At 38.5% G+C, this 288,358-nt stretch overlaps 4 protein-coding genes across 5 annotated transcripts; 1 reads left to right on the top strand and 3 right to left on the bottom strand.

The window, feature by feature from the left end:
• Positions 1–26,581: 26,581 nt before the first annotated feature.
• On the bottom strand, positions 26,582–105,679 carry PRDM6 (PR/SET domain 6). Its single transcript, XM_039733107.1, has 8 exons — positions 105,471–105,679; positions 104,334–104,867; positions 94,651–94,958; positions 55,650–55,777; positions 51,907–52,031; positions 48,438–48,780; positions 37,101–37,277; positions 26,582–30,166 (listed from the first exon to the last, which is right to left on the bottom strand). Exons 2-8 carry the CDS (start codon positions 104,857–104,859, stop codon positions 30,052–30,054), a joined length of 1,722 nt encoding a protein of 573 aa, XP_039589041.1. The 5' UTR covers positions 104,860–104,867; positions 105,471–105,679; the 3' UTR covers positions 26,582–30,051.
• A 32,232-nt stretch (positions 105,680–137,911) lies between these two features.
• On the top strand, positions 137,912–146,393 carry PPIC (peptidylprolyl isomerase C). The gene is made up of 5 exons (XM_039733105.1): positions 137,912–138,068; positions 142,049–142,162; positions 142,658–142,751; positions 144,388–144,572; positions 145,825–146,393. Exons 1-5 carry the CDS (start codon positions 137,970–137,972, stop codon positions 145,951–145,953), a joined length of 621 nt encoding a protein of 206 aa, XP_039589039.1. The 5' UTR covers positions 137,912–137,969; the 3' UTR covers positions 145,954–146,393.
• Positions 146,394–147,960: 1,567 nt separating this feature from the next.
• On the bottom strand, positions 147,961–235,870 carry SNX24 (sorting nexin 24). The gene is made up of 7 exons (XM_039733106.1): positions 235,748–235,870; positions 190,496–190,579; positions 183,673–183,777; positions 155,472–155,566; positions 154,340–154,372; positions 153,419–153,483; positions 147,961–148,802 (listed from the first exon to the last, which is right to left on the bottom strand). Exons 1-7 carry the CDS (start codon positions 235,805–235,807, stop codon positions 148,732–148,734), a joined length of 513 nt encoding a protein of 170 aa, XP_039589040.1. The 5' UTR covers positions 235,808–235,870; the 3' UTR covers positions 147,961–148,731.
• Positions 235,871–243,019: 7,149 nt separating this feature from the next.
• On the bottom strand, positions 243,020–272,716 carry SNX2 (sorting nexin 2). Of its 2 annotated transcripts, XM_039733095.1 has the most exons (16): positions 272,561–272,716; positions 265,527–265,644; positions 258,176–258,339; positions 256,893–256,959; positions 256,640–256,683; positions 256,413–256,554; positions 253,149–253,227; positions 251,861–251,936; positions 250,526–250,639; positions 250,205–250,298; positions 248,252–248,457; positions 247,119–247,262; positions 246,605–246,616; positions 244,482–244,562; positions 244,303–244,374; positions 243,020–243,508 (listed from the first exon to the last, which is right to left on the bottom strand). In XM_039733095.1, the coding sequence occupies exons 1-16, from the start codon at positions 272,666–272,668 to the stop codon at positions 243,458–243,460; spliced, it is 1,572 nt and encodes a 523-aa protein (XP_039589029.1). In that variant the 5' UTR covers positions 272,669–272,716; the 3' UTR covers positions 243,020–243,457. The 2 variants fall into 2 exon arrangements, with proteins under 2 accessions (XP_039589029.1, XP_039589030.1); XM_039733096.1 differs by lacking the exon at positions 246,605–246,616 and having other exon boundaries at positions 243,028–243,508; positions 272,561–272,693.
• Positions 272,717–288,358: the final 15,642 nt, after the last annotated feature.

Below are 288,358 nucleotides of genomic sequence, written 5' to 3'. Positions count from 1 at the left end.
CTTAAGAGATTACCCAGCACAGCTCAGTATTGATTACTCACTTAGAAGAGTGCTCTTGGCTTGGGTTTTCCTCTTCAGTGAGGACTGGTTTCCTGGAGAAGGAGGCTGAGCCTGCTACCAAAAGTGATCTGAGTGTCACACAGGCAAGGTGAAGGATGTGATTAGACCGGTGCCACCAGGCAGTGATCACCAGGATGTATTTCAGCAGGGTGGCTCCAGGGGATGTTTGGTTTCCAAAGCCTGCTACTATTGCTTGGTACCGATAGTGCACAATTCTTCTCTGATGTATTGTTCATCTTGTCCAGGGTCAGAGGAGGGTAAAGTTTTTGTGACAGAACAATGAGATTTAATAAACATATGACTTTTCTTGGATTGCAGCAGAAGTCTGCAGCTCTAGTGCTCACCTCTCATCCCTCCAAACTCTTTCTTGAGTTCCTAGGAACTCAAGTGAAAAGCCCAAGATACTTTGATGACATCTTGGGTGAAAACCACAGAATTTACAGACTCTGTTTTGCACACTTGGCTAAGAATGAAACAAGGTGTTCAGCGGTTTCCATCCCTCAAAGTAATGCAGACCGGGCTGATGACAGATGCCAGGCTGATTGCTCTGTGCTACCAGCCTAGATAGCACTTTGTCAGTTTAAGAAGTTCAAATATCGGTAACTTAGACACTCCTTGCTCATTTGGTGCCAAGTGGAGAATTTCACGAAAAAATGAGGAAGGAATCAGATCAGCCTGGTAATTCCCACTGGCAGAGTGCTGGAAACACATCTCCCTATACTTTTCCAAGGTTGCAAATAAGAATGAATTTTGCATGTCTGGGACCAGCCATGATTTAACTGGAGAAACCTAGAAGTCCTATTGCATTATTAGTACAGCAACATACTACTCTATTAATTTGAATCCTAGAGAATTCATGTTGAGAAACAAATGGATGCTTAACAGTCCTAGCAGAACAAATACAGAAAAATAAGCAGTAAACAATAATACCTCCTGAACCAGCTGAATATTTCAGAGTGTCCCAGGAGTTATTTTAAGAAATTCTCGTAGACAATCCTTGATCTGAGCTATGCCAGCACTTCTGAGAGATTCCCTAAGGACTCTTGGCAGGAGCAACCTCATCCATGGTTTATAAGGTCTCTATCTTCACAGCACAGTGAACAGGCTCTTATGAATGTCAGACTCGGCACCAAACCTGGGATTTTCATTAGAGGACAGGAGTAGGTTGGGTTTTGTAGTGTATTCCTCCAAGTTTAAATCAAATACATGAGCTCAGTAAGTATAAAGAGAGCAAGAAACCTCAAAAACAAAATTCCAGGTGAAAAAACCCCCACACAACCAAAACAATTGAAACAACAGAGCAACCACAAAACAGAACAAAAAACTCGCTAGAAACCAGAGGGCAGTGATCATGAATCTGTAGATGCTTTCACAAGCCAAACACATTTAATTTTACTAAAAGGCACCTTCCTGAACTACTGACCAAGTGAATAGAAATCAGTGTATCTCAGTGAGATGAAAATATGTTTCCCTGTGACCCCTAGGAACTGCCTATCTTGCTGTGTATCTGCATTCTTATCTGCTCTGAAAAAAACTGGGGCTCTGCATTTAACAACAGCATGGCTCATTCCATGGCTTTTTTACAATAGATGTACTGTCAAATGCATTTCTGTGCAAGTCCTGATGTTTGTGATGGCTGCACAGGGTACAGGGACAAAAAAGCTGTTTAAAAGTATAAATTTACTGTCCATTAATTAGCACAATTCCTGCAGGTCCCATCATTTAATTTTTTTTAAAAATGGATATCAGTTGTTGTTGTTGAAAGTTGTGAAATCAAATACAAGTCTTCTTTGCTCAGGGCAAAATTCTGCGTTCATAGTTTATTCCTATGCATTGTAGAACTATCCCAACTAACAATGCATCTGATAAATGGGAAGAAAAGTCCTAAATACTCCAGTCTTAGTGGAATATTTCAGTTCAGAAGGGACCATTAGATCATGCAACCTCACTTTTGTTTATCAGGGGCCTTCTATTTAATCTAGCTGTACTTGGATAGGGCCCAGTGATCCCTTTGGGTGGAGAACACTTGCTTTGACTTAACCATATCTTCCAGAAACATTCTCTAGCTTAATTTGAGGACCTGGGTTTAGGCACTAAGCATCCTGCCTGCCCACATGTAAATCCTATGTATCCCTGCCAAGTTGATGGGAAGAGAATTCGTCACTAAGTCAGAGAGAGAGGGTCAGATCCTGAAACAGCCAGCAGGAGGGAGAAAATTTTTCTAAACCCATTTGCAAACAATTTTCACTAAACACTTCCGTAAACCTTCTGGGCTCTGTAATTCAACACTGGCTTTGAGCTCCAGCCTTTTATTGGCAGTGTATCTTGGCTTGATCTCATGCCTCCAATGTTAAAAGCCAAGTTTTGAAAATTAAACTGTTGGGTTGACTGTGGTTTAGATACACCCTCGATCCAAGTACAGCAGTTTTTTAATCTGTTTGTACTGGTTTACAATGAAATCCATCTTTCAATCTTTTTTTTTCTTCCAGTTTTTCCTCTTTTTCTATAAGAATAAATAATAAGATCTGTTCATTTAAACTGCTTTGCTTTCAATTGAATTCTGGAGTCCTTATGAACATATGTGACTGTTGTAAGACTGGTGTTTCCAGTGCTTTCAGATAGTTCCCTCTTCCCCAGTCCCCAGTATTTGATGTGAATAGAGCAAAAGGTGATGGAGAGTGTGCAATGGAGACATAATTTAGGAATCAGATAAAGAGTAAAGATGCCATCTATATTCCTCCTGATCAGCAGTGAGGAGGCATGGCAATTTTTTTGTTTAGATCTTGCAGTTTACTTGTCATGGGCAAGAGAACCTGGTGAGATTAACTAACTTAGTTTTGGATTTTGGATACAAAGAAATCTTCATACAGTTTTGTTTTATCATCTGTGGGCCTCATGTGATACCCCACTCTTGTGTCTCTATGTTTTCTGCTGTTGCCATACAATGACATCAACTTTTCATTTGGTCCTTTTCATGGACAAGAGGTGAATTCTTTGTTCCCAGCTCTCAAGGCTACTGGGTGTACTGGCAGTACATAGGATTTTCTGTGCCCTCAAAATAAAATGCAGACAGGAGGCAAACGATGAATGATTTGCCACCTGTGTCATGCAGTAAGATATATGTATGAATGAAATATGTATATGCATGTCTGGATTTTTTTTTTTTTTACTGGCGTGTGTTACTCCCTTCATTTTTGCCTGCCTAATAATACAATACTGTGTTAGTTTAAAGCTAACTTAGGAAACTATGTAGCATAAGGGACTCATAAGTTTGTATTCTTCTGGGACTTGCTGAGACACTCAAAGTGTTCCCACAATAAGGTGGACTAAGTGTTGGCTGGTGAGACATCATATGGCAGCTTTGAGATGTCTATCACTCGTCGTACCAGTGTTCTAATTTTTTCCTTACAATTCACAATATCTCTTGGGAAAGTTTACCTTAGGAAACTGTGGAGGGAGTAGAATGGAACATTTTGGTCTGGTAAATGGAAATGTGAAGTTTTGATCACTTTCCTCATCCTAAATACCACAGATGCTCAGCACAGCTCTCGTGTCAACCATCCCCATCAAATAGACAGGTGCTGCTCTACTTTTGCACTCATTTAATCCAGGACACTTTTGCATTTCTCATTCATTTGTCAGCTTCCATTTGGGAAGCATTCTTTCCCAAATATTTGCAGAGGCTGTGCCTAATAGGATAATTTAGGCAGCTGTTGACCATAGTGTCACAGGGACAGGAATACATTGTTGAGAAAAAATTCATGCACATTTGTGGGTGCACAAAATTGTGCTCTCTTCCTCACACACCTTCTTTCCTCTGCTCCTCAGAAACCCTGCCTCTACAGGGGCACACATGGACTCAGTGCATGAGCAGTGCTAGAATGTCACTGAAGCTCAACTTTAACTTCCTCATATGAATAAAACTAATGGTGCTATTTAAATACAATAAAAACATGCAGAGCTTCACTGCCAAGTTGTGCAAGGTCACATTGCAATGTGTTGGCTGTAAAGATTTCTAAGGAGCCTGTTTTCTTGAGTAATAGCAGTTGGAGAAATGCACTTATCTGAAGAATGAGACTGTTATAAATTTCTGTAAATCAAGCCCTAGCCAAAGAGCAGTTCCTTAATATCCATTTTCCACATCAACACTTTGACTGTGGCACACACACTGGGCTAAATCCTGCCCAGCTCACATAAGCAGCTCTCAAATCCATGCTGGCATGACGAGCCCTGTGCAAATGTAGAAGGTAGCTCAAGAGACTCCACACAAGCAGGAATAGAAGGGTTTGAGGCTTTCTGCACATGAATCTTGGAAGTGGTACCAGTCCTAAATTTATCTTCCATATGGGCTCAAGCCATACAGGGTTCCAGATAAACCAGGCTCATGGGAAGTGATGTAAAGCTGATGGACTGAAATATAAAAAAGCAATGGATCCACAGCTGCCACCTTTTGGATTTCTATCACCACTCCTGCACTTCCAGGCAGTGTACATCATTAGTGGGTGTCCTTGGGGTCCACAGTGGGTCATCACTGAAAGCTCTTCAAGGTGCTTTTGAGATGGCTGTGAGTACTTTTCCCTTTAAGTTTCCGCTTGTGGTTGTCAGTACCAGGGAAATGCAGCTCCCACCCAGCACAGCTTCTTGCCACAGGGGTGCATGAGACCAGCTCAGCCTCCTCCTGTTTGGGGAACATTTGCGCAGGATAAAAAGAGCTGCTTTGGGGAATCCCCTCTTGTGCAGAGCTGTCCCAAGCAGTGGGTGTCAGCTGGGAGGTGGTGTGGCAGCGTCCAGCGTGAGTCCCCACAGCCAGGGGGTGCCTGGGGAGTGGGAGCAGGCTGGTGGCATCACGCTGCTCCCAGCGCCACACCACAGCATGTGGGGCTGCCTTCTGTGACAGCACCGCCAGCCAAAAACTCGGGCATCTGTAAAGGGCTTTTTACAGATTCTATTAAATACTGTTATTCACAGGAAGCCTTAGAAAAATCTAACACTACATTCACTTCTGAGGTATAATAGATGTGAAGTCTTTTTTTTAAATCATTTTAATGCGATCATTTGTTGGGCCTTAGGGTAAAATTACATTTCACAGCTCCCTTGTTCCCATGCTATGTTAAAAAAGAGATTGATGTCTGAAATTTCAACTGTATTTGTCTTACGAATTTGTCCGACTCCCTGGAGAATAATTGTCTCATATCATTTGAAGGCTGGTAATTCCTTTGGAATGACCTCTGTGTTATAATTACAGCAAGAGTACTAGCATGTAGCTAGGCAAAGTGAAAGTTAATGTTCTTGGTTTCTAGCTTTGTTATTTTTATTAAACTGTTCTCCTTTAAAAGAAATACCTGGAGATATGGACTCTTACTCAAAAGGGCTTTTTGCAGATAACGCAAAATGTCGTTTTTCCTGCACAACACTTACATGCATTAACAATTATCTGAAGATTGCAATGTATTCTTAAAGTCATGTGCATTTCTGGAATATATTAGAAGAATTGGAGACTTCAAGATGTCATTTGCCTCAGGATTATTTATTTTATCCCACTTCAAATGTTTTGAAATTTTTTGAACATATATTCAGCCATGGCTCATGTAATTTTTCTATAATGATATGGGATTGAACTGAGAATAACCTAAATATACCTTCTCCTTAGGAAAGAAAATCCTGCAGAGCTGGGAAGAAATCTGGACAAAACTGGTGAGCAGATCAAAAGGCATAGAGAATTAGAGATGCGCTTGCACAAGTAACGAGAAAGAGGATGCAATCCAGCGCACTGCTTTGTCCTGTTTGTGTCGGTCTCTGCGGACCATCGGCCCTGAGTCTGAGCCACGCTGGGGCTACGTGAGGGGGTGCAGAGGGAAAACCCTCCCTGCAGCCCTGGGGGCACTCTCACTGATGTGCAGGCACAGAATTACTGTTACCATTACAACGATTTACATGCTCGATTCCTGTCTGCCTCAGCAAGGTGATAAATACCTCAAAATATTGTACATTATAGGGCCTATTCTATTCTTGATTTACAAGGTCAATTGCCTATACTAACCTCTCTTAATGTTGGTGGGAATTTATTTTATAAATTTTCAGCACACCCAGAAAGGACATGGGAATTAATCTGTCATGATTCTTCCCTCTAGGGGAAGGACCAGCATCTTTCTGCCCCCAGCCATAGTTCTTACACACATTTTTGGGTGATATTTGAAGGTAAAAATGTGGGTTGGTAAGTGGGATGGGACTGCATGCTTCATTTAAAAAGAAAACATAGACACTGCTTAATACATTTACTGCATTATAGTTCTAAAATGGGAACATTTATCATTTGTTATACTAATAGCTGAGATATTATTAGTATTTTTTTAGCCTCTGCCCACTGTGAAACTACAATATCTTATAGTGGATATCCATTATTTATAAGTGGATAGATTTTCATACGGATTCTACCCTTAGACCAGCCCAGTTACAACTCTGAAACATTAGAGTAGCCCATCTTCATTATTAAGAGATACATATCTATAACTGCTTCATAATGACTAAAAAAAGAGTAATGCTCCATCTTCTGCATTTTCTTGAACAATGTCCTTGCTCAACATCCTTGAACAACGTCTTCTTTTGTCCAGTGAGCACAAAACCAAAACTAAGACTTCTGAAGCCAGCTGATGAATCTTTAGGGGTAGGCAACAAGACTGTATTGATCCAAGTTTCAGCAGCTGAGTTAATCTCTATTTTTTCTTCATATTTTCTGATATCTCTGGAGGGCTATGCCTAGTTTCCAAGCTAGTAACAACAATATATAATTTCACTTTTTTTGGCTGATTTAAAACAAATATGCTTTTTTTAAACTTAGAACAGGAGGGGCTCAAATTTATGTCATAAATGGCCTAGAACACTCACAAATATATGGGCTTTATTTTCAGTGACGTATATAAAGTTGCTGAAAATAAAGCTTCCATAAGTTCTTTTAGTTAAATGACTGCATATATTTGTAAAGCAGTCTTGCATGGAGGCAGTATGGTGACAGAATTAAAGGAAAATGAGAAACTTTGTTGAAGCTTAATGAGAATTAATGTTTTGGCCATTGAACTTGATGGATATGTTGGAAAAATAGTTAAAGTGCTTGCTGTGTTAATGTCAGCTGACATAACAATTGTTTCCAGAGAACCAGACTTCTGAATCCTCATATAAAGCACTGGGGAACTTGAACAACACAAAAGAATGTAAGGTTTGGAGAGAATGGGGGCAGGGGAAGGAAAGAAAAACATTATATAAGTTTAGCTACTTCCAGCTCATTTTTCCCCATTGAAATAATGAACATAAGGGTGTCTCAGCAGCAGTCCAAGCCACGTTTAGAGAGAACTTCAAGACTGCTATCTTAAGCATAAGAACAATCCTGTGCACTTACCAAGCTGCACCAAAGAGTCTTTAATTCATGTTTGCAGTCCTACATTGAAATGAAAACTGGTTTATTGGATGAAAGGTAATAACGACCTTGGGGAAAAAACTAATCTCTTGACTAGCTGAAAACTGCTCTCCTCACTGAACTCAGAGGAGCCAAATGCAGTGCTCAGAGCCTAGAGCTGTGTGTGCACAGCAGGGAGGCAGAGAGACAGCCCTGACCTTTTTCCACAGCACAAGCCCACCACTTCCCTGCTCAGTGGAAATGTAGGAAGCCTCTGTGGCTGCAGCCTTGGACCCAAACACTCCATTGGTCTGAAGTTTTCAGTCTTCATCTGTGCTGTGCTTCAGCACCTGAGCATCAGCCATGCCCTAGGGGTCCCCAATGGCTCCTGCAAATCTCACACCCTTTGTAAACTCCTTTCTGTAAGGGAATTTGTATTTTTTTCCCCTAAGTGCATCATATAATTCAAGATGCTAAAGAACAACTTTATTTGGTCTGGATCAACTGGTGTTTGAGCTGGCAACTGCCCACAGAGGTCCTCTGCCATAGTTATCATGTTGCATACACTCATTAACCTCCCTGTATAAAATAATGAGGAGAATATGCACAATGTTACCAGTTTTTTGTAAGTTCAAAACCCAGAAGAACACACAAATCACCAGAGGAAAGATTACAGCACTGGGGTAAATTGGAGGACACATCTATTACTGTGCCAGTACCAAAAAAAAAAAAAAAGCATTTTCATCGTGAAGAAAAATGTCTTCATTCTCACACCACACAGGAACAAAATAATATCCTGATGGTTTCCTCTGTATGGACTGGAAACTTATCAGTGGAAAATGAAAAAATATATACTATCTCTACCTCTTCCCCCCCCCCCCCCCCCCCCCCACATTTTCTGAAGCCATGTAGAAGCTCATGTCGTTTTTTCAGATTGTTCATGTATCAGGGCAGTGAAGGAATCTAAACAATATATTTTGTGCAAAGAGGAGCTTTGTAGTCCTTGTCTCAACTCCAGTGTTCAGCTCTTGTGATCCAGCACAGCTGAGAAAGTGGTTTTGATGGAATGACCCGTGGTTCCCACCCACTACTTGGGCTGTGATAGTCAAGATTGTTCTTCCAGTCTATTTCAGTGACTGCCAGAGGCAGCTGTGAATCATTCTGAAGTATAGTATGTCCTTACACCATGTTTTTTGAAAAGCCTGACCCAGTGAGGGCAAGTTCTCCATTACAGACTTCAGGTTTCAAAGCTTGCCTGGTCCCTACACAGGGCAACCCTGTAGGCTCCTACACTCCCAGTGTACATGTTGCTTGCATATAAGATACTTCCATCAGTTTTAGAGTAGCCAGTATCATTCTCAAAAATGCTTAAATAGCCACAGATTGTACTCCCCAATATAACAGCTCTCATTATTCCCAACTGCATAGATGCTGCTTTGGTCATAGAAGGTGCTATCTGTTTCTAGAAAAGCAAGAGAGGTGACCCTGAGGCCTGTCAGACTCACTTCAGTTGCTGGTAAAATTACAGAGATTATTCTGGTAGTTAATGAAAAATACCTGAAAGAGGTGATTGTCCTGCTCTGCTGTGCACTGGTGTGGCCTCATGTTCAGTATTGTGTGCAGTTTTGGGCAGCACAGCCCAAAAAAGACACTTTAAAAAAGACATTGAGCTGTTAGAGAGAGTCCAAAGGAGGCCACGAGGAAGGTGAAGGGCCTTGGGGTGAAGCCGTGTGAGGAGTGGCTGAGGTCCCTTGGTCTGTTCAGCCTGGAGAAGAGGAGACTGAGGGAAGACCTCACTGCAGCTACAACTTCCTTGTGAGGGGAAGAGGAGGGGCAGACACTGATCTCTGCTCTGTGGTGACAGTGACAGGACCCAAGGGAATGGCCTGAAGTCCTGTTAGGGGAGGTTTAGACTGGATATTAGGAAAAATTCTTCACCCAGAGGGTGGCTGGGCACTGGAACAGGCTCCACATAGAAGTGGTCACAGCACCAGCCTGACAGAGCTCAAGAAGAATTTGGACAACATTCTTGGTCATATGATGTGATTCTTGGGGCTGTTCTATGCAGGGGCAAGAGCTCAATTTTGATGATCCTTATGGGTCCCTTTCAACTCAGGATATTTTATGATTGCATGATTTTTAAGCCTCATTGCAAACCTCATTTTAGAAGGCTTCACCTGCCCTGGCTCCAACGTTTTCCATCTTTCCTCACATAGAAAACATGAGAAAAATGTGAGTTTCTTTCCTTGCATGGGAAACAGTTTGCTGGCAAACCAAACCCTGCAGCAGCCTTGCAGCAATTCCACTTACCAAGAGGAACATCATTTCTATTTTGCAAGGCCCCACTGAACATCACACTGCTTATATCTTTTCCTGTGCTATGTGTTCAGTACAGGTTGAATGAGCAAGACACAGCTGTGCTCATACCACAGCCCCTCTTTCAGAAGGCTGGTGGTGGCTGGGCTGTTGTTAGCCTTAGAGGCTGAGTTCCCCAGGCTGCCATCAGGGACTCTCTGAAGGGAAAAGTTTAGGAACAATTTAGAAATTATAGACCAGATCATAGAGCTGTCATAAAGCTTTCATCAGTCAATAAAACAGGCTTTCCTTTTCATAAAAAAAGCTCTCAAACATTTTTGTCTTATAAAAAGAATATTGATGCTGGAAGCCTGAAAACTTCATGCGAACTTTTATTTTCTCTGCTTCTCTTTTCATTTCCTGTTTTTCTTTTCTTTCTCTGTGGTGAGTGCTTTCATGAGACCTTTAATGCTTTTTGATTGACTTATGGGTGAGGTGCCTCAAATAACACCTCCATGTTGCCTATCTCTGATTTCTACCAGGAGGTCACCAGGCAGTCATGACCTCTTAGAAGCTGGGACAGAGAGATGTCATCTTTGGTCCTCTGCATCACCCAAATCTGAGGAAGAACATGAGATTAAGGGGAGAAATTTGGCAATTCCAACTCCTAAAATTTTTAAGGCTTCTTGAAAGAGCTTTGTGAGAATGGCACACACTGAATAACCTTCCTACTGTCTTTGCAAGAAAAACATTCTTTCTGTGACATGCTTGTGCCAGTATCATCACAAGATACACCAGCCAATACACAGAGTAGGTGCTGTGTTTTTACATTTCAGGTAATTTTTCCTTCTCAGGTGGAAAATAGAAAACAGTTGTCCCATTGTTACCCCTGGCTGAACCCCACCTTGCCTCATGCTGCAGCCTGCAGAGCTGCTGGTGTTTCCACAAGCAGCCCTGAAGCCTCAGCACTGGGCACAGGGTGCATGCACCCTGATTGTGACTCTCTTATTGCATGAAGGCAGTATTCAAGAAATAGTTAGCTATGTTTTCCCAATGTTTGTATGATGGTTCTTTTTTTTTTTTAATTGAAGTCTTTCTTTTTGGGAGAAAGGTAGTGTTTATGCCTGCTTGTGTTATGCCCAGCAGTTGAGTGTCTGCTTTTAATTGCTGACAATCAAATATTACTACAGGAAATAATGATAGAAAAGAATTACAGCTTTTTTTCCCCAAGGTGGTGCTGCATAGGTAAGCAGAGAGCCTTTCATATTATTTGATTAATGTAATATACTCATTTAGCATTTGTTGACATATAGGTATTTCAGCACAAACCCCACTATGAGTTTTGACAACATAAATATTTTGAGTCTATCTGTCATGATAGATGAAGAAATCAGAAACACAGAAAAAAAAAAAAGAAGGAAAGAGAAAAAATAATCACATAACTTATCCACAGTGAATAATTTAGTTCGCTCCATCTCTATCTCTGTACAGGCAATACTGCACAGCAGTTGACAGCCCTGGGTTGGTGACACTATTGTCCTATTTCCATGACTCAAACTTTTACAATTTAATAGTAAGGGATTTTAAATTATTGCAGGACAGTTGATTGAAAGTTGCTGTACCTGTTTTCAAAATGTTGTAAGTAAAAATTGATGTGATTTTGAAAATGGAAAACTATTGTATGAAACTCTTTAGCATCAAGAGAGCTTCCTGGACTATGGCCATAAGCTGCATTTGCTCAAGTCAATTTTGCATTAATCAGTGTGCCTTGAAGATTACGTCCTCTGTTTTTTTTATTTAGTGGGTCATATATTTTAAAAAATGCCTTTAAGTGTTTTGATGAAACACATTAAAAATCCACTGTAATGCCTAGGTGGCTGACAGTGTTAATATATAGCAGGTACCTTTCCCTTTACAGTTTAAATAATCTGGAGGAGATGCTTCATTATTTATTTTTAAATTTTATCCCCAGAGATCTGTAATATCTGAAAATCAAAGTTATGGTACATGTCTCCAATATTTTCAAAAATACTAATGAATGTTTTCCAGTCACTCAACCACAAAATCGGACTTTTAAAGGAAGTTTTCCAACTAGAAATTACATAAATGATCTGATGTTCTTTCACACCACCAAGACAGCAAGAAAATTAACCCTGGCTGTCTTTGTGCTGCCGATAGAGTCCACAGAAGGAGTAGTATAACACTTAATAAAATGACAAAAGTCAGGCCAGAGTGTATACTGGTTTTCAAAATATTTACGGGTCTGATGTTTTCCTATAGCCTGTCCAAACTTTTTGGTCACAAAATAGACTTTTCACAACAACCAGACTTCATCCGAATTTCCTATTTTTTTGTGAAGAGATCCGGCTGTCTTGGAGGTCCTACCAGCAGCAGAAGAATTTTGTAGTCTCACCTCCACTCTTGGGTGCAAAGGTGAGTACTTGAATAAAGGCTTCAGGGTTCAACCCATTCTAAGTTAAGACAAGAGTGTGCAGGCAGAGATATGTCCTCCTCAACTGACAGATGACAATCATGAAAGACAAAGCAGCGTGCACATGCTGCTTTAGCCAGTAAAAATCTCTTGACACCTGACACTGGCACAGCCTGGTTGTGCTTCAACACAGCTGTCCTGTGCCCTGGCTGTGGAGGAAAGAGCTCCCTCCCGTGCCCTGACCTGGGAGGAAGCAAATTTCCTGCTTCAGGCTGCAAGCTGCAGAGGCATGAAGAGACCTCCCAAGACTGCCTTGGAAACTCTAGGGGTGTGGCAGAACTGTGTGAATATGGAAGAGAAGCAAGCACAGCAGCCGTGTTAAGAGAGGTTCTCTTCAATCACTCTTTAGTAGGAATCCAGACACTTGTTTTTTTAGGGCTCTCTAAAACAACATTTTTGCAGGGAGAAGACCAACCCAAAATGCTGCAGTAAGAGCTGCCTTGTTCATGCCCTGGAACTGCCTGTCTACTGAGCTGAACTCCTGTGGGGAGGAAGCCTTCTCCTGCAATGGGGCCTCCATGGTGGGAAGAAAGGACGGCTGTAGCAATTTGCACATTCTGGAGGCCAGGATGTAGGGACCCAAGCTGTGAATATGAATATTCACAAAACTTATACACACAGCTAAATGTGAAGGACTGGCTTCAGCTCAGTCTAGGATTTGAGCACATATTTTGTTTCAAGGCTAGTCTATCCAAACTAATTTGTCCATCTCTAGTAATTTTGCCCAGTGGGCCCCATCTCATAGCTTTTAGTCTTTATTCAGGCTGTAAGCCCATTGACCTCAGTAAAAGCTGTGCCAGGATAAAGATTGAATGAGGACCACAGGATTCAGGCTGAATATCTTGAATAGCATTTAGATATGATTTCATGTATAAAGATCTCCAAATTTTTTAAATAAAATTTGGGAGGATGATAACAACTTCAGTGACATGATTTAGAACAATCACTTCTTAAATGTAGACATGAGGTAAAATATAGGAAATGAACCTTTTGAAAGAAATATAGCCTACGTAACATGCTGGGAGTGGTCAGTGGGTAAACAAGTTTTGGCAGTGGTGAAGTTATGTGAATACACAGGAATTATTTAGTACTTTCCTCTGACTAGAAGCAGGACCACACAAATACAGGCCTGTCACAAATATATACGAAGGGAATGATGACTCCAATTCATTACATTTAGTGGGATTCCATGTGTTTTGCTGGGCTGCTGACCTACTGCAACAGTATTAAAATGCACTGGGGTGCATTTTTTAAATTACAGAGGAAAAATGAGAGGAGCCTTTAAAAGACTTTGCATGTACAGCCAAGTCCACAGTTGGTGCAGGTCTCTGAGGCTATACCACCAGAAAGGCTGAGTAAAGCCCTGGGACTGGAACAGAAGTGCTTGCTGACTGCTGTCCTGCAGAAGGTCATTTAGCAAGTTTTACAAGCTGTTCTCTAGCCATATTTGAGTCATTCTAATTTTGCATTATTGCTCAGTTTCACATCCCTTTCTGTGCCTAGCCACTGTTAGAGGTTTTCCTGATTTTGGTTGGCATTTGTTAAAAACAGTGGGAGCCTGCAGTGGTTCACTCAGAATGGGAGAGAAGAAAAGATGAGAGGTCTACAGACAGGGGCTTTGAAGAAGTTGAATGTTAAAGCTGGAGATCTAGTAAACTTGAACTCCCTTATTTTGGCTAGCTCTGACATTGAAAGTTTTGGAGTTTTCTTGGCCTTCCATCTAGATCTGACCTATCCTCTGAGAGTATGTGGATATTTTTGGCTTTTTAGAATATACTGCACAGATCACAGATCAGAAAAATTACAGCTGGCAAAAACCTTTCCTCATTTAGCTTGGCTGCCTGTCTGTGAAGGATCATTCCCTAGAGTCTGTTTTTGTAGACTTCATAACACAATCTAGAACTAGTGAAAAGGGGAAAGTTTGTCCAGAGAAGTCTGCTATTTAAGAGAAGGGCTTGATTTGGATTTTTATTTTTGGTTATTGCTGTTTTATTTTGTCTGGATGAAACACACTAAAATTTATGCAGTTGTCTAGAAACTCTCTCTGTGCCTTGGTATGGGAGAAGATTTGCATGGCTATTTCTTTTTGTGACAACCCATGCTTCGGACAGATCTGAAGAATCTGTTAGCCGCTGTCTGAACTGATTTCCACCTGGGTGAGAATGAAGGACTATTCACTGCATGACATGTGAATAATGCATCACAATAGAGGCTATAATTTAGTATTTGCACTGTAGTAGCACTTTCCCATCCTTCAGAATATTGAATCACACATGAGCAGTGTCCAAACCACAATTACAACTTTACAACTATAACACAGCAACATCTTTCATGTCCCCTAAAGTGGGGGGGAAGGGAAGGGAAGGAAGGGAAGGGAAGGGAAGGGAAGGGAAGGGAAGGGAAGGGAAGGGAAGGACCCCAAACAACCAAAACACTTAAAAGAATGTGCAAAATGCCTGCAGATCCTTCTGTCTTGATTGCTTCTAGGTCACATGGGAATGCACTTCAGGAAAGCTCCCACAGTGCCTACCCAGAAAAGGGGGCTATATGTGGTAACAATCCCTTAGGGAGCCTGGTTACTCTGCATTTTTCTCCCTGCTTTTCACACCATGGGGAGTTTGTAGGCTCAGCCCTCTGGATCCTTCCTGGAAAATGGATGAGTCACAAAAGAGCACACTGCTGGTCTGATTTGGGCTGAGAAGGGATTATATCACCTCACACATAGCCTCACAGCATTGTATTAAACCTCCCTTTTGCTGGATTAATACTGGGAAAAATAACCTCTACTTTTCTCTTGTTTCGAATTGCCAGTCCAAGGGTTAACGTAATGCTTTACAAATTGCATGAGCCCCATATTGTATTTGCTTTGTGACAGGTCTGACTCTGCTTCATTAACTGACTCCTTCTGGCATAACACTTTCACCCATCAAATTTACCTGTTCTTAACTCTCTTGAAAGAGACTCCAAACTGTGAGTAGCAGTAAATACTTCTCTCTGTACCACATCTGGTATTGCTTAAGGTTATGCACAGGCTCTTAACAGTCATTTTCCTTTCTGCAGTACAAAATGAAGCATATTGATTATAATTTGTTTCCACTCCCTTTTATCTTTTTTTTTTTTTTTTTAATCAGAACTTGGAAGAAAAATATTCAAGGAGTGCTTTTCTCTATTTTTTCTTTGTTTCTGCAGCAAGCTAATTCCTATGAAAAATAACCTTCAGTGAAGGCGAAAGGATAATTTTCATTGTGATTTTGCCAAATGCCTGTTTTCCCTTATGAAAAACCTCTAATAATCTCAAAATACTGGATAGAGATCTTAAAGTTAGGGCACAGAACATAAATTGAAGCATCTCTTAGAATTCTGTGGCATTATGAACCAATCTAATTTTGATGTTGGAGTTATCATAATGACTTTGTGAATCATGTGGATGGCTTTCAATAAGGTGGACTGAAGGCCCTGAGTAAGGATGCTATTGTCTTACAGACAAATGAGCAGCATAACCCTGAGAGCATGAAATCTCAGTGAAGTCAGTGGGATTTGCCTTGTTCATGAAAGAGGAACTGCAAGAAAAATTGACAGCTGTCAAAAGTTCCTTCTGTCCTATGCCCTTTGATAACCAATTCTGGACTTGATTTTCAATTTTTTTCCTATTTTCTAATTTATTTTTTTTTTAATTTAGAATACAACATAAGGATCTAATTAATTTCTGTAACAGATCTGAAAGAAAAGAGTTTGTTTCATAAAGTACTGTGCTTATGTTACTTTTGATTTGAAATTTGTTTTCCTTAATACTCTGTCATTGCAGGGGAAGAATCAACAAAGCCCTTCCAATAATAAGGCTCAATATAACCTGGGAGATGTTTTAACAGTACCCAGTTCCCATAAGAGGTGTTCCATCTGACTCTGAAATATAATGGGGTCCAGGAAATTTTGGACCCTTCTTCCCTACTTCAACCCCCTCTTTTAGGTTTTTTGCCTCTGCACACTCCAGCCACATCCCTGACACAGATCAAAAATGGAGGTAAAACTGTAGCATGTGCCACACAGTGCACCTTTCCCTGACACAACCTTAAGGACTATTTTAAGCTTTATTAAGTAAAATAAGGCTTTGAACTGGATTTTAAGACATTTTCTTCCATCATATTATCTTTTAAATTACTTCCTAACCGTACACTCTTTCCACCTATGGAAGAACTTTCTTCCAGCCCACTGCCTACACCTTTCAAAGGTGTTCTTAAAATTATTTCCATTTCTGTTTCTTAATCTGCTTCCCACTTCTTTCTTTCTTTCTGAAACAAGCATTTCTGTTGCACCAGATTCACCATCATCCCCTTGCCCTCTTTCCTGGCATGTTCTGTTTTATGAGGAGGTCCCCAGGTGCGCCTTGGCATTAGGAGGAGAGAGTGACTGACCACTCTTTCATGCTGTGGATAGTGTTTGAACACAAGTGTTTGTGATGTTCTGATAGAAGAAGAAACTGTAAAATTCTAGGAAATATCTTCTCAATTAATTCCTTTGCTTCTGTCTTCCTAAGTAGCCTTATTAGGGAGTAGGTTTATTTGGCAACAGCTTTCTTGGCAAGGACTAATACTACTGTAGTGATGCAGCTATACTGTTCCTTGGCCTCATGGCTGATGAATTTCCATTTCTTACACCATATCCAAAACTTGCCTAATTTGATCACTTCTTTGCTTTAAAAAATATTTGCAAATTATTCTAAATTATATTTATTAAGAACATCTTTATTCTGTTAAGTGTATCTGAAAAAGAAATATAAGCAGTGAATTAGGTCTTTTGAGAATAGCCTTATGGAATGACAAGTAAAATTATCCAATAGAGATGGTGTGTGCCTTCTTTGCACAGTGAAATTTTGTTTTCTGGTCACACTTTTCATGAGTAGAAGACATTTAAGTGCTACCAGTATTACCCTGCGATTCGTTGTACTTGTGGTACCACAGGATGATGAATTCAGACATATCTGCTGGGAACCAAGCATTATCAAGAGGATTTCACAGAGGAAAACTAATTATTTAAAGGAGCAGCTGAAATGTATTTCTGTTCTGAATGTCCCCTAGAGCCTGGCTAGTAGGGACATTCAGCCCATAAATATGGACTAAACTCTATTTTCATAATTGATTTGCAGTACATCTTTAAGTGCTAAGGAGGCCAGGTGGTTCAGCAGTGACTGCAGCTTGATTCCTTTACAATAAAGAATCTGTGCATGCTGCACTCAGGCGAGTTATACCATGGACAGTTGAGGCCGATAGGAATCCATGCAATAATTCTCACTCCATCATTTTCGAACATTAGTGACTTACAGGTCCTGATCTTAGTTCTGAATTTGCCTTCGTTTTCATTGATTTTGTGGTATATCTGATGCCCACTGCAGTAAATTACTGAGATCATAAATGATGACTCATGAAGCTGAGAGTGAAGTCAATGCCATTGGGGTGAACAAAATTAATGGATGCTGGTGGATGATCTTTGTGCTTTCCTGTATCTGTTGTTTGAACCTTTTCATTGCACATGGGCCTTAGGAAGCCTGGGGATGTGATCACAAAAAATAGCTCCATGGCTCGGTTTTCTTGTACCTCAGGAAATGAGCAGGGGACTGAGGAAAACGGGGTGCATGAAGGATTTCAGTAATTTTTTTTACTTCTCTATTTCTGAGGTAACAAGGTGGTGCTGATCTAGTAGTTCCAGAATTGTGATCTTTACAGCAGTAGACCAGCAGAAATTGAGGTAACATTATCTAAGGTAGTTATAGACTTTCAGTGGCATAAGGTTGATCTATATTTGGAATACCTTTCCCCTATTTCAGGGCAGGAGGGAAGAATCATTACTGTCATATTTTTTTTACAGTATTGCTGAGGCAATCTTCATGCTGCCCAAAAACCTGGCATTATCTTTCCTTAGGAGGCTAAGTCACTCACAGCAAACAATAGCAGACCCTTTGAGAAATACTTTCCATATTGCTCCATACACAAATTGGGAGAAACACTTCACTAACTTCAAAAACAGAATCTTATTTAAGGATGAAAATGTAGTCCAACTGGAGGTAAAGGAGCTTGCATGGACTTAAAATAATAAAGGGCTCTTTGATAGAATTAAACCAGTGTTACTGGCCATCCAAAATCTGCCTGTTACCACAGACACCACAAAGCAACATCTCTGGTTATGTGATGTGCAGCAATAGAGATTACACAGATTTGCAGTGACTGCAGAGTAAGCATCAGTGTTTGGATGGCTGTGTGCTTCACTGACACAGATACAAGCCAATGTTTGCCACCATCAATGTGACATGAATCTTTCATAATCCTTGTCACATCAAGAGACCCTACCAAAAATGATGCCCACTTGTTTCCTGTCAATGACAGTGTCCCTGTTCTAGAGTATACTGGGTTTTTAAGTACTGCAAAGTCCGTCATAAGGCTCTTAGGCATGTCTATACCCAACAGGAGCACCATGCAAAAGTATTTCCAAGGACAAAAAGTCTGATGTTTAAACAAAGAAACTATTTCTACTAAGCATGAACAATACCTGAAAGAAGCAGATTGGCAATTGAAATTACACCATTCTTTGTTGCTTTTGATATTTTGATGTTGCCACCATTGCAGTGGTCAATGGGTGGAACAGCACTTGAATGGGAAAGTAGTTGGCCACACAGTGACCCCTCTGATCAAATACAATGCCAGTGCCAGTCTTGGGATTTCCAACAGTATAAGCATTGAGAAGTATTGTTATATAAAACTTGCTGAATCTAAAAGGCCTTTTAAATTCGCAAATAAAAAGCCTAAGCTATTTATGACCGTGTTGCTAGATGTGGAGGCCAAGTAAACTCACAATGTTGATCTTAGTTGTGTTTTAATTTCTCCTGCCTTCTGGCATGTTGACTGTAGTGGAAAGAAATCATTTACTTCTAGTAGCTTTAAGCATTTGGAAACACAGTGGTACCATGGAAGAGGGTTAAAAATATAAATTATGTCACATAAATAGTCCCAGAACTGTTGTTGGGTGTCTTTCCTCTCAGACACTGCAGATCTATAGTGACATGTGTGAGCATATTAAAAAAAATGCCCCTGGACAAAATGTGGTGCCAGCCCCTGGGTTACTGGCTTTCGACATCAGGCTGTACTCATTTAAAACTCCACTGCAAGCAAACAAATAAAGCAACTCCACTGCAAGCAAACAAAGCTTGAGCCTCTAACCTGAAGTTCCTTGCTGAAAGCATGATGTCTTTGTTAGACAATTGATATTTAAAGACATTCTTTGTTTATCTGTATATATGCATCCTTTTTGATCATGCTTAAGTTTGGGAAGGAATACAAAATGTGATCTTCCTCTTCTTGGGCTTTTAATTGCTCTGCAAATTTCACATTTAGGAAAGAAACTAGTCAGCTTTTCACCCTATTAGACATCAGAGGCTACGAGTGCTCACAGAGCCCCCAGAGCAGGGCAGCTGAGCATTGAGGGTGCAATCGCCCTCTGCAAGCAGGATATGCTTGCTGGATGAAATCTCTTGGAGCAGAATAGCAGTCATCCATCTCATTTGGAAAGGTTTTGGTTAAAAGAAGCTTATTTTTCATTTCTTTATGGTGCATTTAATTTTAAATGCAGGATAAAGATTGTCAAAAGTCCCAAGTACTACCATGTGTAAGAACAGTGAAATGATCTATCATGTGGAAGATTACCTTGGTATAATGCACGGCAAAATGCAGTTTGTTGAATCCAGAAACAAACACTTATCTCAAAAGTAAATTGAATGAAAAATTTATGTGTGACATATACATGTTCTGGTTAAGGTTATTAAAGTTAGACAGTAAGATTTCCTGGTAGAAATTTTCTTTCTTGTTTTTACAAGGTCTCCACTATATCACTTTATTCTTTTACCTTTGTGATTTCTTTTCACTTCCGAAAAGTGTCAATCTTTAAAGAAGAAAGAATTAATAAAGATTAGGGAGAGGAAGATTGAGGATGAATGTCTGCTTGTGTACCTGTACACACACAAGGAATAGAGTGTGACATCCATGAGTTACACAGATCAGTAAGACTGTTTATGGACTGCTTACTGACTAATAGAGACACTTATTAAGAAAAACATGATAGGCAAAAAAGTATATAACTATCATGGCTTAAATCTGGCCTAGATCTTCAGTTACATGTGATTAGTTTAAGCCATCTCTTAAAATCATTGCAAATTAAACTACGCATGCAATTAGGATTTTTTTCCTGTTGCTTTTCCCTCCCCTTTCCTTTATTTTCTTTTTTAATACCCAAAAAAACCCACAAGATATTTTAGCTTGAAAAGGCATGTTTCTCTTTTTTCATTGCAAATCCTTTGTTTTGTACTAGGCACAAGACCTAAACAAAAAATCTATGCAAGAAAAACGTTCTTTATTCTCTGATCAAAATTTAACGTGATTTTCTCCAGAACAGATTTGTTGTTGAAGTTTTATTTTTAATGTAATGAGATCTAGTGTTTTTCTTTGTTTTAGTACAGAATAATTGCATTCTTCAGTAGCATAAACTATTATTATTAGTTTATTAAATTTCTGGTTATCAGTCTATTAAAATATGTGATTATAGTTAGGCAGAATCACAGGTACATTTTATTTTACGTTGAAGCTGAATAATTTTTCTGAAAGTTCACTGCATGTGTCCTCTGAACAAGAATATGTTGCCTGCAAAAATAGATCAGTGAGGAAAGAAAAGAGATTTGGCGAGGCTGTGTTTATTGTTCAATAAATCACAGTCACTATGAGTGACCTGCTGACTTCAAGTTCTTTAGGTCAAGGAACCCTTTGCTATTCTGCAACTTCACCTCTTTGCTGAGCCTCTTAATCAAAAGTGTAAAGCCAGAAAGAACATCAAACAATCAAGAGCTGGATGATTGGATTGGTTATTTTAAATGACTACAGCTATGGTTGTGACAGATTTGAGGATAGATTGCATCATCTCAGCCTCACTAAGTAGGTTGAATAGGTTGAGCATTTTGTGAAAAACAGCTCCCCTCCCTCCAAAAAAATTTACATGAAGCCATCACTCAAGGTACTTTGACAATTAATTTACTACACATGTAAAATCTGCAGGGATTAGAAAACAAATCCAGTATAGTGACACCTTAGCTTTGCCATAATAGAAATCAAAGATAATTTTTAATGCCTTTACTATATTAACATATATTTGCTGTGCTGTTTTATTCAGGCTTATCTCCTAATTCAACCTGGTAATTTGTACTGGTTCCTGTGATTTTACATGTGCTGTTAATGACACATTCAAATGTAAGAGGGCTACAAACCAAACTGAGGCACAAAGAAATTAAGATTGATGCAGATTCTCTTTCTCATCTGCAATTTTTGAAACATGTTGATTTCCATGATAGAAAACATCACAATAGAAAACAAGGTAAAACCAAAATCAACATCTGGATCATTACCACAGGATTGTTTTGGATAATGAGCCAATAATATAAAGGAAGTTGTACTGCCTTTTACTGGGGTGGAAGCAGATCTGGGAATTTTTACATCTGAAGACAATCTAGACTACTAGAAGCATGCTACTTACTGAGGTATGTGGGATTTTGTGGGCAAAGAGCCCTTGTTCTTAGGCTGTTGTCAGAAAGGGAGCTAACCAGAAACCTTATTTAACATGGGAAAATCCTAAACTAGAAAGGTGCCAGCAAACAAAGGAGAGGGAAGAGAAAAGCCACACTTGGCTTAAAATTCTTCCATAATCTGCAGTATAACTTGTTAATACATATCATGTGCACAATGTATTCCCTCCATTAGGACTTAACTTGGGATGAATTAAGGTCATATGACCATGCAAGACTGATAGAGAAAAAGTATTTTTGCAGCCATGGTAAAGAATAAAGCAATGATTTTAAAATCAATTATGTTACTCAAAAGCTTGCACAGAAGAACCAGCCATTAAACTCTACAGAGTATCATGATCTGTAGGACAAAAATGGTAATAATTTTTTCCTTTAGTAATTTGATCTAGAGAGGAAGTATCTCTTGAAATATTTTAGATGAAAATGAGCTCTTGAAGAGACAAATCAGCCCATGATTTTTAGAGAGATATTTTATAGAGATATTTTAAATTATTTTTCCCTAAAACTTATAGAAGATACTTCTCTCTTCTTTTTTCCTCTGTTTTTTTTCTCTTTTTTCCCCCCCACTTCAAGCAAACCATTTACTTCTCTAGAGAGCAAATTTTGAGAGAAAAAAATTAAAAACAGCCTGAAAAATCTTTATTGATAATGTGTACTTGAAGGAAGATCTTTCTCTAGGAGTCCTACTATTGACACAGAGCAAAGCAAAACTAGGAAGATAGAGAGCAGACACAATACGGTTCTAAACTTCCTTCAGAGCTTAAATGCCCCAGATCTGCTTACCTCCCCAAAAAGATGAATGCAGACATTGTCCTATCTTTAGCTTTTAAATAAAAACAAGCTCAACAAACTGATGTTAATAGTCAGATACTGTTTTCAGCTGTGTCTGCCTACAGTCATAGAACATATATCTTTGTCACATAAGCTGTTCCAAAAACTGAGATGGGAGTTACATGGTGCTGTTATCACAGACTGACCAGACACTACTGCAGAACCTCTTTGTGCAGAAAGAAGTGGTGCAATTACTATAACAGCAATACCTTATCCCCATTCTTGAGGATTTTATGTGTAAGTAGAAGAAACTGGCTTTATATATTTTAAAGAAAAAAAAAGAGAGAAAATTAAAAGAGACCCAAACAAACATACAGACATTACAAATATGGTTCAGTGCGTGCATTTATTGCACTCTTTTTTTGCTTGACAGAAAATATTTTTCTGATGAAAATTTTTATTTATTGCATATATAATTACTTTTATGCCATGGGAAATACAGAAAACAATTGTCCTGTTATAAGGCTAATAAAAAAGAAAAAAAAGCTAAATAGCTTCCAGAAGAATTTTTTGATCTCTGTAGTGTGTGCTTTAGGCTAAAATGTTCTTGGCTTCCTTAAAAAAAATAAATTCCAGGTTGAAAACTCTGCATGACTATTATAGTTTGACTCATTCTGTTGAGGCTAAGATTATAAAAAATGTATTTTTGCAACTTGTTGTGCCAATATAAACAAATACAAGTTCCTCCCCTGGTCATTTGCAAACTTATTTGGAGAAACTCTAGAGATGAGAAGAATGATTGAATGCAGTAATGTCAGAGGGGGAAAGAAAAATAGAAGTAATATAGATGAAAATTATAACAGGCAAGATGAGAGGGGGAGAAGACTAAAGACTGGAAAAAGTTTAAATCCATGGCTCTCCATGGATTTAAATATTGGTATCATTCATCTGCTGTGGTTAGTGGAGAAGACAACATTAGAGAGAAAGGTAGTGATACAACTATAGCTATAATGGATGGCCCAGGCTTCACTAATATCCTTTTCCAAAAGAGTGGGTGTCTCAAAAATTATGTTATCTGTAATAAAAATAGTTTAAAATAATTAATGTTTGTCAATGCCTTCTTCTAAGATGAGATACACTGAGTGGGAAGATTCTGATTCCTTTTGTGATAGACTGTATGCTCCTCTTCCCTTCTTATGTCCAAGTACCAGTTCCAACAGTATTTGGTTATCTAGGTCTTCTACACCATTAGTTTTCTGATGTCCTTACTTACATGAATATTAAATCACCTGGGGCTATGTTCTGTGATCCTTATTTTATCCAGATTCAGAGCAAAGCAGCTACCTGTGGTTGTCCCTTGACTAGCTGACTGTTCTCAGGGTGGCCACCAGGAAATACTGATTAAAAAAAGTAAATCCCCCATCTGATGCACTGGCTTGTGGCACATCTAGTTTTTAGGGACCAAAATATTTTTGTACAATAGTTGGCATCTATTTTCACTAGATATCTGGGGCTATTAAGCACCCTGCATTATACTGGTTAGTCCAAAAGGCTGTCAGATACCCTGCAACTGTGGAACATGAGGCTGGCCAACTCTCTCTCAAAACGTTTTGTTGACTGACTTTTAGCAAGTATGAAAAGTAAGTCTGAGGATGGGGAAATTGACACTTGGTACAGGGAGGTCAGAGTGCAGCTTCAACGTCTGTGTGTCATCAGTTCAAGTAAAGCTTGGGTTTGTGGTGCTAAGAAGTCATTGGATTTGTTTTAACTGGTAGGTGCTTTTTGATGCCAAGGAGGCTACCTAAGCAGTCTGTGCAGTGACTTGGTTACTGCTGATGTCTTGTGGACTGCTTTGGGAGTAAGTGTCCTCTTTATTTGGACAAAAAAACAACAAAACCCAAACATTAAAACTGATTCTATCTAGCTTTCCTTGTCTTTTGTACTTAAATATCAGATTGATGGTTCCCCAGATCTCAGTGAACACATTCACACTGCTGATACATGAACCAAAACTCACTCAGTATTTAGGAAGTCCAGACACATTCACTGAGAGACAAATTAAACAAGCAGCATACTGCTGGTCCTCAGTGCAGCTAAAAAAGTTCAGTAAAAGAGTTAAAAGAAAAATATTAACAGACCTGAGTCTCACCCCTTCTAAATCATGCACCCAAAGAGTTTCAAGGTGGTAGACCCCAGGACTTTTCCATATCACAGACTGGGCCACCAGCCAAAGGACTCCTCCACCCACCACCCCTTTAGACTTTTGTGTCTCATTAGCTCATGACAGATTATGCGGGTTTGGTGATACAATCTCATATATTGTATGACTCAATACAATTCTTGTTAGAAAGAACTTTCCTTGGATTTATAGAAATTTGCTTTGAATGATTGACTATCCCTGCTACTTGCAAATCAGCAGGCAGTCTGCTGGCAGATTTACCTGAGTATTTTCTCAACTACAGTAGTTTTGCACAATGATTCTACCATGGTGGTTCTTGTGCTTATGTAAAAGGTCATATAACATGAAAAATAATAGAAACTGACATATTTTTTGCATACTCAAGTTATACTTTTTCAAGTGGAACAAGGGGTAACTTAGTAAACTAATCACTGCTCTTTGACACACACAATGGCAGTGAAATAATGCTAAAAAAGGCACTGAATGTCCTTTGCAGTGGAGCATGGTTACTGCTTTTAGCTATGGTTTTCAATGGCAGTGAAATAACGCTAAAAAAGGCATTGAAGGTCCTTTGCAATGGAGCATGGCTACTGCTTTTAGCTATGGTTTTAGAGTGACTTCTGATGAATGAGTTCTGAGTCCTCATCAACTGGAATTTTGAAATTCTGTCTCAGTCCACTAGATGGTGATCCTTTTAATTCAGATTCAGGTAAAAGAAAATTACTCAACCACAAAAAAGCCCAGCACTGGAGTAGGCAAAATAGAAAAACCTGGTTATAATACGGCATTATTTACATCATAACCTATAGAAAAGTATTCCAAAATACATTTGAGAAATGGCTTGAGCACGACTGTGGCATTTTCTCAGCAATACCTCCATAGAAGTTGTGAGACTCACTGACCAAGAAACCTAAACTTGATCTCATCATCTTTTGTCTGCAAGAGTTTGCAACTTTTGGAAGCTGATAATAGCAACTACAGCAAGGGATGCTGATTATTTGAGGCTACCTTCAATGCATAATCATTTTAGCATATTTAATTCTCTGCAGAGCACAGACAAAATTCCATAAGTAATATTAACATAAGACAAAGGCTTAGGGTACAGTAATAGAAATGTTTTATTAATCAAATATATTTACATTTCTTCATCTTCTTTTTAAATGTGTGCCTGTTATTTTCGTTTAAACACAATGTAATCTTTACATTTGATATCACAAGAATACAGCTACATGCATGACTTAATTGGTCCTTTACAGTAAAAAAGAGGCAATTTTATGAAGTTTAAAAAAATGCAAGCAAACTGTTGATCTTCATAATTACAGTGTCATTATTATTTTTATTACAACACAGGACCTCTTCAGCATACTCTACATCTATAGGGTGGATTTATGGGCCTTTTCAGATTGACTTGATGACGTCGAAACTTCCAAAATCTAGGAAGAAAAAAAATTTCATGGAGTCCCAGAATATTATATTTTCTGGAATCTTATCCACAGAAAGACCTTGCATGGAACAGAATTGCATCCTAATTGTAATTTCTAAAAAAATGGGAGCAACTTAACTACTCTTAAAAGCAATGAGGACTTGATATTCATTTATAGGACATTAATTTATTTATTTGTTTGAAATCACATCATGTTTTCAGCTATAAGACAGCATCACATAATGCAATGGCACCATACAAAAAAATAAATTTTAATTTAAAAGAGAGATGATGTTACCAAAAGTAAAATATATACAAATAATTTCTTGTAAGTTTCTAGCATGTAATGTGCTGTAAATATTATATTATTCCTAATTCAGGTTTCTTTCATGGGAAGAAAATCAAACTGTATTTTAAATTATCATCTTTAGTGGCTATAAGTAGATTTATAAAGGACCCAAAGTCTTTCTGAAACGTATAACTCTATGAACATACAAAATTTAATTCCACACTGAAAAAGAATCAGAACTAGGCACAATTTTTAAATATGATTTCCAACATGTTCAGGGTTGGACAAAAAAAAAATCAAAAACCAAAAGCTTTTATTTTTTTACCAGACTACAAAACAGAGATGCCAAGTGCTTCAGAAATTCTGAAATGGTAGGCACATAATCACTACATTTAAAGATAATTGTATTACACTTACTGCTTCAGATTACTGTGTGCAAACATATACTGTATGCATAATAGACCTAAATATACAGTTGTTCTGCTGATACATGAACTGAAACTCACTCAGTATTTGGGAAGTCCAGACAGGAACTGAATTTGGTTTTGTCCAAACCTGGAATGTATTTTGTGTTCATGTTGGTTTTACATTTGCCATACTGTAACAGAATGCCAAATGTGGTACTCAAGAAAATGCCACTATGAAATCATGGGTTTTCACTGTATTGCTTTTGTATGCTGCCAAATGTGTTGTGAAAATGCAATATATAAAATAATACAATAATTGAAGTTGTCTTTAGGCATATGGAACAACATAGTGATTTACACGAGAAAGAATTATTTGGAAGGTAAATAAAATACATCCTGCAGACATACTACTCTAGTGCATTTTCTTAAAAATCCAGTACAATCGTGAAAAAATTGACCTTTACTTCACACCCATTCAGAAGAATATTTAGACATGTTTAAGTGGAAACATACAAGTAAGCCTACCTGCAGTCAGCAGGGAACTTGCAATTTCTGTAAGCACATACTTAGGTACTATTTGCACTACAGGATTTAAATACAGTGGAGTGCTCTTCACTGCCACAAACCTCATCCCTGACCATGGGAACAGGGTTAGATAATGCAACAGCACAATTCACTGATTGAACATAGCTTGCATTTGCTTTTCAGAGCATAACATTTTCCCACTTTGTCCATTTATAAATTTTCTGATCTCTTGTTCTTTGTTTGTTTGCTTGCAGAAATGATCAATAGATACCATTCAAACAGATAACTAAAATTTGCTGCCCCACCAGCATTAAATCACTTAAATAAGGGAAAATGTGAGCTACCAGCCATGAGTGTTTGAAAGGTTTAGGATTTTATTTTGGTTTCTTCTGTTTCATTAACCTTGCTAGGAACAAAACAATGTTCAAATAGTCACCTTTAAGTTACATGTCTTCCTACCCAGCTTCCCATGCGTCTTTGAACCTAAAAACAAACAAACAAACAAACAAACAAACAAACAAACAAACAAACACATTTATATAGTAGCTAAGAGTTTCTCATAGTTTTGAGGATAGAATCAGGCAGGTGACAGAATCACTCACTCCCCATACCTCTGCACTCAGAAATAGAGCTGAAAACTCATTGGATTAAACCTTCTATATGAGATAATCTGGTATTTGCTAGAACAATTGTAAAAAAATCTTTTTTTTCCCCCACGTTTTTTACTTTTCAATGGCCAAAGACAAATACTCCTGAAGTAATTCCCTACAAAGCTTTGGAAACTCCAGATGCTGCAGTGTAGTTTTTACAATATAATAAATGAACACCATGCCATATGGATGTCTTAGCTTTTAAACTCCTTTTAAATGCATTTGAATTTTACTGTAAGCTCTTTTTCTGCTTGAGCTCTTTGCAGAATTCATGGATGGTCTGAACCTGGTGTCAAATTTGTAGCTGATTCTGTCTAGCCCTTTACAGAACTGGATACTTTATTCTCTACATATTTAAAATCATCCCCATAAATGTGTTTAAAATATTTAATATAATCAACTGAGCCCTTATGAGCCACTCAGCACTTCAGCTTTGGTGCAAAACTGAATTACTCTGTTTTAATCCCCATATTCTCCACAATTTTATTTTGTAGTTTTACATTACGATAAAGCATAACCTCAGACTGTTTAGGCTTTGCTTCTTGGTGGTTGTGATTTTTTGTGGTTGTGTTTCTTTTATTTTATTTTTTCTTTTTCTTTTTTCTGTTTTTTTTTTCTTTTTTTTAATATTTTTGTCAACCTACTGCTCTAGCATTGAGACAATCAATATATAAACAAACGCCACTGGTCTCTAAAAGTGAAAACATAATTTGATTAGACAAAATCATGAAATCTGAAATACGTCATGGATAAAGCATGGAAAAAAGCCAATACGGAAATTGCTAAATCGAACCAATATAATCTGAGCCTTTTACATTTATATTGGGAATATTTTGGCTTTCCTTCATTCACTGTACCGGGCAAATTTCCATGGAGTGAATGCTATGAAGCCTCCAGGAAATTGATAGAGTATCTCTATTCAGATTTATCTTTTGTTTTGAAGTTCAGCCCAACTGTATTGAAAGTTTCATCTAATACAGGAGCATTTCCAATTTGATCCAGATAACAGACTGAAAATATCAATGGATTATAGTTTGGATTTCTGATTGGTTTTCCTGGAAATCAACATTACATTAAATCAGTTGCCCAAACCAAAAGTATCTTCTTGGTTTTCTGCTCCTTGTAATATGATTTACACATGGACTGGAATATTTAGTCTTTAAAATACTTTTTTACCACCTCTCTGTTTCATAGCTATTAGACTGAATTTGAAAGCTCTATTAGTTTAACACAGTTTTCCTACTTGTTTCTTTGTATAATGTATATTTGCAGATACACAACATTCTTTTTTTTTTGTTATTTTTTTTGTTTTATTTTTGTTTTTCTTTTGCAGAATATCTATGACAATGCCAATGCAAACTAGTTGCATGAAAAAGTGCACACAGTGTGAGGCATGAGACTATGGAAATAGAATGCCCTTTGGTCTGAGGTGGCTGACACTGACCCAGGTATAGCTCATGATCACTTTCCATCCCATACAGCAATTTCTATCACAGACATGTCAAGATCAACTTTCCCAGCCCAGCCAAATGTATAGATTACATCTGGGTCCTTTGAGTCATGCTACAAAAAAAGGTGCAACAATAAACAAGTCCATGTGCATTCTCAATCATAACTATGAGCAGAAGAACCCTTGAGACTCCTCACTTTGGCATTAAATAACAATTATAAAGGCTTTTAGAATTAAAGCAATACATGAAGGGACTTGAAATGTTAACAGTCCCAAGTAACTTGTCAATTGAAATAAGACTCATCCCTAGTCATAAATAAATAATCTCTTTCCTGGTCTCACTTCCATGCCAGGATCAATATCTCTTAACATCTTACTTATTTTATTACTGCTTTTGGTTTTCTGGGACTGATTGAAAGTTGCTCAGAGGAAATCTTTGGTTTTGCTTAAGTGTCCGTGACATTTAATCATGACTTTCCTTGCAGTTTAATTCCAACCAGTCAATCAGTTAATCCACTTCAATTGATTCTGTGCTCTCTGTTATTGGCTTGCACTCATTGGGCATCCTCTGGTGTCGACTCAGCTGGGTGGCTTGTGTGAAGCTCCTCTCACACCTCTCGCACCTGGTGAAGGCAAGAGAGAAAATTGAGACCAGGGAGCTGCTCTTGGGGCGGGGGGGGGTGATGGGCTTTGTCTCATCCTGCCTAATCAGAACAGACACTCAAAAGTGGCTTCAGATTTTACTGGCTCAAGAGGTTTAATTGGTGGCTACTTCCAAGGCCTTGATGCCTATGATGGGACAAGGCCTGTCTGATTCAGAACAGAGGAATCTGTCAATAGGCAAGGGGAAGGTGATTTCTCCAGAGAGGCCTGTCCTGCTGTAGCTCTGATCACTGTCGGTTCAAATAGATAGAGAACAAAAAGAGATTTTTAGGAGTGAGCCATCAAAGAGGCAGCTTGTCTGCAGTTTTCTGCTCTGTATCCCCTAAGAGAAATTGATGACAAATAGAATTTCACCTTCTGCTTTTTTAAAATCCACAATTGCCTATTTGAGGATGAGAAATCACAAAGCAGTAATCGTTCAGTCCTAGAACAAGAGAAAACTCTTTGTTTATCTGATCTGACCATGTAGTAGGATTCATTTTTAAAAGGCACATAGATATAATAGTTACTTAATTATCTGCAAACATTCACAGTATTTGAGAAATCTGTGGGTTGAACAAGAACTCATAACGGCCATTAGGGTTGCTTCAATTTTATATTGTTTCCTTTTCTACCCTCTTCTCTCTTAGAGAATGAGCTGCAAGAAAAATACTGTGTGAATGGAGAGGATAGAATAGGGGCTATGGTTGCCTTGGAACTAATCCCTTATCCCTGCTCTTAAAAACAAACTGCTGTATTTAATCTCCCAGATGCTGCCTTCTTGATTTGCATTCTGAACAGTAGAGAAGGGTCTGATGAGTCACAAACATGGATGGAGCAGATCCTTCTTGCATGGTGCTTGTTCCAAAAGCCATCTTCAGTTTAATGGTACCATGTGATGTTTTATCTCCAAAAAAGATTTTCATAAAAGTATCACTGCAATGAATCTTTCACCTTCAAAGGAGAAGTGAGAAAAACAATGGACTCAGCTAATTCATTTTAATCTTTCTGTCTTCACTGATGTGAAGGATAGAAAGTGAACTGTCAGTGATCTGCTTATTAAAAAAAAAAAAAGAAGAAGATATTTACACACATGTATAACTGTGAATATTCTTCACATTAATAATTTTTGGTGATAAATTTCCGCTTCAGGACTATTTAGCACAGACATTACAGAGTCATTCATCCAGGTTACTGTACCAATCTAAAATGTCAACACTTTAAGTTGTATTTCCTTGATTGTCTTTCATGGAATATTTTTAACATCCTATGCCACTGTTAAAAACTGCACTGTGATCTTGACAAATGTAAAATGTCAGCTTTAATGTATCAGACCTATCAGCTCAATGAAAATAACTCAGAAGTATTGATTACTTAATGATTTTTGGGGTATTCATTAACGTCTATGTGCAGATCATCCACTCTCCAGAGCTCCTGAAGTGCTGATGACACATTAGTGCACTGCTGATTGTTTATTAGAAAACTGATTACTTACTGGATTAGTGTGTCAAAATATACTACCTTTCATTGCCTGACAAACTTGCAAATTATTGTATTATTTTTATATACATACATATATATCTATCACAGAGGCATTATAATCAATTTTAAAGCTGGGGGGTTAGCTTAGTCTGTATGAGATATTACTGTCTACTTGAACTTGATAGTTTGGTTATTTTGATGTCTACAAAGACAAGTACTTTGCTTGATGAGTAATAGGAGGCTTGGATCCCTGCCTAACTAAGCTGTTAAATGATACAGTTGCAACATAACCGATAAAACCAGGTGTGGCAAGCCCTGATTTTAAAAGCCTGGCCAAATAAATGAAATGCAGGCTAACAGGATGCCTAGGCACCATTAGTGACTTAGATAAAGGCTATAGAGTGATCGAAAGACAGTGTTACCCACTAAAATAATTTGCAGTGGCAGGCCTCCTTATCTTTTCAGGAGCTTGTCTGGGAGGCTAGAATTGGGCAGGCATTCACTCAGCACCTTGCATTTCTAAGGAAAGTGCAGAGCAAGGTTCACCATATTTCTTTAAAATACAACTTCCTATCCTTTATCCACAAGATTCTTCTGTTGTAGGTGTGCTCCACAGCTACAGGCTGATACACTAACATCAAGGCGCAGGAAAGAAGGATACTAAAGAGACAACAGAAAAAAGGATAAATCTCTCGATACAAGCACCTACCCTTTATGAATGGAAAGGCTGTGGGTGCAAAGCATTGCTGTTGGTCAAACTGTGATGTCTGCACTTACACAGCCTTTGGGCAAAAGTCAGAATAAAGCCTCTGACAAAGCACTTAACTCCCCTGTCTTTATCTTGTACCTGGATAACCTTCAGATATTACCCAAGGTGCCTGAGATTTTCTAGGTACTTCCAAATTCTGTGAGTGGTGCTTTCAGGACCATAGTTTTGGATATTAAAGTACCTGGCTTATGGGCTGAGATGTGTATTAGGCTCCTGATTCCTCTTTTCAATGTGGTCCAGAGAAGTTGTTGCTGGATACAAACTGATAGAAAAGGTGAAGATAATAGTGTCACAGCAGTCAGCATTACTGTCTCACAGTAGGTAGGAATGGAAAGAAGAGCATGAATGTTTTTCTTCTGGATTGTGAGGTACTCTGTACAGTCTCTCTCTCTGCTAACCATTCTTTCCTAACCCATCATAGCAGAATAAGCTCTGTCCATGAGATTGGTGAGTTTTTGTGTGCATGTTCCTGTACCGTAACCCATACATGTTTAATGTTGTGTTGGAAAGTCGAACAGTAGTCAAAATTGTCAGAAAGGAAAAAGAGTCCATATCTCATGAGAACACACACCAAGCAGCTATGGGGCTGAGCCCAAGCCTGAATGCTAGATATACCAAATTTTGGATAAGCCTGCACTGTAGATACATGTATTGACAATAATGACACTTTTTAACTGATATACAATTTAATTTCCACTTAGGGCCATCTGATGGCATTTGAATGGAATTTAAACAGCCCCGGACACATATAGGTTCAAAGCAATTCCAAAGTCCTCAAGCAATTAGATATCATCAGTGAAAACTGGATCCATGCTGCCTTCTTTTACAATGTCTATGTACACTGTAATTGTAAGGAACAATGTACTATAGCATTCAGCCTCCTCAGCCTCAAGGCTTCACTCTGCCACAGGGTTTCCTGGTATGATTTGCTTGGGTGGAGGTGGTAAACAGAATTGTTCTTAAGTTCACAAAGTGCACCAATAGTTTTGGGATATTGCTGCAGTACTGGGGTTTCTGATTTTGTTTAGATAGCCCTTGTTACTGGTCTGCTTGTTTGCTTCACAGTGCTTTCAAAACATTGACAGTGAGGATTGGTTTAATTTGCACATTTATGTCAACCTCTGTGAAAGGTTTTGGGTGGAGAAAATGCTGAGGGTCTATTTTAGATAAAAAACATTAATTTGATACTCTCAAAATAAACATTTTAAGATTTCATTCAACAAGTACATTTAATACTACATTTTAAACTCCTTTGGAAGTGTATAAAAAATCCAAGAAAACTATCAACCAAAGAGATTCCCTCTTGACAACACTGAGATGCCACTGCAGGTACAATATACATATTCAACCTAAAATGAATGCTCCCCAGTTTTGCATTTCAGTAAGAAACAATGTGAAAAATGTTGGAGGCTGAAAGAATCTTTTCTCTTAATTATTTTGGATTGACTCCTAAACATTAGATCTTTGAATTACCCTGATTCTGTCTGCAAATCCTCTCACTATTTTTAAATTTTGCTGAAATGGAAGCAGGGAGGGGGTGAGAAGAAATTAAGAGAAAGAGGTGAGAAATAATTTTCCTTTTCTCCTGCATTTTAATTTACTCAAGATCTTTGTTCCCAGACTAGCAGTCATAGTGGAGACGTCAGTAAGATAAGAATACACAAAAACTTTACAGTGGTGAGGCTGGCTTGATAGCTTGTGATGACATGAAAAGTCAAATTCAGCTAAAGCTTTGACTACAGATAACCTCACTTAGCATTGTTATCTTAATGAAAAGAAAATAGAAAAGTCTTCCACCATACATCCAAATTTACCTAGGACCTACAAAGAAAATGTCCTCTCACAGAAAAAGCTTTTTAACCAATCCCAAACACCCTCTCACAAAACAATTAATCTGAAATATTTTTGAAAGTACTGTCACCAATGTTCACCCTTTTTAAAACTGGCTTCTGGAAATAATAAGCATACAAACACACTTAGTGTTTAACATAGCTGACTTAATACACACTGGCTGTAATTTGTCTACGTGCCACATATGAACATAGCTTCCCTACTGCATTAGAAATCATGAGATTGTATTCACAGCAGAAACACCTTCAAATTATACCTGTTATTTTTAAAATAACTTAGCTAGAATTTAAGTAAATTGTCACTATCCATGCATGGCAATTCTTTCTAATATAAAAAATATTAGTTAAAAGAAGTGTGTACATGACCACAAATACAAACTTCTCTGAGGTATAAAAACACTATCTCAGTGGGATTTTCTGTCTTTTTTTGTGTATGTGTGTGTGTTTGTTTGTGTGTATGTGTGTGTGTGTGTAAGTGTACTCTCAAAATTCCTTCATAAACAAATATTTTAAACCTACATTGCATGATCAAGAGAGAGAAATTTTGTTCATTTTATTTATGGCTCTTGTGTAATGGAATTTGTTGAGAGCTTTTTCCTAAACTTTCTTAATACCAGATCTTGTGCAACCCTTTTCCAAACAAGGATCCAAACAGTGATGAGATATCAAGCTGAGTTGCAGGTCTTTCTTTTTCCTCCAGCAGAGATAATAGATTGATTTCTGGATAATTTTCTGCCCCTCCTTGCTCAAATGCAAATAGCCCTGCAAAAGAGACAAATCTGCCCTTTTGAACAGCTTGCAGGATCAAGGCTTTTGTGTCCTCTTATCTGACTAGCAGGGATGGGACTCCAGTTTTAGCTTCACATGAAGGTACTAGTCAGCTTAGTGCAAATACTTCAACAAGCCTTCCAGAGAGAAAATGTTACTACTGTTTCTTGTGCTGGAGGAAGAAACTAAAGAAACACCTTGCACAATTGAAATTATGCTATACATCATAAAGACCCAGTGCAAAGTATACACTCCTTTTTTTGTTGCTCTGTCCTGCAACTTAAGGAATAGTCAGATACATCCTGGAATACTTAAATGCTTCCACATGAGCAGGGAAAAACATAGCAAAAAAAAAAAAAAGACCTAAAATCCCAAAAAAACCTACAAAACCAAACCAAACCAAACCAAAACAAAAAACTAAATCCCAGACCTCTTGTCAGTTGTATTACATACATTCAGCTCTTTCACAAATAAAATTGTGCTGTAGTCAAGTGTATTTTGGAAAAGGGTAAAAAAATTAGTAAACCAAAGGAGAAAAATAATGACTCTAAATGGGGCAAAATAGCAGATCTATTGGAAACATGACAAAAAGAGGATGTTAAGGAAAAAAATTAAGTGGAGTCAACAAGGTTACACATAAGTAACACCTTAACATTAAACGAAATCTATTTTCCATTTTGACCTGGAAACCTCTTCCATTAATTACTAAAATCTATTTACACAGCAACTAGATAAAATCAATCTGATTGCTCACACCATTTTTGGCTCACTTTCTGTGGGCTCTGAGCATTCAACAGACTGGTTCAAGATAAGTCGATACTTAGATGTTCCAAGTCTCCACGCTATCCTAGCCATGATTTCTGCTAAGCAAGTCCTTCTCTACTGGATAGGAAGCATTTTGTTCCTGGCTCTGCCCCCTTGCCCCCAGCAAAGACATGTACGGAGGCTGTGCTTCCTTCCAACCTTATATGGAGGCAGAGCGTGCTCACCAGTATCTCTCTCGGGCTTGTTATGAGGGGTTCTGACAGGCCCCACGGCTGAGCCTCTTACATTAACCAGATCAAAAGCACTGTCTGGCAAAAGTAGAAAAAAAAAGTCAAACAGAGAAAAGTAGAAAGAGAACAGACAGTACTCAGAGAACTGAGAGAGACACAAACCTTCTTCTACACTTATTCCCCTTCCTCCTAGGAACATCCAGGAAGCTTCCAAAAGAAGTGATATCTATACATTAGGTGGAATTGCTTCAGTGACCACATATATATACTCTGAGCCTGTCAGTTCAGCCAAGACAAAGACACAAGTATGGGATATATTTCTTCTGCTTTGGAGAACATTTCCTGTTTAGTAGACAGTCTTGCAAAACAGAGGGTAAAATATACCTGGATCAGCTGTACTATTGCTGGAAATGAGCACTGCTGGAAGATTTCTGAGACAGGTATGTGCTTAGTTTTAATATCAGTAATTGAAAACTTCAGAAATTAATGAAGTCTGTTTAATGTAAAATCGTCTTTATTAGGTGATTTTTTTTTTTTCTTATACCTTGGACATCTGAATACTTTCAATTTATTACTATGATCTTTCAAAACTTGTGCCACAAGTCAGAGTTACATTTTCTATCCAGTGATTCTGAGACTAAAAGAAGGTGCATATTTTTCCCCCATATATAACTAGAGCCAAATTAGCTTTTAAGTGAAGCTCCATCTACCACAGCATATAGACATCAAAGAATCATATTAATGTTCTTACAGCATGGCCTGTCTCAGTCTTGATCATATTTTCAGCTGTGGTTCTCTGGCAGCAGCTTGCCTCTTAATTAAAACAATCAAGGTATAATTAGAGAACAGGAACTTGTGTAAGAAACTTTCAAGAAACTCAAAAACAAACCCATATAAATTCTGATTTTAACAGCACATCTAGTTTTACCTCATGGTCTGACCTTGGCTTTCAAGGGAACATCTGCTGAGTGCTGGCGATGCTAGTGAGCAGCAGCAGTGCATTTCCCTCTCTAATCTCATCTGGCAAAAGCTGCTGGCTTCAAGTACTTACTTGAAGGGCTTTTCCCCAGTGTGTGTCCGGATGTGGTTGTTGAGCGTTGTGGCACCAGCAAAGGCGCGCCCGCAGTAGCCGCACTTGAAAGGCCTGTCGCTGGAGTGCGTCACAACGTGGTTCCGCAGCTCCGAGGGCTGCGAGAAAGACTGCGAGCAGTGACCACACTGGTAGGGCCTGCAGAGGGAAAGAGAAACAGCATGCCATCAGTGCTTTCTGTGGCATGAGCAGGAAAACACATGGGAGGGGGTCCTGATCTTCCCAGTAATTTCCAAAGAGAGCTGCGGGTGCACTTCTCTGGGTTTTTCTCAGGAAACACAAACCCAAAACTTCACAACCTCTTTAACAAATTCGAAATTCTTGGGCAGGAATTATGAGAGTCTATGGGACCCAAAAACCATAAATCAGCAAACTAGTGAGCTCGCACTGCGTATCTGCCTGCCTCAGTTCTCTCAAACTCAACAGTACTCCTTAGTAAAAAAAAATAAAAAATAAATATCCACACACATTGGAGCTGAAGGACTCATGAAATCCTCTGTCTGTTGGTCTTACTTGCAAATGCATGTCTGATGGTTTTGTGTATATCCTATTATTCTGTATCTATTCACAATTAAACTCCTCATATTGCTTTGGAGGTTTTTAGAGATCACCTATTTCAATAAGAGGCTTGGAAAAAATGACCACTGTATTACCATTATCTTTCTGTTTTCTTATTTCAGTTGAAAATCTTTACATTTCATTAACATTTTTTCTCCCATCTAGACTGAAAATGCCTGCTTTGGGATCTTGAAAGTAAACCCAGAACTCATGTTTTCAACAACGCATCTTGTTAAAAATAAACATAACAAACACACAAAACTGACTGATATGTTACAAATTCACTGTTATAACAAGCAGACTGCAAACACAGAAAAAAAGGGATGTAAGACAGCAATGTGAGACTGGACTGCTGAAATGCTAACTACAATAAAATGCCAAGTAACCATGTCTATATATTTCTCTTAGGTAAAAGTGGCCTTGTATCAACATCCTACAAGGGTTTTTTTCCATTTCACATTTGTTTTAAGTTAGTAGCAGAGTCCTAAATGCTTATCAGACCATTTGTTAAGAAAACTAATATTTTTTTTCTGAAGGCATAATAATGATTTTTACCCTACACAACATTTTAACTCTTGGTGTTTGTGTTTCCAGAGCCAATGGCCAACACAATTTAATTGCTCTCTCTGTAATAAATGTATATGTTTAAATGGCTAGAAACCAAAACTAAAGGGAAAGAGACAATGGTGACCAGGCATGTACAATTCAATTAAGTGCAAAATAAAGTGAACTATCTCATTTGTCAAGTGAACTGCTTAATTGTGGCTACTTGCATCACTGAACACAAATACTATTATTTTACAGTGCTTCAGAGCACTGAACCTTGATTGTAGAATTTTTTAGCTTGATTAATAGCTCAGTATCCATCAATAACTCAATAGCTTACAATTTTAATTACTTGCATTTGAAAATCTAACTACTCTCCAACAAGTTTGAAAGTAAGATATGAAAGCTGTGCAAGGGTAATTTAGATTATGTGGCCCTTAAAGATACACAGATATATGTAAAATAGTATTAGAAAAACCCAAAACCCAAGAAAGTGTTTTTCTGTTTCTCTTGCTGAAAGACAAGTAGTAACATGTCAAGTTTTCACCTTTCTTGGAGTCCAAAGTTAATTTGCACAGAAGATATTTATGAAATTTGGTATGAAATTTCAAGAGTTGGTAAAACAAAGATAATTGATAAATGCAGTAATCAAACACTTTTAAGCAAAATAATGCAATAATATATTCCATATCCAAGAAACATTGATTTTTTTTAATAGTGAAGGAGATCATTAATATCTATTAGCCTCTGGTTATCTATTTTTAACAGCAACCACAAAAAATGATGCAATGCTACATAAAGTAAATTAATCTTTTTCTTTTTTAAAGTGATAAATAAATCAGTGTGATTAATCAGTGAAAATTTGCACTGTAACTTGTCTGCAAATAGTGAAAACTTCAAACCAGATATAGGTGAACATTGTGATGCCAAACAATACGGATTCAATGGCTCAAAATAAATGTTTTCTTTACAAAATACTCAGAATATATTTCACTGGTTTAAGCTCAATAAATCAACCCTGCAAAAAATTACCAATTGTTAGATCACTTTGACTCCATTTTTCTGATTGATACACATCTTGGAAGAAAAACTGTTGAAGAAGTTACCCTTCTCCTTGCAGAGGATAAATTTATCCAGTTTGTATCTGGGTAATTTTAATTAATGCTAAAATGTGTAATTTTTTTTATAAGCTTAGAAAAATGACGCACATTAGATGAAATTAATTTAAAAAAGAGAACCTAAAAATGCATTAAAATACTGTAACCTCTTAAAAATGCTCTAATTTGTACAATTGTGGATTTAAATATGGCAACTTCTGACAACTTTTAGATACTACTATTTTCCAAAGAGCAAAAAAAAAAAAGAAAAAGAATTGCATTCAATAAGTACAAAAGTTATCATTCTGTTCTCTGGTAACAATTTTACTGTGCTCGGAATTTTTTTTCTTAGAAGAAAATAAAATCAATATGTTATTTTTCAAAAAAAATGAAAGTGGTGCTGAAGGACTGAACACAAGCAGTGCTCGGTTCAGTGAGTACATTGACATGGGCAGAGCACGCCTGCCTTTGATGTAGCAGTTATGTCTTCTGCCATCACTTTTGTCTGCACTGGGACAATGAATTCAGACAGTGACCTCGCTATAACAGAGTTTTGCAGACAAGGAGGAACAGCGACAAAGGGACAGAAGTGTTGGTCTTCATAGGCTGTGCTTTTGAAAATCCACTGCTGGACTGAAGGCACACCCAGTTCAGAAAAACTCGTTTCCTTGGAATAACCAATATGTGTATTGTACTTTCTTGAGCTTCACAGTATCCATGTGAATCAAAATCTTACCAGATAGTAATTTTAAGTTGCGGTTAAGAGCAGCTAAATTACAGCCATGTGCAGATGAGAATGATGTTCTGACAGTCATCAAAAGTAGTTCTAATGTTTTTTTTTTTTCAACACCTAGTTACATGGGAGGTTTTAGCTCCACTTCTTTCTTTTTGAACTTAAAGAAAGGAAATCTACTTATCCAGAAGAAAATTTTCCTATTGGAAAAGTTACATTGTTGTTATTAATCCCATGCATCATTGATAAGCTGTCTAGGTTTACTGACATTTAGAATCCATCAGCTTTTTCTAGAGACCTGAATCCTAAAGTCTCTGACTATATGATGGCCTATATAGGCCTACACAGGCCATCTAAACTGAAATTCTGAGAGGAATTCTGGTGTAATAGGTTTCAGGTTTTGTGGTAATTTATAATTTGAGCTTTTCCAAGTTGCACAAGGCACATTTTTCAGAATAAAAACACTAAGGAATAAATTTTGCTCTCTAAGCTTGACAATCTCTTGAATGATTTTGCTCTCTGGTGAGGTCTTTTCCTGTATTAAAATTTCTTACTTTTTCAGTTGATATTTTTCTGGGTGAAACTACATCATGTATGGGAGCAGTACAAAAGTCATGCTTCCCTATAAGGCTCACTGAACCTCACCAAAGCTCATGCTTTGGGCAGGGAATGTAGAACACCTAACATATACAAGGTTTTAGCTCCACTTCTTTCTTTTTGAACTTAAAGAAAGGAAATCTACTTATCCAGAAGAAAATTTTCCTATTGGAAAAGTTACATTGTTGTTATTAATCCCATGCATCATTGATAAGCTGTCTAGGTTTACTGACATTTAGAATCCATCAGCTTTTTCTAGAGACCTGAATCCTAAAGTCTCTGACTATATGATGGCCCATATAGGAACACAGGCCATCTAAACTGAAATTCTGAGAGGAATTCTGGTGTAATAGGTTTCAGGTTTTGTGGTAATTTATAATTTGAGCTTTTCCAAGTTGCACAAGGCACATTTTTCAGAATAAAAACACTAAGGAATAAATTTTGCTCTCTAAGCTTGACAATCTCTTGAATGATTTTGCTCTCTGGTGAGGTCTTTTCCTGTATTAAAATTTCTTACTTTTTCAGTTGATATTTTTCTGGGTGAAACTACATCATGTATGGGAGCAGTACAAAAGTCATGCTTCCCTATAAGGCTCACTGAACCTCACCAAAGCTCATGCTTTGGGCAGGGAATGTAGAACACCTAACATATACAAGCATATTAAGAGAGTAGAAAAATTCATATATGTTCATCTGAAATAGCTACTGAGAGACAGATGTGTATTTAGATTAATTCTTTCTAGATTTTCGTTTAGCAAAACTGATATAGCTTTATTTGTCTTTTACTATTCCTCTACCAAAAAAATATATTTTCCAAATTTTGATTCCTAAGTATTTCTAATTGTTATAAATTTATTTTCTACATCATAAGTTGTTAACTCTTTGAATTATTAGAACCTTGGAAAATCCAATCATTATTTTCCAATGAAGTTTCAAACTATTTTGTTTGATTAATAAGTTTTTGGTGCGGCCTCGTCAGAAGTGAATTTGCTCTTTTCAAGGGGCATATGAATTCTAGTGTAATCTTAGAAGAAAAATTACTTGTAAGAGTGAATTCCTGAATATTTGTAACTTTGTCATTGAAACTATCTCAGCCCAGTGAGACAAAACAGCACAGCACTGTATTCTTTTCCTTCAGAAAGAGCTAGAAAAGCACCAGCTGAAAGGAGAGACTGGCATGTGATTGAAAATGCTTTTTTCCCTGTTGACAACTAAGTAAAAAACCAACATGATCAAAGAATTATAGAATGGTCTGTGTCCAAAGGGGCCTTAAACACCATCTTGTTTCCAACCCCTTGCTATGGACAGGAACATCCTCCACTCAAGGCCCCATCCTATTTGGTCTTGATCATTCCCAGAACAGAGTATCAACATCTTCTCTGGGAAAATTTCAGGTCTGTCTCCTTACCCCACACTAAAGAATTTCTTTCTTACATCTCATCTAAATTTACCCTCTTTCAGTTTAAAGCCATTATCCCATGTTCTATTACTAAATGTCTTCACAAAAAGTCTCTCTCCAGCTTTCTTGCAGGCCCCTATGCGTACTGGAAAGCTCATATAAGGTGTCCCTGAGCCCTACTTTTCTCTACACTGAACAGCCCAAACACTTTCAACCTTTGAGCTTGAGACCTCTCTTTCCTCTGATCATCTTTGGGATTGTCCTCTGGACTCTCTCTAGAAGATCCACTTCCTTCTAATGTTGGAATCCCTAGAGATGGATGCAGTGCTCCAGGTGGGGTTTCACAAGAGTTGAATAGAGGGGGAGAATAACTTCCTGCCCATGCTGCTTTTGACACAGCCCAGGACATGTTTGCCTTTCTGGGCTGCAAGTGCACACCTGGCTCATGTCCAGCTTCTCATCCCCCTAAATCTCTGAGTCCTTTTCCTCAGGAATATTCTCAGTCTATTCTCCACCCAGCCTGTATTTGTGCTTGCAATTGCCCTGAACCACATTTAAGACCTTTCACTCGCTCTTGTTGGACTTCATGATATTCACACAGTCCCACCTTTCCAACCTGCCAAGGTCACTCTGGATGACATCCCCTCCTTCCAGCATGTCACCTGCCCAACAAAACCTGATGTCATCAGGAAACTCGCTGAGGGTGTGCTCAATCCCACTGTCCCTGTCACCAACAAACACTGCTGTGCTAAATACCATCAGTCCAAATAGCAGCCTCTAAGAACTATCGCTGGTCTCCACTTGGAGATTGAGCCATTGACCACAACTCTGTGGAGTGCAACTTTCCTGCCAATTCCTTATCCATTGAGAGATCTGACCATCAAATAAATCCATGTCTCTTCACTTCAGAGACAAGGCTGCTGTGTGCAAACACTTTGCACAGGTCCAGGTAGATGACCTCAGTCTCTATTCCTTATTCACCAGCTCTGTAAACACTGCTGCAGAAGGCTACCAAATTTGTCAGGCATAATTTGCCCTTAGTGAAATCACATTGGCCCCATTATTTTTCCATGTGCCTTAACTTAGTTGCCAGGGGGATGTGCTCCGTGCTCTTGCCACGTACCAAGGTGAGACTGACTGCCCTGTAGTTCTCCAAGTCTTTTTTTTTTTTACCAGTGGAGGTTATGTTACCCTTCTTTGAATCGGCAGAACTTCACCAGACTGCCTTGACCTCCCAAATATGACAGATAGTGGCTTAGCTGCCTCATCCACCATTTCTCTCAGGGCATGCACATGCTTCTCACCAGGCCTTGGGGGCTTGCACATCTTCAAGTTCTTTAGATGGTCTTCAATCTAATCTTCTACTGCTGGCAGTTCTTCCTTCTCCCAGTCCCTGCTTTTGCCTTCTGTGACATGGGTGGTATGATTGGAAGTTAAGTTAATGACTAGCTCAGCCATTTCCATGTCCTAGGTCACCAGGCCTCCTGCTTCCTTTTAGAGAGGTCCCACACTTCCCCTGGCCTTCCTTTTATCACTAATGTAACAGAAGCTTTTGTTGTCCTAGATGTCCCTGTCCACATTTAATCCTATCAGGGCTTTAGCTTTCCCAAAGGGATTCCTGGCTACTTAGACAATCTGCCTGTATATGTCCCAGGCTACCCGTCTGTTCCTGCATCCTCTGGAGGCTTCGTTTTTGTATTTTAATTCATCCAGGAGTTCCCCATTCATCCATGCAGGCATCCTGGTGGTTTTGCCTGACTTCCTCTTCGCTCCTGGGCTTCAAAAAGGTGATTGATCCCATGGTCTCAAGAGTAGGACACAGGGCTCCCTTGAACCCAGGACAGCATTTCTCATTGTTATGGAGGCCGCCGTGCCACAGCCTCTGCAAGAAACCCCACAAGCAGCGCAGGTTTAAGTGGGGCCAGCATCAGCTCTCAGGATCTGGCCTTTATACAAGGCACAGCTTTAAGAGCACAGCTGCAGTCAGAGGAGTTAGGTCACAGCTGCTCTCAAAGAAAGGTATTTTTGAGGAATATCTTCTTCTAGCAAGTCGAATTAAGGCTGGAGAGCAAAGTGACACCTCAGGATACTGCTAACTTGCACACAGAAACATCCCAACCATCAGCAGAGCCATGGGTGGTTACCTTCACTGCCTCTGGACTCCACATCCCTTGCTGGAGAGCAAAGTGACACCTCAGGATACTGCTAACTTGCACACAGAAACATCCCAAGCATCAGCAGAGCTGTGGTTACCTCCACTGCCTCTGGACTCCACATCCCTTGCAGCATTGGTGCTCCCCTCAAGCAGCAGAGCTGCTGTCCTGAGCACCTCAGGCACTGTGCAGCAGCAGGGATGGCAGAGCTGGACCCGCTAGAAATTCTGCAATCATCTGTTACAAATGCTTGGGAAGAAACCAGCCAAAGCAGAAAGCCAGCACACTTGAAGCTTCTGAAGCTGTCAGGGAGAGTTGCTGCTCTGTAGACTTTTATTGTTATTAGCTCTGAGTACTGAGCACTTGCAAACCTTTATGAGAAGATTATGCAAGAACCAGCATTAAATTCAACATGAAGTTTACTTTAACTGAGCAATACTCAATAAACAGAAATAGACAACTCTTGCTCAAAACACTTATTTTTTAGAAGTCTATTTTGGAGAGGTTCAAATCAATTAGTATACTTGGGGAGAGCATCAAGGTCAAAGACACAGAACCTATAAAGAAAATATAAACACAAAATGGACTAAGCCACAATATTAGAGAAAAACATCTATTAAATTGGTAACTTCAACTTCCTGTTAAGAAAAGCAAAACAAGGCAAAACATGCTTACTATTTAATATTGAGGTGATATTGGAAAATGTAAGTATAATGTCTTTTGAGTGAAGAAGAATTGTGAGTGCCAGATCATATCCCTAATCTATCATCCATGAACACATTTATGGAGTGTGCTTTCCCTCAGATTCTCAGCTTGAATCCATGGCAATCAATGAGAATATATATCATACAGATGTACAGGTTATACATGAAAATATGCCACACAGAAGTCTTGAGAAGTGAAGCCTTCTGCCTTCCCTCAACACCAACGTATCCTGAATTGGTGATCACAGTGATATGGAAGAGTGATGTCATTAAAAAAGACTGTGTCATTATCAGAAAAGTGGTTACTGTTAAAAAAACCAAAATGGAAATTGTTCATTATAATAAAGAGCTTTGGTTACCCCCTTTTTGAGCCTTCCAAACAGAATTGTTGGGAATTTCTGCAGCAGAAGCAAGGAAATAATAATAATTTAAAAAACAAACAAAACCAAACCAAAACAAACCAAAAACCAAAACAAACCACCCCAACAAAATAAACAAAAAAAAAAGCCCTATGAAAATAGTTTTTCAACTCTTGCTTCCAGAAATATCTTCTCAAACTACTTCTGTCTGGTCAAGGCTCAAGCAAGTTTTAAAGATTCAGAAGGTCCCCAAGTTCAAGATTTACAAATTTAAATTCCCACACACCCTTCAAACGCTATTACTGTTCATTTCAAAGGGAAGCCCTAAAAAATGTAACAAGCTAAAAACTTTTTGGTGGAAAGGGAGAAGTATATAAGTAAACCAGTAAAAAATGAAAAGTGATTTTAAATTAACATCTTAGTCTTTAAATAAAGCAAAGTATAGCAGATGATTTTAGTAATTTCTGCTATTTGGGATTCATAATGTTTTTAAATTATTTTTATTTATTAAGTGGTCTGCCTGATAAATAGGATCGTTTATTTCTTACTGCTTCATGGAATTATGTATGTTATGGCCTATTTATGTCTGCTCTCATTTAGATATTTTCTTAATCTCAGTTGTTTTATTATCTCTCTTTGGATTTCCCAAGCTTCAAGCAGTCTGCTTTTCTTGTATTTCAGACCATGAATCAGACTCCTGTATAGATTCAAAGGTGTTTTTTCCTGCACAGCACTGCTGCAAAACAAATATTAAGCCAGAACAGAGAGACTGAAGTCTATTTCCTAGAGACGATAGGCCCTGCTGTTTCAGTCACATCAAAGATGCAGTAACTGATGTGCTCACAAATTGCTGACAATAAATGAGGAGTTGTTTATCAGCTGGAGCGGAACTGCAGATGTCATTGAGAAAATAAAAAGCAGAGAGCTGCATCCAGTACTTTGGGCTGGCAAGCAGGTATTCTTTCACAAATTATACCTTACTTTCATGTCTCCTGGAAATTTTGTACAACACTGTTAAATTTTTTCATCTAGAAAAATGCAAAATGTTTAAGAAACCAAAGGCCACTTTTTCTAGACACCGTATCACTAAATAACTAAAAGACAAAAAGTTTCCTGTGATGTAAGCTCAAATTGTAATGGTTTCTAAGCAAGGATATGATAACCCAGATCCTAGGGCAGTTATTTATGGTAATTTCAAGCATGGAATGAATTGCCATTACATTAATCATAGCAAGATGACTTCCTACTATGCCCTAGGGTATTCTGAGCTGACAGTGCTCCAGACTTTCCTGAGGAAGCTGCTGGCTGGGTAGGCACAGGAAAGTCTGAGGTAAGACACCATGAATCAGCACCCTACTAAGGAGAATGTTCACTTTTAAGAGTGAAGACCAGAAGTCCAATCTGTGTTTTGGACAATATTTGACACAAGCTGCTTAGGAGGAAATAAATAAAAAAGGAATAAAATTAATTAAAAAAAATTAATCTCTCACCTCCACAATGAAAGATCTAATGGTAGGAGAGACTTACCCTCATTTTTTTCTCTGACAAAATAAATATTTAGCTGTCACTTAGAGTGAAGAATAGTGCCATTAAGAGAGACTCTTCTTGCATTAACTATTATCTGCAACTTGCTTCTTCGCAAAGGAAGTCACTGGTTCAAGCAAAGGAACAAACCTAGGCCTTGCACCTGATTGGCAGAATCACTGAAAAAGTATGTGGAGGGCCTCACAACATGCCTTTTCCAGTCTCTAGACTCTTCCAGGATGCACTGTTTTATGCTTTACAGTATGCTTAGGATGCTTCAATGCCAGAAACATGAAAGTCCATGGGATGGAGGACAGCAGACCTTTCAGGACCAGTATTCTACATTGTGACACCTAAATTACCAGTTTTGTCCTACAGCTTCCTTAGCAAGGCATTTGCTTCTGCTGAGGCAAGCATAAAATCCAGAAAAATGTTGAAAGGGCTTGTCCACATTCACAATATTAAAAATTCTTTAATTTTTATTAATATTATCTTGGAATCTAATTAGCCCCTGACATGCTTGACATTTCTTCTGGAAAAATGGACTTATTCCCTCCATACCCATAGAATCACACAAGCATATGTGTACATGTAGATAGTACACAAAGTAAACAAGCAGACATAGACATGCACATAAACACATGCACAGACTCAGTCTTTGCTACTTTTTTGTTAGTGTTTTTTTAAACTCTAATTCACATTAAATGCTGCTTTTAGAACAACGTTTCAGGGATTCAGCTGTTGTGCTCAAATCTGCACAGCTGAAGAAGAGACAAAATACAGGCAGCCTTTTTTATTGAATTAATTTGATTTTTGTCTTTTGTCCTGCCAGCTATCAAAATTGTCAAATAAACCAGCTTTGATTCATAAATAATGGTTCCATTATATTTACTGTGCCACCGGTCAGAGTACCTGAAATTTTAATTCACTTGTTCAGCTAAATTTCATCCTCAGTTCACAGCCATAAAATTCTGTATTGACAAACTTTCAAACCAACTTTGACTCTGAGGTATCTAGTCAACATTTTTCTTCTGTGTGGATATTAGTTTATTGAATAAGTGGCATCTGTTTTCCTCCACATCACTGGTGGAGTAGGTATTTCCTTTTGACAGCTTTCTACGATTTATGGGTTTGCATGCTATGAAGAAAAATAGTACTAAGCAAAAAATTCCAATTCATTACCTCTTAGTACTTAATTAAGTTCATACGCATTGCACACTATAGGTGAACCCTGAAATGACTGTGACAGCCACTGAGCAGCAAGTTAGATTATCTTTGGAAGACAGAGAGACTTTTAATTATCTTGACCTCATTTTTTCCATCTATGGTATTATAAATTTTCATTCTATTTTGTTGCCTTCATCAGATGTACCAAACCATTCTGAAAACAAGATTATATCCTTAGCTATTTCCTTTTATCTGCACATTTAGGCACTGAATGTTTTTACAAATAGTGAAGGCAAGCAATAGTTTTTATCAGCTTACTCCATGCAGCTGCAGATGAATTATGTCATACAGGCTCCTCATAATAATGGTTTGGTTTTGAAAATGATAACAGTTTGATAAAAGAAGAAAGCAGTGGATCTGGCTATGAGTAGATACAGAAATAAAGAGAGCCTGGGCTTTACCTGTCGGGGTTCTGCGTACACACATGCATCTGTAAGAGGATCCGCTGGGTGAAAGTCTTAAAGCATTGCCCACATTTCCAAAGATGCCAGTCACTGAACTCAGAATTTAGTTGGCTTGTTGAAGTTGGGCTTGCAAGAACTCGTTGGTTTTTGACACTGATCTGGTTAAATCCTGACTCGATGGACCCAGACTTATCCAGGAGAGAAAAATTTCTGCTACACGGAGTCTGTGGAAATACTACGGATCGCTGTGGAGTGGCAGGGGATAGTTTGCTACTTTTATTAAATGGCTGTAGGGTGTCTTGTCTGGACATGGCCTCCATTACAGTCGAAGGGACATTCACTGGGAGAAAACAAGAAAAGTAAATAAGATCCTTTTTATGCCTTTTTAAAACTAATACAGTTTTGGGAGTTACAAAAAGAAAATCAACATCCATTTTCTTGACACTACAATGAAACAATTTTATTTTAACAAAGTACTAAAAAAAAAAAAGAAAAGAAAAAAAAAGAAAAGAAGGGTTTGAATGAGACAGTGATCTGAATGGATGGTGCTGTTCTGTGACACTGAAATGAATATTCATGCAAGGGAGTGTCTGAGACTAAAAGGACCCAGAGAAGCCTGACTGTGATGTACTTTTATCACACTATGGGATTGTCATCTGAAACAAAAAGCTGCACCGCTCGTGATGCCCTGACTCTGCATGTTGCTGTCAGCATGTCTGACTACTATATCACAGACAAGCATGAATTTTGAGAGCATGGAGAAAAAAATCCCTGATGGGACCCTCCTTGAGGTACAACAGGGCTTAAATATCTACTGCAGCTATAGTTTCCTTATCCTATGAAAGGGTGGCCTCTAAGGATATTATAGTATTACATCTCATAGATAGTTACACTGCCAATGCAGAAAGAAGCCAGGGACTTCATCATTTATCTTATTCCTGAGGTTAATAGCAGGTAGGTCTGAAACATTGCAAAGTACAGGCAGAGACCTTCATGCATCAGTCTCCCACCTACAAAACAGGCATAAACATGTTTTAAAGTCCCATGAAAATTTTTTCTAGTCTTATGATCATCAGGTAGCTATGGCTTATGAGGCACTCAGATATTTCAGTGACAAATGCAATATGCTTTTCACAAGGTGATTTAGTGCTGAATTTTAATGTTTTGTGATAAGAAAGACAGGAGGTGAAGCAAGTGGAAGAAATTCAACAGCTGCCTCACACCTTGAGAACCATGCAGATCATACAGTCAATGAGGCAAGTGGAAAAATAGTCACCTGACAAAAGCTTGCACTGCAATGCAAAAATATAATTTAGGCCACTGGACTGAGTAGCTTCTACTGCTTTCTAATTTTGCACACTCAGGCCCATGAGCTAAAATTTTAATGCAAATTTTAAAAATTAAATATGTTATATACATATAACTCTCTGTACCCAAATTTAGTTAGTATCACAAACTGTTTATACATACAAATAGGTACACAGCATGTACTAAACTGATGATTAGAAACTACAACCCTGTTTTGATCATTCATGATGATAGATTCTAAGAGAAAACATGAGAATTAAATTTCAGTTGTAAGCTGGAATCAGCCAATATTATCTAATGTAAAAAAACAAACAAACAAACAAACAAGCAAACAAAAAAAATTCCCCAAAACAACTTAATATTTGTTAATATTTTAAAGCATGCCAGTTGCTTTAGAGTTATGTTCTAATAGATCAATCATAATAATTCCAATATTATATTGTTAGATTATATTTATGTCAGTTTAGGTCCTTCCTAATCTATTCTTTTTTTTAGTATCTGAGAGCCTCATTTCTAAATGGGTTTACATCCATGGAGCTGTCTATCACAAGTTTCTGGACACAGAATACATTTTCTATGTCTCTTCAGTACCAGAAGCAATTTGTATAATATCATTTTGCCTCAATGTACTCAGAAGAAGGAGATCACCTTTTTCTTCTTTTCTTTAAATTGTGGTCATAAATGTCCACTGAAGCAATGAGATCAGGCTACTAAAAACCTAAGGAATGTAGGCAGAACTTGTGTTGTTGGCAACACCCCTGTGCAGAAGATCAGCAGAAGCTACATTCTGTGAGTTTAAGTGGGACTGAAGTCCTATACCAGTCTGCAGCTGGCTCTGTGGTCACAGATTCATTTCATCTACTCATGTCAGTGTCTCTATGGATGAAACTCTGGTTTGTCTAACGGAGAAATAGTGAGAGACAATATTTATAGATATTAGCCATAATGCTTTTCAAATAAAATTTTTATAGTCTTCAATTTCTGAAAGAAATAATAATATTTCTATATTGTACACTCTAGAGCATAGCTTTCATCAGCAAATCCTTCTGCCAGAAACTAAATTTCTTTTAAACTTTTCTCAAACTCAACAGACTTGAAAAGTCAAGATGGGAAAGGATGTTTATTTTTGACAGTGTAATCCCTCCTAGCTTGCTGTTTAATTGCTGCATGATTCAGTATTTAGTTGCTACAAGACCTTAGCTCTTCCTAGTAGTTCATGCTGTTTAAGTGTCCAAGGACCAAAAACATACACCTTCTACATAATTTACTAAGTGTGGGCAGTCACAGAGTTACTTTAGACCAAAGTCAACGGGTGAATTGTTTTATTGTACTACATAGACACCTATAGCTCTCAAAATGGATGCAAGCTCTAATCAAGTCTCAGACACAAGCAGTAAAACTGAAGGATGTGCCTGGATCACCCATTTCTATTACAGACAAAGGTATCCAGCACTAGATTCTGTCTATATTAAAAGTAACTATTCATGCTTAGCTTTGTGAGGATCCCTAGAAAACTAGAAATAAATTGTTGAGAACAGGTAAAAGAATGGATGAAAATGGAGATGGTCAGGATGGAATAGAGATTTATTGTCATTTCAGGATGCTTCTATTCAGTTGATATTTTTAAAAGTAGGGTTTTATGTTTAACCACAAGGATCTAACCTCTTTAATCAGCCAGTCAAAGCTTTTCTCAACATGATCAGAGGTAATAGAAAAAAAAGAATCACCAACAGAGGCCCTGTGGGCTTGCAATGCATTACTGTTTTGGCAAGAGAGTGTTTTGTGATAGGTCTAGTAACAATTGGGAGAACCAAACAAACTTGTTTGCAGTAGATTCATTAATCACTTATACAGAACAGTGATTCCAGCCATACCATAATTTTGCACAGTGTAAATCACCTCACCTTAAATATATTGCAACGTTCATTAAACGCCATAGAATCAGAGAATAATAGAATGGTTTTAGTTGGAAAAGGCATTAAAGATCATCTAGTGCCAACTCCCCTGCCATGGGCAGAACAGATTGCTCAAAGCTCCATCCAGACAGGTGTTGAAGTCCCAGGGACAGAGCCCCCTCTAAAATACTCTATGATTTATCTGATTAGGCATGAAAGAGGAATCATGACTTACACAGGTAGAAATGCAGGAAAGAACTTACAATTTTCATCTTGTGCAATGCACTGGAGAGGGATTCCAAAGAAAGATGTGTAGCTGTCATTGTACCACACTAACAGCTCAGTGCCCCTGGGGATATCTATACAAGCCCGGTAGAATATATTTGACCTAATCGAGAAAAAAGAAAACATGGCATAATTTAGGAATAGAGCATTCTCATCTTATAGTACATGATATTACAGTAGAAATTCATTGTTTTGGAAACATTTCTACATATGATTTCTAGTTATATCTAGTTATTTCTAGGTAACTAAATGAATAACCTACTGGTTGTTTTAAAAGCAAATCTGTCATTAGGGAAGGACTTTGTTCCTGTAGCACAGGCTAACAACATTACAGACAAGTTGTATCTTGCATATATTAAATGCTAAGGTTTCAGAAGGATCATGATACTATAAAAATGGGGGTATTTTCTTGCAATGTCTGTTTCATTTTAGAATGGCACTTTTTGCTTACGCAGTATAACCATCTGAGTGGTGTACACAGATCAGCAAGTACAGCCATTTAAACAGTTTTGCATTTGTCATCTAAGATATAGTTAATATATTTAGGGTAGACAACATTTTTTTAAAAAAAGAAATTAAATTAATAAATACATTTAGCAAGACCTTTGAGATAGTGTGAAGTGACCTTTCATGGCACTAATATACCATCAAAAGATGGTTGGGTTGTTGAGAAAAACAGACTTTGACTTAGCGGAAATAAAATTGGAATTAATTGGATCATCCAGTGCTAAAATCTTCTGCTACATGGAATGTGAGAGCAGTGCCAATGTTTAGTATGAATAAAGCAGTGTTACCATGAGTGTGTATCTCATTTCTGTGAGAGAAGACTGGGTATTTCTAGACCACTGAAGTGAGAACATGAGGGGGGGAAAGGAAAAAAATCCTAATGTTTTTAGCATAAAAACAAGAGCCTTATCCTGAGCTTGCAGTGATGTAAATAGCTTCAGAGTGATACTTCTACAGTTAAGACATTTACATGGCAGCAAAAACTGTGCTAGATTAGAATCAGGCACAGGATAAAAGACAAATGTTATCAGTTTGCAGTGGCTTTTCCCTTATGCTTCACATGGAACAGTAAAACACACTCCTCTGAGATGGATAGAAATTCAATATATACAAGAAGAACAGTCCACTCTTGCTGAAGGATTACATACCAAAGTGATACAGTCAAAATACCAAGAAATGACCATTTTTTATAACCCCTTATGTAAGGCAAAAAAACATCTATAGACCAAAAAAAAAGTTAGGCCTCAACCAGTTTTCTGAGTGAAGAATTGCTACAAACATTATTCTGAAGTTCAAGATAAAAGTGTTTAGGGTTGGTAGGCCTTAAATTTAGACTTTCTATAAAGAATTGGCTGTAGCAATGCAATTTGTTCCTTGTATAACACTGCAGACATAAGGAGAATCTTCTACCACATTTTTCATGGCAGTGAGATATGCACTTGTCAACATATTTTGTCACCGCAAAGTGGCTCTTGGCAACAGGATCATAAAGATCAATAAAAAAGTGCAGATTCTCAATATTTTACTAGCAGCTGCAAAAATTTCATTTATCTTGTTATTTTCCTCGCTTACTGCCACCCTGTCTCAGGAGGGCACTGCTAGCTAAGCAGAACGGTTTTCTTAGCCTTCTATGAATATCTGACAAAAACTCTCTCCTTTGTGTCTCCCCTTCATCTTCCCTCCTCCTCCTTCTCCTCCTCTTCTCTCTCTCTTTCTTCCCAGAGCTTTGCATATAGTTAATTCTTTCCACTGTTACATAAAAATGAAAATCAGAGCCACACTATAAATTACCGGCATCTCTTAACTTGAGAAAAATTGAGTCTACTTTGTACTTCACCCTTGTAACATTTCATCTCTCAGTTTGGCTTCCCTTAACATAAACACAGCAGCCCAGCAAATGAATGTGCTAAAACCAAATGACACACTTTGCCGCTGAAAGAGCAGAACTGTTTTTGAGCAATGGGTGGTCTGTGGGGCTTGGAGTAGGCAGGGAAAAAAAAGTGTAAGTGTATACCGTCCCTTACAAGTGTGTAGAGCTTCCAAAACTCGCAGAAATCTCTGCATGCTGAAGTACATCAAAGGGATTTTTCCCTTTTCGGATAATATTTCCTTTGCTGACATGTATTTAGTATTGTGGTTGGATGACTCATAAAGATAGCTTCATGGCGTCCCAACGCAGTTGAAGCAGAACACATGCCAACAAACATTATTGTCAGCCTCAAAATAAAAACAAAACGTTCAGCTAAGGGTCAATCAATCAAGAGCACTTTGAAGAAAATTCCATTTAGATATTACAAATCATAACAGAATGAATTTAAACCAGCTGACTTTCTGTGAGGAGGACGTCCATGTACAATAAAAATTAGGCTGGTTTTTCAGTGTCCAACTTTTCTATTTTCTTACACTTGGATGCAGTCACTGGTGATGGATGCCAGTTTTTTAAATTGTGTTTTTGTAGTTCATTTTATAAAGATCTGAAGTAATCGAAAACAGATCAACAGAGGGAACTCTAAGTAAAAACTCCATCATGAAAGGAGAGTTGTAAAATCCACTTAATATTGACAGATGTGTAATGACTTTCTCATGTTCACTTTTCATTTAGTTTTGTCATCTATATATATATGTACACATATTTTTTTCTTATTTTTATATATATATGTGCACACACACATCACCACATAGAGAAATAGTCCACAAGATACCTACAAAAATACTCTTTCATCACAACAATCTTTATTCATTATCCAGTGTGTTTCTTTAAAATCCTACGGTTTTTTAGATATAGATAGCAGATACCTAAGTATATAATAAAAGATTTGTAGTGTATAAATAGGATTGTTATTCTTTTAACTGCAGCATTGTTTAGTCAATTGGCCAGAGAATAAAAAAGTTGAAAATGCAATTGAACAATTTTACCATTGTTAAATTGGATCCCTATGGGATAATCAAACTTTATATATTTCATTTTAGCTTGCTTTTGTAAGTTTTGGTTTTAATTTTAAAGGTAGTTTAAATAAGTTTAAGATTTTTCCTAAATAAAAGAAACTCTGCTATCTAAAGCAACCAGCAAAAATCATTGCTCACTGCAACTGGCAAGCCTGGGGCATTTTTGATGTGCTTCCTACCACATTTAATAAGGCCAAGCAGTCGCTTCTGATTCTAAGGCAAAAGGTTTGTTTATAGCTGAGATCATGTATTTATGTAGTGTGTTGTCTGGGTTTTCTGGACCTATTTGCAAATACAGAGAAAAATGTACCATAATTTCTTTACATTTTTCTTTGCATTTTGACTTCCCCTAGCCAGCAGCATAAGAGGTACAAGGTCTAGCAATCTTGGCTAGCAGGTGCACTCAACAGAAGAACTCGAGGAGTATACACAGCTCGTGACTGACCCTCAGGATGCCTCTGGGTGCCACTTTTCCCCCTCCCCTATCACACTCATCCCTGTTAAGGGTGGAGAACTGCTTATGTTGGCTTGCCTCTGATGAGACTGTTTGAAAAAGTGCAGAGAGCTCTGTGTGGCGGGGTGGTCACACAAGAGACATAGGGCTGCCCTTGCTCCCTGGAGCTTCACCCTGTGTGTGCTGCCCCACGTGAGCACATCCTCCCAAGCTCTGATACTGTCTTTGCAATCAAAGGCAGCAGTACTCCTGATGGTCACAGTTTGATAAAACATTCTCATTTTGTGTCACTGGGTGAACCAAAAGTCACTTTACCTGTACTGAACCACCGTTAAGTTCTGCTCCCCACAGTGCCTGGCACATCGGATGTACCTCATCCAGCTTGACTTACTGGGTTCTCCACCATCGATAAAGTGCTGCAGTGTCCCATCTTGGTCATATATCTGGGGGAGATGTCACAAGGTCAAGTAGTTAGAACAAATCATCAGCAATCATTTTCACTGCTTCATTGGTGTCTCTCTGTGGCTTTTCCAGGACTTTATTGACATAAAGTTTGTCATCTGTGTACTGATACTTTTAGAAATATACATGAAAAAGCAGAAAAGTATTTTAGGGGATGCAAGTTTATCTTGTTTCTCTTATCAAGCCAATCTTTTCATATTAAAAATATTTGTGGTGTCTCAAAGATGTGACCATGTTTCCCAAAGAATATTTAACCTATTTTGACAAGCTGGCCTTAAATAATGAACTGCCAGATAAACAAGAAAATCTGGACGTAAAGTGTGCAATAAAATGGCTGGGACATCTGAGCAAGGGGCAGTAATAATCCCCAAACAAGGATCCCTTCCTTCACATCTCAGTTGCAGCAAGAGTATATACTTCAGCAGCCTTACATGATATGTTAGGGAGTTGTAGGATTCATTATATCAAAACAAATGAGACTAGAAGGAAAAACTGAGTTGATGATGCCTTTTGGAGCTCCCTTGAGACATACGGTTTTTTTTGAAGTACTGAATGAGAAACCAGTCCTGAGAGAATTGTTGTTTTCCTAAACATGACATCCCTACTAAGGACATGAGAGCCGGTTATGGTGATTTAAAAAAAGATGGTAATATGTTTCTATTCAAAAGTGGATGCTCCCTCTGAAGTCAAGAATAGAGTTGCTCTGGAGATGCTGAAATGAAAAGATAAATGTACCATGTATACCTACTCCTCTGACTGCTTAAAAATGTTACCTATGTAGGTTTAATCCTAGTAAAAGCATGTGATCTCAGAAGGTTTTTACTTGTTGTACAATTACTTTGGCAAACCTCACAAATACATCTGAAAAATTAGGTGCCTATCTGAAATAAATCTCATTTTCATGCCTTTTGTTCCTCTAGGAACACCATTTGCTTTAATATCCATACCCCAAAAATGTTATTCCTTCTGAAATTGTATGAACCTTAATTGATGTCTTCTTGAAAGTATTAATACTGCTAACTAAAGAGAAAGCACATTTATTACATTGCATTGAACATTTCTAGTATATACAGATTAACAATCTCGAATATCTATTTCAATATCAACAGAATAATCTCAGAAATTGTGTGACTACATTTGATACTTGTGATTTTTTAAAAGAGAGTTTCCTACAGTTCACACAAAAATATATCTAGGAATCAAAATCTAGTTTTTTTCCTCCACCAAAGGAGAGTCTCAAATTCAGGAGCCAGACTGGCTTTTGCTTTTGGCCAAGAGGGACTGTGAGTAATCAGGAAGAATATGTCTATTGCAAGAGCGACACAGAAATCAAGTATCTATGGTGATCCTTATCCTTTTTTCTTGAGTGTCTGTGACAACGACCAGGTGGAACCTGGCCAAGTACTCCTGTGTTGGATAAGCAAGATGCTACCCCAACATGCACTGAGTGGAATAAAGTCAGAGAATCAGTAGTCCTCAGAAGTAAAATTCTCCAATCCCAGTGATTAAGTTGATTTTTTATAATTTTTTATAAATGGTAACATGCTGATTATCAGCAAAGACCTATTCTTATGTAAATATCTAAATGTATGTTAAATATGTGAACAAAATATGCTATACTATAAAAATCTGCGAAGAAATTGGAAAAATTCTGCAGGACGTCAGCCTACAAAAAGGAAGAGAAGGAAAAATTAATGACTAGCAGTACTTGGCTGAAACCATTTTGGCAATATCTGTGCAAACATTCTCAGCAGTGTTTATTACCTATCCATTTACATGCTGCTTATATGTCTTTACATGAGGCAAAAACAATTCCCATAAATAAAGAGCTGATAACTTCCTAATCCCCAGATGATATGAAACAGGAAAGACAAAGAGGTCTGCCATAATCAGTAGTGACACTCATGTCTTGGCACACAGGGTCCTATCCAGAGCTTTGTATAAATAGACTGTCATTAAATTATATGAAAAATTAAAATCTGTCATGAAAACATAGGACCGGGTCTTTCCTGGGCCTTGGCCTGGAATTGGAAGGACTGTGCTGCAAGACTAAGTATTTTCAAATACTTTATTCTGCAAGTACTAATGCATCAAGTGACACTATGCCCTCCTTTCCTAGAAGGATATTACTGACATTGCTGCATGGTCATAATCTCTCCAACAGCATTCTTAGCTCTGTTCTTACAGGACTGTAAACCCATCTGTAAAGAAGCAGAAGCCCTAGGCTTGGAAGGTAAATAATAATACTGTGTTGAATCTATTTGTCAAATTGCACAATACAGTTTAAAATCTGGAATAAAACCCAAAACCCAGATATGGTTATTATTTTTCATGTCGCCATCAAGCAGGAGTTCTTATTCATTTTATATAAATCAGGAAACCAGTGAAGAAATAACTGCCCGAAGAAACCCTCATGAGGGAGTAAACCATAACCTGCCATAACAGAGAAAAAACAAACCTGTAGCACAAGCTGTGAACACTACATTAAACAATGGGTATACATATTTACCCACATCTCTGTAACACATGCATACATCCTTATTAAACAGTCATACTATCTATTACAGAAAATACTGCAGAAACCTGTGATAAACTGGTGTTACTGGAAGCCTTTGACTACCTCACTTGATCATTACATCCATCTACACTGGCATAATTTTTCACACATTGCAATAGCCTCACAGCAAAATATAATAGCATTTCTCCAAGTCCCTTCAGACTCTGCATTTATTTTTCCTGTATCTCACATCAGTCACTGACCCAAGTAGTGGACTGGGTTATTTAATTTTTCTACTTTGATTGTACTTGGAAGCGTTACCTAAGCTTCATACTGAACCTTGATAACTGTTGGTTTTGGTGGATATTAAGGGCTTGGTTTTTGTTGTGGTTTTTTTTTTGCTTGTTTTGTAATGGAATGAACCAGATTGTGGAACAGACTGGAATCTGATAAAAGAAGTCTGCACTCATCTCATCTGACTTGCATTATGGTCCCCCTTAGCAGTTGCCTTATAGTTAATTATCTTCTTAATAGATTCTTGACTGTTTACAGATATTTCACTGGTGTGTTGCAGATCAAGAGACTCAGAATATGACACATACTTCTCCTCTATGAACGTCTCCTCTATTTCACCCCTTGACTTCAGAATACACCAGAAATTGCTTCATTTTCCAGGAAAGTACGTCCAAAGTATAGTCATCACAAGTTTTCTCTTTTGAGTATTTCCTGTTCCCTTCCTTTACACAGCTTTATTAAGTAATCGAGACATAAATAGAGGTCAGTTTCCTCTTCTAATGGCTGGATTGGTTGAGGATAATTATTTGGAGGACATAGATACTTTAATGACAATTGTAACAGCAACACACAATGGCAGTAATAACATAACTTCAAAAGCACACTGCATGCTGTAAAAGTGATGCTCTAAAATCTCTGAACAGGCATAACATAAATAAAAGAAATAATATAAACATGAACCATCTAAGATTTAAGCAGTCTTAAAAGACAAGGTGGAGTGCTAAAGAGACTTCTGAGAACCTCCAATTACTTCAGAACTAATAGAGTCAGTATTGTTCACTTGGATCATTAGGGCAAATCTAATTCTAGTGCTAAAACTGTTGCACCAGTTTCTGGTATAGCTGCCACAAAATTTTAGATTAAAGAAGTTCAAATGTAGTAGCACAGCTGCAGAGAAAGCCAAGTTATGAAGCAATTAAAAACTATTTCACAGAAGCGACAACAAGAGCAAAACAGCTTTTTGAAGTTCTTTCCTTTCTATCTGTTGCCTTCCCTTGTACTCTTTCCATGGCCTGCTATTACATCTTTAGAAATTCTTCCTGCATTTTATTTTTCTACCTGCATTTTATTTTTCTACTTAGTCATGAAAGAAAGGTATTAACAGATAGTTATTTGGCTGCTCGTTTTCACTTCAGGCAGTCAAGGAATGGAGTGATCCTGAAAATAGAATGTTACTTTGCAGATACATTTATATTGCAAAAGTAGCTATTAAAATAATTTTTTTATGTTGCAAGACATCAAAAGAGATGTGAAGAAAACAACAAAATATGCAAGAGTTAATTCTTACCGTTATAGAGATTCTTGCACTTTGCTGTTCACTACTATTCTCATTGATATCACATGCATAAAATCATAGAATTTTCAAATCACTTACTATGAGTCTTCTCCCTTCTAAAGAAGCTTTACTCTTGCCTTCAATGCAAAGATAGTAAAGATGTATCCAAAACTAATGGTAATATGACAAAAAAGTTGTAACCAGATGTGTTAGATGTGGTAGCATCCATACAAGTTATATTCTTTCTGTAACAGTATATGAACCTGCAAACCACAGTTACACTGGAAGTTTCTTCTTTGCTAACTTGGATATCAGAACTCAATAAGCACTGCATTGGGCAAATCTCACTATTGTGAGACCCTGCTTTTGATGTAAAAACAATACATCTTCTAATAATGATTATAAACCTGGTTATTAAGCTGACAGTCTTATATAAAGTGTGCAATTATAGAACCATAGAATTGCTTAGGTTGCAAAAAGACTTTTAAAATTGAATCCAGCCCTTAACCCAGCACTGCTAAGCCAAGCACAGTTAAAGCCCCTACATTAAGTCCCTAAGAGCCACAGCTATTTTTTAAAATATCTCCAGGGAAGGTGACTCTATCACTTCCCTGAACAGCCTGTTCCAGTGCTTGACAACCCTCTTGGTGAAGAACTTTTCCCTAACATCCAAGTTAAACCTCCTCTGGCAGAGTTGGAGGCTGTTTACTCTTTTCCTGTTGCTTGTTTCTTGGGAGACAACCCCAACTCACGCACTCCTAGAACCTCCTTTCAAGCAGTTGTAGAGAGCAATAAGTTCCCCACAATCCTCTTTTTCTCCAGAATAAACAGCCCCAGCTCCCTCAGTTGTTCCTCACAGGACTTGTGCTCCAGACCTTTCAACAGCTCCACTGCCCTTCTCTGGATGTGCTGCAGCACCTCAAAGTCTTTTTTGTAGCAAGGGGCCCTGAACTGGACACAGGACCTGTGTGGTGTCACCTGTGCTGAGTTCAAGGGGGACAATCCCTGCCCTGCTCCTGCTGGCCACACTACTGTGGACACAAACCAGGATGCCATTGGCCTTCTTGGCCACCTGGGCGCAGCTAGCTCATGTTCAGCTACTGTCAACCAACACTACCAGGTCCTTTTCAACCAAGACACCTTTCCAGTCTCTCTGAACCCAACCCCTACAATCATGTAGGCTTGTTGTGACCAAAGTGCAGGACCTGGTACTTGCCCTTGTTTGACCTCACAGACTTCGCCTCAGCCTGTCAATCCAGCCTGTCCAGATCCCTCTGCAGAGCCTATCCACCATCCAGCAGATTGACACTGCTGCGTAAATTAGTGCCATCTGCACACTGACAAAGGATGCGCTTGATCCCCACATCCATATCATGTATTGAACAAGGCTGTTCCCCACCACTGAGCCCTGGGGAAGAGCACTTGTGACTGGCCATCAGCTGTATTTAGTGCCACCCACCTCTATTCTTTGGACATGGCCAGCTTCAGTTTTTCACTTGAACTGTACAAGCCATCACCATCTAGTTTTTCCAGCAGAATTATGTGGGAAATGGTGTCAAGGCTTCATGAAGGTAGATCATATCCACAGCCTCTCCCTCATCCATGAAGTATGCCACAGTTGCACAGAAGAAGACCAGGTCGTTCAAGCAAGACCTGCCTTTTGTAAACCCATGCTGACTGTGGTCAGTTCTGGCTGTCTGCATGATGGCACTCAAGATGATTTGCTCCATGATGTCCCCTGGCACCAAGACCACGCTTACAGGCCTGTTGTTCCCTGCATCTGACCCTCTTGTAGCTGAGCTTTACATCTCCTGACCTCTGATCAACTGGAACCTTCCTGATGAGCCATGGCCACTTATAAATGATGGAAAATAGCTCAGGGAGCTGTTCCCCCAGCTCCTCAAGACTTGTGTCAATCCCATCTAACCCCACGGACTTGTGTATGTCCAAATGGAGCAGATCTCTTACAATTTTTCTCTCAGTTACAGGGGCTTCACCTGTCTTACAGCTGCTAACAATCCTCTTACAGAGGACTGGTTATTCAGAAAAGAACTGGTCTTACTATTAAAGACTGGGACAAAGAAAGTTCCTCAGGTTTTTCCTCATCTTTTGTCACTCTTTCCTCACATATCCACCAAAGGGATTCTACTTGGCCCTCCTTAAGTTATTACACAATTTATAGAAACCTTTCTTATTTTCTTTTACAGCAGGTGTATTCTACCTGGGCTTTGGCCCTTCTAATTTTCTCCCTGCATAACTTCATGACATCCTCTGAAGTTACCCACCCTTTCTTCCAAAGGTCACAAACTCTCCTTTTTCCCCTAACTTGCACACAAAGTTCTCTGTTTGACTGGGTTAATCTTCTTCCCCACTAATTAATCTTTTAGCATATGTGGACAGCCTGTTCCTGTACCTTTAAGATGTCCTTCTTAAGACACATCCACCCTTCCTGGATTCCTTGCCAATCAAGACTGCCTCTCAAGGGACTCTGTCAGCCAGTCCCCTAAACAGGCCAGAGTCTGCCCTCTGGAAGTCCAAGACGGCAGTTCTGCTGATCTTCCCCCTTACATCTCTGAGATTTGAAAACTCATTTTGTGACCATTGTGCTCATGACAGCCTCTGACTGCCACATAACCTGTAAGTCCTTCTCTGTTCGCAAGCAACATGGCACATTGCATAGCTGAGTTCCTCACCATCCGTGTCAGGAAGTACTCTTCACACACTCCACAATCATCCTGGATTTTTTCTACTCTACAGTGTTCCATTTTCACCAAACATTGGCTAAATTGAGGTCACCCAGGAGAACAAGGGATGACAATCATGAGACTTCTCCCAGCTTCTTATAGAATATTTCACCTGCCTCTTCATCTTGGCTGGATGGCCCAAAACAGACCTCTACCACAATACCTGCTATATTTGCCTTCCTCTTTCCTCTTACCCATAAACACTCAATCCTGTCATCATCTGCTTTTGAAGGAAACTGCTGTATCTTCATTGAAGTTTTAAAAAAAATTCTCTGCAGCATTTTACTAATTGTCTGCAATAAACTAGTACTGTAAGTAAAGTTGAATACACATATGCTTTCTTGGAGGGGGGAAGAGTGTTAGGTGGCATTACTAGCAGAAGACAGCTCTACAGCCAGCAGAACAAATTACAAGGATGGTACATTTCCCATAAAGCTGAAGAAATAGCTGTCTCTTTCCTGAAAAGCCCTGAAACCCAGATAAGAACAGTAAAATTCAGTGATTTGACTTGCTTAAGGCAGTCATTGTTAAGCAAAATGCCCATGAACTCTGGGGTTTATTATGACATATACCTTATTTATTTGTTAGAGCTTCTAATCATGTCAAACTGAAAGTAAACTGGATTGTAGGCTTGATGACTTGATAACTTACTCATTTAAGTTGGATTTGGTGTAGTGTACTGGTGCCTAGCAGCTGGCTTTGAAATCAGCATACTGCCAAAGGACCTTATTATCTAGAAAGCTGGAAACCTTCAGAAAATGCTGTATGAACTGAAAGAGAGAAGACACTAACAATTCGTTGAAAATATTACATTTAAGGAGCATAGTTTAGGCTGAAAATCAAAATACAGCTGGGTTCATATTGATAGCAACAAGTGTTCAAAGAATGAATGCTTTTAGACTTTTAATGCCTTAATATTAGGAGCTGAGTATCTGCTTTAGGACGGCACGGCCCTTCTAAGTATGTGTCTTCTTGTTACACACTGAATGAAACAATCATGCATGTAGCCATAACTTCTTTCTCACTTCTTTCATTAACTTGATGACCATGTAAGGGTAGTCAGAAAACTTTCTAAGAACTCTTTAATCCCACTGTGTAAAAAAAAATAAATATATAATGCAAATCAGAGACAAACTAAGATGCATATTTTTAACACAGTTTAATAAAAAGAAAAACTGATGTTGATTTATGGCTATAGTAATATTATATAATCACATCCTTGGCAAAAAAACACATCTCGAACATTGAAATATTTTGTTAATTATGTGCCATATTTTAGATTACCTATACAGCAAACAGGCTGAACTCCCTGAATAAAGACAATATTCATCACATTCTGATAAATCCAGTTTTGATGCCTAATAAATATTATTGTATCTGTAATAATCAATTGCACATGTAAAACTTGTATGTAACAATAGTAGTATACATGTCATCAAGCTCATTCTTCTATAAGTGGAAATGTTTGGACATGTTCCCTGTTCAATTTCATGGCCATTATTTCAGAAAGACATTAGTTATAAATACTTCTCATATGTTCCACTGTTTCTTGATAAGACTAATTGATTTGCTTTACCAGTTAAAGTATGTCTTCAGATTATTTATGGACAGATAGCAGAATCAAAAATATAAATATGTTTCAGATAACGTTCAAGCTTGTTGTCTTAGGAGGAGATAAGCATGCTTTGGTTTATTATTATGTAGAAAATGAAAGCCAGTTACTATAGTCTTTATATCTATATGAAATAAATCTATGTCAATAACTGGTTACTTACTTTGAAGTGCTTCTATTTTTATAATAATAATTGATGGTATCTCCTTGCCATGTAGAAAATGTAACAGTCCATTCAAAGAATGATTTTTCTTTGTTGGAGTAATTGTATTACATGCAGTTTGTTTATACTTAGAATTATCATCAAGTTTTCCAAAACAATTGACAGAATAGAAATCTGAAATAAATGAGCAAGGAGGAAATATCAGGAGGCCTCACTGGTTAAAGTCAAAGGAAAATTTTTGTCCGACTGGATGCAACCCCTCTGTGAAAAAGCACAGAAATACATCCTGACAGCCAATGGTCTTCTTTGAGTCTTCACACAATGCAAGGTAATTTTCTAAAATTAACCATATCTGATACAGAGCATATATCTTATAATGTCTACTCAGTGTTTTTCTCTTTAATCTAGCAGGCATCATCTAGCAAATTTTATAAAAGAGAATACTTGCCAAATAATATTAAAAGCTATTTAGTTTTAATGTTTCTCAAAGGATTATGGCATATGAAACTATAAACATTGGTTTGAACTGTCTGTGCTAGGTGAAAGGCTTCATCTCTCACTTAGACCTCAGTCCAGCAAACACTTCTGCACATGTTGTAGTACCATTGATCTCAATGGGACTACTCGTGTGTGAAATCAAGCATCTGTGTAAGCAGATTGGGGCCTTATTCCAGAAAGTGTCATGAAAGCAATGCCCTGCTGATTATGTGGACTTCATAAAATTGCCTTTTTTTTTTTTTTTAAGTCAAGTCTCTGTGGTTTGTTTTGACATTAGCCCGTGGAGGTCCTGGAATAGGAAAGAATTTCATGTAATGCAACAGTGTTACACAACACCAGGGCAATGAGAGGAAGACACAATGAGAGCAGAAATAAACTCCATGTATGAAGCTGGAAACTTGAACAGATGTAAACAGATCTGTAAAGTACCAGTGCTCTTGCAGTACCCACTGCCATCACAGGGCCTTCCTTCCCTGAGTGTGGTTTTGCACTCTCCTGACAGATCCAGTGATAGGACAAAAAGTTGTGGTGCTCTAGCCACAAGTCATTCAGCAATGGAGACATTTTTTGTTTAACATTGTTGTTTCCACCCTGCTCACTGCCCTGCCTTCATGTGCAGCCAGCCCTGGTAGCAGAAGACCATGTGGAGGCAACAGACTGAAGGGGCTTTCTGCAGTCTTCTCTAGACTGGAGCATGAAGAGAAAAATGTTACCAATCTAGGCTCTATGGTAATTCTTCAGAAAGACTGTGAAAGAAACCAGACTAAAAATAGAAAGATGTTTAAGAACAGAGAGGCAAATTATCAAAGCTGAAAAAACCCAGAAAGACTCTTACACCCTTTGACTGGTAAATGCAAGTCCTAGTAAATATAACAAGGAAGAAGTTACAGAAAAGGACCCAGTACTGAAAACTCTCATTCAACTGGAAAGAATCAATGAACTTACTCAGAAATAAAGTTCCTAAAATTATATTGAGAGCTAAAGAATCGATACAGTTTCAGTGATTCTTTCTTGCCACTGAAAACAGAGTGCCACTGAAAACAGAGCACTGTTTCCTTTAGGTAAGGTAATAATAGAGCTTAGGCTGTTTTCTTGGAGGTTCTCAAAACCATTAGACATTGAAAAATGAAATTAAAAAGTGTTTGTTTGTTTTGTTGGTTTTTTTTTTTTCATTCTTTTGCACAGCCAAATATTCCTGAATGTTTTTGTCAGATTTAATCACTCAGCATCAAGCTAGACAAAGCAGTTGAAACAAGTGAGCATGTATGTACTCCTGGAGTGACTCAGAGTCATCCTCAGAGAAATGGACTCTGGACCAAAAGAAATTCATAAATGGAAATCATTCTAATTTGCCCTGATTCTTACATATAAGAAAGAACAAAAATATGGAGGGTCTGTTCTTCAAATTCAAGGCTTACCTTTCTTGTAAGAGGAAGCTGATGGCCCAAAAACAGCACAGTTCTTCATCCCTCATTCCTATAATTTCTGTAAAGCCCTTTTTCAAAACACTGTTGCAAACTGTGTTTTTGTAGTTTTGTGAATTAATCAGTACTTCTAGAGAGGTAGCAGATCTTAGATCTACAAATCCCAGACTCAGAGCTTAGGGATATTTTCAGACACACCGAAATATAGTGCATAGAACATATGGCACAATTATCATTCTGTAATTGACTTTGGTTTCAGTTAGCAGCACATGGGCTTTTCCTTATTTTCTTTACCTTTAGGATTTTTTAAAGCTCCGATGTCATGTTCCTTTGAGTATTTTAAGAACTAGATTATAACTTCTCTTTTCGAACACAGAACTGCTTGAGATTCTAAGGGATCTGCAGAGAGGGTGTCAGGAGGATGGAGCCACTCTTCTTGGTGGTGCCAAGCAAAAAGAAAGAGCCAATGGTCAGAAATAGATGTACAGAAGTTCTACATGAAGAGGAAGAAAAGTTTTGTCATCAAGGTGACTAACCATTAGAGCAATGAGAAGGACCAAGAGGTTACAGAGTGTCCTTCTAAAGAGATATTCAAAAGCTGTCTGCACACAATCCTGAGTAGCACGCTCTAGGAAACCTTTCTTGAACAGGGAGGTTGAACTGTGTGACTCAAATGGTCTCATTCAACCTCGTATAAAAAATCCCAACCCTAATGCAGAAATGCATTACATGTGAAAATACTCTCTGAAAAGAAAGCCTGTCCACAAGTAGCCTCCTGTTCAAGAAATGTCAAGAGCATATACTTTATTCTAAATACGTATTGCTATGTAATAAAATATATTTATATATTTTATTAAAACATATTTATTCTAAATATGTATTGCTAATGTAATGGTTGTGATCACTGATAAGGGTTTGATCCTGCACTAGGGAAAGACTATATAGTTATATTCAGATGTGCAAACTAAAATTCAGGTTAAGTGTGTAAAGTTAAGTTCAGGTGTGTAAATTAATGTTTCTGGTGAGTTCAAGTATTCCACTAAAACTCCAGTGACTGCTCCAGAAGACAAGCAGTTATCCTTAAGTTCTGGGCATTACTTGTCAGCCCTGTCTGTATGTCTTAGATACTTTCCAGGATTTAAAATTCCACTAAACACCTCTATTCAGGCACTTGAATTGCTCTGCAGATGCCTGGGTTTAACTCCTGCCCAGAACATGGTTTGTCACATGGCTTACAGCAAGTACTTAAAGTCTTGATCCTGCGGCTGTAGAAAACAGGGATTTTGATAACATTTTTTCTGCACCATTTACTTATCTTCACTCAGAGTTTGTAAGTAAATATGGATAGGGACTGTGTTTACAGTGTATGTGTAGAACATCTATCACAGCAGAGCACCCATTTACTACTACAATACAGACTCCACAGATAATTCTTTCAATCCTTTTTTAAACTTCTCATTAAGACTTACCATAAATGAGGAATTTCAGTAAAAATTACATACCTTAGAAAATATACTTAATTCCTTTGTGAGTTTTAAATAATGAGGCACAGTGATATTTTTAGTTTGGAATATTTTGGAATGTCTGGAATGTCAAGTTCCCCAGATGATGATTAAAAGGTCAAGTAATAAAGTATATGATAAACTGTGCCTGAGATTCCTCATAAAACAAATGAGTAATGGCTGTACAAACTGTGTTGCCATGTTTTCATATCAAAAAATTCCTAGAGTCTATTATTCCTTCAAATTTGTTAAATTGTAGGATTGTCAGAAAAAAATAGCACAGGAATGGCTAGTTTTCAGCCTACTTTGGGCTGAAGTCAGAGTCAAGAAGCAAACAAAAGGAGTGCAGTAAGGAGTAGTGCTGATGTTGCTAGTGGACATCATAGTGGAGAATGTGAAAAGGGTTTTTTTCATTCCCAAGTGCAGGTCTGGTGTTGGTAAGTATCACGCTAAGTTTCTTTAGAAGTGTGTTTGTTTCTGTGAGGATTATAACATTAGATTAGAACATTGCTTGAGACACAATCACAGGAGCCCTCCAGGGCTGTCAAGCATTTGGCATATCTCACTTATCTCTAAGGGTGGCAGGGGCCATCAATACAAAGTGGACCATCAATCAATATGGGGTCTTCTTCAGACATTGCCTGTCAGCTGATCAGAGGAAGACTTTAGGGAATCAGCTCTCCATTATCAGGATTTCGTCTGTGATCAGAACAAGCCACTAAACCTTTTACTTTTCACTTGGCAAAAACATACACACTGGAAAAAAGTCCTGACAGTTCATTCATTTTGCTCCATCACTGGAGCCAGATGATGTTTGACTGGGGAGACCCACCCTCTTTGATGTTGTACTCTTTTGAGAGTGCCCTGCTGTGAAGAAAATTTTCTCCTTCCAAATTAAAGAGAAATATTTCTGTGTCCAGCTGTTAAATGTGACGTTTGCCATTTTTCAGTGCACTGGCTTTGTGCCATCTCGCAGGCTGTGTTTCAAGCCTATCTTTTTCCTTTCCCCTTCTCAGCAGCAATATCCACAATGTGTTAGTGTCTCCAACTTCTACATACATCAATTCCAAAAGGGAAAATACAAGTAATGCTGCATTTCTCTGAACTACAGCAGCAATATTTACATGCCTCTTCTGATTTTTTTAATTAAAGCCAGCGATCCTTCATGCAATGAAGGATAAAACCCTTAAATATTATCTATGGAAAGCTGACTTCAGTTTCATTTTGATTGCAGTAGGCAAACCATGCTGAAGCAAAGCCTTAGTAGAAAATATTTACTGGTTAAATGAGTGTGGATATTACTAAAACTTGTTTCGTGTCCACATCAAAAAAATGGCACCCATTCAGCAGCCCTGGCTCTGTTTAAATTAAGACAAACTTCTCATGAAATCTTGAATAAATATTTAGGTTTATGTAATCAGGAAAATCTGTCTCTTCTCGTATTTATTAAGTGTAATTTTTAGAGTTATAAAAACCACTGTCACCGATGGTGTATACAGTAAATAAAGGGTGAACTCATCATTACAACATTTTGCCTACCCATGGAAGTGGATGAAATGCAACAGGTTCCAAGTATTCTTCAGTTCAAGCTCTCCATAATCCTTTTTATTTGCATATTTGCTGGTACAGAAAGGGATCAATGTTTGATGGATTTTGGCAAAGTCATTATTACAAATCTGTGTTCTGTAATTAATGTCAGACTATGACCAGAATATCTGAATAACTGCTTATGTACTCATCACATCTTCATGCTGTGAAAATTAAAACCTGACTGAGACCCTCAAAGAATGAGAATGGAAACACTTAATTTAGAAAATTACATGAATGGTAAAAAAAAACAAAGCACTTCCCCTTTAGGTAATCACTTTGTAGATCCATGCCAAAAAAAGAGAGTATATTCAGATAGACTTGATCAAGAAATGAGAGGTAAAGATGCTCTTAATCTGGACTACAAGTAACTCATGGACGCATTTTCTTTTAAACTCTAGAATTATACAGGTTTACAAATAAATATAAATTAGCCTCTGTCCAGAAGGCTAGCAGAGAGCCAAGTTACATTCTGAGGGGCTTCAGGCAGTTCTGAAAAGCTGTCTGGTATGTAACAAAGGCAGTGCTGGGACTGGAGATGTCCAAGCAACACAGAGATGCTGGCTTGTAACAGTGCTGGCAATTCAACAGCAGGCATGCTTACTTGTTCCTGGAGTGAATCAATCACTGCCACTCCTAAAATTGCAAGCAGCACATATATACTCTACAAATGGCACATTTGGATCTCTGCATTATGCTGGTTCTATTACTCTGGTTCCAAAGAGGTAACCTTGTTATATGAATATAAGTTATGCTGCTATGGTCCTTCTCTATCCTTATTTGCAAATTAATAAAGAAATAATTTTCTTACTGATCATTGTAACTTTCTCTTATTTAGCTAACCAGTGTTATCCAAAATTTTCTTTACTTGCCTCTAGTCTTCCATCAACTGTTTCATCATGTTCCTTTTTTCTGTCCCTCAATCTATCAGGCGGCAGAAAAACATCCAAGAATACCTCATTAGAGTGAAAATGAAGGACCGATTCCATAGACTTGTGTTGGTCTCTTTCACTATTATTTTCTGCATTATTCTCTTTCACCTTTAAAAGCATATACCTTTCCTTTATCCTTCCAGCTTTTCTTAACTCTCCTCTCTTTGCCAAAAATAATTTTCTGTAAAAGGGAAATATTTGTCCCAACAGGTATAAGTGAAAATGTATAGGCGGCTTATATAGGCCAACACAGATGAAGCAGAAATAGTCCAGTAGTTTGTGTAGCAAATCTGCTGGCCTTAAATGAGCAGTTTTTTACAAAGAAACACAAGATAGATAAAATAATTTGAAACCAATAGAACCAGTGATTGAACCATCTTGAATATTTTAACAGTAAAATGATTTATGTAAAGCAAGTTTTATTTTTCCTCAAGACTAAATTAAAAAAAAAAAATCAGTTATTCTGATTATTTTCCCACATGCTCAAAATTTAATACAAAGGGGAAATTAACAATTTTTTACCAAGGCTGCCTGTAAAATTATTTTGTTGGATCTGTTCAAAACCTCACAGTAGTTGTAAAGCAGTAACAATAACAAAATATTTTAGAGCAAGAGTTTTTATTTTGGAGGTTATTTTTCAACTTGAATTATTTCAAGATTTTATAAACCAAAATATAAAATTTTTTGTAAGCTGAGTGTGCCTTAAATATTAAAGGAATTTGGAAGAGAGAAATACATATTTTAGAAAATGTAGCAACTTCATATTTAGATCATTCTAAACTGTTTTTCCCTAAGTTTTATTACTGAGAAACTTTCATGAAACTAGCATTTTTTGGAAAAAGTTTTATTTTCTGACCATTCACTTGAAAACAAAATTTCAAGTTTCACTTGGGAAACCCCAACAATTTGTAAGCAGTTATCTGTTGTACCCCAGTTAAAGACACGCATAAAAACAGTCATGGCACCGAAGAGCTTGCAATCTAAAAGGCACAGATAAGGCTAAATTAATAGAAAGACCCAGAAAAGATGATGAAAGTGTAATCTTTCTCCACTCCTTCCCTGTATCTTTCTCCCTCATGAACAATCACAAAAATTCTCTGCTTAAATACAAAAAGAATAACAGGCAGTACGACTTCACAGTTTTCCTGAGTTAAGAAGGAATTGCCATGCTTCCCCTCTGCCTGATACAAAAGCTTTGGTTTCCCAACGGGGTACAGATCTCTAGCAGCTCCCTCCTATTCCTGGGGAAAATAAACCTGGGACGTATCTGCAGGCAGGTTAAAATCTGAACCCTTTCTTGGCCAGCTGGTATCCCCTGACTGCCAGTACATGGGAAGGCAGGCAGTATAAGTCGGATGTATATTACTCCAGGCACTTGAGGGAAAAGGGAATACATGCTAAAGAAAGGGCAGATAAACTAAACCATGTAGAAAATAGATATTTTTGCAAGGGGCTCCTCAAGAACCCCTTGCTGACAGTAAACAAATGAGTCCTAATTCAGCTTCTTTTTAATGCCTCACAGACTGTATACTTATTGTATGTGGTTGACTTTCCAGGCTGGTTTGACCATTATATTTGTAAGATGAGAGTGTATGAAAAATTACTGTGAGCCAATTCTTAGCAATACCCTCAGACTAACTGTTTTCAAAGAATTTGATGAAGCTGTAATAAAAATCAATTTATCCAGAGAAAGAAGCACTTCTTGTTCTCAAATGACAGATTTACGATTTCACGCAAGCATGAATATCCCAGAGCTCACCCTTTTTAATAAGGAGTCTTTTAAAATACATAAAATATTTGTCCTAATGAAGTAACGGTTTCCTAAGGTTTTGCTTCTTTTCTCTACTGCCTACAGTTTTATGTCTTTGTTGAAATGTGTCACTTCTTAAATTATGATGTTTTCCTAAGTCTACTATATTCTTTTTCTAACCCACACTAAGAAAGCACAATTGTCAGACATTATGTTTTGAGGGCGAACTGACCTCCAGCATATTGTGGATAACGTAAATTTAATATTTTATAGTTATTCTGAAAACATTCCTAAACTCAAAATCCTTGGTTGCTTAGTATTTCAACTCACTCCACCTAACAACAGTAAACTAAAGAGGCCAGTGTTTTCTGCAGAAAATCAAAGTAAAAGGTGAGAGGCAAGGCTAAGAAAGTACTTTAACTTTTAGGGAGTCACTGTTACAGAGTCACTGCCAACTTCAGATAAGACACTGTACGGAGACAGCCCAAAGAGCTGCTGCAACTCCAGGACTGTCATCTAAGCCTGTTCAAATTTGTCTAAAAATTCTCCAAGAAAATGGGAGTATAGGAGGAGTGAGACAGGAGAGGTTAATGCACTGTGATTCTAGCCTCAGCTGACTCATTCTGTCAAGAAATACTGAGGCTCCTCCAACAGAATATGATAGTGTGTAGATTTTGCTTCTTTTTCTCAAACACTTTTCATTCTCCAGTAGAGAGCAGAGAAGGATCTGAGTTACTCCAGGCTTCAAAGAAAAGACATTTATTTTGTCCAGATAAGTAAATTGTCTAGTAATCCCATGTGGCATCTGGATAGGAAATATATTATACTTACTAGAAAATTGAGCAAATCCTTGGAATCAAGGATGAATAAACAAACTGACTGAGAGGAAAAGACACTTACCAGAGTCTTAATAATGAGGTACGTTCAGGAGCATACCATACTTTAAAGGGTAGTTTTGCAGTGAGTGTGACTAATGAGGCCTGGTTTGTGTGTGGATGTATGTGTCTTTTGTCCCCAGAACATTCATGGCTGCAATAATCTCCACTTTGATACTGAATCCAGTGTATGATACACTGATATGTAAATACTTTTCTGTTGTTATGCACTTAGTACTGCTGCTGTCACTGGAAGTTCAGCACACATAAGATCAAAATGTGCAGTGCAGTGTGTCTCTGTGAGGGCAGGAGGAGCAGGGTCCTGGGGCACTGTGCTGTGCAATGTGCAAGTAGAGATAGCTATAATGGTGACTGAAATTGCTCCCAAAAATATCCAGTAGCTTTTGCTCAACAGTGAGACATAGACTGGGTCACTGAGCTTTGTTGAGCCCCAAAGGATTTTTCTTTTCTTGAAAGCAGCCCAAAAGCATGTAACTTCTTCTATGTGAAATGTGAAGTAGCGAGAAGGTGAAATCTGAAAGGAGAGAAAAGTCCTGGTGCACAGTTTGCAAATGCTCACCAAACCTCATACGTTTTACCAATAGTGCAGGCAATAGGTCCAGATTACAGCTATTGTTTTCTCCAGTCTCTGGGAATTTAAGCTGCTCCATATTTGGAAAACTACTGTTGCCATGACAATACCAAAAATAGTGTGCCATGTATGTTTTTCATATTTGACTTCACTATATATACAGGATATCCTGTATTATACACACTGTCTGGCACTTCTAAAAGACAAAAACTACATTTCCTGTTTTCTTTTTTTTCCCCCTACTTTTTCCACATTTCAGGAGATTTACCTTCTTACTTATGATATCAAAATCTGTGAAAATGAAGGAGCAATTACTGTACTCCTACCAATATAGTTCTAACTCTTAATTAAATCCATTCCAATCTCTACAGGTAAATCATTAACAATAACAGAGTTAAATTGTACATACTTTCTGTAATCATTAAATTTAAATGTCATGTTTTATGATATTTTCTCAATCTAAAATGTGTTTTGTCCAAAAGTGTTCAAAACCAGCAGTGACCAAAATAAACCCTCAGATTCTATTAAAGTTTTGAACACTGTGACTATGATCTGAATGAGACCCAAAATTGTATTACTACAAGTAGCTCTTAACACAAACTTGCATGGAAGTTCTACAAACAGTGTCAAAAGGCATCATGCTCCACAATGCAGAGCATCTGTATTTCAGTCTTTTAATCGCAGTGTAAATCCTCTAAAAGTCAGTACAATAATAACCAGCAGAAGCTGATAGCTAGCAGATTTTTGAATTATAGTGGTGATGGGAGAAAAAGAGCAGGAAGACCTCACCAAACTTATAACAAATGATTGCAGCATTTTTCACCTGTAATATTACAAAGATATGTATTGCAATTCCCATTTTACACCTGATGTAAACCATACCATTAACTTTGCAACTCTGCTTAAACAATCTGTCAACTTTAATGTTACATCTACATACACTGTTCACATAAATGAGAAAAAAAATCCAAACCTCATCACATATGTCATTCACATAGTGAATACAGTCAGTTCTGAGATTTGTATTGATTTAATATCCTTGAGAGTAAAAATAAACAGGACTCAAAAGATCCATCATGATACAATTACCCAAAGTTTTCCTTTTAAAATGCATATCTGCTTGGTTCCTGACAAAATAATTTTAACTGTAAATTTGCAAATGTCTCTGTTATAAAACTGCACAGATCTGAACTATAATAGTCAAAGCTCAAATGTTTTATAAATACATTTTAAATATGGCATTAATATAAAAATCCCATATCTTACAAACAAAAAACTCCATCATGTAATTTTGAACTTCTTCTGACCTTCTGATGGCTACAATTGGGAACAAATGTTACCCAATAAATACATTGGCAGCCTTTTATTTGCAAAAAATAGGACAATTAATTTAAGCAGCCTTTGTTTTAGTAGATATGTCAGATGCATTGCAGAGGAAAATATACCAGTCTTTCATATATATCAGTCATAATCAGGGATTAAAACCTTACTGACTTAGAGCATACCTACACTGCAATCAAAATGACTGGGACTGGTACAGACAAGTCAGTTTTCTGGGTGTAAATTATTTACCTATGTCATGAGAGTACTTATGGCTACTTACTGTGCCTCACTGAGAGCTTTCTCTCCTGTGGTAAGCTAATTTCCCTGAAGGAAAGGGTATAAACAATTTTTATCATCTCAACATTGAAGTGACTACTATAGTACACTGTTTGCTAGAAAAACAAAATCACCTTCTCTCTACAAATACATTTATAAGTAAATGTATAGAATCATATCAGTCTTAAAACAGTTAGCCACCATTATGACTATGAAAGTATGCTGTCAATCAGGAGTTTGGGATTTTCTAATTTTTTAGCACTCTTTCAAAAATATACTTCTCCCTTTCTTTTTTTTTTCCTTTTTTTAAAATTAAATATGCAGCAGTAACAGCAGTTTTTAAGAGAGCTGTGATTTCTAAGGCTGCTGAAAGCTGCTTCCCTAAAATGACCTTTTCTACCCAGTAAATGATTACAGCAGGGCAAAAGGGAAAAAAAGCAAAAAGGAAAAACCACATTTTTTTGTCATATTGCTCACAAAACTATGTTGGTAAAGCTTTTCAGACACATGTTCAAAACTTAAAATAAGCAAATAAATAAATAAAAGTGTTCCTCTTCCACTCAATTTCAATTTCAAGACTTGACAAGCTGGCACATCTCAAGCCATTTTGTGGAAGCTTTGATATAATATTTGGTGGCAAGAATAAGAGAATGTCTGGAGCATGACAAAAATGGGATGCCACTGCTTGAACTGCAGAAAAATCTTGACATTACAAATGGCAGCATAAAATAGTAAAGCCTGGTGAGCCTAACTATTTCATCCTTATCAAATGGAGCAAAAAGCCTTTACTGGAGACCAGAGGCTCTAATTCCTCTGCTGGAGAAGGGCCAAGGGAAGACATAGTTTCCACATGGCAGATGCAGTGTCTCCAAAGCTCCATCAGTCCGTGTCAGAGCCAGGTGGGTCTGGGAGGGCCGGCGGGATTCTGGTGAAGCAGCTGTGGCTCTCCTTGCTGACCTTTTCTCTCCAGTGATGCCACGCCAGATCAGCCAGCAGGCCCTGTGCAAACACAGCCTTGTCCCGTGGTGCAGTGACTATCTTATGAGCTCTCCGAAGCCTGAGGTCTTTGCAGATCTTTTTCTTAACAGTGAAGAAATTGTTGCCATCAAAATTGGGTCTTTGGGACACAAAACATACTCAGCCTTGTACAAAATAAAGAAAATAAAGTGCCAACTCTGTCTTCCAGCAAAGTCTAATTAGAAATTCTTGATTAGAGAGAAAATTGGCATCATGCTTACACTAGTATAAACTGACAGGAACTGAAACACAAGAGAGAGTACAGAGTATCTACACAGGCACTGAGAAAAATGATTGTGTGAAACTATGTAACAGTGTCATCTAGTGACTCATGCCATAATCTTATTATCCCGACAGTGCAACCAGCTACAAGGGAGGCCAGTGTTTACCCTGCTCTACACTCTTTACACACTCTATTGACACTTGGCATTCAGCTGTGGCAAGATTTCACAAGCAAACTGAGAGCATGCATACATAAATAGGACATTTGCAAACAATTGTTTAGTGAGTGCACAGATATCCTTAATTCTGCGTGTGGAAATCCTAATGGAATGCCAGTGCTGGCATGGTATAGGTCCTGTCTTGTGTCATGGAGAGCATCTGTCATGATGCTGCTGAAATACAGCCCATGATTATACCACCTAGTGAGCCTCCTTTGAACTCAGTCCTTCATGTAATCTACAGGACATTTCACAAGGTCCTGCAGACCACCAGTGAGCTGAGGACAGCAGTTCAGCAGCCTGTGGTGAAAGGAGCCACAGCTATGAGCAAGCAACTTGGTTGTCTTCTTTTTCCTTCCTAACACCAAGGATTACCCTGGGAGTGTTCAAGGCCAGGATGGATGGGGCTTTTGAGAAACCTGGTCTAGTGGTGGTGTCCCTGCCCATGGCAGAGATGTTGAATCAGAGGGTCTTTAAGGTCCCTCCAAAAGCAAACCATCTGACAATTATGTATCAGTAGCCAGTCAATAAATCCCATATCATACTTCCTTATTTCTATGCACATTCACTGAATGCGAACTAATCTACCCATAAGGCTCATGAGGGCCCTTAGCATGACACCAGAAGGTTGTTTCTTTGGTTTTTCCATTTTTCTCACTCTTCTTGCCTAAAAGTCTGCTTCCCACACAAGCAATCACATAACAAAGGCCATTAATAAAAATGAAAAAGCTTAACTAATATATTGGATTCCTTCCTTTTTAGAGTTATGAAGTTCTTCATAAAGTGCAATACTTGCCAAAGAATACAGTTAAAGGCATGAGCATTTTGTTATACTTCCATTTTAATTAATTAAACTGTCAGAAACATTGTCCAAAGAGCATTCACTCTGACAAACTTAGAAAATCTGGAAAAAGTAATGCAAGTGTGACACTTGTTTATAATTCATGCTCCAGTTTACAGGGGTATTAACTGCACTGCAATCTTTATTACCCCTTTGTAAATAAAAATAAAATAGAATAAATGCAGTTTAAGTGCATTGGATTTTTTGCAAAGATTTTAATTTTCAAATCATATTCACCTCCTTCTTTTGCTTTGCACTGTAATGCTTAGTGCTTTAAATTATATACATCAAAACTTAATGTAACAGTCCAGAAAATTAAGAAAACATTTTGTCATTGGTTTAATAGTTAATTTTTTTTATTCTTCTGTAAGCTTGATACTTGAGATTGAGTTTAACACACATACACACACACACACACACACAATTTAAAGGGTTGTCATCCATGTTCAGATTTTCTTACTTGAACTTTGTACTTATGCAGCTGAAACATCGTTGGTATCTAATTGAGTACCATCATAATAGTAACTCAGAAAGGAGGCAAACTGGGAAACCTTTCTTCTTCCTAGGACACTTACATCTTGTATTCAGTTCAATCACTGAGCTCTGCTCAGAGCCCTGATCACTAATTTGGGTGCTTTCAGAATCTCAAGCCTTGCAACCTGTGCAGTTTAGTGCATCACACCCAGGCACCCTGAAAGGATTCATCCAGGAGCAATACTGAAAACTCAGCTATACTGTGCCATGCAGGTGCAAGAGCTCACTCAGAAATAAGTCAGTTCAACACCTCCCTGTAGAGGGTACATATACCCCTGGTGACCAAGGAGCACTAACATCTGATGAGCACCAAACCTCTGGGTTTGGTAGTGTCAGCTCAGCTCTCTCCAGGCAAGTGTCTGTACACAGCAATCTCACAAGTTCTAAGTGGTTCATTGTTGGCAATCCAATAGAAAATAAATTTAAAACTGAAGCATGGGAGGGGGGAAAGAGAGAGTAATGCTTTTAGAACAAGGTTAAGTAATGCTTTTAGAACAAGGTTAAGTTAAAAGAATAAAAAGGAGGAAAGAAGGTCCCAGATATGTGAAGGAGTCCCTTGGCTTTCATTTCGAAAGAAAGTTATAAGCAATTTGCTTTGCCAGAACAGTCTTAGAAATCTGTAACAAGAAAGAAAAGAAAAATCCTGAAACTCCTTTCCGTACTATGAATAAAAGGAGAGGCTGTTCTATATCCTTTCCCAGACCTGATCCAAGGAGCAAATTATTGAGGGACCCCAGGGCCCTGGAATAAGCTCTAACCAAAATAAAGCTGAAGCAGCACAGCCTGTTGCCTTTAGGAAGAGGAAATCTCAAGATATCACAAGCTGTTCCCAGGTGCCTCTTTTCAAGGGGAGCAGTAGGTCCAACACTCCCACCTCTTCAGCACAGCATCTCAGGACAGCTCATGTCCTGCTGTCACATCATGTTCCTCATCTGCAATACTGCTAATCCCTACTTTCTCACATTGCCTAGATCCATCCCTTCATTCCTTCCCTGCCCCACCCCCCCCCTTAATCCACCTATTCTTTCTTTTTCACCTTCACACCATCTTCTTTCTCAGGCTTTTCATCCCAGCTCCACTCTGCATTCCCAGTGTAGGTAGATATAGATTTCAATATTCCTTTCTAAAATAGTGAAGCATTTGAATACCTCAACAATCTGCTAACTTGCACATAACAAACACAAGAAAACAGGTTATTTTTGTTGCCTTGAAAGTCATCCTCTTTATCTGCCCTCTTCCATTATTTTCTTTATGGCACCAAAATGATGATAAGCTAGATTTTTGTTGGGACATAATTTATATATTTATCAGGCAGGTGACTCCAAGGTGCTGAAAAAAGGAAGCATTAAAAAGATGAGATGGAAAGAAATACTCATATAGTAACTTGGCTTAGTTCTCAGCCTGCTTTATGAAAATAAAATCTAATAACAATGCAGTGAAGTTGAAAGACTACTCTGAAATTCTTCAGCATATGAGTTTGGGGTCTAATTTCACACAAGTAACACCCTCGATACAGCCACATTTGGAATTGCAAGGCATATCTGTGAGAACTAGTAGACTGAAATGATTGAATTTCAGACAGTACTTTTTCTTCTTAACTGCAAGGAAAAATCAAACATAAATGAATGATGTTCAAAGAAATAAAGTTAAATTTATTAAGCTAATTCTGACTTAGAATATTTATAGCAAAACAGTACAAGGCTTTGTATGTGCTGCATAGACTTATTAGTTAAAAAAATATGTTTAATAAGTGACAAGGCCAAATGAAAAATTTTATGTGGTACTGGATACCCACCCAAGTAGTTAAATCAATTCCTTTCTGTTTAATTTTGCTATTTGTTTTTCTATCTGAGCTGCCAATTTTCTAACATATTAGGGAAGAAGTGGGAAAGTCTTTTTGATTGATAACAAGTTCAGATTTTTGTGTCAGATCAGCAGAGATTTTTTTTTTCAAAGTAAGAATTTCGTATGTTGCTTTTACATTCTTAGACAATTATTCTACAAAAATTATTTAAATGCTCTTTTTTTAGCTGCCTTGACAAGAACACCAAAACAGTTCACATCACCCTTGACCTGCAGGGTGTACATCATCTTGTCAACATATAAACAAACACATGATGGGCTGTATTTTAATAGATTCTGTAAATATCAAGATCCAATTCATCAAAAGGTTTGCCAAAGTGACAGCTGTGGGGGTTGCAGTTTGTAGCTGCATGTCCATTCAGCATTCTTGCAATAGGATCATTGCAAGAAAACTCAGAGCTACTGTTGTTATTTCTTCCAAATTATTATTTCTCTGGAAATCTGGGTTAAGCTGCTGTCTCTATAAGCCACTTCATGTATAAGAGAAATATGCAGACTTCCGGGCAGAACCACGGGGACAGCTTTTATAATAATCCCTCTCCTCTCTCCCCATCTTTATCAGACAGTTCCTCTGATGTGCTGCACTCTGTCATAAAAAGAGGCTGAGAGGAATTTATAAGCACAGAAACTCTTACTTTGGAGAATGAACAGAACTCATTTTTGATAAGGTTTACACAGACACAGTAACCTTTCTTGGTTGGCTTTGTAGCTTTATGAATTTCAAAGCTAGCAGGGACTGTTAGATCATTTGCTCCAGACTATACTTCATGGGCCATTAACTCCTATACAGGAAAAGACACAGAAAAAAGGGGGACGACCAGTACATGCTTGAGGACTGAGTGACATGAGTACCTGGTGCCCCTGTAATGCCAGGGAATTGTTAAGGGAGTTAATGCCTGAGGCCCAGAGAAAGCCAGGACAGCCATACCTGAATCTGCAGAGATTGTGACATGCATGCAAGGACAGTGGCAGTCAGCCTGGGAGGAAAACGTGCTGGCTGTGAAATGGAAGGCTAACACTTCACACCGCTGCCCCTGACCCAAGGTCCTGCAGGAATTCTCTGACTCCCAAAAAAAACCACAGAGAAAGCAGAATCTATCTGGGCAGCTGAGGGAAGAAACTCTCACAAAACACCCCAGTAAAGATGAGATTCTTATGCAATGTAGTACAAGGAAGATGCAGACAGTCTTGCTCTCTTCATGTACGTCCCGGGAGGTAAAGTAAAAGTTTTGGAGTTTCACAGGCCATGAAGGCAAAGGCTGAGATCATTGAATCCAAAGATGTGCAACTTGACACATTTAATGACCTTTTAAAAGTCAAAGGTGCCAGAATCTTTTAGCAAGACATTCTTATACTTTACTGCTAAACATATTTACCTTCCTCTTTTGAGATGCATTTCATCTAGCTTCAGGTTCTAGCCACAGTATTTTGTTTATCATATCTCATCCATTAAATAGAAAATCCCTTCTGCCAGGTAGGATTTTCTTTTGCATATGTAAGTGTCTAAACCAAGAAGTCAAACCAACTCTAACCTCTTCCATAATGAAGGCAATACATCATGCTCCATTAAGAACTATATTCAAAGGCGGGTTTTTTTCCAGAACCTGATCACCTCCATATCCACCTTGTACTCTTTTACCACAGTACTTTGGTTGTGGTCTCTAGACACAAGGTAACTTTTCAAAGACATTTCAGTCATATGATACTAGTCATATTATACAATTTATAGCTACCATGACCCTTTCCTGGAGAGTTAAATGCCATAATGCTCGTGGGCAACTCAAACATAAATTCCTATGCTCATACACAAAGCCAGCTTCTCTCTCCTCGGCCCTTGGTGCCTTTCCAACAGACTCCCTCCAGGATGAGAAGTTTAAGAGACTGATGTATGAATTTTAAATATTTGTCTCTCTTTGAAACTCCTAGCATTTTTGGTTTTGCTTGAATGGAAAGTAACATTGGAGTCTTTTTACTAACTACAAAATACAAACAACCATGAAACATAGAAGGAAAATGCCTAAAAAATCCTACAGTCTGACAGCAGGGTGAAGCTCAGAAGTCCTGATTCTGGGAACCACTTTATACTTTCTGTAAGCTCCTCAACCCCATCGCCCAACAAAGCTGAAAGGAATAAATGAAATCTCAGAACTTTGCAGCCATGTTCTGGTAGGAGCTTAAACACTCAGGCTTCCATTCATAGTTTTTATAGCTGCCACACACTCAAGAGAAGAGTCTTCTAACCCGATTGGTTGTAGTTAGGCACAGCAGCTGACTTTTGGTTTGGTTTAGTTTGGTTAAATGTTGAAGTTTACTTGAAGGTCTTAAGACCTTAATATGAAACCATTCTACTTTGACCCATAAGATTCATGAGCCATTTGAGCAAATGTTAGAGCTGATTCAGCCTGTGTATATGTGCAAAACTGCCCCAATATAAAGCACACAATATGAGACCTCTCCTGGCATTTGCAGTTTTATCCTTTGCTCTTGATTAACTTAGTCCAGCTGAGTAGCCCAGTCAGTGTTACAGGTAGGACAAATCACCTGCAGCTACAAATGGAAGATTTAAATTATCTCTCAGTTTTCAGAAAGCCTAGTAAGGTGTTAGTCAAATAGTCACAATTTTTTTCCCAATGGCCACAGAACAGAATCATGTCAGAAGGCATGGAGATCCAGCTCCCTCTAATAACAAACACACTCTGGGCACAGTGGGGTTTCAGCCCACAAGACAATTACTCTTGCAAGGATTTGCACCCTTGGGCACGGCACTGTGCTAACATTCACACTCCCGCATGGCTTACAGTCCACAGCAAGCTTCTGTCTGGTCAGCCTAGACCAGAGACACAACAAGCTGGTGCCCAGGTGCTCCTGCCCATGGTCCACCCCTGGCGGGATACCATGTTTGCTAGTACAGTGCTGAAGACACTAAAAGATCTTTAAGAAAACTTTACATGCTCAAGTATATTCATGAAGCTATCCTTTATGGTACTTGCAAATTTTGAAACCTTGACCTAGATAAAATATTTAAATTCATCAGCAAGAGAATGGGAAAAGCCCAGAGGAGAACATGAGTGTGAAAATTGCTAGTTCTGATTGCTATAATTTTTTAATGTTTTGCCTGTGACTTTCTGTGGTATATTCACAACTTATCATCAGAAAACACCAGCACAAAAACTGAGTAATAGATCAGCAGTGCTGATCTGCTCAGGAGGCAAGTCTAGCCTGGTTTGTGAGAGTGTTAAAATTTCCTGTAACCTTTGAGAACAAAGAGAAAGAATAGCAGTAATCTTCTAACATTCATAGTCAGAGAAAGCCCTGTCTCTTCTCCAAAGTCATTGGCATTACACTGCCTTGCTGTCCTATTCTTCATCTTCTTTAAACACATTTTTTAGGAACCTGCATCTCTCTGTTGTGATCTAAAGGTCTGCTTTTTCAGCCTATATAGATACTTGAATTTGCTGAGAAAAAGATATCTAGCTCTCTGATTTTTACATTGAGACTTTCAAAGGGTATGAAGGAGGAAGAAATTCAGTCAGCCTTTCAGTCTTGGATGCTGAACTACACAGGCTTTCTTATACAAAATTTATCAACATTAATTCTGTTAGATATTTACCAAATAAGTGAGTATCAAGTTGCAAATAATAGCTGTGGCATTATTTTAATAAAACAATGAAATTACCTGTAGAAATATTAATGTACATCCAGACCAACTTTGCTTTTGAACGAGAAAACTTTGTTCAACATTTAATGTCAGATGACAGCTAGAATGGATGCTCTCAACAGCAAACTTACCGTTAATCCTTCAAATAAATCAAATCACCATCACTACAGAAGGAAAATGCCAAAGTGTTTGTTCCTTTTGTAGGGAGCCCTAAAATAAAAGCATATCCTTTTGCACAAAAATTACAATAATAATTTTTACAGATTTTTACAGAACCAAATAATGAAATGGATAAGACTTTAAGAAAAAAATAGAAAATAATAAAAAACAAAAGTAAGAAAAGTTAAAAACTAGTAAAACAGACACAATGGTGGTCCATATAGACACTAAGTCATCTATAATCATAATTGCCAAGACAGCTAAACCTTGCCTTAACTATCACTGCAGCCAGCTATTTTCTCTGCAAATGCAGCAGCAGTGTTAAATTCTTGATGTCTTTCATCCCTTAAACAGATGAATGAAAGCCATACGTAGCAGAGGGAGGAACATTTCTCCTAACCAGCCTGCCAGCCAGTGGCTGGGCACACAACGGGAGCAGTGTTCTGGTCAGCTTCAGAGAGGGCAGGAGGCACTGTGCAAACTGCTTCAGTGGCTATCCTTGTTATTCCCAATTGTGATTGATAGCATCCTGAGAGGCATTGCTAACTATTTCTGATCATAAATACAGGCACTGCAACATGCAGGCCATAGGGTGTAAATGACTAGTGTAGAGTATAATATGTGGACCTGTGAGAAGAGATAAGTAATAATTTGGAAGACATATAAATCAAGAATAAAGGATTCAGGAGAGTAAGAGCCTACTGAAGTCTTCAAAGTGATCCAAATGGCAGTTACTGTATCTTTGAATGAGAGACCATCTGGTTTGGCTTGACAGCAAACTGTAAAATTGCACACAAATTAGCCTTTCAAAAGCAAAACAAAAAAAATAATCAGTTTAGATAATGAGGTAAAACTTCTGCAACACTATTGCCATTGGGTCATGTCACTTTTGTGTAATTTGGGCATGAAAATTAACATCTTATTGAATAAACAAAAACTCACAAAGGTTAAGAAAAGAGGTAGACAAATATGGTCTTTGGAGGAAAGGGAAGATACAGACCTCAGCCTGACCTTCGGCCATCTTTTGTTGGGAATGACAAACCCCAAGGTCAAACATCCACTCAGCCAGAGTTACAGTCTGAGCCCACCCAAGCTCAGATTATAGCTCACTCTAATGCAGGCTCTGCCTTGTGGTGGGCTACAGACACCCCTGAGCCCAGGCTGTGTGGTTGCTGCTGAAGAGTCCCCACTGCTCAAAACTCACCAAACCCCTAGGCTGGGGGCATACTAGCACCATCCAGGAGAAACAAGCAGAAAGGTTAATATTCCTAAAATACAACCTTTCATTCCAAGTAACTTGAATGTAATCCTGGTTTGATCAGAATAGGGAAAGGAATTCAGATGAGGCGACACTGATGTGAAGATTTGATCATCTGTTTGGTACCTATCTTTTTCCTATACATTTTCATTATTAATGTGCAATCTAAGGAAATGCCAATGTTCATCTTCATTTGGCTTATTTTTTTGATAAAATTTTATCAGAAATGGAGCTTCCTAAACTCTGACTTTTAAACATGCTAAAAGATATGCAGCAAATTAAACGCTATAGTGTTGGTCTGTGAACAACAGAAGAGATTCACCTGGGTGAAAAGCTTTTGTCCCCATACAGAAAGAAGGCCTCACATTTATCAGGAAGAAAAATACCAGAATCGGGGCATGGTATCTGACAATACATAGGCTTAGGACCATGGAAAAAAGAACACTGCTGAAAACACAGCTGAAGTCCCAGCTTGGTACACTTAAATAACTGTCCCAAAGGGTTGCAATAGCTGCAAGTGAAATTTCTAAGTTTGTCTAACTTTTTGTGCATTTCTGTTAGAACTAGTCAAAACTAATCTGTAATTTACACTTTTGGATGAAAACCACACCATTTTTTAAATCAACCTTTTTTTTTTCAGAAATCGATGTTTTGTGTAAGTATTGTGATGATATTTTTTTGCATCAGTTAAAAAGATAAATATTTATGTTCATAAAGTGTTGCTGTTTCTTCCTGACTTCCTGAATGTGTGTCATCTCGGAATCCTACCAGTCTTCCTGCAAATGGCCCTAAGTCATGGATGAGAAATGAGAATCTTTTTTTTTTTCTAAGGGTTTTTTTTGTTTTTTTAAATCAAATGTCATAATGTTTTCTCTGAAAGACAAATAATTTTTTTAGTGGCAGAAGAATGTCACTTTGTTACTGCAGTTGTCACTGAAATATTGCTGGTCACAATAAAATGAATTGACACAAATCCAGGCTAAAATCTACAACTCTCTTTTCACTTCTTCAATTGGAAATTAAAATGTGCTTTATTAAAAACTGATTATACCAAAAAAAAAAAAAAACACAAAAAAACCCCAACAATCTGAGTTCTCCTCATTTTTGTCAAAGTGATCGAGCATCTCTTTCATCTCCTTTTACTGGAGCAGTGGAAATGGGGAGACCATTCAAGACAGCTTGAAATAGAAATAATAAGAATAGAAACAGAAATTAAAATAGAGAAACAGAAAGAGAAATAGAAATAGATAATAAAAATAGAATCTAAAAAAGAGAACACTTTCTAAAAAATTATCTTTACTGAAATAGTGAGCTCTTTTTGGAAAATTATGGTCTAAAAATGGTGCCAGTCACCAACCCATACTGCTATAAAATTCCTTCCATATATTGATAAAAACTAACACCCTGCTTTCCACAGTGAATGCTGATGTGGCAAAAGCCAAAAGTACATATAAAATATTTTAAAAGACATAAATAGTGACCTTTATAGAACTAGAAGATTAGTCTAGGTAAAAACACTGAACCTTAGATTTGCTTACTTCATATGCATTTTAGATGACACTTCACTTAATGTAGGATTACTAGTTTAGGACTGTAATACTGACCACTACTCTATTTGCAAATCCAGGGCTCCATTACAGGTGAACAACATGAAGAACAGAACCTTCCTATGGCCTCTATTTCACAGGAACTGGTAGTCATGATAAAAACACTTTTCTCTACTTTGTAGTTCCACAAATGAAATCAAAACATCTTCAGAAATATTCTCAGGTCAATAAATTTGCTTTGTTATACACCAGTAGGTCTCCACACAGAAAATATCAGGTTGAATTACTGATAAAATACAGAATTGTTTATGTATATCTTGCTAAATCCAGGCAACTAATATGCAACGTAGTACAAACAACAAATTTACGAGCTACACATTTTTTCAAGATACAGAAAGAAAAATGTTTTTCTTTGACTCAAATATTCATCTAACTAAACACAATGCACTGCTACACAGCCACTGGCAGTGCAAACCTCCCTTTTTTCACAGCAAAATATTGTCTTTGGGTCGAATGAATACATTTATACAAAGGTCCCTTTACATTTACTGCAATATTGTTGTGTGTAGACAGCCGCACACAATATGCAGGTGGTTCTGCCGATCTGAAAGACTACTCACCTATCTTTAAAAAAAAAAAATTAAGAATTGTGATTACACTGGTACTGTGTTATTCTGTCATGCCTGAAGATCTCCTTAAATCAAAGCTCCTAGTGACATCAATGGCTACCTTGTCTAGGCAAGGACTGATTAACAGCTGCAGGACATCAGTCTTGATGTGCATATGATACAAAGCAGCTTTTTGCCAGCAACGACTAGATCTTGTGTACAGTTTGCAAAAAAAGTCTCCTGAAAGAATCTGCATTTTAAGATTTTCAACATGAACATTGCTTATTTCCATGCAAGTATAAAGCACTGTGGTTTTGTGGTTGGTGGCTAGCATTTTGTGGCTTTATCATACTTGTTTTAATATAGGAAAACTTCTAGAGCAAATTTGCTTTGTGACATCATTTCTTGATTGTGTCTTGCAGAAAGAATTGACCAAAATCAAGTTACTGTACTCTATATCTATTTGTTAATTAGAACTTTAAGATACAACAAATAAAACACACTATCGACTTTTAAATCTTCAATCAAATAAATATTTACAGCTGCAATTTGCCAAAATTATTTACCTTTCAATAAGAGATCACAAAAAGTATATGTGCTACAGATTCAAGTGAATGCCTTGGCTGTCAACAAACAAATTACAAACAGAAAGAAAAATAAGTGCTCCGGCTATCATTATAAGCTATAAATAGCTGATGTGGTTCTACTTTAAAGATGTGTGATCTTCTACATTAGCAGACTTTTTCAATGCATAATTGACCTTGAGATGGAGAATAACCTCACAGTAGAGTGGCTTTTCTTTTAAAGAACAATGAGTATAGGTATTAGAGGATGCGCCTCTTGTCAATGATCATTGCTGAAATCTGCCTATACCACACTGGGACAATCAATTTTGTAAATGATTGCAATAATCAAGGAAATTGCCTAATTTATAAATCCTGGCATACAGCATTTTAATGGATTTCTACATTTTAATGCTGATGCTTTCAAAGCCAAATGAATTGTTGTCCAAGCTGTCACTACACAAAATGATAAAAACATTCAGTCTTGAGGGTAACTACATCTCATGGATATTCAAACCATCAGGTACATAATCACTCATTAGTGAAACCTGTGATAGTTTCCAGTTACAAGCCAATGGCAAAAAAAGCCACAGTTTCCTTATGAAAAAACCTTCTGGGAGCTGAGGACTAAAAGCAGCTGAGAATTACTGAAATAAGACATTAAAAACTTTCCTAGCATCCTTCTTCCAGGTAAGACAGTCCCCTGTTCTATGCCCCACCCTTTCTTTTTCCATAGATAAAAAAAACTAGAATAATCTTATTTCTCTAACTAAGAGGCTGATCTAAAAATTTTTTGACCACGGATTCTGTCAGAGCAGACATTGTTCAAACGGAAGGAGAACAAATGCAGGACATGATGCCATGGCTGCAGCTGGTGGGTAATCCTACCTGAACCACCCACCAACTCACACTCTACCCTGAAGCTGCTTCTGCAGACCTAGTGGTACACGCATTGCTATTCTCAGTTAAACCTTAAGCAATTGATTTCAGCCAATAGTGGGCTGGCAGTGCTTTACTTACTGCTCAATCTCACTAACCTGACATTTATGGTGTACTGATTGGCCTATGTCAGTGGTGGTGGTTGTAAATTCACTTTGAAAAGCTTTGTGTTAACAGCCTTCAACCAGGCTCTGAGACGAGTATGAGCAGGCAAGCTGACAATTGCTCGACCTCCTGCCCTTATTACAGTGAGTAAATCAGGCTTTGAGCCATTAGGCTGGAGCCCGAGGCCTACGCAAAAAGGATTGACATGACTAAAGGTCAACCTCTGTCACACATGTGTAACAATTTGGATAATGGAATTCTGTAACTTATCTGGAAAAGGTGCCAAGTGCGTGGAGGGAAGGTACAGCCTGGGCTGAATTTTCCAGCTTTTATGTTAAGGGATTACTTAAAAGTCTGCACTTTAAAGTCTATGTGCATTTGATGCTGCAGAATCAGGGGGACCAAAGTGTGTAGAGCAGTGATTGAGGCAGTTCTGCAGAATATTGAGTGTTACCACCAGCTGGAAAAGCACACAGCACTGTTTTGTTTAGTCAAATCTATAATAAATACATTATTGACATCAGGCCCACAACATATTTTGGGCACTTGTATAGGTCATTAAAGTACTGCCTTTATTTACAAATTTTGAATCAAAAGTCAGTAAAAATAATTACTTATTAATGGTATCATAAATTAATTGCAATTTCAGGCCTTACAAACTAGTCTCATCCAACAGTGGAAATCACTTTTATAATTAATTAAATTAAAAGGTCAAATGTTTCCATTACACTGGTGCCTAGTCAGCAACGCAGAAAGGTAGTGGTCAAATAAGGACAAAATTGAGCTTTTATATTTATTTGTGTTCCACTTCAGTATTTTTGCATATTACATAATGAAATCTCCAAGGTGAGATTATGTGCCATGGAAAAACAGATAGTCCCTGCATGATCTAGCAATTTAGAAAATATTTTTTTTTCTGGGAATAGTGTGTATCCAGACGTGTGCATGTTCCATGCAGTCCTCAGAATTCCTGTTTTCAGTAACACTGTTAAAATTCTGGGGCTGTATCCAACTCCAAACACCAAAGTGTATTCCAAACTTCACTTTGTTCAATACGAAGAGAATTTGTCCCCATGCCAAATTAGATTAATTTTGTAGCACATGTGCTTAGGCATGCAATACATACACTCTGTAGACAGAAAAAAACACACCAAAACCATGGAGATACATCAAAATAATGCATAAGAAAGTCTTGTAAAAGTTACAGGTCTTCTAAAAGAAACATCATGGGGTTTTTTTAGCTTTTCTACAAACTAAAATTATTAAATATAAAGTACCTTTCACACTTGTGAACGTACTAACTTTTTATGGACCTTAGGAAAGGAGTTTGTAACTAATAAAAAGTTATCTGGGAAAATGTGTTAGTAAGTGATCCAGAAATACCAGTGATAGAGGGCTGCTTTGTAGATACTTAGTGCAATTTTCTTCTGAGTTAAATGGAGCCTTCTTACTGAGCTTACAGCTTAGCATGCTACTGACCACAACATTAGTGATATTTTCCCACAGCACAGGAACTTGAAATCCATGTAAGAATAAAAATTATTGGTCTTTTTCAATGGAAAATAAATTCAAGTGTCATACATCACACAAAATCCTCAGAAATGGCAAAACAAAAAAAAAAACCAGAATGGCACCAGCTGTTACTCTGAATAATTTAAGATACAATAGGAAAGTAACTAAGGAGTTTTTTCAAGACAAAATTACTTGAATTTCATGCACATGACAAATTTAAAACAGAGCTGACAAGCAGTCTGGAATACTAGATGACGGATTGCTGAGAAACATAATTTTTACTTTAATAGAATGACAGCATGCACATAATTCTATCCCCCAGTGCTTTTTTGTAACAGAAAATTTAGTCAAAAACTGCAGCCTTGAGAATCTGGAGAAGAATCTATCACCATAACTGCAATGAGTGCTTCATTTGAAGCACAAGGATTCTCTGTGCATATTAATTTGTTCCAAAATGTTCAGTATTGCGGCATGGGCCCTGGCCAGAGTGCATCCCAACAAAATGCCTGTTCTGCCTGTTCTTGGTCCAGCAGAAGGTCCAGCAAATGTTTTCTTTTGCTTCAGTAGAGACACAAGAAGGCCAATAAGTACCCATATGGTACTTTATTAAGATGGCATGCACACTTATTTGCGACAGTTAATTTGGGGGGGTGGGGGTGAGGGGGAGAGAGGGAAGGAAGCAGGGGGAGAGAGGGAGTTTTTTAGGGGGAAAATCAGTTACATAGATTTAGCATTTTCTATTTACTAATGAACACCCTGACATATATATATATATGTATATAATTTTGCTCATCCATGTAAAAAGAAGTTGCATATAATAAAGAATTACCTCCAAAAATGCTAAATTTCAATTAAGTAAAGTCAAAATAAAGTGAAATCATATATTTGACATTTTTAGGCCGTTGCAAGGAAAAAAAAATTGGTATTTGACCACTCATGAAAGAAAAAAAAAAAGATATAGCAAACTCATAATCAGGCACATGAAGAACAGGAAACTATAAGACTCTATCTTTTGATATGTCTGTCAGTAAAAGTTTTTTCATCTAAGCTGCATTTGGAGGAAAAAAGACCATTTACAAATTAGCTGTTTCCAGAATTCACAGTTTAAAGTTGAGAGCCTGAAAAATTTTGACTACTAAAATGTATGCACATTTAAAGCTCGGTGTTTTATTCTAATAGAATTTAAGTGTATATCGTATACATTCCTTAAGTCTACTCTTATTAAATTTTGATGTTAAACAGAAAGGGGAAACCATGTACAACTAGATTAATTTATCTCCAGGGAGTAAGGGCACATTAATAATTGAGATAATGTTTTCATATATGTTGGAATCAAGTGTGCCTTTCCACTTCTTTATTAGAAAACACATTAGCGGAAAATTATCTCATTCTCATCAGTAAGACCTAATTGCTAAGAAAGTCTCTGTTTCTTTGCAATAACAAAAGGATTATTCTCACTACTTCAAAATAGAAAAAAAAAGGGATCAGAAACATTATGAAGCACTGCTGGAATAAATGCTGTATTACCAAAGAGAATGTTTATTTAATACACCCAGTCCTGTTTTTGTTTTAAACAAATCAGAGTTTATTGTATTTTTATAAAATACAAGCAAACTCTGGTTATAGAAGTGGGCCAAAGGGGAAAAAAAAGCACTACAGCTGAAATGACTAATATTTTTGGCTTTCTGAAAGACTGATCTTTCTGTAAGGTATAAAAAATTATCTTGGCTGATTGTGAGAGAGCTCTATAATTTCCCATGAACACCCATAGGTGTCGAGGCCTGTTGTGAGGTAATGGAATGGTATGTAGCTCGCTCTGAGCGCTGCACATTATGCTGTGTGGATTACATACAAAGCAAACATCGAGTGCGTGGTGGGAACACTTGTGCAGACAGGCTGAAGCATATTTCCATAGCACTGAACTATACATCAAATGCAGCGCTTCTGATGTTTCCCACAACAAAGGCTATAAAGAAAAAAGAAACCAAAACAGTGACTACACTTAAAAGTGTTTGCAATAGCCCTTCTGTTTGCCTGGTGTACACAAAGAACTGTAAACTAAAACAAATATCTCTCAACTTTACATTGCTGAGAGTAAAATAATAAAATGCTTGATACTAAAAATGCAAAATTCTCTCCATAAAGTCTATCGAGACCTAATGCTGAACAGCTGATCTGTAGACAGACTTGCTGTTGCAGCTGTGTGGGAAATATTGGTGAAAGAGAATGGACTAAAGTCACAACTTTATAAAGGGACTATGATGAAACATATATTTATCATTCACAGTGATTTAATCCACACTCCTATACCATGTAACGAAATGAATACAGACTATTTAGATATATACTGTCATTTGCTTTTATGTATTTTCATAGATCAGGTTCTGTAAAATTACACTTTCTGATTATTTTCTTTTAATATATTTTTCTTTATTAAATATTGGTCTTCTGACAGAAAAAGTATGCCAAATTGAAAGACAAAACAAATGAGAAACAGCAAAATTTTGGCTAGAGCTTAGAGCTTGTGTTTCTTTGATAACATTTTTTGTCATTAACAGAAATAATTCAAGACCATGAGCTGCCCATCAATACATTATTATTAAATCAAATTGAATTCTTATTCTTATAATAATTGCATTAAAATACATGCATTCAATTTGCTAGCCAGCAGGAAATCTGTGTTGTGTGTTAAGAGCACAAGAGTAATCCCACACAAAAACTCAGCTGACAAGCACTTATGGCCTAAATCTGGTACATACACTAGTACTGGTTGTTATTTTTTTCCTTAGTATCTTCTTGGGTTATGCTTTTAATTTCTTTAAAATGCCCTAACTTCTTTTATTGCTTCAAAACAGTTTTTAAGTTAACCTGAAATATGATAAAAAAATCTTGCTTATTTAAAAAGGTATTGTCAATCCTTGCAACTTTATTCACATAGAACTAATTAATACATTTTAAAAAATTAAACTCATGTTGTAAATATTTGTGGAAAAATTATCTGACTTGATTTATCTAAATTTTAGTATTTATTGTAATATGTGGATCTGGCAATCTCATTTTACTGTTATATTTTCTGTTAATTGGAGTAGTCTAAACCACAATACCCTTCTTAACAATTAGACCCTCCAACATCATTACAAAGTGTTCCATAAAAAATATTTGATTGATAACATAGCCCAAAATACTGTAATTATAATCACTGGGCTTTGGTAGGAAAAGGTTAAAATCCATATTATCAATATCCGCTGTACAAGAAAAATTCCATCTCCACTGGAGGCAGCAGCAAAACTCCCAATCACTGCAATTCATCCAGTTCTACAGATCACATTCAGGTGTGTTCTGAGAGTGATCTTTTTATTGTGAATCTTGCCACATTGACATTTTTTGGGTAAATACCTTGAGACACAGATGTTGGTGTGTTTATAATTTGTTTACACGTAGGAAAAGCATAGGAGCTCTGACTCTTCCGCACCCTCAAATATCTTTCAAAGATCCATTCACTTTCACTGTACACACACTGAAGACAGAAAAAATATTCTGCATCTTCATGGATTCCTTATGTTCTGAAGATTTGGATTTGGTGTAGATGAGCAAATACCACTGATCTATGGGCCTGTTTCTACTGACTGTTGCAGTTAGTTTTGAGGCAAGCAGAGATTGCAGCTAGAGAGGACTAAGCAGAACAAAAGAATTATACTTTCCAGTACAAATCAAAGAAGAAATTAATGGCAAAAGACTAGGAAGAGAGTAAGGTCTTTCTGACACACTGGGATTATGGGTTTTTCCCAACAGTTATCACTGTTACCCTCTCTAGGACAATGACAAACATTTAAAAAAGAAAAACAACAGCTTTGAGATATTTGAAAGTGGCTTTCACACAAAAGTACTGGAAACCTCCTTAGGGGAATGCACAGTAGGTACAGGACCAGAGCTGAACTAAACTGAACAAGCACTAACTCCATCACACTACAAAGGGTCAGGCTTGTAGAATAGAGTCCTGGGCTTATTTCAGCAGCTTTTCTTGGACTGGCTGGCGGCCACAGCAATGGTGCAGCTCTCCGTCTCAACCCACATGCAGTGCTCTAACATGGTACCGCTGGCACTGTGACCTGAGAGCTCTATCGGCTCTTGTAACTCTGGTCAAAATATAGAAAACACTGGGTGTTGCAAAAGCCTCAGACTTCTCTGATCAAGACTCTACTACACATTACAGCACCTCAACAGTCAGCTCTTCTTATGCAGACCAACTGGAGCTCTGTGCTGCCCACTGGTTTTCTGGCTACCTTTATCACAGCAAGGCTTTGGCTTGCACTGGCTACGTTTTCAAACCTGCTTACACGATTTATTTGAATTGTGGGTTTGCTTATCTTCACGGCTAGTTCTGGTGCTAGTACTGCATACAATCACACTCCATGTTCATTCTAAAAAGATCAAATTTGACAAAGAAGGAAAGATGATAACTTACTTCCCAGAGATGCTGAGTGTTCCTGATGGCACCTGCTTGAACCTTCTCTGGCAAGAGCAAGATTCCCTGGAAGGGCCCAATCCAGGTGCCCTGCTGGATCCGTTGTGCCGCACAAATGCCGTAGGCCAGGCCAGGCACCGTGCTTGTGCACAGACACACTTCCCGGGGCAGGTCCCGGAGCCACTCCGGGATCTCGGGCGGAGGGGCTGCCGCGGCCGCGCTGCTGGTGCCCACCAGCCGGCGCAGGGAGTGCAGGGGCCCGTGCATAGGGCACTCGCCGTTGCGGTTGTCAGCACACATGTCACATCCTGAGGGATAAAGAGGGAAAAGCACTGTCAGTGCCACCACTGTCACCACTGCCACGGGCCATGCAGATCCCTGTGCTGGCGCTGCCATTTCGTGGCAGTACAGCCAGCACTCATCCACACCGTGCCCTTCTGAGCATTGCTTAGGCTCTTCCCCAGATCTCGCTAAAGCCTTAAATAAGAAATTCCAAAGGCTGAGCAGAAACTCTGCAGACAATTTGCAAGCCTTGTGTATTCACAAACCTGCCAAGATTCATTTACTTTAACAATGTTTTTAAAGATGAATTTTTTGACTAATACAAATAGTCCAGTTAAACCATCCCAGTGTGTTTCAGCGAGACATTTTAAAACACAGTCATAGCGTGTTACAAGTCCCTCTCAACTGCCTTACCACAGCTCAGCCCAAGGGCTTAATTGGAACAAGATTTAATTTAATCCTTATTTTAAATGAACATCCACTCTGGTTTTTACATCCACATGTGTGTGTGCATGCCTGTCTGTTTGGAAAATAAAATAAATAAACCAGAACCTCATGAATGACAAACTGGAGCCTGCATGCGCATTTACTTTACTAAAGACAAATCTTATCTTAAAACTGAAATTGTGCAGCAAATATTTCTGGGCACACACTTGACATTTTATGTATTGAATGAGAATGCATGTTCTTTGCCTGTACCATGCAAATGAAGCTAGGAAAAGACCAAAACAGCATATCTGGTTCATGAGCAATTCCTGTGAAAATGATCAGTTTGTAAAACTGTTAATTTCCCTAACTGTTGTTAATAATGCATGATGTGTCTCTATTTTGCGAAGATCCTACCATGACTTTTCTTTTCTGAGCAAAGAAACTTTTGGTTAAATGTTTCCACTGCACAATATTCCACATGCCACAAATGTACATCTTCCAGGAAAATGTTTCATGTTCAAGAAATTAATTTCTCTGGAGATATGCCGAGTTAACATAACAATGAATCTCTTGAAATAAATTGCCGTCTTCTTCACATTTCATTTTCATAACACAATAAATGTTTTCATATAAATTTATTCCAGAAATACAAAGAAAAACCAATAATTATGGCATACTACTCTTGTAGCAAGTCCTACATCTTTTCCCTAATGATTTTATATACCACTCCTTATAAAAACAGAGCACAGCATTCACTACAGAAGCAAGACTTTCTTGGTCTATGCCACAGATTTAGACTTGCTAGACTGCCTGCAACCACAATTTTAATTCTCAGGGGCCCTGACTCAGATGTTCTTCTTTCCAAACTGAATGTACTGAGTATTAAATAGGCCTCTTTCCTACAGATCCTTCAAAGGAAAATCCTCCCCTCATTTCAGCAAAACCTGCTAAAGGACAATAAAATTGCATCTTCAAATTATGGCTTCTAAGTGTATTCTCCAGTTTTAGACATGCTACATAAACACTCTTTCCTGTCATCCCCTTTTAAATAATACCATTTAAAAGGTGATGCATTCAGCAACAAGAAATTATTACTAAGTTATTACACGTGGAAGCTAATTTCCCTCAATTTCCCTTATACACCTTTGGGTCTTGCAGAAAACACCTGTATCCACCTGGTGCTCGCCTGTCCAAGTTCCCTGCCTGCAGCATCGGTTACAGACCCCAGCAGAAAGCAGGGAGACAAGCCCCGAGTTGTGCATTACTCTGGCGGGAGCTCCTGCAGAAGGGCTGCCCGTGAAACTGGCCCCAAGCCATCCATCCCTCGAACAGGTCCCGGCAGGGGCAGGAGGCAGAGGAGCGCCGGCCGGCGCGGCAGGACAAAGCCACCCAGTGGGGACCGCGACAGGACAAAGCCACCTAGTGGGGACCGCGCTTAGGTCGGCAAAAGCGCGACTTGGGCTGGAGGGTGCAATTTCTCCTTGCCCTAAGGACACAATCCCTGCGGCAAAACGGCTCCTCTTGGGCTAAAACCCCTGCAGAGGGGCTTTGCTCCCTCAGCCAACGTCAGTTAGAGGTGGATGGCGGATGGAGGATGGGATTTGCAGACCCCAGGGAAGATATTTCTGGCGAGTCCTAAAAAAACCTGCAGCAGATATTCCTACAACCGTTCTCAGGCATAATGAATAAAAGGCATGAAGGATATGCTGGAGAGGGAGGGAATGGGGCAGCGGGGCAGTTGGGTTGGTTTTTGTTTGTTTGGGGTTTTTTTGGTTATTATTTCCACAGCTAGTTTGGAAAGTGAGGTATCACCACAGCATCTTTTCTTCCCTTTCCTCTTCAAAACCAGGCCCCAAGAAGCCCTGTGGTTTTGGCATATCCAAAGATGTTAGGGGCAGCACTACTGTTTGGCACTGGAGGTCACACAGGAAAAGATCCCAAATAGGAAAAGTGAAGGAAAAAACCCAAACAATGAAAAAACAAACCCACAGTCCGAAACAGTTTGGCATGTGATACACTCTAAACAGATTGTGGCTGAACTTTATGATTTTGGACTTTGGACTTGTCAACTTCAAAGATCTTTTCCAACACAAATTGTTCTATGATTCTATGAAATCAATATATTTCAATCTACCCATGCGAGTTAGAAAGAAAACATCTTACAGGAAAACTGAGAGCTTAAAGAAATTATGTCTAACCATGACGTCAGTTAGCACCCAGGGTAGGCCCTTGAGTTCTGATTATTTGCACTGCTTTAATATTTTCTAGATAGGCAACCCTCCTCATAACTAGCTGACTACAATGGCTTTCTTAGAGGAACTGTATCTCTGGAGAAATTTACATTAAACCTGCTACAGTATCTTCTTTACTCTAGTCAGACAATTTCAGTGTCAAGTTCCTGCATCCAGCCACCAGATATATATAACTTTTCATGCACAAAAATTTCAGTACCTGCCTAGAACAATAATTTCTTAACTTCATTCTGAAAATATCTGTGCATGAATTTGGGTTAAATATTTTATTTCTACATTCCCCAGAAAGAGAAACTAAGAAATTGTCAGGGAGTATAAACAACCCTGTGTCACTGTCATTTACCCTTACAGAAAGTCACACATGGTGATATTTATTTTCCAGTGTCCAAAAACAGTGGTAATGTCTTAATGCTTGGCAGTCATAGTATCTGATCCCCTGCTGTGTTCCTTTCCCCTTTGTCCTGCCAAAGCTGAAAATTTGGAAAATGGAACATCTTTTGAAACTGTTTTGGCTAATGTCTTGTTGATGAGAAGGGAGGAATCTGTCTTTAATACTAAGCAGTACTGAAATTCTTCTTAGTTTCATGCTTCGTACGTTTAGCTTTAGTTGTTATGTAATTGCACAAATAAAATCTTTAAAAATTCTCATAAATGTTATAAGGAATGGAAGCCATCCTAGCTATATTTTACCACGCCTGGAGTAAAAAGCTACTGTGCATATTTTCCTCTTCTGTAACTAACTTTCATGTAATACATGAAAGTGTCCATTTAAAGACCATTTCTGTAGCCAGTGTATTCCTTTGCCTCAGAGGACGAGGGAAGGATTTCCTTCATATCATATTGGGGAAAAAAAATCAAGAACTCCAAGACTTGCACACTATCCTGCCTCACAGCAGGATGAACAGCATCATCTTTGTGTATGCTGCAGAGTACAATGTGGCACACTGCACCAACATGCTGAATGAGACGTGGAGAAGAAGCGGGGCTTGAGAGGGAGAGTGTTGTGGTCCACTGACATCACCAGACTCTCCAAACTGCATGGTGACCATTGTGACCCACACTGGTGTGGGGAGTTCATGTGAAAGGGATGCTTCTGCAAGTGTGAACTTCCCAGATAGGGTGACAAGGAGAGCTGTCCTGTGCCCTTCCTCCAGTTTTGGCCTCAAAGAGCAGCTGAGTGTGACTACAGGGCTTCACTGAGAATAGTTGAAATGGATAATTCTACTTTCTGTAACAGCATCAGCCAAGCCCCAAATCAAGTCAAGAAGAAGCAAGAAATGTAACAAAATTGGAGGACTTGCTGAAAATGGAAAAATAAAGGAGGATTGCAGCCAGAGCAGAATATGTCCTGATAAAATCTACAGATGCAGAAGGTAAAGTCAGTGGGAATACTCCACTGCAGGCCCAGATACAGCCAAACACTTTGGAAGGAGATCAGTTTCCTTCTTTATACCTTTATATTCTATAGATAAGGAGGATTAAGGAAAGGAAGATGCAAGAAAAATAAAATTAAAGGATTTCCTAGTGGAGCTGTTTGGCCTGGTTCTTACAGAAGGACTGCAATGTGTTACTATTTATGTGCCTCCAGAAAAATGAACACAGTGTAATGCCAATACTATAACTCCACGTGAGTACACTTAAAAGTACTAAACCTAGGCAAAAGGACATATCATTGCACCCAAAATGTAATTTTAAACATGCACCAACATAAATAACACTGCTACTGCTCACTTTAAAGCAAATCTGAAAGGAAAAACCTTTTGTCAGTGAAACTAGTGTTTAACGCAGTGTTTTTACCAGAAAACCAGCTGTAACAATAAATGAAAGTAATACATTTTTTCCTCAGCAATAATATGCTTCAAAGGTGCAGTTAGACTGGATACCTGCAGTTTGCTGGTATTAAAGAAGGGTGGCCTCTGACCCTTTGCTTCATAATTCACCACAAGCATGCAGGTATCCAGTGTAAGTGGCCATCATTTCACATGGTATTACTCACTTGCAAGTATAAATCACTACGGCTGGCCCTGCATCCCTGTCTGGGCCCGGGTACCCGGCTAAGCAGGAGGGAGGGCTGGAAGAGACTGTTTCCCCTCGTTTCCTGAGAGCTGGAGCTATCCAGGGAAGCTCAGCCTCCCTCGTACTTCAGTTTCCCCATCGATGATCTGGCATCCACCTCCTTTCACCAAATCACTGGCAGTTCCTTTCAGACTGCCTCACTGGAGGCAGACTTTCGGGGGTACGAAGCACAGATGCGTTTTCCCGTCGGGTGCCCTCTATTTATTTAGTGATTTATTCTAACTAGTCTTTGCAGAGAGCCCTGCCCGCTGACCCACGGCTGCCGCCGGGTCCCGGAGGCCCGACCCCCGCTCTGGCAGGGCTGTATCCCGGCGGAGTGCCGCCGTTCCCCGCCGCGCAGGGTGCCGGCGGCACGGGCGCCGCTCCCGCCGCCGCGCAGGAGCTGCCGCGGGGTCCGTGACTCCCGGGCGGGGGCCAGGCACACCCCGCGCCAGCTCCGATGGGGAAGATGTTGTTCGAGGGCCCGCCTGGGCGCCCCGGATTAGGTCAGGGAGTCCGCCCGCCTTCAGAGAGGCTTTCGGGGTGTTTTTAAGAGGCGAGCGGGTTGAGGGAGGTGGGTTTGATTTTCCCTGCCTACTACTGTAGGTATGAATGAATTAGATTTCCGTGTCAGGTATGAGAAGGGTAGGAGAATATTGTGTGTAGATAAACCTTGCCACCCTCTGCCCCTAAGAGACCCCCATATACAATGTAGAGATGATGAATAGGCGCCAGGAGAGGAGATCGAAGTTCAGTCCGCACCGGCTCCACTCTCTCCTACAAAACTATAGGGCAATTAATTGTGGCTTGTCCCCTCATCCTTCATCTCCTGGTGGCACATATCGATGGAGATTACTGCTGATGGACCATTTTATCACCCTAAATAAACAGTCACCACCTTCTCTAACCTCAATCTAATGTATGGCTATCTGCTATGTTTAAGGGTGCTGGGTAACAAATGATGTAAAATAGCTAAATCATACAGGTTACCAGCAGTCCAGAGGAAAAAAAAAAGTCCGAATATTTTCCACACCGATCCACTTCACAGCATGTTATATATACACTGTCTCCCCATAAATTGAATGGGAAAAGGCGTGCGAAGTGCTTGGTGGAGTGACACTTCAGTTTTACACAGCGTATTTATTACAGCGGCAGGTTGGTGCTTTCTGGCCAAGGTGGAGGAGTCTCAGAGTTCTCAGTGCGGAGGCGTCTCCCCAGAAGCCAGGGGCAAGGCTGCAAGGGAACAAGCCTGTCCCGCAGCCCCCGGGCTCACCCTAAAGATCTCCTCCTGGCCGCCGGGGCGCCCCTCCCCCAGGGCCCAGAAATACCCTTGTCCTTCCAGATTCAAGGCTGGGAAGCAAACGGTCCCCAGCCGCCTGCCACTTTATCGGGGCTTTAGCATAATCCCCTTTACTTCCCTGGGAGTAAAGACTGCTGGGCTCCAGTTAGGGTTTTGCATCTTGATTGCTTTTTTAAAATTATTATTTTTCCCTAGCTTACCTCCTTTCAATTTAAAACAGTTACATACAGACGCGTAACCCACAGCTCCTAGGCAGCCCCCGCCCCCTCCCTCGCCCAAGACCGTGCCATATTCATTGATATTTGACCATCAAGGCGTGTGTCTACTGGGGAACCGCCGCCCATCCATCTTCCCGCGGCGGCCGCCCGGCGCCGGGCCGAGCGCTGGGGAGCGGGGCCGGGCGGGGCGGCCGGGACAGCCTGGGCACCCGGGACAGCCTGGGCACCCGGGATAGCCGGGACAGCGGGACAGCCGGGACAGCGGGACAGCGGGACAGCCTGAGCACCCGGGATAGCCGGGACAGCCTGAGCACCCGGGATAGCCGGGACAGCGGGACAGCCTGGGCAGCCGGGACAGCCTGGACAGCAGGGACAGCCGGGACAGCGGGGACAGCCTGAGCACCCGGGACAACAAGGACAGCCGAAACAGCCCGGGACAGCCGCTCGGGCTCCCCCGGCGGGCCCGGCCACCGCCCCTGCCCCGCCGCGGCCCCGCAGAACGACGGCGGCATTCGCGAAATTCGCCGGCGCCTCTCTCGAGCGGGTGGGACCTGCCAGGGAGCGGGGATCACGCGGGTGCCCCGGAGAAGGAGGGGGATGCTCGGGATGGAGAGAGGGGTATTATTTGGGAAAGTAAGGGAGACGGGGCACTCGCTCGGTTGGTGAAGGAGGTACAGCTAAGATTAGAGCCCGAGAAACAGACGGAGGCCTGCTGGGCCGAGCAAAGGAGCAGACCGACCGCCCGCTCCGGGGAGGGGATTAATCCCGGCGGGCTGGTGTGTGTGCCGGGCCGGGGAGAGCCCGCCCGTCTCGGCGTGTCGTTGGGGCTGTCCGGAGATGGAAGCGCAGCGAGCAAGTACGACTCAAACTAAAGCAGACGGCGCCTCATCTCACCCACAGCCCCCACCTCCTTCCCCTCAAATGGGCTGTGAGGGTGGGAATGATGCGAAACAGGGAGTGAGGGTGGGAGTCAAGGCGGCTGGAAATCCCGCTTGCCCACGGACAGCTAGCGTGACCCGGGCCACACTCGGGAAGCTGCGCAGGGGCAGCCAGGCCCGTGCCCTGCAGCTTCTTCCCTTGATCGCGCGAGCGCTTGGAGTGCATGGCACGGCACAGGCTGTAGTTGCGGCACTCCTTCTTCAGTGACAGTTTACTTTTTTCTTTATTTTTTTTAAGCACGAGTTGCCCAAAGCAACTGCGCTTGGTCCCAGAAGACTGAAACACTCGAGTTGGAATTTTCGCTCAGAGGCAACTAATAACCGCTGGAGCGAAAGCCGCCCTGTAAACAAGTAAATTATAAGAATGTTTACACCTAACTGAAGAAAAACAAACATAAAAAAAAAGTCGAGATGGCCCTGGCTGCCCCCTGCCCGTCCTTCCGACGGGGACGGCTGCCCCGTCAGAGCCGGACGAGATTCACAAGCGCCCTTTCCGCAATCGACTCCTTTGCGTTCCCGAATCCACCTTTAATATCGCGCTCGGGAAGATATTATTCAGGCTTCGCCTCCGACTCTGCGGGGTGCTGTTATTTCCCTCAGTCCTTAAAAATGTTCCCCTCCAAAACGCTTTTTAATATTCCTTTCTCCTTTTAAAACCTTTACCCTTTAGATTTACAGAGCGGCTCCGACAAGCAAAACATGTATTGTCTGAATGGTTCGGTTGTTGAGTAGAAGTGCATTTCGGATTCCATTTTCTGCATGTAATATATAATATCACGTTTTCTTCACCCGATAACACAAAATACACGAACAGGTTTCACTACGGGGTAAGACTAAGCATGAGGAGGTCGCTCAAAATAAACTCGACAACCAATATAGAAGCATTTGAAATATTAAGAAGGCGGGAAAAATCTCCACCAAACTCCGATTCAACTTTCCTCCGCACATATGCACAGCGCTGAAGACTGTGCTAGCATCCACGCAGCTTAATTAATACATAACAGGGTGTCATGGAAACTTTCAAAACAAGCTCCTCATCTGAAATCTAATTAAACGAATCGGCATTTTACTTGGGCATGTGTTTAAGAATTGCTGGTTTGGGGTACCGTTTTTCTGTTCAACAGCCTTCCTTAAACAGACATTTGGGAAGTGGTCGTTGAGAAGAAGAACAACAACAAAAATAGTTTTAAGAAACCTTAGGATAAAGGGGAGTGTTTGAAATAATAACGATATTTTTTTAAAAAAAATGTGCATGGGCCGAAGCCATGTGTTTTAAGAGGGACAGATCTGTGTGCTCTGCATGTTAGTTATAAAACTGATGAACTATTAGGAGTTCATATAGTTCTTTTCATGTTGTGAATTTCCTTGGTTGCGTCGTATTGATAGATACAGGGGAGGAAAAAAGACAGAACCAGCTTCTAAAATTACAAACCTCTCATCCGTACAGCTGTTTAATAATAGGGGCGCCCTCCCCCCCCCAACAAAAAAACAACCAAAAAACAAAAAACAAATCCTCCCAGCTGTATAGTTGGCAACAGCAGTATAAAACTCTTTAGAACCATCAAGTTCTAAATTAATTCTGACTCAAGCAGACTTTTTCGCCTAGAAAAATCGGCTTTTCTCTTTAAATGACCATGTCATGCTTTTCTGTTGGAGTGAAAACTAAAACCAACGATGTGTTAACGAGGTCTGAAAGGAAACGATACTCCGAGATAAGAAAGAGGAAAACTTTGCCCTAGACCATCTGATGAAAACTGCAACTTTTCCCCTGCCAAGCTCGGAGGAGTAATTGATTTCTGGGTATTCAGCGAAGCCCGGGCTTCCCGGGCAGGAATGGAGTGGGAGAGAAAGGACCAGCTCTGTAGCTAGTTGCCCTGAACCTTTGCTGAATCCATTTTCCTAAGCAGCCCTCTGAAAGAAATTTACCCCCGCCAGAGCCTTTCGGGTGAAGTGCGCCTTCCAGGGAAGGCCCTGGGTTTCGGACCAGAAAAACTGCTACCGGAGGGCTGCAGCCCGTATCCTGAAACAACTAGCAACAACGCAAAAACTAAACGGAGGGAAGGGCGAGACGGAGGATGCTCCTCGTGCAGTGAGAGCGGAGCGGGCACCAGCTGCGGTCCCCCAGCCTGGAGCGTCCCCGCACCGGCGCCACGCGGGGAGAAGCGGAGGGTGAGCGGCGGAGGAGTGCGAGAAGGGGCACGATACGTACGGTTGTTGGGGTCGCTGGTGTGCTGGTTCAGGGGGATGATCTCCATGCGCTGCTGCCCGTACAGGTAGTAGTCCAGCTCCTCGGCCGTGCAGCGGTACCGAGCGGCACCACGGTCGCCGCATTTGCCGCCGCCGCTGCCGGCCCCGCACAAGTCCTTGCCCTGCAGGGGAGCGGGCGCTCCCCCGGCCGGGAGCTCCGAGCTCTGCAGCGGGCCGAAGACCGGGACCTGGGTCACAGGCAGGGAGGTCAGACCAGCCAGAGAAGCCGCGGCCGCAGCGACGCAGGACGAGGTGGAGGAGGAAGACGGAGTGGACGAGGAAGAGGAGGAGGAGGCAGAGGAGAGGGAGGTCGGGCGCTGGCGGAGGCTGTCAGCCGGGGGCTCGGCTCTCTCCGGTGGCTGGAGCTGGGCGAGGGGCCCGCTGCTTTTGAGCTGGCTGCTCTGCGGGAAAAGCTGCTGCCAGTGCTGCAGATAGGCGGGATCCACCTTCAGGAACGCGGATCCGCCGGGATCTCCGGGCTTCAGCATCGCTCTGCCTGTGGAGCAGGGAGGAAGCGGACAGAAGACGTGAGACCCCCGCCCCGCCCTGGCAGGGCCGCCCCGACCCCGCGGTCGGACACGCGGTCGGACACGCTGGGCCACGCGTGGGCTCTGCGGGACCGGCGCCCGTCGCTTCCCCTGTCCGTGGCCAGGCTAGTCAGGAGAAAACCTCGTCCCGAAAAGCCCCAGGACGAGAAACGTGGTGGCCGGGGCGACAAGGCTGTCCCCGGTGCCCGCCCCGGAGCACGGGCAGGACACGGGCGGTGGCGGGCAGCCCCCCACGCCGGCTCACGGCCCAGAGCCCCCCGCCGCCCCGCGCTGCTCACCCCGTCCCCGGCACGCTCACTGTCTTCCCTTTCACTCCCTTCCCTTCCCTCTCTCCGCGGAAGCAAACGACTCTCCGCTGACAACAGGGAGGAGGAGGAGGCGGAGGAAAGTTCAGTCACACGCGCACACGCGCGGGTCGCTCCTCTCCGGCCGCTGCTCTTTCCCACTCGCGCGTTCGGAGGCGGAGGGCGCGGGCCGGCCGTGCCCTGCCCCGGGCGAGGGTGCCCCGCCGCGCCGGGCCAGCCGCAGAGGCCGGGCCGGGTCCGCCTTACCTGAGCAGGGTGAGCGCTGTGCACGGGCGGCGTGCGGGGCTGCCGGCTGCTCCGGGAGCCTTCGAGCCGGACAGCGGCCGGGAGCAGAGGCTTCTCTGGTCTTTGTCCAAGCGGGAGCGGGGTGATCCTTCTCCAGGTTCCGGGGACCGGAGGGACGGCTAGCTGCGAGCCACCGGGCTCCCTCTGCTGTGGCTGCGCATCGCAGTCGCGGCCGGGCGCTCGGCTCGGCTCTGGCAGGCTCTGGGCGAGACACGTGGGTTTTACGACAGCGCAAAATACAAGTGTGTGTGGTGTGTACGAGAAGGAGGGGAGGGATCGGGAAGTTACCAGCGAGTCTGGATGCAGAGCTCTTTTTTTGGCAACTTCCCCCACTTTGTTCCTTGCTCAACTTTTAAAGTGCCCCTTTCTTCTCTTCCCTCCTCCTTCCCTCCCTCCCACCCCCCAGCCTTCGACCTCTCTCCGCCCAAGGACAAACTGCTGATTGTCACTGCTGCAAGTGATACAAATACACCCTTGAGAATGAGGAAGCTGACCCCACTGAACAGGAGAAAGAAAAGCAGCAGAAGCTCCAGGCAGAAACCCCAAGTGTCTGGGACAGTGAGGACATTGCAAACTTACTTCCAGAATCTTAGTACCCAAAGCCTCCCTCCCTCCCTCCCTCTCTCTCTTTCCGGCGCCCCCACCCCTACCCTCATCCCCCCTCCCCCCCAGCTCCGAAGCACAATCGCCCCGAAAAGAGCCTGGCCTTTGGCTTTTGGCTTCTACCTTGACGGAGGGCAGCGGTGGACCGGCGCCCTCCCGAGTGGGATCCGCGCCGCTGCGCCCAGCCCAGAGCCGAGCGTCGGGAGCTCCCGACCCCGCCGACCCAAGCGCCCCGCGCCCGGCCAGCCTCCCTTTAGCTGCGCTCTTGCCTCGCTTGCTTTTTGCCCCTCGGGGATTAGGTGGCTTTTAGACACCTACCCGACGTGTCTTGGTACTGTCTCACACAGTTCTCTTAACCTGTGTGCTGGAGGACATGCGTCCTTTTCCCCTGGGCTACCTGAGACCAGTCCCAACGCAGCTGAGGGAACCCACTGCCCCAGAGCTTCTCCTGCCTCACACCGTGCATCCTCGAGCACCACTAGCACGCCTCGCTCCTGCTCTTTGTACTCGCTTACAGCGCAGTGCAAGAAGTATGCCAGAGGGAGATGCAACCTGTGGCGAGGAACTTCTCATCTCTAGTGACTTTTCGTCCCCACTCTGCTTAGAAACTTGGGTTTCCCGCCCCGCTGCTCAGTTGTTGAGCTCACATATCAGTGAGTATTAAACAGGTTTGAGGCTTTTTTTTCAGTTTCTTTCCTAGACTGTATGAAAAACCAGACAAGAACTACAATCTCTTAGGTATATGGCACGTACATATTATGCCTTGCATTTAGGACAAAATGCACAAACTGTTTCTTTTACCAAAACATCTCTCTGGTGTCAGAAGGGCCCTCGTAGACAGGTGTTACGCTGACACTGAATGCACAATTGCCTACAAACGTAACGTGTGAGCGTGTAAAGTGTTTTCACCATTCTCCCCACCCTGATTCTAGTTTGTTTCTTTCCCACCCTTCATTCTCGCAGAGCCTGGGAAAGCTGCTGCTGTTTAGACTTTGTCTGTGTCTAAGGCAGGACATTTTAACACAAATTTGAACAGGGCTGGGGCAAAAAATGTTTTGACTGGAGTAATTTTGACAAGGTCATCCGTCATCTGCTGTATAGATTGATAACACCTAAATTAAAGGCAAACAAGAGAACACCCCCAGCGCCCATTTTTAGGGGTTGTAAAGTTGGGTATAAAAGTCTTCTTTAAGTCTTTGATCAATTCCCTTATGCAATATGTAATAATTTTCATCCCTCTCTCTCTCTCTCTCTCTCTCTCTCTCAATCCTCTTTCTGTAGTTCCGCAGCGCTGCCGCTCAGCTCGGGGACAGAGGTGCGGGCTCGCAGTCTGTTCGCACCGTCGCTGACGGTCAGTGTTTGTTGGGCGCACTGACAGTGGGCGCGCTTGGTTTTCTCTGTTTTCACTGCAGTAATACAATGTCTCGTTCCTGCCCATCTCCCTCCTGGTCACAATTTTATTCCGCCCCACCCGACTCTTTAATTTTTTTTTTAATTTTTTTTTTTTTTTACCCTTACGTGTACATCTGTGCTATGGTTGTTTTCCTTGCTGGACTTCTTTCGAAAATACTGAATTGCTTTTAGTGGTAGCCATCTGAAAAATTCGTTTCGCAGTGGAAAAATGTGATGAAGTAGAGGAAAGATCCTAACTAATGGATTTAAGTACATTGTCAATACCTGCATTTACTTCTAGTTGTTAACAGAAGTATTCCATGAGGGTTCGTATTCAGGAGTACTTCAATCTGCTGCTTTTGGTATTTTTTTCACAGACAGAAAAGTAGCGCTTTGAGCGATCAAGGTGGCAGAATAAAATTTACAGGCTCCCTTGACACTCCGGGACCCTGCCGAACCAAAGGAGAGGAAGAAGGCGGGCTCGCCGCCCCAGCCTGTCCTCAGGCTGGCGGACGCAGGGACGGAGCCGGTCCCCTCGGCAGCCCGGGCCCGGTTCTGCCCGCTGCGCCGCTCGCTCACCCGCCGGGCGGGGCGCAGACCCTGCGCCTCGCCATTTGGCTTTTGACCTTATGGACAAGCAGCCCCGGGGCGCCGGGTGCGCTGGAGCCGGGCTGGGAGCGGAGGAGAGCCGGCCGGGGAGCCGCGGGGAGAGAGGCGGCGGCACAGGGAACCAGGACAGGGCACGGCTTCTCGCCCAGCCTCTCAAAAACATCTCCGCTCCCGGCCCCGTCACTCCCTCGGGAAGGGCAGAGCAGGCAGATCAGCCAGCAGGGCTCCCAGTGCTGAACCTGCGCCTCCCCGGGGTGGCTTTAGCCAACCCTGACCTCTGGTCTCGCTTCCCCAGGCAGAGCGGTTTGTGCGCGTTCCTTCTGTCTCGCCCGAGTTGGTCTATTTGTTACTGTTTCTTGGGTTTGCTTCTGCTGCGAGTTCGGTTTTAAAAAAAAATTAAAAAATATTTCATTTCTTTGCTCCTGGATGTAAAGATGAGAGGGAAAAAAGAAAGGAAGCTTTAACTACTGCCATCGTCTTCCTCTTCTCTCAGGCTTTTTCATTATTTAGAGGACGAGTGCTGAAACAAATCACATTGACCGTTTAGAAGGCGATCAAACCTTTATAAAAATCCATCGCCTACGAATCGATTGGTGAATATTTGCTAGGAATTTGTTCAAAAGAAATAAATAAGGATGGTAAGTGTATTAAATGCAAAGGGGGAACACGGTGGTGTTTTTCTTCATTGATTAATGACCTCTAAAATAAAACAAGCGGGAAGAGGAGCCAAGATCGATAAATTAACTACCCAAATTCATCATTTTCCTTGCGGTTTTTTTTTTTCTTTTCTTGTCTTTTCTTTTTAGGGTGTTGGTTATGTTTTGTGGGGTTTTCTGGTTTGCTACTTTTTCTTTTCTTTTTCTTTTTCTTTTTTTTCCCCTCTTGCTTGGTTGGATTTTGTTTTGTAAACACCACTTATGAAGGATGCCCTTCTCTTTGGAAATTCGAAGGCTTTATTTTAGGCTTGGTTTAGAAAAGGGAGCTAAACCCCTTTTAGCAAGGGATTGACTCGGGGACACCCTATCTGATTTCGTTTGACACGCAATTAAAAAGTTTGCCTTTCATATTAATTAATTCTCCTGATCTGGGGAAGACAAATGGTCGGTTACCTCTGACAGGAGTCCGATAAAGGATTCAGCAGCTTTCCTTCTTGCCCTAGGCGTCTCCTCATTCCAGTTTTAAGGTCACGAGCGGCCGAGTTAATAATTCATTAATATAGACATTTATTCAGATGGGATTCACAGGGATTCGCGCTCTTCCTCATCTCACCGTTCTGATTCCAGATCCCCTCGCAGAGAAGAACAGGGGGAGGAGAAGAGATAGAGGAAGGCTCTACACAATGGCTCCACACGGACCTATGTCTACACACGTGTTTAAAAGGTGGTGCTCCCAAGGCGAGCCCTGCCGGGGCAGCGAGCCCCGCTCAGGCGGGCGCCGCTCCCCGGGCCCGAGCGGCACACTGTTCCAAGCAAGGCACACTGCAGATGGGATGAGAAAAGGACTTCTCAGCTGTAAAGACCAAATAAAAATAAATCAAGTCATGGCATGAAGAAAGTTGCCACGACAAATTTGGGTTAATTTCATCCTACTTTACACAGAACCCATCTGAAGGTGCTCTCAAGTATTTGAGAATTATGGGTGGGGTTTTTTTTATTTTATTTTGGTTGAGGGTTTTCTGTTTCTTGGTTTGGTTTTTATTTTTCCTTTTGGTTGGTTGGGTTTTGATTTTTGTTGTTGTTTTTGTGGGTTTTTTTCTTGTTCTTGCTTAGTTTTTTGTTTCTTTTTCTCCTTTTTAAACCCAAAACCAGTGTTTCATCTATAATGCAGTACTTCAAGATGCTTTTCCAGATAGGATTCTAGAACTTAAAATCCATTCTCTGGATAATAACAGGATTAATAGGCAGAATACTTTTATCCCTTCTGATATCTTTAAGCTCAGCTTTCGTGGGTTTTTTTTTATGTTTGCAGTCTGAGTGCACACTCTTACATGTACTTCATTCAACAATTTTTAAAAAAGTGTTTAAGGGAGTAGTCTGAAAGGCAGACCTCCTTTAAAATCCCTGATGTCAATCCTTCCAAAATCAAGTGACTCAACATTTTGAATGCAACTCTGGGTGGCTACTTCGAGCAGCAAAACAGACTGGAGAGTTTTCCTTTACTTTATCTAAAAATAGCTCTCAGAAATACAGAATCTATTAAACATGATTGTTTGCATGTGACATAAGAACGATAAGGTCTGGACAAAACTGCCATAATATTTGCAGAAATAAATTGAGATTATGGGGTTTCTTTCCAATTTTGGTGCAGGATTGTAATCATGACTCAATATTTTGGACAGAAAAACCTCACATTCTCTGTTTTCCATTTAAACACTTTTACGAAACGTTTACAGTTTTCTCCAGGCCTGAACTCTAGTAGTTTGCTTTGGTGGGGTTTTTTTTAGGAGGAGAGGGTTGTTTTTTTTGGTGGTTTTGTTTGTTTGTTTGTTGGTTTGGTTTTTGGGTTTTTTTTTTGTTTGTTTTATTTTTTGTTTGATTTTCCTTGTTTTATTTGTTGTTGTTTTTTTTTTTCTTTATAAATCACCACTGAATCTATTGATGGGGAAAAGAAAAGATGGACAGATTGAACAAGAGTTCAAAGAAGGGCTTGTATCTTCCTTTGCTTTGTGTACCACATGGTAAAAGGTTGCAGGTACAATTCTGGAGTATCTGTCCTGCCAATGTTCACTGTTTCTTAGTGGTCTAGGTCTGGTAGATAATATTTTGCTTAAAATAAGACCATGTGTCAGATTAACTTCAGCAAGTCAGATTCTTGGATACAATTGTTCATTCTGACTGCATTATTTAGGAATAGCCATCTTGGATTTTATGTTTTACTCCCAACCAGCAGCCATAGCTCCTCCCCCACCAGTGGGATCAAGGAGAGAATGGGAAGGGTAAAAGCCAGAAAACTCATGTTTTGGAATAAAAGCAGGTTGATAGGGAAAGCAAAAGCCATGCACACAAGGAAAGAAAAACAAGGAATTAATTCACAGATTCCCATGGGCAGACATCTCCAGGAGAGCAGGACACATAAAGGTGACTTGGGAAGACAAACACCACCACTGCAAGAACACATATTCTTCTGCCCCCACTTTATCTCCTGAGCATGATGTCACATGGTGTGCAAATCCCTTTGGTCATTGGGGTCAGCTGTCTCAGCTGCATTATCTCCCAATCTCCCATGCACCACCAACTTCCTCACCACCATGGAAGTACAAACAGCAGAAAAGGCCTTGGCTCTGTGTAAGCCCTGCTGAGCAATAACAAAAACATCTCTGTATTATCAACCCTGTGTTCAGCACAAATCCAAAACACAGCCCCATACCAGCCACTGTGAAGAAAATTACCCCAGCCAAACCCAGAACACTGGCCAAGTTTTGTGTATAGAGAAGGGACTGCAGAGAGGGTAATACTCCTGGAAGAGCTGCTAATGAGTACCATGCATACTGTGAAAAATGCCTGGTCACAGCATTAGCACCAAGCAGAAAATTTTACTGCTACAACACTATTGCTAGATGGCATCTCATGAGCAATGGAGTTTTGTAGATAAATGAATAAAACTGAACATTATATGAAGACAAATTCTCAAGGAATATCTAAATCAAGAACTGAAATACCTAAGTAACTACAGTAGAGTACTTGCTATTCCACTACAGTTGCTCTAGATCAGTTTCTAATGCTTTACCAGACAAATGTTTGTTTCAGTTCTTCATGTGGTTCTTAAATACTTCCCATAAATTTTTCTAGAACTATAGAAGTCCAAAACTGAATCCAGAAACACAGATGTTAAAAAAAAGAGAGAGACATAGATAAAACATCTAGGTTTTCAATAGAGAGCAAGCATACTGAAGCTGGCAATTTTCTGCAGCAAGGCTTACCTTCTAACATCTCTAGTGTGAGTTATTAAAAGCTGAGAGCCAAAACTAAAACAGCTGATGTATGGAAATATATGGAATGACTACACACTTCAGGCATTGCCTAAGTACCTCATTGTGAAGTCCTGAACTCTTCCCTTCTGACCAACAAGAATCAATTTTTCTAGATTCCTGTTTGGCTTCTGACAACCAGACTGGCCTTGTTATTTCACCTTGTGCACCTGAGCTAAATGTATTCTGGGAGCTAGCCCCTTGATAAAAAAAACCCAAGTAGGCTTTCTGTAGCTTATCACAGGTACTTAGCTTGTCACAGCTGAACTGATATTAAAAAAATAGACAACCCTAAATGGCAAAGCTCTAGAGACACATGATTTTGTGAACTATTTCATATTTTGGCTGGAAGAGGTTAGGTATTCTGCTACACTGGCAGTACAAGTACAGATTTTGGGTTTAGACAGGAGAGAAAGCATAGACAGAGAGGAAAGACTTTGGTTACTGAGTTCAGTACTTTGACATTGCAATCAACTGTGGAACAACTGTTAAGCCCCAAAAAAGTTTAAAAATAAATAATTTCTTTCTACTGCATGATGTAAGAGCTCTACCCTCTCCTTCTTTCCCTGAAAATACCCAATAACAATCTCAGGGCTTTCAGTAGAAAAGACAGGAAAGAAACCCCATAAAACTTCAGAATACACTGCACCATAGGTAAAGAAATGGAACAACAAGTGGTGCTATGTACCTCTGCACTGAGACTGCACTGTTGGTCAAGTGGAAATGTCCAAGGGACCTTTGAAAGTGAATACCCCACAGAGAACAGAGGAAATAGAAATGTCAAAGTGAAATGATCAGGTATATTTTATACACTTAGACACTTATACTTGACCACTTAAAACCATAAACCCTCCAAGACATTTAGCACATCAGTGTACTTCATCAATGCCTGATATTTGAAAGGAAGATAAAGACAAATAATTTGTCAGAACATGACTTTGTGTCAAGAAAAATAGAAAAAGCCTTGATGTAAAGCATGTCATGGTCGTGTATAAAGATCCAATGGAAAAAAAAAGTGGGGTGAGACTCAGCCTATAGCAGCTGGGATCAGGCAACACCTGTCCTGGCATTTTGGGATAACCACTGAGGGGGAAAAATAAGGGCTAAGAGTCAAACAACAAGCATTAAAGCTCCATCTAACTTTTTGACAACAAACAATGCAGGAAAGCATCAGAGGCTCAGCAGCAGTTATCTGCACCCCTGCTGGGCACGCTGTCTACAGAACAGCTAGAGGCCAGCAGGGCAGGAGGAACTTGACTGGAATGTGAGGACCCAGGTAGTATGCTGCTCCGTGTGGAGCCTGGGTGAAGCACCATGGACAAAAGTTTCAGCTTTGCTTGACAACCACTGTAGACAAACCTCAGTTATTAGAGCCACAGGCTAAACCCTGTTCCTTTGCAAGAACATGACACAGTCCTCACGACCATTGCTGTGGCCACAAGACCTCAGTCCCATCCTAAAGCCAAGAGCTAACCCTGGAATGCTGTTCCTCCTACACCATTTCTGGCATGCGAACAGTACCTCTAGGAACAGGTATGGGATATCTCCTCCCACTTAACCCCAAGAGGATCACCACTGCTTCTCCTGTGCCAGTGAAAGAAACTCATTGCAGGTACATTGTCCTGATCTTCATGACAGCAGAGCCTGGAGGTTCTTGGAGTTTGCAAACTGTGAGATTTGTTTTCCTGACACTCATTTATATCAGTTATTTAATTTTAAAAAGTGCACTTTAAGACAGGTTCAACAGTTATTTCAGGAAACTTTTAGAACAACACATGAGTAGTAAGATAGAGGTGTTTCTTATGTTGGTAACTTAACCAAAGTATTATACTTTTATTTTGAAATTCATTCTTAGAGCATAAGAGGCTATCCTGAAATAACTATATCACATTTCTTCTAGAGCTTACAATCTGCAGATAGCATTATGAAAAGGAGTCACATCCTTATTCAGTCCATGCCAGCCAGATTGAACCAAATTACCCTCAGAGGCAGGTTAATGTGAAAGGGACCTCCCACATTGTTTATTCTGCTGGTTGAACATATAAGTTTTAGCTGTCAGGTGAAAAAAAACCAAACAAAAAACTATAAAAACTTGGTGAATTTTTCTCAGATGCATGGAAGAGAAAGTCTCTGTGTATAGTCTTTGTGTGACACTGAAGGCCATGAGAACTTGCAAAATGACCTATAAGTTTTAGCTGTCAGGTGAAAAAAAAAAACCAAACAAAAAACTATGAAAACTTGGTAAATTTTTCTCAGCTGCATGGAAGAGAAAGTCTCTGTGTATAGTCTTTGTGTGACACTGAAGGCCATGAGAACTTGCAAAATGACCTCTACTGCTATACAGAAAGGTGTTTGGGATCTACTTAAAATCTCCTTGTCTACCAAATGCTCTACTTAGACCATCTCTCTACTGAGAAAATGTACTGAGTGCTAAACTTGAAAATCAGTTTACTGTTACCATATTTTAGGATAATTAGTCATATAAATGCATTAAGTTTTTATTGTAAATTCTTAGTAGGAGTATGGTTTTCACTAGAGCCTTTATAAATTTTAAATTTCTCTAAAGTTAAGAACTTCAACCTGTTATATTTATATTTTCAGGGAATGTAAGATAGTCAAAGTCATGTTGTATGACAAGGAACTTATGAGACAAGCTGCATATGCAGCTCAGTGGAGTTCTTGCACAAGTTGCTGCTTGTGTTGCCTCTTCTCATACATACAAACGCAAATCACACTTCTTAAATATAAATGGATTACTGGGCTATTTGTGTGAAATAGATTTATAAAACTCAGGACTGTTATCACTACTTTTCATATGAAACAACCCATTTCTCTGGTGAAACACACTTATAATGCATGCCAGGCAAGTTAATTGATCTGGTGTCCTCCAATATTCAAAAACTTCTGTATTTCAGAGTAATTTCCTGTCTATTCTACACCTGCATGGATTATTAAAACATGCCACACAAATCAATACAATGGCACTACCTAAGATAAAATGCCCTAAACCCCACTGATAATATAGAAATATGAAGCTTTAGCTAATAGTATTTGTACTATACTATGTTTACACTGATACAGATAAGTGATCTTCATTATGGAGAGGAAACAAATGCAGCCATCACACAAATCCAATGTAATCTAAACCATGACATGTCCTAAACATCTAAACTAAACCTCCAGTACTTTAAAAGCTCAAACAGATTCTAGGAAGAAATTAATTTTATGTTCTCTGTTGAGAGATTGCTGTCCTTCCTGTTCCTTAACAGCAGATTCTAGTTACACCTCCAGGAGGTGAGATAAGAACACTCCTGATCTTACTTTTCCACTGTTAAACCTCACATTCCTTGAGCAACCCTGGCATGCACCTTTTTAAATGCATTCTTCCTGTAATTTTCACTGTTAATTTGGTTGTCCCACATGTAGTCTTGCTCTTCATGGGACTTCCAGAGAGTTCTTCAGATTTGCAAAGCCATTAGAGAAGAGCAGAGGCAGGAAAGATGAGCAGCTATCAAGCGAGCCACAGACACTACTTTCAGAAATCAGCATCAGGAAATGTAAAGACACAGAAGTAGTGTCCAGAAAAAAAAACTAGGAAAAAAATATGGATTATGTTTTTCCTGAGTACCTCCTGATTCTTTCAGGGCACAAAGCATCATAATAAAGGTTTGACACATTTAATATGGGACTGCAATATTAGATTGTCTTCAGTGAATGCAGAACAATGTAGGCAGTACAGACCATAACAAAATGTTACATTCAAACATTTCTTTTATGATTATATTTATAATTCCAAAGCAAAAAATGATAGAGCTGGAAGAAAGCAAGTACCTCTAACAAAGGAAAAGCATACATTTTGAGAAAATCCCTTATATACTACACATGATTTCTTCTTTTCTATTTAAGTTTTTGGTAATCAGGAGTAAAGAGTAATAAGAGTGGGCAAATTTTGGTGACATCAGTGTATCCCAAGTGTCACTGATTGCAGCAAGAAAAGTGCTATAAAAACACTACCAGGAACTCAGAGTATAAAGCTTGCATTTTTGAATCAAGTGTTCATTTTGCATCCTATTCCTTTTTCATCCTATTCTTGAAGATTTTCAAGATGTGGCTTTGATGACACGCTTTAGACAAAAGAAGTAAGAATCACTTTAATATAGATTTATGCCATAACTGAAGAGTGCAATAATTCTCTTTAGTCATTTGGAGGGAAAATGATTCCTCAGCTAAAACCTCATGATCTGAAGAAATTACAGAATCATTATTACTTCTTTTGAAATTTTCCTAATCATGTACAAAAGGAGACAACATTCACAGACTAATTCAGAATAGCCTAAGAACCTCCTCCAGGTTCAGCATGAGAACTGAGCCTTTCAGCAAAGTCTGTTTAATCTTTGAACAAGAAAACTTTCAAAGACACATTTTTCAGAGTGTATCTTCCATGGAGGGTGCTCAAGGGCTATTTTCTGCAATAAGTTTTATAAAAGAGAGTTTTCTAGAATGGTGAATGGCATGCCGACGTGCATGTAGGCAATATAGAGTGTCCTGAGTACAATCTGATCTTGAGTCACAGCACATTCATCTCCACTCACTTCTGCTAAAATCTGCACACACAGACAGATATGGAATTCTGGAAATTAATCTGTCAGCTATGCATTATGTTGTCTTTGTATCCTAAGAAGCAGATTGCAAATCAATAGGGGTTCAGTCAGAAGGAATAGACTCTGCATAAAACAGAGTATGGTACTGGATTTATTAGATCTGGTTTAGTATTCAGTAGAGTCTTGGAACATATTTTCACTTGCCAAATGACCAAAGTATATACTTATACCAAGAGATATATAAATGCACACACACGTCCACACAGAGGGAATATAAAAGTATCTAAAGTATATATAGATTATTAGTTCATTATACGTAGCCATCCACTAGCTTAAATAGACACGTGGAAGTTGCCATTTCAAAGAAAATTATTACTGTTGCACTTAATTTCTGCTTATTTAATGGGAACTTGACACTGCGCTGAAAGCTGTCCCTAAGCCTTGTATACTAAGATTGGTACAATTGTATCTGTTTAAAGCTAAAATGTGACTGTGGTCAGGAAAGCGACTATATAAAAATGAGGTCTTCCAACAGCCTTACTCCTGGTCTTCACTGAGTCATAGCTTCTTTTCCTTCTTCTTTTTTTCTGTGATTAAAATATTTTTTCCTACCACTTTTAATTTCTGGTAATTGTGTGGAATAAACATAGTGGTAAGAGAATTAGGTAGACAGTTTTCCACTTATGTAAGATAAGCAGATTTATTAGTTAACCTCTGATTCTTTAATCTTTATTATCTGTGATATGGTGTGATCAGAAAAAAAACCCCAAAAACCCACCTTTGATTTTTGAACACAGGTTGTATTTTCAGGAATAACTGCATTAAAACAATATTAAATTTCTCAAATAATAAATGCAGGGTAGAAAATCTAAGTAACAATATAAAACATAACTGTATAGTAGGTACTGTATAGTTACAGTCACTTAAAATCCATACTTTAAGCACTTTCCCACATAAAATCTGTTATAAAAAAATCACCAATATTGGAAACCTGGGATGTTCTATCACTGGACTCATCTAAATTATATATTTTTATGTAATACATCCATAATGTTTCCTACAGTCTTACAAATCATGGAAACAATGACCCAAGATAAATCTAATTAAGTTTTCCTTTTTCTAAAACTTTAAGGCATCTTTTTTAACTTGAAGAAAGGTAGATCACTGACTAAATATTCCACATACTTTCAAAACAATCTGGAAAATAGATGCTGACATTAGGAGGACTTGGTTATGTAAAACATTTAAAATAATATAATTTATAAGAAGAAATGGACCAGTATTTTGGTAGCCTTTTGGAAAAACATGGTGTTTTGGGTCTGTTGCACATAAAAAATACCAAGAATAACTTAAATAAAAAGAGCTGAGGATAATAGTTATTAGTTGTCTATAAGATAAGAGCTGGTAAAGTGGAGCATTTGATTTATAAGGCAGGAACACCCGGAGCATCAATAGATAATGCAACCAGGTAACTATTGCAAGTACTTCTGAGAACCAAGGACTGCTGTTTTCACTTTACATGTCTTTGTTTTACATCTCCAGAAAAGCTGAGAAAAAGACCAGTGCTAATAGACACTCTGCTGCAAAAAGGGATCTAACACCTGAAGACCTAAGCAGACCTGCTACACTGTATATAATTAAATTATAGCTGGGCAGATGGATACCCAGTGACAGTGCTGTCCACATAAAACGGCATGGAAACTAACAAAATGATGCAAAAGATTTGCACTGAGACATAGAGAATGAGAAAAACCTGGACTTAAACCTGTTTATATCCTAAATAGCATGCACAAAACTGTTTCAAATAAATAGGTTGAGACAGGATGCCTGAAAAACCATGAGAGTTCTGTAATGATCCTCCTTTCTTCATGATCCCATATCTCTGGTTTTTGTACCCAGACTAACTACTTTCCCCAATAAGGTAATAGGCAAACCTTCCTGTCTGCAGCAATGCCCTCTCTACAGAGGTAGTAGCTAGTACTGATTGGTAAAAACTTTGATGTCATCTGGTGCAAAATGGTATATAATCTGTTAATGGAGTGGCAGTGAATGAACACACACACTGGCCGGGAGAGCTGCTTATTAACCATCAGACCACCTTTTCTTGCCTGTTCTGTGCTATGATACGTGTAAAGTTCTCCAGATTGTGTGTGCTTGTGACTGCATGCATGAGACAGAGGGACAGAAAGGCAGAACCACTATGTGCATAAGAGATCTCAGTGAAAACTAGAACAAAACCAGTCTGAATTGCCAAGAAACCTAATATCCTATTATGAACAAAATAATGTCAAAGTAAATCTAGAGGTCAAGCAGCAGCAGCAGCAAAGATTCATCACCACTCAGGGTACAAAGATCAAAAATTAACTCTTTAGAACACTGTTTCCCAGTGCAGAGGACAGGGTCCAGCTTGAGATGAAACCAAGAAAAGTTCTTTGAAAGATACTGCCACATTTAGTGTGCTACAATCACAAGAAGAAAAAAAAAAAGATTGAATATTAAATAGCAAATACAAGATCTTCTATTGGTAGCAGATTTTTTTCTTAAAACTGGACTAATAGTTGTTTTACTTTGTGTCATTATTAAGATGTTCCCCACCATAAAAGAAAGATTAACAATCTGAGAACCCAGTGGGATTAGAGAATGAAGAAAAACTGTAACTGTTTAGACCAAAGATTTGGCAAAACATTATAGTGCCCTGAGGTTTTGAAACATAAAATGCCAAAAGTATTTGTAGTTTGAAAATTTTGACAGGCTCGAGATTTGGAATTAGAGAATTGTTAGTGTTGGCAGCTTTGTTAGGGGGCAAGTAACTCACAATGATCTAAATTTTGTTCTCAAAGTGGGATGTGAACAGACCTCAAAGTTCTGTTGATGGAGGAAGAGCCAGATTAGTCAGCTTCCCTGCAATAAAAAGTTACAAGAAAGCAGGGCAGTCTGCCCGTTCAGCAATTAAGTTGGAATAATAAGCAGATCTGGCTTGTTTCAAAACATCTCTGTACACATTTATATAGCACAAACTTGTAAGTGTACATGCAGACAAGAAGTCCTCAAACAGCATTTAACTTACAGTCCAGAACATTCACTTTTGAGTATGTCTTCCAAAAATAAGTGTACAGAATTGGTATCCCCTTTAGGACATTATAAGGATGGTTAAGCTGTTATATATTGAAGAGAAAATCTGAAACATCCTGAAGCAATCAGTAGTATAAAAGGAAGATGCTTTTGTCTGGCAGACAACTACATTCAGTTAAAAATTAGTGGAAAGCTAAGGTATCACAAACCTTATTTAGGTTTTATTTCATTAAGTGTTTGTGAGGTGGGGTGTTGTTAGTTTTGGTGCTGTTTTTTCTTCTGTGAGTGTGCATGGGTTTTGGTTTTTGTGTTTGTGTGTGTGTGGGCTTTTTATTTGCCTAAGAATAAATGGTGGTAATAAGTAAAAAAAGAAATAGCGGCAATTAGCACCTCCATCAGAATTTTTATCCACAAAGCCTCTTATCAGTATCACTTAACTCAAGATGACTATCCTCCAGATGAAGGCACCAAGTCAGAGAAAATAATAGGTGTTGATCCCACATGGATTAAGTATGGCTTTAGACTTCTCACACAAGAATATATCCTTTGAAACCAATGGAATAAGTGTCATGTGAACAGCTAAACATTCAGAGGAAAGTGGTCCAGAAGTGAGCATATTTCCTTTGCCTCTGTGCTTAAAGTTGAATGCAGCCTTTGGTAAAGCTACTGAAGGTTCTATTCATGGCAGATCACAATGTTGTTCTTGGAGCCAATGGGACATGTAAGATTTGGGGTTTAACTATATAATCCAAAACCTTTCCTAAACTGCCTTGACATTCATATAGGTTTTGTCTTGTGTCTCTTATATTTTTACCATATTAATTACTTACAGAGAATCCTTCAGTTATTTCTGCATGAATAAGAAGAGGATAACATGGTGCTGTTTGTTCTATTTTAGCAAACTGAGCAATTTGCTTCACCGTCAATGCCTTCAGTGTTTATTTTGGTAAGATTAAAAACAGAGTGCATATGGCAGTAATTCTGGTGTTCCTTCTTGTGGATGAATCATACAGAACATCAGACACATTCAAGAAATCATATTACTGTGTAATTTATTATCAGAAAGGGTCATAAGCAGTAAGTGACAGAAGTTCAAACTCTCAGTAAAAGCAGGAGGTTATATGGTATTGTGGAACAGATATGATGGAGATCATCAGGTGCAACCCCCTGCTCAAGCAGGACACCTACAGCCAGTAGCCCAGGACTGTGGCCAGTCAGGTGCTCCATATCTCCCAGGATGGAGACTCCCCCACCATCCTGGGCTACCTGTGTCACTGCTCAGTTGTCCTCACAGTAAGAAAACGTTTCTGGGTGTTTAGATGTAGCCTCCTGTATTTCAGCACGTCCCCACTGCCTCTAGCCCTGTCTCTGGGCACCACTGAAAAGCACCAGGCTCTGTTTGCACTGTGCTTTCAAGTATGTACATGCACTGGTGGGATCCCCTGAGCTTCCTGCTCTCCAGGAGAAAGTCCTTCATAGGACTTTCTTCATAGAAGAGATACTCCAACCCCTTTGTCTTCTTTATGGCTGGGCTATCTCTAGTATGTCTGTGTCTCTTTTACTGGGGAGTCCTCAACTGGGATGCAATCAGTTTTAAAAGTAAAATTATGCAGAATAGTATCTCATTTTCCTGATTTGGTGTATTAATTTGTAGAAATTGTTAATGTAACTTTTAGTGATGTAACTTTAAGTGATGCAAGAGAAGAGTTTTGAGGAAAAAAGCAAGAGCAGCACGAAAGCTGTTATCAAGGATTGTATGTATGAACACAGCTGCATGCCTTAGTTCAACAACTGAATGTTCTCATCAAACCAAACCAAACCAAACAGCACCATTTACCATCTATATAACTCAACCTTTTGTAAGAGTCTCAGTGCTCACTTTGGTGAGTAAGGGGAATTAAAGTCCACTGCAGCCAGTCCCATTCTGCAGGTCTAACACCAGAATGTATAACAAATCCCAAGAGAAACAGTGTTGTTGAATTAGTAATTTGTTTTAGCAGTGCTTTGCAAGGAAAAAAACGAAACCATTTGTGTATTTGTTGAGTGGAAAGAAAATGGGTACAGAAGGGTCCAATAGACTATGAGATCCTAGAACTGAGTCTGTTCTGCTATTTTGTAGGGTACATATACATGTTCTGTATAATCTTACATAATAAACCACTTTTATACTTTCCTTCACCAACATAAAACTGGATCTATTAATAATGAGGCTTTTGAGTGAGCTGTTCTGGTTCACTGATCCACCCAAAAACTGATCTGCAAAGAAGAAGAGTACATTCTCTCTCAGATCAGCAGTTTTACATGACCTGCTGCACAGCTGTATTAATAGTATTTCATATGACATAAAGGACCAGATAGAGTCTGTCACTTGTGAAGCACAGGAAGAGAAGGAGGAATGGGATCACTATTTACAACAGCCCACAACTGAGTCAGATTAGTACAACACAAAAGGGCATCTGAAAAATGAATGTGTAATCAATGTGGTTTCTGATTCTGACTTGTCCTGTTGCACCCATATGCACTCCCAGAAGTCTGACTTTTTATACCATATCACAGACCCTGCCTCCCCCAGAGACATTTATCACTGACAGTTCCATGTTATGGATTAGTTCCCCCTTATCAATGATCAGGAAACATTCCTTGGAATAAAAAACAGATTAAGGAGAGTAGCCTATGAAACAAACAAAAAAAATGTAACTGCAGTTACACAGAAAAAGGATAATTTTATGTTATTAATTGCCTATTCCTCAATAACCTACAGCAACATGCAGAGTTACATTTTCACAATGTAAAATGGGAAGTTAGTGTTATCATTAATGAGTGAGTTACTCAGACTTGTTACTTTTTCCTCTCCAATCCTAACTATGGAAGAGATAATCTGTTGAAAAATTCTGAGTAATTAGGAGTAAACACAGAAAGTCTTGCAATGCCCCTTTCCCTTCCTCTGAAACTCAGTAGGAAACACTCCCTTGAAGACCTTAGGATGTAATGTGACAATGATAGCTTCACAGCCTTGCAGCTATGCTAAAATTGCCTGCTGAGCTGGTGAAGTCAGAAAAACTTTCAAGAACTTTCACTGAATAATGATGGCTCTTGGCCACTAGACATTACACTCAAGAAGGAAAAAAGGGGTCAGTAAAAGCAGCTGAAATCTATCTACAAGACTCATCTCTCAGGCTTCTGTTTTGCCACGCTGAAAGAAGAAGAAGATAGCTCTGTTGTTACGTTTTAGGTGTCTCTTGACTGACAGCTTTTGAAACCCCTACTTCCCTCCTGCAGAAAAAAATTTGTTAGTATCAAAAGAGTGTTCAACTCTGATCTAAATGACTTCTCCCTGTATCTCTCAATTTTTCTCCAAGTCCAGTTGTGCTATTCCTGTTTCCCATGTGGTTGAACCAAGGTAGGAAACAGAGTAAATAAAACTTAACATAATGCAATTAAGCAATCTATAACAACATTCCCCAAAAAAGGTTATGCCGCCATGATTCATGCCAGAAACTTTTAAGCATATTAATCTGTGAAACGGTATGAACCTGTATTTCCTAAAACAAAGCACTCCAGATGTATTCTATTAACTAGAATTTTACTAAAGACTGCATTTTATGTCATCCTTTCTGATCCTTACTCCTTTCAGAGTCAATGGTAGCAGCCCCTAGGGCTACATGCAGTCAATGGGAAACTTTAAAACCACTTTTCTTTTGCATTCAAGTGAAAATGGAAATAGAAAGCAGGGCTGAAAATACATATTTCTTAGTGTACTTTTTTCTTGTTCTTATTACTTCCATTCATTCTTCTTTTTGTCCTGTTGGCACTTCTTATACAAAATAAAAATGAACTACTTGTCTTTTCAGTCTTCTCTTCACACTTATGCCTTATTTCCAGGATAAACAAGAATAAGTCTGTTCTCCTAGTCCTATAGAATTTACTGCACTGATCATGATATGGGGATAAAAAGTGTTGCTAAGCATCTAAGCACCCAGGATTTGATCTATACTGGTTTTGTATGATACTGGTCTGAACTAGGTCACAATGCAGTTCTTGTCACCAGACTTTTATTCCTGAGTCAGGGCCTTCTGGAGTCAGTTTTGTATGAAGGCTGCTTTGATGACACCTGAAGTCAAGCCAGGCATTCATGATTTCTGTTAGCTCACTCCCTCTAGTCCCATGGGCATCTCTGGCTACTTTTTTTTTTTTGACAATTTCTTTCAGAATTTCTTGCAGCACTTTCTGGGTTGATATATAAAACTCTGACTCTGTTTTGAAAGGCAAATCCTCAAAATACAAAACTTTTTTTTCAACTGCCAATCTTTTTTTAGGAGAGAAATGGAACTGCCACTGCAACTTCTGAAGTTTTATAAGTAGTTGAGTCTGGGTCAGAGATGGATGTGGCAGTGTGCAAAGCCTTTTTCCTGCTCCTCAGTCTAAGAGTCCTCTTACATGGATTATTATAATTTCTGCTGCTTCAGGACTGGCAGCAGCCAACATCTGAGGTCTGGGTCTTCTTCCATTTTGTAGAGATAATGTTTATAATAAAACAGCAAATAATTAATGATCTGTAGCTATCTATGATCATTTCTCTTGAGAAGGAACCTGTAGCAGATTCTGTAACAGACACATCTTCCTCCCTACTTGATGCAATTTTGTAGAACACTTCCTTGGGAAGCCCAGAGTTCTATTAACAAACAATTCTATTAATCTGAAGTACAATACCTTCCCAATACATCTGCTGCTCAGAAAGCAAAATGCAGATAATTTGCAACTGGATAGTAGACTACAATTTTAGAATCAAGGAAGTAATTTGACTGAATTCAACTGCTTGCCCAGAATACTGAGCATGTGCTCAGTCTTATAACCATTCCCTGCATCGTATTAGTGACAGCAAGTGATATAACTCATAGCAGCCAGGACTGCTCATGCCAAAACACTTGGTTTATTTTGCTGCTTTCCTCTGCTTTCCCTCACAAGGCATCACTATAGCATCTGCAATTCTGAATGCCTGTGAAGACCCTTTGAAAATACACCTTCTATTAAATTTACTTGTCTTACTGGCATTACTGCTTGGAAGATGCATAAATGCAACATTAGCAGGTGACAGAAGCAGGAATTTTGGGAAGAACAACTGCTTTCTACCTCATTTCACTCAGACAATGCATGACTTTGAAGATAATTCTGCTGAAAAAGTAGACGCAAAACTGGATAGGAGCTTAGTGACTGACTGATGGTCTCCTCAAAGCCTCAGGCAGTCAGCTTCAACTGAAGCAGCTAAGATTGTTCAAGATCTCAGCAAAATTCACTGCTGCCTTTATCAGGTACTTTGCTCAGCAGGGAAAGAGACAGTTTCCAGGCAAGATAAATGTTAAATAAAGCAGTTGTAGATACTGACACTATCTGGTTATCCAATTTCAGACAGGATGCCAAGGCTTCACTGAGTGACACAGAGCTCTGTACACTACTGCAAACTGTATCTCAGGCAGGTACTCAAAGCATCATCTCACAACACACTTTTGCCCTCACTGTGATTCAGAATGAGCTAATTGCACAGCAGCTCTCTTGTCAGCATCTGGATGTCTTAACAGAGGAGGCAATAGCATCCACTGGAAGATGGAGACACAGTTGTCATGGTACTACTGGAAGCTGCTGCAGAGGGGGCTCACCATTTTCTCTCACAACTTTTGAAAAATACAGATAGAATCTGCAACGGAGACACTGATGTGTATGTAGCAAATGAGGTAGACAGATAAGCTAAATTTCTTTGTAAATCTCTGAAAATGTCAGTGGGAAAAGAAGAGAAAGAAGGAAAGGGAATGTGAAGCCCTAATTTCTTGTTTATCCCACAGTATGAACTTGTCCTGTTATCTTCTTCACAAATGGTCTGTCCTGTTCCAGCATTCACAGAGGAAATCTTTCTAATTATTTGATCTGAAATCCATGGTCATTTTATTTTCCTCCAAAAATCTGGATTAGGCCACCTTACAATTTTTCTTATTCAGACGATGGCTAAAATACATCTTGTGATAGTATCTACAGCCACATAGTCCTATTGTAGGCCTGAAAGGAGAAGCATGAATCACACCTCTATCTTTGAACTGGTAAGACAGACACAACTATGGATAAGCTTCATATAATCAGATCATAGCTGTGTAATGTCTCTTCTACCACTCATATCTTCTGGCAGAAAAGACCACATGTGGACACTCTTAGTCTCACTAGAAAAACATCCTTAGCCAAGTTGATCCTTAAAGGCTGCCAAATATATAAATCTTACACCAGCAAATGTAAAAATCTTACTCAGACAGAAAATGCAATTAATGGGGAAGCATCACAGACAGAAGACAGAGAGAAGGGAAGGTCAGCCAACAAGGACACTCCTGCTGGAATGCTTCACCAGTGCACTGTTCCTGTGCTCTGGAATATCCTGCTCTGACAGAGGCAAACACCACTTGGTTAGAACTGAGTTTACACTGATGCTAAAGAGGCAGAATAAAGATCCAAGCTCTAATTTACATTTCACTCACTTTTGCAATAAACTTATTTTGCTTTTGTAAATAGTTTGAATTTAATTTTTTAATGACACTGTAATTTATGAACCACGCCATTAAAAGACAACACTTTAGCTGTGGATGACATTGTTTATCCTTTATGGGAACATTTGCTGCATTAGCCATAATATACATAGCCAATGTGTTTATGAAACAAGTACCAACTTTGTCTTCATGTTCAGAAAGATTTACTGGTTCAAATTTACAGATTGGTGTCCTAAGTGTGAAAACAGTAGTTTGCACGTCACATGATATATCCATCTGCTTTTACAGCAGTGTTTAAGCGCAACAGTTGTGAATATACTCTGGATTTACAACACTACTGAGGTCTCCTACAAAAGTTACAAATAAAGCTGTCACTTCCCTGACTATGTTGCCTGAAGTTAGAGAATTTTGACGCAGAACATTGCTGAGTCTAAAAAAGTCCTGGCTTTCCTGTCAATGGGGAGAGAGGCAGAGCCCCGAACAGGAAAAAGCTTTCCTAGAAACAAATTTTAAGTATTCATTGTAATCCTGTGTCTTCAGCAGCAGCTACAACTGGCAGTCTTAGGGCTGACTTTTTTGTGCTTGTTAGATTGATGGAAGCAAAGATGTAAAGGAAGAGAGCTGTAAAAAAGTGAGTTTCCTAGAAGCCTGCAATGCCAATGAAATCATAAGAATGCTAATGTTTAAAGAAGCCTCAACATTTTGGAACAAAGCAGTACATGGACTTTATCAATGTGATGTTTTAATGAGAACAAAAATGCCACCACTAGTTTGCCAAGCCAAAATTTTTCTATTTCTGAGAATACCATTGACATATCCTTAGATACAATCAGAGAAACATCTGCTTTGTTTCTACTCTGAAGCTGCTTCTGCTAGAAACCAGGGCTGTATTTTAAGATATGTAAAAACTGACATAAAAATAAGTCAACTTCCAGGTAGCTTTTGTGGGATTACATTTAAATCCACCAAGATCTGTTTTGAACTGAAAACCAGTAATCAATGCACATCTTTGAGGCCTCTAATGAAGATTGTCTAGAATTTAATGGGTTAAATAAGGGGGACTCCCATCTGTTTCACCATCCAAATCATTATTTTGTCAACCAAAACTGTGGATATACCATCCAAAGCATTATGATATTAGCATATGCTTCCAGACACAGAGAAAATATGGCACCCAGCACAGCATAAGGAATCTAAAAAATGAAGGAAAGGCAATGCTTTCAATGGTGTTAACAATCACACTAAGTAATTTGGCTCATAAAATACAATGTGAAGTATTTCCGAGAGCATTTCCCAGTGAGGTGCTATTAACACATCTGTTCTTTGAGCTATTTACCTCAGGTTCCTTTGCTTGCAGTCACAAATCTGATCATCTTCATAGAATCATAGAATAGTTTGGGTTGGAAGGGGCCTTCAAAGGTCAGCTAGACCAAATGCTTGCCATGAGCAGGGACATCTTAGACTAGACTAGGTTGCTCAGAAACCTGCTCTGTTTGCTCAGATCAATTGAAATTTCCCAGACTGTTCCTTTTTTTTTTTTCTTACAGTTCTTCATATCAATGGGAGACAAAACCAAAAATCAATAAAACATTTAATGACAATATACTAGGAAAAAGTACTGACATTTACGGCTTAGCAGTCTTGCTTCACAGGAAATACAGAGAACACAAATGGCAAGTGGTAAACTTGCCATCAGCATCAGTTTCTGATGAATTAAATATTGAGAAGTGACAGCTGTATGAGCAAATTTTCATTCCAGACAATTGCATTTCCATACATTATGCATATTCTATGTATTTTGTAAGAAATTCTGGTTATAAAATGTACAGTCTTCAGGGCTTAGGGAGTTGATGACACTTTAAAAAAAAAAACATTGGAACACTAGTCTTTTTCAGTAGCTTAACTGTAAAATCTAAAAGCAGTACTGAAAAGTTCCACCATGGCTGAAAGCTCCTTTCCCAAAAGTGAACCAGGTTCTTAAAATCCCCAACTTTTCATGTCAGACCTCCTGGTTTCTCTTTTGACAATGGGAATTCAATGCTGAGATCCTCCACGTAGCTCTGAACACCAGAACTGCGAATGTAGAGGTGCACTGTGCCTGGCTGGGATGGGTTTCTTTCCCCACAGCAGCCCTCATCCTGCTGTGCTGGTGGCTGGTGCCTGCAGAGGTGCTGGTCCTGCTCTGGCTGCTGCTGAGCAGCCCTGGCACAGCACCAGCACTGTCTCCCCAACATTCTGCCTCCTCCCTCACTCCAGAAACTGGTGGGTGCACTGAAGCCCTAATTCCTGGGAAGTGGCTGGGTGTTATCCCAGGTGTTATTGTCTGCTTTCCATATCTGCATATGGAAAGCAGACAATAGATCTTTTGTTTTCCTTTGCTTCCATGCACAACCATTGCACTTTCTTTTTTTTTAATGGTTAAAATTCCCTCTTCTTAACTCATTAAACTTCCCTCTTCTTAACTCACTGCTGTTTTCTCCATCTTATTTTCTTCCCCCTCATTCTGCCGAGGAGAGTGATAGAGCAACTTGGTGGGCATCTTGTATGCAGCCAAGGCCTTCCCCCCACAGAGAGGTCCTGCTGCCACCAGTGCAGCTCTCCAAAATTGTGAGCCAGAATGATTTCCAAATAATCTACAATTCTTTTCTCAAAAATAACTCACTTACATTTCCATTCATTACAACCGCTACAATGATGAAATGCAAGGTTGACTGCCGGAATAAGTTACTGCACAGAAAACATAGCATTTATAAAGCACTTGAGAGTAGGATTTTTATTGAAAAAATCACTTAGAAAAGAGACAATTGACTCAGCATAGACAATGCTAAGAGAAAGAAGAATAGTTTTAATGGTGTTTATTTGAACATACACAACAAACACCACTAAATTGCCAAACATGCAGAGTTATTGTATCGTGCTCATCAGAATATTTTCTTTTTCTTTTATGTATGAGAAACCATTACATTTTCCTAGATACTGTGACATAGAAATTCTTAATGAGCAACAGTGTAGAAAATTTTACCTGTGACTGACTGTAACACTGTTCAAATAAAAGATACTAAGTAAAAACACCAACTATATATATTTGCTATATATTTGCAACTATATATATTTGAGCCCACCTTGTATGCAAGACTATTGTCCTGCCCTCGATCCTTACACAATCTTGGCAGAGTTCCTCTAGCTGTTGCACAGGTTTAATATACAAAAATGTGTACAATATTATATCATATAGATAAAGCATCATGGTATAGTATTTCTCGGAAATTTGATCTCTGACTGGCAATACCTCCAAGAAGAATATTACAACACTAATAAATACTTTGCCTTCTTCAGTGTGCATTTTCTGAAAGACCTGAAACATGCAACAAATAGGGTGATATCTAAGTCAACTGTATGCACTTACCTGTATATGCATAAGAATAAAATCTTAATAAAAGTTAAAGTATATATAGACATGAAGAACTAGACACAAATCTTTCTTAAGGTAGATTAAGATATCTTTTTATATAGTGTAATCGGTCAGATAGCAAATTAATACATCTTTTCAGAAACACTGCGTCTTACTGAATATATAGAAACGAGAAAGAAATTAGACAGATGAGGTCCTTGACCAGACACTACTTTTAACCTGATAATAACAATGCAAAACTTCAGGGACACTGAAATTAGACTTATTTTTCCCCTGTACCTTCTAACCAATATTTCCTGTACTAATGAGGCTAGCTTTGTACTTCTGTCAGCACACCAGGCTCCAGAGTGAGTTGGAGAAAAATATCATGTACCCTCACCTTTCACTCATCTTGAAACAAACCACCACTATATTTTCCTTCCATTTAAACCTATCCTGGCAGCAGCTTCTTCCCTTCTTCTAGATGCTCAGGTCTTTTCTAAAATGATCGGTTTTCATACAAAATCTCTCAAAATATTCAATGTTTTACTTATTATTTGTAAAGGAAAAACTCTTGTAATTTTCACTTTCCTTTTGAATAGATTCAAGTTTCATTTTCCCTTTTTATTACTACAACCTCATCTGGTCTTTGGCAGATGAGGGCCAAACCCACTCACATGCCTCAGCACTGCTGATTACGTTTGATTTCTTCTGAGTGTTACTCCTGGGTTGCCATTTACCTCCTGGACAATTAATGAGCTTTCACTGTTTCACTCTTCCTATGTCCTTCTTTCCCCATCTTTGTCATGCTCTGCCACCAACAACAGTAATAATAACTGCAAATATCACATGAAAACAACAAACCTGTGCCTATTCTTCACCACAGACATGTGATAGAATGCTACATTTCAGTTTCCCATTTCCACATCTGAGGAAGGAATTATATTTTTCTTAAGAGCCTAGAAATACAGACTATATATTCTGATTTGCACCTCTAAGCATTATCAGGCTGGAAGTATGGATTACTGGAATTTAAATGTACTGACAAAGGCATAATTTTGAAACATCTGTGTACTTACCTTTAGGTGTAAGTAGTTCCACAGAAAAGAGATTTCAGCCATAATTTAGGGACATGCAATAGTGTTTGGAGAACTGGAATGAACAATGTACTATAATTGGAAGCAATATTTGGGGAAGGGGAAAAAAATAGGATCCTATGCAGTTTCAGCTTTTTTTTCCCCCCTAAGTTTTAGCTTTTTTTTGTCTTGAAAACAAAGAAATCTTACTGTATATTTCCTTACAGCTATGGTTTACTGAAAAAAAAAAAACAGTTTTGCCCTAAGGGATCTTATGCAACCACAGATGCTATGAAAACCAGAATTTAAATGAATGACTATGTGCTAAATGAGATGTGCAATTACAGATAGCTCTGATATCCTGTAAACATATAGGCTCAAAATGGTTCTGCCTCCAGCTGCACTATTTTCAAAACACATTGCTGGTATCACCTAAACAAATGCTTTGACCATTAGAGTGGAAGGGTGACACTTCAAATCGTGTTTGGATACAAAATTTAAAAAGCTTAAAAACTATTCACCAGAAGGAAGACTCTTATCCGGAGCATAGGACACATTTATTTTGCATAAGTGCATCAGATGACAGGAGCAGTCTAAGGCATTTTACAAGTGGTTTAATAGAAGAGACAGCACATACAATACACTCCATCTTTCTGAAGTCACAGAAAGGAAAAGACAAAAAAAACCACCACAAACAAAACTTCCCATAAACCTCTTTCTTCATTATTCAAGAGGGCCATATACGGTAACTTACAATTTGCAGACCTTAAGCTGTTTTTTTTTTTAACTGCTGCATCTCAGAATTATACATCAGATCACAATGGCTGTGATATTTTAGGACTTTTAACCATTTTATAACTCATAAAGTATATAAGATGTAGTGGGGCATTTCTTAGTCGTTGTGGGATTAAAGCTTGGCTTTAAACCTATGATTTTATCCTGCCAGTGATACATTAAATAAACAAGACAAGTAACACTATGGCAGTGTGAAACTTTATGGACAAAGATCAGTCCTGGAAGGGATGATACACCTTCAGTGATTCAGCCTTGAGAATCAAAAACCCATTTCAAAGTGAGAAAATAAAAATAAAAGCTCAGTTACAGCAGTCTTATGGAACAATGCTTGCTCCAAGTTTTATCCTGGCAGCTATCAAGAAGTTAACACCGACGAAAGTGCCTACAGAACCACAAAGCATTATTATGTGTACCAGAATTCTTTTACCTATATAACATGATATACTAGAGCAATTTGGATATGAAATATTTCTATATAACTACAATAAATCATAGCTCATATCATGCCACAGTGCTGAAAGGATGTCTAGAATTACTGCCAATTCTACTACCACTAGAAATCAAAATCTGTCAGATTCTATACGCTCAATAGTTCTCTCTTCTGTACCCATTTTAAATTGTAGAAAGCCTGCAAGAAACAATGAAACCATCTCATTACAAACACTATTACTTAAATCGAAGACTGTCAAACAGTAGCAAATTATTCTTTTAAAAGGTTGGTGACTTCAAGAGACAAGCACCCAAAAAACACCTCAGCTAGCTCTAAAACACAACATGTCCTGTACACCATAACACAAACACAGCCTAAACATAGTCTTTGAATGGGCTACATAATCTTTGCCACAACAGCCTTATGTCACTTGAACTACTTAAAAATAAAGGGGAAAAAAAGGCAAGAAATGACAAAATGTGCTTATCTGTAGCTTCTACTCATGTGTAAGGACAAAGGTAATATTTCAACTAAAAGCTATACATCCATATGACGCCTGCTCTAATACTTGATCCATGTGGAAAGATAGAAGGAATTGGGGTTGTTTAGTCTACAGAAAAGAAAACTGAGGGAAGAAATGATAACAGTTTTTTTCAAATCAGCTTCACTGAAGAGGTGAACAAATTGTTCCTGGCTAGGAAAGATGGAACTGGAAAGAATGGTTTTCTGTTGTAGATCCTCTCTTGATTTTGCATCTTTTTAAAAAATTTTAATATGGAGAAGTTGTCTCTGTGCAAAGCCACAGTGCATTCAGTGTAGTTCTCACCACGCTGTATCCAGCTGGTGTAAAGAGTTTGCAAAGACCTCCAGACTCTTCAAGAATGCAATGAATAGTTAAAGCAGAAAAATAAAGATTTCATAACAAGTTTTTACATATTGTCTAGCTTCATTGAAAGGATTTCTTTCTTTTCACAGCAAGCACAAAGTTTACTGTTTGTCCAGCATTTACGAACTTCCAATTTGGTAGTCATGATATCAAACTCCTACAAAAAGAACATGTACTTCTTTTAGCATCAGGAAGAGATTTTCTGTGTAAAATTGACTTTTCACTGAACATATTAAGTTTCTGCCTCTTTTCAAGATTTCCTCTTTAAACATTGTTTTATCTTCTTCCAAAAATTATTTAGCAGCATCACCAGTATGCATAAACTTTCCAGGATAATATAAACCAGATCCAATCTCATCTTCTCATCTTGCTGTTTTTAAATATCTTCAGTGCTATCAAGCCCTCTTTTTATTCTTTCTGCCTCATACTGCCCTCTTGTACCTAGATGAAATATATTTACACGTCAATAAACAGGGAAGTCATCCTTGCAAACACCAACATTTTTATTGAAGGAGAGTGAAAGGGAACTCTCGGGAGTACTGTGACGTGACAGTGTTGTTCAGCATGCTTACACCTACATACACTCTGTATGTAGGTGTAGGAGTATTAAATTAAGGAGCCTCTCAGCCAGATCTTCTTTTTTGTGTCTTCCCAGCTCCTTGCTCATTCTTCTGCACCTCCTGGTTTGAATCAATGCACTACTCTGACTGAATTGCTCTGAGAAAATACAGTCTCATCAGCCAGCCTTGGTCTTCTTTCAAACTCAAAACCTGGAATTAGCCTTGGCTCCACCTTTTTCCTTATTTCTTTACACATTCACCTGGTGACCCACATGCATTTGAAGTAACAAAAATGTTCTGTCCCACACATGCCAAACTTAGAATTACTTCAAATTAAAAGATTAAAAGTTAGATATTAAGAAAATTCTTTATGGTGGGGGTGGTGAGGCACTGGAGCAGGCTGCCCAGAGAAGCTGTGCCTGCCCCATCCCTGGAAGAGTTCACAGCCAGGTCAGATGGGCTCTGAGCAACCTGGTCTAGTGAAAGGTGTACCTGTGCATGGCAAGGGAGTTGGAACTAGATGATCTTTAAGGTTCCTTCCAACCCAAATATTCTATTATTCTATGATTATTTAAACAGAGATGGAAATGGTAAGTTTACACCTCCTGGATTTTAACTATTGAGACTTATGTGAATAGATACATATGTGGACTGAAAATGTTTCTGTCACTATTAGACAGAATCCTTAACTATTGTCTAATGATTTTATACAGCAACACAGATTTTTTAAAGTCTATATCCAACTACTGGAACAAACCAGTAAGCCTTTGGGCTTTGTTACATTTCTGCAGTAAATCTTAATGCCACAGTTAGTTGAGCACTATTGCTACACATTTTCAGTGCAAGGAAGGCAGCTGAATCGTAATATTAAATTCTCAGTACCTTATCAAACTGGCAGACAATATAAACTCATATCCAGTTTATTCTGAGTAACCTCTCATACTAACATACCTGCTGAAAATGCACTGACATACCAAAGAATACATCATATGAGACACTTTTCCTTTTGAGCCTGCTTTGATATTTAAAGGATATTGCTGTGCAATATTGTGCTCATGAGCAATGGGATCAGAGAAGTGCCATAACCTCCTACACACACATGAACTAGTTTTGGTTTACTAAAATGAACACCTGGAAATAGCTATAGGATAAATATTTGAATCATGCCCTGAAGCCCCATATCCCCTAGCGCTGATGGCAGTCCCTAGGGGCAGGGTTTTGGTAAAACCCTCAGTTGTACAAAATGCCAGCACATAGGTCAAACATCCAAGTTAAGCCCTAGATTATTCCAGATTGCTCTTGGACTCAGGAACTACAAGTATGTTTCACACCTCTTGAGGAAAAAGGAACTATTTGTGTATCTCATCAATTAAGCAAGATGATAATTTGGTGCTTCTGCTCGTGTGCTATGTAATGTGGAAGCTGTAACCATGCTCTCTGCTGTGCCCATGAAATTAATTTTTACTGTAGTCGCCTGATGAGAAATCTCATTAGATTACTTGTGCAGGCAGCATGTGGGCAGAATGGAAAAGAGAAGAAAAGTTACATCCCCTGTGAAAGACAGTCTGTGATCACCCCATAGATTCAACAGTGAGCATCAGGGTATGCTATGTTTTGGACTGGATAAGGAATGAATTTTGAAGTGGATCTCTCCAACGTACCAGCTTATTGTGTTTGTTTCAGAGAAGCCTTGCCTGACATGAACCAGATGCCTGACAAATGTCTACACGACAGAATGTGTTCCACAAGCACGCCTGAGCTCTTCGAGCATTGTAGGCATTTGGTGAGCTGCACAAGCCACCTGAAAACACACAGTGAAGCCATTGTCCATTCATGGACACCCTTTGCTGCCCAAAACCAGCTGGATGGCCAGGCCCAGAGAGTGGAGGTGAATGGAGCTACATCCAGCTCCTGGCCAGTCACAAGTGCTGTTCCCTAGGGCTCTGTGTTGGGACAGCCCTGTGTAAAGTCTTTATCCGTGATCTGGATGTGGGGATCAAGTGCACCCTGTGTCAGTTTGCAGATGACAACTGCAACTTAGGTTGGGTAGCAGTGTTGATCTGCTGGAAGGTAGGAAGGCTCTGCAGAGGGATCAGGACAGGCTGCATTGATGGGCTGAAGACAAGATTATGAGATTTAACAGAGGAAGTGCCAGGTCCTGTGGTTTGGTGACAGCAACCCCAAGCAGTGGTACAGGCTGGGAGCAGAGATGCTGGAAAGTGGCCCAGCAGAAAAGGACCTGGGTGTGTTGCTCAACAGAGGGTGAATATGAGCCAACTCTGCCCAGTGGCCAGAAAGGCCAATGATATCCCAGCCTGTATCAAAAATGTGTGGCCAGCATGACCAAGAAAGAGATTGTCACCCTGTATTGGGCACTGGTAAGGCCACCTCAAAATTTGGGTTAAGTTTTGGGCCACTCAGTACAAGAAAGATGTTGAAGTGCTGAAGTGTGTCCAGAGAAGGTCAACAAAGGTGGGGGACAGTCTGTTGCTCAGGTCTGATGAGGAGCAGCTAGCTGAGGGAGCTGGGGATGTTCAGCCTGGAGAATATGATAACCAGGGGGACACCTGATCACTCTTTACAACAACCTGAAAGGAAGCTGCAGTGAAAGGGTTAGCCTCTTTTTCGCAAGTAGAAAGCCTTAGGACAAGAGGAAATATCCCTAAACTGTGCCAGTGGAGGTTCAAGTTGGATATTATCAAAAATTCTTTCATGAAAAGCGCTATTAAACACTGAACAGGCTGTCCAGGGAAGTGGTAGAATCACCAACTCTGGAGGTATTTAAAAGACATGTGGATGTGGTGCCTAAGGACATGGTTAAGTGCTGGGTTAATGGTTGGACTTGATGATCCCAAACAATTCTATGAGTCTGCAGCTATTGTCTCTACTATTGCCAGCTGAGGCACAGTCTCAAGCTGAGGGGTTCAGCAGACATGCAGTGTGTGTGGTGGCGCAGAGCACACACTCCCTCAGGCACTGCACCTGAGCTCTGGGCTGGCTTTGCAATTGTCTGTGTAAGTGCTATGCCATACACCCAGAACCACAGCGCTGCTGGGTTTAAGCCTGAGTTTAAACCCATTATACAGTGTTTTTGCATTTATGAGTGTGTTTACATAAGCCACTGACAGCTTCCTACTTGCAGTATATTGGCATCCACTTAAACTTTCACATGCTGGCAGCTGAGAGGCCACAAAATTTCAGTGTGTGCTACAACTTACAAATTTTCTAAGGAATGCAGCAGCAACACTATTTGAAACAGGTCCTGAATGCAAATGATTTTTTAGCACATAATGGCTTGGGAGAAATGTTTGTGTTTGACGAATTCCTTCAGTACTGCTGTTTATTGTCCAAAGCCAGAGGTGTGAGCTGACATGGGTGCCAAACACTGCACCACCACTGCTAACACAAATGAAACCAAAAGTATTACAAGTGCCTCAGAGACTTCTTTTCTACTCAGCACATTAAATGCAGCAGACATGAAAGACCAACGACCCACTGCCAAAATCACAGAATCAGAGAACTGGTCAGGTTGGGAGTGACTACAGGGTTGTCATGTGGGTTGTCCTAGAGCACACGACACAGGGCTGCACCCAGATGGTTCTTCAGTATTTCCAGTAAAGGAGACTCTGCAATATCTCTGGGTAATCTGCTCCAATGTGCAGTCACCTGCACAGTAAAGAAGTCCTTGCTTGTAATCAGGTGGACCATCCTGTGTATCAGTTTCTGCCTGTTGCCTCTTACGCTGTTTCTGGGAACCACCAAGCAGAGCCTTGTCCATCCTCTTGACACCTGCCCTCCAGATACTCACAGACATTGATGTGGTCCCATCTCAGTCATCCTTCCTCCAGGCTGAAGAGGCCCAACTCTCTCAGCCTTTCCTCCTAAGAGACATGCTCCAGTCCCTTTCTTGCCCTGTGCTGGACCCGCTCCGGGAGAGCCACACTTCTCTTATTATTATGCTAGGAAACCCAGAAACGGACAGAGAACTCCAGATGTGTTTTCTCCAGGGCTGAGGAGCAGCATCACCTCCCTCCACCTGCTGGCAACACTCTTTCGAACGCAGCCCAGGACATCACTGCCCTTTCCCACAAGGGCACACTGCCGGCTCAGTCTCTTAAGCTCATTTACTGTTGTGGCTACTTCACCCACCGGTGGGACCCTGCCGGGCACTCAGCCTGGCCGAAGCCGAAGGCTGGCCGGCCGTGTCCCTCTCAGGTTCCGCAGCTCCCGCTGGGCGAGGCTGGCCCGGGAGGGCACACGGCTGCCCGCGGCCCAGCCGGACGCGCACCACCGAGCCCCGCGCCAAACCCAGCGCCCGTCCTGGGAGCCCGCACCCGGGAAGCGCCGGGACGGAGCTCATCCCCCGGCGGGTCTCCTTTCCCCTGGGACTGGTGGCCTTTCCCCGGGAGGGATGGCCGCTCCCTGGGGCGGGTGGCCTTTCCCCGGGAGGGATGACGGCTCCCCGGGGCTGTGGCCGCTGCCCGCAGCCCCCCGCCCCGGCGCGGGAGGAGCCGCCCTTCCCCGGCGCAGGCGCCGCAGCGCTCGGCCGGCGCCATGGCCCGCGGGGCGCTGCTCGGCGCCGTGGCCTGTCTGTGCTTCCTGGCCCCCGCGGCCCAGGCCTTCAGGAGGAGGGGACCCAGCGTGACAGCCAAGGTGACTCTCGCCCGCCGCCGGGGAGCCTCGGGACGGGTCGGGCGGGGCCCGCGGCCGGGCTGTCCCGCCGCCGTGGCGGCGGTGCCGGGGGCAGCGGCCGCCTCTGCCCGCGCCGCATCCCGGGCACAGAGGGCTTGGGGCGGGCTCGGCCTAGCGCCAGAACTTCACCGTTTTGTTAGGTTTTCTTGGTTGTTTGGTTGGTTACTTGGTTTTTAACCCCTTTGAGCATGTCGCTTTTCTGCAGGCGCTGGCACATCGCAGAGTTCGGGCCAGCAAAGCCCTCCTCTGGTTTGCAGATGTGGAAACTTTTAAATTCCTCGCCCTTCCGGCGCTGCTGCAGCCTCTGCTGCTGCCAGGGCAGTTTGTGGCTGCTGGTGCTGCCAGGCTGCCCCGGGCAGCACGGGGTTTAACTGCGCTGGGGCTTGAGCGTGCCTTGGATTTATTCATTCCTCCCTGCCCTCTCTGCTGAAACTCTGGAGAGGACCCGACGGGGCGCTACTGAGTTGATCGGCGAGTGGAGCATCTCTCTGGCCGGGGGGGCTGAGGGAGCTGGGCTTGTTCAGCATGGGGAAGGAGTGACTGAGAAAGGGCTTTTCAATGTCTGTGAGTGTGCCAAGAGGATGGACCAGCCTCTGCTCGGTGGTGCTCAGCTGATACACAGGAAGTTCCACATGAAAGTGAAGAATAACTTCTCTACTGTGCAGGTGACTGAGCACTGGAACAGATTGCCCAGAGAGGCTGTGGAGTTCCCCTCACAGGACATGTCCAAGAGCCACCTGGACACAGTTCTCTGCCGTGTGCTCTGGGATGGCCCTAGTTGAGCAGGGAGCTTGGTCCGGATGACTCGCTGTGTCCTTTCCACTTTGACCCACTCTGTCATTGTGTGAAGCTCTTGGTGTTGAGAGCAGTCCCTTTGTTGGCCCCGTAGGAGGTGCAGCGGTGCCTGCGAGGCGCTGCCAGCAGAGATCCGTGGATCCGGGATCCGTGGGGCGCAGTGCTGCAGGGCTCCTGGGCAGGCAGGATGGATGGGCTGTGTGCCTGTAGCACACGTGGGCATTGCAATGGCACTGCCCAGGAGATGGACTTGTGGGCTGTGGGGCTGGCTGGCGGGATGGGGATGCACCTGACTACTGCAGCGTGACAGCATCTCTTTCCAAAAAACGTTTGTTTGGTGCAGGAGGTGGGATGTTTGGTCCAACTTTGGAATTCCATGTTTCAGCCCCCAAGTGTTTTTCCACCTGCAGACAGGAGAGAATGCGGCCGTGCTGGGAAAGACACCTACACTCATGAAAGTGTGGCAGGGAAGAGCAGGGGCAGAACTGCTTCCTCCAGCATGGCTTCAGCATCCTAAGCCATGGACTTGTGGCTTTATTTCTGTACTTCATTGCCACTGTTGTCTGCAACTGCTTACAGTTTCATTGCCATGGACTTCTAGACCACAGATTTGATTTTTTTTGGGGGGAAGGGTAAATTTGACCTCCAAATAGTGTTCTGGAAATACGTTCCCATTTAATTATGCATAAAGTACTCCTTTTTCATTCCTTCTGCCTGGGCTATAATTTTATGCCCTTCTCTGATTGTTGTGGCACATAAAGAATTGCATTGCCAAATTGTCCTAGGCAGTGGTAACTTTACGAAGCTCATCAAATCACACCAGTTTTCTCTCTTGCAGGTTAAGTAATTTTCTGTAACCTTTCTTCATATAAAAGATATTCCATACCTGTTGAGCATCTGTTCTGCCCATTTTTCTACATTTTTTAGGTTGGTTTTATCACTTGGCAGTAGAGAGGCCAAAATTACATGTAGCACTCAGGGTGTGAACTCATAGTACAGATGTAGTTATGCCCATCTCTTTACTGTATCAATTTTAATTATTTCTAGTATTTGTTTTCCTTCTCTGACCTTCACAAGCCCAAAGCCAAATCTTTCACTAAACTACAGGGTGATTCCAGATGTATTTTGGCTCTCTTGTTTTGTCTTTACACTGTATACAGTATTATTGCATTTATGAGGTTATTACATTACCTGGTCTCTAAGAATCATGAGATCTTCCTTTCAAAGTCCCTTTAGTTTCCCTGAATAATTGAATGCTCTTTTCCTTTTTTCAGTTAGATGTACAGCATCTTGTGTAAATTGTATATGAATATTTTTATCAGAACCAGCCACTCTTACTGGTGTGTTCTTTTTTAATTTCAGTCTTGAAATACTTAACTGCAGTTTGTAAATACGATTAAATATTTATAAAAATATTAATAAGACTGAAAATTTATAATGTTTATTTTCTTTCAGAGTTTTTGCTGAAGAATTTGGCCAGATGTTTTTTGAGATTTAAAAGTGCTGTATCAACCTGCTCACAAGTGTCTGAATTTCCAGGGAACCTGTGGAAATACACTCATGTGAACATGGCTTTTCTATGCAGAAATAGCTATGCAGAAATAGCGTCTAGGGCTACCAAATATTTCCGTACTTGGTTTTGTGGCCAAAAATATGCAGAGACACATTTTTAAAAGTACTGGGTTTGTTGCTTAGGCAAGCAGCAGTGCTGCATATGAAGCCTTGTGGCTGTGCTAGGCTTGCACCATATGACAAACTTGTCTCCTTGTGCTGTCAACAAAGTGTATGATGTTTGTGCACTGTGGGGTGATTGTTTGGTAGCCTTGGTCTTGTCACTTATATATGCCTATGTATTTCAGGCAGTCCTACTGGAACAACATTTCCAGGCAAAATAGACAGGCAGTGGGTTTAGAAAATGTAGGAAGGCAATACCCCTTACCTAGATAACCCTGGCGGTACAATTCAGAGAGGTTTGTTTATAAAACCGTTAAAAAGTTAGTGAAAGTGTGCTGTTAATGCTTTGGGAGCCACACATCTAAGAAGCATGTTATTCAGTGCCAAGTGTCAAGGAAATGAATGAGGTGTATCAAAAGGAATTTTATTTCCTTTATAGCGCTTTTATAGTGTTAGCCAAAAGTTCAACAGTCAAAACCACATAGAAGATCAAGAAATGGTAGAAATGTTTAGTAGGAGAGCGTGAAAGAGGCATTCACATTGGAGAGACTGTGGTCATTTATTATCATTATTGGACTAATTTCTTTGCATTACAGACAAGTAATACTTGGTTGAGTGCCACAAGGAACAGCAAATACCACATCATAGGAATACACATTGCTGTTTCCTAGAAGTTGTAATAGCCTTTATGTAACTTTTTCAGAACTTCAAAATGCCTCATTTCCTGACAGCTGTTCCTATTTTCAGTAATTATTGGAACATTTTTGCACATTCAAATATGCATTCATAGATTCTGAACTATATTAAAATGTCTTGTAACTCATTTGTCTTTTTGAAGTTGCTTTTCAGTGACATGTGCGTTGAAGATTTAGGCAATCAGCTGAATAAAAAATCTGGCCTGATTATTTCTGTGCTGGGTTTGAATTCCTGTTTAGGAAGGCAACTGTTTGAGCCAAAGGATTGACTTCCCACTGTTTGTCAATTCAGTGGAATTTAGGCTTTTGTATATGTACTGATGCCTAAAACAGTGAAGATTATGAGTGGATAGCAAATGGTCATTTGTGGGGAGTGTCAGTACTATGCTTCCGTGTTATTTATCCCCATATGGGAATAGAATAGTTGTTCTTCCTTACTTTCATATTTCATTTTTTCCATTCAGTTTTAAAGACTTACCTGTTTGGGAAAAATCTTCTTGAGTACTGTCTTCAGACTTGAGATACAGCAGTCTCACTGAGCCATTAAAAGCAGTAGGAATCAAAACATATAGTCAATGGTTCTCAAACAATTTTCTGCATAACCCGATTTTGGTGGCTCTGAAAGGATTTGTCTGAAACAGCACCCTTAGGAATTGCAGGATACTATTAATACAGACCAGCCAGAAGTAATTTCTTACCACCTTACTCTTTGAAAAGCTTGGCTGTTTGCTGTGCTCACATCTATATCACTTTTGTTCCCTTCACAAAAATATTCAGGTGTTCTTTGATGTGAAGATCGGAGACAAAGATGTTGGCAGAATTGTAATTGGATTGTTTGGAAAAGTTGTCCCAAAGACCGTGGAGAACTTCATTGCATTGGCAACTGGAGAAGTATGTTTGCAGTTTTCTTCCACTTCTTCTGCTTGTGTACTCAAGTTTGGCTTGGGAAGGCAGTATGTATTTAATGTCGTTTCAGTTGTGAACTGTCGATTTTCATTTTCTGGAGCCTGTGCACAAGTGCTGTCCCCAAGGATGTGCACTAGTGTGTGTCTTCTCAGGTCCTTGGTTCACAAGATGTAACTATGAGGTGCTGGATATGAGCACCTCAGTCTGTCCCTGCCTTGCAGATCTAGCATGTGGAGTTACTGTGGTCAGATACCAGTCAAATAAAGACAATGGCTTTGATCACCTGAATAAATATCTTCTTTGTGGCAGTGCTGTTTAGATGGTTTTACCTGCACTTCAGTTTAATGTGTTTCTTGACTGTATTATATCCCTTGGTGGCATATTCTGTGAAATCTAGCTGTTCACAACTTGTGTATTTCCTTATGATTGTATATAGAACTGGATGTTATATTAATTTAAAGAATTATTTCATTTTCTTAGAGAGGATATGGATACAAAGGAAGTAAATTTCATCGTGTGATCAAAGACTTCATGATTCAAGGAGGAGACTTTACAGCTGGAGATGGATCAGGAGGTAATATACTTAGTATCTTCCAGGTTCCCTTTTCTTTGCTCAATGTCTGCTGAAAGTATGGGCAAACCAGCATATTCCTTCATGGTTTCTGCTCATATAAATGAAAAAACACCAAACCAGCCCACACTGGTTTAGAGCATCTAGTACTTTTCCAAGTGTCTTGTAGCCTAAGCTGCAGCTGTTTGGATTATCTGATTTATAAGTGTGTGTAGCTCTTCCTTTGTCCTCAATTTTTGCAGATAGCTCTTTTCTGTCTGTGACTTGTCCCCATTCAAGAAGCATGGCTTTGCGTGCTGGGCTGGAGCCACGTGACCAGCTGAGCTGCTCCTACAACTTACCGTCTCCAAAAGATGGATGTCTCCACCCTTCCCCTGCTCTGGCTTTGTGACAGCGCTCCTTCCCTGAGGCACTCACTGATTGCATGTATAGGTGAACCAGTTCAAGTCATCCAGCAGAAGTCTAATCGTGATGAAACAGTGAAAGCGCGTAGAGGGAAGGCAGGTAGGGAAGGAGGAGACTGTCCTCTCTGCCCTCAGCTCAGTCTGTTCTGAGGAACCGCTGAAATGTGCTGTGAGAAGGAATTTCTTAACAGGGAGAGAGAAAGAAATTAGAAGATGAGGGTCATGCCCTCTCCCTGTTTTTCTCTTACTAAAACTGAAACCATAAACTTGCTGGTGCTGTAAGTCCTGTCTGTGTGTATCACTTCTCCCTCCTGAGCCTACAGAAGAACAGTTCACTCAGGGGGGCAGTGCCAGCGCAGCATCTCTTGCACTGCACTTACTCTGGCTGCAGATTTCTTCTCTTCTTTTATATGCACATTCTTGACATGCTACGATTTGAACTGTCTGCATGAACTGTTAGTGATTTCCCTGCTGGGATAGAATGGAAAACACACATTTCTTTTTCTAGCAGTCAACAATGGGGAAGACCGTAATACCAAAGACAGTTTTAGCATTAAAGGTAGGCAGCATTTATTTGCCTGCTTATGTTGTTTAACAGGATAGCATTTGGGAAAAGTGTCCCCATTGTGCTAGGCACTGCACAAGTAAAGGGTGAGACAGACAGCCTTCTCTTTTCAGAGTAATGGTGGTTTAACCATGACTGATGTGTTTTCTCTGAACTGTTCTAGAAACGTCAGAGTCTTTATCTACACATACACACCAAGTATTTTAGTCTAACTTCCATTTGGTCTTTATATGTTTCTAAACATGCCTAAAGCAATTTCTTAGCATAAGGGAAAGGTTTAAATACTGAAATTGTCACAAAACATGGCAGTCTTATTGTTAGTGGCCATAAGCATGTACTTGAATTTGCTCAGCAGGATGAAGTATATCATTGTTCAGTGGTGTCTCTAAACCCGACCCTTGAAGGTATTCAGCTAGCTTAAATTCAAGGGATAAAGCATCATCAGCTTTGACTTTCCTTATGTGTGGTGGTTTAGCTTACCTTTTTACACAAAATGATTTTAGTTATGGAGTTGCTGATAACCATCAGCAATGATGGTGCTGTGTTTACTCAAACAATGAATCTTCAAGTCCTGAATTCATACTTCATTTTCCCCATTTTTGAACAAAAAGCAGCATTCATTTTATTTACTTTTTAAAGTAAAGTTTGCTTTCTTATTTTTTTGTCATAGGAAGAAGCATCTATGGAGAAAGGTTTCCTGATGAGAACTTCAAGCTCAAACACTATGGAATTGGATGGGTTAGCATGGCTAATTCTGGCCCAGACACCAATGGATCCCAGTTCTTCATCAGTGTGACAAAGCCTTCCTGGTTAGATGGAAAACACGTAGTATTTGGCAAAGTCCTTGATGGAATGGTAAGTTTAAAGTAGTGGTTGATCGGAACAAATTGTGCTCCATTATACCTCTCTTGGTATGGTTCAGAAACATGGTTCAGAAACAGCTGAGTATTCATCTAATACGTACACGGTAGAAAATGATTGTGAAGAGCTCCAGCTGGAGAGTTTAGAACTCAAATACCAGATATGGAAACCTGAACCATGCTTTTGGCTTTCACAGCCCTTATTTCAGACTGCTAAGTACTGAAATCAACATTGACACCTTTGCAAATTACAAATGAAGAAAGTTCAGCTCCTCCCTTCAGTAACACTGTTACCCATGAAATAATTATTTTTCTACAGGCTAAAATCAAATTTTGTAGCGCATGCTAGTTATGGGTAACACTTTCACTGTTAAGGGTTTTTAGAAGCAACTGAATGTAAAGCAGGCAAACACATACTGATGAGAGGCCAAATAGAATCTTAAGCTAAAAAATTATGGTTTCAAGTGATCATACTTTTATTAGTCTGGTTCTCCTTACAAATTTTTCCTTTTTAATCTATGTTTTGAAATTATTGGGGAAAATATGAACTGCTGGATGGACTTTGAGGAGTTTGAAAACTTCATCAGAATACTTGCCTCTCACTCCCACATTTGTACTGAATTCCATTTTCATGATCTACAGTAGTAGCTGTAAGTTTTTGAGAAGCTATTTAGACTTAAGTTTCAGCTTAATCAGATTAATGGACAGATATCAAAACCAAGTTGTCAATATACCTAAATTAATTTTGTCCTTTAAAAATACTGGTACCACACTAAAAATCTGTATGTGTGTGTGTTATATGCTAAAGGTAAAAGCAGTAACCAGATTTCTGGAAGCACAGTTATGCTGTACAATTAGAAAAATAATAATGTTTGCCTTTTGTGTTTTCTGGATTCACTTTCTGCTCACAGGCCACAGATAGAATCCTGAATGTGCCTGCTTAATCAGCTGAATGTACATTTTCAGTTGCCCCTTCAAAATGTTTCTGTTGGCTGAAGGATTTTCTAGGAGGGCAAACAGTCTTCCCTGTGCTTCTGTCAACTGTGTTTGATTTACAGAGTGGCACAACTGCTAATGTGGAAAGAAAAGGATGTGGGAAGTTGACAGGGTAAAGGCCTTTGTTCATAAGCTGGTTAATAAGCAGTGATGTTAGGTGCACTTTTTTGTTTCCGTGGCACCAGACTTCAGCCACTGGAGCTTCTTTGGCTAAACTGAACCTTTCTGTTTGTTCTTTTTTTGTTTGACAGTCGGTGGTGCACTCGATAGAACTCCAGCAGACAGATGAACATGATCGGCCCCTTCAAGACTGTGTGATTGTGAACAGCGGCAAAATAGCTGTAAAGGAACCATTTGTAGTTGAAGTTGGTGACTGGTGAGACCAATAGGCAGAATGAAAAGTAAAACTTAATCACTTTTCTTTAATGCCAGTTTTTGACCAATCTCAATGATCCACTGAGTTTTCTTCTCAAAACATACGAAGTTACATTTAGGCAATACTAATCATTTGCCAAATACAGTCTATACAAATATAGACTGTTTCTATAACAACTTGTTGGAGTTGCCACTCCTTGAAATTCAAGACATATCCCACCAAATTCTAGATCTTGTAGAAAAAGTCTTTAATGAAAAATACAGCAGTAATTCTCTTTTGCCAGGGTTTAAAATACAGTAATTTTGTTCTGTTTGGGAATTTTAGCAATGTTTGTTTTTGTCTTTTCAACTGAAAATATTTACTGTAACACTACCAGCATTTCTAAAAACATTAAAAAAAAAAGTAAAATATAGAAGTGTTTTGAATAAATAAACTTTGCTTTCAGATAAATACTTGAGAGCATTTTTTACTCCAGCCCCCAAAGTCTTTTTTTCTCACCTCAACTGATTCCACAAAATATGCAGGGGCTTTTGCTTTTCAGGAGATAAGGTTGTAAGGTTAGAGCAGAGATGGTAAATTTTCCTAATCTAAACATATCAGATAAAGTCCCTGTCTTTCAGAGAACCACAGTATTCAGATACCATTCTGTGATCAAGAACAAGCAGCTTTTCTGTCTTATTGAATAAGGTAGGCTGTTAGGAGCTGATTAAAACAGAAGAATTCTTGTTTTACAGCATGGTGAATTTTGTAACACTTAACTAATGCTACTTATTTTAAAGCTCAAACACTTTTTCTTTACATTTTACTGTAAGTTTGAGAACTTCAGGTTCATTTTTTTTTGTGATGCTTCATAAATAACTCTTAAGCTGACAACTGGTAGCTTTCAGAGGAGATCATTGTAGGGTAACACTTAAGAGACACCTGTGTTAAGTTCAGAGCAGATATGTGGATATTTTTCGTTTTGAGTTGACTGTTTTAGGACTCAAGACGGAAGAGGCAGTGCCAAGATGTGATGAAGGGCTCATCCACCTGTAACATGGGCAGGCAGCACACCACTCCTTTGCAGTGACTTGTTTCCTGAAGGGTGTCCTGAAGGAGCTCTGAGGTATCCTGAGCCAAAGTGATTCAGGGTAGAAGAAGCTCCTACAGCACAGTGCTTGCAGGTGCATACTGGCATTCCGAGCTTGTAGGTACCTACTGGCATTCCACTCACAAGGAAACAGGAAAAAACTGTGCCTAGGGATTTAACCCAGGTTCTCCTGACATATCATTTGCAGTTAGAGGATGCTCCTGCTGGTTCTTCAACCACAGTCCTGGGGCCTCTTCTGAAGGCAAATACTGACACTTCTTTTCAGTGACCTGTGAAAGGATGAATGTCCTCTGCAAACAGAACTGGAGGAGAACTTGGCAAGGGCCTCTAAATTTGCCTAGTGCTAGGCAATCAGATTTTCATTTTACCCCTGATCACTTTTCTTTCTTTACTGTTTAAAGTAAAATTCTCTGAAAAGCAGCTCTGGGAGCAGGGTTAGCAAGCAGGAGTGAGAATGCCTCAGTCTGCCAGTAGCTGAATGCTCTCCTGGTGGCCACAGACCTCATAAAGTTATGGTACCTGAACAAGTGCTGCAGTCACAGGCCTAACTTTCTTCCAAGTCCCAGTTTTCCACTCTCCCCAAATGGCTTCTAAACACATTTAGTAGTTAGAGCAGGCAACCTGTGTGTCTCCAGGATCTGACTTACGTTTGTGCCCAGCTTTGCCATTGCCACTTTTGTGTAACAATCTCTTCTGCTGATAAGCCCAGTGACTTACTCTGTGTTCCATTAACCTTTTTTCACCAAGACATACAGTTCTGTAAGGCTACCATGTTCAGCTAAGCTAAGACCTAAGAGCTTTAACTGAGCACACAGGTATTTTCTCACACTTCATGGGGAGACAGACATCTGTGAGACCCGTCTCAGGCGACAGAATCTCAGAAAAATTTCAACAGAAAAATATCACAAAAAACCACTGAAGTGGTACATTCATGTCCTAGTAATTTATTTTGTAATGTTCAGTAGCACACATACAAATTTCCAGTTAAATCTGAGCATACATATACATGTATCAGTTTTAGTTTGATCGTAATCTTAATAATATTCTTACTTTAGTTTACCACAGAGCTGTATGTTCTGTGACTTATAAAATGTTAATATGTGGAATACAGTCAGCAAGTTGGTGTGGAGAGTAAACAAACACACAGATTAGATGTCATAACTGAATGGAGATATGCAAAAGCTACATAGAAGCTCCTGGTAAATAAAATAATTTCAAATGAAATCTAGAAAATTTCCTCAGAGAATCTGTTTCAGAATGTGAAATCATGTTTCCAATTCTGCACACACTCTCTTCAGCACTTTTAATCCATCAAGTGCCAGAAATGGGTAATGTGCTGGGAAAAATCCTGGTGCAAAATGGTTTAGTGTTTGCTTTAAGAGAAATTATAGAAATAATTAGTAAAACTTTTCTCTTCAAAGGTTAGCATAATTCAGTGTATGACTTACAATATTTAGTGTTAAATAGAGCATGTCAATATATAGAAAGTATAAATAACTTCAATACTGTTGTTTCCATATCTTTTTAAAAGCAGCAACTATAATGACAGTGATTTTATTTAAAAAGACATAATGCTTGAACTTAATCTGAGGTTGTGCCTCTTGCTTCTGAGCATAATTTTCACATCAAAGAATTTTGTTGCTGTTAATTCTATTAACCATGACTTCAGCTTCTTCTTGCCTTGTATTACTTCTACCTGGGCAGTAAGTGAGGATAAAATATTCCATGTAGAATGCCGTCTATAACTACGTTTGGAAAGTCATCTGGAAAAAAAGGGAAAAAAAAGAAACTTATTTTCTTATCCATGCCAGTACAATATAAATGTTTTTGTGAAACTTAACTAGGTAAGGCCTCATTTACTTTGGGTTACTACATCACTCAACTGTTTATCCATGTTGAGGATGTGCTATTAGTAATGCTGTTTCAGCACTAAAGCCACTTTAGGGTAGCACTGGGCATTGCATGAATGCGCTGCCAGATTTGTAGCTTATTGATTTAAAGGGATGTTCTAATACTTAAGGCTGCTAGGCTCCAGCTCTTTATCTGAATCTTTTCTCACAAGGAAGATGGATTACACTGGCAATTCAGTTTCTAACAAAATCTCAATATACTTGAAGAAATTTCTAGATTACTACTGGGAATACTTCAAAGCTGTTTTTTGTATTGTGGTTTACAGCAATGTTTAGACTGAGAAGACTTGAGGATGCCTGTACAAAAATGATTATTTGAGGCAAATTTTCAGGTTATCCAATCAACATAAAATGTCACGTTACAAAATGTCATCCTACAGTACTTGAAGGAAAAAATCCCCACTACTTTCTTGTCATGGATGCAGAGGAAACTGCCAGTTAATTTTCACATTCCATTTGGCATGAAAGAACTGCCTGATTAAACACAGTAATAGATCCATGTACATGGATGTACACTGTTGAATTGAAAAGATTTTTGAAATGCACCAACACATCAGATTTTAATGAAGGGTCTATTTAAATAGGCATTAAAACTAATAATTTCTGATCACATCTTACAACCTTAAAATTGTTAGTATATTAGAAATTGATTTCGTGCTAAAAGCAGATGGTTCCTGATGCAGAACTTCCCACAAAAAAACAAACCTTCAACTATCAGCCTACAGGTATTCACAAAGGAGAGATGCAACTTTTATAAAAAATCATTAGTACTTGATAAATTAGATCACTGAGTGGGTGGGAATTAAGGTTTGCCCCTAATTCTTTCACATAAATAATTTTGGAAGCAAAATGCTGAGCAAAGTTAGACTTGGACCCTCTAAAAGCAATCTTTATTGTCTTAAATGTGGTATTTCATTGTTATTAATAAAGTGATTTCAGAATATTACAGATGTTATGAACATAGATACTTTAGGATGTTTTTATGAATGGTAACCTCCACTGTAAACAATATATGCATAATTCTACCCAGCTTCTCATAGCAAGTCATAATCATAATTATATTTTATTATCTATATTATTAAAATTATAACTTGCTAATATTTTGAATCTATTAGTGTTTCCTCAAATCCTCAAATCCAAGATCATCTGTCCCAAATTACCATGGCATAATGACCCTATGCAGTTGTCATTAATGTTACCAAAATACACTTGTAAAGGTGATCTGATGCTTTCCTTGTAGATTAAATGATGCAGTTCCAGAAACCAGTTTTTATTGGTTCTTCTATAACATACAGCATATATAGGAAAATAAGGATTAATTTTGAAAATTATACAACCTCACAACATTAGATTTAATGTGTGCATTTTCTGCTTAAAAATCAAGCATATCAGTTTAAGTTAAATACAACTAAAGTATATATATAACTTAAGTAGAAACACAACAAAGCACAGTCTTGCAGATCTGTGACCCTTGCGTGGTTTAAAGAATCATCAGAATAATTTTCAAACAACTGACAGTAAATCTAAGATCCCACTTTTTTAGCTTCCAAAGTATTATCTCAATTTGAAGCACATTAGGCTTTTCCTTTATTTTTCTTAAGAACAATATTTTTTCTTTCTCCCTTTACCCTTACACAAAAAGTAATGTGCACTTGGGCCCTCAGATTGTTAAATACATCCTGAAAAAGGGAATCTGAAAATCAATGAGATTTGTAACTGTGGATCTTATTTCTGGAAAAACTGTCTTGCAACTCAACAGTGCTTAAAGCCCAGTCACTAGAATAATGGCAAGACTGTATTTCATAAAGACAGGTGACAGTGCAATGACAGGGTAAAAATGTTCTTTGAGTGTTATATTCCAGAAATAGTTTTTTATTTTGTTTAAAACTCACACTATTTCCTATTTATTGAAATATGTTAACACAGGCATTCCTGTATACAGGAAAGACTTCTGATTGAAATTCACCTTCTCCAAAGAAAACATACAACAAATAGTTATTTGTTAATGGACACTTACTTTTGGTCATAGGTTGAACAACTTTGGCTGTTTTTACAAAGGAATCAGAGTCTATCAAAGTAAGAACTAATCTGAGAGGGAAAATTTTAGAAAGCTGATCTATATTTTCTCTGTGCTGCAAGCTAAAAGAAGAAGAATTAAAGGCAATGTTTTGTAAACAAAAACTTTGTTTCTTTCTAACTAGACTTGAGTCAACTAGTAGAGGCTCTAGACTCAGGACTTGGTTTTCTTCTTCCTTTTTTAAACTCACATTCTCGTTTGTGTTTTAATTCATTTAGTTAAAGAATGACTTGCAGTGAATTTGATGTTTTAGGGTTTTCAAATACGAAGAATCACCTGCCATATAAAATTCTAAATAGTGTGGATCAAGGTCAGAAAATGCCTTAGCAAAAGTCTGAAATGTCCTTTATATCATATGCCATTAATGAGGCCTACTCAATATTTAAACATGTTACTCATTAGAAGAGGACTTTATCTTAATGCTTTTTTGCATTACTTCAAAGAACAGTTACAAAATTCATTGGGAAGTTCGTAATGATTTCATACAAAGGAACCTTAGCCTTACTTAGAATACACATTATGTGGAAGGGAGATAAATACCATCACAGAACTACAGAATCTTGAAATCTTATAGCAAAATGTTACATGTGGGCTGGAAATACTAAGCACCATCTCAGTTTTTTGGAATAACTGTATATGAAATCCATTTTCTCTCTTCAGAATGGTATGGAGTTACATGATGCTTGTCATTTATACCAGGCTCTTGAGTAATCAAGTATACAAATAGGAGGAGCATTAAACACTAAGATTAAGACATGCAGTGTGGCTCACTCGAAATATTAGTATAGGCAGCATCTGGACCAGATTTTAAACAGAGGTTAGTCTGTGGGTGATTCTTTATTACTGTTGTCACTTGGGTCAGACGTGACCCTGTGCAGTGACCCCCTCCCCTTCCTGTGCTTTGGTTCATCGATTTTGTGATCTGTACTTCAGCCTCAAATGAACATTCAGTCTGTGAAATCAGACTAGTGCTAACTCAAAGTAAAAGCTAAACAACCTTGTAGTGTGTCTTCTGATGTGGACCTGAGTCACGTTGGACCTCTGTTGTCAGAGTTTCACTCTAGTTACACATTGGAGTTCAGTAAGACTTCATAGGTTCAACAGTGTTTGGCCCCCACTACTAGCTAGCATGGGCATTGCCTGCAAGAGAGACTGCTTAACCCTCTCAAAATATATGAGCTTGTCCCTGTGGTTTTGGTAAACAGCTTGAAAAAACAGCAGAACCACAGAACAGCTGCTGCTGGGAGATGACTGGAGGTGATGTGGTCCAAACGCCTGTTCAAGAAGGAGCAGGCAGTTGCCAAGGACCACGACCAGGCAGCTTCCGAGCGTCTGCAAGAGCAGAGACCCAATACTGCTATGGATGACCTGGGTGTGAGCTTGGGAAAACGTTCCTTATGTTCTAGTCTTACCACTGGGCAGCACTGAAAAGAGATTAGCTTAGTCTTCCTTATGCCCTCCCTTCAAGTATTTATAAACATCTTGAGAAAATACCAAGGAAGTGCACTCCACTGTCTAGGAAAAGCAAAAATGTGTTCTTTCCTAAATTTATTCTTAAAATCTTAATCGATTTTAAGGCAGTGTGAGAATCTGATTTCTACACAGTATTTTGTAAAATAAAAAAAAGCCACATTAAAAAAGAATTTTTGTGCAGTTCAGGGAGAAAATTCTCTTCTGAAAGCATATTAAATTTTTATATAAAATATTTATTAGAAATAACAAGTTCAAACAAGTAAAGTGACAAAGCCAAGAGGAACCCACTCTGAAATTGGTACTTTTTTACCCTGCACACATTGAATTCGAGACAGGGTAAATACTCTGAATTATTAATTTAAAGAACTTTTTATATTGAAGATTTTATAACAATTTCCAATGCTCTTTTGAACCACGTAAGTCTAATGTAAGTGTCCTGTGAAATACATCACTTACACTTAAAGTACACTTTTTTCCCCCATAAAAAGCTCCAGAGGTTATGAATGATAAGAAATAATAATCCAAGAATCCAAATGGAAATACAAACATGCTTGCAGTAGATCAGCTGGTGTTTAGGGAAAAAGCACTTAAAAAGGACCGGGCCTCCAAGTTCAAATCCTTCAGGCAAAACAGCCAAAGGGTCAACAACAAGAAAAGCAGTGTTCTTCTTTTGATTTGAATTCTCAGTAGGTTTGCCTGAGAGAACAATTGTGGGGAAAATTCCACCCTTTTACAAATCACCCACTCCATTTAGTGTTTTAATGGTTTCTTACACAAGAACTATCATTTTATTGGCAGGTTATTAGATTTTGGACCAGTGTCATTTGACTAGGCTGGTACTCATAATAATAATAATGTGGTTTATGCAGTGCAGGGTCAGATCAGTAAAGTGCTGTTAACAGATGACAGGTTTGATTACCGTTGGCTTTAGGCAAGACATATGGATCCCTTAGGAACAGCAGCACAGGCTGGTGGGACAGTTTGCTGGAAAGGTCAAGAACAGGGATGTCAGTATCAAGGGACAGCAAACAGACTGTTCTACAAACTATCTTTGATGAAGTGAGGTGGTCAAGCTGCCAGGAGCCATGCAGTGGTTCCACACACCAGTGCTGCCCAGAAGGGCAGGCTCCATCTCCAGGAAGCAAAGCTCACTGCTCCTCAGCCATACAGTGAAACCCTCCATGTCAAGCAGGAATGAAGAGGCTGCATCCAGGAGGACTGGCTTGCAGCTCTGAGACCTCCTGATGCTGCTCTGCTCCGTGGCACGTGGTGTCCTGCAGGCTACAAGACCATCTACAGCCAGGCTCCATAGGCTCTCCAGGCCACCAAGCTGACTCAGATGTCACCATGTTCTTACAGCCCCCAAAGCTGCAGCTGTATCCATCACAGTGGAGAGAAGCCCCTGGAAGCCCCCCAGGCCTGACTCTCGCCCTTGGCCACGACATGGACAGCCTCCCCCAGCCCTCTCCATGCTGCTCTGTAATATACATTCCAAGTAGTGCAACCAGATGCAGATGAAGTTCTATCAAATGGATGGGGAAGAACCCAGATCTCTAATTTCTTCAGCTAAATCTTCTTGCTACAAAAAATACATTCCCAGATATATTTCAGAGCTGGCAGTGTTCTGTCAGTTTTGTAAGGAATTTCTCAACACTAGCATAAGGATGTTCAAGCCACACTAAAAATGGATAGATATAGCACAGCTGATGGTAATATTTAACAAATAAAATTTTAATGCTAAACTACTTCTAATTTGTTAACTGCAAGGAAAAAAATAAATGACAATAATTTAAGTAGTTTATTAATCAGGTGCCCTATAAAGAGCAGAAATCAAGCTCACCTTGATTCTTCAGATTCTGTTTCATCAAAAGACCTGCAAGTAAAGTGACAGGAAGCTTTGGTTACAACAAAATTGATTTTACAATTAAAACCCCCAAATAATTTAAGAATCACCAAAGGCTGCAATCTTCTGGTCAGTGGCCACATAATGGCACATAAGGAAATATACAAGAGGGATTGTATCATTTTATAGCCACCAACACTTGAAAATGACAGCATCTATTTTACTATAGCAGATTAATTTCCATCTATCTGTGAAGTGCTGAGATGTAGTTCCACTGGCTGATGTCATTAACTGCAAGTGAAAACTACAAGCCTGATAGCTTCTGGACACTCTGGACACTGTCCTGTGCCATAGAGACTTCCAAGGATAAGAGTGCTTCAAAATTATGTTCAGGTAAGTTTGTCTTCTCACTGCTGCGGATCCAAACAGCCTGCCCCAAAGTGGAAAAGCGCCCTGTGGCTTTCTGGGGAGCACGTTCTGGTAATGCTTCTGTGCTACCAACCACATCATCTTACAGAGCAGAAGAAATTCTACCTATAAAGCTCACAGCTGCAGATGGTAACAGAGTTTCCAGGTACACTGCTTTGGGTATTTCTGTAGCTGTTACACTCATCACACCAAGATTCCCTTATGCCTCTCTGGTTAGGAACCCTGCCCAGGGGTCGGGCAATCGGGTCACTGGGGTAATGTCATCAGAAAGATGAAAGAACCTCATTTTTGAACACACAGAGTGAGATCATAAAATGATCATGGAATGATGCACTATTTTGTGCAGATATGATCATAAAACACATGCAAAGGCTTTCTACGCAATTTTACTGAGTGCTTATGAATATCTTACGTTCCAGTAGATACTTCATGATCTACAAGAAAGTAATATTTTTCTCATCTAGCTCTCCTTTGCTTTCCAAGAATATTACATTAAACTTCTCTTCTGTCGTTGAACATGCTGGATTTATTTTACGACCTTTTGGGGATATATAAACATACTTAACATGAACCTAACGTCCATTTATTTTACAGTGTTAGAGTTGGCAGCAAGACCATTTTAAGTCAATGGAATTGCATCAGCACTGAGTGGATATGGGCCTTTTGGCCTCCATATATTTTTCAGTAAAAGAGAGCTTACCCACAGCTTTCTGCTTTTGGCAAAGTAGGTACATGACGAACATTCAGAAAATCGAGAAAAATCTTAGGGAGCTCTTCATTTTCTAAAATGACTGTCTGTAAAAAAAAAGGCACAATAGAAACCCAAGTTAAAAAATATTTTAGATATTGCACAGCTCCATTCAAGCTACTAAAACATTTCTCTATTGCACTACTTTTCAGTTATCCATTTTTTACACCTATTTTGGAATGCCTCTTTTTTCCTATTGGAAAACCTTGATGAATCACTTAGAAATAGATTCACTTATGCTACCCCGTTCTTTTCACCTGCCATCACTGGTGCCAACCTATACTCCTCTCAAGCAAAAATGTCTGATTCTGGAACTAAGTTACTGGTATGCTCATTTGTGAATAAAATTATGTTTATTTAAAATATAAAATAAAACATCCTCAGCTTAGTGCTTTCATGTTCACCTCATAGAAGATTACCATCTGGCTTATGAGCAGAAGAAGTCTTCACTTTGTGCAGTTTTATTAATGCACGTCTTGGTAAAAGACAACAAGGGAAACTCCTTGCTTGGCTTGACAGGTCAGCTTACAGTATACTCCATGTATCTGCACTACGGCTCTGAATGACAAAGCTCTGACCATGCAGCTGCTGGCCAGACTTGCCACATTCTTCCACAACCGCGATACAACGGCCACATACTGGCCAGACTACATCCTCTGTTTTTTCCCTTGGTGAGATGATCTGTACTTTCACAAGGCAAAGAAAAACAGTTCATAAATTCAACCAATGTCTCACCTGAAAGATAAAACCCCTATTTCTTTACTGCTCATTCTGACATGCATTCTGAAAACGTGTACTTCACAAGAAAAATGAAGCCGTAAGCTTTCTTAAAGAGATTTCCATCAAAAAGGCCTGATCTGAAGTGAATGTATGGAAGAAACTTCACTGGATTTAAAATTAAATTGACTCCTAGAAGCAAAGCTTTCCATGTTCAGCCTGTTCACTTTCCCACCCTATGACAGAAGAAATAAATATAGAGAAGAAACAAGTCTGTAAAGACACGTTATTCTTACATTCAGAAGGTATCTTACTCCTGTGTGTGTTTTCTTCTACATTACAATATCACAAGGGAGACACTGGTATGTAGAGGATAGCAGGATCCCCAAAAAAAGAAAGGTTGGAAGAGACATCTAGAAGTCATCTAGATTTTATAGCAGGTATTATAGCAAATGGTTTGGTTATTTGTGTAAGGAAAATCTGCTTAATATTAAAATTACATAAGATGTGAATGGTCTTAAAAGCATTTAAAAACAAAGGTATTTGAGAACTGGATATTTTTTTATGTTACATTTGCAAATCTGAATTCAGAGGCTATACTTTCTTAACAGCTGAGGCCATCACTAAAATGCTTGAAAAAAAGTTCAGGGAAAAATGCAGCTTTTGAACTTTTCTGTTCTAGATTTTAAGGGATGTAACAAACAAGGAGGTCTAAGATGTTGGTAAGTGTTAAGCCTTTCAGTTCACCTCTATATGAACATGCTGCATTAAAAAATGCCACTCTGTTTGCATTCTGCAAAATCAGCACTCTGCTGCTGAAAAATTTATCCCATTCTGCATTCAGGTTATGCACAAAAGAAGGTGTGGAGGGGGATGCATATTCAGAGAGTGTGTGAATTGCATAGAAATGTGTATAACTGGCTCAAATAAAACCATCTTCCTAAATTATATGCAATGAGGATCTGCAAAAAGTTGTAGAAATATGTTTAAGGGCATCTGATGCTTATGTGCAACTTCATACATACAACTCTTGACAGCTTCTTCTAAAAGCTGAGCTGCCTGCTGAGGCTGCTGAATGGAGCAGGGAAGAACAGAAGGATACACCATTTTATAAAAGAAAAACTACTGACAGGTCTTGCAAGCTTATTTGCTTCTACTTCCACTCACTTGAGACTAATATCTCATTCTATTTTTTTTTTTCCCCATAACATGTATCAAGTCAAGCCAAGCCCTGCCTGACCAAATAACTTTCACAAGAAGATGTAAGCAAATAGTATCCATTTTACTGTGTTAAGCCATACAGTTTGTTAGCAGTCAATAACACTGCTTTGGTGATCACTTTAAAATGTAGAATTCGCAGAGAAGCAAAGGCTATTTTGCACATCACTGTATTTATACACCACCTCTGCTGACTGGGAATTTTGTAATTTCCAGAATTTTATGAATGAAGAAATGACCGCATTGACCAAAGGAGGATTTTGCAATTGATGTAATGTAATGTGACATGGATTTTTAAGCATTAAAAATAAAAATATGAAGTTTATAAGTTAATTATACTAATAGGGGGCAAATTATCTTCTGCCTTGACTTCACTGGCTTTGATTCAACAAGGGGTGAGGATATAATCTTGCCATTTAAAATTCACAGTGGAAACCAAAGGAAAGGAGGAAAAAGAAAGGAAAAAAAAAGCCTGATAACAACAACAACAAAACTAAACCATAACAAAGAGAAACTAACAAAAACCACACAAACCCCAAACTGCCCAACCAACCAATACCAACACAAAACCTCTACAAGCATCAACCAGCCACAATGTATTAGGTGTGTGGATCTAGGGGGAAAAAAAAAGTAAGCATTCTCAGCTTCCTATTTAAGTTAAAAAAAAATTACTCTTAAATCAGAAATGTTATTATAATTGGCTTAATTTACCTGGAACAATCCATAACACAACAGATTTTTTACTTCTGTTTGAAAACGTGTAAGAAATCCGTATTTTGCAAATCTGACTATCTTTACATGATAGGTGTACAGAAAAGGAAGGAGCAGATAAAGTTTCTCAACCACTACCTATAATTTATGATGTAATATGCTCAACTGCAGGATTTGTTCAAGTGAATATATGATATTGGCTTGTAAGCATGACTAGCTATCTTGTTTGCTCTGCCGTCAGAAACTGAAAGATAAATATTTTCAGAGAAAGAAAAACTCATATTTAGTTCTTTGTAACGTGAATTTTTGTTGCATCAAATTTCTATCAAGATCATAGCAATGAATTTCAAATATGGACTCCAGAGTACAGAGTAAGCTAATTTAAGAAAAAATCCTCAGGATGTGTATTTCCTTCCTAAACTAAATAAAACTCCCCCTTCCCCCAAAACTAAACCTCTAGCAAGTGATTTGGGAAGTGACTCCAGAAATACATTTTTCAACTCATTGATTTCAGCTGAACTAAAAGTACCATATTTTCTTAGAAAATTGTAAAGGGTATTTATCTGTTACTGTCACACTTTAATGAACTACTCGGTGCTTAAGGAGAAAAACCCACAACACAACACAAGGGAAAGTCTGATGTTTACATCAGTAGAAATGTCTTTTTCATTGGAAGGGTGCAATTATTATTATGTAAGACAAATCATAAAATCCTCGATTTTTCTACCTTATCAGTTTCATAAAATCATGTTCCCTAAGGATGTCATTGATTAGTTGCACATGTTCTTTCAGTGACATCTGAAATACTTAATTGTCGGTTATCTTTTCTCCTTCAGTAAGTAAAATATAGTCACAAAATTGCAAAGGGACTTGTTCTGTCTTAACCTTAGCTAGATGCCATCATGCAGTGGAAAACAGTGCTAAAATATCACAGGATAATGCTCTCCAACAAGGGAGACATATAAACAGCATAATGATTTCCCATGAGTTTCCTTTTTAGAAAATTGTCACTAAAGCCAGGGTAAATGGTGACATATCTTCACAGAGGACACTGTGAAATCGAACAGTGGCATTCTAGTTAGGCCCAAACCTACTCATCAGCCAATTATAACAGTAACTGAACATCTTGCTGAAAATCTGAACAAGATCACTTCGCTAACCTTCAGAGATCATGCCAAAGAAATGCATCATTTTCTATTATTATTATTATTGTTGTTGTTGTTGCTGGTTTTAATGAAGAAAGACTTAAAAATAAATTTCTTACAGTCATCTATCACACTTTCTTGAGTTTGCTGGAAGAACAGTTGGAAAGGGAGAAAAGAGAGTGGGAGCTGAGTTACAGGGTTTTTACAGACTTTTCTATTCAATCGGGTTTAGTTTGAAAGGCTGTACTGTTAGGGTGAAAAAGTTCATGACAGTTTTTCCTCTCTTCACAGGGAAAGATGCTTCACAATACCTAATTCAGTGGTGCAGCTAAAATGGGGGAAAAGAAAATCAATACATTCCAGCTACAGTAAGTAGGCTAGAGTGTCAGTCTCCACTGGGACTAAAATCCACACCTTTTAGAACATTTTAGAGTCTATATTCTTCTATTAACCTGCTTTGCCTGAACTGCTTTATACAGTCCCATGAAATGATAAAAAGGTTATCAAAAGAACACATTAGCTAAAAACCAAGTAGACAAAGGAACGAGACTAGAAAGATTAAGCTTTTTTTTTTTAAATAATAAGCAGATACAATCATGTTTTATAATATACATTGTGAAGAACTATGAAGAAACTCGCTCCTATGTTCAGTGAGGCTTGTTAGAGGTTATTAACTGAGATTAATTCTAAAAGAATTTCCACTTCTCATTACTACCACAAGCATTCACATATGTAAGAATAGAACAAGTTTATCAAACATGCTTAAAAACCTGTGTAAGGTTTCAAGAAGCGTGCAAACACATGTACAACAACACAGAGGTGATGCTCCATATGAAGCACCAGCCAGTTAACACTGTGTATCAAAGAGAAGTCCACAGTAAGACTGTTGACTCCATGCAGTGGAGCTTGAAAGGGAACAAATATTGACTATAGGTATTATAAGACAAAATACATCCAACGAAGATCCAGAAGTTCTGACTGAACTATCTGAAAGATAATGTAAAGTTAAAGAGTTTAAAAAAAAGAAGAACAGAGGGGAATTGCACCTCTACACCTCAAGACTGGAGGATACTTCCTGTGAGCTTAAAACTCCCCCGGTATCTCCTGAGTGACAAATCCGTCTATCACAGTAATCTCAAGCTATGCAAAGGATAAATTAGATGAAAGGGAAGCCCAACAGATTAAATGACTACTGGATGACCAGTGAAAATGTGTATGCAGAAATTCGTGACAGTGTCTATAACTTACACTGCAAGGCAGTTAACTTATTTTAAATAAAAATACTACCATATAGGTCTAAAGATGAGAGCACTTCAGTTAGAAAGCTAGCTGAAAACACAGTTATAGTTCCAACTAATATTTAACTACTAAGTGCAGACTTGTGGCTAAGTCTACATATATAACCCATTTGATGTGAAAAATAAAATATTGAATTTTTTTCCCCAGAAAACTGGGAACATAATTTAGTGGGAGCAAACAGTGAACTTCTCTTCAGTAACAGAACAGACTAGTCCTTGAAAGATTAGAAACAATGTGCAAGAACAGTTTCTTTGAAAAATACAAATGAAAGGAAGCAGTCAATACAATTTCCTGAGACACTGCTCAAAGGATTGGAGGTTAAGACAAAGTTGGATTAGAAATAAAGAAATCAACAGAGCAAAAGGAAAAGAAACAGGCAGTAAGAAAAAAAGGGCAGGCCAAGTTAATGATACTATAAAAACTTAGCAGGAACAAGAAATGCTTTTAAAAATAAGTAACAGGAAGAAGTAATACAAAGAATAAATGCATCCACTAATAACAGACACAATATTAGATGCTGATTTCAAAATCTCTCTGTCTCTGTATATTATATATATAAACACACACACACATATATATATATATCAGTAGATCCAGAAAATACACATTCTAGGAAGATACAGAAATTAGTTAGGCTTGGAAAAGTTCTCTCAAGAGTACACGGGAAGGTGGTTTATAAAAAAGCAATCATATTTACTATTACAATACACAGTAAATTGCAGTACTGTTTTCTAAAAACTTAAAAAAAACCTAAATATAACTAAATACAAATATGCTGTAGTATAAAAACCACTGAACATTCAGGAGAAGCAAGGTTCCTCATTTACCCTGCCCTTTGCCAGTCCCTCTCCCAAGGCAAGCTTCAACTGGCAGTGCCATGGAGCACCAGGATGCTCACCTGTGACAGACCTGAGATAGGCAGCATCTGAGTCTTCTTACAAAAACCCCCAGACCGACAGAGTCACTGGTAAATGCCAGAATTTCCTCATAAAACACTCTAGGTACAAGCCAGCCACAAGAACTGCCTGCACACAGTACAATTCACATCACCAGAAGTGCATGTATTCTTCTCTGTTCAGGAAGTTTCTGCTGTTCACTACCAGAGCCTTATGAGACACCAGTTATCTATAAATTACATTTTGGAAAACACCAAGGAAAGAGACCACCAAGACAAATAGAAAAAAAAAGAAGAAGAAAGAGAAGAAGTGTAAGAAATGTAGTTGCAAATTATAACACCAGGCAAATTTCAAAATTGACAGGTTTTTGTTTTCTGTCAGTCAGATACTTCCATGGATACCCTTCTTCTATGTTGATCCTTGTGCAGCAGGGAGAAGGCTGCATGGGAAAAAGAAGCGAAACCCTGCAACAGATCTGACCAGGTAATTAAATACTATCATAAACATAATCTACTTTAAAGTGGAAATGTCTGTTCTACATTTTCCAAATTTGCAAGTCCTAACCTTCTTCCTCTAAATATCAGGGTTTAGTGTACCTTCCTGTCTACTTAGGAAGTGACAACTCTTTCTTAGAATTGTAGAATTATTTAGGTGGGGAAAGGTCTTTAAGACCAACCCTTACCCAGCACTGCTGAATCCATCACTAAATCAAGTCCTTATGTGCCATGTCTATGTCTTTTAAATACCTCCAGGGATGGTGACTCAACTACTTCCCTGGACAGCTTGTTCCAATGCTTGACAACCTGTTCCTTGAAGGAATTTTCCCTCTCACCAGATCTAAACCTCCCCTGCCCAAGTAGAGGCCATTTCCTCTTATCCTGCCACTTCTTATCTCAGAGTGGAGACTGACCCCCATTCTGCCACATCCTCCTTTGATGTAGTTGTATAGCAATCAGGTCCCCCCTGAGAAAAATGTTCTCCAGGCAAAGCATCCCCAGCTCCCTCCGCTGTTCCTCACTTGTGCTCCAAACCCTTCACGAGCTCCACTGCTCCTCTGGACATGCTCCAGTGCCTCAATGTCCTTCTTGAATTGAGGGGCTCAGATCTGAAAGAAGGATTCAAGGCGTGGTGTCACCAGTGTCCAGCACAGGGGGACAATCCCTGCCCTGCTCCTGCTGGCCACACTACTGTGGACACAAACCAGGATGCCATTGGCCTTCTTGGCCACCTGGGCGCAGTTGGCTCATGTTCAGCTACTGTCAACCAGCAAACCCAGGTCCCTTTCTGCTCTGTAGTTTTCCAGCCTCTCTGTCCCCAGCCTGTAGCACTGCAGGGGGCTGTTACAACCCAAGGGCAAGACACAGCTCTTTGCCTTATTGAACCTCATCCAGCTGGCCTCAGCTCATCAATGCAGCCTGTCCTGATCCCTCTGCAGAGCCTTCCTACCTTCCAGCAGATCAACACTGCTACCCAACTTAGCGTCATCTGCAAACTGACACAGGGTGCACTTGATCCCCACATCCAGATCATGGATAAAGGCTTTACAGAGGGCTGTTCCAACACAGAGCCCTAGGGAACAGCACTTGTGACTGGCCAGGAGCTGGATGTAGCTCCATTCACCTCCACTCTCTGGGCCTGACTGTCCAGCAAGGAGTATGTACGTCCAAGACATGAGCGGCCATTGAAAAGCCATCAGCATTCATCACTGTCAGATTTAAACTCAGAATACCCACCATACACTTCAATTTTCCTTTTTTTTTGCATCCTCATCAAAGCATTTCCATAGTTGAGATCATAAAACACACAGAAAGGTATTTGTTTGTAATAGTAACACGTCAGCAGGAGCACAGTATTCCTCCAATAAAAACAACTTATTCATTTTCTGGATTAACAATGGTGTATAACATCTTGTTTACAGCTGCTTTAGAACCAGAGAAGTAAAGAAATTACAGAATTATTGGCAACAAAGATATACACATCTGAACGGAAATACATCACAGAACTGCTGTGATTGAAACAGAGACACTTTGGATAGATGGTTACTAACTATATATTACACCAGAGGAAAGAGACTTAATACTTACTGCAATCCCTGAAAGGACAGAGCCTACTTTCGTTTCTAAAAAGCTTTCGACAAACCCTCCCCCCACAAAAAGCCTTAAGGCAAACTCAGCCAAGATAAGTTGTTACAAGATCCTTGCGAAGATAAATAAGTTGTTTTAAGATAGGTTAGGAGAACACTGCTCCAAGTGATGCATATTGGAAAAAAATGTAACAAAACAATGATGGACCTTAGAATGGCCATTAGTGATTGGGGGAGTGAGTTGCTGATGGCTATAATAGCATTTTCACTTCTTTTTAGCTCCATGAGGAATCTCCCACAGCTCTAACTCATTTTGCTGGCTTTGCTCAGAACAAGGGAAGAGACAGATGTTTGGTAAGATCTGAGGAACTTATCTATGAAAACAAGTCTTGCTTTCCACAAGAATGACAATTTCATGCAAATCTTCTATCAAAATTTAAAAGTCATCTGAGCATGTTTTCCTCATCTGCATTATTTCTATAAGATACTGTAACAAAAATCCTATTCATCTCTACAATAACTGCTTATTTTGTATCTCTGACATTTTCTTGTCAGATGTTTTGGGTCAGGGTAAACTCTTGAGAAATGATTCTACATTCCCTTTGAAACTAATTAGACTAAGCAGCAGGTACCCACTCCGAAGTCCAAACAAGAGATTGTAGAAAGCCCAGGGAATTCACTTCACCTGGGGTTAATGAACTCAATTGTGTCATTTTTGCAGAGGTAAAACAGAGGTAACATAGCTGACAAAATATATTTAGATTTATATAGTGGTGTTTTTTTGTGTTTTGTTTGTTAGTTTTGAGTGTTGGTAGCCCTTTCAGCACAAAATACAATGTTGAATAAGTACTCCAGGCTATTTTGTAGTGTTGGAAGTGTGGTTACCATGAAACTGGCAAGCTTTATTTTAAAAATTCTGAAGCTTACTTAAATTTTAGCCAACAAGAAAATACATGTTGTGTGCAAGACATTTACTTACCTTAATCAGCAAAAGAAAGATAAAAAATCTGTGTGTAGGACTGAGTTTTTTGGTTGTTTTTTTTTTTCCAGCTAAATAGTTAATATAATAACAATTTACTTTGATATCTTGATTCTGTACTTGAGGGGTGGTTGCTAACACAATGGCAAAGAAGCACAAAGTCTATTTTGACCACTGACAAACTTAGAATGGAGAAAATAAAGAAAACTGGAGTCAGTCCTAACAGTACAGATATACATCACATGTAGAGAAGAAGAAAATGAATATATTTGTTCAAATTTGTGAAAGCAAAGGGCTTTCTCATAGCAAGAGAAAACCTTGTTTTAAAACACACCTTTATCCATGTTCTTTATATTAACTTCTGTTTGTAAACATTCTTATGTTTCAAACATTTCCTTAGCCCCACAAGACAGCAAGACCAAATCAACTCAGAACAACACAATAAATGCTGTGCTCATAGTATTAGCAATTGATTTAAAAACATCTGTTTTCTGAAAAAATCACAAAGGTTTGCTTTGAAAAACACTCATAAGAAATGTCTACTGTGTATTGGAACCAACAGGTTAAAGTGAAAGATTCAGACAGTGTCTCCTTGCCTGCTTATGCTACAGAAACATCATAAGAAATGGTCAAGATGTAGTGCCACAACCATATGGATATTAAAAAAGCATAAGACAGTATTTCATAAATTACACAAGCAAACTGAAATCAATGTCAAAGAGAACAGAAGTTTAAATAGATGAAGTAGTAAATTTTTAATACTGATATGCATGTTTAAATTAAATTCTTGATAAATAATTAGCTACTAACTATGCTGTGACAATGTTTTGCCAGAGGTCATAATTCAGTCATTATTTTCATTAAAAAGAAACACAATATAAAAGAAATAGAGGACAGCAAAGCAGTCATAATGGAGTAAATTATTTAATTTTATTATCCTAAATAACCTAAGAACAGGAAGATGCTCAAGACTGTCCAAAAGCTACAGTAAGCATTTCCTGCAGTAAGTCACAGCAGAACAGTCAGGTGAGAAAGAAAGGCTTTTATATGTAACACTTAACTCATCCAGTTTTGTCACCAAGAGTCTGAATTTAACTCTCATACTACAACACTTGTGAATCTTGATGGATGGGTTATTTCTGTGTGAAAACAGATTGATCAAGGACTGTACCCTGCATTTCAGTATCACACACTAAACTACTCTTTCAGGACTAAGACTACAAATTAACTAAAATGTTTTGTCTTAGAACAAACATGCCTATACTATATTTGTTGACTCTCTCTTCTATCACATATCTGCATTTCGTTAAAATCTGCCGAAGAATTAGAGATCTTGTTCATGCCAAAATTCTGCATCAAATATCCTTCCACATATATTTTCAGAGAAAGCTGACTTTGTCATGCCTGCATGTCCTCCATTACAGGAGAGATCCAGCATCAAATTATTAAATTCTGTATTCTTCAGTTAAATTAACTGTTTGCATAATCAATCCCAACATATTGCAGTATGATTTTGTCTTGTTAATGAATCAACAGTCTTTGCACAAGTAGGACCAAACGTATAAATCAAAATCACAGCAGTTAAGACTTGTGGTGTGGAGCCTGTGATGCTAAATTCTGGCTATTTTTAAAATCCTAGGTACTTGCTTCTCATGGATTCAATCTGCATCAGGAATTAATGTCATCAGAAGTGTCAGAACTGGACAAAGTAATTCCCTTCCTCTGCAAACACAGAAATCCTGCTTTTTGTTCACACAGGACTTCAATGTTTTTCTTGTAAAAAACCCACAACCCCAAAACAACCCTCATAACCCCCCCCACCCTTCCTTTTTTCACTCCTGCCACCCTGGCAAAAAAACTTCACCTCTCTTTCAGAGAAATGAGCATGCCTTGTTACATGCTGCTCTGTAACTATAGGAGCAAATCAATAGCAGCTGAATGCCATCTGCTTCGGGCAGCAGAACAGCACCAAAAGTGTGAGCAATGCATCTTCCCTTATTGAAAGGTTATTTTATGCAAGTAAACAATTCATCGTCTTCTTGCACGCTTGATGCTCATTTACCACTTTTGATCAATAAAATATGCAAAACAACAAAAAAATTGAATCCTAAGAGTAGTTCTGATGCCAGTGTGATAGGTAATCAATACCAGGTCTCTGTTCAGTAAGGCAGCCAGTAGGGTAACTCCTTTATTGTATGAACCCATGAGAAAGTGTGGAAATGTGTCTTGTTACCTATAAAATGCAATAAGAGAGTGAAAAACACAACTTCTATCCTGGAAATTAAAAAAAAAAAAAGGAAAGGGGAGCCACTATTTCAGTTGTGTTTTCCCCCTAACTATACAAAGGTTACTAATGTCAACTTGCTTGATCATTTCTTGCAAAGAATCAGCTGTTATGGTGTTGATAAAGCTCCACTATCATTAACACAGATATCTGGTTAAATTGTAGTCATTACAATTGGACAACAATCCCTCTTCCTTCTGAAGCTGCTCTACCTTATTAAGCCTCAGTTTTCAATGTATTTATGGTTCAGGTGAACTCAGTTTTTCTGTTAAAAACAAACTGCTATGGGAATTTCCTCTGCACAGTGTTTCTTTTAGTCAGACCACAAACTGCCTTATTACATTAAGCCTCTTGACAATTGATTCAAGTGGAATACTTCTCTCCCAACAAAGAAAACAACATCATTTTTACAGATACTGCAGAACAAAACCTCCAATTTAAACGGTTTCCTAAAATAACATGAAATACTTGAAATAACAGCTGCTACCCACAAATGCTCTCTAGTCTAGTGTACCAGATATCTTAATAATAAAAAAAAATTAAAATTAGTACTCTCTCATTTGAACAGCAATTTTGCAGATTGTATCACAAAGCCACAAGTTAAGCTGCACACCCTATATTCTGATCTGCACTTCAAACCAAATTCTCTTCAATCTTCTTTCCTGCATGATTCTAGAAACGCAGTTATTTGCGTATGTGACCTTTACATACATTTGGTTATTTGAACTGCAAAAAAGCTTGACATTCTTCTGTAGAAGAGTATCTTATGCAGAGCTTCCATTTAAGAGAACTAATCAGTACAATTAAAAAAAAACCAAACAACAAAACACCAACCAAAAAGCCTTGATTTTTAAAAATATTTGCAATGCAAAGACATCTTCCAATGCACAAGCTTTGAGAAAAGTTCTATTAAAGTAAAATCAAGAAATACTGAATACCCAATTTCACCATAACATTATAACCAGTTATAGTCGTCTAGTCAAGCAGCAGTGCTTCTACACAGGAAAGGCAAAAAATTCTCTCCTTAGCAGCTCAGTTCTCATTATCATCACAAAAAGAAGGCAACTGGAAGAACATATCTGTAAATCAGCATGTATAGAATTTTTAAGGTAATTACTTGTAATAAAAAAACCCCATATTTGTGGAAAAAGTCCTTCTGAACAATCAATGAAACTTACTGAATGTAAGATAGATTTGGGTTTAGGATCTATTTAAATCTGTGAATTAGAGGCAGGTTTATAAACAACAGTTCAAAATTTTTCTTTTATTACCTTGTAAGACCCCAAACATTTATAGTGGTAACAAGCAACTGCCCCTTCTGTATAATGTAGCTTGGATCATGTTCCTCCTGCATACCTTCAAAAATGCGTATGAGTTTACATGAACTTCAATATATGGCTTGCACACATTTATAGAAGCCAAAACAACTTTGATCAAATTAATAATACAGAACATAGTAGTGAAAGTGCAGTAGCTTGGAGTCAATGACCCAACTAGCAGCAAGGGTATAATTTAAAGTCAGAAATTTCCAGTGCATGCACCGTTAGCCACAGTGAACCTGTTACTGCTCTAAAGGGAATTGTTTGCCTCTTATTAGATTTTCTACAGCACAGCCATAAGTGATAAATGTACTGCTGTACTCACTGTCAAGTTAATCAATGCTGCCAAAGTTTTGTTGACCTAACAGTAATCCATAAACTGAGCGGCATTTTCTCTATCCCTATGACATCTCGGTCCTCAGTGGGGATACAAATCTTACAACAGCTTCTCAAAAAGAAAAAAAAACAAAAACAAAGCAAAGAAGGGGGAAAAAGATATTTTCAAAATTCTGTCTTTAAATTAGCAGACTGTGAGAATGCCTTGCTTCTCTGACAAATTGCTTAAAAATGATGGCCTTACAATGGCATCAGTTTGATGGCTAAAATACTAGCAAATGGATTACTTCATGGAGGATAGAGCCTTGACTACTAAAGAGAAGGTAAAAAAACAGCTTCATGAGTCTTTCAAGGAAACAGTTGTGAACACGATTTACATGTAACTATAGATTAGTGCACTGGTTGGAACTGAACACATTGCAGCAATTCTGAAGACAGTAATGTGAAAACAATAATAAAAAATCACCACCAATAAAACTTGTCTATTGCTGTGTCTAGCTGTAATTCACAGTCCATGTGAGGCATCACCACTAGAAAGAAGAAAAAGTCAGGAAACAATCCCTGGTAGAACAAGCTGCTTTATAACAAACTGCTGCCATGCTCTCACAAGCAATTATAGACATATGAAATATGAATTGCCATTGATTTTTCTTCTAGAGGTCACTCTGCTCCATGTTTTACGCAGTCTAGGCATTTATTTGGGTGGCAAACTGACAAGTTTTTACAGAATTAACAGACCAATGTAATCCTTTCTCAATCACAAGTACTTCATTATGGTTCTATTCCTTGACACTTGTCCCTCCCAAAACTCACCAGCAAGGGAGTCCTTCATAAAGGTGAGGAACAATGCAATTACTTGTGAAAAGAGACCATCCTAACTTAGTCAGTGAATGCCTATTTACCTTTTCTGTGCTGATGGCACACAAGCAGCATCAGCTGGAAGGCTGCGCTTGTCACACCATAGCAATACTATGGACAATGTTCTGATTTGGCTAAAAAATCTCTCCACATTCTTGTTCTTGAAATAGAGATGACTTCTCCAAAACAGAGAAAAAATACTGTAATTTAGCTTGCTAACAGAAGCAAAAGAGTTACCTGTATTTCTGGTAAAAATTATAATAACATTAGTATGCTGTAAGAATGCCAAGATGTTCTCTATAAATCCTGTATTTTTGATGTTATATTCTCATTTAGCAATTACTTGATGTTTCTCACTCAGCAACAAGAGAATACTTAATTATGGTCAGTAAACTCCACAAAGGAGGTTGAAATTGAGTATCACAGATTAATGAATCATGTATTCTGGCATTTTAGACAGCAATCTTTCTTTTTTCTATTACTCGCTTTGGCACAAAGATTTGGTCTCCATGTTTCCCACACAAGAAGAATTCATTAAAAAGTGCTGTGTTGCACCTCTTCTTCCCAGTGGTTATTCTTTCTCTGAAGGCTCCTGTTTGCTTTATAAGAAAGCTGTTGCATCTGAAGCTAGGTAAAAGTGTTATTTAAGTCAAGTTTCTTGGTGCTTCAATGAAAAGGCAACACAGTACTATATAAAATGGTACAGAGAGATTAATCAGACTCTAACCTCCACAATGAGGAAATAAAAACGAGTATGCTACCAGATGTGGATGTAGTGTAACAGTTCAGAAAGGATTTATAGCAGAACTGAGATCAACAAAACACCTATCTTTGTCTGTTTACTGGCCAAAGAGATGATCTTCAATACATGAATAAAGTCAAAGGGACAAAATTAAATATCAGGGGAAAAAAGAACAGAACAAAAAAAGGCTGGAAGATGGAGAGCTAAAAGAATCTGAAGAATGTGCAAGAATCTGCTATAGATAGAAAAAAAGATAACATGGTGGTTATAACTGGTAAATATGCTACAGGGAAAATAATTTACATGTCTTCATACACACAGTAACAAATCCATCAGTCTTGTCTGACTTCCTTGGTGAGCATCACTGCTCTGTAAAACTAGGCAAAAATAATTAATGAACTAAAGAAATTTTGATTATTTTTGGAATTTTCTGCCACTTAAAAGTTGGGTTGAGATGTCAAATCTGGCTGCTGGACCTCTTCACTGAAATGTCTATACTTTTACATTAATAATGCATTTCCTGAGCTTCTGCATTGAAATCAGTTATCAAGAGCCTCCTACAACATTAGAGGGCAAATTTGTCACAAAACCCACTAATCTTTATTGCCAATACTACGAAAAGACCCCAATATTCTGTGGTAACTTACTCTTGCAGTACCTGTTCTTGTAACTTACTCTTGCAGTACCTGTTCTTGTAATTCCAGCACTTAAAACTGGATAACTAATTCAGGTCACATAATTAAATTTATTAATTAATTATTAAAAAAATTACCCCTGTAAAGCAGGTAAGCACTACTGCATGGCATTTAAATACAACATCATTACAGAAACACAAATTGCTTCATAACTGTGAAATTATACAACTGCTGCTGTTCAAAACTATTAGCACATATCACTGCTTGACCTTGACTGAGCCCAAAAACACAGAGAAATGTCTGATGGGATAATGTGGAGATGGCTGCTTAAATGCTGCTGGTTGCAAGACTGTAGACTGAATTCTGTGCATGGTCTTTGTTCCTCCATACTCTGCGGTGGCTTTGTGAATGCTTTTCTTTATCAGTGTTACATCAGTTCCCACTGAACTATGTGTGAGAGCTGGATCCCACAGTGAAAGTGCACTTGAAGATCTGGATGCCTCAACATCTGAAGAAACTAAGAGAGCTTTCAGCTGTCTAATTTCCTCATGATTTTTGGGAGATAATCTGAGTGTTTTTCAGAAGCCAGCATTAAGGGGAAGCTGCTCAGAAGACCATGGTTACACAGAATACAACTGTGATCTTATTCAGGTGTGACTTGCCAGCACGATACCAAGAAAAATACTGTAAATTACCTGTATTCAAAGTCCTATGTCTGTTAAAGCATACATATAACTGGAATGACATTTTCTCAGAAGGTTTTATTGGGAAAGTTATCATTGACCTTTTCATTTTCCTAGAATAGATGTACCCAGTGGGTTGCAACAGCATAAGAAATAAGATTTTCATCCAACCATTTTAAAACTGTAATTCTGCAAAAGTAGACTACAGCCACATTGCTGCTGTAAAGGCCAGAGATGCACCACACAAACTGATGCTCTAAGAGAGCAGTTTTAAAAGTTGCGCCAGCTGGTATATTTGTGCTGTCAATTTACGGGAATGATGACAACACACAGAGCAGCAATACAACTTACCTAGCTAAGACAGTTCTATAAAAACTGAAGAAATTAGTCTATTTTATGTGCTGCCTTCTTGATGGAGTACATTACTCCAAAGCAGAGTATACAAAACAATTATCAACAAGCAAACTCCTAAAACATTTTTCAACCTATCTGTGCTCGGAGCCTGTAAGTTTATTTCAATATCTAAGGTGACAGAGAGACTTTCTACACATGATGATGCTGACACCATTACCAGGTGCTTTTTCTGTTTTGTCATTAAGAGAAATAGCCAGAGGACCCATATGCAGAATGATGTTTACACCATGTGGACCAATGCAATTTGGCATGCACAGGCAGCTGGAAGAAAGGAACACCCATCCAAAAGTTCGAGATATATAGGAACACAAACCTGTACTAAAAGGGAATCAAAATATAGTGCGTAGGCTAAGTCTCTACCAAATACAGGGGTTACTGATTATTAACATAAGCAAAGCACACTTGGAGATTACTGTGTCTACAAAACACAAGTGTTGAAGTATATGCAGGGCTTTCTTATGCATTAGATGCAATTAGAATAAATCTTGTGATGGTTCTGAATCGCATGATTTGTGATTCTCCCAGGTCTTTTATTTCTGTATCACATATAAAATTTTCCTTTGTGCTTAGTGGCTACTCTCAATTCTGTTTTGTTGCATCAGTGCTTCTTACTGCTTTACGTAAAATTTGCATTCATTGATAATGTTGGTTCAGTCTAACTGTTATACTGAGCTTTGAACTAATTGCTCTCAATTAATCTGTTCCACTCTTTGATAGCTTATTTATCAGATTGGGAAAGATAGATTTAATGGTGCTTGCTGGAAACAAGTTCTTTAATTGGAAATACCTGAGTGCTTAGCTCACTTCGTGCTCTGGCAATTAAGGACAATTTGGAAAAGCGTTTTTCCCCCTACTTGATTAGATATCCAAAGAAGTAGACAAAACAAATGACAACACCACCTAGCAATATTGGTTAAAATAAAAGCTCAGCAGCCAAATTACTTACTATGAGAAATGTGAACCATCCCCATCAATTCCAATGCTGTGTTACATTCATTTTGCTGTATCTTTGCTTCCCAAGTACGTAAATGGCAAAATTTCTTTCAAAATGCATAGCTCTATGCCTGCCTCTATACAATTATCCCTTTCCACAAATAAGCCAAATCAACAGAAGAAATTATTTTTCTTGATTAAGCTCCCGCATTTCTCTTGGGATGAAACAAAACAAACAATTAATCTTTCCTTATTTGTTCTCAGAAGAACCTGCATCCCTTAAACAATAACCAGGGTACCTGTGGCAGGCAGTCGGCAGCAATTAGGCTTGTGCTGAAAACGAATGGACTAGAGTCAGAATGCCTAATCTGCTGAGAGTTTCTACAGGAGGGCAAGGTTAGACCAGGAAAATTCCCTTGCTGTGGAAACACTGTTAAAAATTACCACCTGACTTCAGCATAATTAACAAGGTTTGGGAATTTATATGAACTGAGTAATTGAAAAGAATTAGCAAGAGATATATACATTAATCTTTGCCAGTTACGACATGCCTAATGAAATTAAAGGTTCTACTTCTGCTTCATGCTTTGTTTCTGCAAACTTTTTCCATCTACAGAGGAAAAAGTATATTAGATAAAGACAATTATAATTATAAGAAATTAAAAAGAAGAAACTGCACCACAAGCCTCTATTTTTACATCAATACTTGAAAATTTTCTTATATATAACTCATAGTGTTTATCATGAGTAACCCTGGAAACTTCCAATTTGAATGTCCATATTTTCAAAGTCTACAGGAAAAATCCACATCAGTTATAAATTTAGGCATGATTCAATAACGTGTGTTTGTTTGCAAATGTACCTTCACAGAAATCCAAGACTATCTCAGTCAAAAAATTCTGCAATGAATGGGTTTAGTAAAATGAGCTTTTTTACATGTAACTAAATCTATATTATATTTGGACAACAGAGACCATAAGCAGGAGGAAAAAAAAAGACAATCAATAGTGATGTGGGTAGACACAGACAATGTCGGAGAAGATAACAAGCATTTGTTATTCTTCTAAGCTACCCATGACCACAGGACCTTCTCCCCTTACTTCACCCTGAAATCCTTCAACATCTTTCAGAAAGGAGTCACCTAAGACTGCATAAATGCCAAGAAAGGCATCACACAGAGACACACGGGAATTATACCTAATGCAGGAGCATTCAATTTACTACATAACCAAAGGAGAAGGCTCACTGACTACCTTGCCACAACCTGTCTCAGGAAGACTATTTGCCTCTTCCTCTGCTCACCTCTCATAGCTACTGATAGACCAGCTCTCATGTTTTGCTTAGCGGTCCTTCTTGCAAAGAATTCTTCTGTTCCTATGCTCCTTGCTTTCAACATCTAAACCAGAAGTTCAAGAATTACTGCTTATTTATTTCAGTATCTTTCTGGTAACCCCCTGTGATTTGTTCCACAGCTTGTTGGGTTTTGTTTGCTTGTTTTTTTGGTTTCTTTTTTTTTTTTTCAGAATGGTCTATGTTAAATGATACAAACAATATTGGACAATAAAGTTATTATGGCATACTAGTTCAAGCTTTAGTTCAGCTTCCTTATGCATAAGGATTTATTTAACATTGCTTACACATGCAGCATGATCCTACTTTTTCTCCCAGAAGGAGTTCTTTATCCAAAGAACAAATGGTTCAGTTATTCCACATTTTGTTTTCTTCCTCTGGCTTCCAAACACAGGCTGTGACTTTTGTGCAGATTGGAATCCTGATGTAAAAAAAGAATTATTACCTTCTTCATGAACATTTTTCCCTTGCCCTCATGTGCAATTAAAAAATGTATAAAGAATATTAATAGTGGATCTTCACTCACACAAAGAGTGTATGCAGAAGAATGCTACCAGATTGTATAAAGTCAAGGCAATCTAGGTTAAACTACATTCTAATTTAGTGCTGTATACTACTGAACAATGTTAGCAAAACATAGTGTGTTACACTACACAAGCAATAATAAAATACTGTTCAGTAGAAAATAAGTTTATCCCTTTATTAACAATTCATTAACTTTATGGACTAATTTTGAAGAAAAAGCCCTTAATATTTAACTTGCTTTGAAAGTCTGATTTAAAAAAGCAATAGTCATTTATATAACTGAATATAAGAATTACCTTATGTAAAACAGCACAGAAAAGGAACTGAAAATGTTTTTAAAATGCTATAGATTGATTAAAAAGATGAGGGAAACCTGAGTCTTTCTAGCAAACTTCAAGTGGTGATAATAAGACTGCAGGAATTACTGCCCCCTCCTTCCTTCTTTATTATAATGGACAAACATTTTTTGACTTGCCTCCGCCTTTGCTAAAGACCTCAAGGAAATCTATTAAATATCTATTAAGGAAAAAGAAAATTTGATGCCTACACATCAAATGTGGAGCTGCATTCAGAACAAGGAAGGAGCTGCATTCAGGATAAGGAAGGTAACCACATTTTCTTTCACCACAGCTAAATGAATTATCTCATACTTTGTATGCATTTAGAAGGAATCAGGGCTGTTAGAACAGTAATCAGCAGACTATGCCAGCCTTTGAGTTTTAATACTCCTAGTTCCGCTTTCATAGATTGTGACTTAGACAGAGAACTTAATTTCTTTCTCTCTCTTCTTAAATATTTTTCACTTATTCTGAGCATGTATAGTCATGACAGAGACCATTTCTCACTGTATGGAAATGCACTGATGAACACTTTGATGTTCATCTTAACTTGGGCAAAATAATGTAATACGATATCATTATGATACACAGTATAATGAAAAGAGAACAAGCACTTAGACATGGTTTCTAAACCTGTCACAACTACTAATGTAAATTCTGTGCTTAACTGAGTAAAATTTATTTTGATCACCTCTAACATACAAGAGTAAAATAAGAGAGTTCATGCAACACAATTCTACATAGCAAAACCAAACAGATTATTAAAGATGAAGGAAAAAAATATTAATCATAAATCAAAACATAGCACAAGTTGAAAAGCACAAATTTAACTCCTAAAACACAAACCAGGTAATTTTCTGAGCATGCTTGAAAAATGCTTTAAATAATTCTTCATAAATCTCTGCAGACAGACACTTAATAAATGGTCTCCTTTAAATTATCTACAGAATTATTTTGCTTCCCTGTTTTCTTTGGCCTTCTGCTTCCTCTTAAAAAATATGCAATCCTGCATGTGTCAGGCACACTCCTTTAAAATCCACAGCCATGAAACCCAGCTATGTATCTTAGAAACACGTATGCACAACAGAATCTTAAAAAAGCCGGTCACAGCAATGATGGATTTAAGTTATTAACCGATCAAAAAAAGATGGATGGTGGTCTGCTTTTCTTAATCTACATCATCATCTAGATCTATTTAAGGATATGTGGTACACTAACAAACTTAGTTAAGGTTTCGATAAAATCAGTAGAATAATCTGCCCTGTTACATTGAGACTGTATCGATCAATAAAATCACTTGTACTAGGAAAGTACTGTTAAGTACTGACAATCCCAGCCATTAATATTATTTAACACTCTGCTCACAATCTTTAATGAGGACAAAGAACATTTTGTCTTTTTATACTTATCATACCATTGCTTTTCGAACTCCTTACAGGAGCTGTTCAGCCTTGATTACTGCACACTAAATGGAGTTAGAGATGGAAGACACTGAATAATTTTGGATAATGGAGAGAATTTTCAATGTGATTAATAGATGTGGGTGATTCAACAGACTTTTCAGCAAAACATTACTTAAATCTTATTTCACTGCATCCAACTTTTTTTTTGCAACTTTATAATGCTAGACTCTTTCTTCTCAGCATATTCTCCTGCATTTAAACTAAAACTGGTATCCAGAAACAGCAATCAGGAAGATAAGCATCTGTTCTGGACTTGATGGGAATTTTTTTTTCTGCAAATAAGCCAATTTGATCTTAAATTAGTTAGAAATAGATCTCAATAGTGAATGTGTACCCAGGACAAAGGGAAGGATTGCCTCTGCAGAAACCTTTGTTGTGCCTAATGAAAGATACAAGAAGTCAAAGAAATTTCTATCCACTCCTGCTCTCAGACACGGGGAATGGTTAAGCAGAAGCCTAGTAAGGAAAAAACCCCACAGGTTAGGCACACACAGAATAAGGTGGAGAAGAAAAAACAAGCCCACATTTTGCACAAAACTTTTATAGCTTAAAATTTCAACCTCTGAATTCAGCTTTTAAGTATATAACCAATTACCTCCCATGTGTAAAGCATTTGGCCTGAAAAAGCTTTTACAAGTGGCTTTGCACAGTCATATCACCTCCATGCCTCTTCATTATCTATCTATCTATCTATCTATCTATCTATCTCTACAGGTACATCTCAATTATTCAAATATGTCTTCTCAACCACATAATTAACTCCTTTTTCTTTTTAGATAGTGGTCATGATATTTACAGGGTTCATTCTTGAAAACACGTTAATGTTTAAACAAATGTAACAACAAGCTGAAACAGAAGCATGTCTTTTTTTTTGACTGCTGTAAGGATTATATAAGAAAAGTCATTGCTTCAGACCAAAGATCCATTTACCTGTACTGTATCCTATATCCCAAAATGGCTATAAATGGATACCAAGGAAGAGTATAAATGTGCACAACTACCATATAAGACATTTTCCTTCAAAACAAAATCAGCTTCAAAAGTTATCTCCAACTAGAGGACCTTCTATGCTTGATATAGGCTATCCTTTCATATACCTTTCCAGCCTTCCAATTGAACTAACTCGAAATTTTGTGTTCACAACACCCTTTGGTGAAGGTACACAGGTATGTGGGAACAATTAAATGCTTGATACAGGATGGATTTTTGAAAATATAAAGGAAGAAAAATTGTAATGAATGGATAAGTGTGATGAATGAACATGGACAGAATAGATAAATGTGATGAATGTGAACTGCACAGAAATAAAATTTAAATAGTTGAATGATCATTGAATATTTCTAAGATCATTTTGCCACTGCATTTCCATAATTAAATAGTAAGCAACTTGATTCATTTTTATTGCGCAAAGGCAATGAAATGTCCCATAAAAGCGCACTAACACACACAGAGATCTCAATAATTCTAAACATCTCCAATGGCATCAGTCTTCTCTACAGATATTACATATGTAACATCAAAAACTGTCCCACTTAGAAAGCACTTACAGATTACACCTGATCCTAGAGGTACACATCAGCCTAAGCCACAATCAAGGTCTTCTTCTCTTTATACGAAGTCCTCATTTTTGTTCTGCTTAAGAGAGCTCAGATAACTTTTATGTACTACTATGGGACCATTTTTACCTCTACTTCAGAGAGAAGAGAAAACAATGAAAAACCATGGACATCACCAAGCATCTCTTTTCCCCAAGTAAATTTATTTTCTTTTCTGATCCTACTCCTACTCCAGAGTTCTGAAGCAGGATTTCAGCTGCAGTTACAGAACAGGCTACTTTGGCTACTGAAAGACAAAGCTCTAGCAAACACACTATGTGGAATACATGCACACTGGAATCAGGAGCCTAGATGCCTCATTTTAGAGCAGAGATCTGTCCAGTCTTCTTGACAATAGACAAGCTCATAAATGGCTGAATTCCTATTCCTTCTTGATAGAATAGCAAGAGGTCAACAGAAATTGAATCAGTTAAGCAGTGAAGAACTAATGAAACTCCTCACGAGGTCATGGAAAACTTTCTTCTTCACAATTTGATTAAAATCCCTGAGAAAAGAAAATAGTACAAAATTTTGTTCATACCCACTATCCATTCAGGAAAGGTTATTTACTTATTTAAACTTTACCACAAGGAATTTTGTATCAATGCTTATTGAAGTAATTAAAGAAAATCATAGTGGCCCATGAAGAAAAGACACCTTGAGCCAAATTTTCTATATTGACAGTTTGTACCCTGCAGGCTAACTAACTACAGAAATAGCTAATTCGTCCTCATTTTTTGCAGTTGCAAAAAGAGTAAAAAAAGACAATATAATATTGTGTGCTTTTCTTCTTTATGTTTCTGATGAGCTTACTCATAAAGCAACTGCACATTATTCATTACATTATTACATCCACTGTTTTCCTAACTGCACCCTGCTGGAAAGTAAGACAGCTAAGGAGTACAGAATTGGATTTTAATTTCTTAAGAGAAAAACCATAACAGATATGGTTTTACTTATGTTTTTCAGGAAGGATTGGTAGTTAAAATATTTTTAAAGAGAATTGCATTCTGAAGAATATTGAAATATAGGTCAAAGTGCTTCTCAGATCTCCAGATTATTTCCTTAAATGGAAAACAAGTCTCTAGTCCAGTTTCATAAATGCATAATTCATTTTTAAGATTTGGATTCCTGAAACTACTGGAATGTTGAGGTTCATCAAGTCTTCATGTCTCACAGCCAAGGAGCACTTTAACCAATCTTATCTCCAGGAATCAGGACTGTTCTCTTTGTAAAAAGTTCAAGAATAAATAAAAGGCAAGTATGTTTTCTTGACCTCAGCCAAGAGAGAAATATTAGCTCTGCACATTAACTCTGGTTAGAGATGTATGTACATAGAGACCCTACAGAGATACAGAACACTTCAGAAGGTCTACAACTCTCTGTTTTATATTAGAGCCTTGCTAGTCACAAGAAGAATTTCTTCAGGTCACCCAGACCACATGAAATGAGTTAGTATCCTGAAACTAATAAAAAATATGGGCCTCCTTCAAAATCTCTCCCTATAAGTAAATTATTTCAGTGAAGACTAGCAGCAGCTAGTCTCATGCTGAGGTGTGGGTGCCACTTCAAAGTGAATTCTGTTAACGATGCTTGTTATCTTGTTGGACTGATGATATCAGCAAATGATGAGATTTCTTTAGCCCAAGGGGGTTGAAAATATCTATTCCATTGAACTTTAAAAGGCAGACCTGTCAAAGGGCAAGTCCCTGGGGAAGACAGACTGGATGGCAATAACATCCAGTGTCAGCTTACTGGGACAAGGATATGACCTAACTCCAAATGAGCAGGTGGCTAGATCAAATTCTTCCCCATTACCAATTCACAGGAAATAAGCTGTGTAAAAACTGCTCCTCCAATAGTACATAATATCAAATGTGTTTGGAACAAATACTGATCTGAATGAAAGCAGCTGCAACTGCTCTGATAGCCAGTCAGATAAGGTCCTTCAGTGTCACCCCTCAACGTTCAAAATGAGACCCCAACTACCTGTTCACTTGGTCCATCTACAAAATGACTTACTGAACTCACACAGTAAAAACTGTGGAAGAGGGAGTCTTCAAGTGACTCATATCTTATTTAAATACACATACAAACCAAATTATATTTCTGTATTGCTTTGTGATAACAGTCAGTCCAAGACTGGACAATGGATGACAAAAACCCAAACCAAACAAACACCAACCAGAAGCTGCAATGCTGGTTACCAGCCTGCTTCATCATCTTCCGCATTTACCTTCACCCTCTGGTACTTCAAAGCAAATACATTTATCTACATTCATTACTATGTGGAGTCACAGGCTCTCAGGGCAGATCCTTTTGGCAGCCCTTCTCAAATTATAGGCGCCCTATACTACCAGCTGCTTAAAATCCTCATCTTCTACCTTTCTTCAACACAAAGCTCCTCATGAAGCTCATCAAGAGAAGATATTTCTCACCATAAATTAATATTAAGTCCAAATCTAACTGCAGACTAAAACTACTATCAAGAGAGATTTTTGTGAGCAATAGGGTAACCCAGTGATTTATTTCACAAACTTAAAACCAAAACCACCTGGATCCTCCTCTCTGCTACACTGCAAGCTACAAGCTCAGATATACAAGTAACTAACTATAATGTTAACTAGTGGATGGCCACCATAAGGTAGTAAAAGCTGGTTAAGTGCTCTTCTACTGGCAGTAACAGGTGTTTTGATATTTAAAGGAGACCAAGGGGAGGCCTCATTTTCAACATCCTCAGGAGGGGAAGAGGAGATCCAGGCACTGATCTTTTTTCTGTGGTGACAGTGACAGGACCCAAGGGAATGGCCTGAAGTTGTGTCAAGGGAGGTTTAGGCTGGATATCAGGAGATGTTCTCCACCCAGAGGATGGCTGGGCACTGACAGGCTCCTCAGGGCATTGGTCACAGCACCAGCTCAAGAAGTGTTTGGACCATGCTCTTGGGCACATGGGGTGACTCTTGGGGCTCTGCTGTGCAGCGCCAGGAGTTGGACCTGATGATCCTTGTGGGTCCCTTCCAATTCAGTTTATTCTGTGATTCTGTGATTTTCTTATTTAGCAAAGACTAAATCAGCTCAGCCTTAAGTGCTTTGTGCTGTAGCTTATGCACAGGGACATTTACCATGATAAGCAGAGTAGCAATAGCTTATTTATTCATACTCATTTGCTTGAATGTTTGGGGCCACAATCTGTCATTTGCTAATCTTTGCAGCTGTTTCCTCATTAATAAATTAAACATAATCCTTCTTTCCTCTTGTCAGTTAGTTGATTGTTCTCAGTATTCACAAGGACTCTGTAAATATTATTATACATGCAGTTGAATTACTAAGCATATTAGTTCTAGTCAATTGTTTCACAGTATAAAAAACAGAAGTAGCACATTCCAGTCAAACTTGTAAAATATGAAAGTCTTAAAAACAGTGTAAGATAAATCATTCTTTCAAAATTCCATTAAAACTGGTCTACTATAACAAGAAAATTTCTGACCCAACCTTTCAAAAACAGAAGTAAAATAAGCAGTCTTATGATAATTAGCTGCCAGTGGCCACTGATACATTAAAAAATAATAAATAAATACTCTTTGTAGCCCACAATTTAATAATACTGCATTTATTTGTAATTTTGTTGCTCTTCAGAAAGATATAATGAATTGTTTATGAGCTCCTGTCCATCCACTCCTAGAAACATCTGTGCTGAAAGGGCGGTTTCATCATGAAAAGGTCACAAAAAGCAACAAGGTCCTGGCAACTGCAGCACCTTCTGTCTTAGAGGAATGTCATGCTTTCTTTACTACTTAGTAGAGACTGATTCTACTACCCTCATTTCATGTCAATATTTTTATCTGCATTTAATTACAGTTAAAAACTACTTAGGTAAAATTATCTTAAGAACTCAATATGGTTAGACCTTATCAGGTACACCTCTGTATTCAATGGCCATCTGCATGGCATGCTAAAACAAAATCACAGAACATTACATCTGTGTAATAGCTCAGTATTTGTATATGGTTCTGGCTGGTTTTATACAAAACAATTAATGACTGGAATGTCTCCACAGAATTTTATCTGCTACACAAATGTCTGGCCACAAGCACCACCCCTGACTAGTCACAGCAGTAGCCAAACAACTCCTACAGATAAACTGTCAGTAGTACCATCTGAAAACATGTTTGCAATATTTTACATGGTGTTAAATAAAAAACTGATCACGTCTTCTGAAACAGTAGTATATTTCTACACTGTGCTTTGGCAAATGCTTGGCACTATTAAAAAATCTCTCATAACTGAAATGCCTTACTACGAAATTTTCATTGTCTAGAACCAGGCTCTAGTTATCTTAAAAGTTAAATTTTCACTGATGATTAATTCTGCTTTCTACTAGTGGAAACAGAAATTAATTAATTTGAAAAAAGTATTAACTTGTTTAAATTAGTATGCACATTAGTATGGATATAACTTAGAGGCTTTTCATGTTTTAAACAGATGATGCCCAGCAGTCCTTTCCAACCTAACCCATTGCATGTTCCTATGACATCCAACAGCAACAGAATAGAGGAAGAGTTAATTAAACGTGCAAGACTGCAAAAGAACAAGAACTGACTAACTCTTCCAGTAGGGGGAGATGTTCTTTTACAGTTTATCAGCAATTAAAAGTGATAACCAGATTACCTCTCTACCTTTTTAACTAAATCAGCTGCTTCAGACTAACTGGTACATGTGCCTTCTGTAGTGATTATGTCCAAAAGAAATTTGTATGGAAATCAGAAAAACCAAAAATTCACTGCAAGTGGCTGATGTGAGTAAAAATAGAAGACTGTTATTCTTGTCTTCCTCCCAAAACAATTATGTTTTAACACATTATTTCTATGAACCCCTTCAGCAAAACAGCACTTGCATTAGTGTAGCTGAAAGTGCAATGAACTGGGAACATATTTAGAGGAACAGCTTAATCTGTCTTTGCCACCAGAGAAACAGCTGTGAACATACACCAGAGGACATTTTTTTAAGTAATCATGATGACAACAGAAATTCCATTTATTAAAAATGAATGGGATTTATTCCTGATATATTTAGATGTCTATACAACTGCATCATTCCTGAAGACTCCTTTTACTGTCATTATCAAAATCATGACCCATCTAGGTAAAACCTAAGACTTAAGGCAAAGGTCCAAACCAACTGAGATTAATATGAGATGACAGGTGCCTATTTCAGCTAGAGGAAGAATTAATATACAGGCATGTATAGCAGAGTGATATGAATTTGATGAGCTGATGCTTCCCTAGTCTGTCTACATAGAGGTGAGCTAAATAAAGCCTCCTTATAGTGCTTCTGCAACACTTTTGATCAGTATAGTTCAAACAACTTTAGAAAGAATAACATTATCTTCCCCATTTTAGGCAGAAGAAAATGGAGGTTCACCAAAGTCAATGAGCAGCCTTTGGGAAAATCAGGAAAAGAAATGCAAAACAGTCTGGATTTCTAGCTGGTAGTTCTGCTCAGTGAACAGAAATCACTGCTGCTGGTAAATATAAAGATCACTTCTAAAATTGCCTATCAGTAAAACACCACACTTCATACTTTCTAATAGAATGCTGCTTTTACTTTCAGCAGGCTGCAAGGAGACACACCTGCAAGTACAGCTCCAAGCCTTGTCGTCGCTGCTCCAGCACCTTGGGGACCCAGTTTCTCACGTGCTTTGAAGGGATTTCCGGTGTTCTTATGAACTTCTTGAGCTGCAAGAAAAAAAATAAAATAAAAACCTATACATTAAGGACAACAGCATGGAAATTAAGTTAATTACAATAATCTCCCTGAAATATAGCAGCTGTCATACCGACAGAATCCAGTTAAAAATCTTCACTTCCAGTTGCCCTGGACAGTAAAGAGCAACTCTACTAAAATTTTTTTGTGACTAATAGCCTGAAAATAAAATGGCAACCACTACGTGAGGATATTTGAAATTGGATTTTCCCACTAGTCTAACTGGGACAATACCTCACAACATTACCACACATAATCAGAAATTACCTTGCTAAGTGCAGTGAATACACAATGGTGGCTTTTAACTCCAGATTTAGGCAATTATGAACAGGTGTGAAAAGTACAGGGAGGAGTGCTAACCATTTCTCTAGAGAGCTGGCAATCAAGACAGTGAAATATTGACGCTCTCAAAGTGTACCAACAGACTGACAGTCTGTGTTTAATATCTTACACAAAGAAATAGCAAGATTGTCACTGATTATATTTCAAAGACAGCTCCATAACTATTCCTCTAAAGATTCCCACAGGAAACCTTATACATGTATCTACATAGATCTATATATAATGTGTATCTATATAGATCTATATACACACACATACATATATATATTTATATATGCATACATATGATTGTATATAGATAGACAAAACCATGCAACCTGACAACACTAAAAAATCCTCTTGATGGAGCAACACATTTTTTAAAATCAAAAAATATTAATGTTTTCCTCAAAACTACAGAGGAAAAACAATAACTGAAATAGACTCCACTGCATTTTAATAGAAGGTGGCATTTTCTGTTGGATATTGCCTCTGAGTAAATCTGAAGCAAAGAACGCAGGGAAAGAAACTCAAAATTGACTTTGACATGCATACCCATGGGAGACTCAGAATTTACATTTCATCTTTGAGCTGGCTGGGATGTCACTATAGGAAAAAGCAGTGGCAACGTATCAATGTCCTTGCAATCACAAGTCTCGAAGCTGCAGCCGGGAAACTTCAATTGCTCTGGAAACATTTTGCAACTTCCTTATTTCTTAACAGTGCTAAATGACAAGTAAACGTAAAGTGAAAAAAAAAAAAAACAAACTCGAAAGTAAAAGTCCAAACCCACCTACATTTACTAACTGATCTTAAAAACAGAATACCACCCTCTGTTTTTCCCTCTAAATTGATTGGGAATGTTGAAGAAAGTACGGTCACTGCTGTTGCAAACTGTGACAGTACCTGCAAGTGAGCCACAAATGAGCAGAATGCTCCAGATGAAATCTGAAACTATGCAAGCGTCCACCAAGACCTAGCTGCTTACAAGATAAATACTCTGTGGCTGGTAACTCAGCTGATGATTAACAATCCCCTGGTGCTCTGTGGCCCTGTTACATACAAAACATCCAAACCTCAAGTATTTAATGTGCTGGCATAGATACCAGTTGTTAATTATAAAGCCAACATTATATAGACATACAGAAGATATATTAAAAGCCCATTTTCTTATGCTTACAATAATCCAGGCATATATGCTATGCTATAAATAACAATGCCAAGGAATGTTAAGCAAAACTCTGTATGCATTAGCTGTATTGCTTCAGACTCGTCCCAACACATAACAAAACATATTTATCTGAGGACTATTATTGTCCATAGTAACTTCCTGTCTGTAACACTGCCCTAAGGCCTATTGACATACTGCAGTCTCTACTTCCTGAAAGACTTAAAGATGGTGAACATTATCAAGTAAAGAGTTTTTTGTCCAATTGTGAAAACACAATATTATGTATACACTTGTTATTCTAAAATTACAGACAACTTGCAAAACAAGATGTTTTACACTTCAGATTTTTTCAAATTTCACTGCAGTAGTTTTAACACTGTGACCTTCTAGCATTATTGTATTTAAAAAGAACTACCAAAATTTATTAAGATATAGGGAAAGAAGTATAAAAAGATATTTGGGAATAAATATGAACAAATGGTTGTATTTTAAACTATGTTATACACCTAGAAATAATTTAATTCTTGCTAAAAAAGCTTTCCACATGAGAATAATAAAACTTTTGTTCAGATATATATAATACTGTAATGGGAATGGTGCACAGCCTGACAGGCAAGGTTTGCTGTTCATAATCAGGGCAAAGTATAACAATCTATGCAAACTGTTTCATAGAAGCCAACATCTGTGGGTTGTTTCTGTGAAAAGAATAAATTGTACTCCTGGTGTAACATGGAAGTCTTGAAAATATTTTAAACCTTTTCCACTATAGCCAGATTACACAGGAAGTGGGGCTTTACTCTTTTACACAACTGGAATCTATGAAAGATTGAACCCAAGACAGAAATCCAGACATGTTCTTGGAAACAGCTTTGTTTAAAAAATATAATTAATCAAAACATTGATTGGCATTCTGATGAATTAATAATGTCTTCTATAAGCAACAGTCCTCCTCCCTTCCCACAATGCCAGTGAGGCATGCTGTTTCCCAGCAAAAGGCACAATCTCATCAGCCTCTAGGTCCATTTTCTACCATAGGTGTTCTCTACAGAACTTTTGTTTCTCCTGTCCAACTCTAAGGGCACCTTGAATATGCAGCAAGTCCAAAGAGACCTTTCCAATTGCCATGTACTCACAGGAATTTAGAATGAAACAAACATTTTAAATTAAAGGGGAAGAGAGGAAGCTAAATACCATATTGGCATGCTGATAGCAAACTGATGCAAATACTTTCTCTAGGATTTCTGTAACACTGAAAGCACTAAGGTTCAGAGCATGAGCTGTTCAACAACATTAACCAAAATTTTACTACTTCAAAAAATAAGACTTATTAAAAATGTATATTGTTGCCAAAATATGCTACGTGTTTTGCATCTGTGCAGGGAACAAACAAGGAAAAGCCTCAACTCATTTGCAGAGTAATATAAAGAGCAAGTGAATGAGAACACACAACAAATTGAAGTGTGGTGCAAAGTGCCTGGTTAGAATATCTGTTTTTCAGATTTGTTTATTTTGCTGCTATTTTTGCAGAGAGAGAAACGGGGCATCATTTATGGTTTTTCTGGTGTTATAATCTCTGCAAAAGAAGTTATTGCAATGAAAATGGTGTACAAGAAGACACTTGTACTGAGAGTGAGACTGCAGACTTATCCATGACTTTTACATGGAGTAATTGTGCAGCTCCAGAAACTACAGTGAAGTTAGAGTGAGACTGCAGACTTATCCATGACTTTTACATGGAGTAATTGTGCAGCTCCAGAAACTACAGTGAAGTTAGACCTGCTGTCCCATCTCTCTGGACAGCTGGGAGTATGCCAGTTATGTGATGTGGACCCTCCACCAGTTCTGCTACCTGTCCATCCTGCGATGGGCTGAGGACAAGCCCAAGTACCCTCTCTGCAAGAGGAGGATACTGTCAGTCTTGCAATCATTTCAGCTGGACGATGACTGCTTGGAGCATGTCACCACACCCCCTATGACATGAGTCATCCACCAGGTGGGAGTGGCTCTGGGACATCCAGCTGCTCAGGACCTCCATCATCCTGGAGCACCACAAAGGTGGGCTTCAAGAAGGAGTGCTCAAGTGTCCTGTGGGTGGCATCCAGCCTCTGTGGGCTCACTGAACTGCTTTCAGGACCATGCTGTGCTCCTCCAGACACTGCAACCATGGATCCATCAGGGGATGGAGATACTTGGCAACAGTGTTGGATGAGCCATGGTGGAAGACTCCATCACAACCAAACAGAGGATGAATGCAGAGCTGCTGGGCTGGATGCTGAGGGTGTCCCTCCAAAACTGCATAGTGACATTCATACAGCAGTGTGTGTGTGTTCGCTGTGCAATACAGCAGCAGAAAGACCAGCTCCTCCACTGCTGCTGGTGGAAATCCTGGCAGCCAGCCTCCAGCTACCACTGCCATTCTACAGAGCAAGAAGAGCCCCAGGCTGAGTCAGGGAAGGCTGTGCCCAGGGCTGCCACTTCCAGAAGGCACAGTAAATGCTACCCTAAAGGGTCTCAGCAACTCCTGAAGAGAAGGAAAAGGGACGCCCAAGGCCTCTCCAGTAAACAAGAGCCCAGCACCACATCAGTGATGTTGGAAGGTGCCTTGGAACATGGCTAAAGCAGGACTGGGCATCAGCTGTGGCGTGTGCCAGCCCTCAAAAGCTCCCAGCCCCAACTCTTAAAATAAAATAAATGCATAAATCTATAGGAAAAGTCTCAGTGTTATTAACTGTAAAGATTCTGTCCTCACTCTTTTTTGCTTTTTTGCTAGGTAGGATGGAGTATTAATCCTGATGGTTCCTTCTACTTGTGTCAGGTACTGTATCATTGTTCCTCTACATGCAAGCATTCCCCATCTGATCCTGGGACAGGAACCCTCAGATGGGATTCTCCAGAGCAAGCCCATGACTCACTGCTCATCACCCCAGGCCTGTTTCCTGTTTCCCCTTCTCTCTACCTTCTGCTCCATGTCCCTGGGCTCTGCTCTCCCACCAGTCTGCACTGCCTGGTGCAGTCTTCCTATGGTGGTGCCCAAATCTCTCCTCTTGCCTGGAGTCACAATTTGGTGCTACTCTCTACATCATGCCAGAGTCATACTCTGCCACAGCAGGAGCCCAAGAACGGGAAGTACAAAGGCCTGTTCCTGTGCCCAAATGGTGAGCAGCCTGGGAAAGGCTTCTGCTGACAACCACAGGCATTCTTCTCCCTCTTCCAGATCCAGCCTTGGTGTTGGCTTTTCTTCTCCTCTGCTTGCAAAGGACCCACCTGTATGTGCTCAGCAGATAGATGCCAAGTGGCTGAGGACACTGAGTTTGCTTAGTTTGGAGAAAAGTATGATGAGGGGTGATGTCGTTACTTCCTGAGGAGGGGAAGTGGAGTGGGAAGTACTGAGCATTTCTCCCTGGGATCCAGTAACAGGACATGCGGGAATGGCTCATAGCTGTGCCAGGTGAGGTTCAGAGTGAACATCAGGAAACATTTCTTTACCAAGAAGGTGATCAAACACTGAAACAGGCTTTCTCAAGAGGTGGTGGATGTCCCAAGCCTGTCAGTGACATTTGAACAATGCCTTTAATATAAAGCTGTAATTTCTGGTCATCCCTGCATTGCTTAGGCAGTTTGACTATATGATGGTAGTACATCTTTTCCAACTGAAAATATTCAATTATATTTCTAATTTTAATTCTGTACTACATTGCATTATACAATACTATACTACTCTAACAATAGGAGACTGCCTGCTTGGATAGGGCACATTTTAAGGATATAAATCTTGATTTTTCCCTCTTAATGTTTCCTAGACTATTTCACTGTATAAACTCTATTCATCTGCTTTACCTTCAACTGCAGAATTATTTTCATCTGTAAAACAAAGCACTCATATATCACAAGGCCTAGTGGTGGCTGAGTGAGTTATTTTACTGTTTTTGACACTGTTGTTTATTTGATTTCATATTTAATATGAACACAAGGATGACATTATCTGAGACATATCTGTAGTAAAACAACAAACAAGAAAATGAGTATTAATAAATGGCAAATGATACCACTACTGAGGCAAGGAGGAAATAGGCAAGAAGCACTAGCACATCTTAATTATGGTGCAGTAAAGCAAATGGGTCTTGTTTTTAGATTTTGATGGGTCAATAGTTGCTTTTTGCTCAGACAAGTTTGCTTAAACCTATACACCTTACAAGTCTGGCAAAACCATCCTCAGGTTAATGCTTCTTTTCTGACCTAATTCAGGACCACCAGAAAACATACTGGTGGAAATAAACTCCTCTGATGTTGCACTGAAGGAGCTGTAAATACACACGCTGATGTCTCTGATGTTTGCAGGGGAAGCTCTTCCACAATGAAGGCAAGCAGCATCAGTCAAAGTAGCTGACTGTGCCCACACTCCACTGCCACTCAACCTACCAACGATGAGACGTTTAGTTAACCTAGATCCTAGGACTGAAGCTCTTCAGTACATTCCCACTGCTGGTAATGGGCTGCAACGCTCCTCCAGAATTCTCCTTCACAATACCTGGCCTTCATAAAGTAGAGAAAAAAACTAAAGCTAGCCTTTCAGCAGCACAACTGCACAGCAGCCTTTCACTTCAGCTTGGAGAGAAAAATTCATCCTTTAATAATGGTCAAAGCAATTCAAAGAAGTATTATTGGATAAACAGCCTTGAAAGTACTGAGCTCCCTTCTATATGTTACTAAGATGATTCAGTAGACAAGCTTAACATATATTTTATATTCCATTAATTGAGATGCTTTACAGAGTCATTTTTGTATCTGGTTTTCTCATTTATAAAAGTTGTTTCCTCATCTTTACATATGGCAGGTTAGCAATAAAACGTAGAGAACTAACAAATTATTTGCCTAAGTGGGAATAAAATCACTTTTTGTGGTTGGTATGGAACTTATTTTGTGACTTTACAAGAAGACAAAAACATACTACAGACAGCATTTTAGCCATAAAGCATGTAAACAACAATCAAAAAGAAAAGGAGACTTAGTAACATGTGAGAAATAATTACTCCCTTCTACAAAACAAAGAAGAAATTTAGTTAGTTAGTAATTAATTTCGAGAGACATGAATCACAGGATGCATTTAAGATAAACCATGTACAGTAACAATTACAAGAGAGAGGAAAACATCACTGAGGCAAAACAAAGCAATATATTATAAAGAAAAAGATCAGTACCTTTTTATGAAGTGCATGGAATTCACTATACCTCTTCTCCACAAAATGTTTCCTTCCACTCACCAGCACTTCTATTTTAAAGACCTGAAAATTATAAATAATAAAAAAGAGGGTAATGTTACTTGCACAAAACAGTTCAGTGACATGGCTGTGACTGCACATTTTACCACAGTCATTCTTCTAAGCAGTCCCAAAAACCCTAATGTGCCTAATGAGTTGCAGAAGTACAACACTGATTAATGCCACATATGGCTGAATCTTCTGTTAACCTGTTCTTTCAACAGACACATAAAAAGCCAGCTTAAGCATGGACTATATGCTTTACATAAAAAACTAAGCATTAAAATATCTCCTTTCAGAAAGATATATACTTTCAATATACTTTGAACTAATAGAAATAAAAAAATGGTAGGGACAGAGGAAAATACCGAACAGGGAGAAAAGAAAAACAGTATAATTCTTTTCCCTTTCTTACAATGCAAAGTACTTATATTCACACATGTTCAGTAACAGCTGGACAATATATGCATTATGTTATGCATGGAAATAGAGAAATAAATACAAACACTATATTCTAGGCTAATTTCCTCCTAACCTACAAATTCATCTCTATTCTCAATTGAACTTGTGCTGTGCACACTCTATGAAAAAACAAAACAAAATGCACACATGGCAAATGCTTGTTTTCTTTGCATGATACATGTGACAGCTTTTGTTGCTGCCTCTGGAAGGTTGAAAGGCCAGGAGAAGCAACTCTCTGGATCCACTAATTAGTAGTCACTAACATGACATTTTCTTGATTCTCAGGTCAGCAGGTCAGTTTTGAGGGCAAGTGACGAGAAATATTTTGAGGTACTCAAGAAAATATGGTCTATTAAATGAAGACAAAATCAGCAGAGAAGTAATACAGAAAAGGTGCCTGCTCAATCTAGGAGTTCTTTGTTTTCTGTTTTGTCCAGAAAATGCTGGAAATAATTATTTTCAGGACAATGAGAAACAATGTCCAGCACAGATGATCACATCAAGACCCAAAACTTAGCCAAACAAAATGTTCTTTGAAATAAATTTGCAAACAGTGTTTATGCCTGAATGCAGAAAAAAGCGTTTTCTGTCACAACATGCCCAGCTAGCATTGATCAGAGCAAACACTGGTATACCATACTGGACAAACTCTTTCTGTTGTACTCTAGAACCTGCCTTTCAAACAGGTCAAAATGCTATGGTTTTCACTGGCTAGCCAAACAACATTAAAAACAGATTGCATTTTATTTAATCCAGACTGAAATGCTTTTACCTTTGCTTGAATGCAGTATGGCTAGGACCATAGTAATTTCCCACCAATATTCCAATATTTACATTACCAAAATTCATTTGAGTTGCTCTAATAACCTGTGATACAGGTTATTCTTAAATAGGACTATGTGTCGTAACAGTACAAGCAGATGCTCTTATATGAGTGCACTGATTTCCTCCCCCCCCAATCTATTTGGACTACTTTGGAAGAACAGCCACTAGCTATTAATCAATTTAAACACATTAAAATCTCCAAGGCACCTCTACAACTTTAGGTTCAGAGTTGTAAAGAGAATCATATGTAAAGGAAATTCACTGTAGACATTTTGTTTAGTTAAGTCTTAACATACTAATTAAATGAGAGGAAAATATTTATATTTCATATTCTACACACTACGTGAAAGAAATAGTTCTGCAAGGAACAATTTGTTTTGGACTGCACAAGAACAAAGGAATTTTAAGGATAGCTTGTTAGAAAGAATGGATAATAAAATATGAAAGCAGTTATATGAAAGGTGATCATGGGTCTCTAGCTGAGGTGTTGCAACAGTTTTATATTTATTTGATGTTAAATCTCCAGGAATTACGAGGAATTTATAACACCCACCTACAACTCAGTCAGCTAAGAGCCACTCACCACTTTAACTTTAGCACTTCTGTTGGCTACAGGATTTGCCAAATTTGCCATTTGGAGAAGTCTAAGGGGCTTCTGCCTCAGCTATAACCAGTCCCTTGGCAGGTAACTTTCTTGTGAATCACAGGTTGGCACACGCAGTTCCATTTTGGTTTTATTCATATGTGTGTCTTCAGAGAAATATTTGTCCCTCTGAAATCTAAAAACCCATCTTTTCATAAAGGAGAATAATTGGATTATGTGAAAGGAAATATAAATCCCTATGTGGGCCTGTTTTCAAAGCATGTATCTATTTTGTCCTGTGTTTCATCATGGGTTAAGGAGCCACATAAATGGTTTCAGAACACCAAAAACTATGCTACATTTATACTTCCTCCTGTTTTAATAACAGTTTCATAATTTTTGCTAACACCATGACATTGAACAATGTATTTGACAGTTACTTTCACAGAAGGTGAAAGAAAGAAGCTTTGCACGCAAAGTAATGTTATTTCAAAATACAGACACCGCAACCCTTACACCCTCAACTCCTTCCACCAGTGTAAATGCTTTAATTTGCCCCTCACTATCCAGAGGCCTCATACCCAGCTTTAAAAGACAGCTAAAATTTACAAAACAAACAACAACTCTGCTATGCTTGAAGTTGAATATCACTGTTTGAATGCAAATGATATTTCTAATCTACTCACTGTGGCACGTAGACTTCGGAAATATAAAGAAATTTGTGATAAATAAGTGGACAACCCAGAAATGTTTTTGCTTAATTTAAATTTAAATATTAAACTGAATTACAAAGTAACTTTAAAGCAGAAATGCAAGAAATAACAAAATTATGTTTATAAACTTGTATGATTATATGACTTTACTGAGACTGCATAAATTCCAGGTTTGCCTCCTCACTCTTTACCAGACAGCAATTCACAAGAGCAAATTAAAAACATATAAATTAGTTTCCGTGCCACTGTTTCATAAAATGACATGGCTTTGTGTGAAAGACAAAAAATACATTAAGTTGAGAGAGAGATAGGATCTCTTAATGGATACAAAATAGCTATAAGCAAATCTTGCACAAATTTAACTGTGCAATTGCAGGCCCTGGCAGAAAAACAATATAAGGAAACTGGTGAACATAGATGAAAGTGCCAAAATAAAGACGGAAGAACTATGGGGAAAAATTTGCAACAGTGCTAGGAAATTACTTTTCTAGTAAAAATGTTCATGTTACTTGAACAGATAACTCTGAAAAGATATATGACTTTTTATAAGTAACTGATACTTAAATGAAAAATGCAGGAATTAATCTCTGAATTAGACAAGGAAAATACTTTTCCCATTGTCATTGAAATACCAGAAATTACACTGCACTGAACGATTTGCAGTTCACTCTGACTAGGACACATAGGACCACACATTTAAAGACACCAATTAGAAAACTCCAAGACTACTTTGAAACTAGAAACATATCACTGTTCTTGGTTGCTGACAATAGTTACCAATGATGTCTGCACATAGGTAGAAGATCATTATCCATTAAAGGCATTCTTCCAACAGACTTTAACACTCATTAACAATGTATGGGGCAAAAATCTCTGAATTGGATATCAGTATGAATAATGCTGATTTCTTAAACTAGCAGAATTGCAGCTCTGTCACTGTAATTCACAACCATCAAATTTGTGATGAAAATTTCAAAAGAAGAGTTCCTAAGGTCTTTGTTAATAAAATAGTAAAAACTTTCAGGTCTGAGTATAAAACAAATTTACATATAATTTTTTTTCCCTCTTCACTTTGTTCCAATTATATGGATTATATTCAGATCCTGGAAACCATTTTCTTATTGTTAGCAACTATGCCTGATTTTGCCATTTTCCTGAATTTATCTGTTTCCGATCATTACCAAAACTCTACATGAATGGTCGTTTTTTGATACTTTCAAGAAGAACATATGCATTTCTCTTCTTGTTGCAGAAACTTGACAGTCCTACATAGCAACTAAACTGTATTGTATATGGGCAAAAAATCGGTACTGTATCACTGTGAATTTTGAAGACAGAAAGCACAAATGGAAGAAAACAGGAACGAATAAGATGTACAAAAACTGGCCATGGTGCCCGCAAGTGCCTATCAGGTATTGTGGGTAACACTGACACTGCACCTCTTCTGTTCTTACCTATGTCACATATGTATATTGGATACAAAAGGACATATTTTACCTGATAATCTGATGCAAACATATGCAGCTCCAGTAACTTAATCTCAAAAAATCATACAATAATCAATTTAACAAAAAAGTGCAGACAAGAATGATAAACATGACAATGAGAGGGGATTAAAACTAACAAGTGTAGTAACATCTCAGCTTGGTTTTCTATTACATAAGAAATACACAGATGACTGTCACATTCACTCATGGAAATTACGCCAGCTATAAAGTTTACCACTTTGGTAAATTAATCCTAACACATTGTGCATACTTATACATTAAAAAGTGAATTGCAATACTTTTGAAAAACTACACCTGAAAAAGAGATTTGGGGCAGTGTCATTTAGAAAAGGAGATATAAAAAATAGAAGCAGAAAAAGATAAATTTACAAAAACCAGATACATTTGTCTAAAATTCACCAGGAAAAAAGACTCCACAAAATTCTGGTGTCATGTTTTTATCTCTCAAGACCAAGCTTACTGACCCTAATTCTATTTAATATATTACTTACAGAAATAAATACATCCCTTCAGATCCTTCAGTATACTTGACAGACTTTTGTCTGAGGAACAGCTAATGCATTCAAAGTGTCAAGAAAACTCAACCTTAAACCTTTGCCATGACCATATGGAAGGAATTCCATAGCAAATGAAATGACAGCTACGGTCCTTGAAACACTAATAGGATTTCCACGTGTTTATAGTGTTTCATTATTGCTCAGACAATGGCACATTTTCTGTCTCGGTTGTGCTACGACTACGACTAGAAGACCACAGAAAATAGTAGAGATCAAAAGAAAACTTTAAGCCTATTTCCATTGTACTGTTTCAGGGAAAAACAGTACTCTACACAATCAGTAAGAACACCTGGCTGGTGGAGGTAACCACAGCTGCATGTAGCTGCAACAGCAGTTCCGCTTCCTGGGAGTGTCAGTGCCTCATGGCAATGCTCCATACTTCTGAATGCCCTCCACAGCTGAGGTGGAGACAAGGACAGTATTCAGAGCCAACTCAAACTTCAGAGTAGCTTTGATAAAACTGAATCTCACTATTCCCTAAATGAAAACACATTAACTTATTCTGACTTCATCTTTTGGAAAGCAGGGCAGCAAAACTTAGCTCTGCAGTGGGCACAGGGCAGCTCAAGGGCATGGAGGCTGACAATGGCCAGAAAGGCATGAGGAAAGGAAAATCTCCCTTTGGCTCTCCAAACATATTCCCTCCTGTTCTAGTTCTCCTTTGTCTAGCACCCAGTGTTTACTTTGGTTATCATCACCATTTCAAGTTATTGAGACTTAAGACCTTCTGTTCCTTGGGTGGGTTGCTTATAGTCACATCTGTTGACTCCTCTCTTTAGAAATTGCTCTTCTACACAAGCAGCCCTTACATGATCTCCTGCAGTCTGCCCATAAGGAAAGGGTCCTCTTTCTGCTGCAGAAGTGGGAAAATGAGTTGGGGCACAGTAAAGAATGAAGCAGTATAGCCCCAACAAGACCAGTTTGCTCTATGTAGTTTTGCTTTGGGTCCCAAAGAAGAGATGAGAGTGTCTGCCAGAGGCAGTCAAGGAAGAGAAATGAATGCCTAAGGAATCGAGAGTGTTGGGAGGGAGCATGAACAAGCAGAGAGCTAAGAGTAATCCACCCTTCCTGGTATCATCCTCACACATGCTGAACATTTTCCTGATGGCTATGAGAGCAGGCAGAATGCCAGAGCTGCAGTGGGGCAACTCAGATAGCACAGACCTTTGGGCACCAGTACTCACAGTTTCTTCCACCTCCCTGGTCGCCTGGGGCAGGTGCTCCTTGTGCCTGCACCTCGCCCTCAAGCAGTACAGCTCTGCTCAACACACATTTCACTTCTACTGAGGGGCCCCAAAGAGATTCAGACCCACTGCATTATCAGTTACAAGATTTGCTTATCTCACCTTAAGTCAGTTCAAAAGTTGGGTTAAACTCTGAGTCCCTTCCTTCACCCCAAGCACTGTCATGTCTGTTATATGAAATCAGACTGTTGCAGTCCCAAGTACAATGTACAATATTACAGCACAAAGAAAAAAGTACACAGTTTTATTGAATGGAAATGAAAGCTTGATATTATCCAGTTATGACACTGCTTTGTCCAGAGTTTGTGAGGGAGAAAAACCATGACAGAGAAGTGAAATGTTCGCTGTAGGACTTCCAGAGAGTATTCCCAACAGCTCCAGCCTGTGTGAAACAGTTACACAACCCATTATGGCCTGGGAAAACAGACTTACTGTTTTTAACATACAAAAATACATTTTCTACTGTGATATAAGAGAACAAGTCTGTTGTTTTTTTAACTCCTTCTGTTAAATCTCACATTACTGCAATCTAACTTAGGCTTTCATTGCTAAAAAGAATAAATAAAATAATGAGTACATAAGAAAAATCACTTGTTCTTATGAATGTGACTCCTCATTCAAATGCCTCCTTACCAATTTATACAAGCTTCAGACACTTGTCTACTTGAAAAGCTTTCTCTTCCCTAACAGTTACTAGTTATACTGGTACCAGTATCTACCTAAATCAGATTACAATCTCTTCAAGAGCCTTTCAGTGTGCAGTTCGTATTTTCCACCAACAATACAAAATAGTTACACTTACACTACACTCTTTTGCAGTATGAGGCTCCTCCAGTTGTAAAATGGCAGTGTTAGTAGGAATAATGTACGAAAGGCATGCACAGGATTCAGGGATATTCTTCCTGAAGATGGCCTTTTAGAGGTGTCTGTCATATTTCTTAGGTCTTAGGAGGAAGAGATAGAAAAACGATTTATACTGCAACCCAGTCAGGCAGTTTTGTAATTCCTATAACATGGGAAGCTCAAGGGAGGCTTCTACAGAGCTGTCACTGTTGAATGAAAGAGTAGCTGACATGTAAGAGTAAGTAGTTTTCTGATTTTCTCAACTCTCTTTAAACCAATCTTTTCCAAACACATGGTTCATAAAATCCCATAGGAATCTCTCTGTCATTTCCTGAAAAATAACTTACTTGGCATTCTAAACTAAAAAACCTACCCCTCGCCAATGATACACTGGCTATGGAAATCTGATTTGTAACCAAACCGAGATGCTACAAGATCTGACTGGTTTTTGGCATTTTTCTTTATTGGCCTTGCAGAGGACAACTGTTACACAGATGACAGACATATTTTCAAAACTGCATTGCCACTGTAGTTACCTGTCTGGCTAACTTCCTTACAGTCAGACTTAAGGGAAAATGTGTTGAGTGTTAACTGAAAAAGGAAAAAAGTTTACAACCCATGCTAAAGCCTATAGTTATGCAGACAAAAAATAAAATTAGCCTAATCTGCTCTGGATTGCCTCTGAATGCCTCTTATCATAGATGTTCTACTAATAGAAAAATGATGAGCCTCTTTACAGAAAATACTAGCTTTCCAATAGAAACAGTCAATTGGGATAAAATACTTGAATACTGCAAAAAATAACTGATGCCAGAAGTATATTTACAAGAAACAGATTAAATCTAAGTTGGGTAAAATATAAGGAATCTTCTATTTTGTCACAAAATCCTTTGCTATTTTCTCTGGAGAGTCTGTAATGAATCCTCTCCCTTCCCAAGGCAGGATGCAGTTCCTGACCACAATGAAAAGTACCCTTGTATAGAAGCCAACTAGCAGCAAGAAGCTCCTTTTTCTGAGAGGTTAGACACAACATCAAGTTTTTTCCCAGAAACATTGATTCTGTTTGCACTTGAATTTGCTGTCTGGAGTGAATGCACCTGGTGACCTAATGCCTGCAAAGAACAGATATTTTGTTTACAAACAGAAATGTAAATGGTGCCAAAAAACACATAAAAACATATACAAGCTGTAGAGTAATAAACATTTCAAAGGAACTGACTTCCTACTGTCTCATTTTCCACGGTATGTCTACCATAGTAGACATACATTAATTTAGTCTTTTTCTTTCTTGGTGACTAACAAATCACATATGAATATGAAACACAACAGGATTTAGTCAAGATACAATACACACAAGCTATTAAAATCAGTTCCACATTCATCATGGTGATTAAATACCAGGGGAAAAAAATAATGTGCATCCACTTTGCAACACCTCTTATTAGGGTCTCTGCAGCGATCAATCTGAGAAGCCTCTGCTCCTCTTTACCACATAAGTAGTTCATCCAAGCAAATTTTTAAGAGCAGTAGTCAAAAGAGGTTGTTTTTCTAAATGTCTGTGCAACTTAGCAAATAACCTTCATGTATTACATTTAAATACTGTGATTATCATATTTTCAGACCCAAAATAGAGGATTCAAATGTTACTCTGTTAATAAGAAGATGAGCAGTCAGGATCCACATAACACGTTCAGGCACTTACTTTCACTGAGTTAAATCATCCAAACTTCAACTTAATTGGCATTGGCCTGTCTTCCAAAATGGAAACCTCATTACCTCTGCAATTGCCTGCCACCTGCGTTACTCCTACACAGAACTAACAACACTGCTTCAAACATCAGCACTCATTCCTGGAAAGACAAGTCACTGCATCAATTTATTAAAGAATGCCAACCTGCTCACCAAAGGTTTCCCTCACCAGGTCAATCTCTTTGGAATGGTAATTCGAAGTGGGACAAAGAAATAAGCTCAAATAGATATAAGACAGTTTTGTTACTGGACTAAGCCTGTTGTGACTGCCACAAGACCAAAAACAGGTTACCAGGATGTGGTTATCGATGTATCCACTTGCAGAAAATCAAATGCTTCTTCATGTGCAAGGAAGGTAGAGAGAATGGAAGTGACAAACTCTGCACAACTACTGAAGAAAATGCAACAGCAGCTACCACAAACAGTGCTCAAAAATAATAAAATATTGTGCCCAAACTGAGATTTACATTTTTGAGCTTCTGAATTTACATGCTGTTACTAACAGAGTATTTGTATAGTTGGCTTGTTGGACACAGTGAATGCAAATATTCCTGAGCCAGTCTGAATCTGGCTCAGGGACTGGTGACAGCATTAACAGTAGCACCAGCAAGGGCAGCACACAGTGCGGAACTCATTGTAAAGTTTGGACAAAGCTCAGTGACAAAAGGGCCAGCCTGGGTCTGTTCAAGTTATGCCTATGGGGACTGCAGTCAGCATGGTGCAGGTATACCACAAAAAGGAGCAGGTAAGCATGAAGTTCAGAGCAGAGCATGGATTTTACTTGAAAATAAAGAAATAACACAGGGAAGAGAAACAAGTATTTCCTAACTTCCTTTACTTACAATAGAAAATACAGCAAATACATAAATCAAAGACACTTCAAACAGAGAACTGCATTGACATTAGTGGAAGAGCTAAGGGAAGCACAGATTTTGACTCAAACAGCCATGTCTGAGAAAAGGCAACATCTAAACCAATTATGGGAACTTCTCCTAGTACAATTGTGTCAACAGATTCTATCGCTTCAAAGGCAGTAGAAGTACTAATACAAACCAATATCACCATAATATATGTAATAAAAGTATGCTATTAGTATTTTTGCAATACAAGATTGAAGCTATCCAAGAGCACTGGTTGTAGAGTAATGTATTTATAATTTCAAAGATATGAAAATTGATTCAGTGAATATTATATTATTTTGCAACTGGTCTCTCAGTCACTTGGAAGATGGTGAGGCAAATATTAGCTAATTACATGCCTGTGCAAGTATTCAGCCAGATAAGGTTTTATGTAACCAGCACATTTCTGAGAGATTTAAAATAAGTTATAAATTGAGTCTGATGGAGGAAATGTGTAAATGAAAGCATATATACTGCAAGCAAACAACAGGATATGGATGACTGAAAATTGTGCTGCTTTTAATTGCTGTCTGCTGCTTGAATTGATAATACAATGTGGCAGTCTCTTCAAATGTTAACTCAAAGCATTGAACAGTACTATTCACAGGCCTAAAAATCCTCAACTGCCTTTACCTCAATGAAGACAAAAACAGAAGACACTGCCCAGCACAGACTACCAAAGAACTAACTTGACTTGAACACTTTCGTAACAAAAGCTACTATCTACCTAAAAACAGCATTATGAGGAAACAGAATCCATACACTCATTTCAGCTCAAATATGAGTCCCATTTCATGTCCTGGATTCTTGGGTGAAAGAAATCTTCATTTATTTTACTAGAAAACTCGATGTTCATCATCAGCAGATACCAACCAAGTTCCCTATTTAAATACATACAGACTTAAAACCCTAAATTCAGTTGCACAAAAATACTACCAAGAAAATATTAGAGATACCACTAAGAAGTCCAACAGACAACATGATACTGTCACAGGTATCACTCCTTCCTTCATTCTGAGGCTTCAGATTTTCTTCTTGCTTTATTAGGTACTTAGGAAAAACGTTACTCGCCTATCCAAACCTCTGAATCTTGCCATTTTCCTGGGTTTTACCTTTTGTACTGAATAGAAGAACTTCTGTAATTTTTATTCACACAAAGTGCTGCCATAAATAACATTTTCTAATATTTTTTCTGTTACTATGAAACTGCAGTGCGCCCCTGCACAAGGCATGCAAACGCCTTGTTAACTCTTAAGTTCTTATTTGCAGCAAAAGTCCATTCTTCTGCACATTTAGATTAGGTGTCACTTTTCTATTTACAGGGCAAAAAAGAGATGCAACCTGCCCTATCCTACATATGACTGAGAAGTCATCTTCAACTGCCTCTGCAAGAAAACACTTATCTTTCTGTACAGCCACTGTCCCTAATTACCTTTTCTTTCACCTGCATGTTTTTCATGGTTAAGAATTCCAAAGAGGTCATGAAGGGGGACATTCATCTTGGATCAACTAATTCCTCTCTCTTGTTTCATGCTGCAGCTCAGACACACTGCTGTTATTTTTCTTTTTTACAATCTCAGTAACATCTGAAGAGGACCTGAGATGGAAGTAATTTAATAAAATGCATTATAGTATTCAATGGCAGAGCCAGGAGCAATTAGAATAATCTAATATTTTCCATTACAAGACTGTTCTCGGTTACTTATAGTTTTGCCAACCTTTAATTTTTGGGCTTAGATTTTCTGTATCAGGTATGTGTTTCAGACAGAAAATATTTTTAGAAAGTTACAGCTGAGACAGTCCAAACACATACTTAAAGAAAAATACATTTTACGTTATCCATGCCAAAAAACCCAATCAAACCCCCAAAACCCAATCCAAAACAAAACCCAAACTGCTTCACTCAAATTTCTCCAAGATGTGGACAAGAAGACCAGGAAGACATCTGGGAGGAAAACTTGGCCAAGTCATAAACTTCTGGAAAACTGCCTAACTACTAACAAAACTTTGCACTGAGTATGTTCATAATGTAGTTTTTCCAACGGGATAGGCACTGCTGGTGCTCTGTTATTTTCACAGCATGTATGGTCTGATTGAAAGCTTCTCCACAAAGTTAGGATAAATTTCAGACCTATAGAACACTTTTCTATTCAGGAGCAGCTATAATGTTAGGAAGCAGAAAAACAATTGGAGGACATTTTAAAGTTTTGTGTAAGAGATGCTGGACAGGAATCTATGGAACAGGGAAACAACACCTGAGAAGACCATACTGGGTTACTGTTAAAATAAGGTAGCCAAGAAGAGTAGGAGAAGGGGCTGGAGTCTGAAATAATCCCACTCCTGTATTTTTAAAGGGAATGCACAATTCCACTGTGTATGAATCAGAAGTGCATGTCACTGTACCTGCTTGCTCTGAAAACTCACTGGTAACACATGGTACTCCTCTCCCTCCCTGCACAGCTGGGGGCAGCTGGATGACAAAAACCCAAGTGTCTCTTAGTCAAGAGGTCAGTATTAGGGACCTCAAAGGTCAACATCGACACATGTCTGGGGCAGCACCTATAGAAACAATATATTCCCTTCCCTTCCCTTCTCTCAATTCCCAGTGACCTGCTCAGGGATGAAAAAAGTAAAAGGGTAAGTAAAATAAGTAAACTGCTAAGAAATAAGGGTTGTGCGTTTAAATGCTCACCGTGCCATTTAAGCTTTTCACACAATGCAATCCACACTGCTGCACATACCTACTTGCAGCACTCAGTCACACGCTCCTTTTCCCCACTGAGTGTCCACTTGGCTCAGCAAGCATGACCAACTGTGGTGGGAACAAATGAACAAAAGACAATGTCCTTATGGGGTTCTTCCATGTAAGAACTAAGAAAAATGTATTTAACAAGGAAAACCACACATATTAAAAAGTATGGCAAATAGTAGCATCATGGTTACTTTGGAAACTTTAGATCTAAAATCCAAGTGCTTCTGCAATGCTGAACAACTTCTTTCACGTTTGTTCTTAGAAAAACCTACTTAAAGCATCCAGATTGGGCACAATTCAGAGGCCTGAAGTTAAATGCATATCTCTCTATTATATTAGGATAGTCTACTATAATTCTATTCCCACATCTTTCTTTCCACTGAAAACATTTTCTCTCAAATCTTCTATCCATTCTTTTTAAAGAACCAATGAAAAATTACTGCATGCAAAGATCACTCAATTTAGTGAGTCAATTTTTCAAATAAGACCAGACTTAGTGCCAAATCTGGCTTATTTAATAGTTTCATTGGAAAGTGTATATTAGATAAACACTGGAGCTGAGGCCCAGAGAAGTAGTGGGAAAAGCCAAAACATGATAGGACATGACCTTGTGGAATCTGATCTACATTGGCCCTGTGTAGAACAGGGGTGGTAGGGGGTGTGCCTGGACCTCCATGGGCCCCTGCCAATCCAAATGATCCTATGATCCTGTGAAAGCTCCTTCCAAGGCAGGAGGAAAAGAAAAATGATGAAAAAAATTGCTTCTTTTTCTATGCTCATTTTTTGGAAGACACTTAGAAGACTCAGTTATACATTCACAACTGTCACAAATTTTACCAGTTTTGGGGTTTTTGTTATCAACCAGCAATTTGCTCTTCAGGTTTGCAAAGTTTCTCTGAAGACCCTGTTGCAATATTTTGAAGAAGGTGAATGGGATGGAAGATTATCATATTCCCATTAGCTTCATACTGTTTCTCTTTTTAAGAGTTTTTCATCTTTACCACCAGGTACAGAAAAAAAAAAAACCCTTAGGTCCAAAAGTTACTATCAAAACAGCAATTTATTTGCAACTGACAAATTCCTTCAAATTACAAAGAATGCTGGTTTGCTCTTATGGGAATTCCAGTGACACAGTAAGGAATCTTAAGCATGCCTCACCTTTCTGGTTTCTTCCATTTTCTCTGTGACTTCTGAAGTGCTTTCTTATACATTTATTATTTCCATTCCAAACAAGGAAAATATTATGGGCTTTTATGGGTTCTACAAACAGCAGTGAAATGTGTCAGGTTGCTGGTGATCTCACAGCGGCTTCCCTGCTGTTATCACCGCACAGTACAGTACACTGCCTGCAACACTAGCAACAACTGGAGCTTTCCATATGTCGTAAAAGTTGCTGGATTACTGATGAAGTCTATCAGATTACCAATAGTTACTATTAATTAACTTAAAATTATACACTGATTAATATACATGTATAACACAATGAAAGTTACTATTTAATCCTATGCTAGATGATTTAAGGTGAGGTTTGTAGCTGAAGAAGTCTCTTCTACATTCAGAAACCTGCGAACTATCAACCTATGTTCAATGAGACATAATACGAATTGAAAGTTCAGCAATATTTTGCAGTAAAATGAATTTAACGTCCAATAAATGGTATAAATTTACATAATCAAAACTCTTTTTTCATGTTTATCAAAACTGATCCACAGTGTAATAAAAATCACAAGATCTATGCTGCACTAATCTACACCAAATCTCAATCACACAAGCAAAATGTATCTAATTCTGCATATGCATTCTAAAAATGCAGCAGAAGAAAGCACTATGCAGACAAAGCAAAGTATTATTCAATGTGCAGCATGTAAAAGGAATTGTACTACTGTTGGTTAAAAATAAGGATCTCCAAAATATTGAAAATGTCAATCTTTTTTTAGGCCTAGTGTCTGTTTAGCAGACAACTGAAGCAAAGACCTCTCAAAAATCTCAAAATGCTACAAAAGACCCAAAGACACCCATATGATCTCTATCAAAAAAACCAGCTCAGTTACAAAATGAAAGAGGAAAGCATGTAAGAGACAGAACAGTAAAAAAAAAAAAAAGAAACCAGGAAAAAACAAATCTTTGTAAGCACAAGCTTTTACATCTGACTAACAATACACAACCATGAAATGATCTTTTTACATTGCCAGATCTATACACATTTAAAAGTTGTTTAGGCTTTGGGGCATTTTTTAAATTTTGAGGTAACACAAAACACCTAAGAATTAATGAACACATTGAGCTTAATACATCAATCAATCATGCAATCCCCTGCCTGCTTGTAATAAGAGGCATTTAAAATATTAGCATATTAGGGATAGAAGCCTGAAAACAGTTTTCATGTTTCCCTTCTTCTTAAAATGGGAATTCAAATGCCTTAAATTTTTATTGAAAAGTCCCACTACAGACTAAACGCTGATACAATACCTGCTCTCCTCTACCCCCTTCATACAAGCTGCCTCACAGCACTGTGATACCACCCTCAATAAATATTCTTCCTCAGATCTAAAACAAAAAATTAAAACATGTTTCCTCTTTTCCCACCTTGCCTATAAGGTTTTTAATCAGTGAAAAGTTAGCACTTTCTAGACTTTTGTTAATGTGAAGAAAAAGGTTCTCTGACTAAAAAAACCTCAGGTGACTTGCTTCCAAACCAGATTTCTACTGTCCCCTCTCAAGACACCTATTTACATGAAATCTCTTATAGTTTCTCTGCTGGTATAAAATGCAGATGCCACTGCACATCAGGCCTGTGTTTGCCTCTTTGCACAGACAGTCCAAAACAGTTTTCCTGATCTGTTTCAACTTGAAATGTTGTCAATATATGGATTGTCTTGCTTTCTAATTCAGTGAAAAATCTAGTTTTCCATTAGTCTCTGCCTTTCTAATTTTCGATACAGCTTTACTAAATGTAATTATTAAAGGCAGATTCAAGAAAGCAATTACTGAGCTACTGGTTTGTATCTCTGAAGTCTTAATAAGGAACAAGAAGTTGAAGTGACAGAAACACTGCAAAATCTGTAAATTAAAAAAAAAAAAGCCAAACCAAAACAAACCAGGTTATGTGCTTACTTTATTATGAACAATACAACAGAGAGAAAAAGAATAGTATGGAAAATCAGTATATGTTTGGGGCAACTACAAAACCATCTGTTACCACAAGTGAGTTTTAATCTTTTTTATCACTTGGTCATACATTATAACCGCAAGTGAATTTCAGAACTACAGCAGAAATAGCTCTAGAAAGAATCTTACAAATATCAGATCGAGAATGGGACTGTGAACAATGGAAAGTAGCACTTTATACCATCTTTTTGTGGGGATTTTCAATGTAATCTGGAAGTTACAGTATTTGGAGGTGTTGTACTGGGCTGTGAGACATCTAATCTGACTTGCCAGTATATGGAACTAAGTAAAAAAAAAAAAGGACACAATTACATTAGATTGGTCTAAACCTATAAAGTATCCTAAAGCAAAGGCAGGTGCTATGTTGAAGCAGATCCCTACAGCCTCTTGCTAGTTTCTAGAGAACTTGAAAAATTCTCAAGATTTGAGTCCAAACATAAAAGACTATATAGATAAGATATAAGAATAATATAAAATATAGAATATTTTCCTGCTGTGTAATCACCTCCTCCATTCCACAAGTCAATCACCTCCCTTTCTACCCCCCCGCAAAAAAGTGGATAATATCCTGGTCACAATGAATTTAATTACCAAAGTCCTGATTAACAGCTACAACATGACATTTCTCTTTTTGTTACCATTATTGTATGCACACTAAGACTGGCTGTTTTTATATGAGAAAAAGTGACATTTTTTTTATTTGTAAGACCACACTACTGGTTCTGAGTGGCTTCATGAGATAAATTAGAAATAAATTCAAAATAATTTTTTAATTTAAAATAAACATCAGCCTACACAGAGCTGTCCAGCAGCGTCTCTTTCATAGCAATAGTTCATAATACACAGTAAATTAACTGAAATATGCTAGCAGAGTAACAATTGATGACTTAGCATCACATACTTTGCATTTCATTGTGGTCCTTAAAAATTTATAATGGCAGATGAGTACCTGGTCATTCCCTGTATACAACACAAAGCACCAAAGAATTGACAATATAAAGAAAAGGTAGAGGTATGATTTGATGTCTGAGAAAACAGGGAATGCATGTAATTTAGGGTGGTTCTGCTTGGCTATTCTTAACGAAGTTTCATGCCAGTCTCAAGAAACCTGTTCTGAATATTCCAGATGAGGACAACTACTGTCTGTGTTGAAAGCCCTCCAGAAAACCCTAGACACAGAGGTGATGGAAATCTGAGAGCCCAAACAAAGAACTCCACAAGTCAATGGGAATCATGACACCTGCTCCGAACCCAGGCTTCTTAGCTGAGACATCCTGGTGTATACGAACAAGTATGGCCAGTGACTGCTGAAGACACAATCTCCAACAGGTAAGCACTGACCTCATGGCACGTGCCCAAAACCTGGCACAGCAGAAGCATGGGCTTTTCTCCATACAAATTATACTTCAGTGTAGTGGATAAGAACACTAAATAAAGCATGACAACATTATGAAGGCTGCAAAGATATTGAATAAACACAAAAAGGTTTGGGTTGGAAAGCAGCATAAAGATAATGTAGTTCTAACTCCTCTGCCATGGGCAGGGACACCTTCCACTAGTCCAGGCTGCTCACAGCCCCATTCAACCTGGCCCTGAACACTTCCAGGGACATGGCAATCATTCCAGTACTTTACCACACTCACAACAAACAATTTCTTTCTTATGCCTAATTTAAATCTACTCTTTTTCAGTTTAATTCTATTGCCCCTTGTTTTATCACTATATACCCTTGTTAAAAGTCCCTCTTCATCTTTCTTGTAGACTCCCCCTAGGTACTGAAATGTCGCTAGAAGGTCACTCCAGAATCTTTTCTTCTCTAGGCCGAACAATCTCTGATTCTCTAAGCCTTTCCTTGCAGAAGTGGTGCTCCATCCCTCTGATAATCTTTGTGTCATTCCCCAGAACTTACTCCAACATGCTGGTGTCCCTCCTGTGCTGGGGACCCCAGAGCTGGATGCAGCACCACAGGTGAGGTCTCCCTGGAGTGGAGCAGAGGTGCAGACTGTGAACTCCATTACATTCCTGTATGCACATGCACACACCATCAAACAGCGATAGTACTACCACTTTCTCAGTAGTTTTGCCAGTGGCCAGCACAGCAACGTAGAGTACAAGCTGATATTAGTGTCACTGCTATTATAAGTAGGCCAGAGTTCAGATCAACACATCAGCAGGTATTACTTTATGTTACAAAAGCCACCGATTTTTTTAGAAACAGATTTTATTTTACTGACATATTTAGTTTCTCTTCAGAATCATGACTTCCACATTTTGCTTCTCACATAGAAGCAAATATAATAAAGGAATATCTATATATGTCAGGACAGATATCTATCTATCTATCTAGATATATACTGCATAGGAAGGATTAAACCAACCCTCAAGATGAAAGGCCAAATATGATGCACCTGTTCAAAAAGCTTAAATGTTTATCTATCCCCAACCATCTATAACAGAAACTTCCTCTCTGCATAGAAAACTCTGTTCTAGAACTCATATTGTAGATCTCTTATGGAAAAATAGGAGCAAGTATGTTCCACAGTGCAAGACTCATAATGCAGTAACTATAAATGATACACTGAATAGTGCTAAACTTTTTCTTCATCTTAAATCCAGGCAGCTGATCTTCATTGGAATCATGAAGCATTTAAAAAAAACTTCAAACTAGAAAAAACCCTGCACATTCCAGCTAAAATTACCCACTATGGAATATACTTGTTTTCATAGTTAGTCCTCTATTGCCATTTTTGAAAGTATTTTTAAGCTTCTTCACAATTGAAAAACAACACAAGCAACCAAAACACCTCCCATCTTTTGATTCTGTAGTGAAATACTGGAGTTCTCTAACACTTTGAAAGAGTATGCTAGCATGAATAGATAGTTTACTCATTGTATGCTGCCTAGGCAAACATCTCTAATATTTATTTATTTGTCCTTCATTTTAGCATCAAGTAGGACCCAAGATGTAGTACCAAAAGGAAGGAATAAAAATAAAGGTAATTTGTAAGTGGGCCATTCTGTTCAGTGCTGTCCTGCAATACAAAAAATCCTTTTTATTCTCTTTGGTCTTTTTGAATTATTTGATTTGTACAAGCCAGGACCATTTTGTTGTATGCTTATGGAAAATGAAAAATCTTGTCTCTAACAATATCAAATCATTTATACACAGCAGACATCAGCTGTCATTTCTGTCTATCCCAGCAGTACACCCCCTCCCACACTTCTCTCTTTAGTCTAGGTGAGCTGTCAAGTTTCTAGTTTCTGATGTGTATTTACATCACTCAATGACATCTGACAGTAGTGAAAGGCCACAGAAAACTGCTTATTGATCAGAGCAAAACTAGTTGACGGAACAGATGAGGTTGTATCACAGAAATGCAGCCACACTCAGGTGATGACATTTTGCTCCCTTGTATACAAGTGCTTAATGGAATACAACTTCATTATATCATGCCACTAGTGTTTAAAGAATTGCACAGTTCTCATGAGTGTTTTGTCTATGCGGTGATGAGGACAATCTATTTGTACTGGTACCAATATATTACTAACCTGTTTTGCTCATGAACAGTTGCAAACTACCAGCCAATGTGTCCTGATGAATATAATAAGAGACACTGAAGACTCAATCTTGCCAAAATCTAATTGAGCTGACCTTTAAAAAAAAGATGGAATTATCATTTAGGGAGCCAGATCTACTTGAGATTTAGTTCTGCAGAATACTGTGCTGCTTAGTAAAGACATTTTAAATGACCACTTTTATGCTTGGGACCGGTACAGTTTCCCAGTGGAAGTGATAACTCATCATTAGTATTTCAGAGGTTATTATATCAACTTGTATGAGAGTCTTTCAAACTGTATTGATTTAAATGCTGAAGCATTCATGAGCAGAGGCTCGCCATACAAAATGTCCTGCAGCTAAAATATTAATTTTCTTATTTTCATTACTTTCTTCTTTTGTTACCTTGGACAGAAAACTCATTTTCCACAAGAGTAAACTGTCAGAGTATAATTACACTATACAACCATTTCTTACAGAATCTATGTTTGCATTATCAGTCTAACTGGAAAACTCAGGACCATGTTAGCTCTAAGTAAACTGCAGTGACTCAAAAAAAGCCAGTATGTTACAAGTACTACCTGAAGGGCTTGAAATCATGAAACTTCTAGGGCTACAGCACATCAGAACTTGCTTTCCATTTCGTATTTTACAGAAGGCAGCAGCAGTAGGTTTTTGTTTCCAAGAAAAAATCCAGAAGATGATGCTGATGGTCCAAAAGTCGCTCTTTACAGCAGGTGAGCGATGATCAACCTTTTTAAGTTAAGCCTTGCATTTAGGCTAACTGTTTATAAATGAATACAGTGAATATAAAAGAATCAGTCTTCTGATTAAAAACAAAATTATTCACCACCTCAGACACAGAAAATTGTTTCCATTTCAATGGGGAATAGATAAAAGGCTCAGTTCTCAGAGAAGGCATTTCCCATACCTTGATTAGGCAAGCAGCATGAAACCAGAGGTTGACTAAATCCAAATCTCATACAACTAGAGAAATCCAAGCTTTGAAAATAACAGAGAAATGCATGTGAATATGTCTTAAACAAGCAGAATACCTCTTCTCTTATCCCACAGTAGAAACAATATGGACTAATCTGTACAAACTCCTTAACAACAAAGGAAAAATATGAAAGCAGTCTTGCTAATTTTCAGTCCAGTTGTTATCACTAAAACTAATTTCAGACAAAAACATTAACGGTTAGAAGTGTTTTGTTCTTTTCTTGGGGTTTTTGTAATGCACTTTCTGCAAAAAACCTAGAAGAATTTTGGTTTCAGACTCAAAAAAACTTGGGGTAAACTGATGTTTTTAGAGGTCATCTGGCTAAGACTGGTACAGAGCAAGTACTTTTCCCGCTCTAATAAAACTCTAATTTCCACCCCAAAGAGGGGAAAAAATAAGGTAACACAACACTTACTTGATCAAATGTATTTTATTAATTCTGGCAAAACAATTCCTCATTTTGTTGGGGGTTTTTGTTCATTTTTTTCTTCTCAGAAGCAGATGCATTAGCTCACTGAATCTTAAGAATTTCAATGTGTATTAATTTTTTGTGATGGAAAATTTCAGCCCAGAAGCCAATATTTACAATTATTCACAGAAGTGAACAAGAACTCATTCATAGCAAACAGCCTTAAAAGACATCTTTAACATTTTTCACAGCTAGCTCAGTCTGCATCTAAAAGAAACTGTGTCATCTCAGATGCTGTGGCTAGCTGTCAGTATTTATTTGCACATACACAAAACCATGCATACTTAACATATACAGATCTAAGGTGAAAATGGAAAATAAAGAAACATTCAATGCATATGATGCCAAATGTCTAAAAAGCAAACTGCCTGTAATCTTGAAGTCAGTGGGAAGGAAAGAGGAAGTATCCCAGACAATGGAAAAGTATAGATAGCATGCTATTTTAGGTATATTTATGCAACTTATTTTAGCCCTGAGGTTTTTTTTAAACAAAGAAAATGAAGACGAATTCTGTATTCTTCGGTAAAGTCTTCTACTGCATACACTTTTTACTCATAAGGACTCAAAATTATTGAGAAGAATAGAAGAGTATCTTTAGACAAGAAGTTGAAGACAAATTACATTTTGCTCTTTCCAAGTCTGGTCTTTGTACTTTGTGCTTATACAGAAAACAGGAAATTCTCTTCATCTGAGTTGTCCGATATGCATAAATATCTGGGCTGAAAGCCTTGACACTGATACTGGTGACAGCAGCAATTCCTAACCAATTATGAAAAACAAAAATCCCTATGTGAACCTACTTCTAATTTAACCCTGGATCCAAAACTGTTTGTTTTATTTGAAATGCAAAGTATCTGTCCAAAGCGCAAGAAACATCTATCTTCATTCAAGGAAGTCATCCTGAAAATTAAGGAAACACTATTCAGTATTAATAGTTCCCAAACTGCACTAGTACCTTGGAGTCAGTTCTCTCAGGAAAAATACGAAGTCACACATGTCCACCCTATTAGAGCAGGAGCTAAGAGAAATGGAAAGAGAAACAGTATAACAGGCTGCTGACAAAAGGATGTATAGAGGATGTGCAGAATTTGAAAGCGAATTAGGATGAACCCACTTCACTCTTCCAGTCTTCAGATAACCTAAAACAACTTTACATCTGATAATGTTATTACTTAATTTATTTTAGATTCAGCTTTTATGTTTTTATGCCCGATCCTAACTGTATCATAATACAAATGGCTTGCTCACATTTAGGGCACCATTCTAATATTTCTTGATTTCCTTACACAAAATCATGTCACAGGCATTTGTTTCTGTTTTAGATGGCACAGAAGACCTTTTCTTCCCTGTGAATAATTCACAGAAAGCCACATCACTTCAAAAGAACAGAAACTGACTCTTTATGACAGGGATATATGAACTAGGTAAATGCCCAAGCCATTGCTCAAAGCATGCCTGTAGCAGTATCATCACTTCTTCCTGGACAGGCACACTTAGCTGAAGCAATGACTTTTCTGTTTTCTTAGTTAAACTCAGTGGAGTTAAAGTCAAAGTCAAAAGAAAAAAACTAACACTTTGATTCATTATGCATTAGAGGCATCTTCCTTTGTTAGTGAGTATAGATTGTAGTGTGATAGACTGTTGTCTTAAAAAAGGTCCACAATACACCAAGAACCCAACATTTCTGAAAGCCTAAGAAAAATAAATGCATGTAGTCACAAATATTACAATATTTACTATTCTGTAATAATGTACAGTTCTTGCTGTAATTTTGAATTTCAAAGCATGAAACAGTACAACCTGCATCAACCATATAATTACATCTTTCCATTGGCAAACATCACTTATGAGGGCTCTTTAAAGCAGGGATTCATCTTTGCACCGAAGGCACACCACTCAAACGGAATCAACATTGAGCATCAATGACAACTTCAGCAGTCGCTTTCGGATGCCTCCTTCAGGATCAGTCTTCTTACTCTACTCCTTGACAAAATTATCAATTTTTGTTCTGTATAAACTTCAGTGTACACAAAGTAACTTCCAAAACCAGTATGACATTTAATACTATATAATGTAACATGTTTTTTCACCATCTTTAAGTGGCTTGACTGACCAATTCTCAGTTACATTACTGCTTAGGCTTTTAAAATCTTTTTTCCTTTAAAAATTTTTTGTACTATTTTTTACTTTTTTTTTAAAGTTATGTTTTAAGCTTTTTTATGTTAAATACAAGTACACTTGAAAAAGAGATTGAGTTTTAAAAAGATAAATTGATACCTCTGTGATTTAAGAAAAGCCTAAATAGAATCAAAATTTATAATGTACCTACAGAAAAACAGTACACAGACAAAAAAGAAACCACAGAAACACTGTTTCAGTCAATAAAGTGATAAAATATTTTTATCTTCTCAGATTTATAACCTGTTCCCTTTATCTGATCCAAACATACAAATCTGGTGATTTTGTCAACACTCTTTAAAAAACATTTTTTGGATATATTTTGAAGAAAGTCCATCTTTTCTCTATGGATGAGGAAGCAAAGGAATGGTTTGGTTGTTTTTTTCTGTTATGTCATTCACTAGGTTGCTGCGTGAAAACATAGTTCAATATGTTGATATTTGTCATATTTCTAATTCATATCAAAGCCCTGAACTCTCCAAGCCTTATTTCACTGTGACTCCAAATAGATAGCTTTTATCAAGAAAAAGGTGCATAAATTAATAAAAGTAATCACTGATACAACTATTTGCTGTAACCAAATACTACCTTAAAAAGACTAAATCAAACAAACAAAAACAAAACACAACATAAAAACCACAAAAAATCCCCCAAAACCCTAACATCTCCCAATTATCACTACTCATTTATCATTAATTATTAAAATAAATCATCTGTCATCATGTTAAGTAAGGTGCTGTGGTAAGAATTAGCATTACCTAAACTGAAGCGAGTAATCTCTGTGCTATCATGTTAGCAACAATACTGTAAAGCTACTGCAGAATTTTACTACATGCACCAACTGAAGAAGTGGAAATACTCACAGGTTCATTCTTTTAAAGTTACAATAAACAAAATAAAACATAATAAAGTATGTGAAATTAATTTTGGTGGGGATCTGGAGTTAGACAAGCAGCCATGTTATGGTACACTGGGCCAAAAGGAACTGTGCTTGACCCCCACTACTACCTCTGGAATCCTCAGCATAACAGAGACATGAAATTCTTGGGGTAGGGGCAACAGAGGGCTTCAAAGGTTTTTAGGGGACTTGAGAATGTCTCTTACGAGGAAGGCTGAGGGATCTGGGACTGTTTAGCCTTGAGAAGAGACAGCTAAGAGGGGACCTTATCAATGTCTATGACTATCTGAAGGGAGAGTGCCAAGAGGATGGACCAGGCTCTTCTTGGTGGTGCCAAGCAACAGAATGAGGCAATGGGCAGAAACTGATGCACTGGAAGTTCCACCTGAACACGTGGAAGAACTTCACTGTGAGAGTGACTGAGCACTGGAAAAATTGCCCAGAGAGGTTCTGGAGTCTCAAAAGCCATCTGGACACAACCCTGAATAATGTACTCTATGGGGCCCTCCTTGAACAGGGAGATTGGTGAAAGTGACCTCCAGTGGTCCCTTCCAACCTTAAATGTTCTCTGATTCTGTGAAAAGGAGAGTAAGCTTTTCTTTCAAAGATAGGTTTGGGAGAAATAAGGGCTACATATACAGGCGTTAAAATATATTAGGCTTAGATGACCAGAACAACCAGTACATCTGGGAGCAGAGAGAAAAAAGAAAAGCTATGATTTACTTAAGCCATAATGACTTCACTGGAAATGCAGAGAAAAAATACTGCAAGAAGAAAAAACAAGCAGCCTCACTGAAAAAAACACTGAAGTTGAATTAATTTTGTGAATTCAAGTAACATTTGCTGGAAAGACGCTAATAGTTTTTATATTACAGGATTATAAAATTTGTTATTCCATTCCAATTACAAACGCATCATTATAGTTTAAAGACATTTCTCTGCTTTTCTCTGTAAGATAGACATTTTTGGACTACTTAAAGAAACAAAGTATCAGTTTTATGAACCAAGAATACAAGGAAAAGATCAATACTCTTCTTATAGCTTATTTCTTCACCTTTCCCTTTCTTCCCTGCTACCACTTCTAAGTAAAGAGAAAACAGTTAACAAAAAGAAGAAACTATACTCTTTACCATAATAAAAAATTACCAACATAAATAGAATTTCAACCACTTAACTGAAAAATGAAGACAGACACACACCTGAGCTGATCTTTTGTTTTCTCATCAAAGTGCAATGTAAGTAAAAGTAATCAGCACAAGTTTTCAGATACCCTTATCAATCAAATTAAGCAAATCCCATCAGGCAGAAAATACAAGCAAATGTTGGTCCCCACTACCTTGCTATTACTTTTTCTGCTCCCATCTGCTCTTATGTCAGTATTAGTGAAATTAATCACTTTATCCTTAGAGGCAACCTCTGAAGCAAAAATTGTGAATATTACAAATATGCTCTTCCTCTCTATCTGTTTCACCTGACTCCACGCGGCTCTCTATGCTTTTAGGAAGTAAACTAACAGACTACTGTGACCTGCCTGAATCAGAAACTGATCAGCTCAGATCCTGGATCTCAGCTAAACCACCAGATTGGAGTGATTTTTGCTGGGCTTTTTCCACAGACCACTTACATTGAAGATTCTCTGTGGCTTCCCGCTCTTTTGAAATAAGAGCTGAGCTCCTGCGCTCAGCTGTGGCACAGAAAAACACAGGTACATAAACTACTGCAACAAGTGTGGAAGAGGTGGTCATGGAAAGGATAGGAAAATAAACAGCATAGCTAGATCCATCAAAATGTGCAACGCATCCCTCATTAAGAAATCTTAGTAAAGAGAGTATTATGAAGTACAAATCTCAGTCTTTAATTTAAAACTGGATAAATGCCCCATTTAAGAAAGGATTATGTCCTTTCACAAGCATTAAGACACTTACAGCTTTCTCCAATCTTATAAGGAAAACATTTTAAATCCTAAGATAAAGATTTTAGAAGAGAGCAGAAGGGAAAGATACATATCACAACACTGCCACTACAGAAAAACTGTAAACAGATAGATCTTATATATTGGTTTGCAGTGACTGCATTGATCATCAACTAGTCATACAATTAACTGCCTGACTTAGAAGACCAGGATATCTTTACCTATTTATTTCAGTTAAAAGATGCACACATACTTGATATCCTTCTGCTAGAGTTTTTAAAAATGGCCTTAAAGTTTGACTTTGAGAGAAATGGAAAAATACATTACTGAAACATTTATGTGGCACATTGACCTGCCTCACCAGACCTTCCAGCCTTTTTTATTGAGCTGGGGCATGGAAATACAGCCCCAACCAAAATCACTTTCTTTTCAGCACAGTCTTCCAGAAAACTGTGAAGACTCTTTCAAAAACTCATTTGAAATTTTATCATGAGATATCCAGTCTGTGATATAGCATGCTTCATAGTTAGCTTATAAAACGTTAACTATTGTACATGCTTTGTACAGATACTCCCAGCTCAAAAAACCCCCAGTAATTTAATAAATAATGAGTAGAATTCTCCTCTAGGATTCTTCTTTTCAAGAGTGCTAGCATATGCAATTAAAAAGAGTAATTAAAATTACCAACATGTTCCCTAAATTCAATGCATAGAGCGACCCCTACCGGTCTGTTAGGCACCCCAGCATAGATACAAATCGACGAGAGCCATCACTCCAAGGACTGAACCTGAGCTAACTTACATGGACAACCCCCAGGCGGAACACACGTACCTTATTCAAGGTGCCGAATGACTAATACTAGTAACTTAGTAGAGGCAAAAATATTCCAGTGCTTCCTATGGCCTTTTAAACTTTAATTCTTCTTGTAATTATAAACACCCAAAATTATCAAGTAGATAGCTAGTAAAGAACACCATCTTTATACCAGCATCTACAGCTGAACACCATATTATTATGAAGAATTTTAATTAAAGAAGAAAAAGCAACTTAAAAACCACCCAGAAGAAACAAACTTTAGTGTACTAGATGTTTCTGAAGGAGAAAAATGTATACTTCCTGTACATTCACAACTAACATTAATATGCATTACAACAAGCACCCATGATTCAGATTTTGCTTGCTACTCTTTTATTTTACACATAAAATGCAATTCACAAGAGCATTTAATTATTTGTCCTAATACTGTCTGCTTTAATGCCCAACTAATAAGTGAGGTAAATAATAGTGCTCCATAATGCACACAATTTATCAACTAATAACTTATTTCATTATTTTAATTCTGTAGGCGAATCTATTCAAGATCTTAGCACTAATATGAGTACATTAACAAGGAAAGTAAAAGAAGGGTACAGCTGTTTATTTGAACTGCCGAGTGTTCTCCTATATTTCTAAATAGACATATTAGACACACATACTTGGATCAGAACCCAGCTAGAATCAAGAACTAGAAAACAGCAAAATTAAGCTAAGTGTGAATTCTAAATAAATTTCTTTGACCATTGGACTTTTTAGTAACAAACACAGCATTACAACATAAAATGGAGGAGAAAACAAACAAAACAAATATTTCTGACTTCATTTCATCTAGGAGCAATCCCAACAACCTAATAAGACAAAACATGCTAATTTCCTCTTCTGAGGAAAACCTTTGCTTAAAAAGCTTAAGCAATTTCTCTGCTTCAAATTTTCTGCTAATTAGAAAGGAATATTCTGTAGTGACTGCAAGTTTCCATTGCATCCAAAGCAAGTCAGTCCAACGTTACTCAATATGTACTCATACTGGGAGCTTACAAAAAAGGTTGCTCAGGAGTAGCTGAGTTAGCCTTCAGGTCCAGAGGCAAAAACTGGACCTCCAGCTGTTTCAGTGGCCACCAGCAGGCTGATCTGCACCCTGGCTCTTACTTCTGACCACTAGCCAAGCTGTTGAAGCAAATAATTACAGTCACAAGTTATTTCTGAAATGCATTCAACCAGTTCTAACTTAGAACACCAAATCCACAGAGCCCTCAACAGGAGCTCAGCATTTTAGAGAGATTTTATTTTTGGGAGCCATATTTAAATATTTACAGTGTTACACAAAGGAGAATAAAAAGAAAAAAAAATAAACCAACAGTGACATGTTATAAAACATTTATGAAGCCTGTAACTCAGCTATTTTTTCCCCAAACTATATAGTGAACTTTTCTATTGTTTTCACTGAAATACTGAGTACTACAGTAAAGTATAAATTTAGACATTATTCCATCAAAAGAAATATAACAAAACCATTGAGGTTAAAAGTCAAGAACTCCAAAGTCACAGAATTCAAGGAATAATCCCATCCATGTACAATTCAATCAATCCCACTGGGTTTGCCTCAAGGGATAATTAAAAACTTATTCTTCAGGATCTTTGCATTATTCATCGAACAAGTGACCTACAATTGTTGTGGCTGGTCTTGCTCATGTTTGATTCCAGGCCTTCAAAGTGCCCTCTAAATGCAAAACTGAACCAAACTCCAAGCTGAGCAGCACAGTTCATTCACTGAAGAGAAGGGATGTCATCCAGAGGGCCCTTCAGAGGCTTGACAAGCGAGCCCATATGAATGCCATGAAACTCAACAGGGCCAAGAGCAAAACATGGGTTTGGTTAACCCTCAGTATCAACACAGGTTAGAGTATGAATGGGTTGAGAGCAGCCCAGCAGAAAAGGATTTGAGCTACTGGTGTATGGAAAGCTGGACACGACGCTGCAATGTGTGCTCACAGCCCAGAAAGCCAATTGCATTCTGGGCAGCATCAAAAGCAGCATGGTCAGCAGGGAGAAGATTCTCCCTTTCTGCTCTGGTGAGATTTCACCTGAAGTGCTTGGGTCCTCAGTGACATGAAAGACGTGGATCTGTTGGAGCAAGTCAAGAGAAGGGACACAGAATCCACTAGAGAGCTGAAACATCCCTGCTCTGAAGAGTTGTAAGGAAAATAGTTGTGGTTGGTCAGCCCAAGATGAGAAGGGTTCAGGGAGATTTTGTGGCCTTCCAATACATAATGGGGGCTTACAGGGAAGATGGAGACAGTCCAATTTCTACCAAGGTTTGCAGTGACAGGAGAAGTGGCAATGTTAACTCTTAAATTAAGAGGGCAGATTTAGATTGGAAACAAGGAAGAGGTTTTTTATTATGACGGTGGTGAGGCACTAGAACAGTTAACCCAGAGAAGCTGTGGATATGCCACAACTGGAAGTGCCAAAGGTCAGGCTGAATCTAACTAGGAACGTGATCTAGTGAAAGGTTCTTGTGCCCATTGTAAAGAGGTGGACTAGATGATTTTTAAATCCAATCCTTCCAATCCAAACCACTTCATGATTCTATTAAAGAACACATTTTACATTTCCAAGCTGTCTATACAAGAAAAGGGCCCTAAGTCCATTGTGAAACTCGACTCCCTTTCTGTGGTAGTAAAAAGTGGTGCAATGCCAAAGCTATTGCCAAGCTATTGCCAAGCCAGCTTCTGTACCCAACGTACTACTAGGACAGACGACTATCTGATTGAACTACAGCTTTTTACCTGTTTAGTTTCAAACCCCTGATGTCTGTACAGCAGTGCGCGACCTCTGTACAGCATGGTTTGACTGCATGAGGACAAAACCAAATTTGGCTGACTTGTAGATTTCCCTCTTCAGCTGCTTTTCCAAGTATGCTTTCACGGCACCTTGTCTCATCTGCTCTCCACTAGCAGCTAAGCAGTCCATGCATGCACAGAGCTCTAGGGTTAAAAACACCCAGAAGGAGATTAGTCAGTAATCAAAGTTAAATCTTGTGTCTCTGGTACTTGCAGGATCCAGCACTATGGCCTCTGAAAGGCTGACAGTCAATAAATGCTGATCATAAGCCTGGCTACAAACTTGGATTCTCTGGAGAATGAAAAATTACTTCTCAACGCTCTTCTGTAGTCTGCTCACAATTTTTAAATGGAATTATGTTTTACTGTCTACAAACAAGAAATTAAAAACTTTTGTAATGTAGAAGGTAAAAATAGCTTTATAACTGGGGAGTGAGTAAATGTCGACTTGTGCTGCTACTTATCATGCTACTCAGCATAACCCCACCCTCTTACCTTAAGAAGTATAGAAATAGCCTATTTGAGCTAAAAGGAGTAAAAAAACCCAAACCACTGTAATCATATTCCTTGTCAGCGACCATGATTCTTGCATACTAGTGATATTTAAATCGCTTAGCACCAAACCCCCAACTAATGACAAAGACAGCAGTGAAATATGAGAGGTTTCTATTTAGTGTTCAGGACAGTGGCACATCACCATACTGCTGTGCATCCAATATTTTGCACCAAGCCTTCTGTTTAAAGTACTATTCTTGCTGAAACTGCAGAAGACTTCTTGATGATTTCCATGGTGTGAAGGGTAAAAAGCTACATCTACACATGAGCAATAAATGGATTACATACATCAAGAATTAACTGAAGCTGTGTATGTCCTTGACTAAGAGTAGCAAGAGAGCATTAGAATGGCAAGTGGCAGAGCACTATTTTTTGGCTTTGCTCTGACTTTGATTTCTGGCAAGGCACATGATCGCATCATTGAATGGATCACAGCAGTGCTTAAAAGAAAGCATATGAGAACAAACAAACAAGAACTATCTACTGAAAGTCATCACATCATGACTTCTGCACCCAAGCAGGTCTGCGTTACCACTGAACATGCAAGAAACGTCACAAAATGGAGCTAATTCTGATGTTTGAGCACACACTGACAAAGCAGCAACTCTTCACACAAATTAAAAATAGTACATAATTCATTAATCAAATTAAAGACTAGGTGATAAGTACAGCAAGTTCTGCAAATAAGGTATACAATTTGGAAAAAAATTGTTGCCCTACAAATACCTCTGAAACAATCTTTTAAAAATACAATTTTTTCATCAGCTCATGAAAATACTTGGGAATAAGTGGCACAAATTGCTTGCTCTTCTGTTATTTCTGTTATTTAGTAAAGCTGAAGAGCCTTCTAACTTGTACAGTCTATTTTCATGCCCTTCAGATGAGGCAGGCTGAAGTGAAACACCTGTGAGCAGGACAGGGATTAGAAACGCAGACCTCTCACAGGACTCCTAACCCTCCTGTCCCCACACTGCTTTCTGCTTCACAGCTAAGCCACCAATCTAGTAATCTCTTAAAACACCACACATCCCGCAATTTAAACACTTACAAAGCTTTCATTTTGTAATACATACTATACACAGGAAGAGGCATAATGACTGAAGTAAAAGTAGCACTGAATTTTTTCATTTTCTAGACTAAGTTATAGAGGGAGATGTCAGCCCTGATACTCTGCACCTCCCTTCACTGCTATGTATATTTACAGTTATGGAACCAGATACATGCAGGCCAATTCTGAAGCAGGAAGAAGAATAAATACCAAACAAAAATGCTCTACTGAATAATATTGGCTAAAAATGGGGGAAAAATCTAGAATTTTTACCTCCCAGGAAGACCTTGAAAAAGGCTTACGTGGGCAAATTAACAAATTACATTTTTTCTCTTGCATGAAGAATCAGAGTTGGAGAAGTTCGCAATTGTTTCAGCAACTGTTCCGTTATGAGATGCTTCCATGTTTCCTAGGAACTCAGAACTACTCTGTGTGGACTCTTAAATATGAGTTTTAGAAAGCCAAATAGTTTGTAATAGATAAAAGATTAGGGCATAGATACAAGCACAATTTTTAAAATAATGTAAAAGATGACAGCCAAGTGCCAATGGGGGGCTCACAAAAAGGAGCTTGAGGTCTAATCTGGCTCTATATTTCTTGGAGTAACCTGGCTCTTCCTGCTGTCTCCAGGCTTCTTAGCAACTGTACTTCTTACTCTTAATAGAAACTTCTAAGTCTCATACAGACAAAGCTTCCATACCCTGCTCCTGAAAAGTGTTCTGGTGCTGCAGTATCTTTAGGATTCAGGACCATTTCATAGTTAGCCCTGTACTTCTGGTGGATAGGACAGAAAACTGCACAGCAGAAGACCACAACACTGTCAATACACAGACCACATGCCTCTGTTATTCAACAGCTTTTTGTTGCTGGGGATTGTCATGTGGTTCTTACCTATTGTTTTGTTTTCAGTCTAAAGAGCTCTGGATCTAAAGAGCTCCTTCACATTGATCAGAGATCCAGAAAGTAATGAAACTTGTTGTAAGTGCTTCTGCATTGCCTTCTTTTATCTACAATTTTTCTCATACACTCATGTTTCTTAGCATGCAGTATCTAAAACTGGACAGGGTACTCCACACTTAACATACACTTCACATCACTGACCTTTTTGTTACATTCGTATTTTGAAACCTCAATAGGCATTTGCCTTGTGACATGGCCAGCTTGTGACACATGATAACCCCCAGATCCTTTCAGGAATATCTGTTTCCTAATCTTTTGGATGTTACTCCATGTAACTGATTATTTTTTGATAAATATAACACTTGGCACGAGTTCCTACTTAGTTAGCACCCATTTTCCTTTCTTAAATAAACTTTCCAACTTATGAAAATTAAACTCAGAGTCTTGCTGTCCAGCATGATCACAGTCACTTCCACCTTGGTGTTGATGGCAAATTTAAGTAAGGACACTCTCATTCTATCATCCACATCATGAAACATCAAGTCACACTGGAACTGGAACAGACCTTTCAGCAATACAACCCAACAAATCCTTGCAATGCTGACATATGCATTTGCTTCTGTGCATCTGCACCCACGAACATGTGTGAGTGTATGCCCATCTGTGTTCTGAATATAAGCATATTACACTGACCACAATACTTTGCTGGTTTTGATGTTAGTGTAGAGGCAACTGATTTAGGTTGCCTTCTGTACAAACAAAGCCTATGAACACAGCATGCTCAGTGGACTTAACTAACTTGTACACTCCAAAACCACCCCAGGAAATCAGGCAGAGTTGTTTTACTGATGCACAGCCTAGCACACTGCAAAAAACTATGTTGTTTTAAGAAGTAATCCTACAAAAAACTCCACCAAGAAATAAAAGCAAAATATGCTTTCAAAAGTTAGTATCAAGCTTAAAAAGAAATTTTACTTCTTTCTTCTTACATGCAATATTGAACAATAAGTTCTGGTCATAACACAGAATTACTCTGCAGAATTGTATAAAACAACACTATTTTTCTGAACATATTTAGAAGAAAAAAGGAAAAAAATGCAAGCTAATTAAAAAAAATTGATTAGCTATGCAAAGCTGCTAAGCTAATGTGGAAGTTACTGCAGAAAAAAGAGTGTCAGACTTGCAAAGACTTGCTAGTGGGGTGCTCAGAGTTACATTGCTGTCAAAAATTCTCCAGGTAAACATAAAAATAGTTGGTGCTGAAGCATTTTTACAAATTCCTCAGAGATACCTTAAATATTAATAAGAACATATTTTAAAACAGTCTTTTAATTATTAAGGCATATGCACGTATACTATATTAATGTATGATTGAATAAAATCTGTTCATCCCACAGGAGTCACTTCAAAGTGTGGGGATTTTTTTGGTTTTTCGGGAGGTTTTTTGGTTGGTTTTTTTGTTGGTTTGGGGTTTTTTTGTTGTTGGGGGTTTTTTTGTGTTGTGTTTTGTTTTGTTGCTGTGTCTCCAGAGAAATCCTTGTTAACCCAAACTAACATGTTCAAACTAACAAAATCCAATGATCTGGCAGTTTTTAAGCACCGATTACTGACATGGTTTTGAATGTTTCTTAGATGAAATCACTAACTAACACCTTCACATTAATCGATTGGTGTCAGCAGAATTCTGGAGAGCTATGCTGCAGGCTCCAAGACCAAAGTAGTAATCAATTAAGGAAGTCAGTGAAAAAAATGATGCAAAGATCAGAGTTGTCAATGGTAAAATAATCTCATCTCAGTGGTGTCAAAGGGAGAGTAAAAAAATGCCACCTACTTATTTCATAGTGTAAGAAAACAACTTCAAACAAAGATTTAGTAATCAAATCATTGTCAAATAAATACATCAATTAAAATCGATGAAGAAATTCTTCAGGAATCTATATTTTGGGCCATATTTATGTAATTTTATAAAAGATACATAGTAGAAATTGCACAACCTTTTAAAATTTTCTTATGGTATAATACAACATACTTGCTAAAAATTACCAGGGATTTTTATTTGTGAGTACTAATACTTCAAACAAATAATAAAAAGGTAAACACCAAGACAAATATACATCCACTTTACTTCTTCAAAACTAATTAACACTTTTACACATTTTTTGAATAGGGACAAAAAAGCCACTGTTTTTCTGCTGTATCTCTCATCCATAAATAATTCTGAAGCACAAATAACCCTGCTTTGCTGAGCTGCTAAGTTCTTGGACCTGCTGAGTTAGCAAGGATGTCCACAGCAGAGTGTTGAGAAGGGCAGTGTTAAATACTGTTCAAAATTGGTTCTCACTTCTCCATACTCTTTGTTTGGCTATCACCATCATGAGGGCCTCCACCAAACTACATGCCATAGAAAGCTACCTGACACAATCTGTAGTGCATTCTTTACCTTCCACAAGCAAACCATCAGAATCTATTAAAATTACTTTACGCCGATAGCACTAGAGACATGACAAATCACAGGCCAAGAGTCAGATACCAAAGAATGTGTCTCAGGGCGTTGGGGCCAGGCCCATTTGCAAGCAAATGATATTGTGCGAAGCTGGCATGCTCAGTGCATGACAAACTGATGCAATTTCAGTACTGTCGGAGAAGCTGGGTGAGATTTCTCTGATGCTGGCTATGGTTAGTGTACAGAATTGTGCAGAGTTCCCAGATTTGAATCACTTGGGGCCTGAAAGGGCTTCACTTGACAAGCCACAAATAATTACACTACACTCTTTCTATTGTACTCTATTACTTTGCCTCTTATCTCTATGCTTTGAGCACTCATGAACAAGCAAGGTCGCTTCTATTTTGACCATGATGCAACAAAACATTGTTCTTTTGTGATATGATAAATAAAACACAGACCTGCAGACTAAACATTTTTATCAGGTCCATTTTCCACTTTTATAAGCAACAACAACTTTGGGAGCTCGTTAGAAGAGTGGAGGTTGGAAATAACCATGCAGGAAAGTTCATGAGCTTTTCACTTAGGAGTGTGATATAGCTATCTCGTTATTGTAAAAACTCATTTGAGCAATAGGGCATTAAGTTCTTAGCCTGTAACAGATAACAGTTGTATCTGTGATTACTTTAAGCAGGTTTTTACCCCCTTTCAAATCAGCAATTTTTGACAATTCACAGTAGCAAAAAAAAAGCTTTGAATGTGCAGCATGTTACCATTTCTTTCCTACACACCAAACACACTTCAAAACTAACCTTTTCTTTATCACTTCACAAAATGTATTATTTAAATACTTAATCAACTAGGAAAGTTTTGTGTTAGTGGTATTATCCTGGCCATTGCATTCAAGGAAAGTAATGCTAACACTGACAATTAAAACAAAACAAAACAAAACAAAAAAGCAAGGAAGAGAAAAAGCAAACAGCAATGACTTTCATGATTTAAGTAACTAACTTCAAGTCATCTTTTATTAGCATAGAGAACAATTTATTTCAGGAGAAATTTTCTTCTTTCTCCCACTGGTTAGACAAAAAAAAAATATCACTCTTTTAATATAAAGTTCTACACTATGAACCAGATGGAACCAGGTTTCTTCACCCTTAAAACTCTGTTTAAAGGTTTTCTAAAGCTGCAATTATAAACAAGCCAGGAAAGAAAAAATTCAAATATTAAGATTAAATGTATGTAGAGAAAAAAAATTATTCTAACAAGAACCCTCAAACTGTTTCTGATCCCCCTTATCATATTCTCCTTATTTTCCAGATAAATATGTAGTAGCAAGTAGGTAGCAAAAGATAAAATGGTAGAAGACTTAGCTGCAAGTACTGAACTTCTCACAAAGAGTATTTTCCTACTTTGCCTCTAATTCAGGCCAACATAAGTACTGGGTTATTTTACACTTTTATTATTTGAGAGAAGAAAATTACTACCCCAAAATAACACTCTCATCAAGCTCTTACTGAATTGTTTCAAAAATATTGTCTCCCTCTTTCCAAACAGCAAAACGAATCCGTGGCAAAACTTGGATGTCTGATATTGAAACTTTTCTGACAAGGGAAGGTAAAACCAAAATAAGGAATGGATTTTGATACAGAGGACAAATATGAAAAGGAAATTAATAAATAAAAAAACCCAACAAAACCCACCAAACCTCCCCCCCCAAACAAACAACAAACATTAAACCAAACAAAACAACAAAAAAATCCACCTGAAACTCAGCTATACCTCAGAATCTACTCGAGCTTTCTAGTCACCGTGTCAAGAGGCAATGGTGCAAAAATGTTATTCCTAGCAATCACACAATCACATCCACATTCTGAACACTCAGCAAAAGGAAAGGCCTTTGGCATTTTCTACTCAATACCAAAAATATATACTGTCACTAATTATTGACTTCTTATGCTCTCTTGCTAGAACATAAGGCCGGAAGGCAGGTCTTTGACTTTCAGTGAGAGAATGAATCTCTAACTAGAAACCAGTTTTCAAATGTTCTCAATCTTGTTTGTAAGAATGAACCATTTCAAAATTTTATAGGAAGTATGTCATCACAGGAGATATTTTTTCTTAGAATTTGGAACAAATCAGAAAAATAATAGGCTAATATGTTTTCTGATTATATAATGGCATAACTTTCAAATCCAATGTTGATGCGCATTTTTTCTTGAATATCCATTTCTTCACATATTTAAAGCAAAGCTAATATTTTTATTACATTCCCTGACATTACAATAAATTTACTAGTCTACTAATTTACTATCAAACTGAAGACATGTTCCTTTTTTCTTTCTCCACATCTTAAAAGAACAAGAAAGTCTGACTGCAATTGACTGTAATTACCACCACAGTTCAACTGCAAGGAAGACACATGATCAGGGAGTCCTGTTTCTGCTAAGAGCTTGATTACTAAATAAAGAATAGAGAAGAGAATCTATACACAAAGAAACAGTCCTGTACAAAACCAGATGTAGAGGCAGTTAGCTGTATTTCTTAACACATATGGTCCTTTTTCATAAAAGTGCATTGTAATCAATGCAGACTTGCAGCTGAACAATTGACTATTTAATTACCTAATCAAGACTTTGTTTATCCTTTTGTAAAAACTATAAGCAAAGCTTTAGATTTCATTGTTTTTCAATCTGAAGATACTGTAGCAATTGAATACCTTCTGCTGTGGTATAAAAAGTGGGTCCATTTAAAAAAAATTAATCAATTACAGGAGAGACAAGATATATAAAAAATAAAATCATGAAGATCGGTAATTCTTACCTTACCATTTTCAAGGGACCCTAGTGGGACAGAAGATTTTCACAAACTTTTATACTGCTTACACTCTGTTAAAGAATTAAGTACTCAAATAGTAAAAATATCTTTTTGGATATGCAATGCTTTTCACAGCATCTCATCAGGAAACAACTATTATCAAGTGTAGGCAACCCCTTTCAAGACTGACCTTTGAAAGTCTATGTAGGATGTACATTATTCCATAACTGTCTCATAGAGGCCCTGGACTTAGCTGGGACCCACAAACACTGTGACATCTAAATAAATAATACACTAGATGGAGGTTGCAGTGGAGGTTTGGCTGTCACGTCTCATAAATTACTTACCATAGTCAGTATCCTACACTGAGGGCAAATTCAACATCCAAAATAATTCTCTTAGATTTCCTATGTATACGCTCCTAGAACCAAAGGTTTTTTTGAACGAGAGGTGGAGCTCTCACTGCACCAACAGAGGAGGAATGAGAAGAAACATACCTTGTTTCAAACCTGGCATGGACATGGCACTCCTTACTGATGGTATACTCCTTCTGTCTCATCTTATTTCAATGCCTGAAAATATCCAAGCCTGACTGCTGTGCTCCAAATACTTTATTTTAAAAATCCAAAACAAAAAAAAACCAACCCCAAACCCTACAACATTTATTGGTTTATGAAACGAGAAATTTACAACACAATATATAGGTTGAAATAATAATTTTAAAAAGACTGTTTACAGGAAAGAGGGTGTTCATCCTCTAGCTGTAAGACTTATCATGACACCTCAGTACAAGTTTATTAACAGACAACATATACTTCTCCTTTCATTTTCTATTAAAAATACAATGCCACTTTCAAAGGGAATGACAACACATCTGTTTCATCTTTAAAATCCTCTCACAGTACATCCTCCAAAATGCTATTTCAGTCTTCCTCAAACCACAAAAATTTCAGGTTTACAGAAAACTAAAAATGAAAAGTTGATATGAGTACTCATATAATTCCTGTAAAGACAAAAATATAATGGCTACTGATAGCAGGAGTATTCAGAATACAGTGACTTGAAATCCTCCATTAGCACACTTCCATGGTGCATACCTAAACCAAGTATTTCCACTGTACCCAAATGCAGCAGTGAAGCACCAAGCACTCTGCACAGAAGCACCTCTTAGGAATCATATTCCAAGTGAAATTCCAAGATAACTTAATAAATCCCATAACAATGGTGACTAACTATTAATTAAACCTGGAATGAATTACATCAGGTGCTAAAAAATTCAAAGACCAATTAAAATTGCATTGCAGTAAGAAAAAGGGAGAAATCTATTCCATCTTCCCTCATGTTGCATTTTAAAGCCTGGTGTGTTCTCGCTCCTGGCTAGGGAAGAATGTACGATGTACTTGTTTAACACAATCTTTGTGGACAAGATTTTAAAATTATCATGACTTGATGCTATCTGGAAACATCACCAGGAGCAGTTAATCATGAATCCTCGGATTAAATAATTCCACTGATAGTATTATATAACTAACAAAATTTTGTCACCAATACCTCCCAAAGTTACAGTGGAATTCAAATACATATTTATGGTGATGCATGTCTGAATGCCCTGCTACCTCCAATCTTTCTGAAAATGTAAATTCCTCATTAAAACTGCAAACCAGTGGATACTGGGAGATGAATGGATAACGGATGCTTTGCAGTTGTACTGTACTGATAGAAGGTGTCAACTTTACATCTATCAATTTTCCACCTAAAAAAGCAAATCATGCTGCTGCTTCGCTACTCAGCTGTCAACCCTCCCATCGCAAATAAAGCAAAAGGTATTTCAGGCTCAGAGAAATCTTACATGGCCATTTCCCATAAGATTCCATGACTGTAAATCAGGGACCTTCAGGCAATTGCCCAACAATCAGAGATCACTGGAGCTATGTGTGTCTGATCTGCCCACAGGTCTGACTGATCACTGCATACAAATTCAGCCAGTTTTCACTTGGCCATACCTTTTCCTATTTTCTTCTTCAGCTGCCATCATGTGCACTGCAAAATTCCTTGTGTCTTACTTTACACTCTTCAAGTTCCCACGGCATACCAAGTGGTCAGTTTTATACCACTGACAAAGTCTGTCAAACTGGAAAGCTGACTGGAGGAAAGAAATTTAATCACCACTGCTGACAAACGCAGAAGTTATTCACTAAAAAAACAGGGGGGAAAAGTATTTTTAGAAACAGCAATCTGGCTTAAATTATCTAGTCTATTTCCTCCCCTAATATGTTCCACCTTCATTGGAACATCAAACCCACCAAAACCAATGATCAAAATAGCATTTTTCTGACATTACAGAATCACTGACATCTGTCAAATTATCATTTATCATCTTCACCATCCCTGCAGGAGAGAAATGCATCTGAACAGACCTACTCTGACTTCCCTGTAGAGAAACCAGGTCATTTGAAAACCCTCTATGAAGACACTAAGACTGTAAAAGACTAATTAGATGTAATAGATTGAATACTTTTGTTTAACTTCCTTGAACCTGGAGTGACTGTTGAGTCACTGATTTCAACTTGTGACACAAGGTTAATACATGGTCAGCAAGCAGTCTTCGCATTGGCAGATTTCATACTCAAGGCACTCAAAATGTGCTCAGATTTTTTTAAAACTACCAAGTTTACAGAGTCTAGAAGAGTAAAAGGGCTAGAACTCTAATACTTTGAAATCCTTTTACATAAACTCATAATTACTCCCTCCATACTTTATAATTTGAAAAATGAATAAATATTGCCCCTTTATAACTTGCTATAGTGTCTCATTCTAGGTTTTCATAGAAGAACAACTAAAAACGTCACTTTTTGACTCTATGTACATTAATTTTAACAGCAAAGAATGCTGAAATACATAAACTATACCAAACTTTAGATCTTTGTGATTTCATACTTCCATAAAAAGAAGCACAGCCTTGTAGTTAAACTGCTGCTTCTATGGAGATAAAGCAAATGAACTTTCAAAATACCACATTAGTTTACGGTCTTACATGTCAGATGTTGCTTCTACAATTGCAACTCCAGGAGCAATTTGTAGAGTTGTATTGGAAGTGTTAATTAAAAATGCAGTAAGCACTTGTGTCAGTCAAGTATGCCCTCTGCTCTACAACACATTTAAATGTATGTCACCTTGACCTGCAATATACCACTGTAAAATTTTTTTGGTCAATATAAATCAAATGTACACTAATTTATTCAGTAAGTTTCCTGGGATCTGAATCAACATTAGAAATCTAACTAGTATTTATTATTCTGTTATTGACAAAGGGAGCATATTTAAATGACAACAAGAACACGTGGGTGTCATTTCGAAGTTGAATTGTTCCCTAGGGACATCCTCAGTAAGCGCCTACATTTAAAGGTCATTCACTGCCAAATTATGAACAACTGTTGCATTTATTAGCACAGGCTCAATAGTTTAGAAGCTAGTGTCATCAATTTAAACTGACAATGAAATTTAATTGTCCACCAAGAAAACTGACATTTCCCATATTCTGTGTTTCATCATTTTATGTACATTCTAAACAGAACTGGAACAAGTGCAAGTTTACTCTGGGGTCATTGTTTGGGATTTTTTTGTGTAAGGGATGAGGGAAAAAGACTTTCAAGATTTTATATCAGAGGAAGAGTGCTTTAGAAAAGCTGAGCTCCAGAAACAAACACTTTTGAAAGAACTGTGTTTTCCATTGACTTTGTTGACAGAGCCCAATCTCAAGCATTGTATAATAATATTTTTTCCCAATTTTTCTTTCTAATCTTTTATATCCCTAGTATTTTATCTCTCTGGTCAAGACCTCCCTTTCTATTTCATAATTGCATTGTAGTTTACCCTCTGAAGCTAGAGAGAAATTTCCACTTTCTATGGCAAGCCACTTACTCCCTCTCTTCAGAACTGATGGATCTCTGGCCATCCCACTTACCAAGTGCTGCCTAGCCACACCAGGGGAAAAAAGAAAATAATCTGAAACAACAGGCTTAAGCTGAAACAAACCAGTAAATTAATAATGAATTCCCATAAAGAAAAGGATAAATGCCCCTTTTTGTGTGCTTTCTTTCTAGGAAGTAAGAATACATAGCAGCAGCCTGCATCCAGGGGAACTGGATTCTGTTCCACTAAAGATAAGGAACTAGAAACACAGGGATGTCAGGGAAGCATGCTATGGTTGCAATGCAGAGCCACCAAAGAGAGAACAACTCTCCCTTCAGTGTCTCATTTCATGCAGGCGATCACCACTGTCACTGTTTCTAGCAAAGATGCTAGGACAACCACCACCACTCTTCTCAAAAGGCCATCCTTGACTGCTGCTTGTCTGCAATGGCCCCAGCAGACACAGCGCAGAAGGCACCCTCTGTAACCCACCGGCACGTGACTGCGCTGGTGGGCAGTCTGCAAGTCAGCGATCTTCTATTTGCTTCCATCATCCTTTTCTGCTATTCTCAGAAAGCTCTGATAGTTACATAAGCTCTGATAGTTCCTCATTCCAGCTACTCCAGTCCAACAAAACTCTTTTAATTTTGAGTAAGTTAGCACTTACGGGAAAGACAATAATAAAATTATCAACTGTGTAAAGTGGTACTTCTGTGATCACAGAATTGTATAATAGTTTGGGTAGGAAGGGATTTTAAAGGTCATCTCATCCACTCCTTTTGCAATGACCAGGGACATCTTCATCTAGGTCAGGTTGCCGAGAGTCCCATCCAGTCTGGCCTTAAATATTTCCACGGATGGGCCATTTGAAACCTCTCTGGGCAACCTGTGCAGGGTTTCACTACGCTCACTGTAAAAACTGTGTTCCTTATGTCTAATCCGAATCTACCCATTTAGTTTAAAAGCACTCTCCTTGTTCCACTGAAAAAGACATACTACAAAGCCTGTCCTAATTTTTCTAAAAAGCCCTGTTTTTTGCAAAAATGGAGTACCAGAGTCCTCTCTTCTCCAGGTTGGACACAAACTCTCTTAGCCATTCCTCACTGAAAGAGGAAAGCAGAGGTGCTTCCATGCCTCTGATCCATTTTTTGTGGCCCTTTTCTGGACTGATTCCAACAGTCCTCCTTCTTGTGCTAGGGATCCTGGAGCTAGATGCATCAGATGCCTTCCAGGTGGGGTCTCACCAGAGCAGAGCAGAGGGGCAGAATCCCTTCTCTCACCCTGCTGGCCACCCTGCTTTGGATGCAGCGCAAGGCATGTTTGGCTTTCTGGGCTGTGAGTGCCCATGCCCAGGTCATGTTCAGCCTCTCACCCACCAGCACCCCCAAGTCCTTCTCACAGGGCTGCTCTTGATCCCTTCATTCCCAGCCTGGACTTATAATGGGTTGTCCAAACCCAGGTGCAGCACCTTGCATTTGGCCTTTCTGACACACTCCTGGAGCTTATGCAGGTCCCTCTGGATGGCATCCTGTCTTCAGTAGAGTCACTGCACCACTCAGCTTGGTGCCATCTGCAAATTTGCTGAGGGTGCACTTGATCCTTTTGTCTATGCCATTGATTAAGATATTGAATAATACTGGTCCTAGACCCTTGAGGGCACCACTTGCCACTGAGGCCCACCGGGACTCTGAGCCACTGACCACTACCCTCTGGATGTGACCCTTCTTGTCCACCTAACAGCTGATCTGCAGATTGCATCTCTCTCCACTTTAGGAAGAAGAATGTTATGGGGGACATTGTCAAAGGCCTTACTGAAGTCCAGATAAATGACACCTGTAGCCCTCCCTTACTCACTGCTGCAGCCACTCCATCACAGAAGGGCACCGGGCTGGTGGGGCAGGACTCACCCTCGGTGCAGCTGCACTGGCTCCCTGTGCCTTAGCAGAGCTTCCAGGAGGATCTGCCCCGTGATCTTCCCAGGCATGGAGGTGACACTGAAAGGCTGGTAGCTTGAAAGGTCCTCTTTTCTATGCTCTTTAAAGATGGGTACTCCTTTTTCCAGTCACCTGGGATTTAACATGACTTTTTAAATATCAAGGAGAGTGGCTTGCCAACAACATCAGCCAACTCCCTCAGGACTCTGGCATGCATCTCATCAGCATCCAAAGTCTTAGGTATGTTCAGGTTCTTCATGACCCTTATCATCTCTTACAACTTATTTCCCCATTCCCTGCCTTGCATCTACTCAAGAACTGTGGGAAAAAGAGACCCACAAATGAGGACTGAAGCAAAAAAAGTAGCTCAGCCTTTTCTGGTCTTTTGTTACCAGTTTGCCCATAGTAATCATTGGGAGTATACTTCCTTTGACCTTTAAACCAAACTGTTTTAAATGCTAATATTGTAAAGCTGTTGATGAAAACTAACATAAAGTGGATTGCCTGTATAATTTCATAGCTAGCACAGAGCAATGGTAAGCTGTCATTAACCTCAGTTTTGCAGTAAGGAGGACATTTTGTGTACCACTTCGAATTTCTGTACTTGGAACAATACTTATTCAAATTATTTACATAATCACAAATTGGCAATTAGACTGGCATAAGTTTTTCTCATGAACAGTCATAAGCCCTTTAAAACACGAAGGACAGACACAATGCTATTACTAGTACAGTTTTCCATATCCTCTCCTACAAGCATGCCCAACTCAAGACAAACTTTAGCTACAATTCCTCATACAGTTTCATGGTCAGCATAAAGTATTGACCATGTTTTGTATGGGATGTAGAATAGAATCCCCTCACCTGACTAAAATGGCAAAATAATCATGCAGGAAAAACTACCAAGACCTACTGAACTACAGCAACTTTCAGATCCATGAGACTGACTCACCACCAATAAATGACTTGGGAGGAAAAATGCTGTAACAATCATCAGTGTTGTCACAGAACATGTTCACTCTCAGGATCATTTTCTTGGAAGACTCCTAGAATTATATAGTTTCATTTCTGATTTCTCTGAAGCTTACACAGCTTTATATTTATAAAATGTAAAAAATTCATATCCTCTAGATAGCAGAAGTCATAGACAGTACTACATTTAAAGAAACAGAAACCCACTAAATGCAAATATTAAAAATAAACATTACCATGAAAAATCCTATTTGTGTAATATGCACATCTTAGAAATCATTCTGTTATTTCAACTAACCTGCTCAACTAGGATGTGGTGGAATGAGTCTGTGCTATTGTAATTACACTCAATCACATTCAATCAAAATGTTTGAAAGCCAAGTTCCCACATCACACAGGTGTCTTGTAGAGAGTCACCTACATTCAAGTTCACCCAAGAGGCAAAAATATTAATGCTGCTACACTGCCATCTTTACACAACTAAAGTGGTTCACCTTATGCAAGGCCTGCAAACACTTGCTAGTAGTGAGGACCCAATAATATACAGCATTAAGCATAAGGAAGATGAACTTGCTTCATGGAACTACGCCTACATGGATTAATCTTCTAGAAGCTGTACAAGATTAATTTTTTGTTTTCTAAGCTACTAAATGAATTTATTTAACAGAGGAAGCAAGCTTTGAATATCCACTTCCAGATAAATACCTTGGGTTTTGGTCCACCTATCGCCACCAGCACCATGTGAATGTGCTACTGTCCAACAGTTTTGCAGGATGAGAAAACTACTGAGAACAAAAAGGACCTCTAAAAACAGTGCAAACTAATCTGCCTGTTCAAGGAGAGCCAGCTATACAGCTGGCTACCCAGGATAGTGTCCAGGCAAGTTTTGAGAACCTGCAAGGATGGAGACTTCACAGTCCTCTGGGCAACCTATGCCAGTGCTCGACCACCCTCACGATAACAAACTAGTCTTGCCTTATGTTTAAAGAGCATTCCCTGTGTTCTGATGTTTACCCACTGCCACCTCTCCTCTCACTGGGCACCAACACAAAGGGTCCGGCCCCCTCCCTCTGGCCATTCAGATCATCTGTACACATTGAAGAGACCTGTCCCTGTCCCTTTTCTTCTTGAGGGCGAGCAGTCCCGGCTCTCTCAGCCCTTCCTCATGCAAGAGCGAGCCTTCCCCGCGTCTGGCCTGCACGGGGCGCGGAGCGGCAGGGCCGAGCGGCGCGGGAGCAGCGGGGCCGTCCCCCCGCGCCGAGCCGGGCACAGCAGGCACGGGCTGCGCCGGGCACGGCACGGCTCTGCCAGGCCGGCCCGGGCAAGGAGGACAGGGCTGCGGTGGGCAGAGCAGGGCTGGACGGCTCCACAGGACACGGCTAGCAGGGCAGTGCTGGAGAGGGCAGGGCGGGTAAGAGCAGGGCAGAGACGGGGAGAAGAGGGCAAGGCTGGGCATAGCTGGAGAAGGCCGGCGGGGCACGGACGGGCTGTGCTGCTCAGGGCAAGGCTGGGCAGGGCTGGTCGGGGCTGGCCTGGGCAGAGACGCTGATGTCTGCCCAGCGCCCCAGCGCAGCCCACGCCGGCTGCCGGCACACGGCCACCCCGAGGCGCGGGCGTGCCCCGCCCCGGCGCACCTCACCGTATATCCCCGCTCCAGCTCGCTCTCCTCGTATCGGAAGGACGGGATGAACACCTCCATGCCGGCTCCGCTCAGCGCGGCGGCAGCGCCGCCGCCATCTGCGCGCCCGTCACGTGACCGCTCGCCACGTGACAGGGGCGGGGCGGGAGCCGGGCTCGGCCCCTCGCGCCGCCGGGATGAGGCGGGAGGAGCTCCCTCTGGAAAAACGTGGGTTGGAACAAACGGTGCTCGACAGCCTCGGCTTCTGGTTCAGCCAGAGCTGCAGCACTACTGCGGAGCACACAAAAAAAGGAGGGGAAAAAGCTTAACTTCCAGAAGCATGAATTTATCCAGTCCAAAATTCACACCGCAGCTCAAACATGAATTATAGAATGGTTAGGGTGGAAGGGACCTCTGGAGATCACCAAGACCAACCCAATGCCAAGGTAGGGTCACCTAGAGGGAGAGAGGAAGACTCCAGGCTCCTCTGGGCAGCCTGTTCCAGTGCCCTGCCACCCTCAGTGTAAAGTTCTTCCTCATGCTCAAGTGGAATTTCTTGGGTTGTAGTTTATGGCTATTACTCCTCTTACTAATGCTGGGCACTACTGAAAAGAACCTGGCACCATCCTCTTGGCACCCACCTTTGAGATATTTGTATGCATTAATGAGATGCTCTCAGTCTTCTCCAGACTGCACAGGCTGAGCTCCCATAGTCTCTCCTCATAAGAGAGATGATCCAGATCCCTTATCATTTTTTGGCCTCCACCAGACCCTCTTCAGTAGTACCTTGTCTTTCTAGTACCAAGACTAGAATTAACACAATACTCCAGATGTGGCGTCACTGGAGCTCCCTCCACCTGCTGGCCACACTCGTCCCAATGCACCCCCGGACACCACGAGCCCTCCTGGCCACAGGGGCACTGCCAGCTCACGGTCAGCCTGGCATCCACAAAGACTCCCAGCTGCTTCTCCACAGAGCTGCTCTGCAGTACGTCAGCCCACAACCTGTGCTGGTACCTGGGGTTATTCTTCCCCAGGTGCATGACCCTACATTTGCTCTTACTGAACCTCATACCACCTCTTGCCACTCAACGCTGCAGTCTGCCAAGCCCACTTCTGCTGACTAGGTCAGTCAATAAACAAATGCAGCACCTTTAGTGGTGTCTGTGGTGAACAGACATGAAATTAAGAGGGGAAAAAAAAAGTGGCACTCAGGAAGTTTCCTGCGTTGTGTGTGTTCCCAAGAAGCCACCTCTTAACTTTGTTATTTAGTTGAGAAAACCATACCATTTCAGAGAACTGTAGGTGATTCCTAGCCACTGGAGAAATTAAGTAAGACTCCAAAATAGGCAGCCGTTTTGACAGCTTAAAGAATAATGGAAGCAGAAACAGAAGACACAGGCCTCCTAAATGCACTTGGTATTACACCTTCTGTTACACTTCACACAAATTTGCCAATTCCAAGCTTCAAACCATTTGGAAGTGCTGCAAAATGTCAACAAACTGCCACTGTATTAGACAGTCATATCTTAAAACTCACTTTGTGAGTCCAGAGAGTCTCAGGCACTATCTGAGACAACCTCACACTCTCACTGATCTTTTAGAGTAGCTGCCATGATAAATCCATGACCATAGAGGGTTTGATCTTCATAAGTAGATTCAAGTACGAAAACATACCTTAAAAATGGGCAGAAAACAAATTTATCTGATGTCTGTGGTTTATGCTATGAGCTTTTTGAAATTTCTTTTGAAAACTAACTTGTTACTTTCCAGATTAATAGCACTGGAGATGGTGAGGGAAAGAGAGAAGGTGAGGGAGAGTGGAACATTACTGTGGTGGTGAAACAGCAGGCCAAAAGCCTACAAGCTGAATTCTGACTTGAGCCAACAGAAGCCATGAGAAAGCTGACATCTCCTTGTGAGTAGAGTTCTGCAGCAGTGAAAAACAACTTGTTTTCCCTGAGAAATAGCTCTAAGTCTGTGTGAAACAACCTGCATTCCCTGAGAAAGAACTCTAGGACTGTGATAAACACTAGCTACCTGTATAAACTGTTTTTACACTATTAGACAGAAAAATGAAAACTGTCTCTCACAAAGAACTTTTCCTGCGCGTACACCCAGGAGTTTGAGTGACCAATAATACAGGGTAACAACTTGTTACTGACCAGTTGGGGATAGACGTGGGATGTTCTTTAAAAACCCTATAAAAAGAGATGCGCAAAATAAACCAAGACTGATCCTTTTCTTCTTTGCACCATAAAAGCGTGTCCTGCATCTTTATCGAGCACCACAGCAACACATTACATGCTCCTTTCCCCTCCATTTCTCTTTATTTTACTGAAAGGTAAATTTAATTATATTTTGCTCTAAGCAAAGAACTGTGACTTGAAGGATGCAATACAAAGTAGACATCATTTTCTTTGTTAAGCTAAAGCCAAGTGACAACCCAAATTTTTTTAAAAATTACCTGAAGTCAAATCCAGATATTTCTCAAGCATCTCTTTCTGCACAACACAATCCTGGGCCAGTGTCCTCAACTGCTGACAATCAGCAGGACAGTCCCAGCACTGCTTTGTGGTAGTAGTGACAAGAGAAATGTTTCCAGCCCCTGTGTGCTCTCCATCATGCCCTTTTACTGAAAGGTGTGTGAAATGAAATCCCATTCTCCCACGGTCAGCCTAGCATCCACAATGATGGATGAATCCTCTGATAAAGACATTACAAGAGTCCCAAGGAAAGATTAGCCATATGATAATAGTCTTATCACTCTGGTAAATGTGGGCATACTAGGTAAAAATTACCATGCTATCATTACTGTTACTTTCTGGTTAAGAATCCAGTCTTTACATGTAGCTTCTGTTCTCCCTCTAATAACAAACAGAGGAATAAGTCTTAGGACACCACTTGTGCCATACTGCATTTACACTGAGAAGTCAGTAGAAGAATTTCATAGGAGCACTGTTTGTGGCTGTATGCAACCTAATAAACAGTAATTTCAAAAAGCTACTTTTCTCTTTAATATCACTAACAAAGAAAAGTTTTAGACATTAATCTGGTTTCAAATTCAATAGAATATAATGGAACTTTTGACTGTGCATCAGCCAAGAGGAACAAGGAAGATTACATGGTGAGCTGAATTCAAATACATCAATATGTTTTGGAATGTTAAATACTTAATTTACACAATATATCATCATTAGTTGGCTAATCTTTAAAGTTACATCTGAAGAAAGAAAAAGGATTTCTCCCCGTGGCTGGCTGGCCAAGATTGTCTTTCTGTCTAACACACCAAAGATCAAAAATTTAAGAAACATTCATAGAATGCTATTAAAATGTGTTCAAAATCATCCAGGTCTTTAAAAACTAACTGCACAGATGTTACATAATTCTTCCCACAAAGCACAAAGCAAGGTGAAAATCCTTCAAATGTAGCTTGACTTGAACTGGCATAACATGTATTAAAATTACGTTAGTAATCCTAAAAGCAAAACTGTAAAATGGTTGAACTCTACTGCTAACAGTGACATAGAATGTCTTCAAATTCATCTGTTGAGCAGACTCTCAAAAGTACTGTAGGAAGTGTTGGTCTTTGTTGCATCTATCAATATCTTGGATTTTATTCTTAAATTACCTGGATGCAGAATATAAAATTAATTAATAATATACTGTAACTCCAGCTGTAACTGTTCCCTGTCATCAGATTCTACTGAATCATCTATAATTACAGAAACTAGGAATCATCAATCTGCCCTTTTACTGGCCAATTCTATGTTTATTTTTTCCCAAAATAATCACTGTGCAATTCCTCATACAGGAAGGGGGAGTTTAGCATCCATCATGTTAGAATGGTTCACAGGAGAGAAAAAGGAACAATTACAGGAAAATCTGAAAGATCACTTTCCACTAATTCTCATGATTCAAGGACTTTCTGAATGGCTAATTTCCAGAATAAACCATACAAAATTCTAATCTAAGTGATAAGTAAAATACACATCAAAACAAGAGGCCAGATCAAAAAACAGTCCTTAATTAGATCACAATCTAAGTTTGTCACTTTTTCAATTGCTAAAAAACTCATTTTAATCAGCCCACAAAATTCAACCACAGATAAATTGTTTATCTCTAGTCTTTTCTTGCCCTTCCATTTCCATTGCTTATTTCTTTAACTTTAGTTTGTATATGAATATCCTAGGACAGGTCTGCCTACACTTCTTTATGTACTCCTCATTCTTAATGAGAGAAAAAATATTTGTATTATTTTTATACCCCTTCCCTTTGTTAATCATTTCCTCATTGACCTGGGGTTGGGGAGGGGGAAGGGAAGGAATGACTTCAGCAGTGAAGTCAAAAGATTACTAGCAAGTTACAACCACTGCAATTACTATCATTGATTCAACTACGGAAGACAAGAATTGTAAAAAAGGAGGAATTGTCTTAGCAGGTAACAACTAACATTCTGAACAACCTGAAAATTCAGCTTCTAACCTTTTAAATTGCCTTTTTTTCTTCACATAGTGGACTCATATTTTGCCACAATTTAAGATTATTCCATAGCCTGTTCTAGTCTAAAGTGGAAGGAGAGGAAAAAATATAACCCCAAAGAGGGTTTTTTTCCTATTTTTTTTTCCTGGAGACAATAATTTCACTGTACACATAATTTTAGTGGATGTTCTGTTCTCTTAAATGTACAGGACCTACCAGCCAGCAGCTCATCTCCACAATTTGCAAGAAACTGACATATTTGGGGCATGAACTCCACAGATGCTGAAACAAACTCCCATATGAGGCTTTCAGAGGGAAATAACTTAGGAGAGGTAGAATAAAGAATAATTGATAGCAAAGCAGAATGTTCTGTTTTAAAAGGGACAGTGACAAAAGAATTACAGACTTGCTGTACACTGAACGTCAGCTTAAGAAACAAATAGCAATGTCTTTAATTTGAGTCACTTCATTTTGTTTATATTTAATTTAAAAAGGACCATGGACATGATCAATAGAAGAATTTGTTGCCAATATCTGCATTTTATTTTAACCTAAAAGGTAAACTAGAAATCAGTAGCACCTTGTCTTTCATACAGTATTCCAAATGCAGTTCATAATTTTGCAAACATTTACTTTTTTCTTATGCTAGTGATTCTTCAGTGGTACATTGGCTTGTAGTTTCAATGAAATACACACTTAAATTTAGTAGAATACCTAGTAGTGGGGTCCACAGAGGAAAGAGTTCAGTACTACCTCCATTCACTTGGGCTGAGAAACATCTATTAATATTAATTGCACCAGGAAATAGAGTAACCAAATCTCCAATATTCACAATGCAGAGGAATAAAAACAAAATAAATTTCCAGTTCATAGGATATTCTGAGTTGAAAGGGACCCATGAAGATCATGAAGTCCAACTCTTAAATTAGTCATCCATCTGGGACTTGAACTCAGAGCCTCGGCATTAACAGCCAAGTGAGCCAATCTCAGGATCATTAACAGCTTCTTGAAACAGCAAGAGTTTTATGCTAACCAAATATAACAGCTGATGTGGATATTCTGCTCAAGCTAACCTTGTGATGAAAAAAACCCCCTAGAATCTTTCGAATTAGCAGCCAACCCTGTGTGAAGTGAACTCCAGAAATGCCATTATCCATGTTCCCCAAAAGGCTTCAGGTTTTGAGAAAAAACTTGCACAACTCATTTTTGTTTTCAGTTTAATGGTATGGATGGCCACACTAATCCTTGCTAGCAGACTTTCTCATTCCCTTGTCACAAGAGAAGAAAACTGATCCATCATTCAAATGAATTCTAACCTGACAGAAGCAAAAAGAGATCAAGAGCTAAGAAAGCTGGACACTTAGAGAAAAAAAAGAAAAAAGAAATAAAGAAAAAAAAAGATCGGGAAAGGATATGTTCACCTATTTTGACCTAGGCATGTCCAAACTGAGTCTTTTAGTTCTGGAAATATCAATTTCAGTGTGAGCAGTATATATCTGAAGTTTAATACTGAGCTGTTGGTCAATTTTAATTAGCAGGAAGTAAGCCAACATTAAGTACACTGTAACACTTTACAGAGTATTATGCCTAAATCAGTTTCTTCATCATAAATCTCCTGCATACTTGCGCTGTTTAAAAGGCAGTTTTAAGATCAATAACTGAACACTGATGCATAAGGTATTATTTACTTAAGGCTTTAGCATTTAACCATTTAAAAAGAAGCTTGATTTAGGCTTGATAAATTTTGGTGAGGGTTTTTCTGTTCCAATTTCCTTGAAAACTCCTCAAAATACTGAGTTAAGAGAGGTATGTAGAGAAACAATAGCAAAAACACTAATCTGTCAAGATTACACTAACTTTGTTGTAAAAATAGTGTATGACCTTCCAGTTGAATGGAGGTTTCTGTTCAGTTCAGAAATGGTATTATGTGCTCTTTTATCTGACCCCAAAAAATACAAATTCTTAGGTCTATCCTGCAGTCTTATGATTAGTAGTTGAATGGAGGTTTCTGTTCAGTTCAGAAATGGTATTATGTGCTCTTTTATATCTGACCCCAAAAAATACAAATTCATAGGTCTATCCTGCAGTCTTATGATTAGCTGAAAGCAACAGCTTATCTTGCTTTTTTATGTGATTAATATTTGTCTGCAATTTGTTAACATTAATACCTTCCATTAATACTAATATATCAACAAGCTCAGCATGTCATTAAAATGACAGGACAACACATCTTATGTTAATATTGTGTATTTCAAAAAAAAGTTTACATGCTCTGCTTTCTTGTAAAAGGTATAACCAGTCCCTTTGAACATATTTTCTATTAAAGAAAATCCAAACAGAATACTAGCTCTTACAACCATCTAGCACTCAGCTTAATCACCCACTTTTCTTCCTCAACTATTACTAGAATTATTGCAATTTTTTTTTTGTATCCTGAGACCACTGAATAGAACTGATGCAATGTGTCAGTCCAGTAAGACATCAGTATTTGACCATGCAGGTGGATTTTAATTCTGCAGAAGCTTTGTAAAAACTTGAAGAAGATTTCAGTTCACATCTATCTGTTGCTCAAGCATGTCTTTTGACCCTATGAGTACTAACACAGTAGACTTTGCCAAGGCAGTGGTAACTTCAATAATGAAGAGATTCAGAATTAAAAACCAGAATAGTTTACCATGGATAATTGTTTGTGCATCTTTATACCTTCTCCAGCACTCTTTGTGAAATGTTGGGTTTGCCCTGGCTACATCTTAACTTGTGCTAGACAGTACCCCTAAAAACACCAGTAAATATCGACACCAGCACAGAGTGTTTAATGTTTCACAAGGTACATCCCTTTATTATTGTAATCACAAAAACATGATTTTGTACAGGAATGTTTAAGTGAACATTAATCAATGCAATTAAATTTGTTTCATAGAGATCAGATAAACATACTACAGAACATTGTGTTGTAGAGAACAAAAATATCAGCTTTCTGGCCTTGCAGTGCACGTTTTGGTGCAAGTATTAAGACACAACAGTGTTCAATTCAGCAATGTATTGCAGAACATCATGCCACAGTCCACTTGAAAGAGGGTCAGGACATGCAGCTTGTTAATAAAATGCTGTGGTATATAAAAAAAGCCACATGTTGATTAATAAAATATATAGTGGTTTATTTGGATGATTTAGAGTGATTTCACCGTGGAATTTAGTTTTATCCAGGACAAACATCCAGAGTTTCTTGTCATTTGGAATATTCTTCTTTTAGGCAATGGCTTTGGCTTCAGGTAGGAATGCCTCCCAGTATTTTATTAGCTTGAAGAGAAGGGAGAATCACTCATTAGGCACTAAATGTTGAAAACCACAATGCATACCTACCTCCTCTTGCAGTAAACTTGCCTCCATGAGAGAAAGTAAGAACATAGGTCCTTATTCATTAATATTTTTACATAGTGCAAGAAAAAACACAAGTAATAAATACACATATCTGCTCATAACTATTCATATTGCCACATATATATTGCCACATGTTGAACACAATGTTACAGAATAAAATGATACTTTTTTTTTTAAAGATAGTCACTTATTCTTACTACTAAAGATACTGTTTTTTCAGTTTTATTTTAATTAAACAAAGCTGGAGGGTTCTATTCCTGCCAATAGCAGAAGAAAGAGCCCGGACTTTTTCTAGTAACAAGACCTACTTCTCAGACACTGAAAACTGTATTAATGCTTTCCAATATTCAATACTATTCTGTACTTTTTAAAAAGAGCAATAAATGTTTAAGAATCCAAGTCTCTTCAGTAAGTGTAAGTACATGCTGATTACAATTTACTCCAATCTCTAAGTAAAAGTCCTGAGTCAGTTTGAGAAGATAACAAGAACCTCTGCTTGCCCAAATCCCTAAGGGAACTTCTCTGTTATTTCGTTGAATTACAGTTCTGCATGGGCTGGCAAACTGCAATCATGATGTCATTCGCCAATACAGTACAGACTAGTAGCTCTTAATGTTTTAGAAACAGCTGTGCTTTAAGCCCATATTTTTCAAACTAACCAAATACGGAATGTATTCTTTATTAACTTGTACAAAGCTTAAAATTTATCTTACCTGCTGCTGTGTTTGCACTAACGACTCTAAGTACTCGATAATAACAGTTTTAAAGTCTTTCACTCGTTCCTTCTGTTAATAAATAAATTAAGGCATATTAACTTCTTAACAAATTTTACTTGTAATGTCAATATTATGTATAGTAGAACTGTCATTTACTTGGAAAAAATTATACATGCCTCAAATCTTCCCACTTCCTTGCGAATGGTTTTGGAGATCTGTTCAAAATCTTTTTCCCCTTGCTGAACTTTTGTCTCCCACTGGCAAAGGAAAGACATACAGAGTTAAAATTTTGTGTTGTCCATTCAGTCTACCTGTAATTTTTTTAGCACACTTAAGATAGTCACTTAAGAGCTAAAAGGACCTATTTGTTTTGGCCTATTTAAAAGAATATCTTACAATAACAATTTCAGATCTGATATCATCAGATCAGTTACAACAAGGGTATCTTTAAGGCAATGCTATCTGTAGATAAAATGTAAAAATATATAATATTAAGAACATTTAACAACATTAAAAAATATTCTTAGGAAAACAAATGGATCTCAAAGGCTTTACTTACTATTCCCTTTACAAACTTCATACAAAGGAACCTAAACTTGTTCAATCAAGCTTGGAAGAGTCTCAAGTTAGTTCCCCATACTTTCCTAATTCCAGAAGAGATGAGTACACCTTCATCTCTGCCTCTGGTCAAGTATTTGATTATTGCTATCATATTTCTGTTGCAAATGACAAGCCTCTGAGGTTGTTTATCTGCTCTCCAAAGCACAAGCCTTCTTTTTCAGTGACAACTGTTTTCACAGAAAGCTGGACTAGAAATGTTACTGCAGGTAAGAAGATCACTAGAAGAAAATTCAGAGGAAGAGATGTTTCTTATGGGTTTATGCCATATTAGGAACATTGTATTTGTGTAAATTGTTACATATATGACACCAGATTGTTTCTCCTAGTTTTTGTGCAAAGACATTCAGCTAGAAAAGAAGGGATCATGAGCATCTACATGGCCCTGTAACTGCTTTTACACACCTATTACATTGTTAAATTTAGGTTAGTTGTGTAGATAAATGGAGAGCCCCACAGCAGGCAAGCAGTTCTTTGAAACGCAACCATATCTGTTCATCTCAACATATTAACTGAGACCAAATGCATTCAGTAACATTTATCTTCATCAGAAAAAAGAAGCAGGGAAGCAACATGCTTCAATGTAGCATCTTACTGTTAGCAATCCAGTGGTGCTACTTATTTCACAAAAGCATTTTGTGATGCAGTATGAAGTTTCTACTGTGGTATGAGATAAACATCATCTATGTTCTAATAAACATCTCCATATCTGTATTTTTAGTGTATATCTATTCACAGTTCCCTGACTGCCCTTTTAGACATACATTCTGAAGTTTTTTAGCAAGTCATAATAGTACCTTCTTCATGGAAGATCAGCCTGAACAGTTAGATAATAACTGAAATAGTATAAAACACAGCTAAGGAAAAGTAGATTAGGATTACCTATACCTTCCTACCACATCAAACAGAGGTGCCTGAGATTTCTGTGAAAGCTTCTACAGGCCTAATGAATTCAACACTTCAGTTTCATCATGCCCAGGTATGTGAATTATCATTGGAGAACAGTTTGCCACTTTATAGTATCTGACAAGGTGAAATTTCTCATTCAATAAGGTATTTCTAGGACTGTCCATTGTCCCTTTATCCACAAAAAACAAGGGAGTCATAGATGATGCTCAAGCTCCTTAGGCTTCTACTTTGCAATTCCTCTGCCAGAGGGTCCACTATTACAGGATTCAGCAACTCTGAACACATTTCAGTGGCAGAATTTTTAATTGGCACACTTAAACTGTGGGTTTACTAAAAATGTTCTCTAGTTATCCAATAATGCAGCAAAAAGAATTCCTTGAGCAGAAAACAATTGCTGTAATATTGGGACTGGGAAAGGACCACTATTTCCCACTACTACCAGTAATCAGGAAATTTATTGTGCATGGTGACATCAGTAGAGGCAGTCAACAAGAATGTGGTCACACTAGAGTAACTGTAGGTTTTCTCAGTAAACAAAGGACTTCTTTAAGGAAGAGAAAATCAAGTTAATGAGTAATTTAAATACTGTATGTGAAATATATCAAAGGGCAAAAAGAACAAAGGAGCATGTGGTTAGTGACAAATGAGGAAGCCAAACAAAGCAACTGTGTAAAAGAGCTTGAAATCTGCAATAACATTCTTCCATTATTTAATGGGAGAGCACTAGAGCATACTCAGAACGCATTAGTGTTAAATAATTAAGTTGTCCTACCTCTTCAATTTCCTTAGTGAAGCATGATAGAAAAAGTGTATAAATTATGACACTTCAACATGTTAGATTTATTTTTACTGAAATTACACCATATATACATGCACATATATATGGGTAGAAAAGCTGCATATTTAAGAAAAACATGGGAATAGCTCTCTATTAGTTGTCTTTGCTGGATTTACCCAAGTCATCTTAGCTTTAGAAACCAAGAAATGCTCCTCTGCCTATCCAAGTGAACTGTTAGCTGTTAGTTAAAAGCATTGACTTGTCCATGTTTCCTCCCTCCCATCTCCCAGACTCTGTAGAGACAGTATTAACTGTCTTACAGATCTTACAATAAGTAAAAATTGCACACATTTAGTGTTTTAAGTAAATTCCTTTAAAAGATTTCAGTAAATATGGGAAACAGCAAGTAAGTGATTTATAAACAAAAATGGTATAAAGCAGCATTAATGCAGAATGAATGAGCCAATGCAGAAAGTCTGACCACGAAAATAATGTTTGCTAACATTACCTCTTTTATCTCATCTTTAGCTTGCTGCAATTTATCAGGTTTGTTGGCTAGTTGGAGCTTTGCTTCAGCTTCACGTTTTTTTTGTAAAGTGACCTGAGCATCTTGCCACTTCTGCCAGCATTTCATTCGATGGTCAAACACACCCTGTGACAACAGACAAACTTACTGAAAACTGGAACTGTTAGACCTATCTAAATTCCCAGTAGGAAAAAAATAATTCTAGGATACGGCTGAAACAAGTAGTATACTCAAAGAAACCTTAGTGTGTCTACCACGTGTTGCATTTCTCTTGACATCATGCTTGCACAGTCCAATACCTTCCACAAATGACAGGCTGTTCAAGAACCCTTTTCAGAGCAGACATTTCAGTGCTCTAAATCACTTTATGCCCCCCATTTTATCAAAACAACCACTACGAAGTGCTCTGTCATGCAGACAATTCTCTAACTTCAGATACTAGCAAACTGCTCATGCATATGTATTACATGCATTTTCAGCATCATGTTTATGTTAGCAATGACTAAGGCAGCAGAAATGAAGTACACATATCAAAAAAAAGAGAAACAAAGTCAAAAGAAAAATATGTACTTCCAACAACATGGTAAGTTCAAAGGTATTTCTGGAAAGAATTCACAGATACCTGTTCTTATGCCTAAACCTAATCAGGCTGTGCAGCATAGCTTACACTTAAATTTAATATTTTCTTTAATGAGATGTAGATCCACAAATTTACTTTTTTTCCTTATTTAAAGACCTTACTGGCTATGTACTAAATATAGAATACCAAATTATGTTCTTCCACATTTATGTATGCTTACTCTAACAGTAAGTAATCTGAAATAAACAAGTGCTGTATGCTTAGACACTGAGTACAGTATCCCCAAATACTGTACACAATCAGTATTGCTCAAAGTAGATTTTTTCTGGATCTAACCACTCCATTCACATCTTTGATCACAGTCATTTTCATCATTGCAATAACTCATTAATGCTTTCACTTTATCCCACTAGAACATCAGGCAAAAACTTAATTGTGTTACATGAGCAAATGCACACATTCATTTACCCTAAACTCACATGCTAAGGAATGTGACTTTAAACGCTAAATCAGGATTTTTCCTAGTAGCACTCACTTTTACTGCAGCAATCAGACGAATGTAATCACCAAGCAGTTCTGAGAACACATAGAAATCAGCAAAAGCTTGTTCTTGATGCAACTGATCTATCTTCTCCTCAACCTCTGCAAGCTGAGACAAAGCTCTAGATAGAGCAGTGTGGTCCTCCGAGTTACCTAACATGGCAGCACTTTTAGCAAAGGCAGCAGTGTTGGCTGAAAGCTCTGAAACACAGGAGTAATGTTCAGCATGATTTAGTTAATTTATTATATTACTCTGCAGCATAAATCAGTGGAGCAGAGGTTTAACTTCACCAACTGAAATGAAGGTAAAGATCACAGTAAGATACACAAGGACATCACAATGATACCACATTTAGGAGAAAGACTCCTGTGCAAAAAACCTCTCAATCAGTAAATGCTTTGCCAAGTCTGTTAATGTCATGCTTACTCTGTTCAGCAAATGATATGAAAAAAAAGTCACTTCAGTAGTATCCAATTGCCTACTTCCGAGAAAATGCAAACTGACAAAAGCAAAGTCACCTACAGAGCAAATTTTCAGAACAATTTTAACAGGTAATAATATTTTCCACTTAGATCAGTATATAAACAAAACCAACTCTTTCACAAGATCACCACTCCCATAAGTGGAATTTGTTTCTGTTGGGCTGTTTTATTGACGTAAGTAACTTCTATGTGTGCATACTCTAATGTACTGTCACATTCTGATACACCTCAAAATAAAAAACAACCAAAGCTTACATATCATCAACATTTGTGGAAGTGAAATTTTGAGCTTATTTATTAACAAATACTGGTGCAATTGTCTCAAATCCCATGTAAGTAATCCTGTAGAAAGTTTAGTTCCATGAAGGACCTTTGAACAAATGTTTGGTCCAAATTACTTCAGGTTAGTTTGCAATTTTGCTGCTCCTGCAGAACCATCAGAACACCAAAGTGATTGCAGAAGGAAGCTGTCTTCAGGTATTTAAAACCTTTACAATTTGAACACAACTCTTAGAAAAAACCCAATGATCCAACACTTCTTCAAATCTATAACGTGTCAAATCAACCGTAAATAAAGATTTCCATTTTCCATTACTTTTTAAATACTCCTTAGCCTTGAGGATAGGTGGCTAAAGATATTTTTACTGCAGAGAGTAATTCTTGATTAGAATTATGAGAAAGCAACTTACTTTTCATGTACTTTTGGAAACACTCAAAGGTGACACCATATTTTAACATATTTTCCTGACAGTATTGTCAGGAAGCACACTTATAGTCTTCTTGAGCTACAAATTCATAATTGTGGATTTTTTAGGATTTTGTCTAGTTTAGTTTGGTTTTTATTATGTTTGGTTTTTTTAAATAATCTGACAGAAATCAATCGCTGACAAAGAGCAGCACAGATTATTACAATATAAACTTACAGGTTTTGCTTCTATCTAAAATAAGCAAACAAAAAGCTGTGACTACTTATTGTCCCAGAAAAGTTTACCTTAACAGGAGCTTGAGGGTATATCATTATGCAGACTAAATTAAGATTAAGAAATTTCTGTGTAAGCACTTAAACTCACTTAACTCAGTTATTGCTCAGAGCAATACTGAACCAAAGGATGTTTAAATGGATTTATGCAGCCACTTTTTGTTCAGAAAGAAATTACTCTTGCCATGAGACCTAAAGACAAATTTCTGGATGTCTACTGTAGTAGAATCAGGTGTGATAATGAAACTGTGCAAGGGAAAAAAAAAATGCTAGATCATTATAGTGACTCTAGAAATGACAGATACCCTGGTTAAATTTAAAATTAAAGGCAGGTATACAAAAATACTAGAGCAGATTAAAATAGAAGATACAAGTAGAAATTTTTTGCACTAAAATACATTGTGTAACTATTTTAGTTAAGAGTTCTGACATGCTGAGCTTTTGTTTCATCACTATTTCCTAAGGTTAATGTAAAAGTAAAGTTACCTTTTCTGTGGCAGACTAATGCTTCAACACTGGCATGAAGCTTTCTAAGTTGCTGATCCAGATTCTCAAATTGCTGCTGTTTTTCTTCAAACCACTGACAAAAGATGAAAGAGTCAAGTATTACAAATTAGATTACCAAAAACATTTCTGGTTCTAAAGAAGCAAATTATGCAGGTACTTCTAGGGTGGTCAACTGATACAGCTAAGAATTCAAGCCAATAAGGAAATTAATAACCCATTTTCTACTTCTACAGCTTTAAAATGCAATTGTTGAGGCTCATTAATTCATCTCATTATTCAAGCCAAAAAATCAGCTCTTACTGCATCCGATTCATTCATCTTGATTGTCATTTTGTTGACAGCGTCGGCAGCCTTGTTCACCATTCTCAATATTCCCGCTCCACTCAGAGCCTGGGTGTTAACTGCTCTCGGCAGCTGGAATTGAATGACAAATAAGGGCAAAGAGACTGGTTAAAAGGATGGAGGTTTAACTGGGCACAAGGGGGAAAGAAAAGGATATAGTGTTTTCTTTAGTCCTATGTGTTTCAATATAGTGGAATCTAATTTCTCAAATTTACTACTTCTACATTCTCAAGAGGAAAACTTAAAAATATAGACTATTTACTTTTCTTCTACATCTTTACATTTAAATGGAACAAACAAACCACTTGTCCAAAGCTGTTATGAACTAGCCCAGTGTCCTAAATGGCCACCTATATGCTACAATGAACAAACTGCCACTACAGAAACAGAAAAGCTTAGATTTAAAACAAATTAGACAAAGGAAATTCTGTAACACATTTAATTGCAATGCAATACATGCACTGCATGGTGATAATAAAAGGCTGATGACTTTTTGCTTTTCAATATAAGGCTATAAATGTACCTCAAGTATGTTATCTGCTTAGGTACTGAGAAACACTTGGAGTTAAATTAACAAACTTTAAATTTAATTGATATTATTATTCAGGCTAGATTGTATATGCTATACAAGGTGGCCCCTATGTCAGTCAGACCATTTACCCTTCATGTGATGTTTCGTCTGTCAGCAGCATTGGCAAACCCACTGTAAGTTATCTATTGATGCTTTTGTCAGCAGGGAGGCCTCTGTGACTTATTAGTATGACTAAGACACTGACATTAGCCAAAACACAGTTCAGTATTAGAGTGAAACCACTATGCACATTTATAAAGAGATATGTTGTATCTTTAACAAAGCATTTAATATTGTGAAAGGTACCAGATTAATAGTACAGGTGACTGAAATCCTTATACACAAAAATACCTAGCCTGGTCAGCAGCACTGCCAGCATTTTCACATTATCCTACCAATGTACCTCAAGCTGAATTCCTAGAGGAGAGAGAGCTGCTTCCAAGCCAGTTTAATTTTAGATCTTACTTAAGAAGCATCAGAACTGATGACTGACTCACTTGAGAAGTCACTATACAGCAAATAGCTTTTTGTCACTAGCACTGTAAGTTTTACCAGAGACTTAGGCACACAATTACCTAAGTAGCCTCTGCCATTCTAGCCCTTGAAGGATATGGTCTAATTTGATTTCATATTAATTTAGGGGATTAGGTCTCAATACAAAGTGAATATATTGCTTGGTAGGTTACCATATCTAGAAATAAATAAGAGAAGATAAAGGATACCTCAGAACTTTCCAAGAATTGTCTCAAATCTGGATCCTGTAGCAAGGTTGGGTGCTTCACTGTTCGTTGTAGATACCTATGATTTCAAAAATTAAAATATCAGGTAACAGAACAGATCAAATGTGCCTGATTGAACATAATGCAGTGCCATGCACTCCATAGCACAATGTAACATACTAAAGGCTGGGTAGTGTTTCACAACACAGTTTGTTTACACCAGAAACTCCTTAAGGTGGGGCCTGCCATATCTGTATGTTGCGCAGTGGTAAAATAATATGCTTCTTATTTTAAACAGCTGAATGAAGACTCCTTTATTAACCAGTTTATGCCAGAAAAAACATGAACTTGTTTAAACATTTTTGTACACTGCAGTGGACTGGCTTTTTGTTACAGGTAATTCTTGCTGATTTATTTTAGAATTAGAGGAAATCTTGAACAAGTTAGTTGGTTCTGGTCTTGGTATAAACTATTTATGCGCTGGATAGACAAGGGTCTTCAATCAATTTAGTTCTCATACATGCACAAGTACAATTCAATATAACTCATCCTTTTTTTTTTTTTTTTTTGCACTTCTGCTTAGACCTCAAGTGTAATTTTTTATCCACCTTCCATTAGGTATGACCACTAGATCCTCATCTTTCCTGAAGAAGGTAAGGACTGCAGTTAAACTATTTTACACTATTTTTCTTCAGATTGCTCAACTTTTTTCCTTGTTCAATACTCTGTATGAAGCACAACGTAAAGTTAAAGTTGCAGTATACCAGGCATAGGATCCTGCCCTGGCAAAGATGCTTGGACATTATCAGCTGTATATCAGTGCTGGGTGAACAGAGATCCAGTATCTCTAATGCTAAAATTCAGCAAGTCACATCAATGTCATCAATGCGCATCATCAGAAGCCCATTTTACTTTCAAGTATCGAAGGCCTCTTCACTTGCCTTCCTGCCCAACAGCTGACTTGCTATGGAATAAATACATTGCTGTAATTGTCTTAATTCTTTCAACCCAAAATGTCTGCAGAAGATGGTAATGGTAGTTTTACTTACTGAACCTCTGCAATCTTAATTTTAAATCTGAAACAAGACAGCTATAATCATTTCTATGAATAGGTCTACTCTTCCTGTTATTAATGGGAATTAGTCAATTTCTACACAGAAATTTGACAGTTGTACACAGTCTCCAGAATTCACTTAAGTACACATCACCAGTGTTGCAATTACAGAACCCATATAGTATACTGCATGTTAAGTCTGAACTTAAATAAATTTTAGCTAGATACACACATTACCTTTCTAGAGCTGCTCTTCTCTTCTCCACAAATTCAGTAGATGAAGAATCTTCTTTGCCTACTTTAACCTTGGTCATGCCTTGAAGGAAACAGCATCATATTGATTTTATTTTAACACAGATAAATCATTAAGATAACTGATGTGATTAGAATATAAGGCTCACCTAAGTTTACATGTTTAAATCAAATTACAGTCAAAAACCCTACATAAGAACATAAAAAAAATCAACTGCATGCTGCATGGTTTTGTGAAAGTAGCTCTGTGAAATGCTCAATTTCCTGTGATATTAATTGCAACTAATAGTTAAGTAAAACTAGGTTAACTTGCATTTATGAAAACAATATAAATGCTGATCAGTCTTACTGGCAACTCACATCCAGAAAAGTAAAGCAGTTAGCCATATAAAGTGGAATACAAAAATGTTCTCAGATGATAAGCCTATTCACTGGTAAGCTTATTACCATTATTTTCCTTCTACTATTTTTTCTTTTAAGTTCTAAAACTAATAGTTTTTTAATTAACTAATGCAAATTAACAAGTTCTGAAAATTCGGAACTGAACTGCATAAAGAACAGAATCAGCAGAATAAAATGTATGTAGCCTTACAGTGCTTTCCCTGATCAAGACAAGAGTGGCAACTAGTTATTGATGTGTCATGGCATAGGAATTAAATTCAACCTCAGCAACAGAAGAACCCCAAAATAGTCAGACTGAACTCACTATTTGCCATGCTAAAGATCTAAACTTGGAATTTAGCAACCTAAGTCCCATCAAAAACACCATGAAACACTGGACATCAATAATTATTCTTATTTCCTGAAAAACAGCAAAGGTATTTTATTAAACAATCCAGATGTCTGATTTCTAGCTGTAGTACATTTCTTATCTATTACTCTTGTGTCTCTTTAGCTAAAAGTCTTGAGATTCTGACAATGTACCACTGATCTGTCAGGTTAATAGTTTCCTAAGTTCCTGATCCAATCTCCCTTCTGGACATGGAAGTTTCAGACAGTAAGCCCTGGAGGAGACAAGCAGCAAAGCCCTACAGGAACAAGAATGAACCCTTAACCTCTTAGCCTTAGTTTTTCCCTCCTCTGCAACATAATGGAAATAAATCTGATAAAGATTTTTTTCTAAAAGTATTCTACGCAGCATAATGTAACTAAATCAATAGATTTGTCAGTAAAATTGAGTATGTCTTCAAATAGCAGTGATTAAAGTATTCAAGGGAAGTTGAGGTAATTCACATGCCTCATCTTTTTACATTACAGTATTACTATATGATAATATTTTACTGCAGAAAGAAGGAAATCTTGTGGTGTAATAAAAAAGAGCCTTCACAGATGAACTTTGAACAGAAGTTCATAGGGAAAAACTGAATACACAAACAAATGACCCACATGAGGAATTCCAACTGTAAAAATTACAGTTATTTCTAAATGTCTTGCCACATTTCTTTCTCTGCTAATATAAGCCTATTTAAACACCAGTGCAAAGACTGCTTCTGTAGACCAAGCACTTTCCCTTTACCGGAAAATATCCATGACAGATTATTTTCTTTAAAATGAAAATGTGATTTTCATACACACTTACGTAAATAGTGAGGTACCTTAATGAACGTTCAATTCCATTTCACAACTGACTCCTTTTTATCCTTTTGTTCTACAGTCAGTAATTGAGGGACTTAAATTTGTAGCTAAGATCTAACATTTCAGCCCCCACCGCTCATCAGCACAATAAAAATGGAGCTTTAAACTCCAGGTGTTACCAACAGTGTAACAGAATGAACAGACCAGGGACTTCTCTACAACACACACTGCATAACACTGAATGTATAACATTATGTATTCAGACTTCAAACATAAACATGCATAAAGTAAGGACTATAATCTTACTTTCAGCTGTTTTCTCAGCTCTCTCTGCTTTAACATGCATTATTTCAACAGACCAGAATCAACTCCTCCTTTTCTCCAGAACTGGAAATGTACTGACTTCATGCTCTTGAACAGAACTAACACCTGTGAAATTCAACTTCAAAGAGGGAGTTTCATGCTCTTTTGAAAATATTCTACAAAGTCTGAGTTTTCCCAACCTACCTGTAGCTTAAACTCTGTACGCAAGGCTTTGAAGCATCAGCCAGTGCTTGCTTGCACTGCAGTATGTCCCACCATTTTAGCGTCTTCCAGGTGTATCAATTTTTATGCAATTTTTGTTCAAGTGGCAGCTGAAATCCAGTCTAAGCTGAATTTGACTGTGATGCAAGCACTACATTTTCATGTAAATGCACACTGTCACAAATGCCTTAAATTTTGTACCATACAAAGAAAGATTAGAAACTTCATTCCATTTCCAAAAGCCCTGTTAGCATTTGGAATGAAACTTATTTCTGTTACACGAAAAACTGATTATTACGGAATTACCCATAAATTTCAAGAACTACCAAAAATTCAGGTCAAATTTTCAGTCTTACAGTCTTAAAAACAGTGCTTTCCCACAGAAGTAAAATCACGAATTTTCCACGCATCTTGCTGCCTCTATCTACTCAATCTGCCTACTCCTACTTGTATGGACTAAACTACTGAAAAGAAGTTCTGCCATTGTCTGCATATCAAACAACATTCTAGATTTGAATCACTTATTTATATATAGTAACACAAAACTGAGTAATACAGAAGTCTTTAACAGGCTTTACTGTTTTAAATATTTACCTATTTTGAAAGAACCTCTCCTACTCAGAGATCACAAAACTGAAGACTGTTTAAATGCAACAGGCATGCTTCTTAGCTCATGGAAAAAGGATCTGATCCTTTAGGAAACCAGCCCAAAAGTAGTTTTTTTGCTAAAATGCAAAATTTATGAGAGGTTTTGCATTCACCATGATACAAAGGAAAAAAAACACGTATCAGAGATCTGAAGTATGTGTGAAGCTCTATATATTGCAAGCAATTGATAACAGCTCAACTTAAAAAGAAACTTTCTTTTAACATTCTTGTTTTGGTAGACTCATCAGCTCTTGAAGGGCAACAGCAAAGAAGGAATCATAGATAAGAAATACAAGGCCATGCTTAAAGAGATAACTTTCTCATTATCAACACTAGTCTGAGTTTGGAAGAGGCCACTACCTATCTTTCCAGTTTAACATGAACTTTTTGAAAATACAGAACACAAAGACTATTTGGACCACCTGAGAAGAAAGCAGTATTTATGCAGAAGAGTAATTTGTATTCAGTACTTAAGTGTCACTGTATTAGAACTGCACTTACCTACAATACTTTTTTCTGGAGCTGGAGGCACAATATAACCAATATGCATGTATTTTGTTGCTAATTTGCTGTGCAGGCCAAGAAAATCACTGAATCTTCTTTTAACAGAGAATTCATTTTTGTGGAATATTGAAAGTGATGTCTTAAAAAAAATAAAATTTTTGTGAATTACTGATCCATCTCAGCTACAATACAAAGAATTCACAAATTTTTGTTGCACTACCTACCTTTGTTGTTACTCTGTATGCCATGTAAGCGTTCATGCCATCTCCTGTAAGAAAGTTAAAGTACTTATCCCAGGGCAAGGTAGTGTAATCCTGCCATACACTTTTTAGTAGAAAAAATACATTAAATAGATTTCCATTAGATACTAAAAATTACCAAAGGAAAACTAAAGAGGAAATCATGCTAAAATTCTAGGAATAGTCTTCAAGGAATAAGACAGTCTACAATCTGAATTTTTAGGCTCAAGGAACTTACCAACTTTCTCTGGGTCTGATACATTGATTTCTATATCAAACAAATCTCCATTTGCTTCCTCTTCAATCTAGGAAAAAGATATACCACATTTAACAAGGTAATGTAACATTTAACAAGGTAACATTCACATTATCTATGGGTACAAGGATAAGGATATAAAAGAAGGAGGAGATAAAGTGAGTATGTTTGTGTAGTTATGAAACATTTCCAGTCCCCAGTGTTAATATACTTTCTAACATCAACTGTGACTGCAACCAAAGTTCTTGGGGTAAACTTGGTATTTCTAAGTTTACAGTTGTACTCAAATGATCCTAAGGGTCTTTTCCAAACTAAAACTGTGATTTCAGTTTCAAGACCTACTGCAAAAGCTTTCAATTGAGGAGATTTAGGGGTCTGTGCATTGCACCACCTACAATGCCAGCAGACACTATGGTTCACAACCAGTCTCATTTGCAATGCTGCCATGTGCCTGTAATCAAAGAACAGACATTCCTTCTCATTAACAGTATCTGTAGCAGAAAAACTTGAGAAGGGAAAAGCAACAGATAAAAAATATTCTGATACTTGTCTGAATTCTATTCTTCCAAAATTTCATAATCCTTCATGTACTATACCTAAGTTTGATAAAAAGAGAGATCTTAAGAAATGCCATGGCAGAAGGGACAGTACCAGGGCTGAAGGGGGCAAAATCAGAATCAAAAGCCATAATGTGGTATCTGGGGAAGCAGACATCATTGAGTCACAGGTAGGTCTTGTATGTAAAGTCACTGTCTGGTAAGAGAACTCTCCAGAATGAATGGCATTCAGCAATGTCCACACTTTGACTGGAACACCAAATGTAAATAGAAATGTTAAGACTACAATTACCCTCAGCTGACTACAATTATCCCTCAGCGGAATAATGCTAAAAACTGCTTGTTCAATTTCCCTGTTAGGAACATCTTCAGAAATACAAGTTGAAACTGTAACACGCTAGTCAGAGTACGGTTAATTAACAACATTTCTTATGTATCAAGTTCACAGCTTACTCCTGCACACACTTTTAAAAGTTTCTATTCTGAAGGAATATAACTTATTCCTAACACTACATATCTCAAATATAATCACCTCAGTAGTGAATTCTTACAGTATTTCCATGACTCAAATTCCCACTAAACTTTTTTTTCAAAACAAACAGCAAGGTATAATGCCATGCACCAATGTTTAGGAACTGGCATTTTAAAACAAGGTAAAACTTAAAAATTCAAATGAAACATTTCCATAGTTTAGAGTTCACACCATACCTCTTCTCTGGATCTATCAAAAATCACTGGGGCTGTTACACTTTTCGATTCCATTCTGGGAGCTATTAATGTGGTAGGTGTTACAGGAGTGACTGCAGGAGTAGGTTCTGGTGAAAGTATTGGATCCCTCTCTGGACTGTCCAATGAAACTTCTTCTGTTGCTTCTAGATAAACATATTGAGTTAGCAAAAAACTTCCTGCAGATGGATATGCATCACAAAGACAACAAATATGCATGATCGCAAAATAAATAGCACACACTTGTGCAGGATAATGTTTTTCAATACATAGGTAAAACCAGATATAGCATTTGGACTTGTAGTGCAGAATGGGTTAAATTAAAACCAATATTGCCTTTTTATTGTATACTGTTCAGTAAAGAGTATTTTAAAGCAGTCACAAGCTACAAATCATTTATTTCTGTATGACATATTGTTAATTAATTTTTTTTACCACCGGAGCATGTCTTTTTCATCGCCTGTTTCACACACTGAACAACAGCTGATTTAGTCATATAGGATGGTAACTAAGCAGACTAAGCCAAATAACAAATGAACACCCCTCCAAATACCCCTGTCAAGTAGCAGTATTAGCAGGTGAGACATTAATATAATCTTTAGCCTGTCTCCCTGCTCTGTGGAGCTTAAAACAGCTCACTAGAAATGGAGTATTTCCTTTAAACTATGGCCAGTTCACCTACCTTTAAAGACAATGCAAACCCCTGCTCTACAAATCTCACTAGCCATTTTGACCACTGGCAAACCACACATTTCCTGGGTATACAGAAGCTCCTGTTCTAGCTCCAATAAACAAACAATGTTGTGTTCTCATTAGACATGTATATTCAACAATTCCAGTTTCTTAAAAGATAACATGAATGACAGAACTCATTTGATACCAAAATTGACTTTCCAATAGACCTCAAGTCCTTTCACAAACTAGACTTTTGCAGGTAGTACTTACCAAACATGTAAAAAGGAATGAAACCAAAACAGACACTCGTTCTGGCTTGAGGCTAACAAAGTTTACTGTCATCATTTTATTTTGGAGGATATCTCTCAGAATTGCTGAGTTTGGAAAGGACTTTTGAAATCATCCAACCTCTGCTCAAGCAGAGCTCTAGCTACAGCAGGCTCAACTGGATCACATCCAGATGAATTCTGAGCATATCCAAGGAGGAGAATCCACCTCTTGGATAACCTGTGCCAGTGCCGGACCACCCTAACCAACAATGAAAAAAACCCAAAAGCCAGCATCACCGAAGACAAACAAACAAAATCATAAGATTTGTCCTATGTATTATCTGGTTTCTGTGTGTAGCCATTGCCTCCTGTCCTGTCAGAGGGCACTGCTGAGAAGTCAGGCTCCCTTTTCTCCATTCCCTACCATACAGTATTCATACCCACTATGTGATTCTCCCCACCCCAAGACCCTACTCGAGGATGAACCACACTAGCTTTCTCAATCTCATCTCTTATGCCATACATTTCATGTCCTCAATCATTTTCGTGGCACTGCACTGGAGTCACTCCCATCTGTCCACGTCTCCCTCATATTGGATAGCTCAGACCTGGACTCAGCACCTTAGGTGTGGCTTTAGCAGGGCTGAGCCAAGTAGAATGATCAATTCCCCTAGTCTGCTAGCATTGTGTTTCCTAATTTCAAATTACATAGTATTTTCAAACTAAAGTTTAAACAAAGCAGCTCATTATATTCTCTATTTTTAATACGAATGCAGAATATACAGCATTTCTTTGAAAACAATTATTTTCATAGCATTACTTTATTCTTACTGCTGTATCTTAAAAAACATAAGTATCAGCTAATGCTTCCTTTACTCAAATGCCACAGGACGGACACTGAGTCTTAAATCAATAAGGAATTTTAATTCAGAACCTAAGATCAGGTGGGAAGTCATGATGTGGCAGTTGCAAAAGAGCTTTTAGATTGGCAGAGTAGCAACATTTCAACAAGAGGCAGTTCTCTCCTTTGACAGCTAACGGCATTCAACATTTCAATGTTGAACAGCATTCAATATTTCACAAAAACATTTCTCAAAAAAATATGCACATACATATGTAACACAGTATACTATATACACGATAAAACATAAAATAGAAAATATTTCTGAAATAAAGCAATTGCACTTCAGTTCTTCCTTTCTTCTATCACTAGCTGTATTCCAACACATTCAGGAAACAAATCATTAACCACCAGTATCTACTTCTCTATATCTTCAAGTTTATGACAGGTTTATAAAACAAGTCGCTAAACAATTCAATCATTAGCTGAGAATACAATCCTCTTACTGTAAAGTATAACTTCATGAAAAAACTTCATTTAAGGTAAGAAAGCAGCACTGCTATCAGATGAAACAGAAGTACACTTCTTCCCCATGACTCCTCTTTTTCAGACTTGTATCCACATACTCTTTAGTATCACAAAGTGATCTAGGTTGTGCATCAAATGAATTCCAAGCAGGATTAGCAAATTTTTAAAGCTGCTGCCTGGTGTTTATTTTTTATTTTTCTTAAGGAATTTACCCACAGAAAATAGTATCTGTTTGATAGCAGTAAGTCAGTTATTTGATGAAGAATTGGCAATTTATGCCTTTCTCTCTGTTACCTTTCACCCCAGGTTTGGCACGCCACCAGAAACTATACAAATCTAGAAGCATGACATGGAAAAGACACGGAAGGGGATGACAGGACTGAGTTAGACTGGGAGAAAGTTATCAGGCTTTTTGTTTAAAACAAAAATATTCAAGGATTCTGAAATCCTTGAAAAAGAAAGCATTAGCTTTATATAAAACAGCAGGCTCTTCTAGCTATTTTTCCCCCTCAGAAAAGCAGTCTTCAAGTAGTACATGAGCTGAAGATCTATTTCTTATGAAATAGAGATGAACTCTGGCATTTATGCTTCTTACATATATCCCTTTACTTTGAGTAATTAGATGACATAGTCTGATTAAGAGGTTTTACTAATAATTCTTCTGCTTGTTTTACAGGTGGGCTTTTCTTCCCCATGGAAACATTAATATGGCAGGTTTCACAGTAGAAACCACGGCACTTCCACAAACATTTCCTTAATCTATTAATTTTAGATCTTCACCTGAAAACTTAGTATGAAGTTGTGGTTTTGTGGTGCAGTTTATTGTTGGTTTTGGGTTTGAGAGGTTTTGTGGGCTTGTGTGGGTTTTGTTTGCTTTTTAAAATATTCAGTGTCATTATTAGCATGAAAAATGAAATGTAGATGTCTTCTTTTCCAGGACAGATCTCAAGAGCTTAAGTTCTCACTTAAAGAGACAAGCAACTGCTCTGTCCAACTTTTGGGAGGAAAATACTGAGATTCAACACTTAATATTAGCTATGGGAGTTACCAGAACATATTAAGAACTCTCACCAAACTAATAGTGTAGACTGCTAGACATAAATACATACTTTACAATCTACAAACAGTCTTTGTTAGAGATCACTGTCATGTTGCTTAGCTCCAAAAGAACATGAAGACATGTCATTCTGCTGTAGGAGACAACGACGACGTATGCTTAATTAACATCCTACAGCCAACCACAACAAGTCTCTATCAACACCCAAGCACAGGCCTTAATTTCAGCATTACACAGAGCTTGTTTCTTTATTTTTCACCAGCAGTTTTTGTGAAATATCATCTTAGAAAATGCAAGTTTGCAATTCTTCATTAGCAGCTCACTTTGGCCACAAGTTATTTTTACTAGTCATACTTCCAAATGTCAGACCTTTAACATTCTGACATAGCTTGAATGATTAAATTGGCTTATTATCTTTGAAAGTTTGTTCATGTGAACATATAAATTTGGAAGTAAACTTAAGCAGAATCTGTTATGTAGAACAGAGAATGAGCTTTGAAAAAGGCTTCTCTGGGCACTGCAGTATTTCAGAGACTTTATTGAACTGAACTGACTGTAAGAACTACTACACCTAAGTCATAGCCCATGGTCCTCATTATTATATCAGAAGTACTAAACATAACCGTAATGAGAACAGAAATAGTTTTAATGCAACAGTCACACACTAATATGACCATCTTCTGGCTTCAAAACTGTAGGTTCACATGCTTTTCTTGCAAAATAACTGAACAAGCAGCAAGGCATTTGCACAAACTCTACATATCAGACACATTACATGACAATGGTCTGACAGACACCATCAGCAAGTAGTTTTTCTGTTCAGATACGCCTAAAGAACAAGTCTGGATCAGAGAATTATCACCTCCTTTTCTGTCTCAAATCCCAAGAAAAAAGCCTAAGGGGGAAAAAAACCACAAAACCAAACAACACAAAACCCACTAAAAAAACCAACAACCCAGTGAAAACAAACATCATCCCAGTCCCCAACACAGTGACTTTTCCTCAGGACAGAATATAGACACTTGCATAACATGATCCACTCCCAAACACATTTCAGAGCTGAAAAAACAAAGCAACAGTAATCTTTTACCTGACAGAGGAGAGGAAAAATTGTATTTTCCACTTTCCAAGAAGGTGACAGAACATTGATAAAACTTCACTAATAAATTCACCATAATTCTCTTCTATGAGCACCTCTATGAGAGGTAGAAGGCACAGACAACTGTGCCCTTCATGGGCACTCCATGGCATATTTGTGCAGTTATACGTTGAATTTTGGGTTAACATTTTGGAAGACTAGTTCAATATGCAGCTCTTCACTATACAACAGCAGGTTATTGACAACCAAGCTTTAAGATGTATTTCCAAATTCCTTAAGAAACACCTAATACTGTCTCATTAGAAGCACTGCCCATTAAAGTCTCTGCATGTAAGAGCTCTACGAGGTAAGACAAAGCAGTTCTGGCCAAATAATCAACATAGTGACTTTTATTCTAATGGTGAAAGTTTTTAAGTGGGTTTAGCAAGACAGTTTGCTTTGTTACAGAACCAAGAACCACAAGAAAGCAGAAAAATTTACTCATCTCCAAAGACAGGAGGAAAACTTATTTCTTCCATTTTTGAGACCCTGTTTTAATAGTTCAGTTATAAGTTGCCAGAGAAAAGGTAATGAATATCTATATTGCACATATTATTGTGTAGCTGCCACAGAAACATAACAGCGAAGAGGTTTTAAGCATAATAAAAAAAACATAAACCATTTCCCAGGTTCTGTCCTGCATTAAATCCATAGAGAAAATTTGTACTACTTCACCTTCTTTTTCTTTAGGCTGCAATATGAGGTGGAACAATAGAAAAGTTTTATTAAGTCTACAATAGCTACAGAGGCATACCATCACAATTTTTACAAGTCTGAAAAACTGTCATTATTTCTGACCCTAAAGAATGGCAATCAATCCTTTCAGGAGCCATAAACATGATTTAGTTTACCTGGATTTTGAAGTGTCTAGTAATTCAACATGAAGGAACAACAGAAATTACAAAGCTGTGGAGCTTCATTTTTTTCTCCTCTCCACTTAAGTGTTCCTGTAAGATGTGCCAAGTTAAGATTCTTTGGAATTTCAACATGTCTAAGAAATACCCTGTCACACACAGAATAATTTTTAAATTAAATTCTGCTTTCCTAGAAAGCCAGACTTTTGCAATCATGCTGGAAGCAAGAAATTAGGTATCTCATCTTGCCTTTCTCACATTGTTTCCATACTGTCTAGCAAAACAGTCCTAAGAAAGAAAAGAATAGTTATACCTCTGAGTGCACAGCACTGAAACACAAATTCAACACAGTTTTTCAGAATGTCATTTCAGAATGGCATGAAGCTCGTGACTTGGGTTCAACAGCTTTACACAAACTTTTTGCTTACAACAGGAAACTGTGAAAAACATCATATTTTATCTCATGCTCCATAAATCACACTTGTTTTTTTCCTCTATTTGAGAGTCTTAGAGTCTGTACTATAAATTAAACTTCAAAAGACCAGTCTCAGCTGAGGCAGATGTGCAGTGTCGGATGCCTTCAGGTCAGTGCTGCAAGTGGTTAAGAGAATGTCCTACATGGCAAAACCCAAACTCATTAAATCAATTCCTTGTGTTATTCTCACAGCATTTGTTTCAGTTGAAACAATCTGGATGCAAACATTTGTTCCTTCTGGTGGCTCCCCTCAATATTTACTCCAGTCTCCCTTTTCCTTTTCTTAATATTATCCAAAGGACAATTTACTTTCTTAAAATATCCACTCCAGACGGCTCTATGGTTATAAAAAGCTGGCTTTATATACTGAAGCTAAATAACCAAATTACTGACTAGTACTAGAAAGCTACACTGCTAAAGCACTTATGGTCTTTGTAAACTATACGGCAAAACAAATGCAGAAAAAAAGCAGGATTACCCCACTATCCTTTTTTCTTTTTTTCTCTTAAAACACTTACAGAGAGGTATTAAACTCGTCAATACATTCTAACAGTGTCATGAACAAAGAAGTTCAAATACATGGAAATACAAATTATGGAAGTTGAGCACAAATGTAATGGGCATGTGTATATATGCATTTATACAAAATAACCCAGAATTAAAGGTTATAAAGTTTCTTTTGGAATGATTACATCAGGTAATCAATGAGGACGAGATGACTGCATTCAAAGCAGACTGTCAGCAGACTAACTCAATATCAAGTAATAGTATTGAGATGTAATATTCAGAACCATCTTATGCACATAATATATTCCAAATATTCCAGCTGCTTTCTTGAATATTTAATGTTCCTACAACTGTAACTGACAGCAACAATAACCCATGTTAGTTAGGATAGATGAAAACTGACACCAAAGTAGCAACTGATTTAGGAACCGTTAGAAATGTTCTGTCTATTAACAGATCACTTATCAGAACTGTCACATCTCTTTCTAAAACATGCAATATTGTCAACCGTCAGAGACACAACCATGCACTAGTAAAATGACCCCATGTGCCAGTTTGTTACCTTTCCATTAAAACAAGAGTATTAAGAAGGAAATACTTGCAATACAATCCGAATTATCTCTCTCTTTATAACTGGAAACATGACTGGGACAGCTTACGCATTACTATTAAGTAGAAAACAAGAAAGTATCTTAAGTTATGCATTTCCACACAAACAGCTTTGAACACTTTGAATCTCAAAATTATAAAGACTATTCTTATTGTCACTAGAAAATGTTAGTGACCAGCTTAATGCTCCCACACTACACATTGACAGTACACACCACAGAGAAACTTATAAACAAACTCAACTAACATTTTCACAAGAAAAAACCTGTACAAGACTGTCCAACTACTTATAAGGTTTAAATCTTCCCTCTCAGGAAAGCACATTTCTTTCAGTTCAAGAAAGGGTTTGTGCAGGCATGCTAGAGGAAAATAGTCATTACCAGCAAAGAGGTCTTCTCTGTCACCATCCAGCATGATTTCTGCTGGCTTTGGACCATTGGAGTTTGTGCTGAGGTCTTCTGCAGGAAGACTTGCTGGCTCTGGAGATGAAGGACTTGACTGTTTAAAAAAACAAAAAAGAAATTATTTTAAGAGAACCAGTTGCCATGTGTCAGTGTATAAGATTTATTGCAACATTGTTTCATTGCAAAAAAACAAAAGAAGATGTACAGAAAGGGAACTTTGTCAGCTATTTCCATTTCCTATTCCTAGCACAACAACAATGAATAAAAGATACGAGGTAGTCAACAGCTCTTAATTTCTTTGCTTGAGAGAAAAAGCAGTGAACAGTTTCTTCAGGTTTAATTAATGTGAAACAAAAGCTGCTACAAAATAATCCAGAATAATTTTTTTTGTAATGCCAAATGTAACCTGATTATTATGTTCGTACTGGAAAGGTTTGATTTAAATCTGGATTTGTACATAGCCAAAAATCAATGAAGAAATCTTCAAGTGCTCTACGATTAAAAATAATGTATTAATGACATCCAAATAATTAAAGGCTGCTTGGAGCTGTAAGAAATTTTATTAGTTTTACAACAGGGTTACTGCCACAGAGGATCACACTGTATTGTACATGGAAGCTAGGCTTGCCACAGATACAATTTTTTAATTCACTGAAGATGAAGACTAGAACTTGCCCTCTTGAAGACACTAAGGAAAACTAAAGCAATATTGAAACTGGGCCACTATGAGTATGTGTTACACCAAATAGCTGAAGGTTTTAAGCAATTTCATAACTCAGAATTAGCATATTACAGAAGAAATGGTCTGTCTCTCCAGCCAGTGCTGTGTAGAAGTGCAAGTGCAAAACCAACCAAGTGCATTCCAACTAGAACAGAAAAGCATGGAAATGCTTGATTTCTCAATGCACAAGGTTCAAAAATGTGAAAGTTTTATCAGCAAAAGCAGTTTTTCACTGACACATCATAGGTGCTCATTCCAAACCAGTTTTGCTGCTATTCAGCTTTGAACAGCAATCCATTTACATTTTGTTAGACTGGAGTTTTAGAAGACAGTGGGAGTCCCACAGTGTCACAGATGCAGATTGCATGTAGGTTTGTTCTTGTCAAGTCATTACCATGAAAAACAGCCATAGGGAAGAAAAGCCTTTCTGAACCTTTATAGCACATCAGTAGAGAGCTTTCTGCTTTATCACTTAATTATGTTCTTGCTAATGAATGGTGGGAGAGAGCCCTTGGAGAATGCTTATACCTTCAAGCTATTCCCTCAGCCTATCTTCTCAGTTTTATTGGAAGCAGGTAGTTTGGTTACTAATGGTTATTTTCGACTATACCTGGCTTCTAATCACAAAATTAGTCTATCAGACACAAAATTCACTTTGAACACTTAAATCTGATCAACCCATGGAAAACAGCTGCATGCCTAAAGTCACAAGGTAACCAAAGGTCTATACAGAGGTATTCCTTCCCACTTTAAAGAAAGACACAGATTCCTCTAAGAATAGCTATAAATACATGCCACCAAGTCTCTTTCTGTTACTGAGCCAGGAAAGATCCTGTCCAATGGCACAGTTAAAGCCAATATTTCTGCGCTGGATACCAGGCTTCACAGCACAGCTTCACAGTAGTTAGCAGAGCAGGTACCAGCAGCTCTCTCCAAACTCCATATGAGAATATTTGCAAACTTAAACAGACCTTATGGGCACCTCAGAAATCTGAAGAGCAAAGCTGACCAGAGGGATATCCCACACCTTGTAAAATCATGCTCAGCAAAGCTACAATGAAGAAGGAGGACAGAGAGGATATCTGGAGTTAGAACACTTGTCTAAGTCACCATTACACTTCTCTCTTCCTGGAGATGGCTAAACAGAGGCTTGCCCATGGAAGAGGTGAATAAATGCAACTTTTATTCTACTCATCAAATTCTCTTCATCTCTGTCCACTGGTCTTCTCATTTTTACCCTTCCAATTCTTCTCTCCCATGCCAGGGGGAGTCATGAATACCAGAGAGAAATAAACTTCCACAAGCTGATAGGAGAACAAGATCCCTGCTGGTCTGTTAATCTTTCTGTGGCTCTTTGGTCCTTTTAAACAGCTGTGTTCTCAGACAAGATGAATTAAGAATGGGATTAAATATATTCACTAAGAGTTGTTACTTTATAAGAAAAAAATGTGTAGAAGCATCTTTAAAATTATTCATGGCCTGAACACTGCATCAGCTTGTTTAAGAGTTTTGCAATGAAGTATAGTTTCTTCTCTTCAAAATTGGCATAGTTCTCAGGGAATTACAAAAACCCAGCAAGGCACAGCCCTTATGTATCAAAAACTGAGTCAGTAATTTCTAATAACCTGATTATTTTGCACAGCCAGTGGGTCAGAATGTGCCCCTCAAAAACGAAAAAAGCACCCATGCCTGCAAACAATATATTAAGCTGTTTCAGTTACAGTCTTCTATGGATGAGAGCTAGAAGACAGGATCCCAGCTTTGCTTTATTATCTCTACAAAATACAGCTAAAATGGCCAATGAAAAATGCCTGTCAAAGGAGTCAGTAGTCACTGCAGTGAAAATCTCTTTATCAGAGAAGATACGGAGATGAAACTAACAAAAACCTCACGGCCCAGACAAATAGCATATCTATTTAAAAACTTTAAACTTCCTCAATGCCAAGGATTCACAAAATGTCACAAACACATCAATTTCCTGAAATGTACACAGCCGTGAAATTTCTGAACAAGTCCTGAGCTGAAGGTTTGGTGAAGCCTCCAATAACCAAGATACTCAATGGCCAGGACATCCAGGTATACAAGACAGTCAGGATCCTGTCACATTTTTCTTGAAAACAAGTTTCTGGTAAGATGCCCATTTCAATTTACAATGTCAATAACAAGCTCTATTTCCTGTTCTTTTATTGTGCATTACATCTGGAGGCAATACCCATGTATTTTACAGCTCTGACTTATGAAGAAATGAACAAGATCTTGCATTTTCTGCTGGTTAAAATTATAGCTCTAGACATTTGGACAGTAGTAGGGTAGCCCCCAAACTAGTTCTGCTTGCATGAGCCCTTCCTAGCTTCCCTCAGTCAAAACAAAGAAGGTGACAGAAGGTGGCCATCATAATATTCCAGCTGTTCAGGTTAACCCAGCTCACTGTCTGAAAGAGGGTTGCAGGAACTCACAAATCACAGCATGGGCAGAGACAATAACTCAACGGCAGGACAGTGTCATTTGCAGCAGAAAGGAAGATGACACAAGCAGCCACATTGGAATGAATTTCCACATACTTCCATTACAGCTTGGATTTAACATCAAGCAATGAGACACACATTTCCAGAAGAATTGCACCAATTAATCCTGGATACAGACTTAGCTTTCTGCAAAGGTACAGTATTGAAGGACTTAGTGTCTTTCTCTTTGATATTCCAAAGGTAGCTTTACTGCTTCCTCAGTAACGGCCACTGTTAAACTGAATGGATATTATAAAAGCCATCTGGACTTCTGTGGCTATCTAGTGTTTTGCCTCATGTACAAAAACCAAATAGATACTGCAGATCTTTGACATAAACTGATCAACTGGCAATTAGATTATTACACAACCTGCCTGAAATGACAGTCCATGATAAATTACCATATCTACTGCTTACTGATTATTTTCAAGTTTCTCCATGTATTTTTCCATTAAAAAAAAAAACAAAACTATCAACAAACAGGAGTATAGGAATGTAAATGTATGTTTGAATGAGTAGATGGCAGCCTAGGTTCCTGTGTTCACATGGCACCTTCACAAATGACAGATGGCAATACAGACATAAGTGGGAAGTTTAGGGAAAATGAAATAAGAAATGGTGCAACATATAAACAAGAAAGATGACAAAGACAGACTGGTGCATGAAGGAGTAAGAAGGTAGAAACGGTGAAAGAGAGTAACAGTGACCGTTTTTTCAGAAAATCTAATGTATATCTTACACATACATCACCAAATTTGATTTTCATGCAGTTGTTTGTGGATCCTTCTAAGGGGAGCAGAGTACACAGACAGCAAATTAGCAGTTTATTGATTAAACTTGTAACAGGGAGTGATTCTTCTCATAATGCACAACTAACTTCCAGAACTTGCTGTGCAAGACACTCTTTAAAAAAAAACTAAAACCCAACAACAACTAAAAAAACAAAACAAGCCAAAAAACCAAAAACAAACCTTAAAAAAACACAACAAACAGAAAGAAAAAAACCTAATCAAAAAACAAAACACCCAAACAAAACCAAAATAAAACCCCACCCAAAATCCACGCACTTGAAATTTTAGTAAGTAGGTAAGTCTACCCAGACCTCAGGAAGACACTGAGCTACAAAAACCTGATACCTACAAGGGCACTGCAGATGCCAACCAGCACATATGTATAATAGCCAGCGATATTATTCACATGGAACTCATCACTGATTATCACCGTAAATGCAATTCTGGCTCTAAAAAACCATTTACATGATTCATCCTGGCTGTTCTCACTAATGAAAGCTACTCTGGCAGCTAAAGGGAAATCTCTCAGTAGCCTTGAATGAGGAGAGGCAGTTGTCCAGACTCACAATACAGCTGGCAAAATGAAAACAAAATAATCATTCTCATTCTACTACTCATAGGCACAGTGGATACCTGACATTAAAATGAGCAACCCATCAGCTCACACAAGTAGCTGCCCCACCTGGTTCCCAGTTCATTGGTGTCCTAAGACCACAGGAAGGAAGAATCCTCCTTCTCTGCCATACAGCAAATTTTCAAGTCCTAAAATGTGTTTCCACTGCACCCCAGAAATCTCAGGTATTACAGCTCAGTGAGATCTTTCTAATGTTTTATTTTCTACAATTGAGAAGAGTTAAATTCAAGATATTAACTTTTTTACAACATGCACAGAGAAAATATTCTCCATTTGAAGCCACTGAAGTACCTAAGCCTCTCTGGACTTAAATGGTACATATTTGCCATTTATAAACCTACACTGAATGTATATTTTGTCAAAAGCAACTTAGCTTGTGTTTTCCAAACGGAGACTTAGTTAATATGGAAGCCATTTAAAAGATGTATTAGAAAACACACAGCTTTTCCACTGCACAATCAAATTATAGACAGGAAAGGCGCAGCACCCATTTTGTGAACTCCAAAGAGAATGAAAGAAAAATAAAATGGGAAGGAACTGAAATTAATCACGCTAAAAGCAAATGGACCGTTCCAAGATAAAGCAGTTGGGAACCCTTTCAAAGTATCAAAGCCCTCATGTAAGTTTGGTTTGGACCTCAGTGTTCCTTGCCACACTCTCACTTCTGGTATCAGTAACCAAACACATGATTAACTACAAAAAGCATGATACCATTCTCACCATTCTGTTACTATACAACTCCACTGCCATTTACAACCAGTTCATCCACAAATATTTACCAGATTAAAGTAAGACTCAAGACAAAAGTTTAACTAGGCCTACATCATCAGACAATCATTCTTCTCTGGACTATGGTACCCTATACACTGAATGCACCAATTTATGTTCAAGCTAGTAAGAAGTCCAAAGTCAATTTTCTTCCTTCCAAATTTGCAAGAAAATCACAAGATTAAGGCAGAGGCCTAAATGCTGATGTCAGAAGAAGCTTACTGACACAGCTTTAAAAAGCTTCTCTTTAAGCAACAAGGCTTCCCCTTTCCAACCTTTCCACTTAGAAACTCTATCCCAAACAGACTGTGTAGGCAAACAATGCAGCAGAGTGGAACTGTCAGCAACTGATACAAGGCCCATTTCTTTGCCAACGTTTGCAGTTAGAGCAGTTTCAGTAACTTTTTTATCTCATGGTAACTGTGATTTGGACACTAAATCATCTTATCTCCTGCAGCTTTAGTTCCAGACCACATCAATAAAAACATTGTTTGTGTTACACTGCAGTCTTTCTCTGTGCACTGAAAAGGACTCCAGTAATACACACTGTGTCACAGAGATGCACAGAAGACTACTGATGCAATTCTTGTCAACTGCAGATTCACATCATTTCTTATTCCTTCAGTGCATTTTTTCCACAGATCTCTTTCTACCAATGCACAGATTATGCATCTATAAAAAGAAAGAAAGAAAGTAGCTTGAGAAAAGGCAAGTGACTTTAAAATACATTTAAAACCCTCTTTGTATACTGCAGGGGTTTTTGTTAAGGCCAGACAACAGCCAGAGCAAAACCAAAGAAACATGCACCAATCCTACTTCTGTAAAGGTCAGGAAAACAGGAACAGAACATTTTTATTTTTAAATGGGCATCTATGCACAGGAAGAAAAAAGTTCTTCCAGAAGATACTGGCAAGACACGTAGGTGGAACGTGACCACAACAACGTGCCAAAAAAGCTCCCGCTATAAGGAAAGAACACATAAGCATTTCTCATGTCTCCTCATGCTTCTTTCCCAGCAGGTCCCAGCAGCCGCCGCAGCCCAGCACTGCCTCGGCTCCCTTGGAAAAAACCTCAGAGACAAATAAGTTTCTACAAGATTTTCAAACTAAAATGGAGTGAAGCCTCGGAAAGAGGCGAAACAAAGAAAATGGGTCGTTATTAATCCACTCAGAGTCTAAGGCGGAGACACACACACACCCACACTCACACACACACACCCCAGCGAAACTGGAAAGAGGTAAGATGAGAATATTTCCCAGACAGCACAGGAAGAGGATAAAAGAAGGGGAAACGGCGGTACTCGGAGAAAACAGTTTTGAGCTTTTCTTGGCAGCAGAAGCCCCCTGCTCTCTGTGAGGGAAGCATCGAGGAGCCGAAGCAGAGGAGGGCGGTGGGACCGCGACCGGGTGGAGACCAGGTCGGCAGGGGCAGCGGCGGGGCGGGGGCCCGGGCAGGAGTGAGGGGTCTGGGCAGGAGCGAAGAACCGGCGGCCTGACGGGGAGGGGAGGAGAGGGTACGGGAGGGGAGGGCCCAGCGGGCGCCGGGTCGGCCACGGGGCGCAGGGCCTGCAGCGGAGAGCGAGCTCTTCTCACCTCCAGAGTGGACACGGTGCTGGTGAAGAGGTCCTCGCCGTCCTCCAGCTCCTCGAGGTCGGCGGCCCGCGTCTCTCCCAGCGGCGGCGGCTCCCGCTCCGCCGCCATCTTCCCCTCCGGCCGGGCCCCGCGCTCACGTGACCGCTCCACCGCCCCGCCGCACGTGACCGCGGCGGCCGGGCCGGGGCGGGGCCGCGACCGCGGGGCCTGGTGCGGGCACAGCCCCTCAGTGCCGCAGGCATAGCCCCTGCCACATCTATAGCTCCTGTCACATCTATAGCCCTGGTGCGGGCACAGCCCCTCAGTGCCGCAGGCATAGCCCCTGCCACATCTATAGCCGTGGTGCGGGCACAGCCCCTCAGTGCCACATTCATAGCCCCTGCCACATCCATAGGCCCTGCCACATCTATAGCCCTGGTGCGGGCACAACCCCTCAGTGCCACAGGCATAGCTAGTGCCACATTCATAGCCCCTGCCACATCCACAGCCCCTGATGCAGGCGCAGCCCCCGCCACTGCCGTGTCAACAGCCACAGCCACATCAATAGCCACAGCACCTGCTGCATCCACAGCCTCTCCTCAAACCCCTTCCACATCCACAGCCCCTGCCACAGCCACAGCCCCTTCTCAAACCCCTGCCACAGCCCCTGCCACATCCACGGCCCCTTCCCCATCCTCAGCGCCTTACCCTTCCCAACAAGAGGTAAAGAGGCACAATTCCCTAAGTTAGCTTGGTTGGTTTTGGTCACTCATTAACAAAGGTACATGAGAAGTTTAGCTTCCTTGATTCAAAGTAGCATTGTAATTATAATCAGGCTAAAGATAACTGTGGCCACAGAAACCTATTTTAGGGTTTTTTTCTCTCAGAGGGGTCAAGAAATTACCCAAAGATAACTATAGGATCTGGATTTTTAACTAATTGATATTCCAGGTTGAAAAACTGGATTAGTAAATCTGTACGGAAAAAGAACCAAAATAAGAGAAAAGCATTCAAGGCAATAAATTGGCAAACAATTAATGCTGCAGGAAAATTTAGAAGGACTGCAAAAAGCCAATCACATATGAGATTGTGATATGTTACTGCAAAAAGCAAAACCCTAGTTTAAACCCAAGCCTCATCCTTGTCAGTGTGGGTATTAATATGTATGTCATTTGACAAATACATAAGAGCTGCCAGCTCTATCTCATGCTACTAAGTGAAAATCTAAGAGGAAGGTACTTATGGATCCTAATGGAAACTACAGCCACCTCTTCTTCTGCACCCAATAAATCCACTTCTGTAATGCTGTATGAGATGGAAATGAATAAAGCTGCAAAGCTGCTGAAGAGTAGAAGTAGAAATTTACATGTGGAGCTTGTGTATATGCCATGTGCCTGCTTTAATTACCTGGTTGTGTGATAAGATTTTACAGCAGCCCTCTTCCCAAGGAGCATTTACTACAGTCACAGTTTTTTCTTCTTTCCTAACAGCTCCATATTAATTTTATTATATACAATCTCAAGTCTACACTGAAGACAAAAGGATTTGTATTCTCACATCCATTTCTCTGAGGTCTGTCACTGCCTGTTTTGTAGGCACTGATGAACTTTATCTTCAGGGTACGATGCCCATTACACAGGAATTGAGCAGAGATGGAAAAATTTAAGCCTAAACTATTTACTGACCTTGATGCCCTAATTTGGTTGGTTTTTTTGGGTTTTTTTTTTTTGGTTTTTGTTTGTTTGTTTGTTTTGGGGGGGTGTGGGTTTTTTTTGTTGGTTGGTTGGGGTTTGTTTGGTTTGGTTTGGTTTGGTTTGGGTGTTTTGGGGGTTTTTTTTTGGTTGGGTTTTGGGTTTTTTTTTGGTTTTGTTTTGTTTTGTTTTGCTTTGTTTTGTTTTTTCCTAGAATACCTAACATTTCAACAGTTTTGCAGTTTTGTCACTAGGCAGGAAGCCCCAGTATCACAGTCCTGTCCTCATCCCCACCCATTTTTAGGAATAGGCTTTTATTTGTTTCCTTCTCTCTTGTGTCACTTTCTTCCCTTTAGTAACCCTTGTCAGGTCCCAAACCTTCCTGATTAGCCTTGGGAGCCGTTGAAAACCCTCCAAAAAAGGTAATTTCTAGTTTTGGCCCACCAGCCACTAGTTCCTCCAAATCAGTACACCTACTGCATGCATTAAACTGTCACTGCACAACTCCTGCTTCTGCCCTCAGCATCTGTGGGCTCTGCAAGCCTCTGTAGTCCAGCACTTAAGAGGACATACAGAAGTCAAAAATGTACTCTGCATAAACACTCTTGGAGCTCTTACACAATAAAAAGCTTCATTTTTTTCCTGGAGAATCAGGTTTCACTCAGGAGTATAATCCCGTTGATTTTAAATGGCTTTTAAAATGAACAGTATAACAGTATTATGGCTCCATGTCATTTCCATGGTTCAGCTCACAGAGGTGCTGAAGCCTTGAAATAGTTACAATAAGTTATCTGGGTTCGGGCACTATACCGTTTAATACCTTCTGCCCATCTATCAAAAACTAAGTTAGATGCAAAATAAAGATGGATATGCTCTAAAGCAATGTGAATCAAGGTTTAGAATCAAATACATCAGATTTTCAGAGTCTTACTTCACTGACTTTATTTTTGGATTGTACTAGTGCAATAGCCACTGTAATATTTGTTATTTTAGTAGCTGAAATAACAATGAAACTGAAAGAAAAGCATGACTCATGACTTAGAAATAGTTGTTTTAGAATAGAGAGTGATAGGGAATTATGCAAGTTCAAGCCTGTGTGGTTTGGAGTTTGGCTCTGGAGGCAGCCACAGGTTATCACTTAGTGTGTTTGCTGGAAAATGTTTGTAACCTTTTCTTCAACAACTCCAGTGATGAAGACCCCACAGACAAACTGTTTTGATGCTTTGCTCTCTAGGATCAGAAAATAAATTCCATCACTATCCTACCAGTCAAACATCTTCAAACAATTTGAAGTATGATTTTGCAGCAGCTTGACACTGGCCTTGTTCAGTTTGTAACCATATTCAGGACAGATATTGGCCTCATTTTGTATGTAGGAAGTGGTTATTCAGACTGGAAAAAATCTCTCCCTACTGAATTTTGTATTTTTGCAAGCATTTACTCCAGTTTGTTTTGATGCTTTTGAATTCTTTAACTAAGCTACAGCTGTTTGGTGTCACTCATAAATACAGTATGCATTCTCCGCTTTCTATTTCTGGTGAGAATATTAAATTGTATCAGGCCTATGGTAGATCACTTCGTTCATCTTTCATTGAGTTCATCCTTCCATAAAAATTGTAATCACTGAAAAACAGCTCTTGACTTTGTTTTCTACACCGGTTTTGTACCTACTCTATAAGAGCTTAACATCTGTTGTTTCATTAGCTTTCTTAGGAAACAGTCATAAAAGATAAATGTTCAAGAAATACCAAAGGAATGTTTCCTCACTAAGAGATTTTTCAAGAAAATGGCTAAATACAGTGGAGGAACAACAACCACCAGAGTGCTTAGAATTAGAGGAAATAAATTTTTGAGATTTTATTTTTCCCTTATATAAAATATGTAAAAAGGAATATTGTGCTCTTGTATAGTGACAGCACTTGCACACAGCAGTAAAGACTTTCAGTGAGTCAGCCTTCCTAACAAATATTACAAAGCACAAGTATTTACCAAATCTGTCTATTTGGTTTCTATGCCCACTTATCCTTTCAGACAAATAAACTTTACACCTCAGATCGTGATGACTGTTCTTTTGTTGAATGTTTCCATCTGAGTATTTAATTGCATATCTTATTTTAAAAAACCCCTTTTTCTGTCACCTTTTTTGGCAGTGAGTGGTCAGTGTTCTCATATATTACAGAAAAATACTTTTAATGTATGTGAAAGAAACCAGTTCTTCTATCAGTTAGATATTTCATTTGCCTTTGGAGTGGTGGCAGGTCCTGCTCTCTAACAAATAATGGGCTGAGAATGTCTATTCCCTAGTTTGTCTAATGTTCCAGTACACTTAAATATAGAGCTCTACTGGCATTAGCTGGGTATGCTTACCCTGTTAAAATAGTGAGATTATGTAGAAGTAGGGGTTTTTTTAAGATTCATAAGCACTAACAGCAGGTGAGAACTAAGTACTGGTTACTGTGATATATGCTATTAGATTTTCCTCCACTGTTTATGATTTATAAGAGAGAGCTTTGATTTTATTTTGCACTGCTAATCTTAGATAATCCAGGTCATTGCAACTTGATAAAATACACAGTAGCCTCTGAGATCCTGATTTACTTTGGGCTTCAGACTCTTGCTGCTTGACAACTGTCACATTTCATGGGTTGTGTTCTGATACAGGAGAGGAGTCATGCTGAAGACAAATAGCAGGATGTTGTTAGCACCTGTTGATATTTACCTGATGTCTCAGACCTGAGACATCTCTTGCCAAAGTAGAAAATGTGTATAAGACCCAGAATGGATGGAGGTGGGACAATACTTGGAAAAAGCATCATATGCACTTGCCTGAAGTTAACACTTCTTCAGTGATCTGCTTTTGTCCACAAAGAGCATAGTCTTAATCACATTAAAGGGAACTAAGGGTTCCTAAGTTCCAAGTCATTCTGGCATATTCTGCGTTGAAAGAGACCCACAAGGATCATCAAGTGCAACTCCTAAGTAAATGGCTTGTGTTGGTATTGAACCCGCAGCTTAGGGTTATTAGCACCATGCTCGGTCAGCTGTTAATCTCATCTCCCTTACCTAGTTTGTTCAGTTACAGCCCAGTTAAATTTTTGTGCCATGTAATTTCAAACCTGTGGTACATGAATAAGTCAATTTCATACATTTCTGTAACTATAAACTGTCTATAACTGTCTTGACCTGCTTTCAGAGAACGTAGAAAAGTCTTGTAAAATGTGCAGCTTGTCCCATGTAAGGCATATTCATTTGCAGCATTTTATTAATCAGTTTTAACTCATTTTATCAGGGATAGATCATTACAAGGTTTTTTCTGTCAAATCACTGAAGTCAACATATATTTTTTACAATTTTCTGACTTTCTAGGACTTTCAGTTAGGTATAAGAACATGAGAAGCCATCAATCTCTTCAAAGATCCATATGCAATCTTAGTTGTTGTCTAAATGATATTTGTATCAACTAATTCCAGTGGCTATTCTTTGACACCTTTTTTTTAGAGCTATTTGTTCATATTTATGTTGTGAGTTGTCCTAATTCTTTCATCCAAAACTGGATGACACAAGAAAAAGGGAACAGTGAGTAAAGGAGGCTGGACTTTCCATATGGTGTCAGAGACAAGTCAGTGCACAATATCAGTTGGTGCTGTCTCTGGGTGGCACATCAAAAGTTACCATTGGAAAATTCCTCCAGATACAGAAGAGGTTTCATGTAAGACAGGCCTTGATCTGAGCAATTTTTCTTGATATTTGGATTTTTTCTGTAATAGAATCCATGTTTCTTAAGCTGTGGGACATTTTCTTTTCCTCAAATGGGAGACAGAGTGAGAGGTGATCCTCTTTTCTGCAGCTAGTTTCTGGTACTACACTAGGAAATGCTTAGTGCCTCCTAACTCTTACCATCACCACTTCACCAGTGATGAATGTGACACTGCCATTCAAACTCAATCTAATTTGTCCAGGGAAAATTTAATCTAGTGATTAAACCATAGAACCATAATGTTTCAAGGGGAAAAAAACAAATAGTGATTAAACCATAGAACCATAATGTTTCAAGGGAAAAAAAAACAAATCAAACAAAACCCACCAAAAATACACAAACCAACAATTCATTTCCAAGTGTCTATTTGTAGAAGAATTTTTTTTTTGAAAATCACCTGCTGAAAGCATGCACTTTGTAAAAAATTTCTGAAATCAGATCTACATCTTGTTATATCTCTATCAACCAGCAGTATTATCTCCATCTAGTGTAGGACTTACTAAGATGAGAGTTTAAAATGATTTTGTGTTATCACTTGATAGATGAAGAATGTTTATGTTGTCTTTCTCTTTCAAAGTGTTAAGATTCCTGGGCTGATCTTAGTTTAGAAGATTTGAGGAGGGAGTAAGACGGAACGTGAATGAAATGGAAACATTTTGCATATTTTTTCTTCATTGTACAATCATGGAAGAAGTCTAAGGGTAGAGAAGGTGGCAGCATGGAAGAAAATGAGAGTGATATGCAGGAAAACCCAGTATAATAACCAGTCCAGCTCACCACTATAAACCTTGGGAGAACTGTATTGTTCCATCAAGTCTGCAGCCTGTGGGAAGGAAGCTTATTTCCCTGCTTGCTTGGCGCAAAGTAGAGCTGGTAAAAACATACACACCAGCCTACTCCTGTGGTATGGGATCGCAGTGATGGGGGCCTTGATCCATCACAAGGTCACTGAGAGTTTTCAGATGTTACCATCAGAATATATGCAAGTTTTACTGATCACAGTATTTTTATAAAAGATCTGCATTCTAAAAACATTAAACTATAGTGCTAGTTAATCAATCAATTAATTAATTAATTAATAAAATGGGGGTGGAAGGCAAAGGTGACATTGCAACTATGTCTTTGGGATAAATAAGGAACAATATTTGTTATTTATATACCAGACACTGGACACAATGTATTTTGCATGTTCTCAGGACTTCGAAGTCATTGCTAGGGATTTGCCAAGAGAGTCTCGAAAGAGGTTGTGGAAGGTCATCAGCTTTTTGGCTTACAGCTGTTTCCTTGCTGCAATTACCTACCCATGTACAAAATGAGGGAGTTGTTGCATCTGGTCTTATATAGGTGTTTAGTGCTTTTAAGTAGTTTGTCCCTCTCAGCTTGCTGTGTGGTTTATTTGAGGTAATTCACCTAGACTTTAAAGCAGAAAGTAAGAGAATGGAAATCTGCCCTCTGAAACCATGACTGGAATTTTAAGAACATGTGTATCCAACACTTCCTTCCAAAATCCTGCACTTCAGTTCTCCCTTTGGTTTTTCATATGCATTTTGGGTACAGATCACATTGAATAACTTCAGCTGGCTAAAAGGCTGCAATCTAATGAAAGCTATTCTGCTTAGTTTGGGCTGTAGCAGAAGATAATAAAAATAAATAGATGATTTCTTTGGCATCCTATCCATCCAATTCTAGGAGCAATTTAATGATGAGTGCCTATTTCCATTGCCAAGAGAGGAAGTTTATACTTAGGTAGATGCTTGACTTTAGACCAACTGTGATCAGGTGAGAAAATCTCATTCTGCAAAACATATGCATATAATCTAAATTATAAACTCTCCAAGTCAATGAGCCTTAATCTTAAATGTAGCTTTCTGGCTTATTATAGTATTTATCATAATAAAAATTATAAAGTGACTGCAGAATTAACTTGAGACAAAATACTATTAATAATACTCAGTCCAAAATTAGCCTGAGAAAAAATTTCTTCACTCCCTCCAGACACACTGGTACATGTCTGCTGCTGCTTTAAAAGAACCAGAGCCCTAAAATTAAAGAAAACAAAAAGCACACTCCAACTTACAAATATCTCTCAAAGTGTTTGCATTTGCATGGATTATGAGAGCTAGGCACCAGAAAGATTTGTTTCAAATATCTCCAGTCATTTTTTTCAGAGTATAGCCTCCAATCCACAGAGTATTTTTTTCCCCACTTTGTGGACATACAAGATAAAGGCATGTGAAAGCAATTTTTCATTGAAAATTGCACATTGGATATGCATGAACCAGAATTTGCTCTATTTCAAGTTTCACAGTCCAAATGCAGCTGTAATTTGCATCATTTACAATTTTGCTGTAAACTGACTTGGGGCATCTGTCTACATTATAGCCAAACCAGGGAAAAGATAAGTAGGAAAAATGGAAAACTTCTAACATAATTGATTTCCACCAAATAGCACTGTCTCTGGCTGTTATAACAATTAGTTTATCAATTTAATGTTGATTATGGCTTTCCCATTGAGAAATAGGAAAGCTTGCAAAACAGCAATGCAAAAGAATCTGGCACTGTTGCCACTAGAGCTGATACAGTATCTAATACATATATTTACTTTTCTTTAAGATATTTCCAGACATGTTAAGCAAAAATCTGGCTTTGTAACATAATTCTCCTCTGACAAATTTTATTTCACTCTACTCTGGCTAATTTTATCTTCTGGAGGCATAAATTTGCGATTTGAAAATCCTACTTCATTCAAGCTTTTAATTTAAGTGATAATAGATGCTAAAGACAGACTAAGAAAAAAAAAATTAATCTCTCAAGTGTGTTGTGAAAGTGATCAACATAGTTTCTAAAAAAGTTAATAAACACATTTTCAAATTTCTTCATAAGAAAACAGCTTCAAGAGCTCAGTGAAATAATAAGTTAGGAGGAATACACTGATGAATAGATGGAACTTAAGTAACAAACTTTGAAATTAAATTGATATCTCAGAAGGGATTTATTTAAATGCTTGACCTGCATAAACTACAAATTTATGGAGAGGGCGTGTGGATTTATAATAATCTATTTATCTATTTTGCATTGCATCCTAGAGTATATTTTATTTGCCTTGATTAATTTAGTGTTGCATATATAAAAAAACAGGGCATCAAGCATCTCATTTCAATAATAGAGGTTACAAATATGATTTGGCAGTAAGATAATTAATGAAATCACTGACTCTGCTTAGAAATAATTTTTGTGTAAACTGAAAGGGATACTAATAAAATTCAGCATGACTATTCCAGAGTAGCACATAGTGGGATTGTTTTAACTTCAGCTCTTAAAAAACCCAGCACCACCCAGCTCATCCTATCTTAGGTTTATTTTCACATTCAGATAAAGACAGTTAGTAAAGAGCTTTTGCTTACCTGTTTTTAAGCATGATATTGAATTTCCTTTAATGTAAGTATCCTCATTTTTATGTTCCCCTTTTAGTTAGGAGATATGCACCTTCAAAGAGGAATCCCAATTTACTCTAGATCATCCCCTGCTATCTCTTGTGCCTCTTTTAAATGACCATACAGGAAACTTACAGAAAGTCTCACCTTACCTTTGGTCCTTTCCTTGGGTAACTGAAGTAGATGTCTACTTTGACACAAGCTACATTTTAGCTTTTTTAGCTTTGATCTTAAATCTTTTACAAAAATATGGATATCCACATGGGAAAATATACTATAAATAAATACATAGAGAGCGAAAAGGTGTGGAGGTAAGTAGATATCACTGCATATAGATAAAGTACTTAAACATAATGTATAGACTATATTTGTGGTGTATAGAGACTATCTATATTCTCTCATTTGAGTACTATGTATGTACACATTCTCTAAATATCTATATATATACTCTTTTGGTATACAAAGTATGTCTATCCATGTATATCTATCACTGTGTGTATTGTTTATCTATATATATCAATCAAAAGGAAAACAAATATAAATGTTTGAGAAAAATCAAAATATTTAATTCAAACAAAAAATTCTTGTCCTGGAGATCACTAAGTTATCTTCCTGTCATTGCTAGTGTACTGGCACAACAGTATAAAGATAGTGGACTGATGTCTCAGTTTCTCCTTTTTTTTGCAGTTCTAAGATTAAAACGGAAGAAGGAAGAGCCACCTCCTACTTCCTGCGTGATTCTAGAAATATAGATCTGAAACAGCTGCCATGCTGATTTCTCCAGAACAACAAACACAACCAGTTCATGGAACTAATTGTAATGCATTTGAAATCCTTGAAGATTTGGAATACTTTCTTCCAAGAAATATGTGCACCTTCCTCTTCACAGACCAATTGAATTTCTACAAAATATGTGCTGTTCTGAAGCCTTTTTTCTTCAAGAGATGTTGAGATCTGTGGTGTCACAAAGCTGTTTCCCCAGCTGCTCACCTGGGAGCTGCCTCTGGCCATTCACCTCAGTGGACCTGCCTTCCATGCCAGTGGGAGTGATCACTTTTGCAATCCATCAGGGGAATGATCAAACAACATCCACATGCTGGGAATCACTTGGTGGCAACCAGCAGTTCAAGGCATGGGTTGGAAGCAGTACCTGCTCTGGGCAAATATGTCACCAAGCAGTACCTGGCTCAGCATAAGTTTGGCCCAGTTTCTTCTGTGTTAGCAGAGGATGCACTTGTGCTTTGGGGTTTTTTTGCCCTCTCCTATGGGAAGTTAATGCTGGCTGAACCAGACATCAGAGGGGCACAGCTAAAAATTATTTTGGCAGGTCAGGCAGGATCCAGCTGGGCTTGCACTCCAAAAAGCCTGACTGGTTTTGTCTCAGGTGGTCTGAAAACAACTCCCACTTGCACTTGGTGACAGAGACACAGGACTAAACATATAATATAGTTCTTGTATAGCACATAAGTAATGAATAGCATATGTGGGTAGACATGAATAAAGCATGATAGTTTTGGAACAATTGTTAAGAATAAAGATTCATGGTTAGAGAATATTTATTATGTCATACCTACTGATTGAACTATTTTTCAGTTGCAGCACTTTTAGATCTTTAAAAATTAAATATATATGTCTCACTACTAAAATCTGGATCTAGACATAGTTGTTGAAATTTTCAGAAAGACTTGGACATTCATGTGGTGTAGTGTCACCCCCAGCAAAAACAAATGTTTATAAGTTTAATTAGTTTTCAAGTTTTAATACGTAAATGAAATTTGGAAGATTTACCCTATATTAATTTTGCAGTACAATTTTTTTAGTGGCTGGGATAAGACCATAACTTTCTTTGTTGTGGCTGTTGCTCTGATTCTAAGTTTGGCTAAATGTCAGTAGTCTGCTTAGAAAGGCACTGTATACAACTCTGATTTGCATAGACAAAATGCAAAATGCAGTTACATCATGCTATTTTTATCTAAAAATGTAGTTTTCTAGTGTTTTTTAGTGGCATCAAAAGGATTGTATGTGCACACTTGTGTGGATTGAACTTTAGCTTCTTTGACTTTTACCTAAACACTCCAGAGAATTCATAAAAATGCATACTGCCATGCTGGCAGCAGGTACCTACTGGGAAGGGGCCTGCCCCCATCAAGGTGAAGTTCCACTTGGGGCTTTTGGTGCAACAGGAGCCACAAGCAGAGCAAGTAGTGCCTTCTCTGTGTTATCTGGAGAAGTCCTGTCTCCTGCCCAGGAAACAGGGCTGGTTACATGGAGCAGAAGAGTATGAAGCACAGTCCATGCAGGCACCGGACATTGTCTGCCCCCTCAGGAGACAGTGCTGGTTTCTGTGAGTTGGTCATCCAGGAAGAGACTTCAGGACAGTCTGTGTGGTCCTCACCGTCACTGCTGTCCCTGACAACACATTAACAGGGGTATGTATTTGGTAGGTACTAGTACATCATTTTCTGATAGTGGTATGTGCCCCAGCATTTACTGTCATCCATCCAGTCCATGTGCCAGGGTGCCTATTCATCAAGGAAGGGCTGAAAAAGCAATTCTGGCACATATTTCTCTTGCAGCAGGCTGCTGCTGTATCAGGGCTTGTCCAGAGCCAACACTGTCTGTAGAAATGATGTTGACTGGGGGGACTGGAAGAAATGCAAGTGCACTTCTGGCACCAGTGCTTTTGCACAGGTGTTCAGGCAGCACCAACCTATGAAGACAGATGTTTGCTGTGCTCTGCAACGTGATACACATTGTCAGGTCCAGGCACTGACTGCTCATGGAGAAAAGATGAGGAAGGCTGAGCGTCTCACAAAGAACTGGATCCCACCCTGCTCAGCACTCGCTCCTGTCCAAGCTCCAAGAAATGATGTAGCAGGGCTCCTTCCATCCTGCCCCTGGGCACAGATGAGCGGATGGGGATTGAAGAGGAATGATACATCTCAGGGTGCTGTGAGTTCTTCAGCCTGTATTTATGGCATACCAAGGATACAGCTGGAGCATTCAGGAGGTGCCCTGAAAGCTGCCAATACAAACATAGGGAGGTGTATAAAGATATGATTATTTGCTTAGTTTTTTGCATATACAATGTGAGATTCGGGGTAGAATTTAAAAATATGTGATACATCTTTCTATATGAGCTAAACAACCTATGAATGCTGAGCTAAGACCATTATCAGTGTAACTTGCTTGAATATTACATGAATTACTTCAATTTTTTAGAGGCTCATACATTTTTGCATAAGTTTTTTAAAATATAGGAAATTGTAGTAATTTCTGGTGTTTTCATGGATGGAATACTTAAATGCTGACATTGTGCTACTTGTTAGATCCAAGTATCAGAATACTCAAATAAAATAGAATAAAAAATGTTAGTGGATTTGTAATTATGACTTCAGAATGATGAAAATGCATTATGGATTTTCTGGTTTAGAGAGTAAATGTTATTTCAAAGTCACTTCTCTTAAGAGATCCTGAAGATAAATCATCAGCATTAAGAAATTCCCATACTATAGAGTACAAAAAAATGAAGAAAATGCTTGTGACCTTTTTGTTCTCTTATAACATCTCTAAGCTATTGTCCACAATATATTTCTTTTTGCCAAGTCTGCATGTTGAAATGGAACCTATTATTTTAGATGAGAATGTTACTTCTGAAAAAAATTCATTGGTCTCAGTCAAAGGATTTTGTATTATTCTTCCTCAAAGAAAAGCAATGTGTTGGCTTTCATTTTTATCAGACATTAATGTCAAAACTGGCATAAGCAGCAGGTTACTTTATTAATTCAGTAATTTAAGATACATCAACTTGCTTTTCTAACAGAGGGTTTAAACTGCACTTGATAACGCAGTTTATATTCAGAACATACTTCAGGGTTGCCACTCATGCTATTATATTTCGTATTCTCAGACTTCCCTGTAGAATCTATGGTCTGAAACTGTGAAATCAGAGCCTATTTTGTCCTATATGTGACACTAGGTAGACTCCCTCTGCTGGTAAATTCCAACCTCAACTGTACAGGGTTTACCATTACTATATATTGATCAAGTAGCTGCTCTGGCAGAGAACTATGTGCACTAAAATTTGCTGTGAAAATAATGTGACTGGAACCTGTCTTTGTCCTTCTTTACAAAGTGGATAACAAAAGTCACAAAGATGTACTACAGAAAAACATAATAAAATCTGTGCACCCCTTAGACAGGTAAAAAGTACTTCTCACATTGTCTGTCCCAGAAAATGAGGGATATAAGAATGAAAAAAGGAATAAAAATAGCTTGTAATATTGAAAAAATACAAATCTACTGAATCAAAGCCATTGCATGTTACTGAACCAAAACTCCAAGTAGTTCTTGTCTTTAGATAAACCATTTCCCTTGATAGCTATGAGTAATTACCATAATATGCATTCTCAAAGACACAACTGCTTCCCTGAAAATCTATCTGAAACTGGTGGGAAGTGGTCATTCCATCCATCTACCACAACACAGAGTCAACAAGACATATCAAAAAGGAATAGTCAATACTTCACAGCCAAAATACCAAGATGATATAAAGCTGATAGCACAGGTCTTGGCCAGTCCTTCAAATGTGATTTAGTTGATGAAACAGGCTCAAGCTTAAAAATTTTATACTTGTCTATAGACAAGTGAAAAACTGAAAAAAAAAAAAAATTAAATTCTTAAATAGAACTTGAAAATTGTCTGCTAGAATTTAAAAAAAAGTATCAGTCAGAAAGAAAATATGAAACACATAAATGCAAAACAACAGCTAACCGATAAGAAACCAAAATGTCATCTGCACTTTCATTATGGATTTATTCAGAGCAGCATTTTACCTAAGGCATGAGAAACAGATTTTTTAAAAATTTTTTTTAATATAATATTTAAGCCTTAGGCCAAGAATACTTTGTGTCTGCAGAGGACAGCAAAAAAGATCTGCATGAACTAAAAATACTGCAAGGAACAGCAACAAAATGGATAAAAAATTAAATTACATAATCTCTGAGGAAAAACTGAGAAAGCAATGAAAGATGTGATACTAATGTAATACATGAGAAGTTTTAAAGAATGATGTAAAGAAAAGAGATGGTGAAAAATTTTACATTTCCCTCACAATGTCAAAAGAAGTAATGTCTTATTTGTATATGGGAAAGTTTTGGGCAGATAATAAGAAAACTTCCTAATATATGCAGTGTTGATGAAATGTGAAGCAACTCTTTCAAGAGATACTGTACAGTATTTTGGACGTGTTTTTCATGAATGATCTGTGTATATGTGGCCTTAGAATAGGGAGTGGATTAGGTCACTTTCTTCATTCTAGGTGGCAGGGTGCCATGTCTTAATGCTAGACCTACACAACTAGGGTATCTTACTGTAGGTATGCTCAATTTTAGACTGTAGCTCTAAATGCAAGAGCATCTGATTTCTCTCATTACATTGGCGATGACCACATTTTATGGATTGTTGAAAAGTGCTTATCAAGAGACACAGAATTAAACTGTCTTTTTTTTCTTGCCTCAGAGTTTTCATGAGAAAGGTGACTATTCAGTTATGCTTGTTATAAAACTTACTTGTTATGTTTGGCATCTTCTGCCACTGAATGGTACCAGGGAGTCTGGATCTCTTGTTTTTCCTCCTTCATCCACACTCCACATATTTTTTTCAACTTTATTTATATCTGAAAAAGAAGCCACAGGGGATTTGTTTAAAAGGGAAGCATCCAACAGAAATAAGTGTTCCAGTTCACGTGAAGCAAATAGTAATCCTGAAACATAAACCAAAATCACTTAGATCATTCTGTCACAATATAAATCCTGCACAGTATTTTCTTAAGAATTCTTTAAAGAATGATCTTGTCTCTCACATTTGTTCAGCATGATCAGTTACTTTTCTCAGTTTGGTATCTGTCTCTGATAACATTCTGCCTTATCATGGGATTGTAGGAGATAGAGTTGGAATGGACTTCAAGAAACTTCTGGTTCATCACACTGCCTTATGTTCATCTGTCTCCTATCAGACAATATGCACAGATCAATTTTTAAAACTTAAATTTTTTTTTCATTCTGATTATTGAAGAAAACTAAGTTGAAAATTTAAAGGTAGAGAGAATAAGTCCTTAACCACAAGTGGGACACTATGGTGATCCTCTCTGCCTGCCTTCCAGCTTTCTGCTTTGTTTGAATGTGTATTTTGTTTTCCTTTTATTCCTTATGATGTTTTACAGATTATTTTTCTAGAATTGTCATTTTGTAGCTTCTGTATTTTCTTTGCCCTTATTTTCTGTTATTTTCACAGATAGACGGTAGAAAGAGAACTCAGTGAAATTACTGTCTATAGAATAGCTGTCAGAAGTACAGTATCTTTTCACTGAAGAAAAGAGAAATGCAATAAGCACACAAATTATGCTGGTAATTGTTAATAATCAACTTGAGACATTCCCAGTCCATTTTACCCTACTCTGACTGAATTTATGTTGTGGTCTGGACATGCTGAATAAGGACACAATGATTATCCAGTGTTGTGTACAAGCAGCTCATTCCCTCCCTCATTTCTTTGGCAGCTGCTTGTGGTTTCCTCTGGACATCAGTTTCCTTTCTCTGCTCTTTTGGGATGAATCTGATGCCAGTATGATGATGCCATGCTTTCAGCATGACTGAAAGCCAGGCCAAAAGTGATGGCTGACCTCCCACCTTGTGTTGGGAAAAAAACTCTAGGGAAAATCCAGCCTGTTTCTTGGAAGGTTCTTAGATGCAATGTAAACCTGAAGGTAGGAAACAACTCTGCAAAAGAAAATAGTTAGTAAAAATTGTAAAAAGGTATTGAAAAATGCCTCCAGAATAGTATCATGCCATTCTATGCTCCATGATGATGCAGTATGGGCCACCCATTATTTATCAGAACTGTTTAGTTATGCTAAATTTGGATTTCAATAATATAA

Source organism: Passer montanus, unplaced genomic scaffold (genome assembly GCF_014805655.1).
Source record: "Passer montanus isolate IOZ18808 unplaced genomic scaffold, ASM1480565v1 scaffold83, whole genome shotgun sequence".
In the NCBI taxonomy this organism is placed as follows: domain Eukaryota; kingdom Metazoa; phylum Chordata; class Aves; order Passeriformes; family Passeridae; genus Passer; species Passer montanus.
Note: the sequence above shows the minus strand (reverse complement) of the source record. Positions and strands in the feature narration are given on the sequence as shown.

Excerpts from the sequence above, each read along its gene's own strand:
- PRDM6 (XM_039733107.1), bottom strand. The coding sequence starts at position 104,859 with ATGCTGAAGCCCGGAGATCCCGGCGGATCCGCGTTCCTGAAGGTGGAT. Across the intron at positions 52,032-55,649 it reads TTAACGGTGGTTCAGTACAG|GTCAAATATATTCTACCGGG; the intron begins GTAAAGTGACTT and ends TTTCTCGATTAG. Across the intron at positions 30,167-37,100 it reads ACTGGGGAAAAGCCCTTCAA|GTGCGAGAGGTGTGAGAGGA; the intron begins GTAAGTACTTGA and ends TGCCTTCACCAG.
- PPIC (XM_039733105.1), top strand. The coding sequence starts at position 137,970 with ATGGCCCGCGGGGCGCTGCTCGGCGCCGTGGCCTGTCTGTGCTTCCTG. Across the intron at positions 142,163-142,657 it reads TTGCATTGGCAACTGGAGAA|AGAGGATATGGATACAAAGG; the intron begins GTATGTTTGCAG and ends TCATTTTCTTAG. Across the intron at positions 142,752-144,387 it reads AGCTGGAGATGGATCAGGAG|GAAGAAGCATCTATGGAGAA; the intron begins GTAATATACTTA and ends TTTTTGTCATAG.
- SNX24 (XM_039733106.1), bottom strand. The coding sequence starts at position 235,807 with ATGGAGGTGTTCATCCCGTCCTTCCGATACGAGGAGAGCGAGCTGGAG. Across the intron at positions 190,580-235,747 it reads AGCTGGAGCGGGGATATACG|GTCTTTAAAATAGAAGTGCT; the intron begins GTGAGGTGCGCC and ends TATAATTTTCAG. Across the intron at positions 153,484-154,339 it reads ACAGAATCTGAAGAATCAAG|CAAACTGTCCCACCAGCCTG; the intron begins GTGAGCTTGATT and ends TGACCTTTCCAG.
- SNX2 (XM_039733095.1), bottom strand. The coding sequence starts at position 272,668 with ATGGCGGCGGAGCGGGAGCCGCCGCCGCTGGGAGAGACGCGGGCCGCC. Across the intron at positions 248,458-250,204 it reads ATTAGTCTGCCACAGAAAAG|AGCTTTCAGCCAACACTGCT; the intron begins GTAACTTTACTT and ends CCTGTGTTTCAG. Across the intron at positions 243,509-244,302 it reads TAGTGCAAACACAGCAGCAG|CTAATAAAATACTGGGAGGC; the intron begins GTAAGATAAATT and ends CTTCTCTTCAAG.